The following is a 271,368-nucleotide window of genomic DNA, read 5'->3' as shown; positions in this document are numbered from 1 at the left end:
TTCTCTTCCTTCTTCCTTTTTTCTCTTGAATTTGACTATTCATGGCGGCGCTTTTTAGTCTTTTTCTTATGGTCGTATCGCTGTAGCTATTTTGTTGAAAGGTGGTCTTCAGATTTTCCGAAATACTTAATCCAAGGCTGGTTAAAAGGGGATTATTTTTGTAAATGAAGTGTCTCATATTGGGAAGATAAAGCTTGTCATATGAGATTCGCGTTAAAAATATTTGAACATCTGTGCCACTTTTACGTGGGAAAATGGAAGCAGGGATGAATTCAGGGGGTAGCCCGGGGGAATCTTCCCCCGAAGAAAATTCTTCCCCTCCCGGGGAAACATCCAGAATTTCAGTCACAAAATGTAGAAATTACTTCACCCAATTATTTGCTTTTCTTTCCGTTCACGTGCAGACGAAATCCGATCTCTCAATATACATATAATTGACACAGACCCAGTCTATATAAATATTAAACATGTAAAATGTAAGATAGAATACCAAATAGTCAATAAAACCTGTATTTCTTAACGCTATGACCGAGTTTGGCAGAACATAAAATTGTCAACTGTTTTAGAAAGATTTGCATTTTAGTAGGTACTATACTCTTGCCCTATATTATATATTAGTAGGTAGCACTAGCACAGATTGAGATAGGAAAGGAAAGATAAGGAAGATCGTTCGATCTTTCAATATGATCTCTGATGTCCGCAGACTTCAGTTCTTGAAAATGTACAGTTCTTGCATTATTTGAAATAGAGCACCTAAATCCCATTTCTCGCATCGAAAGTAACGGACATAAATGAGTTTTACGATTATTAAAGTAAATACACCTTTCTTTAGTTAAAGGGTGAGATTCAAAGGGGGACATTCAGAGGGATCATGGAGGAACAGTTATCCCTCCTGGGTCAGAGATTTATATAGAATTTATCAATATAATAGTAGTATGTAAGTGAAAGATTGCTATTGAAGGTGATGAAGATCCTGCTCAGTGCCCTGCCATGAAAGCGGGGCAAGCGGGGCGACGGCCCCGGGGGCCGAAGTAAGGGACGCGAAATTCGGGAAGGAAAAAGAAAAGAAAAGAAGTGAAGGAAAAAGAGAGGAATGAAACACATGTGCACATATATAAAATGAAAGGAAATAAGTAATAAAAAGTGCTGAAAATCAAGGAAAAGCAGGGTTTAGTTTTTAAAATTTTCTCACCTTTCGCAGGTGGTCTGTCGACCTCACTCATATGTACGGGGTTCCGTCGTATACGCTCGCTCCAAGCGCTGATTTTCCACGACACGGCACTAATCCTACTAAAGATTTCGTAAACTAAACTATTGATGTGTATGCAGTGAAGAAACCAAGGCTAATATGCTTGATTTAGAATCAGAAGTTTGAGAAAGAATTTTTTGATTTAGAATCAGAAGTTTTTAAAAAGATTTAAATTAACTCAAAAAATATTTGAGGTAATTTGAATCTTTTTAAAAACTTCTACATTAGTAACAAACAGTAACTACTGAATATATTTGGTCTAGGAATTAATTCGTGCAGTTGGTACGCACACATTGAAGCTGTAGTACAAACACAAAATACATAAATACCTTAAGAAAAATATTGTCCATCGCTAGCCACTACTTTCGCCCATCTGTCAGGCAATGTACGGATTCCGTGGCGAAAGAAGTCCTCATCCTTGGAAGCGATCCAGTCAGAGACCCATGTTTCGATATCTTCTGAAGAAGTAAACCGCTGTCCAATCAAATCGTTGTTCATGCAATCGAACAAGTAGTAGTCCGAAGGAGCAACGTCTGGTGAATACGGCGGGTGGGGTAAAACTTCCCATCCGACATTTTCTAAATAGGTTTTGACCGGTTTTGCGACATGTGGGCGAGCGTTATCATGTTGAACAATAAGTTTATCATGTCTGTTCTCCCATTCTGGTCGTGTTCTGGCCAGAGCTTGCTTCAAACGCATTAATTGTCGTCGATAACGTTCTCCATTCATAGTTTCACCCGGTTGCAGCAGCTCATAGTACACCACACCTTTCATATCCCACCATATGCACAGCATAACCTTTGCACAGTGAATATCTCGTTTTGGTTGTGATGGACCTGGTTCACCTGGTTTCACCCAGGCCTTTTTTCGTTTAGGGTTCTCGTAATGGATCCACTTCTCATCACCCGTAATAATTCGATGCAGAAACCCCTTTCTGCTCTGTCGTTGAAGCAGCAATTCGCAAATGGTTTTTCGTCTTTCAACGTCTCTGTCTTTCAATTCATGTGGAACCCAATGTGACATCTTTTGAATCATTCCCGTGGCTTTCAAGCGTTTGGAGACTGTTGTTTGATCAACGCCTAATGCTGCTGCAAGTTGTTCCTGCGTTTGACACGAATCCTGCTCGAGCAATGCTGTCAATTCTTCTTCTTGAAATTTTTTTGGCTGTCCAGCTCGCTCTTGGTCTGCCAAGCCGAAATCACCACTTCTAAACCGTGCAAACCACTTCTGACACGTTCGCTCAGCAAGAGCATGGTCACCATACACTGCCAGCAAAATACGATGACTTTCAGTCGCACTTTTCTGCATGTTAAAGTAATGCAGCAAGACACCCCGCAAAAACACTTTATCAGGCACAAATTGCGCCATGTTCACTTAACTACAAACTGGTGTTGTTGACGCTTTAATCCACTGCCCTATACTACGAACGATACGCGATGACAGGGGTTTGCAACATATGTGTGGATACACGGAACTGTGGGACGCTCCGTTCGTTGCGCCATCTCTTGTCCACCCGCACGAATTAATTCCTAGACCAAATAGAAAATAATAATAAAAATAGTTATTGTAAATAGCAGCTAAAGTTTAGTCTAAAATATTTTTGCCAGTCTTTGTTTAATGTTTTAGATAAAATTAAACGATTGATATTTTAAAAAAAAATATAATCTCACATTGAATATTTATTAGCAATTAGTCTCAATATTAGGTAAGACGTGCATGTGAATTGAATCGTTAAATATGCTGCTTTCCTGCAAAAATACAGAAAAACAACCCCCCTCCCCGAGGAGTTCACATTCCTCCCGCGGGTGAAAATGTCTGAATTCAACACTGAATGGAAGCAATTTCTATCTTAACAAATTTCGTCGCTTTATTGTAAAACTGCACAATGTGAGGATTCACTTACGTTAGAGTCGTAGAATTCAGTATTTAAACGATTAATTAATGTTTCGACAATTCCGCTTCTAATGAGGAAAGGAAACATTATAATGAGAAAAGGGGATTTCTATAATATTCATAATTTCGATTCTCTTTACAGACAACCTCAATGTGAATATTTATGTAAGTTGTAAGAAGAAGTCTGGTGCATAAACTCAGAATTGAAATTAATTGAAAATGTGTTTCAGCGTTTTTGAAAATTTCGGTTCCTCAAGCGAATTTCTAGTGTTAAAAGTTTCGATTTTTATTCAGAAAGGCTAAATGTGAGAATTCGCGTGAGTTTCAGGGGTAAAATTCGAAGCATGAACTTATAATAAAAATGTATAAACATATGTTACAGGGTTTTCAAAAATTCCACTTCATAAAAAGGAAGAGAGTCAATTGTTGCAATATTCAAATTTCCGGTTTAAATTATTTAATACCTCAATCTTTTTGTGTAAAGAATGGTCACTTTTATTTGCTGTATTATAAGTATTCGTCATTTGCTGTACTGGACATATTTAAACAAGCACAAATCATTCGAACTTCTTTTGGGAAGGAACAGGGAGTCTTTTGGGAAGGAACACCAGGATACCTCTTGGCTAACAAACGTGTATTTTCTTGCATACGTGTTTCAGGAATTTGAGAAACTGGCTACAAGGAAAACGTAGCTCTGTGAAATTTGCTGTTCCTAAGATTTGGCGCGAACAAATAGATGATGTAACATGTAACTGACTGTTACTTTTGCTTGACAGATGTGAATGGATTTTCCTCTAAATCAAAGTATCAGATTCCCTACCCTATTTTAAAGTCAGCTATTCAACTAGTTCCCCACAGTGAAGATCATCCAGTACCTAAAGCTTGTAACAAAATTAATTTTTGCGGGGGGTACACCCCAATCTTTTATTTTTACTTCCTCGTGAGGCCTCAAAGAGACTAGAGGAAATCCCAATAGGTTCAAAGCGGTTATTCAGCTGCAATACGTGTTGGATGTAGGTTAGATTAAGTTTCAATATCAAAAAGGACGTTTCTGCTATAACATTTATTTGGACAAAAACTATATATGAATTCAACAACAACAGAATTACTAAACGTAGATAACAGTAACCATGAAAAATTCTCGTAACGAATTCGTCGTCAGAAACGTTGATCTTTCGATGCAGAACTATCAATACATTTTAATGAACATCGGAGTTTGACAGTTATGTTTCAATTTTAACTTTATAAGAATTAAATGTCCAAAAGAAGTATTTAATATCACTTTCCCATTTTTACTTAATACGCAATACATTAGCCCATATTGCCATAAATAATAAGGCATCCCCAATCAAACCAAACAGTCAAGTAACTATGTGAAAAAGAATGAAAAAAAGAAAAAAATACAAGAAAATTAACACAAAAAGAATGATTAAAGATTACTCATTATCCTATGCTAATATGGACTATTACAATTATAACTTACGATACCACGAAACTCCTGTTCTGGAAATCCACATCGAAAGATATGTAATGGAACGATATTCAATCACATTTTTAAGTTCAATTCTACTGTTCCATTCACTCCGTCTTCCTGTCAGCAAATGTACCTGACACAAGGTTGAGTACTCTCACATCAGTTCAGCTAGTTCCAACTTTTGCCACTAGATGTCACTATATCTTAGATGAGCAAAGAAAGAGTCTATCACTGCCTACCTTTAGCGACTAAAGTGACAACTAGTTAATCCACTTTCTTACTTCAATCTAGATGCTCACAAACTTAAAGTCCCCTTTTTTTTCCAATTCCGTTACAAAATTCCCTCACATGGGTGTATAAATAATTTAACAGACAATAAGGTAGTTGAAAAAAAAAAGATCTGTCTCTGTTGAAATCAGGCATGCCAAAATCGGAAGGATCAACTCACCATGTCGACTCACTTTCCAAAACAAAGATCTTACTTGAATATGGGCCCACTTAATTCCGGAATATTCAGAGTTCCATGGAGTTCTAATCCTTTCCATAACAAGGATGAAAATGTGACAGCCATCTCGAGGATCCAGAGTATTTACCAAATGCAACTGATGACGAAGAAAAGAAAGTCTCTACCATTTCTGACGATGTATTCCCAGGGACATGAACAGGCATGGACAAGTCCACACATCCTGCAGGATTGAACAAACAAACACAGTATACAAACATAATAAAAATGTCTCTAACATTAAGCATGTCTATCTACATATTTACAATATTTAAGGTTATTACACGTGTTTCCGGCAAGCTTTACTTTCATGAATAAGATTCAATTACTTATGAATAGAAATTTTAAATGCAATTTTACAATTTACATTTAGATTCTTTCAATTTTACAGATTATGAAGCTCTAGGAGAATAGTACTTTTTTATATGCATTACATTCCTTTTTATAACAATGTCAGGATTCTCCATAGATTTTAACAAAACAGTGTTTTTGGTCGGATAGCAAAGTATCTGGAATGGGCCATCATAATTCTGACTTAGTTTCGGCATAATTTTCTGCTCGATCGAAGCTTTTAACATACGCTTCACTAAGACAGAATCACCCACAGCAAATGTCACCGGAATATGGCGTTTCTTATAAGCGGATTCTTTCCGACGCCAAGCCTTTTCAATATTTTTGAGCTATCCTCTGACTCATCTCTTCCTTATCTTGTGTATTATCCAATACACCAAGATCTATGATCCATTTAACGTCAAGAGGATTCCACATTATTCTCCCAAGATATAACTCACCAGGAGTTTTACGAGTTTCTGAATTCTCTGACGAGTTCAAAGTATATTGCACTTTGTAAATGTGATCAGCCCATTTAGTTTGGTTTTGATTTATGTACGCCTTCAATATCAACTTTATATTTTTATTTTGCCTTTCCGTAAAGTTACAGGAAGGCGAATAGGGAGCCGTACAAATGTCTTGTATACCCAAACTAAACAAATATTGACGGAACTGATCAGATCTAAAGTAACTCGCATTATCATGCAATAAACGAGCTGGATATCCGTACATATAAAATATCTTATCCAACTTGACACATATAATCTTAGAAGTTATCTTTCTAAGTGGTTCAATAATAACGAACCTTGAAAAGGCATCCGTGACAACTAGCAGATATTTATATCCATGACTAGGTAACCAAGGACCCATTACGTCAATATGCAAGCAAGCATTGGGTTTAGTTTCTTTTTTCGAAAAATACGTACCATAAAGAGGTATATTTCGATCTTTTATCCGCTGGCAAATATCACAGCGTTGAATAAATTGAGCAATATCTTGATATAAATTGTCCCAAGTAAAGCGGCTTGCAATTTTAGTGATGGTCTTGGCCCGACCACCATGACCACCCTCGACGATTTGTTCATGGAAGAATTTAATGATACTCTCTTTCATACTGTCAGGAATTACAGCCCGAAGTCCACCATATACCTTGCCATTCGTCCTTTTTAACAAAATATTATTTTGGATAAGATATGGTTCTACTGTATGTTTATTTTCTATAGATTGAATTATACCTTTCAGCTTTGGATCCATCCTTTGCAGTTCTCCTAAAGGTTTATTAAAAAGAGGCAATTTCCAAAAATTTATAAAAGATAAATGCACATTTTGATCGTTAACAGTATTAATCTCAACAATATCATCGCCCAGATGCTCGAAATCAGCAAAACTATACATACGACTGATATAATCAGCCAAAAAGTTCTTTTTACTCCTAAGATGTATTATATTGAAATTATATTTACTTATCTTTTCTATGATAGAGCCGTATTTTCTTTGTCTTTTATGATTTTTCAAAATCCATGTCAAGCTGGCATTATCACAAAATACTGTAAATTTATTATGATGCAGATACATATCAAACTTGTCTAAACAGTAAATTAAAGATTTCATCTGAAGTTCGAAGATATTCTTCGACCAATCAGTTGTTGGAATTAACTTACTAGCACACATCACCGGTCTTAATAACCCTTGATCATCATACTGACTAAGTACTCCACTATAACATCGACAAGATGAATCGACATGTACTACAAATGGACTTGAAAAATCCGGGAACTTCAAAATGACATGATTTATTATAGCTTCCTTGATCTGATCTAAAATTTCATCTTCCTCTTTACCCCACTTAAATGTATGTTTAGGACTCTTAAGTTCGTATAAAGGCCCTAACAATTCTCCATAATCTTTCAAGAATCTCAAATAATATGAAAGAAAACCCAACAGTTTCGCTAATGCTCTACGATTTTTAGGCCTGGGAAGTTGTTTAATAACCTTCACTCTTTCTTTGTCGATATACATATTTCCTTCAGAAAATTCATAACCAAGAAATTTTATTTTACGTTTACACAAACGAGTTTTATGAGGGGAAATGGTCACACCATTCTCTCGAAGTCTTTGCAAAACTTTTTCCAGAATCTCGTTATGTTTTTCAATACTATCAGCATGAACTATTATGTCATCGACAAATATGTCTAAATATTCGCCTTCCAGGTCCCTAAACATTCTATGCATTAAGCTAGACAATACAAAGCCTGAATTACTAATCCCATTGGTATCTTGCGAAACTGAAGTAATATGGTTGGGGTGGCAAAAGCTGTTATTGGTGGAGAGCTAGGATGAAGTTCTATTTGATAATAGCTAAATTTTACGTCAAAACAGCTAAAATAACGATGTCTCCCAATGTTAGCTATGATAGATTCTGTGTGGGGACTCGGAAATCCTGTCATTAACACACGCTTGTTGATTTCTGAGAAATTGACTACTAACCTCGGCGATTTATCTTTATTTGAAATCATGAAACAGGGTGAGATATAAGGTGAACTTTTAATCTCTTCAACAACCCCTTTTTCTATTAAAGAATCGATAAATTTATCCATATCTTTCAATTTATGTTTGGGAACAGGATAAGGCTGTGTAATACACGGTGTAGTATCAGTTAATATTATCCTATGTTGATAATCCTTTATCATACCTAAATCATCGGTTATGACATCTTTAAATTCATTAAACAATTTTTCAACATAAGGTATTAAATTTGGAGAAATGATATCAATAGAGAAATCAACATTACCTTTTCCATTTTCTTCCAACTCATTGGGAGAATTCTGGAATTCTGATCTGGTGGGATTGTCAACACTGACCCCAGCTGGAACTTCATCCACCAACTGGACCTCTCTGGAAAAATCTCCCGAATCCATCTGCCTAAATGAAGAACGCCGTGGTATATGAACGTTTGTCTCAACATTGGTTCGGCTGGAACTTCCCCTTCACACCTAGATCTGACACGCTGACGCTGACCGGAAACCATCTCTCTGCTCACACCCGATGTTGTTTGGCCTAGGGAAGATCGATTAGGACCACCACCATTGCTCTCCACACCTGAAGTTGAGCGATCTATCTGCAAAATTGACTGTGAATAGTTACTAGTTAATGGGGGTTTTAATGATTGATCAGGTAAATCAATGTCACTACGCATCACTGGAAATCGACGATCACTCATTGGAACTGATTCCTCAGGATGTTCTGACCTCAGTGTGATAAGCGACTGAGTATTAACACCACTACTGAACTCCGCCACTGCTGAATGATATCCATCATATAACGCTGATCGTTCATCCAATGCCGTAAATTGAAATCCGCTCCCATCAGATGTTGACAGTTGACACAACAAACCATGGTTCTGCTGGAACTTCCCCTTCTCCACCTAGATCTGACACGCTGACGCTGACCGGAAACCATCTCTCTGCTCACACCCGATGTTGTTTGGCCTAGGGAAGATCGATTAGGACCACCACCATTGCTCTCCACACCTGAAGTTGAGCGATCTATCTGCAAAATTGACTGTGAATAGTTACTAGTTAATGAGGGTTTTAATGATTGATCAGGTAAATCAATGTCACTACGCATCACTGGAAATCGACGATCACTCATTGGAACTGATTCCTCAGGATGTTCTGACCTCTGTGTGATAAGCGACTGAGTATTAACACCACTACTGAACTCCGCCACTGCTGAATGATATCCATCATATAACGCTGATCGTTCATCCAATGCCGTAAATTGAAATCCGCTCCCATCAGATGTTGACGATTGACACAACAAACCATGACTGCTCACCTCCACTGAAGACTCATGACCACTGCGTACCGCAGACGGACGCTGACCTCGACGAATAGTTGACTGTCGTCTAAAATTCCTAGATGGTACTACTTTTGCCTGGTGAGGGACATCTAGATTACGCTCCGCCTCTGAAACTCCAAGACCTCTTGACATCATGGATGGATGGCGACTACTCTGATGAACAGACGGGCTTCTATTTCCCACATCACACGATGTTGTTGATGGACGGGATGAATTGATAACAGAAGTTCCTTGACGAAAACGCCCCGCTGATTCACGACGATTACCAATATTTCCAGCTGACCTATGAAAACCTCTTCCTCTACACTCTGCCGCTGAGGAGCTACACTGCATAGATATAGAACGCGATCCAGGTCTAATACCATTACTCTCATTTCCACTAAACTCCAATCGTTGATCGTTTTCAACTTGACAACCTCGTCCAGTAGAAGATGAACAACCTACCTGGTCCGGGCATTGCATATCTGCACCAGGAAAGCAATGTATAGAGTTCTGAAGTGAAGCGGTCGTATTACATACTCTAGGACGACATCCGGTATTACTATTCTGTCTATTAACCCCACTATAAATTACACTAGAATGTTTTAATTTTGTAGGATAATCAACAAATATATCCGAATGATGAGAATCATGTTGATTAAATTCAGTCAATTTAACTTCTTTGTTGAGTTTCTCAAAAAATAAAGTTTTATTTCGAATGTCAATATGAGCATAATTTTCGTTTAAAAACGAAATTCCCAATAATAATTTCAAATTAGGGTGATCAATAATTCCAAACCAAGCACTAAAACAAGAATTGTTCACGAAAAATCTTAATTCAACCATTTCTACGATATTTACAGACTCATTGTCCAAAACAGTCACTGAATACTTTACAGGTTTAACTTAAGTCGACATTTCATACTTATTTCCTTAAAAACTGTTCGTTCACAGTTTTTAAGGAGTTGAGCCTGTATCAATAACAGCCGGATAAGGCGTTCGACAGATGGAAACCATCATTTGTAAAAGATGATATTGTTTCTCATTTTCATTGTTCAAATACATAGAGTCTCCCCGAATGTTACTACCTTTATACGGACATCGATTGCAAACATGATTACTACTACCACATACATTACAAACCAATCCTGCCCCAAAATTCCTAACACGATTTCGTTTCGTAAGGTTACGCACCACTGTATTTGAAATATATTGATTTTTTACTGTTTTCTGATAATCCAAGGCATATCGCCTATTCATCTCATAACTTTCCGCAAATTCTAAAAATTCATGAACAGTATTAGGCAAACCAGTTAACAATAATAAATCCAGAATCTCAGGTTTGATTAAGTTTGAGACCATATGACAGAATTCTACATCTGACATTTCCATATTCAAGAGTTGCAACACTGATATTTTTTCACGAAGAAAATTTTGAAGGGATTCATGCTCTTTCATAACTCTAAACATCTTACTATTGTAAAATTCCGTACGAACTAAAGGTGAGATAAATTTCCCAAAATACATTCAGAAATATACTTCCAATCAGTCGTTATATTAAGTAAACGCTGCATCTCTTCAAACATCTGGTTATTACATTTACTTAAACTAGCTACTAAAACTGCTTCGGAAGGTGCAACCTTCATTTCGATCATTTCGTTTACCTTCAACAAGAACTGACATAAAAGAATACCACTATTTTCATTCACAAGAGGTAGTTCGCTAATTTGCATCTCAATAGATTTATAAATGCTTTCTGAGAATATTTTTGTGAAATTACATGTGATAGATGGTTTATTTAACCCACGATAAGGACGAACTTGTGGCACCGCACAGCCAGCGAAGTCCAACAAAACAGAACCATCCCGATTCTGGGGGGCTCCCCTGGCTCCTGCGGTGGGCACATCGTCAATTTGCACCAGAGAACCAACGGGAACCTCGTTACCCCCTGGTGGATTACACACAGGAGACCAACCTGTGAACTCTCTTCCAAAACGAGCAGCAAAATTCATGATTCTGATTTTTTTTGAAAAATATAATTTCCAATTGATAGGCCGAAAATGGTCATAAGCTACCCCATACAACACACTAAATTTATTAATTCTATAACACAGTAGAACCATTTACATATACTACGTATATCGGAACGAATATTCCTTACAACAGATTTTCTCAAAGCCAAATATTTGTATTATTTCCCAACGCTAAAACGATTTTCTTTTTTTTTCTCAACAAGTAGGGGAATGAAACACACACGTACTCTTTACCTTCAACCGACCACATATAAATTTGTATAATGGGACATCGAACCAAGTACCACAAGTCAGGACTCGAACCGTAATGCACTAACCACTCCTACCTTCCGGGATCGAACCTGCGCTATCTTGATCCGAACTAATATTCAAATATTTGACTGGAACACAAACCAACACATGTAATAATACCGGGATACGATCCAACACAGCAATAACCGACATTTGCTGACAGGAAGCTTGTAACAAAATTAATTTTTGCGGGGGGTACACCCCAATCTTTTATTTTTACTTCCTCGTGAGGCCTCAAAGAGACTAGAGGAAATCCCAATACGTTCAAAGCGGTTATTCAGCTGCAATACGTGTTGGATGTAGGTTAGATTAAGTTTCAATATCAAAAAGGACGTTTCTGCTATAACATTTATTTGGACAAAAACTATATATGAATTCAACAACAACAGAATTACTAAACGTAGATAACAGTAACCATGAAAAATTCTCGTAACAAATTCGTCGTCAGAAACGTTGATCTTTCGATGCAGAACTATCAATACATTTTAATGAACATCGGAGTTTGACAGTTATGTTTCAATTTTAACTTTATAAGAATTAAATGTCCAAAAGAAGTATTTAATATCACTTTCCCATTTTTACTTAATACGCAATACATTAGCCCATATTGCCATAAATAATAAGGCATCCCCAATCAAACCAAACAGTCAAGTAACTATGTGAAAAAGAATGAAAAAAAGAAAGAAAAAAATTCCAGAAAATTAACACAAAAAGAATGATTAAAGATTACTCATTATCCTATGCTAATATGGACTATTACAATTATAACTTACGATACCACGAAACTCCTGTTCTGGAAATCCACATCGAAAGATATGTAATGGAACGATATTCAATCACATTTTTAAGTTCAATTCTACTGTTCCATTCACTCCGTCTTCCTGTCAGCAAATGTACCTGACACAAGGTTGAGTACTCTCACATCGGTTCAGCTAGTTCCAACTTTTGCCACTAGATGTCACTATATCTTAGATGCGCAAAGAAAGAGTCTATCACTGCCTACCTCTGGCGACTAAACTGACAACTACTTAATCCACTTTCTTACTTCAATCTAGATGCTCACAAACTTAAAGTCCCCTTTTTTTCCAATTCCGTTACAAGCTCCAGAACATTACACTATTGTTTCAGAAAGGTATACCTCAGATGTTCGAAGCAACAGAGAAGATGTAGATTTTCAATCATCTACACCCCAGTCAATGTCACCTCATTAGATCACACAAGAAGAGCTTAAGGATTTTCTGCGAGACTTAAATATTCCTTAAAGAAAAGCAGAATTCTTGGGCTGAGGCTTCAAGCTTGAAATCTCTTCGGTGAAGATGTTAAAATAAGTTTGTTTAGATTCATTTTGAGGACTATTTTGTTGAAAATAGAGGCATTGCTTATTGCAAAGATGTAGATGGCTTATTTCAGTCTTTGGGACATGAACATAATCCCACTGAGTGGCGCTTGTTATTCACAGCTCGAAACTAAATCTGAGGATAGAGGTTCTCTATATTGGAAGTGTTCACTCATCTGTTGCTGCAGCATATACGGCTCATACAAAAGAAACGTATGAAGTTATGAGTGCAATACTGAACTTCATTGAATATAAAAAGTTCAAGTGATATGTGTGGAGGGACTTGAAAGTTTTTGGTATTTTTAGAGAAGTGCAACAAGATACACCAAGTATTGTTTATTTTTATGAGTCTAATAGCCATGACAAAGGAACCACTACGTCCGTAAATACTGATCTCAAAGGCAAGATTTTATTTGTCGCCCCCAGGAACATACCTCGTAAACCAATTCTGAACCCTCAAGATGTACTTTTGCTAGCATTACACATCAAGCTTGGATGGATGAAAATTTTTGTTAAAGGACTAGATAGAGTAGGTATTGCTTTCGCGCACCTCAATCAGAAATTCACAAACATAAAGAGTATTTTTTCATCCACAGATTAAAACAGTTATGCGGGATGAAGACTTACAAACTAAACTCTCTGAAATTAAGAAATTAGCTTGATTGTAATTTAAATCGGTATGTTTAGGTTTTTTGGAAATGTAAAAGCTGAAAATTATAAAGATGTTGTTAGTGATATGGTGCGCAGTTTTCAACTCATAGGAAGCAACATGTCAATAAAATTACACTTTTTGCACTCATCTTGACATTTTCTCTCAAAATCTAGGCGCAGTATGTAATGAACATGGAGAATAGTTTCATCAGGATACTGTCACATTTAAAAAGCCTTATAGTGAAAACTGGACTGGAAGTATGCTTGCTGACTATTGCTGGTATACTATTTATTATACTGACTCTTGGAGCTATTTCGTACGGTTAACGTACACGCCTTTAGCGTGGGAGACACGGGTTGGGTTTCCGGCGGGAGCTCATATGGTTCTGATTCCGATTTAAACAGTAGGTCCCGTCTCATATAGCCTCGCTGCTGAAAGGGGCGTTAAACTCAAAATCAGTTCAACTCACAGAGACTCTAGATGATCCTATAAGTCTGAGCGACCAAAGAAAGTATTTTAAATGTTAACAAAATTTAATAATAGTATAATTTAATAGTGATATAAGACTTTGGTTTCCACTAAGGAATTCAGCACCTGTCATTTAGTTAAAATCATATAATTTCATTTGAAGGACGGAAAAAGTTTAAATTTGTGGCACAGTGATAATCTTAACATTTTATGACACACTATCACAGAACCATAACAAATTGTAGTTCATTACAACGAATTTCCAATGACATAAACATTTCGAATGTTTCGTATCCCGCACCAGTTACTACAATTGTGACCCATTATAACATTTTATTATCCAACTAATGAATTGAGAAAACATTAATATTAATAATATTTTCTGTTAAGCATAATCAATGCCTTATTATACTTGTAATTACAACACATACGGTATTGATTTGTACATTTGATTCCACAATAAGTGCAGCAGTAAGAGCAGTAAGTACAACTGCCTACATTTCAGTTTATCAGACTATTTGAAAATATAATTTACCATTATGCGAAAATATATTTAAAAAGAATATAGTAAGAACTCTTATATATGAATACGCAGCATATCTCGAGAGTTTTATTTGTTACACAGTCTCTGGTATTAAAGCATAATGAATTTAAATTATCTAAAGAAAACTAGATGGAACATCATAAATATTAAGAGACTAGTCACATAAGTAAATAAATTAATTCAATGAAATCAAATTGATGTTCAGGTTTGTACAAAAAATCTTGTCCACCAACTTGGCCTTAAAGGGTTATATTCTGATAACAATATATACTATAGCCCCCCAAAAAGCTCATAGCATTCTAAATGTTTAACAGTCTTACGCAAAGCTTGAAGCCAAGTCTGTAAGCTTGCAAAAGTTTGCATTTACAAGGCTACAGACCTAACGAAGCCTAAGCAAAACTTGCTAGTTCCTCGATTGCAAGCTTGTTTAAGATTTGACAATAATACATAATATAAGGCTAGTCTTACACAGTGTTGCCAATTTAGCGACTTTGTCGCTAGAACTAACGACTTTTGGGAGTGTCTAACGACAAAAATTTTTATTTAGCGCCTAGTGACAAATCTAGCGACACTTAGGAATTCAAATATTTTGTTGTATATTTATATTAAAGTTTCCAAATTTTGCAGTTTGTGATGCTAATAGTTGCTTTTACACACTCGGTTGCACTACTGCTATGAGCGACTTACTTCGTTGGATTCACCGCTGCTATGAGGATTATGCCCTTCTTCACTGCGGTTCGGAAATCCGGGAATTTCCCGTATCTAACTAGTTGCGTAATAGCTGGTAACCTCTTGCACTGCACAGTGCGTACAGTGACAGTGACCTTGGAGAACGCTGTGCTTTTCTGGTTAAGTTTAGTACGTGTGATTTATATATTAATTTAACTGCGGTTGTTCTTAATATAAATTATACAGAAATTTCGTGGGGTGAGTTCGGTGACCAATACGAAAACAACATGAATTTCCCAATCCCTCCAAAAAATATAATCGTACTCTATAAGAAGGAATGGGAAAAAGTGATCCAAAAGTTTAAGTATTTGCAAATTTTTAATACTTTATTTATTAATTTTGTATTCTTGAAAGCGGATAGTGCAGTGGTTTTGTCAAGATCGTCATTTTTTTTAAAAGTAAAAATACTCGAGTCTTCCATTGTACATGAAAAATATTTAAATTATTTTAATTCCTTTGTAAAATTATATAGCGACTTTTTTAGCGACTTGGCAGGAGGCGTTTAGCGACTTCTAGCGACTTTAGAGTACTAAACTAGCGACTTTTCACACTGGCGAGTTGGCAACAGTGGTCTTACAATTCCTTTTAATTGACACACCTGTCTAGTATGACTTAAAATTTACATTTGGCAAAGGCATACAGAAAGAGAACATCTAAGGCTAAGTCGATCATGCAAGCATTCTTGCACAGCTTTCAATCTTACATCTGGTCTAACATTAAGAGATTTACAGTCAAAGTTTTGTGGACATCAAGATTTGCTTAAAATTTACACTTGGCATAACCATACACAGAGAGGATTTTTAAAATTAAGTCTATCAAGGAAAATTAAGGTCAAACTTACACTTACCGTAAACATGCTTGCTTGGTGGGTAAATATTTCAGTTGGGGAAACAAAAACCAGATTGGTTTAATTTCAACTGTGGACTTTTCAAATAGAGTTGGGTGGCTAGGTTTCTCTGAGCAAGATTCTACATAGAATTCAGTGAAATGTGTAAAGAAGCTTCATGTTAAGCAAATACTTGAGGGTATCTCACCCAATATTAAAATCTTATTAACATTCTTTAGCAAAAATGAAAGAAACCAACGAGGATATAATACTTTACGGAAAGCAACTAAAACGATTAGATTCAAGTTAATATTATTGGAACATTTCGAACCAACAGATTAAAAATCGTTGTACAGTTAATTCGTTTAGTCTGACATACAACAGTCTGCAATGTCCGATGGTCTGATATAGATATGGTGGGGTTTTCTTCGTTTCTTAGATCTAATTTAATATAGACCTACTATAGTATAATAATTCTACAGCAGTATTTATTCCTTAAAATGTAAAATTGACATTAAAGTTTGGTTGTACTTGAGTTGAAATTTACATTAAATTTTGGTTTGGCATGCAAATTTTTATAGTCTTACTATAATTTGGTTGAAATTATAGTCTTACTGTTCTTCGTAAACGTTTGCTGCCAAACAACGCGTTATAGTTGTATTCAGTCTACGATGTAGCATTTAGTGATTACGAGAGGGATTTTCTGATATTCCGGTATTGATAAAGTTCTAAACATGCCGGATTATCATACTATATTATATTAAGTTTACTATATTTAATCGAAACTCGCAAACCATTCAAATAATCCGATTGTTGCGGCTTATACTTGATACACGGATGACTACAACATATATATGATAAACTAGAAAACAAAAACTTCATTTAACAATATACGAGAGACCTTAATTTCATAAATAAAAACTTGTTTCATTAGCAGATAACATAAAAAGAGTTTTATGCGAGTACTGTGTATTAGACGTGTCAAAATAGGATCATCATGAGTTTTATTAGTATCATGAAATATCACCTTACTGAAATTTTCAACTGTATATAACTGAACTCATCACGATTAATTGAATATTATGTATTTATTTACTGTGACCATGTTCATTTCACGAAGCGCCGTCGTAGTAATAATCAATTCATTCTATATTTTATGCATTTACCATGGAAGATGATTATAGACCAATAACTAACTACCTACACTGAGAAAAATCCATTATCCGGACAGCGGTATATTGTACAAATACAAGGATTCGTTATGTTTACTAAGGAAATCTGTACGGAGCGTACTTTATCCATATACTACACAGGTACTGCCTTTTACCCGCTTAGATATTACATCATTTCGCTGCAGGATGTCTGACATCTAACAATCTTCTGTATTTTACATACTTATACGTATGTTAAGTACTTCAGTTATACGTTATATACGTCCATCTGTACGTGAGATCCAGACCGCCTATAGACACTCTTTCTTTCGCCATGGCTGACGTCATTGAACTAGCGTCTTTTGCTTGCGAAACGAGGTTGTTACAATCGGAAAAGAAGAGAGGAAGGAAACAAAACCTGGGTAAGTGCACTAGTTAACTATTACTTTAGTTAAATATTCCATTAATTATATATTATTTTAGTGTAACTTGCTTTAGTATAGTACTAAGTAAGTAATATAGTTTATGACTACAACTCGTTAATGATTGAGGAGAATGGAATGGGTGAATCTGAATTTTGAGAAATCTTTGAATATTAATGTTTTGAAACATTTTACGTTACAAGGGAGCAAAATGAATGTTATGTGTTTATTCATTCCGTTTTATATGTGACGATTTATTACGTGGTGCAGAGTTACTACAGGACTGCTTAACATAATTGCTAAGAAACCGTTTTCAGCGCGAAAATTCCCTTGTGTAGTGAAGATTTAGGCTTTAGGTCTCTGGGCTTTCGGCATCAATGGCCTTGTTAGCCCGTCACATATGAGGGATGACGTCCCTCGATGAGCACACTATCCGGGTAAAGGAAGGGAAGAAAGGATTGGGGAAGGAAGAAAACGGCCTGGGACCTATATGTTAGGTACCACTCCGGCATTTTCCTGCTGTGAATGAGGAAAACCCAAGGAAATCTCATTCAGGATGGCTGGACTTAAAATCTTTTGATACTTTTTCGACTGAGGAAATCGATCCCCAACGGGATCGAACCCGGGACCGTTCGCACCGAAGGCGAGAGCGTTAGCAACTACGCTACGCGGGGCCACTTGTGTAGTCTAGAAAACTCATTTTTATTAGGATATTTGCATTTTTTTTTTTTACTTTTAGTTTAACGCCCCATGATTGTACATAAACGTAAGTGAGAAGGTGACGATGCGATACATGATAATGGTGGAATCAAGAAAATGTAAGGAAACTGGAAAGTCTTAAGAATAACCACACCTACAGTGTTCACCAAAAGGCTATTTGTCGGGAGCAGGAATCGAACCAGGGACCTAACAGGTCAGAGGTAAGCGCTCTACTACAGAGCTTTCTTTTGTTTAAAGAACTTGTTTACATTGAAATATATATATTTGACGAAGATATTGATATATTTTACAGCCTCACTGAAATTTTAAAAAAAAAGTAGTCAGGGAGAGATTACTTGTCAGGTTTTTATTTTTTAAATTTAATTTGATTTGATTTCTATTTATTTATTTTTGCTTGTTATGTTCCCTAGTTAATTAATGTTTGGGTTACTGAGAATTAAAACCTTTTTAGTATTATTGTTATGGCATCACTTTGAAACCAAAAAGTTTGAATTTTTTTTTTCTTGTGTTTTCATATAGGAAGTTGGTAAGTTTGTGCCTTAGCATTGGTTTGGTTTCTACTGTAGAACGTAATTGAAGGTCATGTTGAGTTGAGTCTTGGCGGGTTTGAGTTCGTGAAGTGTTAGGCACTGATTGTGCCCCTGTCTTCTGTCTGTGATGTTTCCTGGTTTTGGGCAGTGACGTATTTATGTTGAGGAGTACCAACGCAGGCCGCGTAACTACAACACAGCTTCAACAACTACGAGTGCCAGGCGTTTGAATTTCACCCTTCGTTCCGGCGTGACTAATGCAGTATAGTACTAGGTTCAAATTCTATGGCTGGTAAAAACGGTATGGTAAGAAACACAACGTAATAGTTATTAGTTTAATTAGTGTTTCTTCATAGTATTGTTTCACTATTTCTAGAAGGAATTAACTATTAACGAAGTAATGAATAAGCAAAAACACACTTTGATTGACGTTTACGATTTCTCATACTCCATTGAGGATGTTTTGATCCTCAGTTGCGCAAACATCCAGTGTGCGTTTTTTTTTTATTTTTTGTTGCTTACACTGCCTTACAGATGAGGGTTATAGTTAAGGAGCCGTACTTCCCATTTAGGGAAGGACGAGAAACGCCATACTTTCAGGAATTATTCATTGACTATCTAGGACAGCGTTTCCCAACCGGTGCGCCGCGGCACACTGGTGTGCCGTGAATGGGCCGCTAGTGTGCCGCGAGGAAGTCGAAGCAAATTATTAATTCTATAGCAATCAAATTGCAAGACGAAGGAAAAATGTATATTTTTATTTCACATTACTATGAACCTCTACTATGAATCTACAACTTTAAGTTTCATACCGTGTTACTTTTCTGTACATTTTTAATGTTGAAAATATATATTGGTTATCATTGTTGTGACTATTATTGCTTCTTTATTGTTGCAGACTATTTTGTAACTTGAAAATTTAAAATAACATTCAATCCTTTCGACAAATTAAATACATTTGTATTTTAAAAGTAAAAAAGATTTGTTTGTTCGTTCGTTATTTAGTGATCTTACTTCTTAGTGAAAGGTTGGATACAGTTTTCGAACAAGAAAGCTTAGTTTTAAAAACCTGAGTCCAATATTTCATTGCAATTGTTTTACATTTTTAAATTAGAATAAAAAATAAGCATAATAATTTACCACGGGGAAAAAACAGTGATTGAGCTTTCTTCTCTGTGAGAAGGAGATCAATAATCGCAGAAAAAATACTAGTTTTATATTTACAAATAATAATATCTATGAGTGCGCCGCGAGAATTCAAGTTACATCCGTAGTGTGCCGCAAGTTGAAAAAGGTTAGGAAACGCTGATCTAGGATGTTAAAAAGCAGGTAATAGACTGAGTTCTTGCCCTTGTACTTAGGGTGTTTAGGTAGTGCAACAATAAGATGTATCCTCGTGCACGGGAGATGAGAAGTAGCTGTTCTTAACTATTACCCAGATGGGTTCCCTCGTGGCTAAGTGGTTAGTGTACACGCCTTTGGCGTGGGACACCCGGGTTCGATTCCCGGCCGGAGCTTATGTGGTTCGGATTTCACGTTAATCTGTAAGTCCATGTCTCATACAGCCTTGCTGCTGAAAGGAACGTTAAAATGAACTCAGCACTGCTTTACAGATGCAATTGTTCGATTCCGAGTTCGAATGAAGCTTTTTACGGGCAGGGGGTGACTTTTATATATACAATCCAAGCATTTTAGTTATCAGTCAGTGATGTAATATATATATACAGTAATATATACTGTAATATATATATACAGTATATATATATATTACAAAATTGAAAGTGACTAAGTTTATGACTCTCAATCTCTTAGGGCCGCGGTGGCTCAATGGTAGAGCGTTCACCTCTGGTGCTTGGGGTCCCGGGTTCGATCCCAGCTCCCGCCAAATGAACTTTGTGGTGAACAAACACCGCGTGCGTGGGTTTCCTCGGGATTTTCCCGTTTCCTCCCACTTTCTTCATTCCACCATTTCATTCATTGCTCATCATCACCGTCTCCTTTAGCCTAACCGGCATAACCGTGAGACATAAAACTCAAAGATTTCATTTCATTTTCATTTCCATTGTAGCTCTCCCCGCAACCAGTGTTGCCAAAATGTTGACAATAAGTTTGCGAAACGAGAGGTGGCGACTCGAATTTTGGGTGAAAAGTCGCTATAAAAAATAATCGAGAAATTCATTGTCTATAAGCATTGTTTTAAAGTTGTAGATGTAAACTAAACAATATGTTCTACTCACTGCCGCAAATCCCGGGGGGGGGATGACGGATACATGTCCCCTCCAATCTTGGAACTGAGGGGGAGTTTTCCCCAATAATCCGATTTGAAATGTGTTTTTTGGGAGAAATTTGATGATTTTTGTCCAATTGCTACAAAGGAACGTGAGATAAAATAGACGTCTCCCAGAATAAGCCTCAAATCTGCAGCTTCCCAATTCTGAAGACAACTCTGATACTCCACAACATTGTTTTTCAACTTCATAACTATTTTGGACATCGCAAAATAAAAAGTATGGTAACGGTCTTACCCTTCCCCCCCAATGTTGAAGACAGATTTGCGCCGCTGGTTCTACTCACATCTTTGTAAACAGGGCGCAACCAATCCTTGAATTCAGGGATCATTTCAGATTGTTTCGGGTACTTTTGTTCATATTGTGGAGTCAAAATAGTTCCGAAATAATTAACACTACAGTACTTACGTTAAGCAATTTTTTGTAAAAGAAAAACTGCAGAATAATTAAAAGACCCCAAAGAACAAATATAACAAACATCCACATCGCCTTTATTCACGCATCTATAGCTAATCTTTTTGCTATCGGTAAAGATGTATTACGTGTGTCTCTCAACGGAAACTGCGAACTAAAGGACATCAAGTTTGTAGTTCTTCTTCGTTAGAGGACAAGGGCAACATAACAATGCAGGATTGTGGGCCAGTGGGTACGCTGTATTTCCAAACTCTTCATCACTTGCGCTGATTAAAACAAACAAACAGAAAAAAGAACAAACAGAAGCATTATTAGTTCAAAAACTGTTTTGAACTAATAATGCTTCTCTACAGATGAAAATTTTGTTTGCAGCAAAAAGTCGCTAAATGTATAAGTAGCTGAATCGTCATTTAAAAATCACCCATAAAAGTCTCCAATCGGAAAAATTATTCGTAGGGCGACCATACGTCCCGTTTTGACCGGGACAGTCCCGTTTTAGGGGCGTTTCCCGGCCTTCCCGTCAGTAGATGGAAAAAAGTAGTATTCGTCCCATTTTATGTAAATGAAAGAAGTAAATAACAAACCCAGTACCTTTACTCCTTTTAAAAGTATTAATAACAACAAAGAGGCAAAAATTGAACTGAAATTCCCTATATTAAACATACTCTATAGTTCGTAGTACTGCTCGAAAGACAGCAGAGATTTAGCAGTTGGTTGTGTGTTGAACAAACTTCAACGTGTCTTTCCTTTTTCATAAGTACCCGCTCAGTAACAAAGAGAGAGAGAGGGGGAACTCTGATATCAAGGCACTGATAAATGAAATGAAATGAATTTTTTGAGTTTTACGTCCCACGGTTATGCCGATTAGGCTAAAGGAGACGGTGATGATGAGAGATGAATGAAATGGTGGAATGAAGAAAGTGGGAGGAAACGGGAGAACCCCGAGAAAACCCACGTACACGGTGTTTGTACACCACAAAGTTCACTTGGCGGGAGCAGGGTTTGAACCCGGAACCCCAAGCACCAGAGGTGAACGCTCTACCACTGAGCCACCGCGGCCCCAAGGCACTGGTAAGAACAAAGGTAGATCTAAAAGCCAGAACCTATCCCGTTTTTAACTGAAAATTTTATGGTCACCCTACGCTATCGTTGAGGTCGAATTCCCCTGATTTAGTGACTTTTCCCAAAATTGGCAACATTGACCCCCACCGAACAACACCAAGTCATCTGTAGCCTAACAAGCATAATAGTGGGACGTAAAACTTTTATTTCATTTCGAACAACACCCCTAGAAACCTACTGTTATACCATTCCCAAAACACCCTTTTGTACAATTCTCCCTATTCGAAAAAAATTGTAAATAGCAGGGTTCATACATAAATATGGAACTCAATTTCCCTGAATTTTCCAGGTTTTCCAGGTATTAATTTTGCAGTTTCCAGGTCTAGTGGAAGAAACTAATAATACGAGAAGACATAAATTTTAAGAATACTATATTTATATATTTGAGAATGGCCACCCTTCTCCCCAATGAACGATTGCAATTAAATATTGAGTCACAAGAAAATAAATAATCAAAACAAATACAATTTAAGTTGAAAAATATTAAGTTGAGAAGCCTACTAAGGGAATTAATTAAACACTTTTGTTCCATACTTGAATACATTCAAAATATATAAAAATATTGGGTTGGGAAAGAAAAAAGGGCCCGCGAGATTTTAACAGATTCTTGTAGTACTCGACGACAGAAATCGATTACTGAAAGAATTTTCAAAATCGGCGCAGGCAAATATGGAGAAAATCATATTTTCATGTACCTGTTCAAAATGGGGAAGGAAAAAGGGCCCGCGAGATTTTAACTGATTCTTGTAGTACTCAACGAGAGAAATCGACTAGTGAGGGAATTTTCAAAATCGGCGCAGGCAAGCATGAAGAAAAACCCATTTTCATGTACCGGATCAAAATGGGGAAGAAAAAAGGGCCGCGAAATTTTAACTGATTCTTGTAGTACTCAACGAGAGAAATCGACTAGTGAAGAAATTTTCAAAATCGGCGCAGGCAAGCATGAAGAAAAACGCATTTTCATGTACCGGTTCAAAATGGGGAAGAAAAAAGGGCCCGTGCGATTTTAACTGATTCTTGTAGTACTCGTCGAGAGAAATCGATTAGTGAAGGAATTTTCAAAATCGGCGCAGGCAAACATAGAGAAAATGGCATTTTCATGTACCGGTTCAAAATGGGGAAGGAAAAAGGGCCCGCGAGTTTGAACCGTTACGATGTATGTTCACGAATGTGCTCGTCTTCTCATATTTAGTTAATTACTGTAGCACTGAAACATGTGACACAGAGTCACGTTGTGGATGACTCTGCAATCGGCAACCACTGCACATATACTCCTCCAGTCCCACAGTTTTATTATTTCGATCCATTCCTCACGTGCTAACGGCATGGTTTAACATCTGCAAGAAAAAGGTAAATGTAACGTTCAATTGGCAATAGCTTTTCACCAAATTAAGCTGCATGAAATCTGATTGCATTTTTGACATACTGAGAAAATTCTAGCCCGTGGCCATATGTATCACATATCCCACCAGTTCATAATAAAAATTTTGAACACAAAATTACGGTCGTCCGTGTGATGTACTCCCAAAAGGCCTAATGTGTATCACCCACCTCACATTCAATGAAACCACATCCGTGTAGAATTTAGAAAGGAACTTCTTATGATGTATACAGTATGTCTCAAAAGTTCCCTGACATAGGGTAACTCTGTTATTATCAGAGTTACAGCAAAATGTAAGAGGAAAAATCATATCGAAATATGACGTTTTCAATCTAAAGTGAACACTTTTTTTTAAAAAAAAAATCGGACGAGATATTTGTGCTGTATACTCTTTATGCACCCAAATTTAAATGAAAATGCAACGTTGTCATTTACCTGGACCCACAACATAAGTGAATGAAGTTCCTGTTTGAAACGGGGGCTGGCCATCGAAATGTTAGCGCAGAAGAAAGTAACTTCATTCACTTATGTTGTAGGTCCAGGTAAATGGCAACGTTGCATTTTCATTTCACATTAGGCGCATAAAGAGTGTACAGCGCAAACGAGTCATCCGATTTTAAAAATTCCTTCACTTTAGATTGAAAACATCATATTTGGAGATGCTTTCCTCTCCTACATTTTGTTGTAACTCTGATAATAACAGAGTTACCCTATGTCAGGGGACTTTTGAGACACCCTGTATACCTTATTTAATGTATGTTTTATGTCACTATAACTGTAGTATAATTTAGTTTGCTTAAATTTACAATTTAATATAAGTAGATTCGGATTTACATGCGTAGGATTTTGTATGCATCTAACTAATGAATTCTTTTATATTCATGCTTCACTTAGTGACTTGGCTTTGGACTGCAACTGATTATTGTAACCCATTATTGCTTGAGAAGAAACAAGATATCCGAATCTTCATTTGAAGAAATCAAAGGTCTATTGGAAAGCTGGGGATTACAATCATTAATTTCTACATTTCAAGGTGCGTAAATTATATATTCTGTGTTTCTTGTTAAATTACTATTACTATTATTGGGTTTAGAATCAATCAAGCACTTCATGATATTTTATGGGGATCAAGATGGGTGCCGGATAGATAAGTATTTAAGCGTCAGGTTCTTAATTCTTTTCAATTTAATATTTAATCAATGATTATTTTCTCCCTCGTTATTCGGCCAAATCGTATTCCAAGATCATCAATTTTCATTACTCAATTCTGACCGTCAACCTACATAGCATATTCGTAGGACGTAAAACAAAGATTTCCTGTTATTTTTTTTGTTTCTATCTCTTTCCTCCATAGCTGTGAAAAATAACGCCTTCAGCATCATAAATTTGTATGCTACTTGCGCCTTCAGTCGTCTACTCTTCGGTGGCTCAGTGGTAGAGCGTTCACCTCCGGTGCAGGGGGTTCCTGGTTCGATCCCAGCTGCGCCGTGTGGACTTTGTGGTGGACAAACACCGTGCTCGTGGGTTTTCTCGGGGTTCTCCCATTTCCTGCCACTTTCTTTATTCCACCATTTCAGTCATTTCTCATTATCACCGTCTCCTTTAGCCTAACCAGCATAACCGTGGGACGTTAAAGATTTCATTTTTTATTAATCTCAGTATTTTATAGTGTATTCTTAAGCTTAAGGTGATGTATAATTAAATTTTGAATTCAGTTAACTTATTTTATTTCTCAGATTGTTTTTAAAATGAATGTACAAACGTTTATTTTCATTCTTGAGTGTTTAAAGTGATGTATAGTTATTAAACATAGTATTTAATATTTTACTCTTAACGTGAAAGTGATATACAGTTAACTTTTGAATTCAGTTAACATTTTTCTTTCTGAAATTGCTTTAAAAAGTATGTAAAAACGTTTCTATTTTCTTTCTTGAGTGCTAAAAGTGATGCAAAGTTATTAAGCTTACTACTTTATATTGTATTCTTAACCCTAAACTGATACACAGAGCGTTTTTGAATAAATTATATCAAGTTATTTGAGTGACGAATACTGGTAGAAAATCCTGACTACTACTGGAACATTTTGATTTTAAGGTGACGACTACTGGTGCAAGGATTTTAAAATATTGTTTTTCCTTCAACGGCTACTCCTTTTTGAATTCTGACTATATGGTCATTATAGGAAGGATCAGTGAGTCCTTCCAACTATGGTACAGCTCCGACAGATTCACGATGCTCAGAGAAGAGACAAAATAGTATGTTTTCAACCTTAAAGTGAGAACCATTGGCGTTTTTACCCTGCTATGCAAAAGTAAGTGAGTACTCCAATGGGGTTCCAATGCGGTACCTAATTTCTGCATTTTAGATATTTGGAAATACATGTCTCTAAAATGTAAACAACTGATTTTTTTTTAAACTGAAAACTGCAACTCGGTAAGCCTTATGGATACCGAGATATGGGAAAATAAAGAGCGATACTATAGGTATGTGGGACTTGCATACTTGACGCTAGAATTCGGAAATTGAATTAAAATATGACTAACGGCTATCAAGATGTTGTCAAATAAAGGGAGGACCAACACAGTTAAGGGGTTTTAGTGTTAGATGCTAAAATTTCCGAAATCGATCATAGAAAGTTAATAAACACCAGTAGCAATTTCATCTTAAAGTAATTAGATATCTTCAGGGGGTGTTAGAACATCATGGAGTCTACCAAAATTAAATTTTAAAAGCTTTTGAAAATATAATCTGACATTTGTAAACAATATTTGAAATATGTGTTTACCCAAAACTTCCAGCTAGTACATCTAACATCTGGAGAAACACTGAAATAAAAGCGTATGAGATCTTGAAATTTCGGAAACAATTATTGGTCGCAACAAAATTAAATCAGATGGGTACTTCTATGGGTTAAATGAGTACCTTAGTACAATTTCGATCGAAAATTTAGTTCAGTCCTAGGTTTTCTTCAGGCAATTCCAAGGGTTCATCGAGCTGTGCAAAAGAATGAAAAGTCGCTGTCAATATCTAAGATAGTCGAGAAGATATAAGGAATTATATATTTTATGACGTAAAAATAGATCTTTATGGATTTGTACTTTTGGGTCTTTCCCATAAGAAAAAAATTCAGGAAACTACTGTATATACCTTAATAGACAATTCAATGGACGGGGATACAGTAGCTTAGTGGTAGGGTTTTTAACTAGTCTTCTTTTGCAGAAACTATTGGAGTTTTCACTTATCCCATAGAGATACGATCATACTTAACTCCCTATTTCATTTTAAAATTAAATAAAAGGAAATATTTCAGAGTAGCGACCCACGATTATGCATTTTAGTCTCAGGGAGATTACGATTAAAGCAAGTGAATGTTGTTGACAGAATTGATGGAATGCAAAGGTGGGAGGAGAGGTAGTACCCCTAGAAAACCCACGAATACGATGTCCACTACAAACTGACGGCCGCGGATCGAACCACGAACCCAATACACCAGAGGTAAGCACTCTACCACTAAGCCACCGTGCTCCCGCCCATTTAATTTTCTATTAAGGTATATACCGTTGTTTTCTGAAATTTCTTCTTACAGCAAAGACTCAAAAGTACAAATCCATGTGGGTCTCTATTTTTACGACGTCATAAAATAATTTCTTATATCTCGCTTGCTATATTAGATATTGACAAAAAATGTTCACTTATTTCAGAGCCCGATGAACGCTTGGAATTGTCCAAAGAAAATTTAGAGCTGAATTAATCTTTCGATCGAAATTGTACTGACAAGTCTGAGGTAGTCACTTAACCCATAGAAGTACCATCTTATTTAACGTTTGTTAGGATCAATAATTGTTTTCTGAAATTTCAAGATCTAATACGCTTTTATTGTATGGTGTCTCTCTAGCTGCTAGATGTACTAGCTGGAAATTTTAGGTAAATACATATTTCTAATACTCTTTACAAATGTCAAAATATATTTTCCAAAGCTTTTAAAATTTAACCTTGGTAGACCCCATGATGTTCTTAAACTCCATGGAAGTACCTAATTACTTTAAGATGAAATTGCTACTGATGCTTATTAACTTTCCATGACCGGTTTCGGAAACTTTACCACCTAACACGAAAATCCCATAACTGTATGGATCCTCCCTTTATTTGACAATATCTTGATAGTCATATTTTAATTAATTTTCTAAATTGTACTGTCTAATATGCAAGCTCCACGTACCTATGGTGTCGCTTTTTATTTCACCATATTTCGGTAACTGTTAGGCGTACCGACTTGCAGTTTCGGCAAACACACACCTCTAACGTTCTTTAAAACGTTATTAAGACATATTTTAGAATATTTAGAAATGAGAGTTCTGCGAATATCATGGTACCCGAAAAGCCCCATCAGGGCGTGTGTGTAGTGTATTTAATTGAAATTACTTTTGAGGTTGTTGTAAGCCCTCGTAATTACATTTCCGAAACTGCACCATCTAGTACTCAAACCCCACACTTCTATGGTGTCGCTCTTTATTTTCCCATATCTCAATATCCATAAGGCTTACCGAGTTGAGGTTTTCGGTAAACAGATGTCAGTTTCTTACATTTTAGAGACATACATTTCCATATATCTAAAAAAAATACAGACATTAGATACCCCATGGTACCCCGAACACCATTGGGGTACCCACTTACTTTTGAATAGTAATACATTTTGAGTTGTTATTCAGCATCAATAAACACTTCGTAATTTTTCTATGTACAACCTAAAAGTCCATACCTGACCGAACAGATTTTGTCCATTTAATCTCAAAAATGTTAAGATACTTTGTATTGTTAAGTACAACCAAGTTGAGCACACCGAATGTAACATTTTAAATGTTTTCTGATTTTTGTTTCAGGTATTTCGTGCATCAAACCAGGATTCTGCTTGAAAGACAGTGAAAAGAAGCAGTGTAGGTTGTGGCTAAAAGTACGTCCTTTCTGAAGACAGACCCAATTGTACTTACATTCTTTTGTACGAACATATAACCCTAATAAAGATACTGTACTACAAATTATTTCTTTCTTCCATAAATTAGAATAAAATATTGTCTCTGTTTAAAGAAAATGTTTGTTACTGTTAAGTCATTTCAACTCTTTTTCTCTGTAATAAGAACATTATCTTTCGCAATATTTTTTTATCTTCGTGCTATTACGTTTGAATGAAGTAAAATTCTATACGAAGCACTATTATTTCAGACATGCATTAATAACTAATTTATTGTTCTGTATGTAAGACAATGTGTATACTGAACATGTCTAGCAAAGGTGTTGTTTTAATACAGAATCTGTAACTCAGCTTTTCAGTAGTCAACTTTATTGGGAATCCGAAGAAAGAAGTAAAAAAAAAAAAAAAAAAAAAAAAAAACGACTTACCAACGTATATGTGTTCGAATTCTGGACTAATCCAAATTATCCAGAGAAATCATATATTTTTTGTTGCAATTTCAGATGTATCCTTTATCCAAGTCGTATGAAACGGAGACTTCATACATCGCTATACTTTGTATGAACTATGTTCCGTATTTACTTAATCACTTTGTAACTTTCTCTAGTGTTGACAAGGCCGCAGGTGTCAATCGAATAGTTTAGTGTTTCACTCATGTCACCTTGTGACTAAGGTACGTCCTGTCGGTATATATATATGGTACTGTGTTCAAGTAGCGATAAAATACATTTTTAGCATTAAACAAATGCAAAAGTCTACACGAAATGAGATACCATGATCTGTGACTTACGGATAACAACATGAACTAATGGTACTGAGTGTGATTGAGTTTACTGGTTACTATCTGGCTAAAATCAGTGTTCCTTTAGCTATAGTTCTTTTCGTGCTCTGAATTGCAAAGTTTGAAATAACAGTTTTAAATTATTGTATATATATATATAATATCTTCCGAGTAATTCTGAGAATCATTGCTCTTTCTTTAAGCAATGTATGAGACTGTTAATCCGCTCGTTGCTTAAAATGTTGCACTAAGAAGGATGCACCCACGAAAATCCAAATTTGCAGAATGTCTAGAGCAGGGAAGGATAAATATGTTTAGTCGATGGCTGCACAACGCCTCCGCTGTCACCACGTTGTCGCACAGCGAATACGGCGGACGTTTAAGAGTATTCTGCACTTACTATTAGGTATCGGCCTGGGAACTTTGGCGCAGCTACCCAGCCTCCTTCTTGGTGTTGCATTTTTATGGCGAGTACTGAGTAGAAATCATCTTGTGAGCGAACACGTTTTCAGCTGACACCATACTTTTAATTGTTGCGACATTAAAAAAAAAAAACATACCTGTTAATTAAAATGTACAGAGAAGTTGTTTGAGTTTGAATATAGGATTGTATATGGCTGTGCATTTTGCATTATTATTAAAGTGCTGGAACTAACTAACAACAAAGCATATGATAAATTCTTACAGTAATATATCACATATTGATTTACTCTGTATGAAAACGAAAATAGTTTAACATATGGTTAACCTCCTTTGTGCCCATAATTTTAAAATTAACGCTTGTGTCACTTTTCAACACTTGGCTTTGCAGTAGCTTCCCAACGAATTAGCAGGAAATCCAAACTTATAGGACACCCTGCAGGTAAATACATTTCTTTGGACACTTTCACTGCTCCAAACTAAGATTGTTAATTTTATTATTATTGGCACAAAGGAGATCAAACATATTTTAAGCTATTTAGTTTTCATACAGAGTAAAACAATATTTGACAACATTACAGTAAGAATGTATCATGCATTTTGCAGTATGTTGCAGCACTTTAATAATGGTGCACTATACGTACAATCTAGATCCTGCATATGTCCAATCCATATATTACAAGAAGGCAATACGTATGCGATACAGGTAAAATCCGTATATTTCATATGGACAACCTATTAGCTATATACATCCAATCCATACATTACATATGGCCAACCTGTACGCGACATACGTATAATCTATATGCTGCATGCATACAGTCTGTAAGCTACATATGTGCACTCTGTATGGTGCATGTGGATATTCTGTATGCTGTATCTGGACAAGCTGTGTGCGACATAAGGAAAATCTGTATAATACATACGTACAATACGTATACTGTATCTAGTCGTACGTACGGGGCACAAGTACAATATAGATGCTGTCTTGGGGTTGAACGAAAGAAACATACGTAAAGAACGTATATTGCATACTTCTTGAAATTATGCTCCGTCCTGATAGTCAGTGTGTGTCGTCATTATTAACCCACATGCTACATACGATCCTGACGTCACAAAGCTAGATATCACCTCCGTATATATTTGTTACTGCAGATGACGTCACACGAATGACGTCATTGCACTTATGCAGACAGTGCGTATAATACATACTTTTTCAGCTATACGTTTGCTGCAGGATGTTATATACGGTTGTACGTTAAGTCCAGAAACTACAGGAATTACGAATGTAACCTACGTTTTTAAGTATGCCACCTACATTTTTTTTCTCAGTGTAACTAACTCTATGGTCTATGGAACCCGGAGGTTCAGTGCAGCGTTCACAAAAGCTCTCCACTGACTTCTATCCTTAGCCGATTGGATCCAGTTTCTACTTTGTATTCCTATCTCTGCGAGATCCATCTTAAGACTGTCCTCCCATCTGCGCCTAGGTCTGAATATGGTCGTTTTCCGATTGGTCTTCCAGTCAAGACTTTGAAAGCGTTTCTACTTTCTCCCATTCTAGCTACATGACCTGCTCACCTAAGTCTCCTAGATTTGACAACCCTAACAATGTTGGGTAAACCGTATAAATTATGTAGTTCATCGTTATGAAATTTCCGCCATTCCCCATTCCCGTTCCTCTTGGATCCGAATATTCGTCTTAGGATCTGGTTCTCCAACACTTTCAGTCTATGTTTTCCCTCAGAGTAAGCGACCATATTTCACATCCATACAGAACAACAGGCATGATTATCGTTTTATATATATTAAGTTCAAATTCCTCGACAGAATTCGCGACTACAAGAGATTTTGAACCGAATAGAAACACGAATTCCCTGCTTTTAGTCGACATTTAATTCCTTCCTGAATATGACTTTCGTCTGTTAATATTGATCATAGATATTTGAAAGTATCCACTTTATCAAAAGTATTATGTAATATTTTAAGGCATCCATAATTTGCCGCATTACGGTCCCGATGCACTTCCATGTATTTAGTTTTGTCTGCATTTACTTTTAAACGCATGTCCCTGCAAGCGTTTAATAAGATCTCTGCATTTCTTTCTATTGTTATCCTATTATCCCCTATTAAATTTACATCATCAGCATATGCCACAACCTGGTGAACACCGTTCAATTCTAAGCCCTGGTTGCTATATTTGATTTTCCTTATAGCGTATTCCAGAACAAAGTTAAATAATAATGGCGACAACGCATGTCTTTGTATTAGGCCATTTTCGACGTGAAAGGTCGTGGACAAAAATTTTTCTATCCGGACTTTACTTTGGGATTTATTTAAACATACTTTTATTAATCTAATTAGCTTTCTCGATATTTCAAGTTCTGTAAGAACGTTGTATAATGTTTCTCTCCAAACCGAGTCGTACGCCTTTCTAAAATCAATAAATAATTGATGTACCGGGGTAATTGTATTCCCAGTTTTTTTTTCGAGTATTTGGCGGATGGTAAATATTTGGTCAATAGCTGATCGATTTTGTCTAAATCCGCACTGATAATCTCTAATAATTTCATCTGTGTATGGGATCAATCTTGGTAATAGCATATTTGAAAGGATTTTATAGGATGTTGATAAAGGAGAAATGCCTCGATAATTTTTACAGTTAGTTTTGTTGCCTTTCTTTTGAATTGGAACAATGATTGGTGGTTTCCACTCTTGTGGCAATTATTCCTTATTCCAGATAAGGAGAATGAGTTTGAGTATCTTGTTCCACAATACTTCACCTCCAGCTAAAATTAACGCAGCCGGAATTTCATGTACACCCTGAGATTTGGGTATCTTTAATTTCTTTATAGCGGTTTCTAGTTTTATTCGATTGGGTTCTGGAATATACGATTCTGCGATGTGTATCTCCTTTTCTCCACGCACATTAGTTTTTAGCTGCGTGTGCAGCCAATCGTCAAAAGAAATCTTTCCATCTATTTAAGGTGCTATCCGTATTAGTGAGAACTGCTCCGTCAGCTTTGTTTAATATATAAGCACGAGGTTGATAGCCTTTCTTAAATTCGTCAATCCCCTTATACATGTCCAAAATATTTTTATTTTTACTATTTTATAGACCAATTATAGACCAATATGTGTATTTATGTATTTGTAGACCTATATATTTATTGACCAATCTGTCTATTAAAACATTAATAATTCACTAGTGTAAACCGTAGTGGTGACATAGCAAACAAAAATGCATACCAGGCATAATAGAACGGAACAATTCAATATGAAATTGACCAATATTTGTTTAACCCTTTCATTTTAGAAGGCGACGGAAAAAAATTTCCCTAACCTGCGAATGTCGATTATAGTCGACGTGTTAAAATTTGTCTGTATCTTGGGTTTGTCGAGTGTAGTCGCCAAAGGTTTTCTGTGTGATTTCTATTGTTTATCGAAAACAATAGAACACAAACAAAAATGAACGGTACAATTTTGGCGACTACTGTCGACAAAGCCAAGATACGGACAAACAAATTTTAACACGGCGACTATAGTCGACATTCGGATGTTAAGGAAATTTGGTTATGTCGACAAAAGTCGACTTCCTCTGTGAAAGGGTTAACTCTTTATTTTTTGCCTTATTAGTATTTTTTTAACCAGCCTGATGTTGAGTTTCTCTGTTAAGATAGTATTCTAATGAAAGAGATTTGAGAAAGAAGCAGCCTAGTTCTTTGCATTAGTAATTTAGATATATTTCAAAACAGTTTATTCTCCAGATGAGAATAATTGAGTTATGCACATAAAACGCTGCTTATTTTCGGTTTTATTTAGTATTTTTCAGGGAAAAAGAGACCAGTATGGTTTGTGTTCTCTGGTATGGGGAGCCAGTGGCCTGGAATGGGAAGGGACCTTCTCAAAATAAAAGTGTTTGCTGATTCTATCGAGAAGTGTGACAAAATATTGAGACCTAAAGGTTTAGATATTTATCACATAATAACAACAGAAGATAAGAGCATATTCGACAATATCTTGAATTGTTTTGTTGGAATTGCTGCAATTCAGGTAAGGAAATTCGCAATAGAGAAATCCAGTAAGAACACAGTATCGAATAAATTTCCGGATTTAACAGGAACATGGTATACCTTTAGCTTTCTATGTAGTTTTATCTTCTCTTTTAAGGCACAACTTCAGTCTTGGTAGAGCAACCCAGAAACTGATGGAAACGTGATCTTGGATTCACTTCAGTCTTTAGTTAGGACGTATTGATAGCCTTCACGTCCTTTGTGGCCTTTGCGATAGGTTGGTTGATTTGAAATTTAGTATTGCGTTCAATCCGAGGACATATAAGATGTAGAGCGACAGCGTAATGTGAGATCCAAACCATACTACATCCTATTGGGAATCGGGCTCGGGTCTCCCGGGCACGAGGGAGTTCACTCTTGAGTTTGCTGAAATTTCAACTTTAGGAACAGGACGTAGATCATTGGAGATAAATTTGCAGAATACATAATACGAAATTAAATAAAAGTAATGTTATTTTTGACCCAAACGACTGACAATGTTACTGTTGTGTGATAGGACATTATCATGGAGAATACAACAGTTCTCGAACCTAATTTAATAGCTTATACGGTTCACTTGCTGCATGAATGACTTCTAGATAAAAAAGAACTATCATCATCACGACAGCAATTAACAAAGGTTTGACTCGTGAACTCAGCTTGCCAAGAGTGGTGATGTCGGTTGACAATAACGACCCTCAGTTTGTACTAGGCTCATAGATTAAACTCCATATTTCATGCAAAGCAACAATAGTTGTGAGGAAATATAGCGAGAAATTTGCTGTCATAACGAAGTTTTTACATTACACACTCTCTGTCTTTTCTGTTCTATACTCAGTGTATGTGACGCAGAGTAGGCGTAGAGTTTTCTTTCCCCGAATATTCAAGTATTATACGCCCTAACATCGTTCCCATTTATATTGAGAATACTGCTAATTTTCTATAGACTTAGGCTATTGTCATTAGCAATTAAATTCCTCACACAGTCCGCAGTTTTGTGATCTCTTCTTGACTAACTACGCTCTGTCCTCTCGTCATACTCCAAAATCTTCCTTCTCTCACGAAACTCTTAGAAATACTCACATGGGGCCGCGGTGGCTCAGTGGTAGAGCGTTCACCTCTGGTGTTAGGGGTCTCGGGTTCAAACCCTGCTCCCGCCAAGTGAACTTTGTGGTGGACAAACACCGTGTGCGTGGGTTTTCTCGGGGTTCTCCCGTTTCCTCCCACTTTCTTCATTCCACCATTTCATTCATTACTCATTATCACCGTCTCCTTTAGCCTAACCGGCATAACCGTTGGACGTAAAAATCAAAATTTCATTTCATTTTTTCAAATACTCACATATTCCTATTATAATTAACTCTTCTTGTCCTTTAGTATTCTATGGGAATTTATTGCTTTCCATGACTGTTTTTTTCAAGTACCAATTTTTTCATAAACCTTGATTGAAAACCTTACTCTATTGAAAACCTAGTTACTGTGAAGCGTGTAGCACTACCTTTCTACACTGTTGGTCTAAGCACACTGACGCTTCACTAAGTTCTAGGCAGATTTGAACGCTTGCGGAGCCGTTGTTTCCACGATGGATTGCTTTTCATGGTTGGAATTATTTCAGTCAGGAAACTCTTCTGCTGTGTACGGTATCTTTCGGATACACAATCGATGTTTACTTTTAATTTTTCTGTAGTTAATTGTTTTCTAGTGTGGATTATATGTTTGTGACTATAATCTGTGACAGAAACCTTCAGTTGACAAGAGATTTCTTCTCTATTTTGTAAGCTTATATGCAAAACTTATTGAGTTGGAAACCCCGACAATTATTTTACACTCTTGTGATGCTGCTAGAAATGACAGAAAAGAAATATTCACATGTTTTAATTTTGACAGTGATTTCGTTTGTGCAGAAGCTAATATTATAATGATATTTGGGAATCATAGTTTTCGTAATTGTGCATTCCTTTGTTGATACATACTTGAAATTGGATTACTCCAGAATATTTATTCATTAAACTTAACTCATAGAAGAAAGTATTCACGTTATCTACGGCAGCTGGAAGAGTATTGGATTTTAATATTTCCGAAAAGAAATCTCATAGCAGCAAAATCACAATTGATCCATTCCATTCCTTACGATATGATGGGTTATATGTTATGTTGCTGTTCTATATTTTCGTTTAATGTTAAAAATCAAAAGCTGAGATAAGGTTCTATATACAAGGGTCGTTCAAGGTTGACCGGGACTTTTATTTCTTCAAAGGAAACAGATAGTAAAAGAAGCACCAAACTATGTCAGCTTTTGAAAGTATTCTCCGTGTGTCGAGGCACCGTTGCCATCGTTGTGGCACCTCCCTGATTCCTTTGGCGTAGAAAGAACTTAGTTGTTGTCGTAGCCACTGGAAGACATCGTTCCGCAGGTCTTTAAGGAGTGCAAACAAATGATAATCACTGGGGGCTAAATCTGGTTTGTAGGGGAATGGAGCAGAACTACCCAGCGCACGTCGGCCAGAATTGTTGTTGGTATATTGGACATGTGGGCATTATCATGGAGAAGAATGACATTTCCAGACAACATCCCAGGTGTTTTCTTGCGAGTGGAATTTTGTACAGCACCACTCAACAATGTGGAGTAATACTGGGCATTAATTCTGCTCCCTTTGTCCAGAAAATAAACATGGATAACACTCTTCAGAAAACACTTGTCATGACCTTTCCAGTGGACAGCTGCGATTTGCTTTTCTTGGGTAGCGGGGAAGTCTTATGCCGCCACTCCATGCTGCTTCTTTTGGTCTCTGGAGTTGAATCGTTCAACCATGTTTCAACACACGTGATCACGGGTTGCAACAATTCATCACCTTCGGCTCGAAACTGTATCAGAAGCTGTTCAGAGACTGTCATGCGTGTTCACTTCTAATCAAATGTCAGCTGACGGGGAACCCACCTTGCACAGATTTTGCGGAAGCGTAAGTGGTCCTGAATGATTGTCTCAACACTCCTGACACTGATATTCACCTCGGCAGCAATACCCCGCATTGTTACTTGCTGGTTCTGAAGAATCATTTGCTCAACACGTGCGATATTCACTGGTGTGACTGCAGTCCGGCGAATGTGCCTATGAGCTTCATTTATCACCAGCTCCCGTCCTTCGCGAAACTGTTCACACTATTCGTACATTCTTGTCCATGACATCGTTTATTCACCACACTGTGCTTGCAATCTTCTGAAAATCTCAGCTCGTTTAATTTTCTCCGTCACAAGAAATTTGATCACACACTCCTGCTCCACAAACACACTGTTTGCTGCCATGTTCGCTGCAACTGCTGCGAATGCGCCAATACGTCATGCCGGGCGCTAGTTACTAAAGAAGCAGTACATTACGTCACCCGTAAGTTACGTCATGATTAGGCCCTTCATCGATTATTTATATACAAAAATCCCGCTCAAAGTTGAACGACCCGTGTATATGATTTTACTAAATATAGACACGCTTTTTAAAAACCCCCGCCATAGTAAAACAGCGGAATAACTACAAATTTGTTAATAATCAAAATTCTCTTTTCAGGTAGGATTGTTGGACACACTGACATATCTTGGGATTACAGCAGATGGCACAGTAGGACATTCAGTGGGTGAATTAGGGTGCGCCTATGCTGATGGTTGTTTCACAGCAGAAGAAATGCTATTAACTGCATACTACAGGGGGCGTGCATCATTGGAAGTAGACCTCAACAAAGGTTTAATGGCTGCTGTAGGTATGGACTTATATAAGTATGTATATTTTACCTATATTTCTTGTCTTCTGTGATAAGATATTGATGTCGGCATTTTACTATAAGAGTAGCTCCAACATTTAACTATACCAGCATCAGCATAAATGACCTTAAATAACAGAAAGAATAAAATAATATATTTAAGTCTTCAGCACTGAATCCCTCGAATCCCTTCGCATATATAACAGTTGGCTTAATAATTCAGTTCATGTTATAAAATAAATATCCAATTTTACGTATCGTGGCGGAGAGAAGTCTTTGACCAGGTAATGGCGACTGCTTTGAAACAAATGCAAAGCTTGAGAATTAAATCTGTCATATCTCTAGTGGAGAAGAAACCAATTTGTGAACCAAGGATTTAATAACAATTCAAGTTATTAATATAAAATATGCTAAAGATCATTGACTTATATCATGGTAAAAATACGAAAGAAGTTTTGAAACGAAGAAAAATAACGTAGAACTTCGTAAGCTGAGGTAAGAAAACCTAACGTAAACACAATAAGACGAATCGTTTAATGCGTACTGATCGCAATTCAGTGGTAAAGGCGGTCGGCCAGTAATTTAGAGGTTCTCGCATCGAATGCACAGCGGACATGTTTCTGTTTACTTTATGATTTCTGGTGGTGGTTGATGGGCGATGACACGTGTTTTATTGTCTTGAGATATTTGATTAGTCGTATATTTCAATAATTGAACTGTCGAATCATCAGAAATAATTATAGCAATAAAATAATGATAATAATAATAATTATTATTATTATCTCGTAGAAGATTAAAAGTTAGAGGCTTATTATCGCTCAGATCATACATTACAATCAGAAAGTGATATTTGGCAAGAATATTTCGGTTTTGTTTAATGTTGATGATGAGAAGAAGGATTTCTCATCTCGATTCTATAACAAAACAAACAATAATCGGGACATTTTACATTCGAGACGTGGCAAGGCTAACTCAAATTATCGTTTCGCTTTAGAAATGTTAAACGAGGCAAGTATCACAAACATCTCTTGCCTTATCTCGATTCTCGAAATAGTGTATGTCCATTCTTTAAGTAACAATTGCTCTGTAGACTGAGTCTTATACGCTATATTGTTCCTTTGTATTTCAGAACTCATTTAATTATGTTCTGTGTAGGTATTTATGTAGAAAATATTTTGTAATTACCTATGCATATTATAAAAGTTAGTTTATTATATGTGTTACTGTTCAGTGATATTCAGTTATTTTTATTACAGTTATTTTCTTTAAAACGTACAGTAGAAGATTGTCTACATGAAACTTTAGTTGAACGCTTTCGTTTAAAATTTGGGTAGTTGTAGAGGTGCCTTGGATGTACGAACTCCCCTCCACGAAATCCAAAGTTTTCTGGAAGTTCCGCCTAATTTTAGGGCAACTATAGAAATTTTAATAAAATTGTTATTATCATTATTGTTACTGAAATGTTGGGAATTTAATGGTTCCACGCAGCTCCCGCCCAATGGGTATTGTGCTGAAGAAATGTCGTGTGTGAGTAGGTTTTCTCAGGGTTCTGTTTCAACCCATTTTTATTCCACTATTTCTTTCATTCCTATCATCAACGTCTTCTTCAGCTTAGCCGGCATAACCATGGAAAGTAAAATTTAAAAACAATTTTTCTTACGGCTTTTTTGAGTTCAGTAACGCTACTTTCAATATAAATTTTTCTGGAAAGGTTTCCTTTAACATTTACCTTGTTATAGGGACGTACGCAGAGGGTATGTCCTAGTGGTCAGGTCACTTCCCCCAATCCCGTCTATTTTATAACTTTTGCTTAATGTTAGGAGCGATTTTACAGATTTGAATGCAGTCTGTGTTCGTACGAAATTTGTCTTCTGCATTATTATTATTATTATTATTATTAGCATTATTACGGATTTGAGATCTCAATATTACGTCTTATTCAAATGCAAATAAGAATACTGAAGTTTGATAGGAAAAATTAAAATAAATTAATTTGGACCCTGTCTAATTGTAAATTGCCTTAGTATCGGAGAGGAAAAGAGGGGGTAAAGAAGGTATCAGGTTTTGTACAATATGACGACAAAGGTTCGGATACCTTATCAGAAACTAAGTAGGATTTGTCTTCGTTACAATACACAGTAACCCCTTTTCTTTGGGTAAAAGACTGGATTATGTATGCGCTATATTGATATTTAACACAATACACATACAAAAATATAAAAAGAGCAGTTCTTTTTAAATTTTGGTTGAACGGATATATGAAATGTGTTGGAAATGGCGAATGAAAATATCTATATATTAAATGCGGGGTCTCTGAACAAAAAACTTCAGATCCAAATTGAAAGTGACTATGTTTGTGACTCTTAATCTCTTGAACCACCGAATGATCTCCATCATACTTTTGTCGTAGATTCAGTTTTTAGCCTGGGAGTGCTTTTAGCTATTCACTTGGACGGTAGAACTTGAGGAGGGGGAGTGTGGGAATTGTAAAAAAATAAATAAAACTTAATAACACTTGAACCAAAGGACCAATTTCGATACAATTTTCAACATAGATAATGTTCATGCCTGGGATGGATTTTACCATTTCACTTTGACAGAACAACGTAGCTGAAAGGGATGAGAGTTATATATAAAAATTAATGAATATAAAAGTAAAATTGATCATGTTCGTGAGTTAATAACTTTTGAACCACTCAATCGATCTCAATCAAATTTTCAACATAGATGAAGTTCGAACATGGGAGTTTTTAGTTATTTCACTTTGATGATAGATTTTATGGGAGAGGATAAATATATGAAAATGAATAAAACTTAATAACTCTTGACCAACCTGACTGATATCGATGAAGCTTTCCACATGGAAGAGGTTCGGACCTGGGATGCTTCCATAACTTTACTTTGATTGCACAATGTAGGGCGGGGAAGGGGGACACGTAAAAAATAAAAACAGAAGTGCCTATTTTTGTGACTTCATTACACTTAAAGCAACGAACCGATTGTAATCAAACTATCAACACAGATTAGGTTTAGACCTATTATGGTTTTTATCATATGCATTTGACGGTAGAACGTAGGGTAGGAGGAGGGGGAGAGATATATAAGAATACATAAAACGTAATAACTCTTGAACCACCTGACCGATCTTGATGGAAGTTTCAATATATCATGTATCAGAGCATTAGAAAATACATATGTTTTTCGGTTCGGATTGGTTTAGGTTAACTGCTTAAAAATGAAAAGAAATGAAATCTTTGCGTTTAATGTCCAATGGTTATGCCTGTTAGGTTGAGGAAGACAATGATCAAAGTAAGTGAGTTATGATGGACGAATTGGTGGAATGGAAAAAGTGGGAAAAACTGGAGTGTCCGGAGAAAACCAACGAGCACGATGTTTTCCATCCTAAGCTTACTTGGCTTGGGAACGAACCAGGTACCCCACCCATCATATAGTTCAATAATCGGAGACCAGCGTTCAGTTTCACGTGGAAGATACTTTGGAATTTTCACGTGTACGTGTCTCTGTTGTTCAAGGCTACTTGAAGTAACTGTAAGACGAATATAACCAAGAATAATAAAGAAAAGATATGGAGATACTTTCGGTGAATGAGAAAAAAAGTGGTCTGAGGCATCCTTTTCCAGTTAAGGGTTCGAAATCCTATTAAGTCCACTTCCTCCTTCATATCCTTCTGTGCTTTTGTCTTTTTTAAATTTAAATTTGAATTCTCTGTGCTATAAAATTTAACGTGATCAGTGTTTCATCGTTAATAAAATATTGTGATTATAAACGTGCACAATTTGCTAAATACACGACTTTTTTCGCTCTTACTTAACAGATCCGTTCTAGGTAAGCGGCTTGAGCTTTGGTTTCGTAATGTAAGGGTACTGGGTTCGATTCCCGCTGACGTATTTAAGAAAATTTTTATCACTTACAATGTTGATACTTCTGATATGTTATAACATGAAAACTACCCAATTTCGCTTGGTCTTACAAGTTAAAGTTTAACTCTTTTCTTCAAAGGGGAAATACTGACAACATGACGTCACATGTCTACAACTTTGAGACTCACACTCATACTGTCTGAGAAGGTAGCGTGTTTAGAAAACAATTCATGTATACATTAGGGTCATCCTTTGGGCCTAGTATTAGTCATGTATGTATATATATTTTGTTAAATTTATTTTTTGTATGTATATTTTGTTAAATTATCAATGTAACGCATACATAATTAAAAGACTTTTAGCCAAAGAAAGGGCATTACTATGTATCGTGATGAAGACAAATCGTACGTACTTTCTGTTATGGCATTCGAAGTTCCGATTCACATTGTCTAGGAGCTGATACTAATCTACCAAAGTATCTCTTATAAGGCATTTTATCCTTTGACAAGTTTCAGATCAACCTCTTGTCCTTTTTCCTGTAATATTCAGATCTCAAACCTTCAGTAATAATAATTATAATACGGCATTTCTCCAGCACAATACCCATTGGGCGAGAGCTGGGTGGAATCATTCAATTCACAACACTTCAGTAATAACATTGATAATAATAATGATATTATAATTTTTAAAGTTGCCCTAAAATTAGTCGGAACTTACAGAAAACTTTGGATGCACGGACTCCCCTTCCCGAAATCCCAAGACACATCTCTGCAACTACCAAAATTTTAAACGAAAGGGTTCCAGTAAAGTCTCATGTACACAGAATTTTACTGTACGTTTTAAGAAAATAACTGTCATAAAAATAACTGAATATACTGAAGAGTAAGGCATATGATAAACTAACATTTAGGATATGGAAGTAATTATAAAAGCTTTGCTACAAAAATACCCACACAGAATATAATTCAATAAGTTGTGAAATACAAATTAACAAAATAGCGTAAAAGACTCAGTCTACAGAGCAATTGTTACTTAAAGAATGGACATACATTATTTCGAGAACCGAGATAAGGCGAGAAATGTTTACGATACTTTTCGTCTCGCCTCAATTAACATTTCTAAAAGGAGACGACAATTTGAGTTAGCCTTGCCCCGTCTCGAATGTAAAATGTTAATTCTCGCTCCGATTTTGTTTGTTTTGTTTTAGAAACGAGAAGAGAAATTGCTGAGAGAATATTCTTGCCAAATGTTATGTTTCTGTTTGTAATGTATGACCTGTGCGATAATAAGCTCTTTTAATCTTTGCGGGATAATAATAATTATTATTATTATTGACTGATTGTTATGATTATAATTATTCCTGAAAATTTGGATAGTTCCATTATTGAAATATTCGAGTATTCAAATATCTGAAGATAATAAAACGTGTGTCATCGCCAATCAATCACCACTTCTATGGATTTGGTCCGAGGACCTCCTGATTACGGGTCGGGCACCTTGACCATGAACGACGATCAATATGTAGTAAATGATTCGTCTTTATTGTGTTTACATGCCTTTTTTGCCTCCGGTTACAAGGTTCTACATTATTTTTCTTCGTTTCAAAACTTCTTTTGTATTTCTAATATCATGATATGAGTCATTGATCTTTAGCATAGTTTATATTAATAAGTTGAGTTGTTCTTAAACTTTTGGTTTTCAATTTTGTTTCTTCTCCACACCAAACTAGAGATATGGCAAATTTAACTCTCAAGCTTAGCATTTGTTTCAAAGCGGTCGCATTACCTGGTGAAAGACTCGTCTCCGCCACAATACACATATAATTTTAAAATCCTTATTATTCGATGTATCAATAAATGCTTTTATTTGGTTAATTCGTAAACGAGTAACTACTTATTTTGATTAAAATGAATTAGTCCACTTACGTATAACTAGCAAGTTAATTTATAAACCTACTGATTGAACTTATAAATATAAATTCGAACTTAAATGTCCTGTGAAAATTGACAAATTGAGGACATCATGCTCTACAATTCAAAAAGTCATACTTGTTATGATATGCTACGTATTATGCAACTTAAAATACTACGTTTTCTTTAACCTTTGGTTTACGCACAACACACCACTAACTCCGGTAAAACAATAATTTTAAGGCATTATAAATAAACGCTTAAGTCATTTTAAGTTACACAGTCCATATAATATAGTGTTAGTTACAACAAATATCTTAAATATTTTATATTCAGGTAACATGCACTAACAAACAATTATTTTTCAGGTCTTCCTCACAAAGAATTAAAAGATATTTGTCCACGGGAAATTGATGTAGCTTGTCATAATGGACCTGACAGTTGTACAATTTCTGGTCCTGCTGAGGTAGTAAAAACCTTCGTAGCAAGCCTACAGGATAAGGGGGTCTTTACTAGAGAAGTTAATGTTGCTGGAATTGCGTTCGTTATATTGCAAGCGCAGGCAAGAAGTTAATGGGATATCTAAAAGAGGTAAAACGAAACTTTTTAGTTTACACTCATTGCAACTTTCTAGTTTACTGTATTGTTTAGAATTGAAATAGGTCAATATTAATGTGATGGTGAACTATTCTTTTTAAAATTCTTTTCACAATATTTTGTTAAAAAAATATTAAATCGTCTTGAATCATAGAGTAGGTGCGTGATTTTTTAAATATAAATTATTCTTTAATACTTGAAACTGATACTGAAATAACTTAGAAGCAACGTTAAAACCTTTTGTAAATATCTTTACACAGCAATATCTTTTGTAAATGTAATTACGGTGTTATCACAATGATGTGTTTAAATTTGAAGCATATACATTTTTTTCTATTGGCTGAATACAAAATTGTAACATCTAAGGTATTTAAATCTCCAAACTAAAATTTAATCTTTCGCTCAGCAATATTTACCATAAATTTCCAATAGTTACCCTTCCTTCGCTTTATAATGTTAGGCCTGTCAAAAAATATTCGACCTTCTTTATTTCTGGGAAAACTACATGATGTAGTTGGCCAAATTTTGCGTCATAAAAAAGGAGTCCGTGATGTCTTTACTCTGCAGATCGCGTTATTTTAATTTGTGTCTTCTGTTGTAGATAAGTGGTTATTTTGGGTGCTCTACTATGGTCTCGGCGCGGCTAAAATGGTACATACATGGATGTACGAATACGACGCGAAAACGAAGTCACAATCGACTCCATGAATATATTCGACCTCGCCAACGCCTAACAAAGATCGCGAAGACCCAGAGCAGATCGCCAGGTGTATAGCAAAATCAAACGAATGCTAATTTTGTTCTTCGACTGCAAAAGCAATGTGCATAAGTACGTACAGGTGAAAGGACTTATCTTCAGACGTTTCCTGTCGTCTATGTGATATTCCTTGCCCGAAATGAACAGATCTGCTGATTTCAAAACTCTGAAGGCTGCATTAGGATAACGACTGTGTACAAGCAGCTCACGTGGTTATTATTTTAACCACAATACAATATTTCAAGATTTCGTCAAGCTCCCTCTTCTTCGGGCATAGCCCCGTGAGACATTTGCTTCATCCCAAAAGTCAAAGAAACTTGCTTTCGCACCCGAGAGAAACTTGCTTTCGCAAAAATAGTCATTCAGTTAAAGAACGTATTTTGTCTACTTCTTGTTAGCAAGATCTTCAATTATAATATCCTAGTTTCCACCCGTTTTACGCTGTAGAAATGTCCATACCTTTCCAGTACCGTCAAATGGGGAGAAATCGGACGAATGCAAGATATGTTGATGTTTTTGTACTTTAATCTGCTGTTGTTAAACTTAGACAGTCTCGGTTTTGGGTGTTGGTCAAGTGATGGTGTCCCATGCATTATATGTAAGTTTCGGGATAATAATGTAATTTACCGCCCTTTTAAACATGAGTGGAAATGTCAGTGTGAGAAGAAAGGAATAAGGTACCGTGGGAAACATGATTGGAGACCAGAGTAATACAATACATGTAACCTATTTGCAAAGTTAAAAATTGCTAAGAATATACGTTGGTTATCCAAGCAATAACCTCTCATCTTGATACGTTGTGCATGTTTGGAATTGGAATGAAGTGATCTTGGGGATTAAGGACGGTACCATGTTATTATTTGGCGTGCAGTCAAAACGATATTACGACCCGGCGCGACTTGAAAGTGCTATTCGTGCCGTGGAGGAGGGAAGGCTGTTCTATCTAAAGCAGACATGTTTATCAGTTGCTGCGTTCGATAATAGAAAACAAACACACGCTATCTATGAGAAGCCAAACAGTTTTAAGTGAAGAAGAGGACAACATGTTAGTACATGGCATTCTTAGAGTTGTAAATTAGGGTTTCCATCTGAAAATATGGGGTATCTGAACAGAAATCTATCTGGATGATAGAGTTGTCAAAGAAGAGATTTTCCGTGGTTTAGGTAAAGGTGGTGAAGTAAAGGGTAAGATATATTGTACTTCCACAAAGGCATTTATTAATCTGAAGCACTAAAGGACAAACGGAACTTGATTGTATGTGCGATACTTGTTTCTTGTTCCTTGAGTCCTGTTGCTTCGAACCATTATGTTTGTCTCTTTTCAAAATTTACAACTATGTTAAATTTGGTTGTAAATGTGAAACTGAAACTAGGAAAGAATTTAAACAAATGTCCAACAACCTGCCTCTTTGCTGTCAAATATTGTTTACGGTCCAATTTTACACCACAGTAAAACACTTCGGACTATTATGCAGAAATGCTATCGTGTCTGAAATCGTCTCACCACACGGGGTGACATCAGACACATTTTAAAATGTTTCCTATCCATGCACATAGTTGGTCAAAAATTAATTTCATTCACCCACGATATAGCAATTTACACTAACAAAATAATGTGACGTAGTTCCAGCACAGTTGAAAAGGTCCCAGATCCATCCGTTTTCACACCATTTGATGTAACTTTAATTCTAGTCTTGAGCATAATTGCATAATTGTAATATTATTATCTTAATTTTGCAATATATGTATATATATTAGCATATAGGACACAAGTAAATGATAAAATATTGAATTCTATTATATTGTACGAGTTTTCAAAATTAACATGCTTTTACAGGTAATTAAGAACCCTCGTCCGAGATCTTCTCGATGGATTAGCTCTTCTGTTCCTGAAAGCCTTTGGGATACGCCACTAGCACAACTCTCATCTGCAGAGTACCATACCAACAACCTTCTGTCTCCAGTTCTGTTCCACGAAGCATCAACTCATATTCCAGATAATGCGATAACTATTGAAATAGCTCCTCATGGTTTTTACAAGCGATCCTTAAGAGATCTCTCTCCAAAGAGTGTAGAAATATCAGTCTCACAATGCGTCAGCATCCCAACAACGTTGAATATTTATTATCATCTATCGGAAAGTAAGTAATTACTATTTTCTTGATGTTATAATCCTATATTTTCAGATCTCGCTACCGTTAATATAGCTTCTGTAAATTTCAATTATAATTAAATTTAATACGAATAGCAAACTTTGCGTAATCAAGTATACGTTCCAGGTAGCTATTGTTAACATTTTAAGTTTTTCTTCAAACTTCTGTTTTCATCTAGTGTTACATAGGGATTACGTTATTTTGAAAGTAAATTGAATTTCACGACAATTCCACGGTATTTCCAATCTTCAATTGTCACTTGTCTGCCTGAAAATAAATTAACTACATGTTTCTTAATTTTTGTCCTAGCTTTCGTTCCGAACCAGGTATATAACAGATGAATCATATTTCCACTAGGAAGAATAAGATTTCGCTTTAATTTTCAGTGATAACGTCAATTGAAAATTCACTTTAAAGCTAAATGAATCTGCTGTATCCCCTGATCATGTTGAAGTTTGTGATGACACTTCTTGTCCTTCTCATATAAGCCATGTAATGAAAGAATTCGTATGTAAACCTTTGGTAGTACCTTAGCCATATGTCAATTTATGGATCATATCGAATAATATACACGTGATCTTGCTGCTTGAGCGGGCGATATTGTTCTTAAAAACGCGGAAAACACTAAGAAATTATTAATGGTATAAAGAGAAATTTATAATTTTGGAAATGAAATTTTGGTGTTACCGCAGACGCAAGGCAAATAATCCACAACGGACTACGATGAATTCTTCAGTGAACGGCAACAAATGTTTTCTTTAAAAATGGAGTTCAACGAGTATCATGGATTTATTGGTCTTTACATAATAAAAGAACGAAAAGTTATTTTGGGGTTTACAAAACAAAAATCCGTTAATTGAAGTTATTCTTTACTTTAACTAATGATGATAATTTTACTTCAGAACGTCAGAATAGTTACTGATATTTCTATCTATTGCCACTAATCTTAATACAGATATTGGTGGTGACATTTTCGGATTAATGTCTGATATATATAATTTTTCAATCTTTATCATTTGAAGTCTCACGGGTGTAGTTAGTTTTAGATTTTGTTCTCAAACCCAAGAAATGTACTGGCTCATATCCGTTCAGAAACCTTGCTCTGAAGAAATAGCCTTCTTTACTAATCTTTCTCGTATCTCGTCAGTTATATTCTTACCCGGTTATATTTGATTAGCTGATATCCCGAAATCTGATGCAACCTATTCTATTTTCCCTAAATTCCTTCAAAATATAGTTTGTATTTAAGTTTATCTCATATTATACATGTATTTTTCTTTCAATAACAATTTCTAAAGGATATACTAGTCTCACAAAAACTGCTTCACACAAAAACTGTTCCACTTTTCTAGGGAGAAGCCGATGCCATTGTTAATATTAAATTGAAGTTTTGAGAAATAAGTCCAATATTTGTGCTCCTAAGCTGAAGGATAAGACGATATCCGAATAATGAAATAAATGTTAATAATTCAGATGTCTAGAATTATTGACTTGAAGGAAACTCGAACTCTCGGCCGACAATTCATATTATCCCAAGGCTAGTGCTTTAGAGTATGCGAGAGAGCCAGTGTACTATGCCAGTGAGCAATCCAATCAGGAAAAATACTGATGCTACTTGAATTGATTTCGATAGAATTAACAATTGGCTTTCCACCAAATTTTGCTTATGGTAATCTTATTCTTACTGAATTCGTTGAAACGTCTTCTCAAGGACAGTTAATTCTCTAACGTAGGATTCAATCCTTTCAGAGGCTGTAATGACCCGTAACTGTAGTTACAGATTCCTTTATTTTGCTTTTTCCTTGCTACGCCCTTTTTTGCCCTATGCTATGCCTATGCCCTTATTTGTTTCTATTCTTTTGATTGGCGCCTGCATACTCTGTCTGTACCATAACCTATTTATTTATTGTGAGGTACCGTATTGCTATTTCTGTTTGTAGGTCGTTTGTTATTCATCTAATGAATTATAATATCGCCACTTTTCGTGTTTTATCAGTTGGCGCGATTCACGTAATCTTTCACATTTTTTGCTATTTCTTCCTATGATATATAATTTGAAATATTGCACCATTATGACAATTTAATTCGAAGGAGTTTTTGAAATAATATAGAAACATAATTATGAATCAATTTCGATTGAGCAATGACAATGGATTTAATATTTGCACTTACAATGGTAATGAAGAAATTTATAGAATACTAGAAGGCTTTCTCTAAGGTTTTCATCGATCTAGAAAAAGTGTATTATTGAGTGCCACGGGATTTTATTTGACGGGCACTAAAGAAGAAGTGTGTTCGTTCCGAACACATACATCTGTATATTTAAGATATATAACTTACTTATAAACAGTTATGCACCAGGAAATGATTAATCTGATGAGAATTCAAAAGACTAAAGAAATATGATTTTCGCGCAGATTTGGTATATGATTGTAGTTTTGTTTGTTTTCAGTAATTAGTAAATATTTAATGAAGTTCTATGTAATATTCTCATAAATTATATACAAATAGAGTTATTGAGCTTTCTGCCTAAAGATTTTTTAAGTGACCATTGAGAAATTACACACCATTCCTGATTTTAGAAAAACCTTTCAGGTGTACAACGATGATATGAATCACCCTATAGATAACCTATAAATGGTATTTGCACTCACTTAATACATCTTTACATATGTTCTTACCTTATTTACATTTTCTGTTTTTTTATTATGGGAAGATAAACACTTTTGTTAAAGTGACGAGGCGGTGGAAATACTGCACACAAATGGAGTTGAAAAATCTGAATCAACCTGAATATCAACTATAAATGGATTTTAACACTATAAAAGACATCTCTACTTGTCTCAAAATTTTGCTACCTTGTGTACGCACGGTTGTATCAAGTGACCGGAGATCTAGAAATGATCATGGCAGTGCAGAAGAGCTCAAGGGAGAAGTGAGAGAATTGTTCTTGAAATATTAAGGAAAAATCAGACTTTATCTCGGAAACAAAACTGACTGACCGACTGACATTTATTTTGCTGACGTGAGTGGAAATTCAGTGGTGCGATTCGGAGCATCAGCATTCGAATCAATGTGCACTTTCCTTCTAACTTACCTCGCTATACGGCTATTTTTGAAAGCAAACCTAACAATATTGGTATCATTGGAAAGATAGTTTATTGCTCTATAAATTTAATTAGGAATGTTCTTTCCATATCTCAACTCCTTGGGAAGATACAGAGCCAAAAAGAAAATATTAAGGACAAAATATGTCCGTTTTTAATGTTTATGTTAAGTTTTCCGAAATCCGTTGGGTCTACCCAAAGTGTGAATAGGCAAAATCGTAAAGCACACCTTAGAGATAAACCCGATAAAAGGAAGTCATTAATATCTTGATTAGTTTCGGAGATATGGTTTATTTGAAACACTCATTTTTGAGCTTCAGTAGAGGGGGGAGGGGGTGTACGGGGGATTCCGCTCACATCAAGCGATCGGCGAAATAGAAATGATCAGGATAGCGGACTTGATGATTTAGAACACCGGTTACTTTTACTCTCAAGGGTCGAACCAACTCCTTATTTTGAACACTTTTCCAGATTCTGCCTCTCGACTAATATATATATGATGGATGTAGGACAAATGAATAGCGAGTGTAAAACAACAAAAGAGTTCACAGTTAAAGTGGGATTTCATCAGGGATCCAGCCATAGCCCATATCATCTTGCAATTGTGGTATACGAGCTTACTAAAGATATCCAAGGATTAGCACTTCTTTTGCGGAAGACAGAGTGAGTGAGACAAAGGCAGCACTGCAAGAGACATTAGATACATAGAAAGGAACGTTGGAAAACAAATGGCTTAAAATCGATAAAATAAACAAAGAATGTTTTTTGTTGTCCTTTCAAGGAAAATGTAATCGATAATACAAAAATACTATTACACGAAGAAGAGATGGTAATGACGAGGAAATTGAAGTTCTTGGGATCGATTCTGTAGGAATGGAAGATGTAAACAGATGAATAAGCAGCGGTTGTGCAAAAAGTAGAGAAGTGTCAGGAGTATTATATTATCATAGGGTACCAATACGTCTTAAAGGAAAAGTTTATAGAACAGCAGTGAGATCTGTCACATTAAACGGAGAGGAATATCTAATGATGCAGAAGAAAGAGAAACAGAAGTTGCATGTTGCGGAGGTGAAGATGTTAGGTAGATGTGTCGATTGATACGAAAGGACAACACTAAGAACCAAGTCACCATGGAACAGCAAAGGTGGGACCAGTATAAGAGAAGCTGCAAGAAAGCAGACTAAAATGGTTTGGGTATGTATGAAGACCTTCGAAATACGTTGCTCACCGTGTGGATGCCAGAGAACTGCATAGGAAACCAGAACGACACCATCGAGAGAAGTGGGGAGATTGTGTGAAGAGTAAATGGTGAATGGGCGGTCACAGTTATTATGACACAAGATAGAAATACGTACATATTATAGTGTTAAGTAAATAAAGTGTTTATACAGGATTAATTATAAGCAAGCCCTTAAAGTGTTTATATTCAGATCAGTGGTCTCATATTTCATTTCGGTTAGTTATATTTTGTTTCTCTTGCGTTTTAGCTTACGCTGAACAGTAGAATTTGTCCCATCCAGGCTTCTAAACTATGGCGTAGTGTGTCAGTGAATATGCAACGCGTTATTTATATTTTGCTGATTTTATTCTTTTCGTTTATTTATTTACAGCAACTTACTTTTTGTTTCTCGCTATTTCATTATTTTATCATTTTGTTATTTTCGTTTTTACTTTCTGTTTTTTTACTCTACACCTTACACATTTTGATATTTACGTAACTTACGACTTTATCTGGCATACTTATAATCTTTGATTTTTATTATAAACAGCAATAATATTGTAGAATTTCATACATTTCAGGAATTATTAGCATGAGCTATCCATAACGGATTTTCTTCGTTTACAGTATTTTATTAGTAGATACTAGAAAAATGCCTATATACAGTATATTCTTTTTTGATAGATTGTATGCTGAAGGACTTGAACCTCAAACCTCTAAATTATATCATCATGTATCTTATCCTGTGAGTCGAGGAACTCCTATGGTTGGGCCAATCGTTGAATGGGATCATGGAAATAAGTATTACGTACCATCTCCTGAAGATAAGGTATATTTTTTGTAACACTTATTTTATGTAATATGTGAATTTATCATATTTCTTGTAAATTATAAATCTTTCTACAGAGAAGAAATGACTACATGGATATGTACATACACCTCGCTCCGATGCAACACGAACAAATAGACTTGTGAGTGCAATACAATTTATTCAAAAACTTTTTCACTGGGTTATACACAAAAAAATAGCTAACCTAGTTTACTGACTAACCTGTGCGCCTTTGATGCATTTCGATTCCCAGTGGAACAACGCAAATATTTAATTTCACAATTATCCACATTCATTTGCTCCTTAGCCTAAATGGTTTAACTACGGGAGGTTAAAAAAAATCATTTCATTTTATAGAAAGTATTTCAATTGCAGAGTTGCGTACATGTTCTCTTATGTGACAAATCTAAATGTGTATGGTCTCCACACCTCTATATGGCATTGCATCTAATTAAGCAATTTTTAAATGAATTTCTGGTGAATTATCTAAATGTTGTAGACTTTCTTTTGTAGTTGTTACATAACCTGTATTGTTGCTTTTATGTGTCATCAGCTCCCATACGTTGTAAAAAGTAGCAAAACGGTTACATAGTAACTCAGTGTTAATGTGCACCTTATGGCAACGGGTCCCATTTTAGATCTGCGACCAAGTGAATTTGTGATGAAGAACATTGTATCTATTTTTCATTTGTTTTTTTTAAGCGGATACTCTTATTTTCTCGCATATCTTCATTGGATGAATTATTTCAAAACTAATACGCAGTATTAATTTCTGTCTCCTTTAGCATACAGGTTATGATTTTGGATCATCAATCTGCAGATGTAATGATTTTATTTAATTTCCTTTTATCCACTGCATTCAGTCCTTACTATGGTTATGCAACCACATACAACACGCCAAAAATCTAATGCCATCTTGATTCTGTTCAAAATATCGATGGTCTGTCAATGACTTTTTGTTACTTGAAGGGATGTTGTTCCATCTGTCATGAATCAGACCCATCTGTTGTAACGAACTCGCTTGCGCCGCTACTGAACGATTCAGAATCATGCATTTTTGGATAGGGCAGATTTCAAGTCAAAAACATGCCGCCTCAGCTCAATAGCGAATAGTTTTTTGTTTGTCACAAACTCCAAATTACCAAGTGGAAATATGAAACAAAACCCGGTGATCCACAGAGCAAAATCCGTCCAGGACTGAGTCAACTTGATTTTGTTTACCTGTGCATACTGCGTTCGTTCTCGCCTTCTATAGTGAAGAAAGAGAACACGACATTTTAGTAAAATTCAAGAGAAAATTGAAAATGTGAATATCATGAGTACTAAAAGCTCTGTTTCCAGTTGAGAACCAGACGCTTCGGCATCCACTTGAAATGGCCAACACGAAGAACAAGAGGCATCTTTGTGCTCTGGTGAACATTCAATCCAAGGGATAAGAAACAACTCAAATTTGTGAGCTGAGTGATTTAGTCAGGAAAAAATTATACAAGAGCGTCCCAGCGAGGCGTTTTAACTCCCGCTCTATGGAAAGTTTTAATTCGGTTCCTTCTTAGTTACATTTTTGGCTGAGGTAACGCGAAAGCGAAAGGAAACAAGCAATAACACGAGGTCAAAGCCACTGTCTTCAATAAATACCATATTACACTTTTCGACATTTCCGATCTATCCTCCCTCGAAAGCAACTTTTGTAAATGTCTGAACCCACTTACCCCTCCGCCGCAATTCTTGGTAAAGTAATAAACACACAAACAAACATAGAGAATTATTCCTCTTGAGATAATAGATACAAAGAAGCTGCTTTCGTTATACGACGTTTACGTGAACACCTATCTTTCTTTTTCTCTTCCTGAACCGAAAACGATAAAAAAGTTATTTTTTTCTATTAATTCAAAGATTCATACTTTTGGTTGAAAATGAATAATGCCTTCCGCTTGCTGTCACTTTCTATAGCAATGTTTAGTATTCGTTTTCGGTTTTTGAAAGATTGTAACAGGTGGAATGCAAATTAGAGAAGTTGATACGGATTGTTTTTATCGTACTCTTTTCGAATTCGTAAATTATGTTCTCAAAGCACATAAATTGTTCAAATAATTTCATATCCAATTAAAGAAATCCAGAATTATTTTTAGTTTTTACGTCGAATGTAATGGTCATTTGCCCATTCTTTGAATGGATCACATAAAATAACTATGTAAACAAACGAAACAACGAAAGGGAAAAAATATCAGTTACTTTCTACTGCTTGTACATATCCCTGTAAACACACCCTGAGACCCCGTGGTTCGAATTAAAAAAAAAAAAAAACGCTTGTGGCCGCCAGCCGATGGTTGCTATATTTGGAAGTCAACGTCCGTGCGAATATCACCATTCATCTCAGCTACCGCGAAAATTATGGATTTGATACTAATATCGGTCATTTTGGATTATTTTTAGATGTGTCGGTTACCCTCTCTCTCGGTGACCTCCGGCCCGCAGCCTAATGGGGTGAATTTGGAAGTTAGTGGAAATGGAGTTTTACTATTAATCTCAGCTACCGAGAAAACTATGAATTTGACACTAATATCGATCATTTTCTACTACTTTTACATGTTCCGGTAAGCGCCCGTCTGAGACCCCCTGGTTCGCAATTAAAAAGAAAGGCTTTGTCTATGTCTGGGGCCTGGTCCAAGGTACCCGCGTCCGGTTCCCAGGCCGCACACAGACACACAAACAAACTATCCTATTTATATTAGAATATATATATATGGAAAAATATAAAAATGTAGGAATATGCTATTATCAGTATGTAGAATATCATCGTCTAAACCACATTTACAATTCAGCTGTTAATTTTAACATATAACATTCTTCTATGCATAATGACGTATTCCAATTATGGCCTTGCTCCATTTTGCTAACGATATCATAGCGTACATAATACACGAAACATAAGTTGTTTAGAGGAACAAACATACTTTTCCGGTCTCGGATATACATATTTTTAACACCAATGATTCTTAGAACAATAACACTTTATGCGAGTTCAACACTTTTACTTATGATGTCGTACATTTGGTTATAATAACAATGGAAACATCTATATACTGTAATATCTTATCTTTGTGGGTTAGTGCACTAATGTACACTGACACTGTTCTGTGTCATATCTTTATGTCGGATGATAATAAATAGTATTCGAGTCACTATAATACGTATTCGTTTGTGGTGTACGTCGGACAACTTTGGGATGTAAAATCGGTGGCCCTACAATTTTCAAAGTAGGAAGATTGTGAGTGCTCTGTTACTACCTGTTAGTAGCTAGAGTACCCTGGTGTCTTATATGTTAGGTTATTTGAGAGTAGCAGTGTCTGTAAACTGCAAGGTATACTCAAGTCCAAAATTATTGTCGCATGTGTATAAATATGCTGTTTCAGGAATATAATTTGATAACGAATTCGCCCGGTATTTCTTAATCAGCAAAGAAATGTAGGTGGCATATTTCATGTCAAAAGAGCAGTAAAGAAGAACAACAAAACGAAAATAAAATTTTCTGGTCTCTTTGTCAACATCTTGTTTTACTCAATGTAATTTTCGTATTTATAATTCTTTTGCTATGAAATTTACTACAAATATACATTTCCCGATTATACACTTAATATCAGTATTCTGCAAAATTATTATCAAATTATAATCTTACAAGAACGCAGTTATAGATATGCGACAATCATTTTGGACATGAGTGTACGTCTTGCGACCTTACTGAAATAAATTATAAATATTAATGATGAATTAAATATTACTCAATATAATATTTATGTTTAATTATAAGGCAGCTATACAGGCCTGGAGTATCTTTATCGATATTTATTTATTAGTGTATTGGTTTATAGTTATATTTTTTAGTTATAGTTTTTTGCTTTTTAGAGGTCTGTTTGAGAGGCTAGCCAGTAAATGCCATTATAATCTGCCTCCCTTGCTTTTACTTTTCCATTGGAGGTTTTGGTGCTAAATTTTTTCAATGGAATTGTTTGAGCTATTTTTTTTAGCAGGGGCAAATCATAAAAAGCCCGCTTGGTCTTTTGTTCGTTGCTGTGCGTTTTAAGTCCTTATGTTAAGGTCTGGCCAGCCAACCTCCGCACTGGAAGTGAATAGATCAGTGGGAGTATTCCCTTTTAGTTAGTTGCTTTATGTAACTGGATGAGCGGATCCGTTGCAATACAGATATCCGCTGAAGCAATTCTGCTTTGGCCTTCAGATAGATTTTTCCTGATAGGAACTTAGAATTGTTTTAGCATTTAATCCTACGCCTAAGCAGAGGCAAAGTGAATTATATTTGTTTGTTCAGAATGATAGCAGGGGGCCTATATCAAAGGCGAGTGACGTCGAATAGATTTAGGTATTGGTTCTGTCCTAGTGTTGGAGGAACTTGGCTTGAATCCAAATACACTTGGGTTCGATCTCTGTGTTTGTACTTCTTAGCACATTTACATGCTGTGAATGTTTAGAGCTTTTTCTTCTCACTGCAACTTTCATGTAGAAAAGTCTAAGAGTGAGTGTTTACCTGATTACTCATTCCTTGAATGGAAGGAAATTAGTCTGGGCCAGGAGTGAAGGCTGACAACCTAACTCAAAGGCCAACCTATCCTTAAATTAGTTAGTTTCCTTATGGTAAACTTATTTTGGAGTCTCATATTCAAAAGTAGGCTAGATTGTATCTTATGAATCAAGGACCAATCTTTAAAATATAAGGAAGAACGGGCCAGAGTTGAGTGTTTACTCTAACCCGTGATTCCACCGGTCCCCTTATGATTAGAAAAACTTTTGAATAAGTAATAGGCTAGACTGTGTCTTATGAGTCAAGGACCAATCTTTAAAATGTAAGAAAGAACGGGTCAGAGTTGAGTATTTACTGTAACCCGTAATTCCACCGGCCCCCTTATGATTAGAAAAACTTGAAAAAGTAATGAAAGTAGGATAAATAGAAGTTAGCTTGTTTCTTGCTTTTTCATTAGTTATTGTGGAAATGCAAGCAGGAAATTGAGTGCATATAGGGACGGAGTGGTGTCCTAAGATTCTAGCCATTCAATCACCTCCCTGATGAGAGTTTTAATTTAGAAATAATTATCTAATTCTCCAAATTTAATTCTTCTATATTTGAATTAATTTCTTTGATGCAAACCGTTTTCCTAAACACGTAGCGAGTTGTTTTGTTTTCGCACTTGTATATATATCGCAGAAGGTTTTGTGAATTGTGAATTAATATAATTATTTAATTTGATAAGAAGAAAAAAAGTATCGATATATCTTTGTGAAATTTATCTGATGAGATAATAGTAATTACAGCTTATGTTAAATTAGTATTGGTTTTCACTTCTCAAAATTTTTTGTTTTCTTTTTTCTTCCAAAAGATTACATATATTACCCCTTTCAAAACATGATAAAATAGAAGGTTATAGTGTAATGAGAAATATTGATGAAAGAAATAGCAAAACAATAAAGAAGATTGTAACAGACGACCGTAAAACTAATGCAAAATATAATAACATCTCACTTCCTTCCTCTGACAACCTACCGTGTTTCTGCGTTCTCAGTTTGATAAGTTCTCGATAATCTCATCATCTGCGTTCGGACTAACATTAGATGCAAATGTTCGTTGCTCCTAACTACGTAGCGTGGAAATCTTCAACCACCAATGGTTGAAGAAAGCAATACTGTCCGATGACACATAATTCTTTTTGTTTCAAACAACAAATTGTGTTTATACCTGATAAACTCCCAAACCGACCTAATCCCCAGAACGTCTGCTTTTTTCTGCTAAACGTAGCGCCCTCTTTTTACTTGCGTTGACCGAAATTGTATAGTGTAATGCTACTTTTACGAGAGGATGAAAATATGCTAGCAGTTATGTACAGAGTACAAGTAAAAATTTGAATCCTCTCAACATAATGTCTTTCCAAAATGGCAATGCGCCCATGCACAAAAATAATTCTGGTCGTAATAAACAACCCTATTTCACTAATTATAGTGCATTACGTAATTATGAATTTCTTCTCAGTTTCTTACTGTTTCCAGGAGCTTACGGAGAACATTAGACTATGATTAGCAAGAAGACAAAATTATTCAAGAGAAATTGCCTAGTGAGATAGAAAAGTATAGAGCAATAATGTTACACATTTACAATTTGACATAGTACTAGATTTATAAATTACGTTTCTAGTCTAATTGCACCAAATTAACGTTTAAATAAGCAGCGATAAAGGCACGAGTAGTTTTTTTGTTTCCAATAATATTAAATTACCAGTTAGTTCAACATTAATAGTTACTATAGTAGAACATTAGTAGTAAGTTTTGTCATTTAATTTGCAGCCTTCTTTATTGGAAAAACCCCTTCCTAGCGACATATTTCTTGCGATGATTCACAAAGTTTGAATACAATTTCCAAAAAGAAACTAGACTTGAGTTATAGCCGCTTTCCGGACCTGTCCCCTTTACTCTTCCACCAATGAGTATTTTCAGGAGACCTGAACTTACCTGATAAAGACACCAAGGGACATTTCCAAAAGGGGATTACAGAATTGTTCCCAAATCGCCCACCTGTCTAAATAATGAGATGAGCATTAGGCCCCTAGAGGTTAGGAGGTCTCGTCTCGAAATTCTCACGGACGATCAGATGGTCACTCAGAGCAGACCACAACGCACACAAAGATCAGTCATACATATAACAAAAACACATGGTATGAAATGACACTATGCTTTTTTAAATAAAATACTATTTAAAAATAATGTAGTAAATAAAGATTCAGAACACTCAGCACTATATATATATATAATTAATTTTATTTTCACTAATAAAATCGAATTTCGCTTTTTCACTACACTATAGCCCTTTTATCATTTGTATGCAGCTGTATGGAAGATTATGATTCGGGATATCAGTATAGATGCTTTTCTCACACCATTAATGCACATGGGGGATGAGCACTGTGGGAGTGACACCGGAGTAATCCCACGAAATAACTTGTAGTTGCTGAACAAATCCACAAAAATTGACGTTAGTCTCCTTCAAAATAACGTAGTCACCAAAATGGAATGAGAATGTGGAAGGTCGGATTTACAACTGATACGCATTAGGTATGTGAACCTGAGATTTCACTGATTGGGGCTACCCATAACTAGGTCCTTGACTGGCTAATAAAGTGTGACCCCTAACACAACATTACGCTCGGTGCCACTGCCGTGGTGATTACTCGCAGTAACGAAGTAAGACTCTCCGAGTTTAAACACTCAAGATCCGAGTTGCATTGACCTACTGGTCAATGTTGGCATTTCATACTCAAATACCATCGGGTTGTATCGCCTGTATGTACGTACAAATTCAATGCCAAAATAATGGACGTTAATTTTCAGTTCACTGCCCACGACGCACAAGACATTGCGATAACTTGGATGTGGGAACGTTCAGATAAGGAACTGGCAGAACAATATAGTTGTCGTCGCTCTGCCGCTCAGACACCTGGTGTGCAATATTTCCATAAATGATTGGAAGATACACTTAATTCAGTTCCAAATAACTATAGAATACAGGGTTTTCATAAAGTCTGGACGGATTTAATTTGCTTATAATTTTCATAAAAATGCTCATAATGAAATCAAATAAAGTGCAAACGGTAGCGGAAGGATTAAATTTTTAGTTGACAACACTGTTAGATAAGCGGCATTCTGAACACGTTGAGAGAGGGAGAGGGAGGGCAAGGGTCAGTTTCTTACCAAATTCCATCCATTATTGTTTTCATTGTGGTTTCAATGTTGACTGTTAAATGTAAGTTGTAAGCTGTATTGGTGTGTGTGTCTTTTAAAGAAATAAATAAATGAAAAACTCCTCTGAGAAGACTATTTTTTTTACCGTATCAAAGATGGCGTCGGTGAAAGAGAAAGCGCAAAGTGTTCTTTGGTACGCAGAGCTAAAATCACCAATTCTGGTGTGTCGAAAGTTCACCAAAGAGTTCAAAAAGCCGGCACCGACTGAGAGTGCAATCCGAAAGTGGCATGCTAAGTTCTTGGAGACAGGAAGCGTCCAGGACCGTCCTCGAAGTGGGAGTCCGCCAACATCGCCTGCAACAGTGAGCAGGGTAAGGGAAAGCATCATCAACAGACCACAGAAGTCGATTCCTAGACGGTCCAAATGGCGCCCAGTTGGAGGTGTGGCGGTGAATGAACTGAGCTGGTGCAGATTGCAGGTAAAAATTTAATCGTTTCGCTACCGTTTGCACTTTATTTGATTTCAATATGAGCATTTTTATGTAAATTATAAGCGAATTAAATCCGTCCATACTTTATGAAAACCCTATATAGTCTTTGCATATTAATAAGTCAGGGAGGGACACTGAGAACATTAGTCGCTCAGTAAAATCCTCTCACAGTGATAAAACGTTTCATATATATATATGTATGTGTGTGTGTGTGTGTGTGTGTGTGTGTGTGTGAACGATAAAAGATTTCTTTGTTCAATTGCGTGGGAAGGAAGAAATTCCCACCGAAGAAAGAAATTATTTGCGTCGCAGAATAAGGTATAAATCGAAATGATTACTGTCTTTAGAAAATATACAGAGCGTCCACAAAAATTACTTCTATATCCTGGTGACTGTTATAGAGACAAGCAATGACAGACAGAAAGGCATTTTTGAAATATTTGCTCTTGATCACTATTTGAATTACTTAGATGTACACATATAAGGAGTGCATCGAAAAGTAGTTAGCAATATTGCATATGTCAGGAAAGTCTGAAGAAAAGATAAAAAGTGAAGAAAACCCACATTTTTATTAATAGAGAACCTCTATGTATCTACATGACAAAGAAAATACAACTTACATGTCCTGTCGTACATATGAACGTAGTTTCTGTTTAATTCCAGCCATTAACCGTTGCACAGTCTCGACGGTGTATTTCCTCGATGCTGCAGCCCAGTTTCTCTTGAAGCCGGCCATGTTGCGCACTGGTTTATCATTCTTTCGGAAGTTGCGTTTGACAATTGCCCAATATCTTTCGATTGGACGGAGTTGTAGGCAGTTTGGTGAATTCATGTGTTTCCCTACAAACTCGATGTTCTGTTTATTGAGCCACCGTACTGTCGTCTTAGCATAGTGTACTGTTGCTAATTCGGGTCAAAACAAGGGGGGATTGCATGCCTTTTATACAATGGCAGCAGTCTGTTTTGTAGACATTCCTTTCGGTACACTTCTGCGTTTATGGTGGATTCTGCATAAAAAATACCGGAGCGCAAACCACAGGAACAGATTGTCTGCCATACCAGTACTTTTTTCCCAAATTTTTCCACGTCAACGTACCTCTGTGCAGCACATACATCCCCAGCATTGCGTGCAGTATAATGTTGGGGTCCCGGAAGTGTTTTTGAGTCCTCTTTTACGTACGTTTCATCGTCTATCAACACACATCGCTCTGGTGACTTTACGATGTTGTCATACAGCTTGCGGGCTCTTGTTTATGCCGTTTGTCTCTGCTTTGGTGTTTGTTTCGCACGTTTTTGCTTCTTATAGGTCTTCAAATTATTTCTGGCCTTGATACGCTGAATCATTCCTACGGACGTTCTCGCTTTGGTAGCCAAATCCCGCACAGACATTGATGGATTTTGGTGTATCAACCGCACAACTTCACGGTCGAATCCAGGGTTTCTGGGACACTTTTTTCGCCCGGATCTCGGCATATCTTCAAAGCTGTAATGTTCACCGAATTTCTCAATGACCGATTTCACAGTTGTATGATGAACCCCACACTTTTTTCCTATCTGATTGTATGTTATGCCTTTGACAGTGCACCAATTGTGCAGGATTTTCCACTTCACTTCCCGTTTCACACGCGACATTTCCCATTCAACTCGGAATACAGGAACAAGCACGTAGCTATCCGTTTACAAGACTTCAACTGGCCAGGTGCTTCCAGGTTTTGCCGTCTATGTAGCCTCGCAAGTGCACACCGACACCCCCAATGTTGCTAACTACTTTTCGATACACTCCTTATGTTAGTAAATTGATGGCCAATCAGGGGAATAACAAAATATTGCAGTATTTGCTACTGTACAGTAGGTAACTTAGATTATTTTTGCAAGAATTGTTTATCATTCTCTTGCAAGAAGAGATAAACGTTTCTATTGTCGAAAAACGGGTACATTTTACCCAACTGTTGATGGCTTTGGCCAGTTTATTCACCATGTGACAGCAATGATCAACGCACAAGGACAGAAGACTTTCTAAGTCATGAAATCTAATACTACACACCTACTTCTCTAACAATGAACCTTGTATTGACGGGTGCATATTGTATGTAATACTCATACATTTGTTGCGAAATATAAATTAAACCTTTATTTTTTATTTAATATAGATTAAAGTGTTTTAATTAACTTTTGGACAACTTCTAGGAAGAAGCACATTGATTTGTCTTCATATATGCATTTAAAGAGTCGTTATATAACGATGACGTACATACTTTCCTCATTTTGTAAACACTGCTTTCCGATACAACACTTTTATCTCATTATATAAATTTCTGCCGCATTATGTTCCAGTTAGAATTATTGTAACAAATTAAGATAAAAGATTTCTTCTAACTTGTGTGAAGGGAAGGAGCTTAAGATACTAATCGCATTGCCTCTTTGTATTGCTAGACTAATGCGTTGTACTAAAAATTGTTGGCTTCTGGCGTCGCCTGATTTAGTAATCAAATTGGAACCCAGTTCTTTCAAAAAATTGTGAGCTTTGCTGAAAACCCCCATAGTTTCAGTTGCAAAATCAACGAAAAGATGCTCTTCTTTCAGTGTAGAATATTTGGAGTGTTTTCTCTTGCAGGCCACTTCAGCTGCACTACCTGCTTCGTTTTGTGTTGATGGCAAATAAGATGGTGCAAAGGTATCCACGCATGTGACATCCCATATCAACCGTTGACCCATTTTCCATGGAGTTAGGGTAATTTCATCTGGCCGCTTTCCATCTTCTCGAAACATTCCTGGTGGTTCCAAAATGCTTGGAAAGTCAATGCTCGTCAGAGTTCGTTTTATTATGTTGTTCAATTCACCATGGCGTACTCATCTTCCTCCACTTTTAGTACAACTTAGTGCGTGTAACCCTTTTTCATCCATTCTGCTTTGGCATGTACAAGTAAATGTATGGCAGATATTTACCCCCAGACGCAAAGCTACACATATTTAAAAAACTTTGTTATCTAAAAAGGTTCCAATTGTTTTAGATGACGTGGCTTGCAACCAAGCACCGGTCTCTTTTTTCTGTAAAGCTTTCATACGCACAGTGTCAATTATACTTTCAGGAATTGCTTCATTATCTATTACTTCATGTAATAATATTACATCCGAACTTTTTTGTAATTCTTTTGTCTCAGGAATTTTACTGTTGTAGATCCCCTTCCAAATTTCCAAAGCCTCATCCATGTGATGTATATCCACGTTGTCAACTGAACTATTTAAAATATTGGAGACAAGTGGACGTACCCCATGGCAAGAGGAAAGGAAGGCTAGTAGGCTCAAGTCCGATGCTTTCCGTATGTTTAGACCTCCTAGGCGGACTCGAAGGCTTGCTTGTGTCCATTGGGTTTCGTTTAGGGTATTCGTTTAGGTATTGTAACAAAATTCGGTATAAATTACTCTGGTCCAACAGTTATATATATCACTGTAAGTTGTTTAAAATACATATTCAACTAATCCTTTTTAACTTGGATCTTTAATTTGTATTACTTTTCCATCTTCCCATTGCTCTAGAACGTTTGAGGACAGTAAGGCTAACTGCTTATAATACCACATATTTATGCTCATCCTCTTATTTGACGCTGTGAAAACTAATTTTAATTTACTGTTAACTTTGAAATAACTCATTACTTAAAAGAATTTACTATTTATATTATAATTCTATTTCATTTTAGAGAGAAAATGTTGTTTGGGACTTTATTATTAACCTGAAACAAAAAGAATTTAAATTCTACGAAGGCCATAAAATTAATGGGAGGATTTTGTTTCCTGCAACAGGTTATTTGGTGAGTACAGAACATTTGAAAAACTTCCTAAAATAGGTTATTCAATCTGAAAATGGTCTTAAACGTAACTCCACCTATCTCCACTCTGGAATTATCTGACCAGAGTACGTACGTCTTTATTAAATTAAAATAAGTCGTAACTGTTTGAAAACTTACTGTTATCTTCTCACACCTTAATTGGGATATATATGTTCATATTAATATGAACATATATATACCAATTAACGTCTGGGAAGATAACAGTAAGTTTTGAAACAGTTACGACTTATTTTAATTTAATAAAGAAGTACAAAATGACTCATAAAGATTGACCGCACACTTTATTGCAGTGTAGAGGCAAACATTTTCTAAGTTCAATTTCGGGTATCTTCGGAGAAAAAGTAAACCAGGTTCGAATTTTCAAGCCAACCTTTCCAATCGGGAAAAAATTTGCAGATTTGCTTTTCTCCTTTTAAATATAATAAGACATGTTACCAAGTGTAGGAGAAAAGCAACATTGATTGAAACACTTAATGATACAATATTTCGAAACCTTGTGTTAATGTCAGCTCATGCTTGTTTATAATTTAGCTATCCATACGCAAAAAAGAACATTTAGATACGTACAGAAATCTTTCCGTATATAAAAGAATGCTCAAAGTTAAGACATAGAACATAATTCTCGCCTAAGTATTAAAATAAAAGTCAAAGTAGAACAAAAACAGCGTTTGCATTGAATGTGAATGTCATTGTCTTGAGAGCCCGTTATACATGGCTAGAAGCATGTTACGAAGTATACTTGTGATCTCAGTGGTAAGCCTTTGTGTTTGAAATCATAAGGTTGTGAGTTCGATTGCAATCTGGTCAATGCTTTCGTTATGAAATTTTATGTTCCACACATAAAAAATTATAGAACATAATTACATTAAAATACCTCAGTTGTATATATATGACATAATTATTGCAGAACATAGTATTTATTGTGTTTAAAAAGTGTCATCGAAGTTAAGCGTTTACAGTACGTTGTATCTATATGTTAAATACAAATTAAGAAAATAATATAGCGTATGTATTTGGAGCTATTTACCATATGCAAGTTACTTCTTAACATTTTCATTACAGCATGTCATTTACGTTCTTGAAATATTATCCGATGCATCCAAAGTCGGACCGTGGTTCCAGATAAAAAAAAAGAGCACGAACATTTGCCGAACACCAAAGATCACGTGATGAGGCTGAAGTTATTCTTAGAATGGAAAGCCTTCACGTAGGGTGACAGTTTAATACTGTGATATGCGTTTGTAACATGGATTTCACATATTTTTAACATGGCGATGCCTTTGTCGCTCTCTTTCTCGCTATCTTATATATATATCTCCACGGCCGGATCCAGGATTTCTTGAAGTAGGTGCACCAATAACTACCACTACATTTGATTTAAATTTTTAAGTTTTTAAATGCATTTAGGCATCTGTGGTGTGAATGAGGAATGTTACTTTGTTCAGTGAATATTTTTCCTTCAAACTTCAGAAAATCAACTTAAACTATTGCTTTCAACAAACTAAGCTTTTTTAAAGTCTGAAACGGACACATGGCTTTAGAAATTTTCAAAAAATGTTTCACTCCTAGGTTCTCATTTTAGGCAGTGTATAGCAAAAGTAAAGGAGTTCATGTGCTCCGGTGCATCCCTAAATCCGGCCCTGTATATATATCTGATATAAATAAACTAAGTTTGTTTAGGTGTGTATGTGGGTGTGTATGTGTGTATGTTTGTGTCTGTCTGCTTGTGTGTGGCCTGAAAACCAGACGAGTAGACCGAGAGTAACCAAATTTGGGTCACGGGTACCTTGATCCAGGCCCAATACCAAATGGACGCGTTTTTTGTTTAAATTTTAAACCAGGGGTTCTCAGGGGGCGTTTACCATATAAAAGTAGTAGAAAATGACTGATATTAGTGTCAAATTCATAGTTGTTCCTGTCGCTGAGATCAATGGTGGAACTCCGATCGTATTAACTTCCAAATTCACCCCTTCGATTGAGGGCCGTGGATCACCGGGGGTAGGTGATACCGAGACACGTAAAAATAATCGAAAATGATCGATATTAGTGCCAAATCCATATTTTTTGCATTCGCTGGGATCAATGGTGCGAATACCATGACTTTCCATGACTGTCAAATTCAGCCACCATTGTTACTGCGGCGGGGTACCGAGGCAGTTAAAAATAATTGAAAATGACAGATATTTGTGTGAAATCCATAGTTTTGTAAAATTTATGTTGTTTTTTTCTCTTTAGTAATATATGGTTTTATTGTCGTTAGAAACAAGTTAGTTGATTGTTATTATTAAGCATAAACCATGTTTACGAATAAAGTCATCCCAATGGAGACACATCTAGGTTGTCGTATATGCATTCACACAAAATAGATTTTTTTTTAAAGAAATGTTTAATAGTTCTTTCATTGTTCAGTTTGTTCACGTAGATATTTTATCTGACCTGTGGGAAAAACTGGCATAACAGCTACTATGTAACAAAGTGCATGTATGTTCCAACATAATTCTGATATGTCTAGAGCAAAACGATCGATAGTATCGGATACGTAGTTTCGCTGTCGCTTAGGTAAATAGTGTCATTTTCAATTAAACTCCCATTAGCACCCAGGGTGGAAACGCAGGGACGTAAAGAAATAGGAATCGACCGATATTAGTGTTGAATCGTAAGATTTCAGCTTCGCGAAATTAATTACTAGGAGTTGTAATATCATTTAAGATCAAATTTACCTCCGGGGGTCGTAATACCCACTTAGCCATCCTGGGAGAAATGGGAGAGATTGACATCAAAATGATAAAAGAAGATCGATATTACTGTCAATTCCATAATTATGGGAGTCACTTAGATAAAGAAAGGCACTCCGTATGCCATGTAAGTTAAACCCCCATTAGTACGATGAAAGAATTTGTCAAATTGTGGCATGTTAAAGTAATTGAAAATGACCAATGTTAGTGTCGAATCCGTAGTTTTCGAGTTCCCAAGTTCATTGGAAGTAGTTCTAATGACTTTTACGTTTAAGTTCAACTTCCACTAGGGGTAAGATCCCCTAGCACATTTACTAGGGAGAGTCCAAGGGACTAATATATACAATGATTCAAAACTACTGATATTAGTGTAAGCCCATAGTTTCGGGATCACCGAGAGAAATAGGAACACTTCTGGTGCCATTTAGCCATGTCAGCTTGATTTTGAATTAACTGGGGCAGCATCGAAGGCGTTCTCCCATAGCTCTAAATATTTTAATGTATATGTTGAAATGTATATTCCAGCGTAAGTCCGGAATATGTGGAGCAACTTTTACCAAACGTGGTAGATATATTACTTTCAATTTTGAAAAAAATATTGTGGTAGTAAGATACCCCAAGGGATGGAAGTTACGAGGAGTGACATGTAAAAATATTGTAAAACGACTGATCGTAGTGTGTTATCCATAGTTTTCTGGAACCTTTTGATGTATAATGATGTATCAATTAATATTTACGTCCAATTTTATCCCCATCTTCAGAGGATGAAAAGCTGGGAGATCTGAAAACTAAAATGTCAAAAATTATTTAATATTTGTCGAAATTATAGTTTTCGGGATCGGGAAAGCGTTTCTAATAACTTTGGAAGGTAGTTTGTATCCACTCCAAGATGGGTTTTTTTTAATCATATCAATTTCCCACCGTGAAAAGAAATGACCATCTCAACTAGTATATGTATCAAGGCAATCTTCGCAATCGAAAAAAGAATTGTGTAGATGGGTTTCGTCTTTTAAATGAAATAAGACATGTTAAAATCAGAGACGGAGTGTATCGATAGGTCATATGGATCAAGATTTGTAAGCGGGTCAGTTGATCGTGGGTTAATGAGACGTCACTCACTCATAAGCATAACTTACCGATTTTCACACTCACCTACCGACCCATTACGACCTACCGACCCATTCTGCACAGTGCATTGCAGACAGCATCTTCTGAACACTGGTGAGTTTTTCTACGTTTTACTTTTAAGACCTTTATTTTTCTTCTTCTTTCATATGTATCTAATGAAAAATGAAGTTCAGGAACTTTTGGAGTTTGATAGTTACAATTGTAATAATAGCAATAGGAGTTACTACTTTCTTTTCAGATGCTGCCTGAGAGTTTTAGAGGAGCTAACTACTGGAAAAAATGTTTTATTACAAGTATAACCATTTTAGTCAGTGAAGAGGATGGTGTGGATCATGGGTCAGAGTTGATGACGATGTGTTTTAGTAGGTCGGAGTTGGTCACAATGGTTCAGAGTGGTTTATAGTGGGTCAGTGGGTCACGGTGGGTCAATGGATCACGTTGGGTGGTGGATCATCGTGGGTCCCGGTTTGCTCGTGAGTCAGTGTGTCATGGATAACGATGATTGGTGTTCAGTGTGTTGTGGATTAAGTTTCCATTACCCACACCATCTCTGCTTAACATTATACTAAAGAGGAGAGGTTCCGGTGCTACGTGTCGGCGATTTTGCTAAAATTTTGCACATAGATTGTACCCCACCAGAAAGTAATAAATCTGATACGGTGCATAGTATCATTACATAGAGCTCGAGATAGAGGGATTTGTCTGATTGGCTAAATGAAGTCCTCAATATTTTATAATTCTACAACGGATGTTTTCTTCATCGTTTCCGTGGCGAAGTCGGAAGAGTACGCGGTTAGTAAAAAATAGATCGAAGGTTCGCGCCTACCTGAGGGTACTCTCTCTTTCCTTTTTAGTGTTTTGTACATTCACCTGAACATAAAGAAATCATGCATATAGGAAATTTAACATATTTTGGGGAAGTAATTTTTTGGTTGGCGTTTCATCGCGTCTCTGCCGCTGGTAGTAAAATTTTCAAAACTGAATTGGGGCCACTGCGGATCGTCGCTGCGAGGCCACCAATTTTTAGCGAGACGTCGATAGTTGACCATCTGTTGTCCACCGATGCTTACAGCATGGGGTAGTGAAATATATCCTTGCCTTCTATACTTCATGACTACAGACGTCAGCAGTCAACTAGCTTTTAGTATTCCGACACAAACCGTCTATCGTTCATATTTATACACAGAGAATTTGGCTTGTTTTGATTCGATTAGACAGGAAACTCAACAGTAATCCGAGTAGAGTTGGAGGAAATGTTTCTTGCCGAGTTCTAGAGTAGACTTCAAAGATGTATGTTTCGAGTCAAGTTTGAAAGAAAATTCGCCCGTGGTCATCCCTACGAACGGGAGCTTAATCGGAGTTCAGCGAAGTCAGAAGTCACACTATTTACCTAAGCAACCCCGAAAACTACGAAATCGACAATAATATCGATTTTTAACATATTTATTTCTATAACAGTAGAATCCATTTCTGGTTTATAGTAAACAGTGCTGTGCCATGGAAAATCAGCACCCGGGGCAAGAGTATACGACGATGTCCGCTTACATATGAGCGAGATCGACAGACTAGCTGCAAAGCGCAATAAAATTTTCAAAAGTAAATACTGTTTTTCCTTGATTTTGAGCATTTTTTTATTACGTTTGTCCTTCTATTTTATGCATATGCACATGCATTTTCCTAACATGAGCAACACACTTCTTCCGAATTTTTCGGCCCCTTTCTTCGGCGCCCGGCGCTCTGTTCCCACGGCACAATACTGATAGTGGATATAGTAATAGTAATATATTCCCTACGATGAAGGTGCTGGTTCAAGATGAATGTTAAACGATTTCATTGAAGAGGCCATTAAATTAGCTGATCTAAGCCCATAACTTCTTGACCAATTAACAGAATTATCATGCAATACATCCTTGCGACTGGTTTTATGAAACCAAGACTTGGAGAAGTTTTGGCTGATGAGGAGACAAGAATATCCTGGTCTGGTATCTGCTGCTTTAAAAGTAATAATTCCATTTGCTATATCGTACCTGTGCGTGTTTTTCTTCTATGGTAAGTATTCAAACGAAGACAAGAAATCACTTATCAGTTGGAAATGGCTTGATAATTTGCATAACGAAGATTGAACAGGGCATTGCTGCACTAGTGAAATTACACCATGCTTAGATATCTCATTACTTTTCAATTGTAATTATATTTCAATATGCAGGTTTTGCTGCATTGTATTTTTCTGGTATTTCAATATACAGTTCTCACTAGTTTCATTTCACACTTCTTTCATTTAAATTCATTTTTAAACAAATCTGCACCGTTTGAAAATGTTTACTAGATTTATTTTTTGTTCTGTACAGTATGTATAAAAAATAAAAGTATACCTCTCAGAAGACAATTCAAAATAACATTTAGAAATAATTTCCGGTATTAGATTCTAACTATATTTATCTATTCCGCTTATCTTCGCTACCCCCATTAATCCTTCTCGCGATCCCCAGGTTGAGAAACCCTGCTTTAGGCATACATAAGTTATGTTGGAACAAACATACATACACTTTTATATGTATAAATACAGATAAGAGAGAGTTGAGAGAGAGCGATTAAAGCATTACCATTTTCAATCTCTTCACGTGACCTTTGCGATCCGTGATTTTCTTACTTGATAGTTTGGGGCTAGCTAGTTTTTTGTCTTGAACTACGATCCGATTTTGGATATGCCCTACGGAAATCACATGCTGTAATGCGAATATTGAGAAGTTACCTGCGTATGAAAATAGTTGCAAATAAATACACTACATAACTTATTTCTTGCTATTACACGAGTTTCTTAATTTGTGTTTAATATTCACATATAACACACCGACGTTCTGTCAATAAATCAGATACAGCTAGTCTATTTTAATGTAATTATTTTACATAATTTTCATGCATCGAGGAACATAGAATGTCTTAAAAAAAGTTGTCATCTGAACGAATATCAAACTCACAAAGGCATGATTTGAACGCTCGGGGGTGTACCACTGAGCTAACATGACCGCTCTTATGAAGCTGCTTCGAATGAAATATAACTGTGCTCATACGTAATTTTTTTCTTGCGTATGGAAATCACAATGACGAAGCGAGAATGTGAATACATAGTTTCGAAATATTGTATCATTAAGTATTTCAATCCATGGTACTTTTTTCTACACTTAATACCATTTCAACAGGTCTTATTATATTTACCAGAAGACAAAACCTATCTGTAGAAGTTTTCCCGATTGCTAAGGTTAAGTTGGATGTTCTAACCATCAACTTTAGTTTAGTGTTTTCCGAAGATACCCGAAGTTGGACTTCGAAAGTGTATGTCTCAAGACAGCTATCATCATATTGTTGAATGTGTATGGAATATAGTATAAGATTTTATATGTGTATAACACCAGACCAGTATAACAATTCATTCTTTAAACACTTTTTCGTATGAATTAATATTCATCTATGAAAACTGTTTTTAATATTATTATTATATTTCTCGTAATCATTGTAAGATTTCTTTCGCGAGTCGTTGACCAAGTCGTTCCCCACAATAAGCATGTCGTGCAAGTAACCATTCACATGTCAGGTACTAGGTTTTACTTGTTGCTTCCTGCTCACATCTCAGAGCATTAGTAACTACGGATAGACATACAGCAGTACTTACTTTATGATAGTTGGAAGGCTATTATACAACTGCAGCTAGCAGGCGATTGGGTATCCCGATCACTACAGGAAGAGATGGCTTCGTCAATATGGCGCTACATGTCAGACTGGTAATCGTAGTGGCCATGTATCTATTTCATGTTGGGGTAGGATTGCCAATCGCGGTGCAGGACAGCTTCACACAAGTGAAGGATATCTGGACGCTGTTCAGTACTTAGGCAATATGAGTAACATCATCTTGCCATCCGTACGAGTACTTCAGCCTGATGGTGTAATTCAGTTCCAGCAAGACCAGTCGCCAATATATACTTCTCGTGTGGTTCAGGAATGGATTGCAGGACAACCTTAGCTTGATTCATCCTTGTGGAGTAGACCTCAATCCCATGGAAAATATGTGGGTAGAGGTGAAGCCTACTCTAAAGGAGAGTTGGCCTGAGTCAGATCCACTAAGAACTCGAAATGACCTGTGCCATCTGGTTTCCGAGACATAGCTGGAGGTAGGGAAAGGAGATAGATTTGTTACCCATTTAATAGATTCCACGCACAGAAAAATGGAGCGTGTAATAAATTTAGAAGGGTTTTGGACACAATATTAACTCTTTCCCCTCGAATGCGGCGAGAGCCCCGACATACGAACGGAAAGGAAAATCTCGCACTAAATGTTGACGCTTTAATCACTCGCATGTCGACAGAGCCCCGTTTGTATGATTTAGTCGACAACTTCTGCCATCTTTTGGCCGTCTATTCAACTCCTTACTCGGCTGTTCCTGCCAGTTTTCAACAAATGAAAAGCGATATACAAATGTAAACAAAGACCAAAAATGGCTGGGTTTGTGAGAGACGAAGATATACAAGGTGTTTTCGTAGCTTCAGATACCGATTTCAGTGAAAGTGGTAGCGAATATTTAGATAATGATAGTTTGAGTGAAGAAAGTAGTGGTAATAAATCTTCCGATTCCAATGAAAATGGTGACCAAGTGACAGGTGATATGTTGACAAGGGACAATTGGACTCCCTATGGTAATAATGATGCAGATTTTCCAAAAATACACTTCACAGCAAATTCCGGGTATAGACTACCTGTTGTTGGAAGGCCAACTACAGAAATTGAATTTTTTCAATTATTTTTTAGTGACACTTTGCTTGAGGAAATTATAAATGAAACAAACAGGCTTGGCAGTGGCGTAACTAAAGGTTTGGGGGCCTCCCCGCAGACAGCGTGGAGTGGGCTCCTTTTCTACATCCCGCTTAACGATTTGGGGCCCTCTGATGGCTTGAAGCCCTCCGCAATGCGGGGTCTGTGGGACACTTATTTACGCCCCTGAGGTATGCTAAGTCTAAGATACAAATGCCACTACAAAAAGGTCCATTTGTTCCACTTGGCATGACATGACAGTTCCTGAACTGAAGGCATTTTTGGGTGTAATACTAAATATGGCACTAAATCCTAAACCAAACATGCAAGATTACTTTTCATCTTGAACATCTTGATAACAAGTTTAGTGGATTTTTTTTGCCAGGACAAAATGTAAGCATTGATGAAAGCATAGTGGTGTTCAAAGGGAGAATAGTATTTAAGTACTACAATCCACAGAAGCCAACCAAATGGGGTCTACGAGTATTTGTATTGGCCGACTCAAGTACTGGGTGTATCTCAAAATAAATCCGAGCTGTACAGCTTGCTGTGTCAAATCAAATTCGAGGGGAAAGGGTAATGTCCCCATCTTAACTCCTAAAACTAGCCCTTTTGAGGGCTACCTAAACATTTCTGAAAATATTTCTAGGAGTAAACCAAACCTTGTATCAGATTTGTGTACAATTCTACTAACAAAAAATTTGCTGCAGGCTTTGATCTCAAGACCTGATCATTGGTAAGCCCGTACTCTACCAGTGAGCTAACATGAACACGCTAACCTAATGTGAAGAAACACGACTTTCAATTTCCGGTGTTCGACGACAATGATACCCATATATGTTGCAAATGTTGTATTAAGCTTGGGATATTTCGCAACACACACACACACACACACACACACAAAATCCACAAAGCAAGAGATAGAAAGAGAAAGAAAGAGAGAGAGAGAGATAAATATACAAACGCATATCAGCGTATTGAAATGAAACTCTACGTAATGACTTTCCGTTCTAAAGGCAATTACTCTCTCTTCTTGTGACGTTAAGGGGATCAGGAAAAGTGATCTGTATTTAAAGAATGCAAATGACATGCTGTAATGAGAATGTTAAGTAAATTCTATATGACAAGTAGCAGCAAAAAATACACTACATAATTTATTTATTGGTTTAAACGATTTTCTCAATTTGTATTTAACATTCTCATATATAATACCAACGTATTGTGAACACGTATCTCAGTTGTTATATTTTAAACATAATAACTACTTATGTTCTGCATTGATTATATATATATACTACTGATGTATTTTAATGTAATTATTTTATATAATTTTTCAAGCATTACGGAAAATAGAATTTTATAAAAAAACATTGCCCCAGATGGCAATCGAACTCACAACCTTACGAACTGAAATCCATAGATTTACCACTGGCCAAACACAAATACTCTTCATTACATGCTTCTAGCGATGTATAACGGCCCCCAAGACAATGACATTCATGTGCACTGCAAACTGTTTTTGTTCCACTTTGACTTTTATTTTACTATTCAGGTGAGATTTATGTTCTATGTCTTAACTTTCAGCATTCTTTTAAATATGAAACTATTTCTTTACGTGTAGGGAAGAAATGTTTTTTGCGTATGGATTACTAAATTACAAACAAGCATGTGCTGACACTAATACAAATTTTCGAAATATTGTATCATTAAGAATTTCAATCAATGTTGCTTTTTTCTACACTTGGTACCAATTTTTATTATATTTTAAAAAAGAAAAGTACATCTGCAACTTTTTTTCCGATTGCAAAGATTGGCTTGGAGGTTTGAATTCGGCTTACTTTCTTCCGAAGATACCCGAATTTGGACTCGGAAAATTTTTACCTCAAAATAGCAATAAAGAGTGGGTAGGGTGTACAAATTCTGGTGAGAAGAATATCAATTATTTATGGTGTTAAAGATTTATTTTTCTAATTATAACTTGCAAATTTATTAAAATTATCATTAATGATAATTTCTTTTAAGGTATAAATTTATTAAATCATTATAAGAGAACTGTGTCTCCGATCCAATGCTTAGTTCAAGTCATTCTTGTTTGTTCTAGTTGCGATTTCTGAAGTCAGTAATAACTCTCGAAAAATAATCGTCAGGAATCTAGCTTGACAAAGAAAAAACAAGAGCATTTGAATTTATTTTATCAATAATGACTATTGAAAGTCTTACTAAATACATATCTAGCAATAGCTTTCATTGTTAAGGAAGTGAAGATTTGAAGTCACATATTGTCATTTAAAAGAAACAAAGAAAAACTAAAAGGTTAAAAAAGCATCTTTGTTAGAGAATGGAACTTGTAAAGTATATTTTCAAAATATTTAAATAAAAAATCAAAAGTTATGTTGCATAATGCTACAGCCTAAAGAAAAGCAACTCAATCATTAAAAAATGAGAATAAAAATAAAATTCTTGACAAAAAGTCTAGCATTCTGCCACGCATTTCGTAACAGAAAATCTATTCTTGACATTTTGCTCTTCTAATTATGTGTCATGAATACAAAATATTAGATTTGAAAGGTAATTTATTTGTATTTTTTTGAAATATTATTAAAGGTAATATTTTTATTTCTATTCGCATTTCATTTGCAAATGGCTTCCTTGTACGATTTAAGATTAGGTTAGTAGTAAGGATTATCAACTATTCAGGCTTTGACGCTATCTTCCAAGATTTTTCCAATGAGATTCTGAAGAGCTGATTCACACTACTATGAATTGGTACGTGTGTAAGAAAAGGTGGAAATTAAGTTTGTATGTAAGTTAGTGAAATTAAACGCGGAGACTTAGGAGGCAATCATAAATGTTTATCGTCGGAATGCTTATCTCTTGGTCTTGTATTTGAATGATATGCTCGATTTCATGATGAATAGCAATACATTTATTTTGACTTCAGAAGTTGACGTTCGTCAACTAGTAGTTCAGAGGATACTGGGGAGTGTGCTCCTGACCTCCCACAGTTAGACTGTCGCATGGCAATTCGCATTATGGAGGACGTCAACAGCGAAATTTAGCAAATACTGAAAAAAGATGAGAGAAATTAAGGTTTGTTTCTCATTTTTGAAATGAAGAACAAGAAAATTAAGTGTTTATTAAATCCGTGGTGTCATGATTTCGGATCACATTGTCATGCGCGACGAAACCTGGCGTTACCAATATAAAACTCCCTAACAATGAGAATCAGACTCTCTTGGATGGCCGATGTTTACAATGACACATATGATACATGTACCAAATCTTCACATATGGAAAATATTATTATAGCAGTAATCTCACATGGCCAACTGTTTTCTGTCACAATACGTACAAATATTAGTCTCGAACCTTTATTGTCAAACCTTATAGATATCTAACACTGACATTTTGTACAATGTAAATATCAACAGGGTAAATCGTTTGATATACCCAAGAATTCTGCCTAAATTGTATTTAAAATAATTCTAGACCAGATGATTGAGTTTTTAAATCTATATGTTGAATGAACAATTACTTCAATACATTTATTTGTTGTTGTTGCAAAGAAAAAACGTTACAATATAACATTCAAAGTTTGGAGCAGTAATAATGCAAATAAAACGAAAGAGGGAATCCACATCCGATGTAAGTACCTCAAACTGAAATCTTATAATAATAATATGACAAATAAAAAGGAACAAAGTTACTAGGGACTGAAAATTTTACTGTTTTGGAAAGACTATTTTAAAATAGACTTCTTGAATAAGCTTCGTTTACGATAATTTGGTATTTCAAACAGTTGTTAAGATGTGAATAACATAAGAAAACATTGCTATACAGCTTAAGGAACGTATTTCTGTAAATTGTAAAAATATTGTTGGTATACTTTACTTCAGTAACACTACAGCAATAGCTTTATCCCAGTTGTAACTACAAGCTCTCCAAATTAAATAATTGTAAGCGGTGTTACAAAATTTACCTATAATCTATCACATCTCCAATCTATCACATCTCAATCTATCAGCGTTTTTTACCTACTAGTTTAGAAGTTACAAAAGCGTTTTGTGGTGAATGATCCATCCTAGAATGGATGTTTCAAAACAACACCAACATCGTTTGGGAGGTGATTTCTGACACCAAGATAAGACAAAAAGTATAGACCAACCTGGATGTACAAATGCTTCCTTTCGAAGTTACAGGATGCCGAAAGCATGAAAAGTTTAACTTTAAAGGTCCATAGCTTTAAAAGTATGGGACCGACCGTAGTTGAGCCAAGACTTCACTGAGAAACTAATATATACCCTATCCTAAAATCCATGTTTCAAAATCCTAAGGTACTCATGCAACAAGTTTTATAGAGAGAGTTTGTCTACGGGCATATAATTCGAAATACTCACCAACTACCTCTATGAAAAACGTCGCGGAAGTTTCACTGAATTCTGAAACATAGATATTTGGATATGACACATATTATTTCCTAAGTGAAGTCTTTATTCGACTACGGTAGCTCCCATAGTTTTGGAGCTATGGACCCTTAAAGTTCATTTTTTCATGTTTTCGGCAGCCTAGAACTCCGAAAGGAAGCATTTGTGCACCCACATTGGTCTATACCTTTTGTCTTATTTTGGTGTCAGGAATCACCTCCCAAACGTTATCGGTGTTGGTTCGAAGCAGCCTGTATATTCTATGTACTACAAGTAACTTCCACGTTACCTTCTCTTTGCAGAAGCTAGCTTGGGATGCTCTCAAAGGATTAACTGAAAGTATCGTTAGTGATGCGCCAGTAATATTTGAGAATGTTCGATTCTTACGTGCAACTTTTGTTCCTACGAAGGGTAAGTTTTCTATTTATGAGAACAACTTCAGTTTAGGCCTGGGATTTTTTAAAACTTTTCTTGATTAAAGAAAATGCACATTTGACTATTGAATAACTATACGTAAAACTAAAAAATGTACATTTTTTATGTTGTAAATTATTAGAAGTGTGAATATATTTCAATTTAAAACAACATTCTATTGGTGCATAATTCATGAAATTTGTTATACAGTGGTGAGGTTAATTCAGAATGACCCGCAACTTACAATGTAAAACCAAATTTGTATGTGTTTGTTGTAATACAGTACATCAGTCTTTCATACGAGTGTGAGTTTTGGGGTATGTTCATTAGGGTGCATCGAATTTCCACTTTTTTTGAAATCAGCTTACCCTTAGTGATATTTTTTTGCGAAATGGCCTCCATATAACGTGTAAAAAATTGCAAGTCGATTGGTCAATATCTTTAGGTGCCACCAACGGCCAAAAGTTTTAAAATTTTGTTAAAAATTAAATGTTATTTTAAAAAATGTAAAATATCTAGTTTTATGAAATATGGTTATCCTATGTGGTTTTGTTTCTGTAAAAGGTCAATATTTTACGTGAAAAAAATTTCAGCGTGATGAGTCAAGTCATTCAGGTGGCACCTTTGGCTTAAAATATGGACAAATGTGTCCCTACTTTTTCATTTTTTTAAAATTAAGTTGCATTGGTTGTGATTCATCTGGATCGTTAATTAGATAAGAAAGATTTTGTTTTACATCCGCAGCTATTTGCTTATTTCCAAACGTTAATGATGGAAATAACCCAGAACTCACCATGAGGAGGTGGCTGTAGTTCGAGTTCCGCCCACCCGTATATACTAATGTTGCATATAGTAGTGCAAGTCATATTGTTACTCTTTTACCTCAAACTGTTTTTCTTTTCTTTTTTGTATTACATTCTGGTATGTTTTTCTTGATTGTAGTGTTGATAGGACAAATCTATGTCGTGCTTCTTGCCCACATACCGTTGATGCCGCTTCTGTTCCCAACATCACCATTCTTTCTACCGCGCGAGTGTGACTGGGTAAGGATGTAATGTATTCATTAGCCATTGGAGCCGTCTTTACATTTTCTCTTAGCTTCTGCACGCTCAAGTGTTTTGTCAGTGGTGGCTCCGTCAGCGTCATGTTGACCAATTAATCATATCACCAATTAATCATCATACACACGAATGAGCTCCCATTTCGACATTTGATTGAATTTATAGACGGCAAGTCTACTGGACCAAATACAGTTAAAGGACCAATAGGATCAGCACTTCCAATCTGCGAAGAGTTGTCACTCCAGATTTTCCAGCCCGTTCCAGTAGACTGGGATCTCAACTTCACTGAGGATTCATTAAACACGGATCAAAAATATGTGCTGAATATCTGCCAAGCGGTTTCTTCAGGAGAATGACCCATTGAGTTAGCTCACATGAAGCCTGGTAAAATTCATCAAGCCAGATAGGTAATTACAACAAATAATCTTACGTTTGTGCGTAGGAACAAAAGAACCCACGAATGAACTTAAAACCATCGTCCAGTACATCATGATGGTCTACGCGCCACTCTGGTTTGCTGAGATCTGTAATACATCGTGTGCAGAAGAAGCTCGTCATTTGTGGCAACTCATCACGACTTCTCGCCACATGGAAGCAAAATACAGGAAAATAATTGATCCAGTGTCCGTAGAAATGCGTGGTACGGTCATCTTGAGAACCTACTTCTATCAATGTTGACTGACCAAGATGCTAACGTACGAGAGCTCGGCTGGAGGCGAGTCCTAAAAGCAAGACAAACGACCCAATCTGGTGTTCGCGTACCGGTACGAGAATTCGTCATCCCTGAAATCAACTTAGAAGCGACAAACTATGTTGATATGATTAATTGGTCAACATGACGCTGACGGAGCCACCACTGACAAAACACTTGAGCGTGCAGAAGCTAAGAGAAAATGTAAAGACGGCTCCAATGGCTAATGAATATATTACATCCTTACCCTGTCACACTCGCGCGGTAGAAAGAATGGTGAAGTTGGGAACAGAAGCGGCATTAACGGTATGTGGGCAAGAAGCACGACATAGATTTGTCCTATCAACACTACAATCAAGAAAAAACATACCAGAATGTAATACAAAACAGAAAAGAAAAACAGTTTGAGGTAAAAGAGTAACAATATGACTTGCACTACCATATGCAACATTAGTATATACGGGTGGGCGGAACTCGAACTACAGCCACTTCCTCATGGTGAGTTCTGGGTTATTTCCATCATTAAAGTTTGGAAATAAGCAAATAGCTGCAAATGTAAAATAAAATCTTTCTTATCTAATTAACGATCCAGATGAATCACAAACAATGCAACTTAATTTAAAAAAATGAAAAAGTAGGGACACATTTGTCCATATTTTAAGCCAAAGGTGCCACCTGAATGACTTGACTCATCACGCTGAAATTTTTTTCACGTAAAATATTGACCTTTTACAGAAACAAAACCACATAGGATAACCATATTTCATAAAACTAGATATTTTACATTTTTTAAAATAACATTTATTTTTTAACAAAATTTTAAAACATTTGGCCGTTGGTGGCACCTAAAGATATTGACCAATCGACTTGCAATTTTTTACACGTTATATGGAGGTCATTTCGCAAAAAAATATCACTAAGGGTAAGCTGATTTCAAAAAAAGTGGAAATTCGATGCACCCTAATGTTCATGGATTTCGTGTCATAGTGGGTGCTCAAAGTGAATACGTTACTGGTTTTCCAAGCCTATAACTATATTATAATTAGTTAAATTAAGTGTTGTCTCGTTGACAACATAGACTCGTTGACAGAATAGGTTCAAGTGTTAAAAAAATATCAAATTGAAATCCGATAATGTAATCAGGCCTAAGAGTTTGTAAAATAGATGTATACAGCAAATAATTTGAAGAAAGGGCTATAGCTTTATCCCTAGAAGGCTCACTTTACAAGAACTATATTACGTCTATATGATGAAGATTAAGCATATTAGTTTGACTGGTATAACGACTGAATATAGTTGTTTAACACCATGTGGAATGACGAAGATACTTTTTATCTTGGGAATTTATGAACTTCCACAATAAGCATATGGTTTTCTTATAAAATCACCTTTCAACAAATTCACGGATTAGTTCTTATTAGTGGTATAATGAATTAAATATTCTTCCATCATGTTCCAAGAAGACGCTTGGCCTATTGTGTTTACATTAGAGTAAGTTGAGAGCCTGATATGAATTATAATAATAGACCTCGTTAGTATGGAGTAAATGTGTTGGACTAGTTAAACAAATTTTCCCACTTAAATATGGTTTCTTGTAGCTCATATAAGCCAGCAACTAACTATAACGTTATATAATGTGATTTCCTCTTTCGAATCGGGTAAGGAAGCAGGTAAAATGACTCAAAAATGGATGAACTAGGGATATTGTATTTGTAATTTTAAACCAATGTATCACAACAATTTCATCAGAATAATCACTGTTGTTTCCATACTATTTTAAGAACTGGTTTGTTGGTTAAATTAGATATTACTGTCCCGTTTAGCACAGAGACTATGAGACGTAAACCTATACCTAAATGTCAGATACCAACTACATGAGCTCCAATCGGTAAATAAACAAGGGTCCCCTATTCCAAAGTAGTAAATCATCGTTAGTGTAAACTTATGTGAAATTCTGGTGCTACTTAATATTTTTAACGGTCCATATAATAGCCTATATAATTTCTGTAATCTAATTCTCCACCAGAACTCACTAAAATAGGAAAGTAATGTGCTAAGTATATTCCTATTGACTTTCAGTAAGAAGTCATTTCTCTACCACCATACGTGCAAGGAATTAACGTAAATTAAAACAATATTTTTGTGTTTACAAGGTGTAAGTAGCAGAACGGTTTAACAGACAAGTTCTGGCTACAAGTCAGTGTAGTTATATCGTATGTCATAGGATGGTTGGAGAAATGTGGTCAACCTCATTAAAATGCCCTGTACATTAGTACGATTTTAGAAAGAGAGACATTCGTGCACAAGAAAGTACCTATGCTTGAATAAGTTAGTAACTGCATTTTTATACTAATTTGAGGATGCTGTATACAATAAAACTATTTTCAGACATACCAATCCATGGAGGTCATCAGAAGTATCTCTAAATTACTCTCTTTCAGGTATCCCTTTTACTAATATTAAAGTTCCCACGCTTCTATACTTTTAATCCTAATTTAAAATTCGAATCCTATTGAAATATTTTTAAACTTATTTATCCATTTCATCATCATTATAGGTATTCTGCCATTATTGGCAGGTTACTTGCCGCGCTGAGAAGCTTCCATACTCCACGGTCCTCCGCTAACCTCTTCGTCTTCACGTATGATCTTTCTGTTTTTATATCAACCATAAAATTATTCTCCTTCGTGCCCTCACTCTCATTCCCGCCACCATATCCTCTAAATTGTCCCTCATGATACAATTTCTTCTTAGGTAATGTCGCAACCAGTTTCACTTCCTCTTCTTAATATCTTTTCTCCCTCATCATTTCTAACACCCTCTCATTCGTTTTCCGCTCGACCCAACTAATTCTTTCCATTCTTCTCCACACCCAGATTTCGAAGGCTTCCAGTCGATTTTCATCACTTTTAAGTAATGTCCACCCCATGCAGTACAACACTCCACACGAAGCATTTTATGAGTCTTTTTCTCTCCCTTTATTCAAGGTTCCACAAAGCAGACTTTTCTTCCTCCTAAAGGCTTCTTTCGCCATTCCTATCCTTGTTTTTTTTTTCACGTTCGCACTTCACTTCATTACTAAGAATACTACACAGTCTTCGAAAACTATTCACTTGTTCTATTTTCTCCCCTCCTACTTTTAAATTTGACACAGACACGGTCACTAGAAAATTGACCTAAAGTTGAGGTCTATAAAGCACCATTTATGCCAATGGTTAAAGTACTCTCATTTAGATACGCTTTAGATTATTCTCTTTTATACTAATATATAGACACTGAATTCATTGGAAGTACTTTTCAACGTATCCGCCTATGGAATCACGAAATTTGGTCTTAAAGTTGGAATCTTAATATTTATTTACATCCGAAATTTGACAAATTTTCTTGTGGCTCCATGAATGGACATGTTTAGAAATGATTTCACTTGATTCACCATGATCAAAATTGGTATAAAAAGTGCAATTAGGAAAGCATCGAATAGTGACCAAGTTTACTATTAGCAGAAGCGGTTCTTCAAATATCCCAACTTTGAGGTCATTTTTTCTCGTGATCCCGTGGACGGGTATGCGTGATTATAGTTTCATTGGATTCAACATCCTAGAAATAATATAAAGTGTGCAATTAGAAATTTATCCAAGCCTGGTGACTTTTGTGAGTGTAATTTCTTTACAAAAATGAAGTCCTTCTACATGTATAGGCGTAATATTTCCAGATCCCGCTCGTTTCTGTCGCCTTATGCCACTTCGTCACCAGTACTGATAGTATTTAAAGAGGTATTTCAAAATGGTAGAAAGATCCCACTATAAATATCAGAACACAAATAGACTACATTATTCATACTTTCTGCACTACAGCAAACGATATTGTACATGTTAAATTGTAGCTTAGCAGGCCAATGGGAGCCTGAGTATTATACAAAAAACAAACAAAAAAAATCTCCCACAGATAATGGAGGTGGTGACATAATTAGAAGACCATGTAAAATTATTTTTTTTTCGGTTAAACAGACCGTACAGGATTAGCGACTAAATTGCACTAAGCTAGTTCAAAACAGGAAAAGCTTTTAAATGACAAAGTATAACTTGTAACACTGGAAAAATGATAGCTGAATCTCCAAAAGTCATAAACAAATACTGAACCAGGTTTAGCAGGTATTCATCAAGATATATTGAATTGATAAAATGGAAGAGAAAGATAGTGAAGTTGAATAACAAGCAGATATTATCCCACTGCTATACAGGATGTTTTATGGAAAATATAAACATCAGTGATTTCAAGTGCAGACTCCCCATTATTACACAGGTGCCTAAAATATATATCTGTACAATTGGAAACATGTTCTCTCACCCGACCTTATAATATATTTACAGAGGTACTGGAGCCCCATTAGAATAACATACTCACTTCGTTTAGCCACGAGTAATATAACAACATGTCAGATTGAAGTACTGGAAAAACAGAAAAGTGAAAAACACACGAACTAATATTGGTTCTCTGCGTTAATTGAACATGAAAGAACATTTCAATTCCTAAAGATCTCGGGTTCAGTTAAATAAAGTGTGAAAGAACGTTGCATGAAAGTTATATATTACATCTATAAACAAACTAGTACAAGTATGCGAATGTTTCGTTATACAAAGCTAAATGTGATGGGTATTGGAAATGGTGATGCACTTCCCTCTACGCTTATTGAACACGTATTTCAATTTGTATTTCGAGCTTGGCACTACAAAAGCAAAGAGATAAATAAAGTTGATGACATCTCACCCATCTTTGGTTTGCTGATGATATCGTTCCGATGGTGATACCACAGAACTCTACTCTTAAAATATTCACAAATCATAACGAATATGGTCTTGAATATAAAGACAATCAAGTATCAGTGTGCTAGACATGCTGCAGGAAGAAATGATGATCTGCAGGCAAAAGCAATCCCTGACGGCGTATCTAAAAGAATACAAGTACTACCAATGAAAAGTCCTTATACCAAGAATTGTGAAAGAATCAATAAATTATTTTAATATTGAAATGTCTTGTCTAGAATGGGTTATTGTAGAGAAAAGTTGGGACAACCTTCATCTATCCGATGATTGTCAATGTTCGTTTTTACCTTCTGTAAGACATTTTTAGACTGACTATAAAATCCGTGCTAATTGCCAAAAAGGAAAAGTTCGGTTTAATGACAAGGTGTGTCCTATGTGACTAACACTGCTCAGTTAAAATCAGACTAGCTAGTATTCACTGTGAAAGTAGTTCAGATAATCTCCAGATAAATGCGCATGGGCCTGCCTGCCACCAGTTCGAAAGTATAATCTGAAATTTTTCTCAAAATTTTCGTTTTGGCACTTACCACAGAGTTTGTAATCAGTCTACATTTAATCTTCAAGTTCCGTCTTAAATCGTTATATGCTATTAGTAAAAGAGAAAACGTGTATAGAATAAAGTGTTTTAACAAAGTGTATGCAAATAATGAATTACTTAAATTTTGTGGAGAATTCAGTTTAGGATTCTATGTCATCTATCAAAATGATATTTCTGGAGAGCAAACAGAAAACTAATCCCAAATTGATTCTCATTTGCAGCATTCCTAAAAAAAAAATGGGTAATCAAGTTGAAATACTCATATGCTTTCATATTAATTTATGGATATTAAAATTTTTTGTCACTTACTGTACTACACTATAATTGTATGCGGTACTAGTAACCAATATCACAAGTTCATTCTTATAATTGATGATGACTCATAAATATTGTTCATATCGCTAAACATGAACGAGAACGTTAGTGGTCATTTATCTTTTTCTTATATTTTAACATTTATATCCAGGTGCTGTGAAGTTCACTGTCATGTTGTCGACATCATCTGGATACTTTGAAATCTGTGAAAACGGTTCAACAGTAATGACAGGAAATATATTCATTCCAACTAATGTTGAGAAGGAAATGACAGATTTGACACCTCACCCAAAGGCGGAAGAAAATGGAGTCTCAACAATGAAGACAAATGACATTTACAAGGAGTTTAGTATTCGAGGTTATAATTACAGTGGACTTTTCAAAGGCATTATGGAAGCTGACTTATCAGGTAAGTAAATTTCACGTAATGGAAGTTGACATTCTAGGTAAGTACATTTGCTTCCTTGCTTCTTTCAACATTGTTGGACACACATTGTCAAAATTTCCTTCATCATCGCTGGTCACGCAGTGCTGCATTGAATTTCAAATTATCCATTATTTCCCTAGAAGTAATTGACGAATTTTATGACTCAATTCTGCTGTCGAATAGAAGGTGTGTTAGTTGCCAAAGTGGTCGAGCACTATATTAATCAATGTAAATTGTATACCACTAAGATGCTTTCGTTAATTTGATAACACTTAGTGTGTAGGTGATTTACGTGTTTTAAGAGTGAATTTATATAAACGTGTGTAAAAGGATTAACATCTATATATTTACAGGTCAGTCTGGAATGCTAAAATGGGACTCCAACTGGGTTTCATTCTTAGACACAATGCTTCAACTGGGTATACTACAAGACCAATCTCGAGGTCTACTAGTGCCGATATCTTTCGGGCGGGTCATCATTAACACAAAACATCATTTGGATATTGCTAACAACTTAAAAGAAAATGAAGGTATGATATTGTTACAAGTTTCACTGATCATTAGGTACGTAATTTTAATTATTATTATTCCTTGCTTGTCGTATATAATTTAATTACTCAACTTTTCTACTAATGTAGGTATTCCAATATACGTGCACAGTGATATAAATGTAATTAAGTGCGGAGGCGTCGAAATGAGAGAACTGAATGTCAAATTCATTACAAGAAGAAATGTACAAACCAATCCTGTTTTGGAGAAGTTCCAATTCCTTCCTTATATCAACCCTTTTCCAGAAAATCAGACCAAACTTGAAGAGGTTATTCGAGTTTGTGTTCATGTGGTTTTGGAAAACGTTGGTTCAATCAACTTGAAAGTGGCTGAGATTCCAGACAGCAATAAAAAACCTTTATTTCCTACGATTGTTGATGTTGTGGATAGCCTGCCTTTAGTTAAGGTAAATATATTGAGTGAATTAAAATATACTAATCATTTATATCGTAGAAGAAAGAATCAAACTTACAAAGTTTCAAACAATGTATCCAATGTGATCAGAAAAATCATTAGTGTGTTCGCCTTTTGTAGGGTAATGCTCCAGTACACAGCATTACAATATTAATATTAATGTGTTCAATATCTAATGTAAATAACCCAGCTATTCTATTGTCGATTGTATGTATAAAGAAACATATTAATCATAGATGGTATTGTTGCAATAAAAAGAAATTTATTTGTTTTTTTTTAGACTGATGAAGTATAGCACTTTATAGTTGTTGTATTTATGTTAGTTTGATACCGCGGTCAAGATAACTAGTACATTCTACCGCTATATACGTAAGATTCTCAGAGAACAAATTCTGAACGCTATCATTTATCACTGATGCTTCCAGTGAGACAATGTATGCGTAGCATGAACCTACTACCTGATTTGTTTCCTCTCACAAACAAGTTGATTGTGGTAACTCCGAAAATGGGTTATAAAAAGGGTTCTTTAACGAGGAAAGCTTATGGTTGCTCGTCACAGGAAAACGTCGTATTATTCCGATAGCTATGACACATTTTGTGTATTTTGATTGTCAAAACCACCAAGTTGGTTTTAAAAACCTATCACTAATGTAAAGAAAATATGTCATAGTAGGTATTAGAGGTAGGAGTGCGAAATGTGATGTCATCAAAATGGCAGCCTTACTAGTTATTCGTTTAGGCATCTGGTCGCATATAGTTTCTAGTTGGATAGTTCTACAGAGTTAATTCTGTTTTCAAAATGTAAATAATTAAATGATAAAATAGTTTATGTTAATATTTTCTGTAAGATGTAAAATTTCGTTGCTATTTTGTGTTGGACAATGAAACTGGCATTTTTATAGTTCTGTTGCATATTTATTTGTATATTAACTTACGTCAAATTATTTATGTTAAAGGAAGTCATGAGTAAAAATGTAATAAACTATCAATGAAAGGATGGAATACTATTCACACATGTGAAGGTAATGGTGAAGTCACAAAGTGCAAGGATTATACATGGAGAAAGGTAAAAGAGGTTGCTGCTACTAGACTTGTTAAATGAAAGAAATCACATACAGTAATATATGTTGAAAACTTCCATACTATTTTGATGATAATCGACATGGATATGATGTGAAATGCTATAGAAAGTTCATTGCTATCCACGAAGTTTAAGGAAATGAAATTCCTCAAGACAAGCCGATTCTGCTTAAATGAATAACTTGTAATTAACACCTGGCACATGGAATGATAAAAGCAGTTCTGTGTAACCAGATGCAATGCAGTTACGTGACAAACACAAAGTTTTCACTACCAAAATAAGAGAAGGCGCACATGGCGAAACTGCACATTGTTTGGAAGTATGGTGATTTTCTGCAAATTTACAGACTTTTCTGTGAACACACATGACATGTAATAGAAATATATATCATAAACTATATACAAAATGTGTCCTGCTTTCCGTGCATTCAAGAAGCTCAATTATTCTCAGTGGATGATGATATTCCAAATAAAGCATCATAACATCTAACAGATATACCTGGAACAAAAGAAAACATATTCAAAGGTGCCTGTCCATTAAACTGTCTAGTAACTTCTTTTCTCGTGATCCTGTTGATATGGTAATACAGAAAGCTATGAACAAGTATGCTGTTTCAAGGTTTGATAGTATCACAGCATTTTCTAATTCCGATTCTGCCAAAAGAAGAGGATGAAACCAAGGTCTATCTGGAACCAAGTTGTGCCTCATTTATTAGGTTTAAGTGGAGCTGACAATATAGAACAAGCTGATTTTAAGACTTTTAAAATTATGCACACTAATGATCCGCGAAGTGACTAAAATTCTATAACAACAAACACTGTAAAACACTGGTCAAGTGTATTTTCCCAAATATCAACTGCCTTTCAAAGAAGTTAGAAGCTACGACGTGGACGCGGGATCTCCTTGGAAGCCGCTTTATCTTGCAGGCATAAAGAAATTATACATTGAAGAAGGATAGAATAGTCCCTTACATCAGTATTATTAGTTTTGTGTCAATTTGGAGATTATATAAATGAATTGGGCAAAAGCAACTTTCTACATAAATTGGAAGAATATCAACTATGAAGTAAGGAAAGGCCGCAGCAAGATTATGTAGCCATATATATCATTGTTTTTAAAACATAGATCGAAGTTCCCTGCAACTTATGGAGACTTCACATACAAACTACTAAAACAATACATTCGTGTACATCCGCAAACAAGCTCCACCTAATCTATATTTGTACAAGACTACCAGCACAAAAAATTGAACATAAAAGCCGATATGGAACATCATTCTTGGGAAACATAAAATATCACGGACAAGAGCATAATACTTCAAACAACCGTCAGGAGTTCTTGAAGAAGAGTTCATGTAAGTTCTCAGTGGTTAATTTGATTTGTAATGAATGAAAAATGCTAAATTCTTTTGGGTAGAAACATGCTATATGTTGGTACTGAATATACATTTTATCAATATACCAATCCCAATGATGTCACAGAATGCATGCAAACATCTGAGCTGATGTGCAATTATCAAGAAGCATATATTTGCATAATTTCACATATTCAGTACATAGCACAATATTATTCGCAAAGAAACATTATTGTTTAAGCCAATAACGCAGACGTGTTTTGTTTTGCTGGTGTATTATCACAGGCACTTTAAGAATTGCAACGTGTGATTATATGTTGGGTTGTTTCTAACTATACTGCACTATTAATAGACGTCACTAATATTTCTAAAGATAGCGGATGTATTAGTTGGTACACTATCTGGGTTCCATGCATTTACTGGCTCGGCCTTCATCGCAGCTTAATCCATATAAGGAAATGTTAAAACATGCACCACATAAGAAGTTTTTTTCGAAGTTTAAAAAAGGTATCAATTTCCAAAATCTCTTGTTTACTAGCAATATATATTTTCACTCAAGAAAGTTTGTTCAGAATAAAATACGCTCCAGGAGGGGAATGACAACTTTAAAAAAATGAAGTATTGGTTATACACTTCTTCCGTCTAGAGCTGCTCTTAAAGAAAAGTAAGCATCCTTCATGAAAGAAATCTCTTGCAATACTAAACACTAATATACTAAATACTATTAAAAACACTACTCTTGCAATACTAAATACTATTAAAAACTAATATACTGAACCTACCATACGAATTTGAAAGTAAAACATAGATGGTGTTTATGTAATGAAAATTACAGGATTCTGTGGTTTAATGGGACTATGTGCCCAGAGAAATTTGAAATGAAGAACGCGGAAGAGATAGAGAATGGTGATGATGGTGCTGGTTAAAAAAATAAGAATAAGATGATGATTATGCATATTATTATGCTAACCAATGAATGAGATTAAGAAAAGGCCACAAATGTATCAAATTAAAAAAGTTTTAAAAATGCCATTTAATAAATCCTAATTAGTATTAAAACCATTTACTAGGTAAATAAATCCATTATAGCCTAAACATTGCTTTAAAATACTAATATTATGATTACGTAATAGTGTTTTGGTAAGTTTCCAATAAATATAAATTCATTTCATTTTGTTGTGTGTTCATTTCAATTATCAAATGAGAAGAACGGCAAAAATAAGTTTCTGAAATTCAACATAAATTAGCGACCAAATTTACATATTACGTGGAAGATTCTCATAAACTATTTTCATAATTTAATTATCTAAATCACAAATAAAGAATTAACTCCTAACGTTATCTAAGGAGAAGGACTAAAGTTATTTGGTGGCCATTTTGGTGACATCATATTTCAGACGCTCATCACGTACATTTATTAAGACTGTAGTATTTTGATTATGTAGTTGATAAGCTTTCAATCATTTACCATAGGGCTTTTGGCACTTCAACAGTAAATAAATCTCTTCCAGCTCTTGGTCTATTCAGCGTTACGTAAGTCGACATTCTATCTGCGGACACGGAATGTGAAACAAGGCAATATTAATGAAAACTCACGCCAAATGCAGCACTAAAACTCACTGATGCTAACAAAACTCTACGCCAAAAATCGCACGACACCCTTCCTTTCAATGCACGCATTGTACGAGAACAACAACAATATATTATTTTAAAACTTTGTGGTTATGTTTTATAATTCTACCATTCAACACTCAAATATTTGCATATATGCCTTTAAATTTTACTTAGGTACAACTCCAACTATTGAATCCGTTTAATGAGTTGTTGTAATTCAGTAAGTCTTAGACTTCCCAAAATTTATACATTTTAAAAATTGGTTTAATCGTTTCATTTGATTGATTGCACTTGTAAAAGTTTGAAAATTGGAACTCACGTTTCAAATGCTTGATCTCTGTGTGTTTGATACACTCTCATTTAATTAATTGATTACACTATTGTTTTAAAAATTTTGCCATCTTTAATCAAGGCTGCATGGTGATACGCTAGTTGTTTCCAACGGAAACCATGAATACACACAAGAGTCTTTAGTGGTAATTGGGGTCTTGCATTGTCATCCAGAAAAATCACACCACGGCGGAGTTGACCAGGATGTTTTCGTCTAATATCATCTTGCAACTTCAGAGGTGTCCTGTAGTACTCACGGTCTCCCCCTGTTCTAAATAATGAAACAGCAGAACAACTAATACGTCACAATTCTTTCCTGGACGAATCAACTACTTTGAAATTCTTTTCCTGTGAAGAAAATGAATCCTTCAGTTACTACTTTACTTTTCTACACACACTATTGAACTTCGTTTTGCAGGAAGTCTGTATTGTGCGAGCTCCAATCATCCGAAGTTGGTCCGATTTACAGTAGCTCGGATTTTTGCGGCTCCACTGCAGTTCCTCATTCAAAATCACCCGGACACATATAGCTTTTTCTAACTTATAACCCGAGGAAGTCTTACTGTCAAACTTAGGAGGTGTTGCCTAAAGTTTGACAGACTAATATTTGGGCAGCTAAAGCAATTACGTAATTAAAAACGGTAGTTCTTTTTAATCTGCATATATGTTTTGGAGAGTTATAACTCTTTTTGTACTTTAAAGTTGTGTAAATCACTTTTCGATCCGTTAAGTAGTTCATACAGTGACTCCTAACACTTGAACATATATACAAAATACATACATATAAATTCAATATTGCAACTCGCTTTCATTCCATGATTGGTGCGCGTAGTCCTTAGTTGGATTCCAGCAGGACCCACGTTAAAATGTAGGTGTAATCCTTATGTAGCATCTATGCTGGAAAAGAACATGAACACACAAAAAATACAATTATACTAAATTTTGGAGCCATTGATTTGAAATGTTCTTTAAGTTGCACATTAAAATATACTAAACATTACTGTATTGTGATAATACAAACTTAACTTAAAACGTCACAATTCTAGTGTGAGAAACAATAACATACCTAATCTTACTTTAGCGAAAATATTAATACGTTTGGAATCGCCTATCGTGTACCGCAAAAATTATAAAGTGTAAAAGCTTTTCATACGGATTCGAACTGCTGTTCTTTGCGTTGGGAGTCAGCTACTTCAACCATTTCACATACCACTTAGCCCTGATTGAGTTGTCATTGATGTCTTTACGACACTTGAATTCTGAGTCATCAATTCTCATATTCTACGCTGAATTTCTTAGTTTTATAGGGGGCACGGTAGCTCAGTGTTAAAAAGTTTATCTTTGGTTCGCTCCTCGGCCAAATAAGTTTGTGGTGGACAACATTGTGTTCGTGTGTTTTCTCTTGGTATTCCCATTTCTTTCCACATTCTCATTTCATCGATTCTTCCATTATCATTCACTTGCCTTGATCATCCGCATCTCCCTTAGCCTAAAGGGCATAATCGTCGGACGTTGAACTGAAAGCTTCCATTTCAACTATGAATAATTTGTATTTACAACTTCTGTCTCTGTAAAAGTGTGTGGTTCAGACTTTCGTTGCCTCTCCTCAGAAAACTACAGATTTAATTGATTTAATGTTTATATTCTCTATACCCATTAATGCAGGATTACTAGCTTTACAAAGTGATATACACATTTATTTTCATGTCAGACAGTACCTAGACACATATCCCAAGATAAAACGTTCATAAAGTTTTTCACTCCTTACTGGACGATTAAAACTTTCTCATAGAAAAGATGATGGGTAATACTTTGGGTTCCGTAGACAACCGTTCCAAATATCAGAAACGAAATACGTACGTCTCCAAAATATAGTTGCGAGCGTGAATTTTTAAATAACATATAGGACGTCAAACTGAAAGATTCCGAAATTCGATTTATGAAAGAAAATATATTTCAAAAGTACGTTCCTAGGTACATATTCCTCTATCTTTAGATTTAGTGAACTTTATATATTTGTGTCATTTGTTTATATAATAGCCACATTATTCGCCTTTTGTTTGCACCATTTTGTTTGTCTTCTGTTCATCAAAAATTTGTTTGGATAGGATCACAGCATGTTAGTCAAAGATAACGTATTTAACTTAAATGTTCATATGCGTTTAAATTGCATATTTTCATAAAATATCAACATAAAAACATATTATTTTATTCAATAGTTTTGATTTTGTTTTTGAAATGTTTATGATTTTGACATGTGACTCAATGATTTTTTATTTATCTACCAGAGAATGTGAGAGTTCTAATAACACTATTGTGTTGTCATTACTACGAGTAAGTGAACCCAATAAAAGATTGGTAATTCATTAAATTTTCCTAAAAGTTTTAACATTTATAAATTTATACATGATTAACAGTTCTATTTGTGTGTCAATTTTCTGTGTGCGAATTGAACAGAGAAAGTTATTATCTACCTTAGAGGATTTAGTCAGAAGTTACAAAAGTAAAAGCGTTCCTTGGTCACAAATATAAGATCTCATTTCATTAACATTTTATTTCCGGACGATGCAAGAAGTCTGGCTTCAACGTAGAGTTTAATTGGTAACTTGATATCGAGAAACAACTTCGGAACTTTAATTCGAGAATTTACTTTTTTTGTTTAGACTTGAACATAAAACCATCTTCGAATCTATGCTTTTCTTCAGAACTTCAATTAATAGTTTGAAGGTGTTAAGTTTGAAAAGGCTTTGATTTAATAATTTTGTTTACCGATTCTTTAATTTTGAAATGTAATTTAGATTGAGTTTTAAATCTGACTTTGTCGAAATTGAAGTTTGTAATTTTCTCAATAATTTACTAACAAAATTCAGTTCGTTTTCTGCAGTCGACTTTAAAATTGTTACTCGTAGCATTTTGTTAATTTAAGGGAAAAATGAATGATAAAAATCTAATTTCCATTTTCTTTCTTATTTATTAGAATAAAATTAAGTAAGGAATACATTTTCCCAATTATTTCTTTATCTTCAAGATGCTTATTTCAAAAGATTCCATTTGTACGCTCTGTATTTCGTTAAGAAATTTCTTTTATTTTGTATAACACAATCAAAACACTCTGGATTTGAAAAGTATGTTTTCCATAATTAAAGTTTATCCGGTCAGAAAATATAGAAGTTTGAAAAGGTTTTTGATTGTTTCTCATTAGAGTATGATACTTTCAAAGTTACAACGTCGAAATATATCGAGACTTGAATCTTAATAAGATTTTAACTTCTTTGTTTCATTCAGAACTTGTCCATTTTTCTAGAGTATTACAAACTTCATTTCTCATTATCCGGTTGACTAAACGTTTCAAGACGATTCTAATTAAAGCAGAATATGGGGATTTCCATATATTATTTATATACAGACCTTTATGTTGTAAAATCTATTGTCAGAGATTTTTCTTATGGAAATTTAGAATTGAAATCTATGGTTAATACTTCCCATTTTCTGCATTATTCGATTCAACTATCGAATAACGCATTCGTTCATTTCCCGTCATCTTTATCCATTAATTCCTAACAAAATACGAGCTAAAGTTAGTTATGTCTCTTCAAATGAAGTCAATATTCAAAACGAGTTGACAGTGAAGTCCTGGCGTCTCAATATTAAGAATGGGACTTAAAAATACTGTCATATATATTTGCATACTTAAAAATACTATCAGTAAATATGTAAATGTCGACTGGAGCTGATAATTGAAAAATGTAAAGAAAATTGTTTATGTTGACATGAAACATATACTGTGAGCTACGAGATGAAAGTTAAAATTTTTTCTACTTAAAAGACATCTACTTTAATATATTGCGAGAGAGAAATGAAGGAGAAATAAAGTTACGGTGAATTATAATTTTGGCTACAAGCATCATAAAACTTAAAATTTACTTAAAGAAGTTAAAGGGGAATAGTGGGTTTTATCATATAATTTCGAGTGGGAACGTATACAAAATAGATTTTCATATTTTAGATAACATCTCGAACTTTAGGCTATAAAATTACCTAACAATTGCGATGCACTAAAAGAAATAGTCAAATATTAATTCAAATATCTAGTAAACCTGATAAAATTTAAATAATAACAGAAGTAAATATACCTTTTGAGGAAAATTAAAATGGTGAATATCTGAACAGGAGAATGTTGCTCTGAGGGGATCAGTCGGAAAATAAGTGCCTATAGATTTAAAAGACATCTCTACCAAACATGATAAAAGTTTAAAGACATTTTCCAAAAAGATAAGTAATTCTTGACCTCCATACATTTAACTTTGTGCTAGAAATGACAAAATACTCAAAACTAGATTTGTTTTGCCTTCATGGCTTGTGGCAAATGGCTTTCACAAATAGACCTCTACATTTCTCGAAGTTGCCCCGTGTCAGTTTTCAAAGTCCATAATTTAGCATGTATTTTAAAAGTTACGCAATATCCAAACCATTGTATAAATATATATAGAAAAGGCAGATGATTTGTATTACCTGAAAGATACCCCATTTTAGGTTAGACCACATCTAATCCCAAAAAAATCACTATAATATATCCGCTTACAATTATAATATCTGAACTGTATAAAATCTCCCGAAATTTGAAAGGATGATAACTAAGTCATGATAAATTAAAAAAGAATATATGCTCAAATACAGTGGGGTCCGAAAATTTATATACTCTTGCTTTAAATATGTTTTTATAGACTTGAGCTAACATACAATTATTATTTTTAGTTTAGCGTCCCACAATTATTGCCTTTAAGTAAAAGAGACAAATGAATACTGAAGGGGAATGATTCTAAAATTAATTCTTTGTGCTGTCCCACCAGGAATAAACCCGGAACACTTTGTGCACCAAAGTCTTACGTGTTAGCCAGGGTGATCTAAACTAACATACATTTTGGGATAGGAGTTTTCATTGTCAAAATTATCAAAATTGAATTAATTATCAAAATTGAATCAAAATTGAACTTAATTTTCAGAGAGTGTATGAATCTTCTGAGTTTATCAAACCGCAAACGAAATAAAAGATGGATGAGTTCCCTAATTTAGGGGAGTGTAAATGTTAGGACGGTATGAATGTAAAGGAAGGCTAATTGTCCATTCATCCCTTGGAAAACACTACTGAAGTGCAGGAATGAAAGAGAGGATTCTATAGAAGAATGTAATGAAAATGAAGGGAAAGTAGCAGTTTTTGTCAGAAATGTAAATTTTAGTAACAGCTCGCTGTAGTACTGACATTACTACGTGTTCCATTGAGTTAGTCAATTTGCAAACTCCGTTTGTAACCATAAAGACTTCTAAATGAATTGTACATCAGTTTCCGAAACGATCTTGCTCGAGCGTTAGACGATACTTATTTTGCCTTATGCGCATTTAAATAATATATACCCTTATATGTAATGTAAAATTATAAAATATGGATATTTTATTCTAAAATTATGACTTTCCTTAAGAATAAACGTAATCAGTAATGACTACAGAAAAGCTTTATATGAACAAGTGTAGCTCACAATTAGTAACTGTAGTAAAGACGATACTTTAGATCCTGAAATCTTATTGATATTAATTTTAAAAATTGCAGTCATCTACGAAAGTATTTAAAAATAGTTTTTGTAGCCATAATTGGCCAATGATTGTGTCACATTTTGGCACCTTTCTTTTCTTTTATGTTGACAATATTGGTTGGGAAGAGTGAACGAGATATACAAACTCTAAAGTAAAATACAAATTGTAAAAATTGTGGCTTTCTTTACAACTGTTTAGCGAGAACCATCCAACCATCCAACAACATTACGAAGAAACTCTTGCTACAAGATTTGATAGAACTAAACCTATTAGTGATTTGCCTTGATAAAAAATGAAATGTCAAAAGCATGAAGGGTTTGAGGGTGCTATTTCCTAACAGTACTGTAAGCCCCAATCCCTCATTCATTCATCATCTACATTGAGCACATACTACTGAAGGAGAGTAGAATCATGTTTCTAAATTCATTGATTCTACTCCGTAAACCTAACACCAAATGTATTCGTTGTTATCGCCTTTTGGTAATTAAATTGAAGATTTGCCATTAATTATTTTCTACCAATTTAACTTCCAAATAACTGAAAGAGAAGATGACGCTTTATCGTAGACAAAATTGTAGACTTACCATATTTACGTGGTAGAATGACCACCTTTCATCGCTGTTCTGATTTCTAACGAAAATTATAACTGGAACACCTCTCAACCACAGGAAATTGAATTTAAAAGAAATTGTATTTACTATGTAAGCGTTTCTATCTCCAATACAACAGTAAATTCATATACATGAACGTAAAATTAAGCGCAATTACATTAGTCATAAGTGTGTTGCTAATCTTGGTCAAAATCATGGAATGTTAAACTAAAAATGCTTTATGTAATATATAGTCTGCTATTACTACGTATATGTATTTTAAATATAAAACTTTTAATTTCCTTACAAACAGACACAGATAACAATTTATACAGATTCAGAAGAAAATAATCTGGTGAAAGAATCCGAGTACGATTCTATCAAAATCGAAGATAAAATACCAGGAAGCACATTGGATGTTGATATGTTGATCTTCCCAGAGCTGTCACATAATATTGAATTCATCGCAAAACTTGTGAAGGAAGGAGGTTTTCTTCTTGTTCCAGAAAGCAAAGCAAACAATGAGGACATAGATATCGGTAGTTTCCAGTTGGAAAGTATCGTTCAACAGAATATGGAAAATGGAACTCTTCACTTACTCAGGAAAGTAAGTAGATCATAGTTTCTAAAAGATTAAAGAAGTTAAAAAAAAAACAGAATAGAACTATTTTAAGATGTGTCTCCATTTCGGTTCTTCTGTGTAAACGACGCAAGATCTACATTGAAAGAAATCAGAGTAGTAGAATTCATGTACTCAAAATACGGATAAATGTTAAGAAAATAATGATGTAAGGACCAACTGAATTTCATGTGATACATTGATTATATCTTTATGTATCTATCAATATATATATATATATATATATATATATATATATATATATATATATATATATATACTTATACGAGCGCTCCTGCGAACAAAATTGTAAGCTCCGTATAAATAAAAACTAACAACGTTTGAACCACCCAATTAATCTCGATCAAATTTTCATCATATATGACGGTCGGGCATTGGGTGATTTTTGCCGTTTCTCTTTGACGAGTCAACCTAGGGGAGGGTGAAGGGGAGATATATATATATGTAAAAAAATTAAAAAATAAAAATGACTGCCTTTGTGACTTCATCACTCTTGACCCACCAGACCGACCTCGATCAAATTTTGAACATACGTAAATTCAGGGGCTGGGTAACTTTAGGCTATTCACTTTGACGATGCAACGTAGGGGAGGGAGAGGGGAAAAGAAATTTAAAAATGATCAATATAAGTATTGAATCCATAGTTTTCGGGGTCGATGAGAGAAACGGCTACCTTCTCATGCTGTTTCAATCCAAGTCCAGCCCTGATAGTTCGGAAGGGGGAGGGTAGAACATAGGGAAGGGGGATAAACATTTAAAATGATCTAAAATGACTAATATTAATGTTGAATCCATAGTTTTAGGAGTAGCTGAGATTAACAGTGACAATTCCGATGCTGTGTGCCGCAGCACGGAGGAGGGGGAGCTATAAATAATAATGATCGAAAATGACCAATATTAGTGTCTAATCCATAATTTTCGGGATCATTCAGGTGAACAGTGACATTTCCGATCCGGTTTAAATCAAAAGTGAGTCCCGCCACTTGTGGGAGGCGGAGAACGATATATATATATATATATATATATATATATATATATATATATATGGTCAAAAGTGACCACTATTAGTTTCCAATTGATAGTTTTCTGAGTCGCTAGATGAACTGTGATACTTTCGATCCCGTTTAGATTCAAATTCAACCCTGCAACTTGGGGGAGGATATATATATATATAAATGGTCGAAAATGACCGATATTAGTGTTGAATCTATAGTTCTTGGGGTCGCCGAGACGAACAGTGACACTTCTGATGCTGTTTAAATCCAAATTCAAACCCGTATCCTTGGGGAGGGGGGAAAGGGAAATACATACAACCGTTCAAAAATAACTCATATTAGTGTCGAATCCATAGTTTCCGGGATCGCTAAGATGATCGCTGACACTTCCGATCCCGTTTAAAACCAAATTCATCCCCTCAATTTGAGAGACAGGAGATAATAAAATGATCGAAAATCACCAATATTAGTGACGAACCCATGGTTTTCGGAGTCACCGAGATGATCAATAATCTTTCCGATACCGTTTAAATCGATTATATTAAAAACGAAAGCAGCATATTTCACGGGTACTAAACACATGAGATACGGAATTGTGCATTTAAATTTTCATTTGAACCTATCGCAGCGGGTAATATATGCTAGTTAGTTGTTAAAATTGTTGCTTAAATAGATACCAAAAACAAAGAACAAGAAATGAAAGATATAAAGTCGTAACTGAAATCATATATCTGATTAAATTCAGTTTGTAAAGAAGTCTCTTGCCATAGACCAACTTTATTATGATTGCTGATACAAAAAATGTAGGGAGAAAAGTTCTGGAAATGACAGATTTTCAGTCAAAAGTGTTTTTTAAATTGGACCAGCAATTTTGGCTCTACCCTAGTAGTTTTCCCAATTGTAACAGAAAAACAACGATGCCAGTCATAGTGTTACAATAAAAGCATTAGTTCACGCAATAATTGAATGGAGAGCATTCAACATTTACACCATAGGAAAGAAAGAGTTGTTTCTTTCTTTCAGTTTGACATCTATTTACTGTTTACTTCAAAATTAAATAAGCCGATAAAAGATGTTTCAGGAAGCTGAAACATATGTTATTGAATTTCAAACAAATATCCAAGAAACTACAATAAGCAAATATCTGTTATGTAAAGAAGAGTCGTAGTAGAATGTATTTTAGTATCATCTTAATATTAGGTTGGTAATCACGATTAGAATCATTAACATTTGTAACCTCTTTAAATCTACGCAACAGGATAACGAGTTTAAATATACATATATGTTTATAATTAATTGCTAGTGTTTTGAATTTGAAGACAGTTTTCCTGCTTACTAAACATAATATATATTTCGATAATAATTACTTTCCGTTAATTATTAACCTTTTATTGTAATAACATCTTTTACCCTTTCCATTTTTGTCTTATTACAAATTGTTATTACATCTTTCGTCTCATTTTCTTTTTGACTATTTAACTGATATTTCTGTTTATCCCAAAGTTATAAATAATTCTTTGAACTCTTTTATGTCTTATTGCTTTATTTTTGCCTTTTAATTAATCCTAGTCTTTATTCATCATATAGGAATCTGTTCTTATAACGAAAACGGTTTTGGTGAGGCGTGACTTGTAACGTGCTTTGGTTAGTTTTGTCATGGCAGCTAATCGTATGGATCAGGACAAGAGTTCATAGTGTGAGACTAGACATTTATCGATTCTTTTTAGAAAAATTATGAAAAATAGTAAACTGTAAAAAAATATTAAAAATGAGAAAAGTAATTTAAATTACCTAAACTCAAATATAGTGGATCATGATCCTGAAAGAATGAAAGATAAATACCTTAACGTTTATAATCAAATAGGTATTCCAGGACTTTGAAAAGAAAGCTGGTATATATATATGAAAGTTTTGATAACAGTAAATATTTAAATAACGACAAATTTTAACCTATCTCGAGCAAAACTAACAATTATTGTCTTTTAGTTTCATATTATTCTTGATTAATATTATGTTGAAAGCGAATTCTTATTATCCTTGAAATTAACATTTCAGATAATACTTTTCAGTAGACAAGGTAGCAAAAATATAATACAAAATTTCACAACTCACCTAGAATATTTCGGGTAAAGCATCTCATTTACCTCTATTTCTTTTCGAAATTTTATAAGCATCAAAACGCAATATATAATTTTACATAACATTGTTATACCATTTTTCAATAATTACAAAACTTCATAAATGCAGAAATGAAAATCTACCCATCACTATCGAATTCGCAAATTAATATTTGACTATACGTACTTTATACAAGGAGAGGAATTCGTTCTTCCCATTTTCAGAATTATCTTTGAATGTGTTCTTGAGACGAGCTTTTGAAGGCAAGAGATTCCAAAATATCCACATGTTGTACTGAAGGTACATTCAGATCGTCCGGATTGCATACTACCCACAATTTCTTTTTTTATTATTAAAGTATGGAAAAATTTTCCACACGTAACAGAGTGGCATGGGCGTTTTGTAGCATTCATTAAAGTACTTACTCAGAACAACTTCTGAAATGAACAGGCAATAAAAGATGATTATTTTTCTACCACATTCAGACAGAAACACCCATACTTCACCAAAAGTTACTATCAATTCCCATCTGTCCCCTGCAAGATGATGCTTATACAACATTAGGCTGTTCGTCTTCGTTTCCATGATATATGAGGTGCAGAGAATAAGAACTTGATAATTATTTTACTTAGTCCCGACGGTACGTTACACTACCCTTTCTATTGTTCATCGTGACTCTGGTTCTCACTTACATCAAGAAACATACTTTTAGCATCATATCGGTGGTGTTCCAGTTGGTCCTGCATCAACGATTCCCAATATTCTATGCAACATCAGCAGCAAAGTTTTTGGTTTCGTGGTTCAACATAACGTTGTACTTCTTTTACACACACGAGGATTTATTCTCACGTTTGCGTATTTGAGTATGATTATAATCAATATCAGAAAGGGCAAAAAACGTAGTTCTCCAAAATACCCACAATATTTGGAGCCATATGAACACTCAAACACACAGTAGCTATTTCCCTGCAATTCAGCATGTATCATTTTCGAACTATGCGCAATATTTTTCTAATTTGTTCGCAGCGACTGTTTCCCGGCGATCGAATTTGTTATCGTACAACCGAAATGATTCCCTGTACAAGGGCCATTTCGTGTATTTTTTCACACAAGTAGCTTTTCATAAAATGTTTTAGTGATTATTAGTAATTCTAGTGAAGTAGTAATTATTTCCCAGTTTTTTCACAACAGAAATTTTAGATCAGTTTTCCCAAAAGGGATAATTTTGCAATAGCTTCTCTCCGCAAGCTGTTTTTTTAGATACGTTTTTGTCATAAGATATGATTTTGGCTGTTTTGTGTATGTTGAAATATATAGTAGGGAATAAAGCAAGGGCAAGAAACAATAGTAACAAATTTTTAATATAGTTTTCACCTAGTGATTTTCACTCAAAGTTTCGTGGTCCATATCTAGAATTTTTACTGCAAATTACTAGGTGCTATGAAATTACTGCAAATGTTTTGGACGTCAATTCAATTACCATTTTTGTGACTTTGACCATTATAGCAAATAGAGATCTTGTCGAGGAAGAGTAGGGAGTACTATTAAAGCATTGAACAGTGAAGACCAAATTTATGAAAGATCATGCAGGTCTTGATAACATTGCTTGTGATTGAAAACCGGACGATAATTAGGGAAATGAAATTTAATAGAGTGGAATCAACGAAAGAATCATTTGCAAATATGAATTCTTTTCTTAAAACTGAAGAATACTTATTTTGAACACCTATACATTTAACAATAGTCCAATTAATTAAACTGGCTTAAAGTCCAATTATAGGGATCATATTTTCAAAATGTTAAAAACATTATACTTCAGAATACTGTGTTAAAAATGACGAACTTGCAAGATCTTAGAGACTACGATGCCTAATAGGAAGAGTTAAACGAAATTACGCTCGAAAGATATATTGGTATCTGATTACTTTTTGATGTTTTAAATTTGATGGTAAAGCAATTGTTTTCTCTGTAATTTTACTCCAGCATTCAATTGTATCAATGGTGTATTATGTTTTGATGACATATCTGATTGGCGTATGAAGAAAACAAATGATTAATTACCAAGAAATATATCGTATATGTATTGCCAGTGTTAGTGTCTCTTATTCCTACCAGCCAATGGGCTTCAGAATGCGTTCTTTATTAGAAGAGTGCGTGTGCAGCAAAACTGTCAAATATTTCGTAAAATATTTTTTTCAGAGCGACAATGTCAGTTCTTAAATCTAATCACGTAAGCTACCAAGTGAAGCAAGGTAGATAAGGTATTCGCGTTTTCATGGGCTCGATGTATGAGATACATGATTGGAAACGTTCTATGTGGGACGTTTTTATGTCACTGTTATGTTTTCTGTCGCAAATTGGGAAAATGTTGCGAGAAATTAGGGAAAACAAAATCTCTAAACTAAATTTCTTAAAGTGAATAATTTGACAAATGACACAACAGTAGTTTTCATATTAGAACAAAAAGCAAAAATGTTCTAATAAGCATAATGCATATAAGCAGCAGAAGTAGCAACTGCGTTGCTTTATAAGCTAATTGAGAGTGTCAACGCAAAAGAAAACCAACAAACTCTAACGGTTGCAATAAACGTTGGAAGCAGAAGAGATGTAAAATTTCTCTTTAAGTTGCGGATTGAAACTCAGCGATATGTTCAAAATGTAAAACTTTGTCTGCAAAGCTGATAAGAGATATTGTTGATTAAGCCGCAGAAAACAGTCGCTTGTGAATATTTTACATTCGTAATCATTATTAGCATTATTATTTGCTTGATATTTTAATAAATGCAGGTGTTAGAAAACTATTTAACAAATCACATAAATTTATTCATGAATAACCTTTCATATGATGCAAACAAATACGAGATTATTAATTGTAATAAAATATCAAGTAAATGTTTTACTTACACAACTTTTAACTTCTAGTACCCTAAAGAAATAAATCTTGCAATACGTTTGAAGACAATGGAAGATTCAGTATTGGTTTAAATGCTAATTTTCATATTAATCTTGTTTGTGTTTCTTAGAACTATAATTGTTTTCAAAGCAGGGGAAAATGTTAGGAACATGTGTTATAATCACCCTTTATATAAAAATAAACCATTTGTAATATTGAAGTAAAATGTACCTAACATTTCATATTTATAGGATTTATTTTTTTTATAACTTTCTTCAGGTCACACCAATATCATCAAGAAAAGTTGTACACATTTCGGATAAGACTTTTGACTGGTTGGAAGATCTAAAAGTTGCTGTGAGGGAAAGTGAAAAAGATAATAGCAAGGTTCTTCTAGTAGCGGAACAAGAACCTGTAAATGGTATACTGGGACTCGTCAACTGCATCAAATATGAGCCTAATGGGAAGAATGTAAGGCAAGTAATTTGCTATTTTTAGACGTTTCAAAGAAGTTTTAAGGAAGCAAGGTATTTCCAAATTAAGTTGGTAGTTCACTTACAAATGATAGATGAAATGACAGACAAATGAATTTCCAATATTGTGTACTTATATCCCAAAGTGTGGCTTGTAAGCCAAGGCTTCAGCATATATTGAAATTTTGAAAAATAGTAAAGAAATATCGATACAACCGTTGTATGAAATAAATAATAATCTGAGAATGAATATGGTTATATCGAAATTTTCCCATTTCATATTTCTCCTTTCAATTTTCTTATCTCGAATCATCTTCCTTCCTTCATAGAATAGCGTGTTTATACCGAATTCATAGATGAATTTTCCTCGCTCAGAGCCAAATCAAGGTTAACACCAAAATCGAAGTATTAAAACATTAAGACACAAATAATAATGAAAGACAAACTGCTTTCAAAATAAAATCTTAACGGCTTAGCATACACCCCAGAAAAATATTAAACACCACTATCATTACGAACTGAGAGTTTCAGATCCCTTGTGTGTCTGCTTCCTTGTAATATCTTTGCGTGCAGATTGTGAATATATTAGAAACAAGTTTTCTTGCTTTTGGTTGGATTAATAAAGTAGGGTGTTAGGTTATTAAGGTACGTATGTTTAGGGTAACAGAGTAGGTTATGTTATATTTGTAAGGTAGGTAGGTTAGGTTAGTGGAATAGATAAATTTATGTTAGTAGAGTAAGTTAGGTTAATAGAGGTTGGGTTGTTAGAATGGGTTAGGTAAGTAGGATAGGTATATTAGTATAGGTACAGTACGTTAGGTTAGGTTAGCAGAGTTGATCTTTGTATTGGGTAGGATATGTTAATAAAGTAGGGTAGGGTAAGTTAGTAGGATAATGGGGGTTAAATTGGGCTAGTAAAGAACCTTACTATAGGTTAGGTTAGGTTAGTAGAGAAGATTTTGCAGTACTGTTTAAGAACAAATCGTCATAAAATGGTAATCTTACTGTTAAAATGAGTTAGTGCATATGAAAGTAGATTGTTTGGGATATTAAATTCCATTGTTGGTAGAATTTTTCACAAAGTAGGAAAACAGTATTCATGTTTACAAGTGAAATATTACAAGTATTAATCTATTACAACGCCTATACTACGGTTAAAATGAGTTTATATCAAAGACGACTGTGTAACATAGTAATCTTCAACGACAGAGTATTTGTCAACGGAGTAGAAAAAACATATTGTATGTCTACAAGTATAGAGTTACAATTGTGAATCTCTTACAAGGGTTATAGTAGGTTGTAAAAAGTCAGTGCATATCAAAGACAACTCTGTAACTTATTAATTTCCACGGAGGGAGTATTTCTGCTCAATGTAGGAAATTTATATTTTGTATTTCCAAGTATAGAGTTACAAGTGTGAATCTCTGTTAGATACATTCGCTTTTAGTTGCCCTCTACTAGAAGGAGAATTGGGTTTTTTACTCAGTCGTTTCACGGCATATGTCCGAATGCGTATTTATATTCGTAAGCAAAAATATTAGTAAAGTGAACTTGCACCCATCCAAGCAACTCCTACCCTATGATATATCTTCTACACACTGTAAGTAAATTTTCTGATGAAAGTATTGCATATAATAGGGTAGGAGGTATTAGGATAGCTTGTAGTCATTTCCAGAGCAAGTTTACACGTATATTATCAATCTGTTTGCGATTATTTGGTCATGTGTCAGGAAAAGGACAATCTAAAACGTCTTAAGGAATCATTTAAAGGAAGAAAATTGAAAGAACGTGTTTACTTTGACGAACTATTCGTAATCTGCACCGATAATGTTAGGTTAACAGGGCTCACTAGGTTACATTTGTATGTTAGGTTATGTTATTGTAGGTTAGGTTAGTATAGAATGTTAGGTTAAGTTATGTATGTTCTATTTACTTCATATGGTTTTAGTAATGATACTAGGTCTTATTTCATTGGTAATGGTTTGATACTAGCAACGCTAATTTGTAAGCAAAATACGACTCGCTTACACTGTGCAGAAACAACTCACCAGCGGAAAGTAGTAAGTAATAGAATCCTCTTTCATATATACTTACTCACTTTAAACGTGCTATGACAACTATCATAGTTTGAGAAGAGTAACCCTTTACTTGTAAATATAAAATACAGCTTTGCTAGATTGTTCAGAAATACACCACCGTGGAAATTAATATCTAATAAAGTCCCCCTTAGTATGAAATTATTCATTTTAAACGTAGCTTTACCATTTGCATGACGATGTATTCTCAATCTGAACATATCTTTATTCTCAATCTGAGCATATCTTTATTTTCAATATAGATACGCATATTTCCACTTGTTCACTATCTATTTTCTTCCTTACGATCCTTAGCATCACCCTATTGTGTTGATGTTTATGCTGCTTATTCTATATTATCGGATAATTATGAAACTATCTTGCACCATGTTTTCTTAAACGTCATTGCTCATGCATAATTAGTGTGTGTGTGTGTGTGTGTGTGTGTGTGTGTGTGAATAGTCAACTAACTCACTGTCTATATATCGTCGACTAGAAAGAACAAACACGAATGCTTCTTGAAAAATAAAGGAAATATGAAGCTTGATTTATCAACAAGTATAACCAGGTTCCATTTAAAATATAATGTTTGTTTTACTTTTTTCGCCTCATTGAAGCAGGAAAAGGGAAGGATGGAAAATGAAAATTACGCCATAACCGTGCCTTTAGGAGCTTTTCTATATTGTAATGTCTATTTAGTAGTTACAATAATAGTCCAAGATTTTAATCCTTTACCGATTTTATTTATAAAATATTACAAATTTCTTTGAATGTACATAGATAATATATCTGGTCTTTCCTTATTAAAGTACAGGTGGAGGAAAGGAATACTTTTTGACGGGAACCCTTTAGCTCATGTCAGTCCTCAGACGTATGTAACGATTTCAGGCTTCGGTATTTTGATAACCTCGTTAGCTCATGGCAGCCTCCAGAGTTTCAGGTTGTAATTAATAATCCCCTTAGCTTCCAGGAATTTTCGGCAAGTTAGTACTCCTTCGTCGAGGGCTACCTCATATCAGGTGTAAGTTATGTGATTAGTGGTCAACTGACGCTTCGGACCTTTTCAGGTCCATTTTTTAGGCGATTTCAGGGTGGCTCGTTTCTCCTCGTGTTCCGTCGTGCTGACTTAAATGTATTCCTGTTTATTTCATGTGCATCATTTGCTTGTAGTGATAATTGTAAAGAATAGCACGTGTTTTATCGATAAGATATGCTCAAACTGAAAGGTGGTGTTCCTTACAATATTGAAAGTTTCAGTTACTGTTAAAATCTTTATGCGTAAGTAATGTTTCGATTGGCTCTATGTAGCTTCTATCTTCAGGCTGAGTTTTCATTACCTCGTATGTTTCATCTTAATATCTTGAAATATTGGATATTTTTCAGGATATTTTTCTTTGTGCCTTGTTACAATATATGTTCTAGTTTCTTTGAATGAATCATGACGGCACTTTAGCCATGCAATAATGCCAATAAGGTGCTCTACACAGGGGTGGACTGATCCATTCTGCTATACTGCAATTGCAGGGTAGCCTCACTCCCACTTTAGGTAGAGATAAAGTCCATTTAGCTTAAGAGAGCAGATCAGTATATTATTTCTCTTCAACTCTCATATCTTCAGTTTCTAACATTTTCATCTTCGCGTTTATTGACACGAAAATGTTTAACAGGTGATTGACCTCTCAAAGATTGCTAGATTTTGCCCCACAGTAGCTGTAGAGAAAGAACCAAACATTTCTTGATAGAAATACTAGTATACATCTTATTTAATTTTTAAATTTCCGTCCACAATTGCTCTATTCAGACGCCAGCAATGTTAGAATGAACATTTCTTCTAGTTATTGTTGTTGTGGAAAGGCTAAGCACCTTAGAGCTCCACTGTCTTCAAACAAAGGCTTAGAAGTAATTCACTTAGAATTAAATATTAATTTATTAGAAATAAGTTCTGATTTATGAGGAAATAAACATAAACTATTACTCAAAGGGGTTTTATTATTTATTCTTGTTCCTAAATTGAATTGATATTAGATTTAACTTAGTGAAAAATGTACTAATGAGACAGGCTATTGATTTTTTTTTAAAAGCTGAGTTTTGTGTTTTCAACTTTTAAAAAAAATCTCATATTCAATCTTTTGCCTTTATATTAGGTGTCTCAAGGTAGAGACCTGCACGTGCCGAAATTTTCGGCCCGAGCCCAATCCAGCCCGTGCCCGAAAAGTTTTGCACATTTTCGGCTCTAGCCCGGCCCGGCCCGGCCCGATAATTTTTTTATAAAATTAGCTCGAGCCCCAATCTTTCTCAAAATTCAGTACTAAATTTGACCTAACCCTCAGAAACATTTTCTAAACTCTGGTTCGCAACCTGACGCTTGCCTCCCGAATGGTACCATTGCCTCCTAGAACTTTGCCTGTCATCGAGAGAACATAAACTCCATTCCCTGTAACAAAAATCTAACTTAATTGATTTTTAGTATAAAGTGAAGATGGCAATATTGTTTAGCGACAGGCAAAACATTCCCACCCCTTCTTGTTATATTTTGAGTTCAGTGAAGGTCAAGGTCAGAGCTCAATTTACCGCATAATACCTGCAATCCTCTATAGTGAAAGTGGAGCCGCTAAGTAACACAAACTGTAAATAGGTATTGCATTCTTTGTAACATTTTTCACGGACACTTCTTCAACGTTTGGCTTTATTCGAATTATCGTTTAACGAAAGTCAATAATTATTAAAGAATTGCAATTGATCGGCCCCAACCCGGCCCGACCTGAAGAGAAATCAGTGTCGGCCAGCCCAAGCCCGGCCCGACCCAAAGAAATAACAGTGTCGGCCCGCCCCAAAGAAATAACAGAGTCGGCCCATGCAGGTCTCTATCTCAAGGACAATGATGAGTTACATTATTAAGAGATATTAAAGAACATCAAATTTTAAATATTCATCTTAAGATATGGCAATACTCCAATTTTATCATACAAACGCCATATTATTCAATTTCCATAGTGTTTTTCTTTCTAACAATACTAACTGAATATTATTTCTACACTGGACAAAGCAGGTATAAACGACAAAGCATTTTCCTTTACTAGGAAAGCTTGCTCGTATGTGATATGTTATATGCAAAAAATAAACTGGTATTTGAGAAAGCACTGGTTCCTAATCTTGTTTACCTAGCTACTTCCTTCGTAGACTCTCCATACATCACACATTCCTTGTTCCTTCTAGTTTGTCACACTGTGACAAAACATATCAGCCATATCAAATATTTTTTTAACATTAATACACTGGGCTCCCTTTTGGTCTATCAAATTGAGCCCTGTAGTTGCCAGCCGGTCACTGGCTTTAATTTATTAGAATAAAATAAAATAATATATAACCTATCTCAACGAATTACCGTAACTTCTCTATAGCGAAAAATTCACTGATTAATTAAGTAAGCTCTATCTCTTTAAACTACATTGAAGATTGATTAAGTAGCATTTTTATAAATACTTACTATTATATAATGGGTGCTGAGTTTATAAAGATAAAGGAGATCATGTAGGAAATTATGAAAGAAGCAAAACACGTCTAGTAAATATAGAACGGAAAATGCATCCCTCCAAAGTTATAAGATGGTAAAAACGACCTAATACAAATTTCAAAGCTTTATTGCTCGCGAACCATGGGATCATATTAATTGAGCCAAGAAATTATATGGAAACTAGTATGCGCTCTACATATATATCCATGTTTTAAAATCCTACTGTAAAGGCTTAATTAAGTATTAACATAATATTCGTAACTATTCTATCAGGCCTTGTTTCCATTTTGTACTAATACACAATAACACACTGAGCAAGGCTATGTGATAATATGTAAAAAAAACAGTATCACGTAACAGTTTCAATACAATAACTGTGTCTTCATCAGACGTCCACTCCTTCTGGCTGCTTGGGAGTTGGTCATAACTTATATACTCTCCGGAGATCAATTTTAATATAAAGGAAGGACTTAATATAGGATCTTGTTTGAGTCCAGTACTATCAGATATAATAATGAATCGATGGGAGAAGGAGACGATAGAAAGAGGAGGGGAAAGACTGCTTCCTTTTTGCCGTTATGTGAACGACTGTTTAGGAATATGGAAGGGAACGAAAAGGCAGCTGGAGAAATTCACAAGGGACGTGGAAGATGAAAAGAAAGGGATTAGACTAGAAAATGAAATATAGGTAGACAAGGAGATAAACTATTTAGATATGAAAATAAAGAAGTAGGAAGGAGGACACTTTATTTACATCCTGGTTCCAAAAAATAGTGTACAGAGGGAGTGTACTGCCACAAACGAAGTGATGTTGAGGTACAAAGAAGAATTTCATAAAAATCATGGAAGAAAGAATAGGAGACCTAAACAAAAATGAAGAACAGAGGAAAACAAATTTAAAGAAATTCTGGACACAACTAAGGAGAAATATATATAACGAAGAGAATAAGGTCACAAGAGACATAGCAAGAGAAGGAAAGAAAGAGGAAGAAGGCAAGAACAAAAATGGTTCGAAATAGAAAGCCTAGGCAAAGAAACAGAAGATAAAGAGAATGCTTCGGAAAGCAGGAATAAGGACGTACAAGAAGGAGGAAGCAGAATAATTTAATAAGTCAGAAGAATCAAGAGAAAAGCAATAGCGGACAAAGATCAAAGGGTTGTAATATATAGAGTAGGATGCGCGGAGTGTAACAAAACTTACATAGGAGAAACAAAAAAGAAATTGCAAGATAGGATTAAACAGTACCAGGATGACGTAAGTTTGAAAAGGGACAACAATGAGATATACAAGGATCAGAAAGAGACAAACCACAGTATAGGATGGGAAGGAGCAGAGGTCATAGAAGTAGAGAACAGAACATTGGTGAGAAAATGTAAGGAAGCCAGGAAGATTATGAAGGCAGGAGACAAGGTGATGAATTGAAATGCAGGATTCTCGACAAAGAGTGGGAGAAGATTCTGCTTAAAGAAGAAGAAATGAAAAAGAAGAAGAAAGAAAGAGAAAAAATTAATAAGGAAAATAAGGATAATTAGAGGACAGGATGTATTCAGTGAGGAAGTAAACTTTTAATTGGAAACGTGCAGCTAAAAAGAAAAGTGAAAGTCACAGAAATGTTACTTTTTAATGAAGGGGCGGAGCCTAATTAAAAGTTGATCTCCGGAGAGTATATAAGTAATGACAACTCCCAAACAGCCAGAAGGAGTGGAAGTCTGATGAAGACACAGTTATTGTGTTGAAACTGTTACGTGATACTGTTTTTTACATATTATTACATAGCCTTGCTCAGTGTGTTATTGTGTAATAATATTTATGTGCATACCATTTGTAAATATTTTTTATTTCTCCGTTAGTAATCGAAAATTACTAATACCACTTTTTCTTTCCATGTAACGACCAGTATTTGTTTCAAGAGCTATGAAAACACACATAACATAGTTTAACTTCAAAGAAAAAAGTTACTTTAAAACGTTCGAAGTTTTCATATTTAAATGGAATCAAATTTCGATATTCAAATATAATTTAGTAATATATGAAGAATATATTTACTAACATGGTCATGCTTAAGAATGAAAATTATCAAAATACTTCTTAAGTCAGAGTTGGATAATCACTTCTATCTGGAAATTCGTAGTTGTTTAATGATAGTTAACGATTGTAATCTGGTTGAACATTAAAGGTATAATTGTTTCAGAAAACCAAGCTCTTATCAATCAATCGGTTAAAAATTGAAGCCCTGTCTCTGATTTACCGACTTTTGCATGAATGAATTGCCAGAAAAATAACTCTTTCGAACAGCGTTTCTGTAAATGATTTATTTTATTTTATTTTTTGCAGATTTGCACAAAAAACTGTTCAGAAAATATCTCCAGTAGTTTATGGTGTCTGCAAATTAATCCCTTGAGTTGTTAGGATAACGAAAATTTAAGGAGTAGGAAGAGGGGTATGGTCACGGGCGAAAACGGGAGGGCAGATAGGATTTAGGTTCTATAAGCGATTTCCTGCTCTTGTAAGTTCTGTGGATTTATTAAATGTGATGTGAAGAAATCTTGAACCACCTGCTACATCGAGTAATACCCGGGGAAGGTCTTCCCTCCAAGACACTGAAGGAGTGGTAGTCAGTTATAGATATATCAGGGTTGAGGAAGGGTTTCATACTGTAAATCAGGAATGCAAATAAACAACAAAATGTTACTCGTAAAAGAAAAAAGCTACTAACCCGCATCTCACAATAGAAATCATTTACTTACCTTCGGTATGATATGAAATATCATCCGCATCGATGAACCACTCGCCCCGGGCTAGAGGGCGAGTCGTTATTTGCAACCCTGCTGTAAATTAAGGAGAATCTGCACCGTCCTTTATGGTGTATCGTGTCTGTTGACCATTGCTATGTGATAGCGGACACGTTTGCAGTACATTTACATGCAATTCAGCACTTAACGATATGCATAGATGGTTTCTCCTCACCTGAGAAGAACATGAAGGATCACTCCCACCATAGATCAACATGCCAGCAACAACACATTCTGTACACGTAGGAGTGATTTAAGAAACTTCCTTGATATTGATTACAATCCATTCATTATCCTGACCATTTACGATTGCTGAATGAGCCCATTTTACACCTCAGATGACATTCCAATGCAAACAAAAGCATTCTCACTTATTCCTTAGCAACTATACAAATATACCAACTATACCAACTATACTTACCAATTGCACACCTCCAGACAGCAATACTTGTTGGCCGCTGTTAATTAATGTGAGAACAGTGAGTCCAACTTTTTCACCTTACTGTTTGCAAGGAACTGCCGAACAACAATGGTATAGTCTACATCTAACTTGTCTGCAGTGGCACGGGCTTTTCAGAAAGTATGCTTGCATAGTGTTCCTGAGGAGCTCAACCGAATATGATGTTAGTTGGTTCCTACTGGATCATTGTGCAATGGTATGGCCCGGAACGAAATTTGAGAAACCAACAGGAAATTCATTACTCCTGGACCAAATCCACCGTTAACGATTTTTGCAGCTTGTGGTATAGAATGTACTAAATTTCATTCATTCGCGATTGTGTGCTCTTCATTGTGCACTTTTATATGACACTGTAACAACGCACTATCTCCAAACTGGTATCCTAACCTGTTTACCGAGCTGTACTGTTTGTGGTGTTAGGCATATGACCTTAGTTCATCCATGTTGCGTTCCTGAGGTGAGTTTATACTTCATTAGTAACTAAAAGTGTCTGCTCATACCCGAACTTCATCTATTCATTTCTTTGGGCTTTAACTACATGGCTCTAAAACTTGGATATTTAGTTAGGGCTTATACTAGTTCCTATATAATTTCCTGACCCGATTACGATAGATCTCATTGTTATCAGACCATGAAGTTGTAAAGTTTATTTTTCGTCCTTTTTATCATCTTATAAATATGGAAGACATATTTTCCGCGCTAAGGTTACTAGTTTTCTTTTTCTTTTTTGATTGCTTCAACAAGATGGCTCTCTCCGTTATCGCTATTAATTTAGAACCTGGTATATATATACTAGTGTTACATTAGAACATTATTATGTAGACTCTAATCGCTTTGACATAAATTAAAAAACAATTCGAAATCAATTTGTAATAATTATCATAAATGCAAATAAATTTAAAGAAGTATTGGATAGAAGACTTTTTTCTTATTTTATGACAATGTTAAAACTGATTTTAATTGACATAGAAGAACGAAAGATAAAAGAAAATGCAGATTAATTGATATATATATATATATATATATATATATATATATATATATATATATATATATATATATAGATAGATAGATAGATAGATAAATAGATATAAGTGCCCAAGTGCTCACATAAATTGAGTTATATGAGTTTTTTTCTTTTTGCAACTGGGACTAGTTGGAAAGTTAAATATATCGTGTTTTAAAGATGATCTCTTTACAGAGATTCATTGTAATAACGAGAAAAGGTTTGATGAATCAAAATTTACTATATAATTATTCCCCTATTAAAGCAATAATTAAGCACAATTGAGAAACTTCCAAGGAGTTTTTAAAATATCTATTGGTATTTCTAGGTGTGTGTTTATTCGCGATCTTCAAGCACCTAAATTTTCACCTTCAGAACCTATATATGCCGAGCAATTGCGCAAAGATCTCGTAATGAACGTTTACGAGAGCAGAGAATGGGGTAGTTTCCGCCATTTACCACTGGGTGATATACCAACTATACAGACATCTCATGCTTACCTTAACACCTTAAAGCAAGGCGATCTCTCAAGTCTTCGATGGATTGAATCTCCTACAAGGTAAAATATAGAAGTTATGTATTTCCTTAATGTGTATCTTGGTAGCATATCCAACAATGTTAATTAATATTATTAAGTAGTAACATTTCAATTACTGTAACGCTATGAATATTGTACTTTATAGTGCTAAAATGGATCTTTATGATATTTTTCATAGTAATAATATATGGCTGAATGGAACGGTACAAATACAGAATGATTTAATTTATATTCAGTTCAAATGCAGAAAGTGGATCGCACAAAAATAAATTGAAGGAAATGTTTCAGTTTCCATTGTTATTTATTATTATTTCCATTATCATTATTACAACCGAATGTTTTTGATTCCAATAAAATATATTTGCTAATATGGACTAAACAAAAAATATTTTAAGAAAGAGTAGGTATGTGTGAATGTAAATAATATGAGGTGTGTTTTAACAAGATTTAAAATATTAAACATTAAAAAATAACAAATAGAAAATAAGTTAGTAGAGCTGCACATTTAAATTCAAAAATTATTAGAAGATATTGCAGAAGCGAAAGACATTGAAAATTTCATGTCACCTGTGAATAAAAGCAAGAAGCTTCCAAAATTAAGATGGTGTTCAAGTCTTCATTAGCATACCTCACATATGTATGTAAATTTATAATAATTAAATATACTAATAAAATTAATATACATGTACACTTATGAATTTATTAAAATTTAAAAATTCATTAGCGAAAGACAAAATTGTAAAGTTTTGTTTAACTTTGCAAATTTTCAATCAAATATTTAGTAGTGAACAAATAAACAATACGAAGAGATGTCAAAACATACCTTTGTTATTGTGTAATGGAATGCAGATTTGGAACAGGGCATTAGCAGTAGTGCGTGTTTTGGAATTTCTGTTCTAAATTAAAAGTAATTTTATGTTCTATTAACACCATAATCGCATTATGCAAAAATATCGTATTAAACACATCATTTGATGTGTATATAAAACATACTATTTTGATAGGAAATACATCTTCTAAGGGAACAAATAATTATTTAAGTAATTATTTGCTCCTAGAGAACATAGTAAGTCAATACTAGTAAGAGTTTGGTATACTCACTTAAATAAAGGTTGCTGATGTCACATACATATCTTCCTTTTATTGTTACATGACTATGCAATTTATTTGATTTATACTTCTTGATTTCGATTTTGGGGGCGAGGTGGCTCAGTGGTAGAGCGTTCACTTCCGGAGCTTGGGGTCCATGGTTCGATCCCAACTCGCGCCGTGTGGACTTTGTGGTGGACAAACACCATACTCATGAGTTTTCTCGGAGTTCTCCCGTTTCATCCCACACTATTTATTCCACAACTTCATTCATTGTTCATCATCACCGTCTCTTTTAGCGCAGCCAGCATAAGTGTGGGACGTAAAACTGAAAGATTTAATTGAATTTAATTGATTTTTTCATTTCGATTTTAGGTGCAAAAGAGTTATTAATCAATTTCTAACCAATAAATACTACAAATGAAAAGTTTATTTTTTTAAAATCACTAATTAAAAAACATATAGTACAAATCTTTATTAATGGTAGAGTTCATATGTCTTTTTTCTGTTATTGGTTATGCTTTTCATTATTGGTTCATATCTACAAGTTTATATTTAAATGTCAAACTATAAAGTTTTCTACAATCTATTTATTTTACAGTTTTTCAAGTGGTTCGAGCATAGAAACTTGTGATGTATATTTCTCAGCTCTCAACTTCAGAGATATAGTGTTAGCTACAGGAAGGTTGACAAAAGAAGATGTAGTAAGACATCGTTTGGAACAGGTAGATCAATAGAATTAAAATTGTTAAGTATGCATTAGAAAAGATTGTTGGATGTTACTTTATATTTAATAGTCATGTCGCAGTAATTTGAGGTATTTTAACAAAATTCCACTTGAATTCAAAGCCTCTCTTATTGTTTTCATAAAAGAAACTCAATTTCTTCATTGTCTGTAATTGAAAATGGAAAATCTTCAGAGTGAAACTAACAACCCCTGACATAAACTGTCCTTAGTAGAAATACATATAGCAAGTACAATGACTCAAGCAGTGTTCCATACTATAAGAATAGTTATTTTGAAATTAAAGTGAGCTACGAAAAAAGAATAACATAGAGGAGACATTCCATAGCAGCCCTTGTAAAATTCTGCGTACAGCAACTCAACGCAAAAAGTGCAAAAATATATATATTGCTCGTAACGTTTGTCTGTTTGCGTAAGGTTCTTATGAAGAAAATTAATATTGCAATGTATGTACTCAAAATTGAATGTTCGGTCATTAACAATTAAGTACGATCTGCTTAACGACAAAAATATTTTAGCTAATTTACCCTGTTTAAAATCTGACGTATCTCTTTGTTATGTAGTGCTTTTTGCAGTTTCTTCAAATTTAGTGTTTTGAAGACAAGAGGAGTTAAATACAAAACTCCCGAACAGAAGGAGCGAACTAAAAAAAGTAGCGCTCCCAGTAGTAATTACTGTTTCTCAGTAGATGTATTTAACAGCTAGATACTTTTCAATTTGTCCCGTCACATAATCTTTATTGCATTTAGAGTATTCCTGTATTTATTTACCGCATTAGCTTTAGAAAAGGAAACTAAATATAACCTCGCGTGACTCAATCACAATAAATCGTAAGAAATCCAGAAATAAAAGAATTAAAGCAAATATTGATTTGCACTCAGTACCATTAATACTTGCACACAGTCTTTAAACTGAAAGTCAATGCAAGGATGTAGTATGGTTTTATTTATTTTACCGAAAAGAAAATCCCAATATGTTTAATTTAAAATGTTAGATGCTATTCAAAATTACTTCTGAGCAGTTCAAACAGAAATAACTATAAATTAAAATTGAAATACAACAATATTGACTAACTTAATTGTAACTAAATTCGAAAGAGGGGTTCTTAGTTTCAATGGAAAAGTCAACTTTCACTCAAATTATATCAGTTACCTTTGCAGAGTAGAGTGAACTGACAACAAAATTCATTTTACCAAATATTAAACTCAAAAGACAAAAATGTTTAAGCTAGAAAACTCTCACACTAATCTCATTTTTAAATTAAAATTAAAAAAATCATTAAATAAAAAAACGAAGCAACAACAATTATTTTTGCTATAAACGCAAACTCAAAGTTATCGCGACTTTGAACAGCCTAATATAACAATTTAATTTCCTGAAAGGTCCGAGTTTAGCATGTTATGTTCTAATTACATTTGTCATTCCGGTCTGATAGTGAATTCCCAAATCAATGTGACTCTACGAAATCACACCGAGAGAACAAGTCATACATTTTGTCACAATTTATGTTTGAAGATAACCTTTAAATTTCACAAGCATAGAATGTCTAGAAGAGCTATCAACTGCTATATAAGATAAGTGTAAGTACGAGATGAAGTAAACGCCGTACGATATTAATAATCCAGTTTGAATTGATCCAGTCATTCACATAAGAGACTAGTCTACCATATTTTCTAGTATTTAAAGGCTAAGCCTTGGACAAGAACTAACAAAATCTTTTACATACTCTATTACACCTTCCTATGTAAATTACTTTTTGATTATATATGGTTTTGAAATTACCCGCTTGACCCCAGTAAAGTACTCTAAATGATCATATTTGTCCAGACTTCTACGATTTTTGGAACAACTATTTTCTACCCATGCTTCGCCCTTGTCTTTTTAAACAAAAACGCGATTGATCCGATACTCATTAATATTCTCTCCAGCTTCTAATTTAACCATTAACTAGTTCAATTCAGGACCCTTATGTTGTAATTCAATCAGGGGTTAACTTACGAAAGGTAATTTCCTAAGATTTGAAATAACTAAATGTATTTTGTTCGGATATACCTAGGCTTTGAAACTATGGTCCAAATTAAACACTTCGTACTGCTAAAACAGGAAATCTGGTGCCTTATTCTCTTTGACTTTCAGATGATGAGCCTTAAGTAAAAACTAGAAAAGATGTTCTAGAAGTGAACCGAACATTAATAATCTTTTAGAATTATTAATTACCTAGCTTAGAGCCTTGTTATCGCTGTACAAGTTTGATTTTTTTAAGGTCTTAACCAAAGTTAGGAATTCAATCTGGTAAATTGATTCATGCCGGTCTACCTCACTTTGTTTTTTCGAAAAAAACACTATAGGGATTAATTCTGCACTACCGTTTCTCCGTGGTATCGCCCCTTGTAGCCCTTAAGAGGATGGACTAACGTGTGCCACGAAGCATTTAAAAGGTCAGATGTTTTTTTCAGAAAGTTCTTCTGAGAATATTCTTTTTATTTCTGAGAAGGAGTGGTTTTGAGCTTACCCCAGTCGAACTTCATCTTAATAGAGATTAATTCGCATATGGGGCCAATAATTTCTTGGAAACCTCGAGTAAAAATTACAAATACGCTGAACGTGCTTCGTTGTATTTGGTGGCGGGAAATTAAGAATTACCTATTTGGGATCCAAAGAGAGTAATTTCCCCATCAAGTATAAAACTCAAGTATATAATCCACTCTTTAGAGAAAACTCTTCTCTGGATATATGGCAGACCGTATTTTTAAACGTACTTAACACCACCGTAGTGGTTTGTGTGTATGATTCCTTATGCTCATTTGCGATTAAAATATCACCAAAGTATACTTGGACTTCATATGGTTCAAGTTCACCTAAAACATTTCTCATACATTTAGATAAAATACTACTTTCAAACTTAATTTCAGCTTGGAACTTCTTACATAAGAATGTGCTATGGGCGTGACTATGATAGTTAAGTCTCTGCTTCGTCATCAACACCGAGTTGAAAATAAGGTTTCTTTAAATCACACAACGATATATAAGGTGCATCCCGATAAGTTGCTTAAACACTCTATGTGTGGTGCCGGAGAAACATAACCTTACAACACCTACTTTTGGGACACCCTATTTAATTTAACAAAATTACCAACTAGTCTGTATGAACCATCTCAGTTCGCAATGAAATATGTGCTGCTAAAGTTAGAATTATCAGTTTCAACTAACACATCTGGTTAATTAATTCCTTTATCACACTGTGAAAATCGCTTTTCCCGTGATAGTTGAAAAAAATTTTCTCGAAAGTATAATTTACACTTAAGCCTTTCAGGTAGTTCACCACCTCACTCACAACATTACGATAATCCTGTATTAGAGATCTCACAAATGACTCTTCGTCTGGTTCAATTTAGTAGTCTTTATCTTCTTCCGACGGAATACCAATAGGAGACTTATTCTTAGGATCATGAAATTCCTCTGTATCCAAGTCCATTTCGGTTTCTTCGAGGTTTTTCTCACAAACTATTATGTCACTTGAAATTTCCTGGCCAAATTGTTCTTTTAATTTCTGAAATCTTGCACTAAATCTTCTTCGAAGCACTCGGTCTACTCATTTTCAGTATTTTTATTTCTACCAGAATCTGCCAAATCAAACTCTCCATCTTTATCGACGTATACCTCACCAGTTGCTAGCACAATCTTAGATATCTAATTATTTCTAATAGGATCAATAAGTCCATTGGAACGTCCAATTTAATTAACAAGAGAAAAAACTATCTTGGAATAGTGTTATCTGACGTATCTTTCAATTATGAGTAATTCAAGCTAGGATCTAGTTCACACTGAACTCCAATTTTCCTAGAATCAGTCACCATAAATGTATTGAAGTCGAAGTTTTTTCGACGACAGAAACCATTTATCTACATGATAAATACAAACAGACTTCAGGCCTTCACCCTTCAAACAGTTTGAGTATGAGTACTATGCTCTTCAAAGAATTTTCAAAAGTCTGTATTGATCTAAGAGGAACGTGTCTTATTAGGTTTCGGAAATAAAGTTTAAGCGTAGCAAGATATAGCACCAGCTGACCGCAAAAACTGAGTATCCAATATAACATCACAGGATAATGAAGATATCACCACGAAGTCAACTTCAAATCTAAGTCCACCCAGGTTCGAGTTTATGGTGACCTTTCTGGGTTTTGTCACACTAGAACACACCATAAAATTTATTTTCATCAATGAAATCGATCGTTGTCTCTTGTTTAAATGGCTAATTTGAGTAATTAGAGTCGATGAATGCCAAATTTAGAACTTCTCTCTTAAGTCTTTTATCTCTAACGGCCGCAATCACGAAAGTTGCTGAACAATTATCTCCACTAGGGGGTACCCTGTATGTAGAAGCATTTTCAATCTTCCTGTCATTTATGGATTTTTCAGGACTTTCTGTGTTGATATTGAGTCGAGTAGATTTACCTGAGTTCAACCCCATATTATTACGAGGTACAACGAGCTACCCTATTCAGAAGCTAAGTTTTTCTTAAATATGTAATTTTTTGATAAAAATATTTGAGAAAATTTTCTAAAATTATTAGATCTAAAATTACTGGCATGTTTTAACCTATTCCCTTCATTAGGATTATTAAGCTTAATTCTATGGTCCTTATAAGCATTTATTGCTAATGGAACAATACTGAACACTCTTACCTCCTGATCCACATTTGTAAGAAAACAAGTTTTTTTTTTAAATTTTTGTTCTTACAGGCATTAATTTCTAAATATTCCCTTTTTGATCTTTTGCACAAATCGAATTGTTGAATAGGACTTCATTTTGGTGAGAGCTCGTGGAATCCTGTCTGAAAAACATTTGTATATGTGCACGGGATTCAAACCTTGAATGATAATTTCTAGAATTTGAAACTCGCGTGACAATACATCTAAAACCTTGGCTGAATTTTACATGTTATCTATAACTTGCATTACATGTTCGTTAGGTTTCATGGGCGTATAAACTTTAGTTCCTAATGAGTACCCTCTAACGTTCATAGAAATGCATTTATTTAACAAAGTTATCTTTAAGTCAGACCAAATTTTACCATTTATTATTTCTGTGTACAATGACCCTGAAGTTTTGACAGAAATAGCATACAAAATCATTCTTAAAGAGAATTCATAATTTATAACAAGATCGTTTAACATAAGCATAAGTTCAAATACTTAGGAACTGACATTAGCATCAATCTCGTTCAACATACCAAGTTTACTATCAATAAGAACACCAGTAACAGCCGGATTCTGCAACCTCAGATTCTGTAACAGCCAGAAGTCTGTCAGGAATACCATAGTGTTTAAAGGGATAAATACCTTAGGCAATATACACTGCTGAGATCTGAATAAATTTCCACTAGCTCAAAATAACATTAGAAAGAGATTCACCCCATTGAGCTCAAGCTTATTTTCATACGGAGGCGCTGGCTGAAAATTATCGAAGTTTTGTTCTTCAACCAACTTTGATTTGTGTTCTTGTATCAGAATCGTTTTTATAAATCTTTTGACCGCTATATTTGATTTGAAGCATAACGTCTCTTACCTTAAGGAAAGCACCCTTATAATACAAAGGAGGAGGCTGAACTGAAAATTTCTATTTCTTCCCTGACATTACTTTCTTATATTTTGAAAATTTCTTTCTTTCTTTTTTTATTTAAATTCTGAGTCTGATCTGGTATACGACTGTGACCGTTTTCTGCAAGACGACTAGACCCATCTGGTATACCAGAGATACTTAAATTATAACCAACAGCTTGTGACTCTTGATGACTAACTTTGTACGACCTAACAGTATTTAATCTTAGCGACTATTCGCTTCTATGACTAAGATATTTATCAGTAAAGTTAGGTTTTACTGAAATATTTCTATTAGCATAGCGATGACAACCAATAACCGGACTAAATAGTTCAGAATTTTGTAGCAATATACTGGAAACATCTAACAATGCAAAACATATCTTACTTGAAATTTTTCTATTACTCTAATTTTCTTTCCTACGTTTATTCAATTCATTACTCAACTGATAAACTACATCCCTATCAGACGTAGTTGACTCTACAATATTCTCCTGAACAAGCCGAATCAACAAGTTAGACACTTTAACTACCTCTATCATAGGATAGTCAATGATAATGGAATCGTATTTAAAATATCAGACCTATTTTCGAAACCTATTTTTCTGACACAATGTAAATTCAGCAATATTAAAAGCACAAATTATATTAGGAAGAGGAAACACATAAATAAATTCAGATATCTGAATATATAAATGTACCAATTTTGCCACACTACAAGTCTTCTACAATCAATACCATTCATACAATCTCTTGCACGCAAGCCAATAGAAGTAAAAGATTGACAAAAGTTTTATTAAATTCCACTTTATTTAACAATCAAAACATATTATAATACTAATGCAAATCATCAACTGAGCCGACGTTTTAAAGAAAATCTTCAAGGCAGTCAAATGCAAAGATTGACAATATTTCGGACCTAAAAATGCTAGCCTCCAAATCAAAATTCCGGAAATTACTCCGCAAAAAATATCATACAACCCGTAACAAAATTGTAATCAACTCTCGTACTACATAATTTCACTAGGCTAATAAAATATCTAATTTATCTAATTATCTAATGTAATCACAAGTGTTGTATTTCTATTTTCCATATTTAGTCTGCATAATTTGGACCTAATCTATAGCCTAATTTATGAATTACATGTAATGTTTTCTGTTTTCTTGTCACATAACCTTTATCGCGGTTAGAATGTTTTCTGTATCTATTGACCACAATAGCTTTCAAAAAGGAAACTAAATGTGACCCCGAGTAACTAAACACAACAGATCGTAAGAAATCCTGAAATAAAAAAATAGTAAAACAAAAAGAAATAATTTGCACTCAGTATCATTAACACCAGTACATGTTCTTTAAACTGAAAGTGAATCCAAGGAGATAATATGGTTTTATGTATTTTACCGAAAAGAGTTCCAGATACGTTAAATTTAAAATGTTTAATGCTATTCAAAATTACTTCTCAACAGTTGAAACAGGAATGAACTTTAAATTCAAATTGGCTTTGAACAACTTTAACTAACTTAATCTAATTAAATTGGAAGGAATTGTTCTTACTTTCAATGAAAAACTCAACCTTTATTCAAATGTTAGTCACCTTTACAGAGCAGAGCGAATTTACAATAAAATTCCATTAGCGAAATATTAAATTCAAAATACAAATTAAGTTATGGTATTCTGATAATAATCTAATATTTAAATTAAATTCAGAAATCAGTAAATAACGAAGCAACCACCACAATGTGTTTTGCTCTAAACGCAATCTGAAGAATATTGTGACCTTTTGAAGAGTCTCGTATATTTTATAACAATTTAATTCCTGAAAGGTTTATGTTAAACAAGTTATTTTCTTAACTAAATTTATAAATGCTGTGATAGTGCAATTAAAACAACAAAAAGCACTATTACCAAATCAATCAGTATCATAATACCTTATACTTACCGTAACTCAGTAGTATTGGATAGGTAGCCCTTACAGGATAGTAGTAGAAGGTACCAAACTCAATATCCGGATCCTCCAGAATGGTATACGTGAATTTTAAGCTACTATTCAGAAAATTCAAAGAAATGAAAATTGAAAGGATTTTTATTTCGGACGTACTATATATTATATTTTTAATCTTAAATATTTAATTTTCCTATTTTATTTCAAAACTTGATTCTAAATCTGACTTAGATATTAGATATTCAAAAAAACTAAATCCATTAATTAGTTTCTTATTATACAGCACTTAATTAATTAATTAGCGATTAAAACGTTTATCTTAATTGACAGCAAGATGACCTTACTAAACGATTGATATTGCACAAAATTTTCCACTGATAAATTACTTTCGAACTTTACAGAAGGCCAACTCTAAGAAAAGAATCCCAGGTTAATTAAACATGATTTTGATTAAGATACGAAGTAATTAATTAATAATTATTTTATCACTTCTTCTTATCGTCCTTTAACGCTTGCTTTAGTTTTAGTTCTGGATTTACTTTACTGAATTCACCACGGTGAACAAACAAAGTGAACTAGTTACTTAATTTAAATTACTATTAATAAGCGTTAATAGTTGATTAGGAAGAGGTGGAAGTTAAGGTCCTTCAATAGGCACTCACGCATCTGGAGAATTTTGTTGATGGACGAATGCGCCACGTAGTGGCACTTCGTGTAACCCACACAAATACAGCAAACACAGCAAGGGTGCAGGTCAAAACTCATCCGGCCTTACCCCCTGGAGTCACAGATCTTGTCCCTGTGCAGAGAATGGTGGTAAAACAAAAATTCTTGTCCATTATAAACCCTCTGTTCGATGTGTAGCCTCTCTGTCTGTAAACATCGTTCTCTTGCGATGATTTACACTACAAATCAGATGTTATTGGCTCTATATGTAACACGGGTCATAGGAAAATTTTCAATGCATATAGACCTATTCAATATAAAAACTAATAGCAAAACGCTCATCTTTCAACGTAAATCACATTACACAGAGTTAAACCTACGTATATGTGCAATTCTTATGTAAAAATGACTAGAGTAGCAAAGGACCGAAGCACATGAAAGGCTCCAGCCAGTGGCGTAGCCAGAAAACTCGTCAAGGGGAGATTCAGAAAGCATTGCTGGAACGCAATTCTTGTATTCATATGAAATAATCAATAGTTTTTACTTTTACTACAGATAAGCTTTCCATTTTATTCTCGTATGAGTCTCCTTCTTCCCACCTATGTTAACTACATAAAATACATTACCCAAAGTTTGTATTATTATTATTATTATTATTATTCAAGAAAGCGTTGTATGTAATGTCAACCTCCAAATTATCCTTACATACCTTATTCAAAATAGTAGTATCAACTACCAACTCGTAAACTTACCACTGGCGTATTTAGGGGGCTATCGGGCTCCAGTCCCCTCCCCAGCCCGAAAATCGTTAAAATTTGCTGGCACCCATAAGGAAAAATTAAAGTGCTTATTGACATATTGTGCATAGCCCTACGTCTCCCAAACAAAATCCTAAATATGCCACTGAAACTTACTCAATATTTCTGATAAAATATCCTATATCCTATTGTATAAAGTATACTCTTTTACTTTATGAGTTTAATATTTCGACTTTTTTCGTTGCGTCCCTCTTCTAAAATTCACAACGACGCAATTTGAGTCATAATTGCAACCTGTATGTACAAAATTTAACAAAAGTAATAAATAAACTTATCCGTAATGAAAATAAATTAAAATACAATAAAACTCTGTTTATTTGGCTATATAAACTCTTCTATGTGATGGGAAAATCGTTAGTAAAATTACTGTGGCAATAACAATTTCGTACTTTCAGTGTTCTAGAACTAAGCAGATCATAGTGTCTTATCGATACCAAGAAAATTAATGTGAGATCCAAGTATACCTAAAGTTGTTTTTTTCTCCAAGATCATGAACCTTAGATTACCCTTTTTCTTTCTTTCCTTTTGTTTTCAAAACGTGACATTTCTAGTAACCAGAAGGAAAAGTACATCCCAACGTTAGATTTTGTTGTACAAAAATCTTTGGAATAGATCGATTAATTCAAATGCTAGTTCCATCTCGATTCCTCTAAGCGAGGAAAATTACCCAAATTGGTCTAGAATAAAATCTTGCGGTGGCGATGAAGTTCTACTTCTTGTCGTGCCGTGGAGAATTAGCACCCGGAACGAGAGTATACGACGGCGCCCTCCGTACATATGAGTGAGGTCGACAGACCAGCCGTGAAACGCCATGTTTGGCGGGAAGCGTAAGAAAATTTTCAAAAATAAACCCTGATTTTCATTGGTTTTGAGCACTTTTTATTATTTTTTTCTTCCATTTTATATATGTGCACGCGATGCGGACTGGTAGTTCACAGTCTCTGTCCTTGGTTAGCTGCCAGTCCTGATGGGCTTATCAACGACGATGGATTGTTGGAAGTGAAGTGTCCAAGTTCAGCTCGTGATTATACCCCAACAGAAGCGGCTACAAAATTGAAGTTTTACTTACACATAGACTCTCTCACAAAGGAGCTGAAACTGGAAAGTAACCATAACTATTACTATCAAATTCAGGGACAGTTACGAGTGACAGGTAGACAGTGGCAAGGGTGCCGGTTTCTCTGTAAATTTGGGGGGGGGGGTATTCAGATGCAGAAGGTATATTTTTTTCTATATATGAAGATTTTAATACAAACTGCACTCAAAAATTATGCCAAATATTGTATATTTTACAAATATAATAGGGGACCCACTGAGCTTTGGGGGGCCCGGGCCCCCAGGATCGGCGCCTTTGGACAGTGTTTGGACACCAAAGGGACTATCCATTGAACGTATCCGAAGAGATTATCATTTTTTGAATAAAGTGTTTCCAAAATTACAAACATTTTATATATGTTATATTTTACCAGAGTTGCTGGATCCTCGAGTAAGATGAAGTCAGAAGATACAATTTCGTGATAGGAGGGATAATCTCAAATCGTAGAAGGAAACGTTGTAGGAGTACCAAATACACCCATGTAACTATGGGAAACTCATGCATTCTGCTGTGCATTTCTTCATATTTCTTTTTTTACAAATTATAGTATACCCGTCTGCCTCAAATAAGATTTTAAAAGGTGAAAAATAAACAACATAAAACTTTACAATTCTTAAAAAGTTATATCTAAATTTTCCACCACGAAACAGTTTACATTTTTCAAAAAAAAAAAAAAAAAAGTTGGTAGGCATATTTAATGTAATATTATTTGTAATATCACATGTAGAAACGTTTGAACAATATTTTCATTTGAGAAACAAGTGAGTTTCCTTTCAAAGTGAAAAACTACAATAAGTAGCTTCCGAATTATGGGAATTCAATAATAAAACCGGAAGTAGTACATCTATAACTTTTGTTTTCAATAGAATGATCCTCGTGTTCTCGTTTGGCAGAATCCTGTTTCGCAGATAGGGATTCCAACTGGTTTTCAACGTTCAGTGTTGCCATGTTTCGAAGAACAGAAAATACGCAACGAGTGTACATTCCCGTTTTGCAGAATGAGAGATGTAGGTTTTTGGAAAATCTGTACTGCACCTGAAGCACTCCGATATCTTTATTATACGCTGAGAAACGCCGATACTTGTAATACATGTTGAGAAATTGATCCTTCGTTTGGAAATTGATTCCATGGAAGCAAACGTCACGAGTGAAAGATATTTGCTCATTGATGACAGACAAAGGCAAACTCTATTCCGAGTCGCACCTCTTTCTTAGATTTGTTTTCCTTTCACGCGAAAGAGGAGGAAATTGAGGTGAATTACTCGTTGACATTTAGCTGCTAAGACACTTTTCAGAACGGGAATGAGTAAACTTGGCAACGCTGTACACTGATTCTGCAAAAACACCGAGTAACCAGAGTGATAAGATAAAAGATAGAACCTGTTCCTCCGACTCTGTATCCAAATCAAATCGCAATTACTTACCCGCTATCTTGCACTTCCGGTTTGAGTAAAAGAATATGCGTGAAAGTCGAATAAACTATTGGGACATGGAATCGGTTCCCAAACAATGCTTTTAGCTATTTTACCGTTTCTGTTCTATAGCGATGAAATGGGGGACCGTAAATGACAATTTCTAAAACTACTTGTTGAATAGAGTTTACCTTAGGAGAACCTATTCTTGCGACAATGAGTACATTCCAAAAAAAAAAAAAAAAAAAACTTCTTTCTTTCCGTTTTTGCACTATGACGACCAATATTGAAGCCGGAAAAGGTTATTATTTATTTATTTATTTATTACCATTTACAATTTGAGCAGAGGGTTAATGGAGAAGTTGACACCTACTGCTGGGATACTGAATCAAAGGCAAAAATAAACTGCTTGCCGTTGTCTCGTAACAAGTTTTGCTCTTTAGCCAATAGAAAACGGAAGAAATTGGTAATATATTACTATTTACGGTGTTCGTAGGGAGCAGTCGTTCTTTCAGAAAAAATGTTCCGGGGGGCACTTCTGGTACTATTTTATTTATTATTATATTATAGACGTATTATTTTGGTTTCGTCCGGGGGGCACTCTCAGAGTTCCGGGAGGGGCAGTGTTCCCCATAAAACATGTCTGGAAGAAACCCTGGTAGGGAGATGCGAGTGAAATTTTATCTTTTCTTGAGACGAAGAATCAATTCTACAAAACCGCTTCTTGCTATGTTACTATTTCTGTTCTATGGCGATCAAATTTCAAATCGGAAATTGTTAATTTCTACCACTTCCGGTTTGAATAGAGAATGAACAAAGAAGTTGAAACCTATTGCTGAGACACTGACTCAATTCCAAGAAACCGCTTATCGATATTTCTTACGGTTCTTGCTCTGATACCTGTTGACAGGTGGACGGATAGTCATTCTATAATACCCATGCTTACGCATAGCATAATTCGGAAGTCTAAACCGTATTTTCGGTTGGGAGGTGGGTGTGGCTTCGAAGACATTTGAGCGAGGGGACATGAATAATTCAAACAAAGCCTCCGTAACGCTATTATTTCAAAGGTGAGCAGATTTTTAAAATAATAATAACTCACTTCTGTATGTTCTCTACTCTTCACTATTTACTTGTCGAATGAAGAAATGATAAAAGAAAAAAGGATTTTCAGATTGCCGTAGACGTGAAAAATGAGTAAATGTACTAAACTTCCTCGGAACAAACACATGGCAGACAGTGTCTTGACCTGTTTCTCCTAAAAACAGCCCACCAGCTGTGACATCCCTTGACAAAGAAGGAAGTTTCATTCCCAGACAGGCCCATGCGACTTCTGTGAACTCCCACTGTTTGCAAGCTATGAACAGAACATCTCGATAACAGTAAAAGACAATTTGTTGAAAACATGTCAAACAACTGTTTGCAGACACTAGCGTCATATAATATTTTACTTGATGATAAGTGCGAGGAATGACTCCTATACAACTTGTGTAGATTTTTATACTGTTTTTATATTATTGCATGTGTCCATGTCCCACAATGAGGTAATCGAAATTCCATGTGGATCATGCACTCAGCAGCGTATCTAGGATGTTTTTGTGTGTCTGCGTGGGTTCTTAGTACCGGATATACACAAAAATAACCAACATAAAAAATATAAACAATTACAAGCATCAGAGTACATAATCGGAAATTTTTGAGGAGGCGGCGCCGCTGAGCCCCCTTTCCCTACGCCACTGCATGCACCAGATAGTGTAGTAAACGAGCATGGTTTTCGCTTTCAATATGAAGTGTATACAAAAATGAACTTCACAATCCCGTATCAATAATGCAATAGATATTCTAGTAGGATAAGCGCGTAAGTACGGTAACTTTCGACAAATTGCCAACAAAAATAATATAGTTCATTTTTCAACTATAGAAGCTTCTAAAAATGGTAATAATGAAGTAATCGCAATTTCGTATGAACCATGCACTAGATGTTATAGCAGTCAATGGACGTGTGTAGTGTGCCAACATTTTATATCGTAGCCTCCTTTTCACTAATAGAATCCTCACAACAATGGAAAAAAATACGAAATGGCAATTTTCTCGTACATCATGCAATAAATATTGCACTAGTGTGCATGACTTAACACTAATTGAAAAATTTACAACGGAGATATCCTGCATCATATTGTAAACAATGAAATGAAAACAGCAATGGAAATAATGCGGAAATCAAAATTTCATATGGAACTAGTACATACGTCTACGTGATTTGACATCCATTGGTGAATTACTGACTGAGATACAGCGTCCAGCGTTTACAACATTGGAGTGCTCACAACAATGGAAATAATTAGGAAATCAAAATTCTCCACAGAAAATAGACTAAATGTTGTACTAGTAGATATGTCTGCGTGATTTCAGATCTGTTGATGAATTACTGACCGAGATATCGCGTCCAGCGTTTTTAACAATGATTTCTCACAACAATGGAAATAATAAGGAAATCAAAATTTTCAACGGATAATGCACTAGATGATGTATTAGTACATACGTCTGCGTGATTTGAGATCCATTGGTGAATTACTGACCGAGATATCGTGTCCAGCACTTTCAACAATGGAGTGCTCACAACACTGGAAATAATAAGGAAATCAAAATTTTGCGCGGATAATGCACTAGAAGTTGTATTAGTACATATGTCTGCGTGATTTGAGATCCATTGATGAATTACTGACTGAGATCTAGTGTCCAGCGTTTTCAACAATGGAGTGCTCACAACAATGGAAGTAATTAGGAAATCAAAATTTTGCACGGATAATGCACTAGATGATGTATTAGTATATACGTCTCCGTGATTTGAGATCCATAGGTGAATTACCGACGGAGATATCGTGTCCAACGTTTTCAACACTAGGGTGCTCACAACAATATAAATAATAACGAAATCAAATTTTTGCACGGATAATGCACTAGACGTTGCATTAGTACATATGTCTGCTTGATTTCACATCCATTGGTGAATTACTGACTGAGATATCGTGTCCAGTGTTTTCAACAATGGAGTGCTTACAACACTGGAAATAATAAGGAAATCAAAATTTTGCGAGGATAATGCACTAGAAGTTGTATTAGTACATATGTCTGCGTGATTTCATATCCACTGGTGAATTACTGACTGAGATATAGTGTCCAGCATTTTCAACAATGGAGTGCTCACAACAATGGAAATAATTAGGAAATCAAAATTTTGCTCGGATAATGCACTAGATGTTGTACTAGTACATACGTCTGCGTGATTTGACATCCATTGGTGGATTATTGACTGAGATATCGTGTCCAGCGTTTTCAACAATGGAGTGCTCACAACAATGGAAATAATTAGGAAATCAAAATTCTCCACAGAAAATAGACTAAATGTTGTACTAGTAGATATGTCTGCGTGATTTCAGATCTGTTGATGAATTACTGACCGAGATATCGCGTCCAGCGTTTTTAACAATGGATTTCTCACAACAATGGAAATAATAAGGAAATCAAAATTTTCAACGGATAATGCACTAGATGATGTATTAGTACATACGTCTGCGTGATTTGAGATCCATTGGTGAATTACTGACCGAGATATCGTGTCCAGCACTTTCAACAATGGAGTGCTCACAACATTGGAAATAATTAGGAAATCAAAATTCTGCACGAATAATGCACTAAATGTTGTACTAGTAGATTTTCACGCTATACATTATTCGTGTACCTGTTCGCGGCGCCAAGCTTTACCGGGGTTTGAGTCCGACTGGAGTCGAACCTCGGTTCAGCTGAAAACGCTACAGATGCGAGGATTCGTCCACTGGGCCGCCTGAATATTACTCCCCCTCCTACTTAACTCCTAGACCAACCCCTCAGTATCTGTGAATGCTACGTAGCTTGGTGTAGTCCTGTTTCCTTGGTCATTTGCAATAAGTTTTACCTTCCCATTCTGGAAGACTCCAACACAGGAATATGTGGTCCCAAGATCGATGCCTACAGCTGGTGCTTTTGCCATGTTTATTCTCTTTGGTATGTATTACAGACAAAACTCGATGATAGTTTTCTCACGTTGCACACACTATAACATCTTGTGACTGAATATTCCTGTGTTGGAATCTTCCAGCATGGGAAGGTAGAAATTATTGCAAATGACCAAGGAAACAGGACTACACCAAGCTACGTAGCATTCACAGATACTGAGGGGTTGGTCTAGGAGTGAAGTAGGAGGGGGAGTAATATTGAGGTGGCCCAGCGGACGAATCCTCGCATCTGTAACGTTTTCAGCTGAACCGAGGTTCGACTCCAGTCGGACTCAAACCATGGTAAAGCTAACCGTGAAAAATGGCGCCGCGAACAGGCACACGAATAATGTATAGCGTGAAAAATAGCGCATCGAACAGGGACTCGAATAATGTTTACTGCAACAAAATGTCGCATCGAAATTGGGATTCGTGTTTTGGAGACAAAAGTGACGTTGCAATCATTGACCCGGTTCACTTACATTAGATTATTTCACTTCAAATTAAATATTTTTCCTTCCTAATTACGAAATTATGGAGTGTGGCAACACTCATGACATTGAATTTCCATTTCCGATAGTTTGAAATTTTCCTATTTATAGCGGACACAACAGTTTCAGCGAAACAACCCAGAACAACTTTTCAAAAAAAAAAAAAAAAAAAAACTGTCTGCTGCCTAATTTTTGCTTCACGTCCTGTGGGTATTTGAAGCACAGAAGGGAGGAAAACACAGGTCAGAAAAGAAGAAGAAGAAGAAGACTTTACAAATGATGGTTTACACACTAGCCTTTCTAAAAACGACAGGGGGTGAACCCTCTGAACGTCGTAAAAAAAAAAAGTAAAATGAAAAGTATTGACTACAGCTTAGAAATGGTTTTGTTTTCTTTCTGTCCTTTGCCTGGACTTGACTAAGAAAAAAAAAGAAAGAAAATTAGAAGACAAAAATGAACGGGACACCGAGAAAGCAGGTAAAAATAAAAAGTAAATAACGATACCTAGTAGCCTTTGCACTCAGCGAACTTGGTTCTGAAGTACCTCCAACGCTAGGTATTGTCAGTTATTGATATGTCTCCGTGATTTGAGATTTCTTGATGAATTACTGACCGAGATATCGTGTCCAGCCTTTTCAAAAATGGAGTGTTCACAACAATGGAAATAATAAGGTAATCAAAATTATGCACGGATAATGCACTAGACGATATATTAGTAAATATGTCTGCGTGATTTGAGATCCATTGGTGAATTACTGACCGAGATATCGTGTCCAGCACTTTCAACAATGGAGTGCTCACAACAATGGAAATAATTAGGAAATCAAAATTTTGCACCAATAGTGCACTAGATGATGTATTAGTACATACGTCTGTGTGATTTGAGATCCATTTGTCAATTAGTGACCGAGATATCGTGAGTAGCGTTTTCAACAATGGAGTGCTCATAACAATTGAAATAATTAGGAAATCAAAATATTGCACGGATAATGCACTAGATGTTGTACTAGTACATACGTCTGCGTGATTTGACATGCATTGTTGAATTACTGACTGAGATATTGTGGCCAGCGTTTTCAACAATGGAGTGCTCACAACAATTGAAATAATTAGGAAATCAAAATATTGCACGGATAATGCACTAGATGATACATTAGTACATATGCCTGCGTGATTTGATATCCATTGTTGAATTACTGACTGAGATATCGTGACCAGCGTTTTCAACAATGGAGTGCTCACAACAATGGTAATAAACAGGAAATCAAATTTTTGCACGCATAATGCACTACATATTGTACTAGTACATACGTCTGCGTGATTTGAGATCTTTTTGTGAGTTACTGACTGAGATGTCGTGTTCCGCGTTTTGAACAATGGAGTGCTCACAACAATGGAAATAATTACGAAATCAAAATTTTACTCGGATAATGCACTAGATGTTGTACTAGTACATACGTCTGCGTGATTTGACATGCATTGGTGGATTATTGACTGAGATATCGTGTCCATCGTTTTCAACAATGGAGTGCTCACAACAATGGAAATAATTAGGAAATCAAAATTTTGCTCGGATAATGCACTAGATGTTGTATTAGTACATACGTCTCCGTGATTTGACATCCATTGGTGGATTATTGACTCAGATATCGTGTCCAGCGTTTTCAACAATTGAGTGTTCACAACAATGGAAATAATTAGGAAATCAAAATTTTGCACCTATAATGCTCTAAATATTGTACTAGTACATACGTCTGCGGGATTTGAGATCCATTGGTGAATTACTGACTGAGATGTCGTGTTCCGCGTTTTCAACAATGGAGTGCTCACAACAATGGAAATAAGTAGGAAATCAAAATTTTGCTCGGATAATGCACTAGATGTTGTACTAGTACATACGTCTGCGTGATTTGACATCCATTGGTGGATTATTGACTGAGATATCGTGTCCAGCGTTTTCAACAATGGAGTGCTCACAACAATGGAAATAATTAGGAAATCAGGATTTTGCTCGGATAATGCACTTCATGTTGTACTAGTACATACGTCTGCGTGATTTGAGATCTTTTTGTGAGTTACTGACTGAGATGTCGTGTTCCGCGTTTTCAACAATGGAGTGCTCACAACAATGGAAATAATTAGGAAATCAAAATTTTGCTCCGATAATGCACTAGATGTTGTACTAGTACATACGTCTGCTTGATTTGAGATCTTTTTGTGAGTTACTGACTGAGATGTCGTGTTCCGCGTTTTCAACAATGGAGTGCTCACAACAATGGAAATAATTACGAAATCAAAATTTTACTCGGATAATGCACTAGATGTTGTACTAGTACATACGTCTGCGTGATTTGACATGCAATGGTGGATTATTGACTGAGATATCGTGTCCATCGTTTTCAACAATGGAGTGCTCACAACAATGGAAATAATTAGGAAATCAAAATTTTGCTCGGATAATGCACTAGATGTTGTATTAGTACATACGTCTCCGTGATTTGACATCCATTGGTGGATTATTGACTCAGATATCGTGTCCAGCGTTTTCAACAATTGAGTGTTCACAATAATGGAAATAATTAGGAAATCAAAATTATGCACGGATAATGCACTAGATGTTGCACTAGTACATACGTCTGCGTGATTTGAGATCCACTGTTGAATTACTGACTGAGATGTCGTGTTTCGCGTTTTCAACAATTGAGTGCTCACAACAATGGAAATAATTAGGAAATCAAAATTTTGCACCTATAATGCTCTAAATATTGTACTAGTACATACGTCTGCGGAATTTGAGATACATTGGTGAATTACTGACTGAGATGTCGTGTTCCGCGTTTTCAACAATGGAGTGCTCACAACAATGGAAATAATTAGGAAATCAAAATTTTGCTCGGATAATGCACTAGATGTTGTACTAGTACATACGTCTGCGTGATTTGACATCCATTGGTGGATTATTGACTGAGATATCGTGTCCAGTGTTTTCAACAATGGAGTGCTCACAACAATGGAAATAATTAGGAAATCAGGATTTTGCTCGGATAATTCACTTCATGTTGTACTAGTACATACGTCTGCGTGATTTGAGATCTTTTTGTGAGTTACTGACTGAGATGTCGTGTTCCGCGTTTTCAACAATGGAGTGCTCACAACAATGGAAATAATTAGGAAATCAGGATTTTGCTCGGATAATGCACTTCATGTTGTACTAGTACATACGTCTGCGGGATTTGAGATCCATTGGTGAATTACTGACTGAGATGTCGTGTTCCGCGTTTTCAACAATGGAGTGCTCACAACAATGGAAATAATTAGGAAATCAAAATTTTGCTCCGATAATGCACTAGATGTTGTACTAGTATATACGTCTGCTTGATTTGAGATCTTTTTGTGAGTTACTGACTGAGATGTCGTGTTCCGCGTTTTGAACAATGGAGTGCTCACAACAATGGAAATAATTACGAAATCAAAATTTTACTCGGATAATGCACTAGATGTTGTACTAGTACATACGTCTGCGTGATTTGACATGCATTGGTGGATTATTGACTGAGATATCGTGTCCATCGTTTTCAACAATGGAGTGCTCACAACAATGGAAATAATTAGGAAATCAGGATTTTGCTCGGATAATGCACTTCATGTTGTACTAGTACATACGTCTGCGGGATTTGAGATCCATTGGTGAATTACTGACTGAGATGTCGTGTTCCGCGTTTTCAACAATGGAGTGCTCACAACAATGGAAATAATTAGGAAATCAAAATTTTGCTCCGATAATGCACTAGATGTTGTACTAGTATATACGTCTGCTTGATTTGAGATCTTTTTGTGAGTTACTGACTGAGATGTCGTGTTCCGCGTTTTGAACAATGGAGTGCTCACAACAATGGAAATAATTACGAAATCAAAATTTTACTCGGATAATGCACTAGATGTTGTACTAGTACATACGTCTGCGTGATTTGACATGCATTGGTGGATTATTGACTGAGATATCGTGTCCATCGTTTTCAACAATGGAGTGCTCACAACAATGGAAATAATTAGGAAATCAAAATTTTGCTCGGATAATGCACTAGATGTTGTATTAGTACATACGTCTCCGTGATTTGACATCCATTGGTGGATTATTGACTCAGATATCGTGTCCAGCGTTTTCAACAATTGAGTGTTCACAACAATGGAAATAATTAGGAAATCAAAATTATGCACGGATAATGCACTAGATGTTGCACTAGTACATACGTCTGCGCGATTTGAGATCCACTGTTGAATTACTGACTGAGATGTCGTGTTTCGCGTTTTCAACAATTGAGTGCTCACAACAATGGAAATAATTAGGAAATCAAAATTTTGCACCTATAATGCTCTAAATATTGTACTAGTACATACGTCTGCGGGATTTGAGATCCATTGGTGAATTACTGACTGAGATGTCGTGTTCCGCGTTTTCAACAATGGAGTGCTCACAACAATGGAAATAATTAGGAAATCAAAATTTTGCACCTATAATGCTCTAAATATTGTACTAGTACATACGTCTGCGGGATTTGAGATCCATTGGTGAATTACTGACTGAGATGTCGTGTTCCGCGTTTTCAACAATGGAGTGCTCACAACAATGGAAATAAGTAGGAAATCAAAATATTGCACGGATAATGCACTAGATGTTGTACTAGTACATACGTCTGCGTGATTTGACATGCATTGTTGAATTACTGACTGAGATATTGTGGCCAGCGTTTTCAACAATGGAGTGCTCACAACAATTGAAATAATTAGGAAATCAAAATTTTGCTCCGATAATGCACTAGATGTTGTACTAGTATATACGTCTGCTTGATTTGAGATCTTTTTGTGAGTTACTGACTGAGATGTCGTGTTCCGCGTTTTGAACAATGGAGTGCTCACAACAATGGAAATAATTACGAAATCAAAATTTTACTCGGATAATGCACTAGATGTTGTACTAGTACATACGTCTGCGTGATTTGACATGCATTGGTGGATTATTGACTGAGATATCGTGTCCATCGTTTTCAACAATGGAGTGCTCACAACAATGGAAATAATTAGGAAATCAAAATTTTGCTCGGATAATGCACTAGATGTTGTATTAGTACATACGTCTCCGTGATTTGACATCCATTGGTGGATTATTGACTCAGATATCGTGTCCAGCGTTTTCAACAATTGAGTGTTCACAACAATGGAAATAATTAGGAAATCAAAATTATGCACGGATAATGCACTAGATGTTGCACTAGTACATACGTCTGCGCGATTTGAGATCCACTGTTGAATTACTGACTGAGATGTCGTGTTTCGCGTTTTCAACAATTGAGTGCTCACAACAATGGAAATAATTAGGAAATCAAAATTTTGCACCTATAATGCTCTAAATATTGTACTAGTACATACGTCTGCGGGATTTGAGATCCATTGGTGAATTACTGACTGAGATGTCGTGTTCCGCGTTTTCAACAATGGAGTGCTCACAACAATGGAAATAAGTAGGAAATCAAAATTTTGCACCAATAGTGCACTAGATGATGTATTAGTACATACGTCTGTGTGATTTGAGATCCATTTGTCAATTAGTGACCGAGATATCGTGAGTAGCGTTTTCAACAATGGAGTGCTCATAACAATTGAAATAATTAGGAAATCAAAATATTGCACGGATAATGCACTAGATGTTGTACTAGTACATACGTCTGCGTGATTTGACATGCATTGTTGAATTACTGACTGAGATATTGTGGCCAGCGTTTTCAACAATGGAGTGCTCACAACAATTGAAATAATTAGGAAATCAAAATATTGCACGGATAATGCACTAGATGATACATTAGTACATATGCCTGCGTGATTTGATATCCATTGTTGAATTACTGACTGAGATATCGTGACCAGCGTTTTCAACAATGGAGTGCTCACAACAATGGTAATAAACAGGAAGTCAAATTTTTGCACGCATAATGCACTACATATTGTACTAGTACATACGTCTGCGTGATTTGAGATCTTTTTGTGAGTTACTGACTGAGATGTCGTGTTCCGCGTTTTGAACAATGGAGTGCTCACAACAATGGAAATAATTACGAAATCAAAATTTTACTCGGATAATGCACTAGATGTTGTACTAGTACATACGTCTGCGTGATTTGACATGCATTGGTGGATTATTGACTGAGATATCGTGTCCATCGTTTTCAACAATGGAGTGCTCACAACAATGGAAATAATTAGGAAATCAAAATTTTGCTCGGATAATGCACTAGATGTTGTATTAGTACATACGTCTCCGTGATTTGACATCCATTGGTGGATTATTGACTCAGATATCGTGTCCAGCGTTTTCAACAATTGAGTGTTCACAACAATGGAAATAATTAGGAAATCAAAATTTTGCACCTATAATGCTCTAAATATTGTACTAGTACATACGTCTGCGGGATTTGAGATCCATTGGTGAATTACTGACTGAGATGTCGTGTTCCGCGTTTTCAACAATGGAGTGCTCACAACAATGGAAATAAGTAGGAAATCAAAATTTTGCTCGGATAATGCACTAGATGTTGTACTAGTACATACGTCTGCGTGATTTGACATCCATTGGTGGATTATTGACTGAGATATCGTGTCCAGCGTTTTCAACAATGGAGTGCTCACAACAATGGAAATAATTAGGAAATCAGGATTTTGCTCGGATAATGCACTTCATGTTGTACTAGTACATACGTCTGCGTGATTTGAGATCTTTTTGTGAGTTACTGACTGAGATGTCGTGTTCCGCGTTTTCAACAATGGAGTGCTCACAACAATGGAAATAATTAGGAAATCAAAATTTTGCTCCGATAATGCACTAGATGTTGTACTAGTACATACGTCTGCTTGATTTGAGATCTTTTTGTGAGTTACTGACTGAGATGTCGTGTTCCGCGTTTTCAACAATGGAGTGCTCACAACAATGGAAATAATTACGAAATCAAAATTTTACTCGGATAATGCACTAGATGTTGTACTAGTACATACGTCTGCGTGATTTGACATGCAATGGTGGATTATTGACTGAGATATCGTGTCCATCGTTTTCAACAATGGAGTGCTCACAACAATGGAAATAATTAGGAAATCAAAATTTTGCTCGGATAATGCACTAGATGTTGTATTAGTACATACGTCTCCGTGATTTGACATCCATTGGTGGATTATTGACTCAGATATCGTGTCCAGCGTTTTCAACAATTGAGTGTTCACAACAATGGAAATAATTAGGAAATCAAAATTATGCACGGATAATGCACTAGATGTTGCACTAGTACATACGTCTGCGTGATTTGAGATCCACTGTTGAATTACTGACTGAGATGTCGTGTTTCGCGTTTTCAACAATTGAGTGCTCACAACAATGGAAATAATTAGGAAATCAAAATTTTGCACCTATAATGCTCCAAATATTGTACTAGTACATACGTCTGCGGAATTTGAGATACATTGGTGAATTACTGACTGAGATGTCGTGTTCCGCGTTTTCAACAATGGAGTGCTCACAACAATGGAAATAATTAGGAAATCAAAATTTTGCTCGGATAATGCACTAGATGTTGTACTAGTACATACGTCTGCGTGATTTGACATCCATTGGTGGATTATTGACTGAGATATCGTGTCCAGTGTTTTCAACAATGGAGTGCTCACAACAATGGAAATAATTAGGAAATCAGGATTTTGCTCGGATAATTCACTTCATGTTGTACTAGTACATACGTCTGCGTGATTTGAGATCTTTTTGTGAGTTACTGACTGAGATGTCGTGTTCCGCGTTTTCAACAATGGAGTGCTCACAACAATGGAAATAATTAGGAAATCAGGATTTTGCTCGGATAATGCACTTCATGTTGTACTAGTACATACGTCTGCGGGATTTGAGATCCATTGGTGAATTACTGACTGAGATGTCGTGTTCCGCGTTTTCAACAATGGAGTGCTCACAACAATGGAAATAATTAGGAAATCAAAATTTTGCTCCGATAATGCACTAGATGTTGTACTAGTATATACGTCTGCTTGATTTGAGATCTTTTTGTGAGTTACTGACTGAGATGTCGTGTTCCGCGTTTTGAACAATGGAGTGCTCACAACAATGGAAATAATTACGAAATCAAAATTTTACTCGGATAATGCACTAGATGTTGTACTAGTACATACGTCTGCGTGATTTGACATGCATTGGTGGATTATTGACTGAGATATCGTGTCCATCGTTTTCAACAATGGAGTGCTCACAACAATGGAAATAATTAGGAAATCAGGATTTTGCTCGGATAATGCACTTCATGTTGTACTAGTACATACGTCTGCGGGATTTGAGATCCATTGGTGAATTACTGACTGAGATGTCGTGTTCCGCGTTTTCAACAATGGAGTGCTCACAACAATGGAAATAATTAGGAAATCAAAATTTTGCTCCGATAATGCACTAGATGTTGTACTAGTATATACGTCTGCTTGATTTGAGATCTTTTTGTGAGTTACTGACTGAGATGTCGTGTTCCGCGTTTTGAACAATGGAGTGCTCACAACAATGGAAATAATTACGAAATCAAAATTTTACTCGGATAATGCACTAGACGTTGTACTAGTACATACGTCTGCGTGATTTGACATGCATTGGTGGATTATTGACTGAGATATCGTGTCCATCGTTTTCAACAATGGAGTGCTCACAACAATGGAAATAATTAGGAAATCAAAATTTTGCTCGGATAATGCACTAGATGTTGTATTAGTACATACGTCTCCGTGATTTGACATCCATTGGTGGATTATTGACTCAGATATCGTGTCCAGCGTTTTCAACAATTGAGTGTTCACAACAATGGAAATAATTAGGAAATCAAAATTATGCACGGATAATGCACTAGATGTTGCACTAGTACATACGTCTGCGCGATTTGAGATCCACTGTTGAATTACTGACTGAGATGTCGTGTTTCGCGTTTTCAACAATTGAGTGCTCACAACAATGGAAATAATTAGGAAATCAAAATTTTGCACCTATAATGCTCTAAATATTGTACTAGTACATACGTCTGCGGGATTTGAGATCCATTGGTGAATTACTGACTGAGATGTCGTGTTCCGCGTTTTCAACAATGGAGTGCTCACAACAATGGAAATAATTAGGAAATCAAAATTTTGCTCGGATAATGCACTAGATGTTGTACTAGTACATACGTCTGCGTGATTTGACATCCATTGGTGGATTATTGACTGAGATATCGTGTCCAGCGTTTTCAACAATGGAGTGCTCACAACAATGGAAATAATTAGGAAATCAGGATTTTGCTCGGATAATGCACTTCATGTTGTACTAGTACATACGTCTGCGTGATTTGAGATCTTTTTGTGAGTTACTGACTGAGATGTTGTGTTCCGCGTTTTCAACAATGGAGTGCTCACAACAATGGAAATAATTAGGAAATCAAAATTTTGCTCCGATAATGCACTAGATGTTGTACTAGTACATACGTCTGCTTGATTTGAGATCTTTTTGTGAGTTACTGACTGAGATGTCGTGTTCCGCGTTTTCAACAATGGAGTGCTCACAACAATGGAAATAATTACGAAATCAAAATTTTACTCGGATAATGCACTAGATGTTGTACTAGTACATACGTCTGCGTGATTTGACATGCAATGGTGGATTATTGACTGAGATATCGTGTCCATCGTTTTCAACAATGGAGTGCTCACAACAATGGAAATAATTAGGAAATCAAAATTTTGCTCGGATAATGCACTAGATGTTGTATTAGTACATACGTCTCCGTGATTTGACATCCATTGGTGGATTATTGACTCAGATATCGTGTCCAGCGTTTTCATCAATTGAGTGTTCACAACAATGGAAATAAATAGGAAATCAAAATTATGCACGGATAATGCACTAGATGTTGCACTAGTACATACGTCTGCGTGATTTGAGATCCACTGTTGAATTACTGACTGAGATGTCGTGTTTCGCGTTTTCAACAATTGAGTGCTCACAACAATGGAAATAATTAGGAAATCAAAATTTTGCACCTATAACGCTCTAAATATTGTACTAGTACATACGTCTGCGGGATTTGAGATCCATTGGTGAATTACTGACTGAGATGTCGTGTTCCGCGTTTTCAACAATGGAGTGCTCACAACAATGGAAATAATTAGGAAATCAAAATTTTGCTCGGATAATGCACTAGATGTTGTACTAGTACATACGTCTGCGTGATTTGACATCCATTGGTGGATTATTGACTGAGATATCGTGTCCAGCGTTTTCAACAATGGAGTGCTCACAACAATGGAAATAATTAGGAAATCAGGATTTTGCTCGGATAATGCACTTCATGTTGTACTAGTACATACGTCTGCGTGATTTGAGATCTTTTTGTGAGTTACTGACTGAGATGTCGTGTTCCGCGTTTTCAACAATGGAGTGCTCACAACAATGGAAATAATTAGGAAATCAGGATTTTGCTCGGATAATGCACTTCATGTTGTACTAGTACATACGTCTGCGTGATTTGAGATCCATTGGTGAATTACTGACTGAGATGTCGTGTTCCGCGTTTTCAACAATGGAGTGCTCACAACAATGGAAATAATTAGGAAATCAAAATTTTGCTCGGATAATGCACTAGATGTTGTACTAGTACATACGTCTGCGTGATTTGACATCCATTGGTGGATTATTGACTGAGATATCGTGTCCAGCGTTTTCAACAATGGAGTGCTCACAACAATGGAAATAATTAGGAAATCAAAATTTTGCTCGGATAATGCACTTCATGTTGTACTAGTACATACGTCTGCGTGATTTGAGATCTTTTTGTGAGTTACTGACTGAGATGTCGTGTTCCGCGTTTTCAACAATGGAGTGCTCACAACAATGGAAATAATTAGGAAATCAAAATTTTGCTCCGATAATGCACTAGATGTTGTACTAGTACATACGTCTGCTTGATTTGAGATCTTTTTGTGAGTTACTGACTGAGATGTCGTGTTCCGCGTTTTCAACAATGGAGTGCTCACAACAATGGAAATAATTAGGAAATCAAAATTTTGCTCCGATAATGCACTAGATGTTGTACTAGTACATACGTCTGCGTGATTTGACATCCATTGGTGGATTATTGACTGAGATATCGTGTCCAGCGTTTTCAACAATGGAGTGCTCACAACAATGGAAATAATTAGGAAATCAGGATTTTGCTCGGATAATGCACTTCATGTTGTACTAGTACATACGTCTGCGTGATTTGAGATCTTTTTGTGAGTTACTGACTGAGATGTCGTGTTCCGCGTTTTCAACAATGGAGTGCTCACAACAATGGGAATAATTAGGAAATCAAAATTTTGCTCGGATAATGCACTAGATGTTGTATTAGTACATACGTCTGCGGGATTTGACATCCATTGGTGGATTATTGACTCAGATATCGTGTCCAGCGTTTTCAACAATTGAGTGTTCACAACAATGGAAATAATTAGGAAATCAAAATTATGAACGGATAATGCACTAGATGTTGCACTAGTACATACGTCTGCGTGATTTGAGATCCACTGTTGAATTACTGACTGAGATGTCGTGTTTCGCGTTTTCAACAATTGAGTGCTCACAACAATGGAAATAATTAGGAAATCAAAATTTTACTCGGATAATGCACTAGATGTTGTACTAGTACATACGTCTGCGTGATTTGACATGCAATGGTGGATTATTGACTGAGATATCGTGTCCATCGTTTTCAACAATGGAGTGCTCACAACAATGGAAATAATTAGGAAATCAAAATTTTGCTCGGATAATGCACTAGATGTTGTATTAGTACATACGTCTGCGTGATTTGACATCCATTGGTGGATTATTGACTGAGATATCGTGTCCAGCGTTTTCAACAATGGAGTGCTCACAACAATGGAAATAATTAGGAAATCAGGATTTTGCTCGGATAATGCACTTCATGTTGTACTAGTACATACGTCTGCGTGATTTGAGATCTTTTTGTGAGTTACTGACTGAGATGTCGTGTTCCGCGTTTTCAACAATGGAGTGCTCACAACAATGGAAATAATTAGGAAATCAAAATTATGCACGGATAATGCACTAGATGTTGCACTAGTACATACGTCTGCGTGATTTGAGATCCACTGTTGAATTACTGACTGAGATGTCGTGTTTCGCGTTTTCAACAATTGAGTGCTCACAACAATGGAAATAATTAGGAAATCAAAATTTTGCACCTATAATGCTCTAAATATTGTACTAGTACATACGTCTGCGGGATTTGAGATCCATTGGTGAATTACTGACTGAGATGTCGTGTTCCGCGTTTTCAACAATGGAGTGCTCACAACAATGGAAATAATTAGGAAATCAAAATTTTGCTCGGATAATGCACTAGATGTTGTACTAGTACATACGTCTGCGTGATTTGACATCCATTGGTGGATTATTGACTGAGATATCGTGTCCAGCGTTTTCAACAATGGAGTGCTCACAACAATGGAAATAATTAGGAAATCAGGATTTTGATCGGATAATGCACTTCATGTTGTACTAGTACATACGTCTGCGTGATTTGAGATCTTTTTGTGAGTTACTGACTGAGATGTCGTGTTCCGCGTTTTCAACAATGGAGTGCTCACAACAATGGAAATAATTAGGAAATCAGGATTTTGCTCGGATAATGCACTTCATGTTGTACTAGTACATACGTCTGCGGGATTTGAGATCCATTGGTGAATTACTGACTGAGATGTCGTGTTCCGCGTTTTCAACAATGGAGTGCTCACAACAATGGAAATAATTAGGAAATCAAAATTTTGCTCGGATAATGCACTAGATGTTGTACTAGTACATACGTCTGCGTGATTTGACATCCATTGGTGGATTATTGACTGAGATATCGTGTCCAGCGTTTTCAACAATGGAGTGCTCACAACAATGGAAATAATTAGGAAATCAAAATTTTGCTCGGATAATGCACTTCATGTTGTACTAGTACATACGTCTGCGTGATTTGAGATCTTTTTGTGAGTTACTGACTGAGATGTCGTGTTCCGCGTTTTCAACAATGGAGTGCTCACAACAATGGAAATAATTAGGAAATCAAAATTTTGCTCCGATAATGCACTAGATGTTGTACTAGTACATACGTCTGCTTGATTTGAGATCTTTTTGTGAGTTACTGACTGAGATGTCGTGTTCCGCGTTTTCAACAATGGAGTGCTCACAACAATGGAAATAATTAGGAAATCAAAATTTTGCTCGGATAATGCACTAGATGTTGTACTAGTACATACGTCTGCGTGATTTGACATGCATTGGTGGATTATTGACTGAGATATCGTGTCCATCGTTTTCAACAATGGAGTGCTCACAACAATGGAAATAATTAGGAAATCAAAATTTTGCTCGGATAATGCACTAGATGTTGTATTAGTACATACGTCTCCGTGATTTTACATCCATTGGTGGATTATTGACTGAGATATCGTGTCCAGCGTTTTCAACAATGGAGTGCTCACAACAATGGAAATAATTAGGAAATCAAAATTTTGCACGGATAATGCACTAGATATTGTACTAGTACATACGTCTGCGTGATTGGAGATCAATTGGTGAAATACTGACTGAGATATCGTGTTCCGCGTTTTCAACAATGAATGGTTGTAACAATGGATATAATGACTTAAACAAAATTTTGCAAGGATAATGCACTAGATAATGTTGATCTACGATAATGTTCTAAGTTTGGTTTTATTATTGCTTTAAATAATGTAGTTGTTGTGTTTCAATCTTTTTTTATTTTCTAATATACTTCTATTGGCCGAAGGTTGCGCCATCTAATGGCTCAGCTTCAAACTACTTAGAAGTATTGAAGAACCTTAAAGCAATCCTTCTCTTATTCTTTAGAACGGGACTAAACAGTTTTAAAACTGGATTTAACACTATATTTAACTTATTTGTCCCTTTTTATAATCACCCAGTTAAATTTCTCACTCGATCTACTATGATTAGAAAGGCAAGCGAAGCCCAAGAAGCACTGAAAATATTCACGCAGTCCTTATCCAACACAACTACATAGAGTAATTCTTACTCTAATTAACTCTTTAAGGCTATAGCACAGAAAGAATATTACGAGCAATAGGCAATAGGCAAAAAGAAGAGAACGCATATTTCATCAAAACGATATTAGCCATAGAAAATTGCTACTTATAACTTTTTTTCAATCGTTACAATCCCATGTAACAATCCCATGTATTGTTCAGATCGTTCATACCTCAGTTCACTTACGTTTACCTCCAGGAAAAATCTTACATCTAATTACTATTATTGTATTTACCTCATACATAATAATTTCCCAAACTTACAAGATTTATGCTAATTAATTTTTTTCGTAAGCGAAGATCTCCTTTCATCTTCATGTCTGCATGACATTGGTCTTTCTGCAATCACTATTCTTAAATTGAAGCTAAATGAAAATTATGATAAAAGAAAATACCTCGAGTTTTTCTTTGTTTATTTTAGAAATTTAAGGATAATGGTCATGTTCGTTTCTATTAATTTATTTTAATCTCATATCAACTATAACAGGAATGTGTACTAGGCCTTGAGTTCTCAGGACGAAACGCAAGAGGTGAGCGAGTAATGGGAATGGTACGTTCACATGGCCTTGCAACTAAGATAAATGTAGATAGTGCATTTCTTTGGGAAATTCCTGCGATATGGACAATGGAAGATGCTGCTACAGTACCTTGCGTGTATGCTACGGTAAGTATTTTTGTTCAGCTTTAAATTGGTTTGTTCTATTAACTTCTAACTGTAACTTGGAAAGCCAAACTTAATGCTGGATGGTGATCTCTGGATTTACACTTGAGTGCGTCCATTATGAGCAACAACACGGATCATTAGTACATAAAACTGACGTTTACTTCACAAAATTAAATTGCTAATTAAAACAAACAAATCTAACTTCATAGTCATATATTCAATACTATCATATATGATGTATGACACTACCGATCAAAATTACGTATAAATTATCAATTTGCAATTTAAGAGAAAAACTCTTAGAATTGGATTGTTATATGTAAACTGAATTTACTATAAACTTTAAAGCTGATTATTTATTAACTTATGGGTATCGTGTAGATATATTCACAAAAATATATTGTTGAAAGTATAGGAATGGAAATCGAAATACTTAAAGCGTTTATTGTAACAAATAAGAAAACCATTCCGTGTAACGTGGGTTCCTGTCACCACGGCATGGCGCGTCCTCAGGTTGCGGATCGAGGACAAGGCCTCTAGATATAGAGGTTAGCTGCGAATATACTGAATAAGCAGTCGCGGACAGACGACTAGGAGTGGTCCTCCAGCTTGGGGGTTTGGGTAAGGCTAACACCCTCATCCTGTAAAAAAAGGTACTTGTTCAGAAACATTCACAAAAGCCTCGGACAAGGACTGATAACTTGGCACGACATCAGCAAAAGAAAATGGACATGAGATTTGGAACATGGAATATTAGAAGTCTTTATAGGGCAGGCGCGTTAAAATCTGTAACGAATGAGTTAGAGAAATACAGGATGGACTTAGTAGGAGTTCAGGAAGTTATAGCACGGCCAACAAGAGATGGTCTCTGACGTTTCTTACCACATGCGGTGGGACATTACAGCCCCTACTTTGATACCAGTGTTACCAACCACGATCACGTTGTCTTAGATCATTAATTAAATTGCCATTAAAGTTGCACCGAAAAGAACCTTGACACGCGAGTAGTGGCAATGTCACTGCGAGCTGTCAGAGACGTTCTCTTACTGGACGCACTATAGGTGGGAAGGAAATGGATCTGAGAATTCCGGAAATTTTACGTTCTTTTACGGGGAAGGAAATAAAAATCACCAGTTAGGAACAGGGTTTTTCGTTCACAAACGAATATTACCAGCAATTAAACGGGTTGAATTTGTTACTGACAGACTTTCTTTTATTACTCTTAAGGGACGGTGGTGTGATATTATTGTTTTAAATGTACATGCTCCAACTGAAGATAAGGGTGACGATATAAAAGATAGTTTTTACGAAGAAGTGGAACGGATATTTGACCAACTCCCGCGATGCCATATGAAGATTCTATTAGGGGATTTCAATGCGAAGGTAGGACGAGAGGATATTTTCAAACCGATTATAGGGAACGAAAGTTTGCATAAGGAAAGTAATGACAACGGTGTTAGACTCGTGAACTTTGCAACATCCAAAAACCTAATCGTGAAGAGTACAAAATTCCCACATCGCGACGTTCATAAATACACTTGGACATCACCAGACGGGAAAACACATAATCAAATTGATCACGTTTTAGTAGATAGAAGAAGACAATCTAGCATAATTGACGTCCGGTCGTTTAGAGGGGCTGATTGTGACACTGATCACTACCTGGTAGTAGCGATAATACGGGAGAGATTATCGTTGAATAAAGGTAATATTCAATGTCCGAAAACGGAGAGATTTAATTTAAAGAAATTAGAAGAGAGCCAGGTAAGAGAGGAATACCAGATTGAAGTTTCGAATAGATTCTCGGTCTTAGAAGACTCGGAGTGCACTAGTGTTGAGGATACTTGGATTGAAATTAGAGATAGCATTAAAAGTTTAGCAATAGAAATATTGGGACACGCGAAAATACATAGGAACAAACCATGGTTCGACCAAGAATGCATTAAACTAGCAGAGAAGAGAAAACAGGCAAAATTACGGTGGCTACAAAATCCGAATGAAGCAACTACACAAAATTTCGCAGATATCAGGCGGGAAACTTCCAAAACTTTTAGAACAAAGAAACGGGATTTTTTGAAAGCTAAAATTAAGGAACTTGAAGATAATAGTAAAAATAAAAATATTCGGGACTTGTATAAGGGGATCAGCGAATTTAAGAAAGGCTATCAACCTCGTGCTTATATATTAAAGAAATCTGACGGAACAGTTCTCACCGATACGGATAGCCTCTTAAATAGATGGAAAGATTTCTTTGACGATTTGCTGAACACGCAGCCAAAAACTAATGTGCGTGGAGAAAAGGAGATACACACCGCAGAACCGTATATTCCAGAACCCAATCGAATAGAAGTGGAAGCCGCTATAAAGAAATTGAAGAAACACAAATCTCCGGGTGTAGATGAAATTCCGGCTGAGTTAATTTTAGCTGGAGGCGAAAAATTGTGGAACAAGATACACAAACTCATTCTCCTTATCTGGAACAAGGAAGAATTGCCACAAGAGTGGAAAGAATCAATCATTGTTCCAATTCACAAGAAAGGCGACAAAACTGACTGTAATAATTATCGAGGCATTTCTCTTCTGTCAACATCCTATAAAATCCTTTCAAATATTCTGTTAGCAAGATTGACCCCATACGCAGATGAAATTATTGGAGATTATCAGTGCGGATTTAGACGAAATCGATCAACTATCGACCAAATATTTACCATTCGCCAGATACTCGAAAGAAAGTGGGAATACAATACCCCGGTACATCAACTATTTATTGATTTTAGAAAGGCTTACGACTCGGTTAGGAGAGAAACATTATACAACGTTCTTACAGAACTTGGAATACCGAGAAAGCTAATTAGATTAATTAAGATATGTTTAAGTGAATCCCAAAGTAAAGTCCGGGTAGGAAAATTTTTGTCCACGAGCTTCCACGTCGAAAATGGCCTGAAACAAGGAGATGCGTTGTCGCCATTATTATTTAACTTTGTGCTGGAATACGCCATAAGGAAAATCAAAGATAGCAACCAGGGCCTAGAGTTGAACGGCATTCACCAGGTTATGGCATATGCTGTTGATGTAAATTTAATAGGGGATGATAGGAGAACAATAGAAATAAATGCAGAGATCTTATTAAACGCTTGCAGGGACATGGGTTTAGAAGTAAATGCAGAGAAAACTAAATACATGGAAGTGCGTCGGGACCGTAATACGGCAAATTGTGGATGCGTTAAAATATTAAATAATGCTTTTGATAAAGTGGATACTTTCAAATATTTAGGATCAATATTAACAGACGAAAATCATATTCACGAAGAAATTAAACGTCGACTAAAAGCAGGGAATTCGTGTTACTATTCGGTTCAAAATCTCTTGTCGTCGCGAATCCTGTCGAGGAATTTGAAGCTTAAAATATATAAAACGATAATCATGCCTGTTGTTCTGTATGGTTGTGAAACATGGTCGCTTACTCTGAGGGAAGAACATAGTCTGAAAGTATTTGAGAACAGGATCCTGAGAAGAATATTCGGACCCAAGAGGAACGAGAATGGGGAATGGCGGAAGCTTCATAACGAGGAACTACATAGTTTATGCGGTTTACCCAACATTGTTAGGGTCGTCAATTCTAGGAGGCTTAGGTGGGCAGGTCATGTAGCTAGAATGGAAGAAAGTAGAAACGCTTTCAAAGTCTTGACTGGTAGACCCATAGGGAAATGACCATGGATCTCGCAGAGATAGGAATACAAAGTAGAAACTGGATGCAATTAGCTAAGGATAGAAGTCAGTGGAGAGCTTTTGTGAACGCGGCACTGAACCTCCGGGTTCCATAGGCCATAGAGTTAGTTAGTTAGTTAGTTAGTTTAATAAGGAAACCATTATCGAATTAATTTTGGGAGGAGTGATGTATATGATTGAACATTTATTTAATCTTTCTGTAACTTTTTAATTAGTTGATAGGAAACACTGAAATTATGCAAGATTCAAAAATCGACAGGACGACATTGTCTGGCACACTGTATACCAAGAAATTAACTGTTTTGCCAATCAAACATAACATAACATTTTTCCATGCTATTCGTTCGATTGACCGTGTAACGTGGGTTCCTGTCACCACGGCATGGCGCGTCCTCAGGTTGCGGATCGAGGACAAGGCCTCTAGATATAGAGGTTAGCTGCGAATATACTGAATAAGCAGTCGCGGACAGACGACTAGGAGTGGTCCTCCAGCTTGGGGGTTTGGGTAAGGCTAACACCCTCATCCTGTAAAAAAAGGTACTTGTTCAGAAACATTCACAAAAGCCTCGGACAAGGACTGATAACTTGGCACGACATCAGCAAAAGAAAATGGACATGAGATTTGGAACATGGAATATTAGAAGTCTTTATAGGGCAGGCGCGTTAAAATCTGTAACGAGTGAGTTAGAGAAATACAGGATGGACTTAGTAGGAGTTCAGGAAGTTAGGTGGGAAGGAAATGGATCTGAGAATTCCGGAAATTTTACGTTCTTTTACGGGGAAGGAAATAAAAATCACCAGTTAGGAACAGGGTTTTTCGTTCACAAACGAATACTACCAGCAATTAAACGGGTTGAATTTGTTACTGACAGACTTTCTTATATTACTCTTAAGGGAAGGTGGTGTGATATTATTGTTTTAAATGTACATGCTCCAACTGAAGATAAGGGTGACGATATAAAAGATAGTTTTTACGAAGAAGTGGAACGGATATTTGATCAACTCCCGCGATACCATATGAAGATTCTATTAGGGGATTTCAATGCAAAGGTAGGACGAGAGGATATTTTCAAACCGATTATAGGGAACGAAAGTTTTCATAAGGAAAGTAATGACAATGGTGTTAGACTCGTGAACTTTGCAACATCCAAAAACCTAATCGTGAAGAGTACAAAATTCCCACATCGCGACGTTCATACATACACTTGGACATCACCAGACGGAAAAACACACAATCAAATTGATCACGTTTTAGTAGATAGAAGAAGACAATCTAGCATAATTGACGTCCGGTCGCTTAGAGGGGCTGATTGTGACACTGATCACTACCTGGTAGTAGCGATAATACGGGAGAGATTATCGTTGAATAAAGGTAATATTCAATGTCCGAAAACGGAGAGATTTAATTTAAAGAAATTAGAAGAGAGCCAGGTAAGAGAGGAATACCAGATTGAAGTTTCGAATAGATTCTCGGTCTTAGAAGACTCGGAGTGCACTAGTGTTGAGGATACTTGGATTGAAATTAGAGATAGCATTAAAAGTTTAGCAATAGAAATATTGGGACACGCGAAAATACATAGGAACAAACCATGGTTCGACCAAGAATGCATTAAACTAGCAGAGAAGAGAAAACAGGCAAAATTACGGTGGCTACAAAATCCGAATGAAGCAACTACACAAAATTTCGCAGATATCAGGCGGGAAACTTCCAAAACTTTTAGAACAAAGAAACGGGATTTTTTGAAAGCTAAAATTAAGGAACTTGAAGATAATAGTAAAAATAAAAATATTCGGGACTTGTATAAGGGGATCAGCGAATTTAAGAAAGGCTATCAACCTCGTGCTTATATATTAAAGAAATCTGACGGAACAGTTCTCACCGATACGGATAGCCTCTTAAATAGATGGAAAGATTTCTTTGACGATTTGCTGAACACGCAGCCAAAAACTAATGTGCGTGGAGAAAAGGAGATACACACCGCAGAACCGTATATTCCAGAACCCAATCGAATAGAAGTGGAAGCCGCTATAAAAAAATTGAAGAAACAGAAATCTCCGGGTGTAGATGAAATTCCGGCTGAGTTAATTTTAGCTGGAGGCGAAAAATTGTGGAACAAGATACACAAACTCATTCTCCTTAGCTGGAACAAGGAAGAATTGCCACAAGAGTGGAAAGAATCAATCATTGTTCCAATTCACAAGAAAGGCGACAAAACTGACTGTAATAATTATCGAGGCATTTCTCTTCTGTCAACATCCTATAAAATCCTTTCAAATATTCTGTTAGCAAGATTGACCCCATACGCAGATGAAATTATTGGAGATTATCAGTGCGGATTTAGACGAAATCGATCAACAATCGACCAAATATTTACCATTCGCCAAATACTCGATAAGAAGTGGGAATACAATACCCCGGTACATCAACTATTTATTGATTTTAGAAAGGCTTACGACTCGGTTAGGAGAGAAACATTATACAACGTTCTTACAGAACTTGGAATACCGAGAAAGCTAATTAGATTAATTAAGATATGTTTAAGTGAATCCCAAAGTAAAGTCCGGGTAGGAAAATTTTTGTCCACGAGCTTCCACGTCGAAAATGGCCTGAAACAAGGAGATGCGTTGTCGCCATTATTATTTAACTTTGTGCTGGAATACGCCATAAGGAAAATCAAAGATAGCAACCAGGGCCTAGAGTTGAACGGCATTCACCAGGTTATGGCATATGCTGATGATGTAAATTTAGTAGGGGATGATAGGAGAACAGTAGAAATAAATGCAGAGATCTTATTAAACGCTTGCAGAGACATGGGTTTAGAAGTAAATGCAGAGAAAACTAAATACATGGAAGTGCGTCGGGACCGTAATACGGCAAATTGTGGATGCGTTAAAATATTAAATAATGCTTTTGATAAAGCGGATACTTTCAAATATTTAGGATCAATATTAACAGACGAAAATCATATTAACGAAGAAATTAAATGTCGACTAAAAGCAGGGAATTCGTGTTACTATTCGGTTCAAAATCTCTTGTCGTCGCGAATCCTGTCGAGGAATTTGAAGCTTAAAATATATAAAACGATAATCATGCCTGTTGTTCTGTATGGTTGTGAAACATGGTCGCTTATTCTGAGGGAAGAACATAGACTGAAAGTATTTGAGAACAGGATCCTGAGAAGAATATACGGACCCAAGAGGAACGAGAATGGGGAATGGCGGAAGCTTCATAACGAGGAACTACATAGATTATACGGTTTACCCAACATTGTTAGGGTCGTCAAGTCTAGGAGGCTTAGGTGGGCAGGTCATGTAGCTAGAATGGAAGAAGGTAGAAACGCTTTCAAAGTCTTAACTGGTAGACCCATAGGGAAACGACCATTAGGAAGACCTAGGCGCAGATGGGAGGACAATATTAAGATGGATCTCGCAGAGATAGGAATACAAAGTAGAAACTGGATGCAATTAGCTAAGGATAGAAATCAGTGGAGAGTTTTTGTGAACGCGGCACTGAACCTCCGGGTTCCATAGGCCATAGAGTTAGTTAGTTAGTTAGTTATTCGTTCGATTGATTCATATTGCAAATTTACACGAAAAGAAAAACTTACAATAACACAGTTATTATTCAGTGTTAGAAAGTACAAAACAGTACAGTATCACAAACGTCCAAATTGTGGAGATTCTAGGACAGTAATACAGCGCATGTAAAATCCACGTAGTACCACATGGAAAGTTTTTTATCGTTGAATACTTTGGCCATTATATTACGAATTTCTAATAAACAAACATTTTTTTGCTATTAAAAACACTCTGCGTGATTGGATGCAACAATTAAGTAAGCATGTAATCGAAATAATATCCTTTGATAAAATCTAATGTTTCTCCTTTTTAATCAGTATACATCATATCATGGTCATAGTGTTCGACACTAAAATACTTCGCATGTGAGCGTCCTATCCATCTCACTTGCTACTGTTCCATTACTCTACAAAATTTGGATATTTGAGTTATGATATCAGTCGTAGCTTGTTACACTGAATAATTAGTGTGGTATTGTAAGTGTTCGCTTTACGAGTAATTTTGAAATTTATAATAATCTACGTACACTATTTGAAAACACACTACTTTAGGTTAGGTTGGCAACACTGTTAATATCATAGTGTTGTATATTATGTCAAAAATGTCTACCTGGCGACATTTGTGTCAAGCTAAAGTTTAGTGTTTCTTATTGTCTATCCAAAAGATGCAAAAGAATTTTAAAAATGATCCATCATGTGTGTACATAATTTTTCTAAAAAACACCAACAAAATTTTGGAGAATTCTTCTGACACCAGTAAGACAAAATATAGACAAGCCAGGGTATAAAAATGCTTCGTTCGGCGCAATAACCAGTCGAGGATTTTTCGGAAATTGCAAACGTTATAACAACTTGAGAACAAATGTTGGATGGAAATCACTTAAAAGGAAGTACAGGAGCTGGTTGATTCATATTGAACCAAAATCAATGTAGAATATACCGGGAATGTGCAACGCATGGTCCTCAGAATGATACGTGGGAAGCAACAGTATCTCTTAGTCAAACATTACAGAAAATTTGTCGAGCGTAGTCTGATGCCATCAAAACTGAACAGATTCTGAATGGGTTCATTCTGACCTATTCCGACGTTACGTTCACGGCATTGTGCATCGTACAAACGTGTCAAGTGCTTAATTTTCGCGTAGGTTGTACCACCGTGAATCTTATTATATGGAAATATGTAGCACAGAGTCCTTGGCCAAGAACACCAACGTGTGCAGCTAGAAACTGAACTCTCGTGAGAGTAGCTCGTCTCTATTGTCTTCTGTGATTCCTGGTATGTCAACATTCGAAAATCCACACATACACAACATGTGATGGTCAACAAATATTGCACATCGAAGGTGATAATCAATCGCATCATTCGTAGGGATTTACGACTTACGGTCGTTCGCGAAAGCAGTATCGTGTGGCTGAGCAAACATGGAACTCCAAAAGGTCGTATGAACGTTATCTGATCAGTGGAAGTTTGTTGTTACCTTTGATGAGGCGAGGATTTACCTCACACAACGTAGTAAAGTTCGTGCCATTATATAGTTGACGCCAAGGACGAAGCACGTTCTTCCGCCAGTGTTCAGTTTCCCAAGAGGGTTCATGATTGTGGCTGGTTTCTTGTAAAGGAAAAACTGAGTCTGCGATAGGTGGAACCAAACGTCAAAATTAATGTTGCATACTACTAGACACAGTCTTGAATGAAATGTACCAGCATGAATTCTCAGCACTTTACGGAGAACATATGATTGAACAGCACCAAGACAAAGCATCCAGCCACAAGGCGAAAACATTGCTGCAATTATATCGCCGTATGGAACAAGAAACTGAAGTTACGGCAATTCCCTTCTGTGACATCCCTGCCAGCCCAATTGTGTTTTGGACTTCTCATGCTGTGCCTGTTCCATAATCAAGTCGGCATAGTCTCCGGCCGGAAAATTGCTAGACGGAGTGGGATTCACTACCTATGGTCCAGCTCCAACGGAGTCTCCTGTAATGGATACTCCAATGCTAGGCAATAGTCAGTGAGGTGGTTTGGAGATCGAGTACAACCGACAGTAGAAACATGGCATTTCATAGGTAAGCTACACACTCAAATTAAGCTCAATATATTTGAATCAACGGCTGAATTCATTACTTTGCTCATAAATTCCATTAATTCTAAATTAGATGTGCTTCAGAGCTGCGGGAGGAATGAACGAAGGAACTGGAGAATTCCTTTGAGATTTTATCGAAAGTTGAATAAGGAACAAAAACTAAGCTAACAAGGAACATCATCTTAGTGATCTAAACCGATCTTGATGAAATTTGGCAGGGAGATACTACACAGGAAATAAACGAATACGTGTTTTTTATTTTCTGCGGAAAAACGGTTTGAGGGGGCAAAAGCCCCCACCCAAAATTTTGAAAGTGCGCCCCCGAAGGGCAAGAACAAGTGGACTGAAGCAAATGAAATTGTACACACATTCACTAAACATAAAATAAGGGAATACGTGTTTCGTGTTTTCCGGAAAAAATCAGTTGGGTGGGGCACAGACCCCTCCAAACGTATAAACACAAAATCTAAAAAGGGATAATAAGTGTTATGCAAAAGTACCTCAAGCACATGCAGAATTGTAACCAAACTCCGTGTAGGAACAATACACAAAAACTAAGCGAATACGAGTGGTTATTTTGTACAGAAAAAATGTTTGGTAGCCGAAACGGACCACGAAATAATTTGGCAGTCAGCATCAGAAACGAGATGATTGGAGAAAGTAAGCGAATGAAGTACATATAGACATTTGAGCTGCAAAAGGACAAAGAATGCAGGATACACACGTATGCCCAGCATGTTGTATTTATTGAACTCTATGAGAAATGTAATGGCCGTAATATTTTGGTATTCGTGAACCTACGTTAACTGCAGCTGTTGTATGGACCACAATGACAGCGAGTTCAACTTCTAGCGATTAGTAAGACGACTTGTTTCCCCAGTTTCCCTATATCCATACATATAATATGTATGTTTTGTGAACATATCTACCGAGATACCATACTCTTTCAAGGCAGGTATTTTCTGTCACACGTAAAGTATGGATTCTGGCATGTAATCTACTAGTCAGGAGTAGTTGCCATGAGGTGGGCTTAGACGTTGAGAGAAGGTGGATATGTTGAAGGTAAACAAATTATGAATCATGAAGTGTAGGTCCTAATTTATTTCTGTGTGGACCACACAATCTTTCCCCACAGTCTGTGCATTTGGTATGTCTAGTAACGCGTGTTGCAAACACCTTGCATGTTGTCCATACATAGAAGTGTACGTCTAGAAGTACTGACAGGTAGTGTTTTCACTCAATAAAAGTTTCACAGTAATGATAGTCCACAAAAAATGGTGCAAACACAGTGATCGCTTACACCACCCACAACGAATCACAGCAACTTGTCCACAAATATCACACGTGGGTATGCTATTCATGTCGAAAGGGTACTCTGCAGGTGTCTGAAACTTTGCTGGTCGTTCTGTTGTGTAACCGATCACATGCGAAGAGTATTTAAGCACATCTCGATATCGTGGCGAGGAGAATTGATTATGTGTCAATGATGGCAATTTTACTATATTGTCCCTTATATGCATGTTTATGTCGGTCCGTTGCAAGATCATTGCGTCAGAAAAGCGTCGCACAAAGTTCTTCCACATGAGCCGAAAAGAATATACATCCAGTGGTTGTAGTTTCCAGGTTAGGCCCTGTGGAATTATGCGCAACGTTGTATGCTTTTCACTCTGTTCTATTTCGCGTAATGTGTTTTCACAATGGCCACGCCATGCATCTAATAGGAGAACATTATTTGGTTGCGTTGTTGGAAAATACACTTCAGTGAACCATGTTTGAACATGCTCTTTTGTTAGTTTACCGGAATTCGAGGCAGCTAGGTAAATGTTAGGTGGGCGAAACATAGTGTCCTGCACCCTTGGACCGAACTCACCTTTTGGCCCCTTCAACACAACAAATAATGATGATAGCAAGATCCCATCCGCAGATATTATTGGCTGGATTGTATAGCTATGTGTTGTCGCACTCACAGCTTGAACAAGTCTTTCAACTTTTTTTCATGCCCTGCCGTGCCAAGGTACGACCGGCATGTATTTCTAGTCGGAATCCGCTTTGGGCCGAATTATAAACGTTATTTGGGCCGTATTCAATAATTACTTGTTTCACATTGTTCACAAAGTCACTTACAATACTCGCGTAATCCTCGTCGTCTACTGCATGTGCAGTAGATATAAATTTTGTCACTTTACGCGACGCAATTCTGTGTCTTTTTTTAAACTGCCACAGCCAGGTATGCGATGCTGAAAATGAAGGTAGACCTAATCTGTTACTAGCCTGCAACACCCACCTCCGGAGGCCCACATCGTGTATTGGAAAATGAGCATTTAGAGCATCTTTAAACGTACGTAGAACGAACTGTGACACTTCAGCTAAATTGTCCTTCCGTGTCCCTCCAGCAGCAACATGTTTTTCTCATCGCACGAGCCGTTCCCTAGAGGTAACCTTTCTGTATTTTGATCGGACAGATCCCACGGAAAGAGGCCTCTTCTTACCACTTTTCCAGTACGTGACGGCATTCCGTTTATACTCAAGGGCGACATCACCAATAGGTGCGGTGTCGGGTACAGCACATTCTTCCGCGTCATCCTCCGGTGCTTAATCTACGTCGTCCAGTTCTCTTCCTTTATCAGCATTTGCAAGAGATAATGTCGTAACTATTTTCATCTGCAACGTAGTTCCCGCTTCCATCCAGTCCTCCAACAAATTCTGTAGTACATTTGCTACATGCCTTTCCTCCGCTGTTATTGGTGTCTCCGGTAGATGTATTACATCGAAAGCAAGATGCAACCATACTGTCGTGTTGGTAGGCTCCTTCTTCTCTCTTTCTTTCTCTGTATGCGTGTGTATGTGCGTGTGGTCTCCGTGCCATATATATCATCAGGCGTCGATTATGAGTTCTATGCAATCAGTATACTTAATGACCCTTTTCCCGTACATGTTTGTACTATTGAGCGAGTAAATACCCCTTTGTGTACTTATCATGTTCCATATCGCATCAGGTGCCACTCACGAGTGGAAGTGTAAGCAAGATAACATCGTAAGATCACCAACAGTCCATACAAAGTTGAGTATGTTTGCACAACTTCTTGACTATTCTTTGTCGTATGCTGTTTCAATATACTGATTCTCCGTATTGAATTAGCGTTCGTTGCACTTAACACATAGCAACTGCACACGTAACACATCCATTGTAAATAACCCAAGTAGGTATAGTACATACAATTACATAATAGTTTTATTTACAGAATATTACATAAAAGTACTCAAGATAATGGGAAGGAGGGCTGAAAAACTTTAGGAGCTACCTGTCCTCAATTCACGTTCCAAGAAGCTTCACCATACTTCATATTAAACATCACAATTAATTTACTACTGCCACCACCACCATTAATAATAATAATAATAATAATAATAATAATAATAATAATAATAATAATAATAATAATAATAATAATAATAATAATAATAATAATAATGATAATGATAATGATAATGATAATAATAATAATCATAATAATCGCTAGGCTTCCCTGAGGTCGCTATTCTTCGGTTCCCTTGTGCTATCATTTTACGACTACAATATCTGTACACAATTAAATTTGCTTCGGTCCACTTGTTCTTGGACTCCGGGGGCCCACTTTCACAATTTTGGGTGGGGGCTTTTGCCTCCTCAAACCATTTTTCCGCAGAAAATAAAAAACACGTATTCGTTTATTTCCCGTTTAGTATCTCCCTGCCAAATTTCATCAAAATCGGCTTGGATCACTAAGATGATATTCTTTGTAAGTTCAATATTTCAACAAATAAAAACCATAGTATATCGTTCAATTTAGAAAATCAGAATTATAATTCGATAGTAGAGATATGTATTAACTGATATTTAAAAAATATCGATATAAAAAAGGCCGATATCTAAAAAAATGTTAGGAGAAGTGTATTATAATTGATATGTATGTACACTCATGTCCAAAATGATTGTCCATGTCTATAAGTGTATTCTTGTAAGAATATTATTTGATAATGATTTTGCAGGGTACTTTTAATACTAATACTATGTGTATAATCGGGAAATGAATATTTGTAGTAAATTGCATAAGAAAAGAATTATAAATATGAAAATTAGGATGAGTAAATCAAAATGTTGGTAAATGGACAAAAAAGTTTTATTTTCGTGTTATTGTTCTTATTTACTACTATTTTGGCATGAAATTTGCCACATACATATCTTTGCCGATTATACACATACTAACATTATAAGAAATAACGGCCGAATTTGTTATCAACATGTTTATAGACATATTTATAGACATGCGACAATAAGTTTGGACATGAGTGTACATAATTTTGCTATTTCTCGACGTAGTCACCATGAACCTTTAGGCATTTCTGGTAGCTTGGGATAACTTTCTGTATACCCTCTGTATAAATACCTGTCCCCTAAAAGTGCAGCCAATCCAGAACTGATGTCTTTAGCACTTCACTGTCGTTGAAACGCTTTGATGCAAACCATATTTTCAGGTGAAGGAAAATAAGTAAATTCCTGAGGGGAAGTTGGGGCTGTAAGGGAGATATTTGAATAGTTTCCATCTAACTCTGAATTGCCTCTGAAACAATACGAAGAGCTGTGTATGGACAGTAGTTTCATGGATCAGATGAATTCCAGAGAGTAACATTCATCTCAGCCAATTTTGGATGGTACCTCGCACATTATTCATTATTAGAGAGTACCCATCTATTATATTTGTTCGTTTTGGTTACAAGAAGTTCAGAAGAATCACTCCCTTTTGGTCCCGAAATATAGGTGGCCATCATTTTGTGGATTTTGTGGTGTTTTAATTTATTCGCTTTAAGGGCACAAGAGACATGTCATTTCATTGGCTGCTGCTTCCACTCCTTAGTGACGTATGTTATCCGGGTTTCTTCCCCCGTGACATAAAATGTTATCCCCATCCTCCCGTCAGCGGGCAAATAAATCATATTGAGCTGCCATTCTTTGCTCTTTATTGGTGTCTGTCTGAATTTTTAGCACAACCTCGGACACAGTTCGCGATAACCCAGCTGTCACTCACAATTCCAAGTCGTGTTTGCTTGTAACTCTTCGACGAGTTCAGTTATTGTGAACCGACGATAGAATCGCCATTTTTCGTTAACATGTTCTACCGGATCGTTGCTCTGAACTCTAGGTCTTATGCTATGCTCATTATCATGAACATTTGAAAACCCTTCTCTAAAGTGGGGCCACGGTGGCTCAGTGGTAGAGCGTTCACCTCTGGTGCTTGAGGTCCCGGGTTCGATCCCAGCTCCCACCAAGTGAACTTTGTGGTGGACAAACACCGTGTGCATGGGTTTCCTTGGGGTTCTCCCGTTTCCTCCCAGTTTCTTCATTCCACCATTTCATTCATTACTCATCATCACTGTCTCCTTTAGCCTAACAGGGGGACGTAAAACTCAAAGATTTCATTTTCATTTCACCCTTCTCTAAAGACAATTCAGGAACGATGAAATATTTTTAATCTTTGCATAACAGATTATAAATAGAAGCAGTAGAGTAGAGAAAAGGAAACACAGCAATGGCATTTAAGTTAAAATTTCAAGGATAAGAAGAAGGAAAATAAGCCAGGAAACAAATGAAGAGAGAAGGGAAAATATCACATAATGGAAAGTTCAATGCTGTGTTAGTTCAGAAATTTAAATGCACTAAGGAAAATATGAGAAGAGAGCAGAGAAATTAGGAAAAATGATGGATTATTCGTAAACTACCGTATAACAATCTTAATAATTATACATGTAAAAGCTACGGAATCCTATGTAACGTATATGTGTGAATATTTTACTAAATGATAAGTTATACGTTCAAAGAGATAAACACACAGGAATGGTACTTCCTCTGACAGGTTATTCTATAGTGAGGTTGGTCCTTGATTGGTTTTTGTTGAAATATTGTACTTTCTTGTTGTTTATGTTGGTCACTCAACTTTTGATAACATGCCCCATGGATTCTCTATATGCATTACTGAAATCCATTACTAAGGTAATGAATATTCCCTTTCACCTGTCTTTGATCCAAAATTTGTTTTCAAGTTATGGTAGTGTGCCATTTTCCGACAAACTTACGGCAGCTCATAAGTTATCGCTTAAAGAAAGCTTTGAAAAACCAGGTTAGTCTACACCTCTCGTCTAATCTTGTTACCTGCTTTTAATCCCAAACGTTGTCGGTGTTGTTTAGAAACATTCTAATATTGAAGAATATTGCACTACCTGATTAATGCTGCGTGAGACTACTGTTATCCTGCATAACAGTTTTGATTCGTCGCGAAATAGAGAGCATAAATAATGAGTGATTTTTCATAGAGTATTGCAACATTTCTCACGCAATGCAACACTGACGATGAAGGAGGACGTTACTGTTAAGGTCAAAGTGTTAATTAAAGTTTGAAGGTCTGTGTAAGTTATTGTTAACGTTTCACCGGATCTTTTTTGTAGATGATTCATTTCAGTTACTCAGGTAACCCAAATTACTCTGTTTTGGATTCTCTTCAGTTGCAGAAAAGTTCAAAACGATGTATTTGTTAAATAAAGTTGTATGACAGGTAGAAGTTTTCTTTTAGCTGCATGCTGTTTGCGTTATTGTAACTCTATAAAACAAAAACTACACAGAAAGTAAATAACTTTTTCAGTTGCTAAGAATTTCCGGATTCTAAACACCATATCTCACCAACAGGTGTGCAATAGTGTTCAACTCTGTAAATCGGGCTTTGCAGGAAGGAGTCGTAGTTCATTCTGACGTTTGTGAAACCTCGTCTGGCCAACTCAACTGTGTAAATTATTTCGTTGTCATTTATTTTTAAATGCACCCTTTACCGGAAACAACACTTGTCCACTTCGTTGATTTTGCCAAATTTATTTTCTACAGTTGCTAATAGACAGTAAATAATTGTTTTGACTATAGTGAAAATGAGGCAGAAGTGAATGAGAGTCCATTTTACAATTCATATTCTCGGCCATCGGGGAGGCAATTTCACTAATAGAATGAGTGATAAGTGATGTACGACCTAGCACTAAATATACGGTACATTATAGATAGTATTCCATCTGAGTACATTTCTAGAAAACTTCAAGGATGAATATAAACTCATAGCGTAAGTAAGAATACATATTTCTATTCATTCACTCGTAAGTTATTTCACTCGTTTCTAAACTACCTTGTTCGCTTTGGTTTAGAATAAAATTATAAAGATCTTTAATTTGTTTGAAAAAATAAAGATGAGCAAAGAATGAATTTAAATATGATTTTAAACTGAAAACCATTACATGCAGTATACGTTCTAATTATACAAGTGTATCAATCAGGTGTTACTTATTTCAAAGAGATTTCTGGCAAGGGACAATCACAAATTTGAACAGGAAAAAGCGGATGGCATATTCTACTGTAACTAATTTCAGGCCGCTTAATCCAGTGGTGATAGTCGTCTCCATGGAAAATCAAGCAGTCAAGCAGAAACGACACCAGCTCATGGAGTGTACTTTAATTTTCTGAAAAAGGTATGAGAAGAAACGGGAAAATTCAAATGCTTCATATAGTAAATGTGATTAATGATTGAGTCTATACTGTGCAGAAACTCATGTGAATGTCTTACTTTAATCACAGTTTTGCCAAGTCATTGAAAATCTTGTGTGAAAATGGTAACACTGGAAAGTGTCAACATAATGCGATGTATTGTAATACATAAAGAACCATAGATTTTATTCGGGAATTAGGCCTTGTCATGTTAAAAAATAATGCTAATTTCATTTAGTATAAAAGATGTAATAAACGCAAGATATAAGGAAAAAGAAAAAAACTTTCAATCATACAAAATAAGCGGGAGAGAATTAGTAATTACAGGAAGAGTGGTGTCCCTGATGTCTATGTAATACGCTGCATCTGATGACAGGTGCCATCTTTGTGTATGGATATTATGAGTAATAGAGAAGTAACGCAACAAGAACTCCATTGTTCTAAATGCCAAAGTAAAAGCGGAACGGTCGAGACGACAGTAATACCAGTAAAATGATACAATAGGGAATATCTTACAAATACTTGATGCGTCTACATTGACCCGCAAGTGTGCAAGAACCAGTTAATTCTCAAAATGCAGATGTGAGTTGTCAAGGAAGTGGTCAAAGCACAGAAACAGGATGTACAGTATGCATATTTGAGCATCACTACGAACTTATAGCTATCCTCACCTCTGCATGGCAATAATCCTATGTCGAATGATACACTAATGACTTTATCAAATGACAATGTTACTGACCCAATGTCGTACCCTGCCCTTTGCTACGCAAACTGCAACAAAGGCTTGTAGATCGGTATTGAAAGTTGTTGCTTGTAAATACAGAGTGCAGCTTGATAGTGAAACAACTATATTGTAAATTCATCTGAGGATTGTTACATTGGAGCCGTACGAAATCAACGATCCTCCGGGCTTAGAGCTTGCATTGCCGAAAGAACCAGGAATCAAGGGTTTGACAATATTTCGTTGCCTTTGGTGGTATTATCTTCAACGTAACATCCTTATTTGGGAAATGCTTTTAACAGTGAACAATCTTTGTGTTCGAACCAAGAATCACAGAACAACAAATTCTTCTCACCGCCGATATAGTTATCACCAAGAACAGCTATTAGAAACTTTTCATAAGTACTTTCAACATTTTGTCACTTTTACTTGCCTCCACTTAAATGTTACGACGTCATGTTTGTTAAATTTTCTTGGCAATATGTGGGCCAAACCTACCTTGTGGTTTCTGAAACCATATGTAGAGCTTCTGCGTTAATGTGACACCCACTGAGATAGCGACACCAATTGTATAACTGTGGGAAGAGCTATGAAAAGAGTGAGGCATGCAACGTGTGTTTTTTTCCTCTTCTGTGAGCTAGTGTAGACGATGAAGAAACCTAATAAAAACTGGCTTCGATCACTGTTCCACATATTGTCTTGTACCAAAGTTTTTGGTGCAATATATTTATTTACGTGTTCAACAAACTCACGCACATTCTGACGAATACTCTGGTCATCAGTTATATCATTATGTGTGACGAACATCAATCCCTTATTCAGCCTTAAGTTTGTTGATGAATGTAATACACACTTTAAAATAGTCAAGCTCGACAAGTCTCACGGCTTCCTGGGAACACATTTGTATGTGCCAGTAGTGGAAAGATGAATCATATTTCCTTGCCCTATTGAACTGCGTTATTACGTACTGTTTTATACTTTTTAATTTTAACTCTCTGTTGCCCTGGAAGAACGCACTTTGTCATTTGTTACTGACGTAATCCAAACTTTATTTGTAACTGGCTTCAGTTTTAATGCACTTACATCGTCTTTGAAGTTTAACGAACAAGTTGTAGCCATGGTAATAGAAATTGCCGTAAATCTTCTCCAGTATGGTGTCAGGTATACATTCAATAACTCTGGACCTACGCTTTGTCGGTGGTGATTCTTCATACTCACTTTCCGTAGCGTTGTCCTGTTCCAATTCTTTTGGGGGTGCATGTCTTGTGCTTGTCAAATGGCCAATGTTGAACTGCTCCTGCTCTTCATAATCTCCTCATTTCTCCAACGTCTCTTCCCGAATTTCTGTGTCCTGACCATTGTATTTCTGCATTATTATTTCACACAACACAATCGTGAACTGCGTATCTTTCACTCCGGGGCAATTTCCACACTTGACACGTCGTAACTTTGATTCTAGTGTTTCTGCGACGTTCATTGGATTAATGCATCCCATTGTGCCACTCTGTACTTTTATCACTATTGCACAAAACCATATTCTACACGGAACTAGACCCATCTGTTAGTACACCACGCACGCATCTATAGTATTTTATGCTGGAGTTAACAAATACCATGTCAGGTGGCGCCTGTTAGTAGTTGCAGCGTATTACATGGATATGAGTAAAACAACTCTTTTTCCTGTGCCAGCTCATTCACTCCCATATTTCTTTTCTGATTGAAAGATTTTTTTTATTTTTGTTTGCTTTTCACTTAAATGTATTTCTTCTTTCACACTTTGAATGTCTCCGGTGGATGAGTGGTTATACTAGTCGCCTGGTAATCAAGGAGTTAAAAGTTCGATTCCCAGTGGGGGCACAAATCATTCGAATACCACTTTAAACTGTAGGATGCGTCCTGGAACGTCATCATCATCATTTGGCAGGCAATGGCCAATTCTCCGTGTCCAGGGACCTTCGGGTCAGAGACCTGCCTTCAACAGAACACTACATAATTATCATTATGCTTTATGAAGTTAGCAACACTGTGTTATAACATGATAAGGCTAAATTCCTTAATAATGTGTCGGGTTCTTTATGTATTACAATACATCACATTATTTTCACATTTTCTTCAATTACCATTTTCAAACAAGATTTTCTATGAGTTGGCAAAACTGTGATTAATATAAGACATCCATATGTTTTTCTACTTATTGTAGACTCAATCATCATTAATAATATTTACTACATTGAGAATTTTAATTTTCCCCTTTCTTCTCATACCTTCTTTAGAAAATTGACCTATACTCCATGGTCTGGCGTCCTTACTGCTTGACTGCAGGATTTTGCAGGCAAACGACTATCGCCAGTGGATTGACCGACCTGAAATTATTTAATGTAGAACATTTCACCTGGTTTCTCCTGTTCAAGTTTGCGGGTGTCCGTTGTGAGTAACAGTACCTTCTGATGATGCATGATGTCTCGTGAGTATGTGGTAAGTAACATTTTGTCCTTGGATTTTCTCGCAGTTCTCCAGTTTCCTTCCATATTATCATTCTATCAATTCTATTGTATTATTTCTTTTTCATTAATCATGCGTCCCTTGTGCTCTTCAACCCTTTTCTTTTAGCAGGCTAATGCCATATTCCATAAGGGACTGGAGAACTGATGTTTTCGACCACCTCCATAGAGGCAGTTGCAGTCTAACGGTTAATTACAATATGATTCAAAATACATACCCTTACCGATAATTTTTTACATTAACCGTAAATAAAAATTAATAAAATGCAAGTTATAAATCTATGCAGAATATTGGATACGTTGGCAATCACAATGTTATTCATTAGGTGCAAATACATATTGAAATTGTGTTCCTAACCGCTGTAAAGAACATCGAATTCTGAATTAAGGTTTATTCATTTCAGCTTAAAAAGTAAGCATAATAAAACTTCCTCATGTTACCATTCTGTTAAAATCAATCATGATTCCACACACAGAAAGCAATGTTATTTTCACTTTCACTGTGAATACTATGACTGTATTTTCTTCCCTATATATCAATATCCCCCTATATAGCTTTGAAATTCGATGATGTTGTTCCTGCAGAAAATTTTAAGATGCATCAGTTAGTCAATCCCTTAACTTTGATTTCATTTTTTTATTGTGGACAAAAAATGATCATATACATAAGCAATACCAAATAGTGAGACAAGAAAAATGACATGATTTTATAGATCAGGGAACTCAACTAGCAAGGAAATCTATGCCTTTTCACTATGTAAAGACAGTTTCTATCTAGTTAACTCTGCTAGTTTCGTTTGAGTTCAGATTTACACTATAATTTAATAAGTTCCATCTGCTTTTTTTGTCTGGGGCAACTTTCAAAGGATTGGATAATATTTGAAGCATGTTGCATAAGGAACGTACGCATCAATTTACTTCGAGAGAGTCCAAAGGTTTTCGAGAACTCCAAATTTATATGAAGATAAATTATATTAAAATTTGTAATATCACCCCTAAATTAGACTACATCGGCAGGAAAGTCGTGATTTAGGGGAATCCGGACCGCAAGGACCCACCCCCTGCATAAGCACCCTGTTGGTATGATCCCGAAGATTAAAAATTCTTTGGCGAATTCAGACCTGAAGGTTGAGCCAGTTGCAGCATCCATCTCTTTATCTTGAATGGTCTGTGAGAGTTTTGGAAAGTGTGTGAGATCACCATTTCTAATTTTATTCTTGTATAAGCATAGTTTGAACTTAAAAGCTTTCATATCATCATAGAAATGGGTTACCAAATTATTCTTACCTTGAAATTTGATGGTCAAATCGTTAAGGTGCATTGTATTGTCCGTGAGATAAGTAAACTTTGCACTGGACCATTGTCCTGGTTATTCATTCAACTTTACTAGCTATAGGCACTTTACCTGTACTAATTCTACAAATTTCTGTGAAGTAAAGCACATCACTATATTCTGCCTACACTCGCTAAGAGAAATTTGGAACTATCTATGGTTCACTCTTAGGAATCTTACGAATTTCACAATTTTAACAACGTCTGTCATAATAATTTCGAAACTCAAACCTTGGGCTCACAATTTTTCCTTGTGAAAAATGTAGTGATACGAATTCAGATACCATATTTTTGTATCCCTTATACCCCTTACAAAGATAATTGCACTGTATCTCATTCATCATAACTTTAATCGAGAGCAAGTAATAAACATGACTGAGAACCATGTCATTCCAATGTATTTTCTATATCCCGTGTCAGGGTTTCCATTTTTCTTGCAACAGTAACTGGATAAACTTAGTTTCGAAAATATTTTACTTTTGTTCAGGATAGAGAAATTTAACTCCTGATACCAGGGTCTGTTTGATAAGTTCCCCGTTAGCAAATGGCTTTCATCGTGTAGCAATTCATTTTGTCTTCGATATAACTATTTTTTGCAATGGAGTCACATTTGGAATTATCCTTTGTAATTGTATGCTGGTAGCCTTCTAGTTTCTTCGTTAAATGCACTATTTTGCCCATGCAAAATTGTCCTTCGATTCTGTGCATTTCCTTTCGTAATGATTCTTCAGATGGAATTCCTTCATAGAACAACACTTCATTACAAACCTTTATATTTTTCGCGTTTACGAAAAATGAACAATTTTTTTTGAAACACTACACTCGTCAGCTATTATACACTTTTCGCCACAGCGTCATTGTTTTACAAGAGGCTCTGCATACACACCAACAAAATTGTCAATCATAAATTGTCATATCACAAAACTTCATGCAATCTAACGAGATTGCTTCAGAGTTTCAAGGCAATCTTTTGTTAAATTGTCGCAAGTCTAATGTTTTCTCTCTTGTGAGCTAGCGGCTACCGTAAATCACTTGAACACCATTTTAAGAAGAGTGTCACTTGGGATGGGGAGAGGAGGAATTGCCTATCTGAGTTTGAGAAACGCATGCTTTTTTTTAAAAAAAAATGTATATTAATATGGTAATAAAAGTAGCTATGTAACTCATTGTCGTAGACTCATTTTACCCCTGGCAAAATCTGAAATGACGCTAGTAATCAGGAATAAGAATATACCCTGTACAAGGTGGTATACTATCGGTCGAATACAATCTATTAAGTAGCAATTAGAATTTTCAGATATTAAAATATTCATTTCATAACCATAGAGAAGCTATGTTGTGGGTAGACAACAATTTTAGAATGGTAGGTAGTTAGCTGGTATATTATTATCAATATTAAGCATCTCACAATTGTAGTTCGAAGTAGAAAAACCGTAATTTTATCACTATCACAAGCTTGAAACGCTTGATATAAAAGGACAAAATGTGAATCTATTTAGTAGTACCCATAGTGTTGATTATGTTATTGATTCGTACGAATTTAATATGGATGACACAGATTGAGGGAGAGGGACCTTGAAATGTTGGCATAGATTAAGGAACTACGTGACCGTAAAGACGCATTAGTGAAATAGCAGCTTCCTACGAGAACGTTAACCCGTGCAGACTTGACGATAGTCATGAAATCCAACCGTGATAACAGAGAAACGAAACTGCACGAAGCATGTAGAGAAAGGAGGACATCTACCCGTGTATTGACAAACATCACGGGATAAACAGTGTTGCCAACCCAAGAGAAAGTTGTGATATTGTAAATCGAATGACCTAAATTGGATATCATCGTAAGCAACAATGAAAATAAAGACAAAAGAGATGTTAAACATAGATCAGTTTTATAAACTTTACGAGAAATAACGTAAAACATGTGTTAAATGCTGACGCCGTGGCGCACACAGGGAATGAGTGAATAATGTTTTGTGCAAAAGAGATTGCTCTAGCGTCCCCTGACGATAAATAAATGCGGTGTCCGACTTCTTTTATAAAGTTAAGACCTTCGGGACCCCAGGAACCAACTGATTCGATAGCTATAGTGTGAAAATGATATTTGTCAAGTAAATTCCTGCACTTCTTTCGTTTTTTGTTTCAGGGCGAGCAGCCACATTGCCAGCTTGTGCTGAAGAAGAATGTAGATTTGATGGGGCGAAGGTATCGGAACAAGTAAAATCCCATAGAAGTGCTTTTCTTTTCTTCCACGGTATTAGGGTCATACCATCTGGCATTTTACCGTCTGTACGACTGCATCCCAACGGTTCGGGTATAGAAACAACGCCTGCTAAAATTAGTGCCCTCATGATAATGTCGTTGACGCTGGAGTAGCGTGAATGTCTGCCCGCACTATTGGCACACGAGAGTCCGTGAAGGCCCTTCTTGTTTACGACAATTCTACAGCAGGACATCTGTGTTGCTCGCAAACATCTGGCCCCAAACGCAGTGCACTGGCAATTCGAAAACTATCATTGGGAAGATGCAATCCTAAAGAAAGTGATGGGATAGCATGGAGCTAAGCGCTGCTTCAAGAGATGATGTAGCTAGGAGTCTGGTCTTGTATTCTGGGTTATCGGATGACTGAAGTAGAGAAGGGAACTGATTATTCATAAGGGGATCGTTCCAAGAGGATTGTAATGTTCTCTTATCAAGATCAGGGGATCTGATCACACGATAAATGACCACTTAGAAAAGCTGTCGTTGACATCCGAATCCGTTACAAGGCTAAGATCTTGTTGGAGATTGGTCTCGATCAATGGCTTAGCGCCATACAATGAAGACAGAAAGGATGAAATAGCAAGGTCCATGGCGCGGTAAATGCCGAGACCTCCGTGGTTAACAGGAAGAGACGCTTGCAACCAAGAGTTATTGTTGAGTGAGCAATTCAGGATAGATTCTAGACAGGTTTTTAAGGTGTTGTCATAGCATTCCAGAAGATCAGCATCCTGCCAAGATGGAGCACAGCCGAAGAAAGTATAGCAGCCTTGGTATGGACAATGAGGCGCGTAGTAGGTAAAAGGCAGAATGTGATGAAATCAAGGAAAGACGTGTAAAGAAGAATTCTAATTTAGAAATTTTGTCTTTTAATATTGTTCGTCTTGCCTCATTAGATAAAGCTGCTCGTAGTAAGCTGGCGTTATCTGTCGAAATTCTTTGAAAGCTGGAGCAGCTTCGTCAAACAGCTTGAAGAGGTTATTAGCCTGATCATTGCAGACTCCGAGAAAGCTGACCTCACCTTTGGAGAAATTCATTTGCAATCCGATCTCCTTAGCCTGTCTACGGATCATTTCTAATGTCTCTAGTACTGTACACTTGTCTCCAGCTACAGTCCCGTCATCCAAATACCACATGTTCAGTTCGTATTGATATTGTTAACGATGGATTGTAAAGTTGGTTCGAACAAACCAGGGCCAAGAGGGTCGCCTTATTGTACGCTACGCTGAGAGAGGATTATTTCGTCTGCTAAGTATAAGTTGCTCGGTTGCGAGTAACACTGATGGACGTAACGATAAATTGACGAAAACTGTTGTTTTTTACTTGTATCAGCATAGAATCACGATTCAACTCGTTAAATGCGTTTCTAAAGTCAGAAACACTTTCTCTAGTGTGGAAAAGATTAGTACATACGAGCAGCACGGATTGCTGCTTCTGCTCCATATGGGACGCAAACTCCCAGTTGGTGTGGGGATAAAAAATGTCTTAGAGGTTGTCTAATTCTATGGCAAATGGTTTTGGCTGGCAATCTCCTCTACACATTGCCTACTGCGATGGGACTAATGCCACCATTTTTCTTTTTCAAAGCTATTAGTGATGTTCCAAAGAAAATAGGTCTAATTTCCGTGGGCACATCACCCGAAATAATCAGATAGAGAAAATCACAGATGACGTTAGTCAGGTGGCCTGTAGCTTTGCAGTCTTGAGATAGTAGGAGGTCCTTTAATACTGAAGGATATAGACTGTCCATTCCTCATGATGACCCGGATGGAGAGGATTTAAGTGCCTTCGTAAACTCGTCAGCTGATACTCTAGGCGCTACAATATTGGGCTCAATGAGATCGGGAGTTTCAAAAGGGTGGTTGTAAGCCGGATGATTCCCATTTAATGTCATAGCATGTGGTGATGTGTAAATTATATTATAATGTGGAAACGTTATTTCATAACTTTGTCGTCAAGTCGGCACGGAAATAGCAGTTCTCGTAGGGAGCTGCTATTTTGCTAATGCGTGTTTACGGTCACATAGTATCGCAACACGTAATTACCCTAAATAAGGGACACCCTAATATATATATATATTTGGTGCGGACTATTACAGATATGAAACCGCTTTCGAATTACACCTGTTGATCGTTTACAGTCAGAAGTTTAATCAGGAAAAGAGTGAAAGTTGACATCTTTGACAGTGAGAAAGAGGATGGGAAGAAGAAGAAAAACAGTAGTAGCAGTGATTACTAATGAATGGGTAGAGGTATGATGGGAATTAATAAGATAATCAATTTTCTTGAAAACTCTATTGTAAAACATTACTTATTCACTGACCAAAAATTATGTGGTTTCTATTGTATTATATTGAAGTTTAACTTTCCTTTCAGCATCGAATCAATTTGAAACGTGGATTTACAGCTTATCATGAGATTCGAATCACATGAGCTCCCTCAGGAAATTGCACCCGACTCTCAGGCGTGAAAGATGCGTAAGCTAACCATACACATGAAGGAGCTTGTGTAATTTTTAATTTCGAATGAAATATGAGTGGCTTCAATGGAATTAAATAATATCATTCAAGTCACTTTAATAAAACAGCTAGGAAATTGCATTAATATGCCTATTGATTAGTTGTTCGATGATTTATTTATTTTAAGGATAGCTACTGAAATGTTCGAGCACTCGCTACTGATTTTATGGATCTCTGGGTTGGCAACGTTGACGCCACGTCATTACATACCGTAACAAGGCACATAAGTATATTTCTTCTTTTGTTCCGCGAGTATCAAACTAGCAGGACAAAAGTATTATTAACATCTGATGTTAACAATCATAATGTATTGTAATTACAGTAGAGTATGTCTCGTAATTGAGCAAGCAGAAAGGTGTAATCTGAGTTCCTTGAGGAATAATAGCTTTTGAAGAGAAATGGACTTAAATTTTGAGAAATTATAATTTTGATAATCAGCGGTTAATCAAGGCCAAGTACGGAATGTATCAACAAACAGGAGAGTTTTGGTCACAAAACAATGCCTTCTGGCGGAGTTATGAGTTATAGTTCATTACGAGTTCTTTCCAAACTGTCAAACTTTCAATGCCAATCGTATTCCCTACAAGTTGGAGTTGATGTGTATTTTCTGTGCATTGGTTAAAACAAAGAGGACACTCCAGCAATAACACGATGTGAAACCTCATATCTCTCGAACAACACCGAGTAAAGTGCAGAAAATTCAATGAACTAACATAAAATTTCCATCTCGTGCCGTCGGATAAGTTATTTGTAGCAAACCATTGCTCACATCCTGTGCTCCGCCTGGAACCAACTGAAGATGGAAGCTAAATGTAAGATTTCATCGTCTTGAGGCACAAGAAGATGAATCTATGAAGGGTGGAATGACTGGCTAAAACTTGGTTGGAGCCGAAGCAATAAAATGGCCTCTAGTTTTAGTGTTAGGCCGGCTTCGTTTAAATTTGACCATGATCTAAGTGGATAGTCGAAATATTATATAAATGAAATGTCTCTAACATGAAGTTAATATCTGAATGTGAATTTTCGAACTTGTTATTACTAAGTGGTTAAGAAACTTAATTTTTCGTTAGATGATTTATGTATTTTTATAACCTGAATTAGTACCGAGGCTAATTTTTTGTTTAATATATATAGGCTATTACTTTTATCATCTATTAATTTTAGAAACAAAATTCAAATTTCTATTAACATATCTCTTATAAGTGGAATAGATAGAATTAAAAGTTTCGAAAAGTATGATACATCATTAGATTTCTCAATATTTCCTCATAGATGACACTTATTTGACTAATTACGCACAATTTTGAAAGAAAAATGAAATACAAGAAAAGTGGGTATAACTAGGAAATAAAAATGTGAAAATAGGGAAGGATGATAGACTGTTGGGTAAAAATAAACCGCCAAACCTTTCTTGTAAATAACTAAACGTTAGGTTGATACTAAGATTGAATTTCTGTTATAATTAATATAAGTCTCTTTTCCTAGGTCTACTACGCGCTTATTATTCGAGGACAAATGCAACCCGGAGAGTCAATTCTTATTCACTGTGGAAGTGGAGGTGTTGGACAGGCAGCCATATCTGTAGCTTTACACATGGGTTGCACAGTTTTCACTACAGTGGGAAACCTAGAAAAGCGAGAATTCCTTAAAAAGAAGTTCCCAGAGGTAAAAGTTCCACACATAATTCAAATATATTTCATGATAATGAATATCTCAATGGGTCTCGTTCATCTATGTTACTTCAGTGTTCATCTATGTTATTCACAAATGTTCTTTGTTTGTATTTGTTACTAGAAAGTAGTCAACTTTCCGATGTTAGAAATACAAGTCTTTATATACGATGATAATGAACACATTATTTCATCACATGTTACGTTACATATTATTGACATACACATTAAATCCTTCTAGTTGCTAGAGCGTGTTTCTTTGGTACACGTGATCCCGGAGTCAATTCTCGGTGGGGAATATAAAAATCTAATTTCACATTCTTCATTCTGATTCACTAATCATCCGTCTCTTTCAACTTAAATGGCGTTAAAATAACAATATTTTTTTTACGTTTTAACAATTTCCTTGATATCCATTTTTACAAGTGAATGAAGTATACAGTTGTAATACTGAATGAAAATGAAATGCTAATTATCCTTTGTACTCTTTTAATCGCGAAATAAATATTATTAATTTAATGCACTATTATGATTAATTACACATTTATATATATCACTTTCGGATAAACAGATTAAACATTTTGGATGGATTGTGATACATGAGCACTGGTAAGAGAAGTCTATGTAGTATTTTATTCTTCGAAACTGTAAATAAATGTTCAACAATGTTTAAATAGTGGGATTGAGTAGTCCACATGAAGTAATCAAGTTCATGTTGATGTTCCTCTAATAATACTTGAAGATGGGTAACTGTTTTTGCCCATACTATTCTAATGAACGAGAAGTAAGCACATTTAATGTTTTCCAAAATCTAATATGAAATAGGAGACATCTCATGATGGATTTACAGTTAAGCTAATAAAATTAACAGGGTAGAGCATAGAATGTTTCAACTTCAGTCAATCTTATTCACACTGTGGTTAAATATTTTTGTGCAGTTCCTCATATGACAGTTTGCTTCGGCAAAATGAAGATATTGTCAGTTTTGCATTCTGTGTTTCATTTTTCACACCCATTTTACTCACGATATTGTTGCAAGTAAATTTTGACATACATACGTTAACATAATTTCTTAAACACTTTACAACTTAAGGTGGTAAAATTCCTGAGTATATCATTGAACAACACAAGAACTATCTGGATGTCACATTCAAATGCCCAGTATCTGTGAGGCACAGTTCCCCAGTCGACTTCTTCAATTTTTTATGTGAGCATTTCAATATGAGTTATATTTCCTTTTGAATGTATGGTAGCAGGAAGGACACTGCCATTTAGTACTGTTCAACTTATAACAAGGATTAGTATCGTGTAAAGCCAGAGTGAACCAACTCAACCTTCTGCCGATTTGCGCATTTAGTATTGTTTGGGTAGTGGAGGTAAGGTTCAATTTTGTATAGGCAGAGAGAACCACCGGAAGAGCGTGTAAGATAGCGACGTCAGGTAACGAAAATATCACCGTTCGAAAACAACCTGTGTTTGTTTGTGCCACATTTAACCAAGAGACGTGGAACATGGCTGCCAGCAGAAGCGATCGTGAACTAAGGGTCACAAAACCTAGCTGTAATAACACAGAATTTCAAGAAGACAGGAGTAATATTAGTGTTAGTGGATAGGAATATGCTTCTAGCAATGAAGGTAGGAAAAACTGTGACTTACTACTTTCTTAAAAGTAATATGTAATATCATTCCATTGTTACCTACCAGAGACTATATGTGAAGAACAGAATTGTCCTATAGTGAACAAAAGGAAAATTGTCCCAATAATCTATAAATGAAGAATTTGTCGCGTAAAAATTCGCCTAATGCTAGAGATGAAGGGTAACTTCATGACAGTGAAAGTACTTCTGGTGAACACATGCACATTATGGCTGCATGCGTTAATTTTAGAGATCATCTATGGCATGGTAATGTTCCCTATATTCGTTTGGAGATAATTCAGTATGAAACGATAATGTATCTATCAAGCCGCTCTGTTTCCGTTTCTGACATTTCGATGGGCAATGATTCCAGCATTGCCAACTTGCCAAGACTGCCGAGTGCTTTGCAAAATGCTTGTTCTTACCACGGAACAAAAGGAGCCAGTATTTTCTTATTATTTTTATAGAAGCGAATAAATTAAACTTTTGTAATGAATCAGATATGCGGTTCTCACTGGTCTCCCTGGTCTGAACCTCTGGTGTTTTTAATTAGAAGTGCGGTTATCAAGCAGACATTTGTGTCGTTCATATTATAAACAATTTGTTTTCAATAGTTTACTTCATTCTTGTTTTATTGGCAAAAGAGGAATTCATTGTATTTTGATTTGAATTATTATTTATGGCCAGTATTCAACTAACGCTAAGGTCGAGAGAGGGGAGGAACAAGGTTGTGAAAGGCAGCATTTCTGATCTTACAGAAGGTACCATTCTAACATTCGCCTGGTAGGACTAAAGAAACTCAGGAGGAAACACTTCGGTCAGTATGGCTGGTCGTAGACGGATTCGTTGCCACTCATGGCATACCTAGTGCTGCTTGGCAGGCTGACACGCTACTCCTAGACCGCTAGGTGAATTCACGGCATTGTTTTATTCTTTGATAAAATCCAAACAATATGGTTTGTACAACAACTTGTATTTCACTCTTGCATGTTGCAGCAGCAACACAGATTACAACTTACAATCCCTGTCCACAATGCAAACAAACCAAAGAAAAAGGAAATACAGATTTGGCAGAAATTCTGCAGCTTGGAAGAAGAATGTGAGGAAAAGTAAACGTAATGTCGGTCCTCCATATACTAATGTCTAAGGCACGAATGTTCCTGGAAAGCTGTTTCGGCCAGCACATTGCTCATGTTCTTTACAGTGTTTGTCTAAACTGAGCATCAGTGATACGAAACACAATTTTGAAATATATTAACCAACAGAAATTTGGGAAACTCAAATATCCATCATATGCTCATCGGTGCACAGTATCACTGTGAAGCGACGACGCAGAAGTGATTCGCATCGACGTACTCAATCTCGCAAATATTTCCTGAAGGATGCTAGTGGTGAATGTGTTCGAGTGTGTAAGAAAGTGTTTCTAGAAACACTACAGGTAGATAGTGCGCGAATACAACGTGCTTTAAAAAGCTGTCGCAAGGAGAGTTGTGTGATAAGAGAGGTCGCCATGTCCCAAGCAATAAAACTTCCGAGGACGAGGCTTACACAATAAAGCACATTAAGTCATTCCCCACTTATATCAGCCATTAATGTAGGCAAAGAAATGATCCTCTGGTTTCTATCTCCCGGTTTAAATTTTACCAAGATGTACAACCTCTATAAAGTAAAATGTAAATTGGATTATGTTTCGTATGTAAGCAGAGCGGTATATGGCAGTATATTCCAAACAAACTTTTATCTGAAATTTAAGCTGTCACAAGTAGATACATGCAATATATGTGACGCACTAAAAGTTCAAATCTCAGCTGAGGAGCAGAAAGGAACTAACGCAAATGCAGAATTGTTGAAGAAGTTGAAACATGATCAACATTTACACTACCGATGTGTGGTAGTTGCGAATTCATTGATGTAATGACTTTAAGGCAGCTGCAAAATTACATGCATAACATTTGACCTTCAAAACACATTGCCAGTACCACGTCTGTCTACTAATGTAGCCTATTATAAACGTCAGTTATGAGTGTATAACTTTGGTATTCGCAACATGGCAAAGAATAAAGCCCACAATACATGTTTTGCATGAATGCATAGCATCAAGGGGATCACAAGAAGTTTCATCTTGTATTCTGAAGAATATTGACAACCACGAATTTGCAACAACACATCTAGTTGCATGGAGTGATGCGTGTGGTGGTCAAAATCAAAATTTCAAAATCGATGTGGATGTACATTGTACAGAGTGCCACGAACCCATTCGAAGTGATTCAACATAAATTCGTAGAAATTCGTAGACTCTGGGCATAGCTTTCTAAAACACGATCGTGATTTCTCAAACGTAGAAAAGCGTCTGAAAATTCAGACTTCCCTCTTTCATCCTAATGAATATTCAAAGGTTATCGGAGATTGTAGAAAAAGCATCAAATTTGAAATAGTTCAGATGACTAGTAAAAATATGCCATCCACCAAATTATTGGAATCTCATCTCGTAAACAGGGAAGTGAATTCAAAGAAGTGTAAAGTTCCATGATTGAAGATAAAGGAAATAAAAGTGGAAAAGTGTAATCCTGGAATAATGTATTACGAGACATCTTTCAATATATTATTCTGTCTACCTAACAAAGATGTGAAAGAACGACCGAAAGATTTGAGTTCAGTAAATTTATCCTCTTTGCATCCATCTGGACATTCCATAAGTGCAGCAAAGAAGGCAGATCTTTATCTCCTATAGTTTGTTCCACCAGTTCATCACCCATTTTACCAGAACCTGCAATCAGTAGAACATTGTCTTGCTGAAGCTCATGAACTTGAATATTATCATGATGATGGTTTCGACAATGATTATGAATTTGATGATATCGTATAAAGGGTTTCCATTGGTACATTGTTAAGGTTTGAAACATTTTCTAAAACTATTTTCCTATGTGGTATAATACGTATTTGAGTGCACTATGTGCAAAATCGTATGTAAGTATAATGCCAAACTGAACTAACTCCAAAGTACTGTTTTCCGATATATTTTACGTCTCAAAACTTCTTCTTTTTTTCATTGAAATACTTTATGCATGTTTGATACTTTTGTGAAGAGAGTTCAGAAAATAAACTAACAAAATCGATCTCCAGGATTTTTCAGTATAACGTCAACTTTAACCTTATTTTTCTCCATGATAAACACTCTGGTGTTCGGTTCACTCTGGTTTTACGCGGTACGTATATTGAAGGTCTTTCAAGTATCAGTTTTTGCTCAAGTAGTTCCTATAGTTTTATTTTATTTTGAAACGCATTCTACAATTGTTCAAATTGAATTAGTGTGTGAGTCTGAGATAGTAGAAAAATGAGATGAATAGATCCGGTAGTACATTTTCGACGTACTCTCTCACTTTATTTGCAGGAATTGTTACACAGTTGCCAAACATAAAATATATCACTTTGGTTAGGTACATTTTAGACACTCGTTGAATAACGGCAATTATTGCTTCTCTAAGTTTACTAAATGATAGTATTTTCGTTATTCTTACGTGCGTAATGAAAATGCATAACCTACTTCACAATTACTGCAGCTTGCTTGGAAATTCCGGATGAAATGAGTTTTTTTCTTCAAATGTAATACTAGCTGTTGTTTGTTTCGAAGGTGTGCCACCTTCAAACAAGTGACTTCAAGGTCATGAGAGAGTATTCCTTCTATTGTCAAGCCTCCTTCTCTTGGAATATAAATTTTCTTTTGAATCTGCGCCAGTTCTCTTCACTTAATGACGGCAGAGTCACCGTTGTGGATTTTGTAATAAAGATTCCGAAGGTTGGGACAGACTATTCTAAATCTGTTATTCAATTTCCTTTCATTAGTAATGAAGTGTTCTTTCCAATAATGTATTGTTTTGCTCAGCGAGTAGTTTAAATCGGATTTAAACAACGCAACAGCAAAACACCTTGTACCCACATTTCTTACGAGCATGTCCTATGGACTAATACGTCTGGTACGGTTGTTGCAATAATATTGCATATGCTTTGATTATTTAATTTGGTGGTGGTCCTGGCCAATTTATAAGCACCTTTTCAATCGTTTTAGCACTTTAAAAGACGGTGTAAGCCGTAGCTATGAAAGGAATGGCAATGCTATCATAATTAGCATTTTCCTGTATACTTACCGACTTAGGTTGTTTCTTAATGGTATTTAACTGGTTGAAAGATTGGAAATCACTTCGAAAGCAGCACATATCAAATTAGGTAATTAGACAAAGCACCAGGTAAAACTTATGGATAATATAATAATAATAATAATTGTAAGCTTTATATGAAATTAAAAGAAATTCTTGTTAAACTTTTCATTTGATTTCCAGTTAACAGACGGCAACATTTTCAATTCAAGAGATACTAAGTTCCAGTATCAAGTATTAGCAGCCACTAACTACAAAGGTGTCAATTTAGTTCTCAATTCCTTGGCTGAGGAAAAGCTTCATGCATCAGTGCGGTGTCTAGCGAAACATGGAAGATTTCTTGAAATTGGAAAGTTCGACATATTAAGTAATAATGCATTGAGTAAGTATGTGTATCGCCAGATGTTTGTATTTGATTACTCGTATTATCTTCGTATTTCTGTCCTTCATTTCATTTTTTCTCAAAAGCAATGTCAGTGATACTTGCGCTGAACTTTCCGATTTGGAGATACTTGTATGGTGTTTGGTTTCAAATGACTATGGTTTGGTTTTTAAGACTATGCTTACATTTCACTGTTTTTTTGTAGTACGTGTAAAGCGGCGATTAATATGTATTGAAAATAGAATTTTAAAGTAGTAAACCGATAATTCTAGAAACGTACGACACTTCCAGTGTGAACTACGAAAGTATTAGCAGTCACAACCAAGTAGTTTCGTATTTACTATTTTATTGCAAAATGGAAAACGCGGATAATATGAAAGATTAATGATAGACGTTCCTAGGCATCCAGGCTTAGTGTAGGGTTAAGGGGGAAAACATACAGATAAAAGAACTTAGTAGAAGCAAAAACAAAATAAGTTTTAGCATATGATCTAGGGAAAGAAACAATATAATGAGATTGTAGAAAAGATGAAAACATTTGGGAGATTCTGTATAGTATCTAAGTTTGAAAATACTTTATTAGGAATGGGACAGGTTTATTTGAAAGTAAAATAGAAAGAACATCATAGTTGGTATATAGTATTAAAGAAATAATTTCTACATCAAAATGAAAAAATGGTTGGAACTATGATGTATTGTACCCTCTCGATTTGCAGAAAGCATCCATTACATTTATGTAAAAATAATGAAAAATCGTACTCATTGTTACTGAGTTGAGTTGATTTTCAGTTTAAAGCTCCTTTTCAGCAGCGAGGTTATATGAGATGTGGAACTATTGATTAAAGTGAAATCTGAACCACATGAGCTCCCGCAGGGAATCGAACCCGGGTCTCGCGCGCCAAAGGCGAGTACGCTAACCGGTTAGCCACGGAGGAGCTCGTACTAACTATTGTGATGTGTTTCCCAGTATAAAAGTTTTCTTTACAAATTTAGAACTTATTGCCAATCACAAAAATATAGATTTTTTTTTACATAATTTAATATAAAAATGTTATGACATAACTAATTTAAGATTAATCCACTGCAGCTTGTAGAAAATATGTTTGTCTGTACTTGTAGCAAATCTTAAAACTAAAATCAAAAGCGAGTTCTTATTAATGAGACAATTTTCTAATTGAAGCACATTTTAAAGGTTAAGATCCTATATATCCGACTAATGTGGGGTTCTGTCACCGCAGAATGGCGCGTCCTCAGGTTGCGAATCGAGGAGAACGCCTTTAGATATAGAGGTTAGCTGAGAATATAGCGAATAAGCTGTTGCTGACAGACGACAAGGAGTGGTCCTCCAGTTTGAGGGTTTGGCGTGAGGCTGAAAACCTCATTTCTGTAAAACAAATACAAATCACTTGTTGAGAAACATTCACAGAACCCTGGGACCAGGACAGATAACTTGGCACGACATCAACAAAAGAAAACGGACATGAAATTTGGAACATGGAATATTAGACGTTTTTATTGGACAGGCGCGTTAAAATGAGTAGTGAATGAGTTAGAGAAACGCAGTATCGACCTTGTAGGAGTTCAGGAAGTTAGGTGGGAAAGAAATGGAACTGTGACGTACGGAAATTTTATGTTCTTTTATGTGGAAGGAAATAAAAAATCTCCAATTAGGATCAGGGGTTTTCGTTCACCGAATATAAGGATAATGATATAAAAGAAGATGTTTACTAAGAAATGGAATGGATATTTTACCAACTCTCGCGATACCACATAAAATTCTATTAGGGGATTTCAATGCCAATATAGTACGCAAGGATATTTTCAAGTCGGTTATAGGGAACAAAAGTCTGCATAAGGAAAGTAATGACAATGGTGTTAGACTCGTTAACTTTGCAACATCCAAAAATCTTAACGTGAAATGTACAAAATTCCCACATCGCGACGTTCATAAATAGACTTGGACCTCCCCAGACGAAGAAACACATAATCAAATTGATCATGTTTTAGTAGATACAGACAGTCTAGCATAATTGATGTTCTGCCGTTTAGAGAAACTGATTGTGCCACTGATAACTACCTGGTAAAAACGATAATAAGAGAGGGATTATCGTTGAATAAATGAAATATTCAATGTCTAAAAACAGAGATTTAATTACAAGAAATTAGAAGAGAGCCAAGTAAGAGAGGAATATCAGATTGAAGTTTCGAAAAGATTCTTTCTTTTAGAAGATTCGGAGTGCACTAGTGTTGAGGATACTTGGATTGAAATCAAAAATAGCAATAACATTTCAGCACAAGAAAAGTTGTGACACGCGGAAATATGTAGGAACAAACTATGGTTCGATCAGGAACGCATTAAACTAGTAGAGAAGAGAAAACAGGGCAAAGTTACGTTGGCTACAAATCCGAATGAAAGAATTACACAAAATTTCCTAGACATCAGGCGAGAAAAAAGCTAAAATAGTAAACATAAAAACATTTGAGACATATATAAGGGAACCAACGAATTTAAAAGGCTATCAAGCTTAAGCTTATATATTAAAGAACACTGACAGAACATTTCTCACTGATACATATAGCATCTTAAATAGATGAAAAGATTTTTTTGATAATTTGCTTAACATGCAGCGAAAAACTAATGTGCGTGGAGAAAGGGAAATATACAACGCAGAACCGTATATTCCAGAACCTAACCGAATAGAAGTAGAAATCCTATAGAGAAATTAAAGAAACAGAAATCTCCGGCTGAATTAATTTTAGCCGGAGGCAAAACAAATTGTGAAACAAGATAAACAAACTCATTCTCCTTATCTGGAGCAAGGAGGGATTGCCACAAGTGTGGAAAGACCCAACATCGTATAAAATCGTTTTAAACATTGTATTAGCAAGATTTATCCTATACGTAGATAAAATTATTGGAGATTGTCAGTGCGGATTTAGACGAAATCAATTAACTATCGGCCAGATATTTAACATTCAACAAATACTCGAAGAGAAGTGGGAATACAATAGCCCGGTACATCAACTATTTATTGATTTTTACATCGGCTTACGACTCGGTTAAAGAGAGAAACATTCCACAACATTCTTACAGATTTTGGAATACCCATAAAGCTGATTAGATTAATTAAAATATATTTAAATGAATCCGAAAATAAAGTCCGGATAGGAAAAGTTTTGTCCACAATCTTTCACATCGAGAATGGCGTGAAACAAGGAGATACGTTGTCGCTTTCATTATTCAATTTTGTCCTGAGATATGCTATAAGGAAACTCTAAGATAGCAACGGGCCTAGAGTTGAATAGAATTCACCTGGTGATGCCGTATGCGGATGATGTAAATTTAACAGAGAATGATAGGAGAACAATAGAAGAAAATGACGAGCTGTTAGTAAACGCTCGCAGGAACGGGAATTTAGAAGTAATTGCCGAAAAAACTAAATACATGGAAGTTCCTCGTGATCGTAATAAGGCAAATGATGGATGTGTTAAAATGTCAAATACTACTTTTGATAAAGTGGACACTTTCAAATATCTAGGATCAATAGTAACAAACGAAAACAATATTCACGAAGACATTAAATGTCGACTAAAAGCAGGAAATTCGTGTTATTATTCAGTTCAAAATCTCTTGTCGTCGCGAATTCTGTCGACGAATCTGAAGCTTAAAATATATAAAACGATAATCATGCCTGTTGTTCTGTATGGTTGCGAAACATGGTCGCTTACTCCGAGGAAAGAACATATACTCAAAGTGTTTGAGAACAAGATCCTGAGACGAATATTCGGACTCAAGAGGAACGGGAATGGGGAATGGCAGAAACTTCATAACAAGAAACTACGTAACTTATACGGTTAACCAAACATTGTTAAGGTAACTAAATCTAGGAGACTTAAATAGGCAGTTCATGTAATACGTATGGAAGAAAAGAGGAACGCTTTGAAAGTCTCAACTGGAACATCAATCGGAAAACGACCATTGGGAAGATCTAGGCGCAGATGGGAAGACAATATTAAGATGAATCTCGCAGAAATCGGAACACAAAATAGAAACTGGATCCAATTGGTTAAGGATAGAAGTCAATGAAGAGCTTTCCTGCACGTGGCATTGAATCTCCGATATTTTTAAAAAGTTAGAAGTGGAATCGAAGCTTCCCCGGGTTTAGACACCTTTGATACATCTATGCTTGCGGAAGTGCAATCGAGAAGGGAATGATCTGACCATCTATTTGTTCCCTATGCTTCAGTGTTCTTGTATAATGACGTTATCTTTGTCTGGGATCAATCTTCAGCTCGTATCACACTCCAAACATAGTTCCGAGCATTGGCAGAACACTACTTTGATCATAATTTATTTTATACAGATGGTTGTATGCTTTCGTCACGGATAAAGACAGCTATGAATTTAGCCTCCATCGCCTGTATTTAGTGTTCACTGCTAAACTAACAGAGATAAGGCTTGTCTTCGACTATGCGTCCCAGCTTTCAATACTTCGTGTACTTATGTGCAATGGTCAGAGCGTTCTAGAAAGCAGGAATAATTACTTTAGAAAATACGAGCTTGTACAAAAGATAGTCTTGTACGATGCCACCAGTTCCATTGCATAATAGAAGTGTTGTCATTATTGTATGTTGGGCCTAAGGACATATTGGCATTCAGGAAAAGAGCATGAGGCGCAGCAGCCACAAATACTGCGTTGATATGAAATGGACTGGAATACTTTATTCTAACCGCTGAACTGTTAGCTATTTTGATGAGCAAATGCATTTTCACTGCTACACAGAATAGAATCAATCCAAGTCATCTTGCCCGTTGTCACGTCTTCCAGCTTCGTGGCCCGTTTTCGTATCCGAAGCTCTCATTTCACAGATTCTCATCTTAGTGTCCGGCGTCAATCGTCTGTATTGTGCAGTCTGCTTTATTCCACTGCATATTGATGATGCCTAATATAAAATGCACTCAGTTTCTCGTAGATATCGAGCTCTTTATATATCGTCTTTATGTTTCTGTACTTATGATTGAAATAGTTGTCTAATACTTCTTTTCCCTTTAGTTGTTACATATGGTAGTATATTGTTGTTTCTAATTTTTCAATTACACAGCCTTCTGTTTATTTTTCATTTAGTTTGTTCACGACAACAGTTTTAATTTTTATGTTCCATTTATTTTATTATATTATTTAAACGAGCTTATATGTCTTTCACTCGTTTTCAATAGGATTATTTTTTCTTTTATTATTTTTTCTAAAACCATTATTTCTTATTCTCTTGTTTTCTGGATCCTTCTTTGAACCTGATGTGTCTTCGTTTAGCCATTTCTTGACGGAGCCAAAAATTTTCTGTGTTGACCTTTCCATTAAGCACCATCATTAATCAGTCAAATGCATGTTTTTGCTATAAAAAGTTTAGTGATTTATTTCTTTAGGCTTGTATTAAATGTCCTAGTGAACAGCTTTCATTAGATTTGTTGAATAGATTATGCTGTTTCTAATATGTACGTAAGTTTGAACTACACTTAGTGCAATGTTTTTTTCCTTAGGCATGAACTTCTTTGCAAAGGACTGTTCTTTCCATGGCGTCATGTTGGATGTACTTATGAACGAATCAACGCCAGTTCAAAGTAAGATATTTAGGTTGGTTGCAGAGGGAATAAAATCGGGTGCAGTACAACCTTTGAATACTAATGTGTTCCCCGCAGAACAAGCAGAAGAAGCCTTCAGGTAGGTAATATGGATAAGCTGGATAAACTGTACATAATACCATTCGAAATTGGAAATTCCTGCTTGTAATATCAGAAAACATTATGTTTCTCAGGTAATTACTTCAGTGTAATATATATTTTGTATACTGTAACCAATATCTACCCATTTAATCTGTGGTTCAGCAGAATGTGCTTTATATAACAGGCGTTTAAGTGCCGTTAACTTGATGAACATTCGTGTTGTATGTTCAACAATTGACAGGTAAAGAGTTTTAGACATTTACTGATGATTGCTGGACCACATATGCTGATTAATTCAGGGTGCAAATAAAATAAAGAGTTAGTAAAGTGTTTGTTATCAGAAAGAGAAAGAAAAGAATGATGCTGAATATAATTTTTCTTTTCGTAACCCTCGGGCTTATCGCAATTACTAGAACTAGAAGAAAGCGAATTACCCCATTTGAGTAGACAAATGTATTTTAAGTAAGTGATGTCATATCTAAAGTTGAGGTAGAACTAAAAGACATACTGTAAGTCCGGAAATACAGTAATTGTTTGGGGAGATATTGGAAAGAATTTTATTTTTATGTATCTGACTATTTACTGCGTATTAAAGGAAGCATAATAAATTATGCCTCAATTTTCTGATGCTACAGCGCCAGACGATATAATATTCTCTTCGTGGGTGTATATATATATATTTACTGGTGATGATAATATTTCTTATAGTGGCGGTCTATTATAGATACTGTTCATTTGCTGAATCATTGCAATTTTTTTAAAATAATAAATTTATTTCATTTATATTTCAGAATCCAGAACGTCAAGACAAGTTTTTCTTATCGACTTTTAGTCATTGTTTATGTCATACAATATAACCCTTTTCCATGTTAAAGCCACAAACAGTTTGCTTAACTTTTTCTTACACCTTGTGTTCTAAGTAATGACTTGACACTTCCTATCGTAGATAAACGAACCTTGCAGATATTACGTGTAGCTGGTAGGTAGATTTAGAGCATGTTATGGTAACGGATTTATGACTCATAACTTAATAAATTTTTCTTCAGCTTGGATATCACTACTAAGTCTACTGCATTTCAACTCAAAAATCAGTGTTGAGCTAATACTATATCAGTTAATTTGTAATTTGGGTCCGAATATTCGCCTCACGATTGTGTTCTCGTTACTATTAACAAATGTATTTATATATTTTTTCATAGTCTGTCTATCAACCAACATGCGATTTCATAAATCTTAATATTCACAATTAAATATGGTTACAGCTGAGTCATAATAGTAAACAGCAAACAATGAAATAGTTTATGTTCAATATCATCACTGTATACTTTGAAATATTAATAATTAAGTTGAAAAATAGTTTAAGTTAGTCATAATTTTAAGTGTTACACAGAACGAACATTTTCTTCAGGGAAATTTGCCCGATTCTCATCGACTTCGGAATCCGGTATTTTCGCAGAACTACTTTCACTCCCCTCGTCGTTTATTCAAATCCCTATTCCCGAGGAAAATTTGAAATCATCACTGCTTTAAGTTGCAATTAAATCATCGTTCTATATTACTGTAGCAACATATATATAAATGCTGTAATAGAAACATGATTAGGACTCTTATCCTATTTTTAAATAATTAAATTGTGGGCCCGTGTAGCGTAGTCGTTAACATCTTCCCTTTCGGCCGGTCCCGGGTTCGATTTCCGATAGGGACAATTGATCGATAAGGTAGCAGCTACTCCATGCCGTAAGCGTGGGTGGACAACCAATAGGCGACTAGCGACATCTCGCCAATAAAATATGCTGCCCGCAGTGAAGATCCGCGGTGGTCCCACTTCCGTTTTGAAAATTATACCACCAGCGGCAGAGACGTGACGAAACAAAGTTACTCCGCCAAAATATGTTATGTCGCCTATATATGTGATTTGTTTACATAACGCTGAGTCTAAAAAACTAAAAAAAAAGTACCTCGGAGTTGGCGCGAACCACCAACCTTATGATTATTAGGCGCGTGTTCTTCCGACTTCGCCATGGAGTGAACGAAGAAAACTTCGCTTCTAGAGGGATAAATCGTTGAGGTCTTTTTAATTTGATCAATCAGTGCTCCTTTAACCGTGTATATTTGACGATAACTGTTTGGGATCAGATAAAATACGTTCGCCACGTAATGTTAACAAATATGACACGCATTTATTTACTTTATTTTATAGTTTTGCCATATTCACTTTCTAATGATCGGCGACAGTTGCTATCTAAATCCATGCAGTTATACGAACTCATCTCAAGATTTTTCACTTCGTGGTGTAGAGGCAGAGTATACTCTTGACCTACGAAGCTCACTTTAAGAAGAATTCGTCAGGAAAAAATAATATATAATAGACTTCAACACCTTGACTTTAGATATATGTTTCGTCCCGACGAAACCTTGCCGACAGTGACACACTAGCGGCAATCTTTCGATGCGTCGCCAGATCGACTATCTACATTTACCGGCAAGTGGGTCACTAGGTGGCGACGTTTACGGTATGGGGTATTTTAAGGCAAGTTTTCCTTAGTAAGACCTTCCTAAATTGCCCTCATTCACACTACGTAAATGGTGGGATGATACGTAACATACAGGTTCAAGGCTGCTTCCTTCCTTTCTACTTTCACACCCAGAAATATGGGTATATAGTACATGAATAAGTAAAGAAATAAACAAGTTCTAACACTACAGCTGTTAAATTGTCAATATAGTTTTAGATTGACAGATTCGCTTCACGTTAGGGACATTTATTAGCTTTAGGTGGATGATAACGTAGGTTGCGACATATATTGCTGTTCATCATTAAGAATTAGCGTGACGCACTGAGATGTTCTCCAGTTATAAATTTAATTACTATATGTATTTCGTTACACAATTATTAGTTATTGTTGCTCTGTCTTTTGAAGATTTATGGCATCAGGAAAGCATATTGGTAAAGTAATACTGAAGATACGAGACGAGGAATTTGTTAAAGTTTGCTCACCAGTTTCTAGAACTATTGAAGCTGTACCACGATTCTACTGTGATCCAAACCAGTCACATATAATTATAGGTAAGTATTTAATTATTCCGTTGAATTGTTTCGTTATGTTGTAACAATATTATAAATAATAATAATAATAGTAATAATAACTTTATTTTCAGTGCTGTGAACAGTTCATTGGAAAAAATACAGTACAATGTTAAAGTCATAACACAATTATTTCAAACAGACCAGAGAATTTGTAGTATGGAGTAAATGTTTCACAGATTAAGACAGTTGTCAAAAGATTAATTTATTCAAATTACAAGATTCATGATGATTATAAACAAGATTAAAACAGACACAGTGAATAACATAAAATACTATTTACAGAACTATAGAAATTCAGGCTTCATTTAACTATCGTTTGAAGATTGGGTCAACTTTGCTTAAAATTACAATCCGGTATGCAAACCGGTCCTGGTTATTTATTGTCATATTTTCACATAAATTATTGGTTCTTTAAATAAAATATTAAAATCTAAAGATATTCGGAAGATATATAGTAACAATAAAATCAAGTCGTTTGTCATAAAGTAGTTTAATTTTGTAAAAATTGCTCTATAGTTTCTCCCAACATACGTTCGTTTTAAATTTTTATAAGACATTGCCACTTTTCTCAATATTTCTCGTTTTGAATTTAGTGCTACTAGTGTCGACTTACTTCTTACACTATAATTCGGCACTCTTTTTCCGATATTTTCCAAGCAGTAATCGCTAGTCAATTTGAGGCGCCTAATACCAAAAGCCGACAAATCCATTTTTGTTACCGAAATTGAGTTATTATCGCTTGTTATATCTTTGAATTAAAGGAATTCTATGGAAACAGAATTTTGTTTAAAAACTTAATATTTCAAATATGGAAATAGTTCAAATATGGAACCATGTACGCATGTATACCTACATGGAGCTTCACTGCACGTTCTGCGAGATTACTCGAAACTAAGCGAAATGAATGTGGCGGATTTTGATACTAGGCGCCTCATTTATTATCCAATACCATTTGTATAAAATATTGATCCATAAATTTCCGTCTTTTTGATAGAGATTGAAGTCCCCAAGAGGTAAACTAATATTCATGCTCGTGTGAATAGTAGTCCTTTTCCATTTTATAACATAGTAGTCGTATAAAGCATTTTTGTACTGCTTCAATTTTGTTAAAAGTATATTAGTCAAACTGTTCCAAACGACTGAACCAAATTCAAGTTTGGATCTAACAAGTATCTTATATGAATAAACATAAGATCAACCATTTAAAAAATCAGACCACTGATCAAAGATAAAACCTATAGATTTTCTCGTTGATTGTACTAAATCAGCTATATGACTAACAAATTTCAATTGTCTGTTATATATAATACCGACATTTTTTGTTCTATTTTGTTTATTCATATTTCATTATTTTTTGAGGGACGGGCAGGCACCGCCGGAGCTCTGAGAGTATATCTCGGAGTACATCAAAATAATACCTCTTATAATACAAAAATAAATAGAATATTATCAACAGTACCCCACTGGAATACCAAATGTGCCTTCGGAACATTGTTTCTGAAAGAAACACTGGGGATGTCCCATCTCCAAAGCTACATATGTTTGTATTTAAAGACTTCTGTGTCATCTCCAGGCTTCACACGAATATAGTACCTCCTCTCCAAACCATCTCAACAGTTGCCGAATAAATATATTCTTTCCCTCTACGTATGTAATAACGAAAATATTTTGTTCGTGCAATACAAACAGAAACTACTTTGCTAACACGAAGCAATGGTGATAAGAAAAATGACAAAACAAAACAAGATTTTGCTGGGAAACGAACCCCGACCTGCTAGTTAGAAAGCAGACGCGTTACCTAAAAGCCAAGATAATCCGTTGATTTATGTTTGTTCTATTACTCTTAACATAGCACATAACAAGGCATATCAAGCCAATTCAACAACATGGCAACTTTGGATTCAAGATGGCGACTTCTGCAATGATTGGTTTCTTCACTTAATCTAGACTTCATCCTTAATAATATAGAAAAACTTGAATTTCTTACCTGAGCAAAACCTACAATTTTCATGGTTATCAACTTGTGAACCGGCATATTGAATCGAAGATGATGACTTTTCCAACATGTCCGATTTTTCCCCTTACGCTGCAATCTACACATTTGAACGCAATTTCGTTTTTCCACCATATCTACAAGTTGTCTAGAATTAGACGCCCCCTTGAAACATTCCTAGCATTTTCTTACACCGAAGATGACTATTTTTTCAAGTTTAAGCATGGATTCGCAAACGACGCATCAGAATAAGCATCAGCTCGAAATTTCGACGTTCCAGCAACAGCCATTACAAATTTCACATTTTCTCGATTTGCCAAACGAAAACGAATGTTAATGCTCTTTTTTGTAAGAGACTCTACGATCCTATCTTCACTGCCTGACATAATATGACGTTTCTATCATGTGTGCAACTACTATCAAAACCAGTATTTCGAAACGACGAAAAATTTCTATACTTCATTTACATAGAAAATGTTACTTTTTTCTGGAAATCAGAATTTTCCCGTTACTCCCATCACATGATGAACATGTATGCGAAATTTAGTGTTTCTATGTTTTGTGGAAGTATGCAAACAATTAAGTGTGATTGCGACTTTAGAGGTATATAATTCCACATTATTCCAGTATTAAACTGTACATAAATTATTGCTGAGAATTCACTTTTGAAAAGTGAAAACTCTTATTGAGTTTATTTGCGCACTTAAAGGATATTGATTTTTCGTTACAATGGCACTATACATTCCCTATCACACTTTATATGAGATATCGGTATAGAATTTTCAAGTTCGACGGGATTTTGATGCCTTACTGACGCATGTTAAGCGATCCGTTGGCTGCTTCCCATTATCTGATGATGATTTATCATCTATTAAGGCGACAATTAGGACTTTCAGTCACGAACTTGTAGTGAATTGGAAGACAGCATGAGAACATCGCTATACTTTTTTTTGCAAAATAATTCACCTGGCTTGAAGAAAATCGTTAATTTTCTGACCTCATGATATCGCAGCCTAATACATCCCAAAGTCATGTTGGAAGACACACAAGTCCTTTGAGTGACTGCAGTCGAAAGTCAAAGAAACGTAAAGTGGAGAGTCTGATTGATGAAACAAACCATGAGGAACTGTCCTTGACCAAGGAAAGGGGGATTCTGTTCCATTGTTGGTGAACTGTATGTGAAATAATATTCTTGGTACCCAATGACTGTCAGTGTACATAAAGTATATTCCACGAAAAGATATCCTGTCTTCACGTATTCTCAATATTGGCCAGCTCTCGGAGGAAGCACAAGAGACCAGAAATAAGCACCACACGGAATTCTTTGCGAGGGAAACATTAAGAACTGATACAAATTATAATCTTCTCCACGGACTCCTCACTACCTCTGATCCAGTCATTGGAAATTGTTTCTTTTTTATTGTTAATTTTGCGAATCCACTTCATGACGAACTATGTTTTTTTCTTTTTTGTTTTGTAATATAATAATAAATAATAAATTAATAAAAAATAGAAAATAAATGGCATGGTTTAAGTAATAAGGTATTGTGCCAAAGTAACAGTCTCGCCTCATCCTGTTGAGGTTTCAAACAAGAAAAGAGGAGACAAAAAGGAAATAAAATGAAAAAGTAGCATAGAACAAATTGGCAATGGGCAGTTGCGTCTGCCATGAATAAGACAAAAGGACTTGGCCAAGATAGGACGAGTGGAGGCAAAAATAAAAAGAAGAAGAAGAATCCAAATTCATGTATTCAATAACTAATGGTCGTTACTGTTTTTTACAATCAACCTTTGTTGTTGTTTTTCTTTATGTGGACAATCTTTTTCCTTTTTTATTTAATATGAGTCTACGTAAGTTGTTTGATACCACTCCTCTCTTTTTAAATATAAGGTTCAATAGATTGGGTTCAGTCATTTTTACTACCATACCTCAGAAACGAACCTTACGTCACTTTAATGTGATAGATTCTTGATATCATAATTTTGTCCTCCTAGATTGCCAAAATATCACACTGTGCGGTGGCTCGTACCTTATATCTTTTATATAGGACAGTTAAATTAGCAACCACCTGGTTAAGTGGCTGGCCCCATGTTAAATAGTTTTACATATCGAACGCAACAACGAAGAATGTACATAATGCTACACACAAATTTAATTTAGGTTCAGCTAATCATTTTTGTTTCCTTCAAAATTTTAATGTACATGTAGGAAATTTCACTTAAATGCATCAACTATAACAACATTATCAGGCAGTTGTAAACTAAGTTACAATATTGTCGTCTGCATAAACATATCAGATGCGTCTTAATTTGTTTATGATAATCAGAAGATTTACCATTCATTATCTTAAAAAGTTACATTTCTTTTAAATATAATAACAAACAAAAACTACTTTATGTCTATAGGCGGTTTGGGAGGTTTTGGTTTGGAACTGGCTGATTGGTTGATGATAAGAGGTGCCAAGAAAATAGTACTGACCTCACGAACAGGTGTCAGAAACGGTTATCAAGCGATATGTTTGAAGAGGATGCAAGAAACTGGAGTCGATGTTAAAGTGTCTACATATGACGTTACAACAATGGAGGGTGCAACGAAATTAATAAACGAAAGTAATCAGCTTGGTCCTGTTGGATCGATATTCAACTTGGCTCTGGTAAGTACAGAAAAGAACTAATGTTTTTAAACAATGAAATTTTTAAGTTTACTATATTTTGATTTTTACATAATCTTGTTTTCAATTAAAGTGCGAGCTGAATTTAATTAGAGATAATTGTTCATTAGATTTAAAGAGTTTGATTTGTAAATAAATGGATTAAACAAAACAATACTGTAATGAAGTTCGGTAATGAATTTGTGATTGACATCTTTAATTATGTCTTCCTTAAGACCATTAGAAATGTGTTAAGATTCTGTGATGCTTCAGTGGTAGAGTACTCACCTTTTGTGCATGCAGTTTCTTATGGGATTCTGGTTTTCGCTAAGTGAACTTTTTGTGGACAAACACCGTGTATGAGGGTTTTCTCGGGGTTTTCTTATTGCTTCCTACGTTTTGATTCCACAGTTCATTATTATAATCATTGTCCTCTTACAATTGCGTGAAACTAGAAATTTCACTTCATTTCATGAGAATTGTAGTCTGCATACTAGTGTTTTAGTACTTAATGTTTTATAATCTATTTATCACGTTCTATTTTCATATATTACATTATTCATTGTAGGTTTTAAATGATTCCATATTAGAAAACCAATGTGAAGAAAAATTCAAAGGCACGTACCTTCCAAAGGCTTCCGCTACAAAATGCTTAGATATAATTTCAAGGAAACTATGTCCGCAGTTGCAAAACTTTGTAGTATTCTCGAGCATGAGTTGTGGCCGTGGAAACCCTGGACAGAGTAACTATGGACTGGCGAACTCTGTGATGGAGAGAATTTGTGAGCAGCGTCGACAGGAAGGACTCCCAGGTCTTGCTATTCAGTGGGGAGCTATAGGAGATGTGGGAGTTGTTGCTGAAATGCTGGGAGATAAAGAAGTTGCAATCGGAGGAACTTCACCTCAACGTATATCGTCATGTCTACAAGTTCTTGACACGTTCATGAAGCAACAGCACCCAGTTGTATCCAGTATGGTTGTTTGCAAGAAATCCGTATCAAGTAAAAGTGATGTGCATGATCCCATTCAAGCATTGGCAGATGTTTTGGGTAAGATTCTTTTCTAATGAGGATAGTGCTATAATAACAAACGTTTCGCTATATACTGTTTTCAAGCAGGTGTGTTTGGTCCAAAGTTTTACCCATATAAATTTAAGAAAAGGCCGCTATTGTTGTATATATTCTCTGCATATCGTATTTTTCATTGCAGAAGATTGCAGTGGAAACTCCGAGAGGGTATTTTCTTCCGCTTTTCTCTTTAACCTTTGCAGATACTGCAAAAATTAAAATGATTGGAGCAATGCTTTTTGAGCCTAAAGCCACAAAAGGTAACCAAACTGGTATCAAATTTCTTTTCCAGAATATTATTAAAAGCAATTCTGTATGTTAGTGGTTCTCAACCTAATTCTTATTGCGATCTACATTTTATTTACATCCTGTTACCAGAGACCCCCATATACTTTCTGGTTTGTAAGAAGCTTGTGTGGGTTTTTAGTATACCTCTTGTGGAGATCTCTCGATATCCATCTATTTTTATAATAATAGAATCCATTTCTTGTATATAATAGTAATTCCCTATATAATAAAGTATTACAGTAATTCCCTAAAACGAATGGATTAAAGCAAACTTTGGTCAGTTCATTCATATTACAAATATCGAATCCGATCCGTTATACTGTTTCAAAATGCAGGCTGCTTGACAATTTTGAAACAATAACTCTCACAATTTTGGGTCATATGATAAAACATATAAAAGTACTGCCTACGTATGGCTTCGAACTCCAATACTTCCACTTTCGTTTTTTAGTTTTTCCAGTTGTTTCGGAACGTTCAATTTTTGTTGTCAACTGTAAACGGAGTTTACATTTATAAGAGTAATTATAATGCTATTAACTTGGGTATATTTTTATAAGAAACAAAAGAATAAAAACAGTACGCAAAGTAAAAAGAAACTATAACTGGTACTAAACATTATTAATAATAATACTAAGAATGACTAAAACGAACAGCTGAGCTTTTAATGACAGGACTTACAATTTTAGCTAATGTACATTAAGAATTACTGCGTTCTATAGTCTCCGACGGACTTGACCCATGTCCACGCGCACGAAGACGTAACTAAATATTTTTAACCCTGCACACAAGCTTATTCCACAATAACATGTGTAATACTGCTTCCGACTTTTATGAATAAATAGATCGATCCCTTCTCATGCCGTATGAACTTTATAATAGATAAAATCCACGTGTGTGGCTTTTTTAGAAGAATAAATGGGACAACTGCTTAATCTTCAAACAATGTTCGCTAGATTGTCTCTGTGTAACGTATCTGTGCGGTGTCGCAAGTATAGTAGCATATTTATATTATTCGCTGAAATGACAACTATACAATGAAAACGAACATTTATTATTATTATTATTATTATTATTATTATTATTATTATTATTATTATTATTATTATTATTATTATTATTATAAGTGTAGTTTTGAACTTGCGTGGCGAAATTACTGCATAATATGATATTACTTCTGTAATATTTTCTGGATCGTATATTACTGGGCACTAATTTGTCTCCAGGTTGTCGAATAAATGAATTTTGGTATGCACTTTGGTGTAAACAACTTTACAGGAAGAAGCCGGTTTCTTCCAAAGATCAGAATTGAACCCAGTAAGATTTGGGTTATAGTTTTAGTTGACCGGATAGTGTAGGGGTAATGCACTCGAGTTACGAGCAATATAGCTTCAAAATGTAGGTTTAAATCCTGTTTAAGCGAATTGTTTTTTTTTTCACAAAGTTATCGTGAAGTATCGAATAGGGACTTCTCATGTTAAACGAGCAATCCGTAAGAATGTGGAAACAGCATTTCTATCATGATATAGACAATTTACAATTGTTGGTTGGGAAAGGGCAAATAATAACTATGGGGACTACTAGAACAATTCGAAACACTTAATTGATGTGTAGTATCCACTTTTCATGTTATTGTTCTTAGAAACACTATAGTATTCGTTAAACAAGTTTCGGGTAGAGTATTGGTATCATGCTAGAGTTCCAAGCGGTAAATCTCGGTTTGAATCCCGATCTGGTACTATATTTTTCCCATAAAATATTCGCTGCCAACAAATATTTATCTGCGGTTGGAGAAGTTACAAAGCATTACTGGCGAGAATCCGAGTAAATACAGTGTGTGTGTGTGTGTGCGCGCTTCATTATATAGTGTTATGATAAGTAGTTTTCATATTTACATTGATATATCTCTCTCTATCTATCTATCTTTCCATCTTGACGTTTCCTTATCACGTCTTTCCACTTTTTCTCCTTCTCTCTCTCTCTCTCGCACACACACACACAGACACACACATATATTTTATGTCAAGGAAATCAGTAAAATATCTTTTTTTTTTTGCTGCGGGTTATCGAGTCTCAATTCAATCACCGGGTCACTACGGATTCGAATGCTCGACCCAGTGGTGGTCCATAAGCTAACCCATATCACATCACTGACGCGATGACTCGTTTCAGCTCTGGCGTGTTTATTCTATCATTACGAGTTACAACGTTATATCCGCAATACGTGAAATTCAGAGTGGGTGTTCGGAACAGATAAAAGTTCAGAAATCGCCAGGAAATGGCTTCGTTTTTGTTTTATGAAGGGAAGATTTTATTTATATTAGTTTGTCGTTTCTAACTTATAATTCAATTTGCTGTATCCACGTATGAAATGCAAAATAGGTAAGATTTGTTACATATATAACACATTTTTCTTTTCAACATTTGTAACTTTTCAATAAGGTACAATTTGGACTATTAATATAGACTCTTTCTGATAGACATTTAGCAGTAAAATAGCATTTATTACTTTTTTGGTTTACATTAGTAGTTTGGAATGGAAAGTATGATCTACGCTACCTACTAGGTTTATTATAACGTATTTCGTATCAGTAGGTTTAATGAGCACTACCGAATTTGCAACCGAACCACGCGGAGAAGGAGCGTATGTGTTAAACTTTTGGTATGATACTAGATGTATCTCGGAATTCTACACCGATGGAAATTGAGTATTTAATTGGATCACTAAGTTTTTTTGTTCATTTTGAAAGTGACTTAATGAATTTTGCAAGCATCCTCTATATATTCGAATATTGCTGAAAAAATGTAAAATAACATACGTTACTTCTATATTACTGTTGGATTTCTGAAAAAAGAACTAGGGTGTTTTCTTACTATGTTTAAATTCAATTTTTTATCTGTGCTCCCTTTTCTTTTTCTTCTTCTCTCCTTTTTTCTCTTTATCTGTCTTCTTCTGTACCTCTGTCTAACAGATATCCATTTATTTCAATTTTTAATCGAGTGTGTGTTTAAGTTTCTCCCTACATAAACTTATGAATCTTGTTTCGTCTCATTTTTATTCTTTCAATTTATGGATACTAAGATATGTATATTTTGAAATTAGAATTGTGCTCATATTATTAGCTGATTTTAGTATCGAAGAGGGAAAGGAGGAGAGGGAGGGGTGTCTTTACCAGACATGATTATGGGATAAAAGGTGTATATTGTTTGGACCTACTGCACGGCACTAGCTGTCTCAATTTTTGATGCGGAGTGTACACTGAACTAATCCAAATGATTAAAACTAAACCCCAGATGCGATTATTCCTTTAAATACTTCTTGACTCCTTTTATTGTTGTGTTTTAATAAATTTCTTAGATTTTTAACTGTTTTTCATTCCTATCAGTAAGATGAGAGGGCCGTAGGTGACGCCTTTTCTTTTTTGGAAAGATTGTTATTTTGTATGTTGATGGTACAATGATAATATGTGCATGCTATTCCATAAAGAATGATCCACTCTTTATTGCTGATTTGAGGCAAAAAATTCCAAGTTCAACTTCGGGTATTTTTGGAAAAAAGTAAACCAGGTTCGAACTTCCAAGCCAACCTTTGCAATCGGAAAAAATGTGCAGATGTGTTTTTCTTCTTTTAAATATAATAAGATTCGTTACCGAGTGTAGAAAAAAAGCAACATTGATTGAAATACTTAATTATATAATATTTAAAAACCTTGTATTAATGTCAGCACATGCTTGTTTGTCATTTAACTTTCCTCACGTAAAAGAACACTTAGATATGTAAAAGAAACTTTCCATATGCAAAAGAGGAACGGAGGAAACAAATTCTAACATAACTATTGCCTGCGTTGTAAAATAAAGTACAAAGTAGAACAAAAACAGTGTTTGAAATGGATATAAATGTAATTGTCTTGAAATCGTGTTATATTTCGTTAGATGATAGCAGCAGTGCCTTCGTATTATTTCAGTGGTAAACCGTTAGATTTCAAATCATAAGGTCATGGGTTAGATTCCCATCTGGCTCAATTCTCCTTTTTCTCCTATGAAATTTTATTTTCTGCAATGCATAAAAATTGTATAGAATTAATTACATTAAAATACAACAGTTGTACATATATTCATGTAATCATTGCAGAACATAAGTAATTATTATGTTTTAAATATAACGTCTCAGATAGGTGTTCGCAGTACGTCGGTATTATATATGTGAATGTTAAATACAACTTAAAGAATTGTATAATAGTAATAAGTAATAATAGTAATAACAGTGTATTTATTTACTGTTATTTATCATATAGAGGTAATTTCTCATCACTCTTATTACAGCATGTCATTTATATTCTTGAAAAATTATACGTAGCATAAAGAGAAGGTATAAACAGAGTATCCAAAGTCTAAACGCTCGCAACAAATTCCTGAACCCAAAAGGTCACATGAGCAGAATGGAATTTTCCTTATGAAGCATGCCACAACGGAAAGTCTTTACATGGATGCTTTTGTGATATGGAAGTGCTGATGCCTTGGGTCGCTCTCTCTCTCTCTCCCTTTCGCTCGCTATCTTATCTGTATTTATAAATATATAAAAGTGGATGTAAGTGTGTGTTTCAACTTAATTCTGATATGTCTAGAGCAATTTTAATCATACTTTTTACTGTTTGGAGTTCTGTCAGGATACATATCAGAAATACTAGAAAGGATCGATATTAGTATCGAATCCATAGTTTCGTGGTTGCTTAGATAAATAGTTCTACTTTCAATTCTTCTTAAGTCCAATTAATCTCCCATTAGCACCCAGGGTGGTTACGTAGGAACGTAAAAATATCGAAATCAGCCTATATTAAAGTCGAATCGTAAGTTTTCAGCATCGCTAACAGTGTCGCATTTCCCATAAGTCTAACTAGGCCCGTGCCTAGAGAGCAACATGTTTGAAGAGCGCAAAGTTTAAAAATTAAATAAAACGGAAATAAATAAATTTCATACTTTTTCGTATGAAGAAGTAAAATAATCAATAACAAATACTCTGTTTCTTGAACAATCCTCTTTTACTATTCTAATATGTTTAATGATAGTGTAAGAAATCTAAAAATAATTCAGAACATATTCCCCATTTGTTATTTTTTGTTACGTAGTTTTAGTTGTAGCATCTAGTGAGTGGTATTTAAGTGTAATAAATTGTTAAATCACTAGTTAAGCATAATTGACTTAAGTTGTATTTTCACGTTAGGGATGAAGAGGAGGAGAAATATGTAATTATTGGGGGCGCTAAGAGCAAAAGTGCGTAGGGACACCGAGTTTCTAAATGCAGCACTGGTCCATAAATTAATTGGTAAAAGTTTTATTGTTATTTAAGACCAAATTCAGTCCTAGCGGTAGTAATATCCGTTTGCTCTCCTAGGAGGAATGAAAGGGGCTGACTTCAAAATGATAAAAAAAGACTGGCGTTACTGTCGAATCCATAATTTACGCTTAGATAAAGAGTGGCACTCAAGATGCCATGTAAGGTAAGCCCCCATTAGCACCCTGAAAGAATATGTGAAATTGTGACATGTAAAAGTAATTGAAAATAACCGACGTTAGTGTCAAATCCATAGCTTTCTGGGTCCCCAAGTTCATTGGGAGCAGTTCCGATGACCTTTAAGTTCAACTTCCAGTAGGGGTAAGATCCCCTAGCACATCTAATAAATATAGTCAAAGGGAGTAACATATATAATGATTCAAAACGTCTGATACTAGTGTAGAGTCCATAGTTTCGGCATCACCGATATAAATAGTAACACTTCTGAGCGAACATATGAGCTGGATTTTGAATTTACAGAGCGTTGCTCGTACAGCTCTGAATATTTTAATGTTTCTGTAGAAATGTATATTCCAATGTAACTCCGGAATGTCAGGAGCAACCTTTACCAAACGCTGGAGATATATTACTTTCAATCTAGGAAGAAAATATTGTGGTAGTATGATATCTCAAGTGATGGAATTTGTAAATATGGTATGGTAAAAATAATGTGAAACTACAAATCTTAGTGTGTTTTCCATAAGTTTCTCGGTCGTTGATTGAATAGCGATGCCCCAATGACGTTTACATCCAAATTCGTCCTGATCCTCACAGGATGAGTGGCTGGGGGATATGACAAATAAAATTAAAAAAAAACAAATATTTGTTGAATTCATAGTTTTCGGGGTCGAGAAAGCATTTCTAATAACTGTAGAATATATTTTGTATACACTTCAAGATGGGTTTTTTAATCATATCAATTTCTCATCGTGAGAAGAAATGACCAGCTCAACTAGTAGGCCTATATTATCAAGCCAACCTTCGCAATCGAAAAAAATGTGTGGATGTACGTTTCGTCTTTTAAATGAAATAAGACATGTTACAATCAGAGATGGAGTGGGTCATTCGGTCGGTTGGTCAATGAGTGAAATGGGCCAAGATTTTTGAGTGGGTTAGTGGATCGTGGGTCAAGATTTGTAAGAGGGTTAATGGAGTGTGGGTCAAAAGAACGTGACCTATTGCAAAACACCACTCACCGTGGCTTACACTGACCCACCGATCCATTCTGTTCAGTGCATTATGAACAGCATCTTGTGAACACTGATGAATGTATCTACGTTTTACTTTCAAGATCTTCATTTTTTTTCATTTGTTTCTAATGAAAAAAGTTCAGACACTTCTGGATTTTCAAATTGCAATTGTAATAGTAACAATAGCAATATGAGTTGAATTTGAGATGAAGCCTGTGAGCTTTTAGAGGAGCTAACTACTAGAAAAATTCAATCACCTTAATATAGAAATTATTATATAAAAAATTGAAAGTAACTGTGTCTGTGTGATCATCATGGTCAATCAGCAAAGTCAAATGAAATCACGTTTGGTATATAGTTAGGCCCCAATCCCAACTAGCAATTTGTCATACGCGTATCTCTTTTATTATGATACATACCCTTATGGAGAAGTGGGGGGTCCGAATTGTTTGCAAAAAACTGAATATCTCACAAGCCGTTCAACTTAGAGAACTAACTTTCAGTAAATAACTCTATTAAAAATAAGCAGAACATGTTCTGGTATTTTTTTAAAATTTTCTTTTATGATGGAGGGAAAGCATTTTCTAGATATTGGAAATAGGTAGTGGGTTGATTTGTGAAAATAATAGAAAACGATTGATATTAGATGAGAAACAAATTGAGAAACAAAACTACAGTTCTTCGCATTTTATACCCACTGCTTTCTATTATAATAATTGCTGAAGCTTGTGTTTAATATATGGAGCGTTCAGAACATTAGGCAATCAAGCCATAAAGTTGTGAGAAATATGGCCATAAAATTTGAACTGAATGCTCAGACCCTAATTACAGGGACATTTTAAATTAGTACGGGGACATTTTAAATTAGTGCTTAATTATATTGAAAACTAGTTTTTCTACGTTGCTCTACTTTAGCTTGATTTGAGACTTTAAAATTTCATCCTATTTTCTACTGAAATGTATCTGTAAGCCAGCAAAGAAATAATTACATATGATAAATTTAAACTCATCGTAATTAGGAAGATGACAAACATTTTACCATTGTATATCGTAAAGATCAGATCCACTGGTATTATAACAGAGCGGTGCTTGAGCGATTGATCGTAGAAATAGAAACCCCGATAGGTGTTAATTTCACAGTTTTGTTTTATTACAAGTGTAACATTTTTATTAAATGGATACGAGGACGTAGATCACGGGTCATAGTTAATGACGATGAATTTTGGTGGGCCGGAGTTGGTCATAATGTTTCAGAGTGGTTCATAGTACGTAGTGGGTCAGAGTGGGTCACGATGGGTGGCGTGTCATAGAGGGTCAATGGGTCATTTGGGTGGTGGATCATAGTGGGTCACGGTGGGTCGTGGATCAAGTTTTCATTGACCAGACCATCTCTGATTAATATTGTACTAAAGAGGATAGGCTCCCAATGTGCACGTCGGCGAGTATGCTTAAATTTTGCACATAGATAGTACCCAACCAGAAAGCAATAAATCTGAAACGGTTCACGATACCACCTCAGAACTCGGGATATAAGGTTTTGTCTGATTGGGTACCTAAATGATTTATCCTTCAACAAGTGGGCATTTTATCATCGTTTCCGTGGCAAAGTCAGAAGAACACGCACTTAGTAATCGTAACGTTGATGGTGGTAATCGTAACGGCCATCCCGGAGTATTTCTTGAGTGTTTTTTGACTCACGTAAATATAAACAAATCACGCATATAGGCGATTTAACGTATTTTGGGGAAGTAATTTTGTGGTCCGTTGGCGTTTCGTTGTGTCTCTGCCGCTGGTGTTATAATTTTCAAAACGAAAGTGGAGACATCGCAGATCGTTACTGCGGGCGGTCAATGTTTGGCGACAGGTCGTTCGTTGCACATCGATGGTCCATTGACGTTTACGGCATGGTATCCGTGCAGTCCGTTGGAAGCCCTAAAAGTCTGAAACGGTGGAACAGTTGTCGAAACCGGAAAAGACGTATTTAATCTTTTCAAAGTGCCCCGTGTCGAGGTAAAACATTTACACGAGGGCCGCCCGGACGGACCCAGAAGGGGTCCAACTCAAAATTTGAAAATAACAGGGGAATTAAGTAGTAACTCATTTAAAAGTATTTAAAAGAAATAATATTTTAAGAGTCTCAAGTCTGTGCTAAGCTTGAGCAAAATAGCGAGCGTTCAAGATGGTAATAAATTCTTCATTGAAAACTCCGTGGCCACCTCTCTCAATGTGAAACTGTAAATCCGAAATCAGAAGATGTAAATACTTTTCTTATCATTGCAAAGTATAATGCACCGAGATAGAATAAAAAATGCCCCCGTGTAGTTTTAATACATCACTAATGATAAATACTACGTTCCACGCTTGTGTCCTTTAGGCTAAGGGATAGGTGATTATAATTTATGAAATTAATTGTAGAATGTAGAAGTGGAAGGAATGTTGGGCAAGATGAGTTTTCTTTACCAGTAGAATTGACAGTTCGGCATAGATTTTGACAATATCCACAGTTTTTTTTTGTTTGTTTTGAATTTACCTTTTTCAAGCATTTGGCTACGTAAGGGTTAGCCCCAGCATGGTTGATGCCCCAGCATTCCTTCTATTTCAGTATTCTACCATTTCATAGTTTACAATCAGCCTTTCCTTTTGCCCAAAGGCACAAGCGTGGAACGTAGAATTTAATATTAGTGATGCAATAAACCTACAATGGAGCACTTTTTGTTTTACCTTCGTGTATTATACTTTTGCAATCGTAAGACAAGTGTTTACCTCTTCTGATATCGGTTTCACGATTTCACATTTCTAGAGGTGGCAATGTAATTTCCAATGAAGGATTTATTACCATCTTGAACGCTCGCTAATTTGCACAAGTTTAGCATAGAGACTCGAGACTTTTACTATCCTTTTCAAATTTTAGCAATACTTTTAAATGATATACTAATTGATTCCCTTTGCTATTTTCAAATTTTGAGTTGCACCCCTCCTGGACCCTTCGGAGGAAATTAAGGCAAATGTTTTTACGTCGATACGGGGTACCTTTGAAATAATAAAATACAAATACAGACGATGACATCTCACTATTCATCTCAACGGCCCAGAAAACAATGGATAATTCTCTAAGATCCTTTACATGGATCCTCTTTAGGTTTCTTTACATAATTAAATGTTTTTCTACGTATGGAAAGCTAAATGACAAAGAAGCATGAGTTGACAGTAATACATGGTTTCGAAATATTTTATAGTTCAGTATTGCAATCAATCTTACTTTCTTTCTACACTTAGTAATAAGTCTTATTATAATTAAAATAAGAAAAACTTATCTGCACAACTTTTTCCGATTGCAAAGATTGGCTTGGAGGATTCGGACCCGGTTTACATTTTTTCCGAAGATACCCGAAGTTGGACCTAGTAAATGTTTGCCTCAAAACAGCAATAAAGAGTGCGATCATTGTTTATGGAACAGCATCTACATGTTATTATAGACAGTGATCCGTAGTGCATGATATCACTTTCTTTTATGGGAAGATCTGCTTATTTATGTTATTTAATTTGAGGCAGGCATAAATATCTATGCTTTATACAGTTAGTTTAGAACATAAAGGATACGCTCTTGTCAATGTTATTCGTGTAAAAAGAAGACACTTTGTCAAAAATTACGAAGGTAAATGATGAAGTATTTAGGCAAAAGTACATAAATTCACATATATCGTATTGAGTTGTCATTTTGAACAGATAAGTATTGAATAACGCTAAAGTGATCATTTATTACATCAAAAACGAAGTTAGGATATATATATATATATATATATGTGTGTGTGTGTAATAGTCTTACGTTTGTTATTGCAAATACTGTATATGATATTTTGCGAAGCAAGGAGGTAAACTGATCTATTAAGGTGGATATGCGAAGTAATTGTGACAATGCTGGTAATCGCATTGAAGAAATTAATATTTCAGCAGAATCCATATCTATTTTGGGTGTTATTTTTTGGGAGCTAGGTCTAACGAGATCACAAACAACTCATAAAGTAACAGATCATGTGGATACTTGTAACGAACAAATAACTCAGCAAGTAACAAATTATGTGGATACTCGAATTGAGCAAGTAAATACCAGATTAGAAGGAACGGATTCCAAAATAGAGTTTATACTTCAAACTTTTGAGGCAATGCTAAGTGCAGTCAACATGGTAAAATTAATAATGATAATTCGATTTAAATTATGAAGCTGCAAGCGGAACTTCAAGTACAACTAACTTGAACTGAGAAAAAAACTTGAAACGCAGAATAGTAATCATTATACCAGATTTATTGTACCAGTGGTTATTGTACCAGATTTACCAGCTCAAACACCCGAAACTCAACAACGTGAAGATCGTCATTAGATAGTATAAGTACCTATCACTGAAGAATCAGTCTAATTCGGACATTGAAGGTGAAGGAAGAAGATTTGTAGCAAATGTAGCTCCTGCTTTTATGTGCAGAAGAATATCTCGACTCATGTTAGATACAATAAAGGAAGGTATTCTAGGTCTCATTTTAAATTTAGTGAGGTTGGGTCTATGACTAAGTTTGCGGTAGATCAGACGATATACCGGCAACTTTTTTGCTAGAAGTCACAATTTGTGAAAATGATGCCACATATTTTGGTACCACCCTGTTCAACTTGGTATGATGCTGTAAAGACTAAATTACGAGGGTATGCGGATTTCAAAATTGCTTTAGTATCTTTTTCTGAAAATGATTTTATGCTAGTTAACCAAGACGCTCAGATGAGAAATAAAGGTTTTGACCCTAAGATCGATAAAAGTGTGACTGGGTTCGTAATTTCTGCCTACAATGACAAAATTGCTGAATCCTTATCAGCAGGAATCACTTACAAATGCATCCATAAGGATATTGTTACCCTTTAGGTTGCAACAAATATTATTGTCATCTCAATGTGTTAATTTTAACTATTTGCTGGTAATTGTTCAAAATTACGATAATCAAATAATTATGCAGAATTATAACAACAAAACTAGACTTAACTCTGTTCCGATTCATAATGTTAGCATCAAGAGGGATAACGATCACAATACAAGAAGTAGTTTTAGATTTGTGCATAATGGCATTAGGGAAAATCATTCTACAAGTTGAAATAATACATACAGAAATATACGAGATAATGTGCATCAAAGTAATGAATGCCACGGTATGCAAAATTCTAGTAAAGAACGAGCCAGTAGTAATTTTAGAGTTGGTAGAAATATCTTTATGTCGGTAGAGTAATGATTTAAAGAGAAACCATGCATAGCGTAGTACACGAAATTTAAGGCAAGAATGCCCTGTGCAAAGTACCATAATCCCGCAACTTAGTAACAATATCTGATATTAGATATTGTTGCCGTGGAACGAATTAAATCCACGTCAATAACCTGTTTTCCGGATTACAAGAATAATTGTATATATTTTATAATAATACTTTAAATCCTTCAGTTAGTTTTACTGAAAATAAAACAATCTAAAATTTAAGATCATGCTGGCACATACTAGTTTAATTTAATTCGTAGTTATTATTGAATGTTACCTATATTTGATATGTTTTGTTATGTGATTATATATTACTGTCCGTCATAGGAAAGTATTTCTCGTTTACTTTATGTTAACTCTAATTTATATACGCAAATATTACTAATCTACTCAAAAATGTAAGAATAATTTGTTTATATGACAATAATTTCATTACTAAGCTATGTGCTTAATGCACATTCATTAATATAAATTCGCTACCACGTACAACTGTTACAGGTATATTGACCAGCAAAGGAAATATAAGAATGGAACAACTAATTACCAAATATAATGCTATTTCGTAATATGACTTCAAGTGCATGGATAATTATATGTATGAATGAATAATAATATAATGTAATGAATAAATAAGTAAAAGAGATAAATGAAAAATGAAATGTGAATATGAGCTAGGGTCCCTCGTTAATTCACACGAGGGCAATCCAATTAACAATTCCCTTTTATTCAGAGGCCATCAATTCAACGATAATATGTGTATGTTGCTATGCACAATGGTCCATAATGTATGATATCACTTTCTCTTATGACCAGATCTGCTTATTTATGTTACTTAGTTTGGGATAGAAATAAATATCTATGCTTTATACAGCCAGTATAGAACATAAAGGATAAGTCATTGTGAAGGAGTGTATATTCTTTTAAAAAGAAAATATCTTTTTTTAAAAAAAAAATAAGAAGGTAAATGCTAAAGTATTTACGCAAAAATACATTAATTCAAATATATCGTATTCTGTTATTTTGAACAGTTAAATAATTAATTACGTTAAAGTGGTTCTGTAGTACGTCAAAAACGAACTTAGGGCATATATATAAGGAAATGTGAATAGAACCGAACGTTATAACGGTAAAATGTTTCTATATATAGAGAACTAGAGATGAGAATGTCTATTGAGTAACATGGGTTATACATCAGTAGAATTTGTGGGCATCGCAATAAACTATGTTAATCTTGTGATTTTGGGGGCTTCAGGTGAGTTCAGTGATAATACGTACTCCTGTGAATGACAATGGAAAACGAGGCTAAAAACCAGGCTATGTCCAATATATACGGATAGCTATGATAGATTCTACGCTCGGGGCAGTCCTCTAAGCTGCTTTATCTTTCTTATATTCAAGGAGATGTACCAGAAGGTTATAGCCATAACGGTGGATAGCAGGAGTCTGATCTAAGACATCGATGATGATAGGATAAGATACAGCTATGTGATACGTAATGTAACGGGTTCGCAGGAGATACAAATCATCCAAGAGAGTAGCCATTGATGTATGATGATTCTAGACTTCCGCGTTTGCGGCTTGGTAAGGTAAGAAATAGGCAATGCATACCGCATTGCACTCTAGGATTTGGAGGCGACAATAAAACTTTGAATTTGCTAAAACGCAACGTAGATGGCTGTATGTCACAGCTGGATGGATAAAAACTATATAGGTGTACAATAACGGTTTAGAATTTAGCTCCAGTTTGTTACACAACAGATTTAAATGATAGCGGCGTATGTTTCTCTCTAGACCTTTCAAATGAATTTGTCATGAGAGTTATCTGTCAAAATAGAACCCAAGGTATTTAATTGTATTTTGTAGTGAGATCTCTGATCCAAGGACCATAATGCGAAGACGTTCAGAATTTGTAGTTTATGTTTTTTTACGACCAAAACTTGTCATCTGTCTTTTAGTTGGCTTGAGTTTGAGTTTCGATCGCAAGCACCAGAAGATTAATTTATCTACTGCTGATTGTAATTATTAATACGGTCAATAGAGGAGCAATGAGCGAGATAGGCTGTGTCGTCAGCGAACTGGAAAGCATGAATTGAAAGTAATGGAGAAACTATATCAGCGATGTATAAGAGGAGATAGAACGGATCATTCAGGTACTCCTGCTCGTAAGAGAAATTAGTTTGATTGTCCCTGGTTGATTTGGAATGCACGGTGTCGATAAAGAAAGTTTGCTATCAGTCAGACTTAATGAACTTGTAGTAGAAGTTTCAGCTTATATATTAATCCCTCGTGCCAGACGGTATCAAAGTCATACTCTTTGTCTAAAGAAATAAGCACAGATGAAAGATGGTTGTTATAATGATTCACTCTGATGGAAGAGAGTTTATGTAGCTGATTATTAGTAGCAAAGAATTGTCGAAATCCTGTTTGTAGGGAAGTATATTATATATTGTGTGAAAGAAGGATAGAGTCTTTTAACCAGAGTTCTTTGCAATGTTTTAGAATTTATTAGTTGCAATATTGGGTTATATCTCAAACTAGTTACTGGATTTACTATGAAATGCCATTTGTAAAATAATGTAAACATTTCGATTCACTAAGTATCAAATGCGGTCAAATGTTTTTGAATTTATTAAATTATTTTAATAGTGTTTAATTCTTATCCCAAGCTCTATCAAATAATTTGTTGTTAAACTTGATTTCCTACGTTTCTTATGATCTAGGAAATTGAAGTATATTATTCGCGATTTCTTGATTATATTAGACCTTTAATATAGATCCATATCAATTTGAAATATACTCTTCACTTAGTATTCGGTTCCATTTCAGCTCAGACATTATTTCCTAGACAAAAAAAAATCAATTTCCCTGGAATAGTAGGTTCATACCTTCATATTTTTTCTAGAAAAGTAAAAAAAGCTATAAGCAATACTCATGTATTTGTCAGTGACTATTTCTGCATATTCGTCTTAAGATTAAGATTTAAGTCTTCAGAACGTTGTTCTTTCATAATATTAATTGATTTGTTTATTAAAAATAATATGTTATTCTTGTCATTTACATCAGCCCACTCTTCAGTGTTTAAAATATATGTGTTATAATATTGTTTAAAGTACACCCATGTATGTATACATACATTACAGGAATACATGACATCAGCAAGGTGAGTCCTGAGGCCACACTACCAGAGTTAGGGATGGATTCTATCATTGGTGCTGAAGTCAAACAGACACTTGAAAGAGATTATCAAATTTTCTTAACCCCTGAAGCAATGAAGACTTTAACCATCTCTAAACTGCGAGAAATGATTAAGACTTCATCACGTTCAAATGACTTTCAAACTGAACAACTCTCAAAAGAAAATGTAACCAAAGCAAAGATGATTTTTGAAGAATTCACATTGAAAGAAACTGTTGTCCAAGTACCATCCAGTAATGTTATTCCAAATGGAAAGCTCGCTGTGTTCTGCCTTCCAGGTGTTGTTGGATACCCTTCTGTCTTTAACACAATGGCAAAATGTACAAAATATCCATTATATTGTTTACATGTCAATCCTGAAACTCCTGTTTCCTCAATAGAAGATACAGCAGCCTACTATATCACGGTAAGTAATATTATTGCAAGTTTAGCTGAACACTGAAAATTCAAATGTTGCCGCTTGTTAGTATAACGTTATGACACAATTTTCAGGAAAATGAAAGAGCAGATTTGATACAGAATTTGCGCTATTTACTTCTATCAAACGCTACAACCTGAGTGCATTAAATAGGAGGTCAATCTTGAAGAAATTATCTACTGTGTATACATAGAATCCAAGCTGAAAAATCATTGGAGCATCACGAAGCATTAAACGACCTAAATATCCATTGATGTGATAATAACATCGAATGCAACATGAATTCTCGTTTTTTACTCATTTAAATTTAAAAACTATAATACACTTAAGCATATAATATACAAACATACCAGACAAGGGAGGGGAAAAAGAGATAAGTTAAAAATAGTTAGAAATTTAATAAATTGAAAATAATAACTTTCGAAACAAAAAGAAAACTTATACTAATCACAATCAAACATAAATATTACATATATTAACAAACAAGCAAACGGTTAAACAACCAAAGAAAGAACTAAGAGAGAAACAAGGAGGAAAGAAAGACAGTGAGGGTATTATACAGAACGGACCCACATGTTTGTGATTTCTGATAATGTATCTCATATTGCTGAAACTGTAACACAGATTAACAACAATAAGGGGTTCCTTTTGTCACATTTTTATTTTCGTTTAATTTCTAATAAGCATACATGTTGTTAGAGATGAAACGAAGTATTATGACGTAAATACATAAGGAGAAATGAAGAAGTCAGAGAACATAAACTCAAATCGAGTACAAAATAAAGTGGTATAAAAACACATTTTATTGAAAATTTAGAAACTATTGTTTGGAAATATTTTACGAGCACTCTTACCTTTTAAAGAAAACTAATATAGTTGGACGTTATAGAAATATGAAACGATAAACGAAGTGGGTATCATTTAACATTACGTATGGTAAAATAGGCATTTTCTACACTTATACAGATGCCTTACTAGATCAATTAGAGAAAAAACAGTACAGAAATGCATATATTCTTCTGGAATTTGCTACTTTGAACTTTTGGTGTAAGGGTAATTGTGTTTTAATGATTGCCTTCAAGACTTAGAATTGGCATTATTGATGAAAATTGATGTTAAACTTATTTCGTATATTAAATATGTCATCTTGCTGCCTGTATGATAATGGTGATTTCCACTATTTTGTTTTCATTTTAATTTAAAAGAGCTGTATGTGGAATATGTATCTTATATATCCCAGTACGTAATATTAATTGATTAAATTAACATTGAAGAGCTCTTTAAGCTACGTCCACTGAAAAAGACCCCGTGCGATGTTGTGACATAAGTAGTGTCCAAAGCAGCATAATATTTTGCTTTATCATTCGTTCTAACACCCTTGGTTTTACATAAAATTTGCATAACATCAGAAGTACTATTATTATTTACACTATAATAAGGGACTCATACACTTTCGAAAATACTTGAAGGCTCACCCGCAAATAAGTAACGAAATTATTTCAAATAATTGCATAAATGCTAAAGCGAATAATATTATAAATAATATAGTGTTAGAGATGTTAAAAATACAGCTGATGTATTACACATTTTAGAAGGCAAGGAAAATAAATAAATAATACAAAATACAAGTATATTTTAGCGTATTTTTAGATTGTATTTTTAAATTTCACAGAGACGTTCTAACTCTTGTTAATTTATTTAAAGAAATGGTACAATAAGGATTCAGTGGAAAAATTATGGGTAAATGGGGAAATTACTCTTCTGAAAGGAAGAATAATATTTAAGTTACACGTATTTTCTAACAACCAAATATATATGACTAATAGAATTGAAGCTCTTTTCTGAATGCAAGTTACCGAATCAAATTCCTTACGAACGATTTGTTAACACACTGTATTTGCCTTGATTTACTTCATCTAATTTACATTGAGTACGGCTTTAAGATTTTGTTTCATGAAATATTGTTAGAATAATAACGGCCACAAAATACTATTAATACACTATGTAAAAATTAAAGCTTTTTAAATTTATATGATAAGTACATTCCTCTACTTACACATCACTTAAATCTTTCTAAAGTTTGAAATATACGACTTTTTTATATATTACATTCTCACAAATTGAGATTGTTATTGAGCGTGGCGCTTAACAGATCAGAAACTTGGACATTACGAAAAGCTCAAATTTCCAAGTCTGGAGCATTTGAAGAGTCGCGTGAAGTTGGCCCAACCACATCGTAGAAATAGAAAAAAAAATATGTCAAGATTTAGTGCTAATTAGTGCTCAAGACCGCAGAATTAGTGCTCAATTGGTTTTCGAGATATATTGATTATTAAGATGGTTGAGCCAACTTCACGCTTTCTAAAAGTTGTTTCAAAATTCAATTTAAACGGTATAGGTAATTAGTGCTTAATTAGTGCTCTACATCCCACATGGTCCCAGAATAAGTGCTCAATAAATAAGGATATACGGGGCATATGTATTTTTGGGGTAAATGTGAGTTGGCCCAACCACTTCGAAAGAAATCAAAAATTTTCATGTCACGAATTAGTGCTTGATTAGCGCTTTCAATCCCGCATGGTCCCAGAATTAGTGCTCAATTTATTCTCGAGATATATTGATTATTAAGATGGTTGGGCCAACTTCACGCTTTCTAAAAGTTGTTTCAAAATTCAATTTAAACGGTATAGGTAATTAGTGCTTAATTAGTGCTCTTCATCCCACATGGTCCCAGAATTAGTGCTCAATAAATAAGGGTATACGGGGCATATGTATTTTTGGGGTAAATGTGTGTTGGCCCAACCACTTCGAAAGAAATATAAAATTTTCATGTCACGAATTAGTGCTTAATTAGTGCTTTCAATCCCGCATGGTCCCAGAATTAGTGCTCAATTTATTCTCGAGATATATTGATTATTAAGATGGTTGGGCCAACTTCACGCTTTCTAAAAGTTGTTTCAAAATTCAATTTAAACGGTATAGGTAATTAGTGCTTAATTAGTGCTCTTCATCCCACATGGTCCCAGAATTAGTGCTCAATAAATAAGGGTATACGGGGCATATGTATTTTTGGGGTAAATGTGAGTTGGCCCAACCACTTCGAAAGAAATCAAAAATTTTCATGTCACGAATTAGTGCTTAATTAGTGCTTTCAATCCCGCATGGTCCCAGAATTAGTGCTCAATTTATTCTCGAGATATATTGATTATTAATATGGTTGGGCCAACTTCACGCTTTCTAAAAGTTGTTTCAAAATTCAATTTAAACGGTATGGGTAATTAGTGCTTAATTAGTGCTCTTCATCCCACATGGTCCCAGAATTAGTGCTCAATAAATAAGGGTATACGGGGCATATGTATTTTTGGGGTAAATGTGAGTTGGCCCAACCACTTCGAAAGAAATCAAAAATTTTCATGTCACGAATTAGTGCTTAATTAGTGCTTTCAATCCCGCATGGTCCCAGAATTAGTGCTCAATTTATTCTCGAGATATATTGATTATTAAGATGGTTTGGCCAACTTCACGCTTTCTAAAAGTTGTTTCAAAATTCAATTTAAACGGTACAGGTAATTAGTGCTTAATTAGTGCTCTTCATCCCACATGGTCCCAGAATTAGTGCTCAATAAATAAGGGTATACGGGGCATATGTATTTTTGGGGTAAATGTGAGTTGGCCCAACCACTTCGAAAGAAATCAAAAATTTTCATGTCACGAATTAGTGCTTAATTAGTGCTTTCAATCCCGCATGGTCCCAGAATTAGTGCTCAATTTATTATCGAGATATATTGATTATTAAGATGGTTGGGCCAACTTCACGCTTTCTAAAAGTTGTTTGAAAATTCAAATTAAACGGTATAGGTAATTAATGCTGAATTAGTGCTCTTCATCCCACATGGTCCCAGAATTAGTGCTCAATAAATAAGGGTATACGGGGCATATGTATTTTTGGGGTAAATGTGAGTTGGCCCAACCACTTCGAAAGAAATCAAAATTTTTCATGTCACGAATTAGTGCTTAATTAGTGCTTTCAATCCCGCATGGTCCCAGAATTAGTGCTCAATTTATTCTCGAGATATATTGATTATTAAGATGGTTGGGCCAACTTCACGCTTTCTAAAAGTTGTTCCAAAATTCAAATTAAACGGTATAGGTAATTAGTGCTTAATTAGTGCTCTTCATCCCACATGGTTCCAGAATTAGTGCTCAATAAGTAAGGGTATACGGGGCATATGTATTTTTGGGGTAAATGTGAGTTGGCCCAACCACTTCGAAAAGGATAAAAAACTTTCATGTCACGAATTAGTGCTTTCAATCCCGCATGGTCCCGGAATTAGTGCTCCATTTATTCTCGAGATATATTGATTATTAAGATGGTTGGGCCAACTTCACGCTTTCTAAAAGTTGTTTCAAAATTCAAATTAAACGGTATAGGTAATTAGTGTTTAATTAGTGCTCTTCATCCCACATTGTCCCAGAATTAGTGCTCTATATGAAAATTCATAGGGGACATATATAGGGGGGTCTATACGTTTGGAGTAAATGTGAACTTGGCACAATCACTTCAAACACAAAGTGAAAATTTACGTACGAGGTTGAGGTCCAATGCGTCCAACATGGCTCTGGAATTTGTTCTTAATAAATAAAGCAATATAGCGCATATTTATATTTGGGGTACTTTATAAGTTAATCCAACCACTTCGAAAAAATGACAAATTTTCATGTTTAAAGCTTTCGATCACACTTACGTCCAAAATTAATACTTAATATATATTGTGATGCGTGGCATAATTATGTTTGAGATATTTGTGATGTTGGCTCAAGTAGTTTTTTTTATAAAATGTAAATATTTTTCCGCAACCCCAAAATCCTGGGAGACTTATAAGAAGTGACTGAAAGAATGTGAAATACAGTGTTTGATTCATATTGTTATTCTAAGATTTTTTAAAACCGTGCTCCCCTTATGGGGATAATAAATGGATAGTATATTTGAATGGTCTGTCAGTAAGAATCATATGTATGTAATCTGAAATAACGACAGTATTGCTCCCTTTATTTTCAAAACTAGATGGTAATATAAAAGAGAAGTAGGCAGGAACGCACTCTCGTGTTGGGTTCAGCGACTATTGATCTCCAAATTTCATAACAAAAATTTGTGCCTAAAAGTTTGATCGTACACTTTTCTCGATTATCTCTTCTCTTATAAAAGCCATTAAGTTACATATTTTGTTCTGAGAATTTGGGTTCAGTACTTAAAAGGTACTTATTGTCTTTATGAGTATAGAATAATACCGGCTGAATGCTAAATAAATGCAGTGTCTCGTATTATTGGACCTCAAGATTCTCCCAACAAAAATTTGTGGGTACACGCCTGGACATAGGGTTATACATTTGGTGCCTTTTCGAAAACTTGTCACTAAAAAGTGCCTAAAAAGAAACAGAAATGACAATTCAGCTTGATACGTTAGCATGCCTCTCGTTAGCCTTTGTCGTGGGAAACTCGACTTCTATTTCCCGGGTTCGATTCCCGGTGGGGGCACTCGGTCGAAAAAGAGTAAAAACGTCTTTTCAGGCCAGCTACCCTGAATTGAGATTTCCCTGGGTTTTCCTCATTCACACCAGGCAAATGCCGGAGTGGTACCTAACTTATAGGTCCTAGACCGCTTTCTTCCTTCTACAATCCTTTCTTCCTTCCCTTTCCCCAGATTGTGTGCTCGCCAAGGAACGTCATCCCTCCAAACCTGAAGGGTTAAATAGCCTTAGATGCCGAAAGCCCAGAAATCTAAATCCTAAATCTTAAATCGACTTCTATTTCCAGCAGGAAATCATGTGTTTCAAATTCCACGTTAAGCTATAGACACACATCTCGTAAGCAGAGCCGTAGCTAAGGGGGGGCCAGCGGGGCGCCCGCCCCGGGCGCTGGTATCAAGGGGGCGCCGAACGAGCAAGGAGAAAGAAAAAGTGTTGTTGGGCATGAGTAAAAGACGAGTCGCCCCAGAAAGTATTGACGCCCTATTAGATTAATATTGCTGTCGGTTATCAATGAAATACGTAGATTTCTTAAAAATTTTCTTGCTCGCTTCGCTCGCAACCCAAGAGTTTAAATAAGTCACAACAAGTTTTTATTTATTACTTAAAGAGTTATTATAGATTATTTTTTAATGACATGTGGTATACAAGGTGCCGAGTAATGACTTATAGGGTCTAGTGTATGCAGGAGTATTTGCAAAATCCGAAATGAGCAAAGTCGTGTTCGGCGTTTTGACAGGGATGAGTTTGCCCAGTTCGAAACGTTTTTCTACCCAATCGGATTAATCACAAAGCACAGTGGGGCCAAAGCACTGAATTCTTGGCAAAAATAAGAATTCGCAATATGAAGCAGAAAATTGAAAAAAAACCAATTAGTTCGGTATGTGTAGTGGCCACAATAATGTTATTTCGACATTATTTCATCAAAAACTTAGAGTTTTACATCATAAAAGGAAATATTCTTTATATTCGCGCCTAAATTATATAACATATTATATGATTGGCATAAACAAACGCGTGTGCAATATGCTTTGATTTGTCAATTTACGATTGTCTTACATTCTTACGCATGAAAGAAAGAGTGTACTTATTCATTTTACAACTGATGAGTAATAAAAATTAAGAAAAGTTTTTGCTCCTCAAAATTATTTCAAAGTTGTGGAGGATTCGTTATGACAATGAAGATGCAAGGACGCTTCAATACATAAAAATTATCTCATTACAAGTTCTCGATATGAATATATTATCAGGTATATTAAACATAGTATGATTTACACGCATCGGTAACCTGTTCGGGTTGTTTCATATATTGCATCGTGCATTACGTGAACTCATTTCAGGGCTTGATTGGAACACTCTGAGCTGAAGTGAGCGGAGGTCATTACAGTTGATTCCAATGTCACTTCTGTGCACGCGTCACAAAAAATAAAACATAAAATAAAATAAAATGAAATAAAATAAAATAAAATAATTCTGTTTATGTGTATTACTATATAATTTCTTTGTAATTAATTTTAAATGAAAATTAAAAATACCAAATTTTATGTGTCTAACCAAGGAGTCCTATTATAATAATTATAATCCCCGCACCTTTTTCTTCCCACTGTCTTTCCTTGTTTTCTAAATCAAATATTAAAAAAAAAATTTTAAAAAAATAAAATATATAAATAAAATAAAAAAGTACTGATTTGATCAATACCATTTTAATATGGTTCTACCTTATGGTCCATAGATTGTTTAGCAAACATTGGCGTTTCAAAATGTCGCCACCATTAATCAAATATGTTTGACTAGAGTTTAGTTCTGTTGGTGAATGCCAGAGAAATATGACTAGATGTTGGAATCAAGATGGGTCCTGGGGACGAAGCCCCCAACGAGGCCTGGGGCAAAATTCCAGGAAACGACCTATATTCAACTTTGTCACTGCGTACATGGGGATCACAAGTCTAATAACCTAACACTTGTTAACACACTCATCCCAGCTCAATTCAAAAGCAGCATTGCATCCAGAATGCGGTTTTCCTCAAACATTTTCATGCGATATTTTTCCCAAAAGTGCAAATATGTGCAGGTTTTCTCTTTGCATACAGTAAGAACAATGTTTCCGCTACGACATATTAAAAAATCATAGACATATTATGCCATATTTTCTACTGAAATGACATTCTATCGTTTCTCCATAGTTTATGTGCTTTCAGTACCACAGCATTTTCCAAATATTTTATTAAGTAGGGGATTATCGTAGGGATGTGATAATGATATTAGCATCATTCCAAATATGATTATTCCGGCGGGAGCTCATGTGGTTCGGATTCCACGTTAATCAGTAGGTCCACGTCTCATATAGCCTCGCTGCTGAACGGGACGTTAAACTCAAAATCAACTCAACTCAACCAAATATGATTATTGACTACACATGATATCAACATTCTAAATATACAAAACGATACATACATGTCGGTCGTGTCACCATGTTTACCAGCCACTGAATATCTACACGCAATGTAGGAATAGTCACATTCCAAGTCAATTTCCTATCTTCTGTCACTAAGAAGCGCCTCTCTGACTTCGGTGGATAACCAAATTTACACGTCCCATGAGTTCATTGTAAGCTGCTATCACTTCTTTTCCTGCACACTATCTTATGTGTACACTATAAAGGTTTCATTAGAACAAATTAAATCGAGTCAATCTCTTACTTCATTTTTCGAGTTTTTGCTAAGAATTGCCTTGTTTGGTCCTATTGTACGACGGTGAAAATGAAGGTATGAAAGTGGGAAGAGTGAAGAGACACATTCAAATTGCTGTTTGCGCGGGAATATTAAAAATAAAGGTAAACGAGGGGAACAATAACATTTTCGAACTTCATGCAGTTGTAGAATAGGGGCTTATCCCAACAAGTTCGACTTTTTCAGACACTAATCACTTCCAATGATTTATTTTTAAATTCCATTGACATATCAAATGCTTCCAATTTGGAAGAATTTATTGGGGTCATTTTTCATCAACTTTTTGTATCGCCAGCATATTATTTTGTGCATACGTGTCTAGTTGTGTGATGTTTCTATCTATCTACATACATACAAAACATAAGTACACACACTATATATGTACATGTTAGTGTATTTTAATGTATTAATTAATAATAAGTACCTTAAATTCGTAACTTTGATTCATTAAGAAATTAAGTAATTACTATAATTTCAGACATATGTAGTAGCCAAATTATATTTTGAATTTTAAGTACAAACATTGAACATATTCTTCACCTCCATCGATCAATATTTAGAAATTCACAAAGAAGGCTCCTTCTGAATTTCCATTACATTTCACAAAATATTTCTTACCGTAAAAAGATCGAAATTAAAATGCTATTGATGTGGTCACATACAGAATAAAATTTAAAATTTTACAATTATTACTGGAAATTAATACTGTCGCCCATTTCGAACAATTTAAAAGCGCATAGTTTTTAACGTATTGATATTTCATTTCTTATCAACAGTATGGAACGTTGTAAATAACAGTAACTTTTCATAACAGTTCTCCTAGTGAATCTGTATACAACCAAAGGTAGTTCTGTCAAGTTTAAGAAAAAGTCCAAAATAAGACTTGAAAACAGCTCCTATTTGAAAAAGGATACATAATGATCGTTTTTGGTTGTTGCAATGGTCTTTCCAAGAAGATTAATAAAAATTCAGTATAGCATAACAACAAAAGCTGATTATATATATATATATATATATATATATATATATATATATATATATATATATATATATATATAATTATTGGTAAGGTGAGTGTAGGGGGCGCCGAAATCTCTAGCTACGGCTCTGCTCGTAAGCCTTACAGTTTAAAGCGACGCTAAACTCAAATCAAACGAAAAACAATTATTCATGTTTGCTATCTTAGGCGGTGTTTTTCCGCTCAAGAATGTACCTGTTGAATCAAAACGAGGTTTAACCACACCGAAATCTTCAGCTATTCTTTTTCTACCTCTTTCTCCGCAAAAACAATTTCGGCTGCTAACAATGCACTAACAATATTGAGTAGAAACCCTATCACAGGCGGATCCAGGACCAACTTCTTGGCTGGTGGGTTGTAATACTGCTACTTAGAGCTACTTTTAAGAGCTCCAAACTCTGGAATGGGTTTTATTTATATATAAAATAAGAAAGTTTCCTCTTCTGGGGGAGGGTTTTTTGCCCCGATCGTCCCTACCTGCATCCGCCCCTCAACCCTATTTTATTCTTATTCTAATAGTATTCCGTTGCATGAAAGACCATTTGAGACTGAAACCATGCAGTATAAGAGACTCAAATTATGTATCATTATTTGAGACATGGACACCAATTAGTTGTATGAAGTATTTGGAAAGTAAAAAGGCCTCCTTGTCTTGCACAAGTAAAACGATTTTCGTATTATGTGCCTTCTTTTCCTCAAACAATATCTTATAATATTGGATTTGGTTTTATTAAGAACGCTTGAAACACCAACAGTATTAAAAAAATTAATGGACCGAAATCAATACTATTTTAAATACAGGTATACTTTAATTTTAAGTTAAATAGTTATATACCGATAATTATCAAACGAACTAAATCATTGTCGAAATTCTGAGCTCTTAAAAACTAGATACCTGTGATCGTAGCAAATGTTGCTCAACAATAACGTACTATTAATAAATAATATATACCGGTATCTCATTGTTTGGAATTGAACAACGTCACCTGATACGAACTTTTTGTGTATTTGTGTGTGTGTGTACTGTCTGTATTCTAGATGTGAACAAAACAGTAGTAAGTATACCAGGATAGTGCTTTGACGTTATACAGTCCTGTGACTGAATTTTATCAATTCAAATTTTAAATATATTGCTTTGCTGAAAAAATATTGTCTGAACCATTTTCGTCGATATCAAAAGAAGCTGAAGTAGGCCTAGATTATCTGAATTCATTACAGAATGTGGAGGCCCTGGATAGAAGAGGACGATAAAAATGAGCAACAAACAATCAATAACACGGTAAGTTGTGTACTTTAATTCCTTATTGATTGATTTCACCCTTGAGTATTTTTCCATGAAGTGAATAATTATGAAATTAAATACGCCTTTGTAGTTAACTCTGCTCAACTTAATTTTTAAAGATTTAGATGTCAATCGTTTAATCATCAGTTGACCACTTTTGATCCGCCAATTCAAGGTGTGATTAACTTTAATAAAAGAAATAAAAGACATTGTCAGAAGTCATATCACAAGTCCTGAAACACGAAAGGTTGCTGTTGGGTTGTGAGTCCACATTGACCATAGATTATGTTTGGGGGTTTGGTCAAGCTCAAGAACATAAATTACTACATGCGACAGATGGTTATACAGGGTGTTTCAAAACAACACCGACAACGTTTGGGAGATGATTCATGACACCAAGATAAGAGGAAAAGTAGACCAACCTGGGTGCACAAATGCTTCCTTTCGGAGTGATAGGCTGCCGAAAACATGAAAAAAAATGAACTTTAAAGATCCATAGCTACAAAACTATGGGACCTACCGTAGCCGGGTCAAGACTTCACTTAGGAACTACTATGTACCCTATCCAAATACCCATGCTTCAGAATCCTGCGGTATTTCCACAACACTTACTATTGAGGTAGTTGGTGAGTACTTCAAATTATATGGTGTAGCCAAACTCCCTCTATAAAAATTGTTGCGTATCAGAGGATTCTGAAACATGTATTTTTGGATAGCGCACAGACTAGTTCCTAAGTGAAGTCTTGACCCGACCACGGTATTTCCCATAGTATTGGAGCTATAGACCTTTAAACTTCACTTTTTCGTGTTTTTGGCAGCCTATAACTCCGAAAGGAAGCATTTGTACACCAAGGCTGGTCTATACTTTTTGACTTATCTAGGTGTCAGGAATCACCTCTCAAACGTTGTCGGTGTTGTTTTGAAACACCATGTATACAGTTTCATAGACAATATTTTGAGCTAGTGGGCTGGGGTGTAATTAGCCTTTTTACGCTAGATTCGAAATTTTTCGATGCTGAATATTTCATAGACGTTTGCTCTAAGAAGATAATCAACCATTTGCAGTGTTTATCGGATTTATTAAACCGTTCGGACCCAGGTGACCAAAATGTCACACGTGGGGGTCTCAATTTTTAAACCCGCTCCTGTGTGGAAACTAAGATATCGGGATTATTTTTTTGTCTAAATATGGTTCGACCACAGTTTATCAAATTTGTTTCTTTTCTTCTGGATGTCGAATTTCCTTCTCAAATTTCAGCCCAAAGACAAAAATTCAAGAATTTTCAAATCTCAAATTTGCTTTTTTCCTTCTTCCCCTGTAGCTTCCTTCGTTGTAGAGAAATCTCCTTAAGACTTATCTGGTAGATACCTGGAATGAATACCTAATTGTTGATATCAATTGGACCAGCCCGCGCGTGGTGTTGCCAACTAGGGAAATTAAAATTTCTCTAAATTTAGGCAAAAATCGAAATTTTCGTTTATAAATCCGTACCTACACGTCCGAGCGCAAGTCAAATTACACCAGTCTAACATTGACCCTTACTGAAGCAGCTACAGATCATTACAATGGGCTAATTAGGGGGCGCAGGAAAAATTTGTTTTTAGGTTCTAAGGATTTTTCTAGTTTTCCCTGCTTTTCTGTTTACCGTAATGTATTTTTTGTAATTAGAAGCTTTGTTTCTTGATACTTGTAGGATACATTAGTGGTGTACCAATGTTTATATTAAGATAGTATACCTCTGTCTTGTAGCAGTGTTGCCAGCTACAGAAAATTTCCTATTTTAAGGTAAATTTTGGAAAAATCCCATTTTTGTCTCTAATATTATCCTCTTCTTGTCTACATTCGAACAAACGTACCATAGTGTGAAATCCTCGTTCATAGCCTACACAACGCATTATAGAAAGTTTCAGTGCGATAATTAGGGGAAGTAGAGTCGAGGTTAATAATAAACCATGTTCTGTAAATGGTAAGAAAATGGTGAATTTCTGAGGTAGAATGAGATATTTTTAATTTCATGCTTACTTTGTTAGATATCGCCATAATACTTGTAGGATATATTACTGGAGTAATAAGGTTTATTTTCAGATAGTTTGCGTCTGTCTGGTGGCAGTGTTTCCAGCCAAAAAAATGTTTCCCGATTTTAGATGAGAAATTCGGAAAATTCCGTTTTTCGCTCTCTTATTTCGCTCTTGCTAGCTACATTAAAGAACACGTACTGCTATCTAAAAGTATCCTCTTTGTACTACGGAAGAAACTATAAAAAGTTTTAATAGGATAATTAAGGAAGCTGCAGTTCCAGCATATCTGTTGATTTTTGCTTCTGAGGTGTAAAAACTGTCAAAATTTCATGCATATGATAGAGAATTTTTTCTTTCTCTTTTTTATGGCAACTAGTCACTTCAGGTTTTCATTGTACCTTGTCAACACACCAAAGAGTTGTTAGGTGACTTGAACACATGTGGCGACTTTGGTGCCAACTGAGAAAATCTTGAAATTTAGTAATGGAATTTTTTGTAAACTTTCACCTCTACATTTCCCTCAATAATTTTCCTCCTGTTAGCAACACTGCAATGTAACTTACACGAAATTAGCCACTTATAAAAACAAGGCCTTAGCAGTATCAATCGGGTAAATAATTTTTGAGCAATAAGTCACTGACTGAAACTGTAGGAAAACGCCAAAAATGACCTGGTTCCGAAAGGGTCAACAGAAATGCGTTAGCTCACCTTACGCTAGGTTGAAATTTCAACAATTGCCAACGTTTGATTGACTTTAGTTACAAAACTACAAACTATTTTGAATGTAACTTGTCTATACAAAATAAAATATGCAAAGTATTATTAAAATTTACATTGAATATAGAAAAATTCGTACGAGTGTTCACACCTGGAAATTTACCTAGTTTTGCGTCTCACGTGCTATTTGCATCTTATTCGTTTATTTCCACTGAGTGAGTGCCTCATTGATCAACGCACAGGCCAAACAAAAACTTCAACTTTTTTAAAAGTATATATATATATATTATGACCTTAATATTTAACCTAAAAGGGATAAAATGGAGTGGGCAGGAGAAAAGGGTGGGAATATTATAACAATATAGTTATCGCTCAAAATCAATTAAAGTTAGAGACATGAAAGATGTTTGGATCCTTTATTTAAAATAATTAAATACGTATTTAATTTTTTAAAAAATATATGCCCTAAAAAAAGGTGAGAATAAAAAAGCAAGTGTTGGAATTATTAGTGTATTTTAAAATGTCCATCGGTGTTCAGACTTTTAATCTGATACAATGGTGGGTATAAAAGCGGCCAGAGATTATTATTAGACTCCGCAGGTATATAAGATGTCAGAAGTATTGTCCGTCCGTCTGTCTGTTGGTCTTGTCCGTCCGTCCACATAGAGCATAAATCTTATATCAAGAGGTTTCTTTTTAGTCGATTCAGCGTCCCAAGAATATGTTCCATCTTCGTTCACTCTCTCTTCAAACCGAAAGTGGTTCAAGTTAATTATCCAGCTTGAACGTTTATCACCATAGAACGAAAACGATAACAGATAAAGGGAAGCAGTTTATTGAAAACGATTCGGAGCCAACGTACCATGACTATCCTGAACATTCTATCAAAACCAAAAGTGGTAAAAATTTAATATTACTTCCGGTTTCCTTGTCTTGGCTCCTTGTAAAGTACTGACTGAAACTGTAGAAAAACGCCAAAAATGACCTGGTTCCGAAAGGGTCAACAGAAATGCGTTAGCTCACCTTACGCTAGGTTGAAATTTCAACAATTGCCAACGTTTGATTGACTTTAGTTACAAAACTACAAACTATTTTGAATGTAACTTGTCTATACAAAATAAAATATGCAAAGTATTATTAAAATTTACATTGAATATAGAAAAATTCGTACGAGTGTTCACACCTGGAAATTTACCTAGTTTTGCGTCTCACGTGCTATTTGCATCTTATTCGTTTATTTCCACTGAGTGAGTGCCTCATTGATCAACGCACAGGCCAAACAAAAACTTCAACTTTTTTAAAAGTGTATATATATATATATATATATATATATATATATATATATATATATATATATATATATATATATTATGACCTTAATATTTAACCTAAAAAGGATAAAATGGAGTGGGCAGGAGAAAAGGGTGGGAATATTATAACAATATAGTTATAGCTCAAAATCAATTAAAGTTAGAGACATGAAAGATGTTTGGATCCTTTATTTAAAATAATTAAATACGTATTTAATTTTTTAAAAATATTTGCCCTAAAAAAAGGTGAGAATAAAAAAGCAAGTGTTGGAATTATTAGTGTATTTTAAAATGTCCATCGGTGTTCAGACTTTTAATCTGATACAATGGTGGGTATAAAAGCGGCCAGAGATTATTATTAGACTCCGCAGGTATATAAGATGTCAGAAGTATTGTCCGTCCGTCTGTCTGTTGGTCTTGTCCGTCCGTCCACATAGAGCATAAATCTTATATCAAGAGGTTTCTTTTTAGTCGATTCAGCGTCCCAAGAATATGTTCCATCTTCGTTCACTCTCTCTTCAAACCGAAAGTGGTTCAAGTTAATTATCCGGCTTGAACGTTTATCACCATAGAACGAAAACGATAACAGATAAAAGGAAGCAGTTTATTGAAAACGATTCGGAGCCAACGTACCATGACTATCCTGAACATTCTATCAAAACCAAAAGTGGCAAAAATTTAATATTACTTCCGGTTTCCTTGTCTTGGCTCCTTGTAAAGTATAATTTTAATAACTTTCTGTTTATTACAAAATAAATACAAATATTATTTAAAAAGTAGTTAACAAGGAGCCAAGACAACATGATAAGTCATAAATTACCGTTGAGTTCATTTTCCTAGTCGCTCCTTAACCTAGAATTTTGGGAAATTCATATTCTGGTCAACTATAATTTCAATGATAACACTGAAATTCCTTCTGATTCGTATGTTCAGGTGTAGAATAACATTATCTAGTATTGTGGTAAGTTACATTTCATTATCTCTTTCCACTTACGAAAAACGGGCAAAAGACAAATGATTAGCTTTTGAAACATTTCTTGTAGTCCCCCTTAACAGCATAACTCTATCGTCAACAAATTCGTCTTTCACTACCTTCTCTTTTAAGCGCTTACCAAGAATTATTCCTACGCCTTTATTAATGCCCTTTTCATTACCTCAATAAAACATTCTATATCCTTCGCTGTTCAATACCTCATTACCTTTCCATCAAACTTCACTCCTACCAGATGTAGATTATTTTGTTTCATTTCCTCTTTAAGATTTTCTAATTTTCCTCCTTGTAACATGGTACGTACGTTTCATGTTCCTATCGTAAACCTTTTGCGGGGGCACGGTGACTCAGTGGTAGAGCACTTACTTCTGGTGCGCTCCCTCTGTGGTGGAATCCCTCGTTCGATCCCTGGCCAAGTAAGTTTGTGGTAGGTAATATCGTATCCATGCGTTTTCTCACGGTATTCCCGTTTCCTGTCATTTTCCCATTCCACTAATTCTTCCATCACCATTCACTTGCTTTATCATCGCCGGTCGTTTACACTTCCTCAACATTTTGCTCTAGCATTTTTTTCTTTCCCTATTTGTTTTCCCCATGTTATTACTTTCTCGTCTAATAGTCCTTTCCAAGACATCCTTCTCATGGAAATCCGAATGAGGATATTTTACCTCCAAAACTATATTTTGTTCCTTGAAAGATCATTGTACATATGTTCTCTTTCTGCTGTCAGCAAACTAGGGGAAATAGAGTGGTGGTTTCTCATTGCCTTCCATCCCGCAGTATTCGAGCCGTTAAAATCACTCTGACCATGCCTGGAACTAATGTCCAAGTTGCCCGTACCAATTACTATAATCTTCGCTAACTTGGCTATTGAGAAACTGATGCATTCTCGGAGAACAATCTTCATCTGGCTACTCAATTTAGACCAATTCGGTAGGGGTGGCTCTTCTGGTACTGAACTACCATCTACATAGCTGTAAATTTCACTGTAGCACGCAATCCTTCCCACTCGACACATAAATGTCTTCGTAAAGATGGTGTTTATCAAGGAGGATGGCACATAATCTGTAAGCAAATACTATATGAGAAGTTGAATAACTCATGTAGCGCAAACTTTACCAACTTGATTATCATTTAAATAAATAAATTGCAATTTCAATTTAGTAGTGCAGGAAGAGAATAGAAAGAGTAGAATTTGGTCACGTTATCCGTATGCTATATAGGCACTGCCCTTAAATGTTATATCATGCCGATGCAGGATGTCTGACATCTAACAGTCTTCCTTATATTAAATACATACACTATATGATCAAAAGTATCCGGACACCTGGCTGAAAATGACTTACAAGTTCGTGGCGCCATCCATCGGTATTGCTGAAATTTAGTATGATGTTGGCCCACCCTTAGGCTTGATGACAGCTCCCACTCTCGCCGGCATACTTTCAATCAGGTGAAATCTTGGGGAATGGCAGCCCATTCTTAATGGAGTGCTGAACTGAAGAGAGGTATCGATGTAGGTCGGGAAGGCCTGGCACGAAGTCGGCGTTCCAAAACATCCCAAAGGTATTCTATAGGATTCAAGCCAAGACTCTGTGCAGGCCAGTCATATTACAGGGATGTTATGGTCGTGTAACCACTCCGCCACAGGCCGTGCAGTATGAACAGGTGCTCGATCGTGTTGAAAGATGCAATCTGCATCCCCGAATTGTTCCTCAACAGTGGAAAGCAAGAAGGTGCTTAAAACATCAATGTAGGCCTGCACTGTGAGAGTGCCACGCAAAACAACAAGGGGTGCAAGCCCCCTCCAAGAAAAACACGACCACACCATAACACCACCACCTCCGAATTTTACTGTTGGTACTATACACGCTGACAGATGACGTTCACCGAGCATTCGCCATACCCACACCCTGCCATCGGATCGCCACATTGTGTACCGTGATTCGTCATTCCTCACAACGTTTTTTCATTGTTCAATCGTCCAATGTTTACGCTCCTTGCACCAAGCCAGGCATCGTTTGACATTTACCTGCATAATGTGTGGCTTATGAGGAGCCGCTCGACCATGAAATCCAAGTTTCTCACCTAACGCCTAACTATCATAGTACTTGGAGTGGATCCTGATTCAGTTTGGAATTCCTGTGTGATGGTCTGGATAGATGTCTGCCTATTACACTTTACGAACCTCTTCAACTGTCGGCGGTCTCTGCCAGTCAACAGTTGAGGTCGGTCTATACGCTTTTGTGCTGTACGTGTCCTTTCACGCTTCCACTTCACTATCACATCAGACACAGTGGATCTAGGGGTGTTTAGGGGTGTGTAAATGTCGCGTACAGACTTCTGACGCAAGTGACACCCAATCACCTGATCACGTTCGAAGTTCGTGAGTTCCGCGGAGCGCCCCATTGTGCTTTCTCACGATATCTAATGACTACTGAGGTCGCTGATAATGAGTACCTGGCAGTAGGTGGCAGCACAATGCACCTAATATGAAAAACGTATGCTTTGGGGGTGTCCGGATACTTTTGATCACATAGTGTATATGTACGTTACCTTCGTCAGCTATATGTTATATTTGTCCATTTGTATGTGAGATCCTGACTGCCTATATTGTTTCATACGGAAAGTACGTACAGATGGAACATTTATACAGAAAATATTATAAAACATGCATTTTCAGTTGTACGTTTGCTGTACATTAAGTCCAAAAACTACAAGATTTAGAAATGTAACATACGATTTTACGTACGTTACAAAGATTTTTTTCTCAGTAAATAGTGACAACAATTTGTCAGACTATTTTATACTGTAAATACATTTACAGAGAAAAAGGAGAGAGAATGGCCAGTTACCACCATACCCATGTAGTGCTGAGGGTGATTGTACAGGATGCATCGAGAAAGTAATTTTCTCTTTTTCATTATTTTACCTGTTCTAATTTATTTATGTTATTTAATACTGTCACTATATACTATCTGATTTATTAATATTGCCAATATGTTCTAATATTTGTGTAGATTATATATGTGTTTATGGAAAAGACAGTTGATGCCTTTGGAGAACTCCGCCGTAATGTACCGCTAACGCCCCCTAAGACCTTAAATTGTCAGAAAAACTTGTTTAGTCGTTATAGCCAGTTCCGCAAACGTCTTGACAAGTAAATTTCCATAGAACAAGAACGGTAAGGGAGATCAAGAAATTGTTTATTGGTATAAAGTCAGTTCCAAGCGTACATTCCAATTCACATATCCGTCAATGGAAACCTGAACTGATGTTTGTAGTTTCACAATCTGAAAGGAATCTCATTTGTTTCCTAATAAACTATGCATAACTTTCCATCACCTCGGCCTTTTTTTTTCCTTTTTCTTAAATTTTACATTGCCCTTTCAAATGGATTTAATTATTATGAATACAGCGATTACTATTTTAGTTAGCATGGTTCTGCAACTGCCTACTTTCTTAAATAATAATAATAAAAAAACTTTTCACGTATTAAAATAATGATAGCATAAAACTTTGCTCCTCAGTTGAAGAATATTGTTGCATCTCTTAAAAATGGCCCATTTCCTCAGGGGGATAATTCCTTTTAGACTCACTTAGTTAGTGCTAGTTTTTATTCTTCATATATGTGCGTTTTATGTAATCGTGTCACATCGCAGTGAAAAATAGCATCTTAAAAACGGATACATCTATGTTTTTTTTTTTTTTTTTTTCGAAAATGAGTTATTTCTGCGGCAAATGAAGAAGAAAAAAGTATAGTATTTTCTTCATGGTTGAAAGGTTCTCATTCAATCTCACATATATTATAGTTATGTTAAATCTCCTCTGGGAAACCAGAAGATGTTTGCCTTTGGGTACGTCTGTAGTTCTCAATAACACATACTGTACCTATCCACTATGAACTACACACCATATAACTAGACCGGTTGTGACGAAAAATGCCCATGTTCACTTACAGCATATGAAAATAAAGCCCCTCAATGATGCAGGACTTCAGTTTAATTTTCACCATTTAGATAGCTAGTTAAACTACAAAATTCTAGCATAACTCCCTCTTCTGTCCTGGTGTTTCAAGCTCAGGTAAATAGTTCGTAAATGACACATTCACATAGTGATTTCATAGCGTTGACCGAAAATATTGTTTTGCTATGTTCGCTTCACAAAATTAAACAAATAAATGAACTGGATTAGGGCATATTTGGCTACACTATTAGATAGAAGATTGATATTAGAGTAAAATTAAATTATTCTGATTTTGTCGGAAAAATCAAGTTCACCTCGTGGACCGTACAATGTCAATCTCCCTCTCGTTTACGGCAGTACGAATTCTGCACATAATAAAAAGTTCCATATGGGCTCCTTCGAAACCAAATACCATCTTTAAAAATCTGTAGATGACAAGGTTAATGCTTACTTTAAAAAAAATGATTGCCATAATGTTTATTATTTTCTGTCCACCTAAAACAGAATTCAATCAATAATAATAATTTCCATTGTCATTGTTACCGTAAATGTTACACAAAAATCATAAGTTATGATGCAAATTTCTATTTGTTTCGCAAATTATCACGAAAAAATACAAAACCTAAAAAATACTGATATATATATATATATATATATATATATATATATATATATATATATATATATATATATATATATATATATATATATATATATATATAGCGTTTCGGACCTGAGTTGACCATGTGTGAGTTTATGCAGATATTTGAGGTCACTGATTTTATGACGAGTGTCAGGTAGTTGAATATTTAGTGTTTGTAACATTCATCTTTTGTCATCACACGTGTGCGAAGTACTCTAAGTCGTTCTATTGCAAGAAAGAAGTTTAGAACTGAGTTTAGCCGGGATAGGTTTGCAGGAGCTGTCATTGTCCAGATAGGTGAACAATATTCCAATTTGGGAGAAATTATTGTCTTGTAGAAAGTTGTGAAGGAAGAGATATTCCGTATTTATGTTAATCTGTACAGAAGTCCTAGAAGACGCATTGAGTACTTAGTGACAGTATTTAAGTATATGTTCTGTGAAAGCTAGTTTTGTGTCAAAAGTAACTCCGAGATCCTTATGACTATTTACTCTCGTAATGGGCAAACCATTTATGTTGTATGAAGTGTGTACAATATTTTTTCTTTAACGCAATTGTCATGAATTTACTCTTATCAGGATCTTTTAGGAGCCATATGTTACAACAAAAGGAAAAAGTATCTATGTCGTTTTGAAGTAGCTCAAAATCTTCTATACCGTTCACTTCTCTGCAGTATATATATACTAGCAAATGTCCCTCCCCCACGTCTTAATGTAGGCTATATTTAGCGGTCTTCTGCGTCTTTCATACTGAATTTGTTTGAAATGTCTCGCGAAGCTCCTTCCTGAATATATGGTTAGCGTAGGCGCCTTTGGTAGCCTTTGGTAGCGTAGGCGTAGACCCGTGTTAGATTTCCGGCGGAAACTCATTTGATTCAGATCCTACGTTAAGCTTCGAGTCTACGTCTCACATAGTTTTGCTGCTCAATGAAACGCAACACTCAAATCCAACTAACTATCCATCGAAGTCTAGCATAAAATTCGAACGGCTTGTATGGGCATCTTAGGGAAGTCCCCCATTCCTTCTTCTTCATATTAAATTCTTTTAAATGAAGGATCCAAACACCAAATGTCAAATCTCTAACCTTAAGATATTCCGTGATATAAACATCTTATAAGCCCACCTCCTTTCTCTTTTTTTCTGTTTCTTTTTTTAAGGTCAAATAGAAAACGTTGAAACATGTGTCTGATTATTTTAAATGATCTTATAATATTCCGAGATATGGACATTTAAATATAATGATGGTCACCTGCGTTTTCTCCCTTCCTTGTCTAAGCCTTTCGAGACAGGATCGGGAAAGTAACACACAGGGGTGTGCCACTTTCTTAATCCTCTGCTGTATGAACACTAGTTGAAATGACGGGATGACAATATATGGATGGACCATAGTTTATCCGGATGGTATCTTTTCCTGAGTGTCGAATTTCCCTCTCAACTTTGAGCCCAAAGTAAAAAATTCGAGAATTTTCGAATTTCGAATTTTCTTTTTAAGTTTTTTTCAGTGTAACTTCTTCGTTTTACAGAAATCCAGTTAGGATTTGTCAGGTATATACCTCGTAAGAATACCTAATTTTTCTGACCAATTTGAACAACTCACATCAGTGCTGCCAACTAGAGAAATTAAAACTTACCTATTTTTCGGTCAAAAAATCGAAATTTTCAAAATTTATGTTTATAAATCTGTACCATCTACGTACTAACTCAACGCCAGCCAATCACCAGTTCGTACTGAACAAAAGCAAGTAAAGATCGTTACAATTGGATAATTAGGGACGCACGAAAAATTCGAATTTAGGTTCTAAACCTTGATTTTGTTTTACTTTTCTGTTTGCCATAATCTTTTTTTTTTTTTAATATTAGCTTCGTTTCCTAGATATCGACATGATACTTATAGAATTTATTACTGTGTGCCAAAGTGTATTTTAAAATAGTTTGCGTCTGTCTGGCAGCAGTGTTTCCAGTTATAGCAAATTTTAATTTCCTATTTTAGGACAAAATTCAGAAAACATCCCATTTATGCCTCTATAAATTCCCTCTTATTGACTACATTCAAACAAATGTACCAGCAGCTGAAAGCCTCATATCTGGCCTTCACAACGCATCATAGAAAATTTCAATTGGATAACTTTGGGAGGTACAGTTGAGGTTTACAGTTGACCTTGTTCTCTAAGTAGATAGAAAATTGTAACTTTTTAGGCAGAATATTTTTTTAATTACGTGCTTAGTTTGTTAAATATCAACATGATACCTCTGGGGTATATTAATGGGTTACCAAAGTTTATTTTATGATGCATTTATCTAGTATCTATATATCCAGGTACAGAAAATTTTAATTCTTGATTTTAGGTGAAAAAATCTTAAAATACCCCACTTTTCCCTCTATAATTTCCATCTTGTGGGCTACATTGGAACAAATGCACCAGTATCTGAAAGCCTCATCTTTGGCCTACACAATGCACCAGTATCTGAAAGCCTCATCTTTGGCCTACACAATGCACCATAGAAAGTTTCAATAGAATAATTTGGGAAGCTGCAAACCTGTATAACTTAATTTTTGCTTCTGAGGCGGAAAAAGTGTCAAAATTCCGTGTGTACGTTGAGAGAGATTTTTTCTCTCTGTCATTGTATGGCAGTCAACGACTTCGCGTTTTCACTGTTCGTTGTCAACACACCAAATAAGTTTTTGAGGAAACTTGTATCCATGTGGCAACAGTGATGTCAGCTCCAAAAAATCTTAAAACTTGGTTAAGGATTTTTTTTTGTGAATTTTCACTTCTACATTTCCCTCTCGTTTTCAACACTGCAATCAACCTTCTTAACCATATCAATCGAGTAAATAGGCTTTCAGTTATAATTCATTAACTGAAAGTCTACGAAAAGGCCAAAAATAACCCTGTCTCGAAAGAGCTAATTTTCAAAATCCTTCCCCAGTAATACCTTAAGTCACAAATTCTATGTACAAATTTGAAGTTCCTGGCGTAAGTGGTTTCGTCAGTACGTTGTTCAGTCAGTCAGTAGCTCACTCATCCTGAACTTCTTTTGTATATAGAAATGGGAAAAAATGAAATGAAATCTTTGAGTTTTACGTCCCACGTTTTTGCCGGTTAGGGTAAAGGAGACGGTGATGATGAGTAATGAATGAAATGGTGGAATGAAGAAAGTGGGAGGAAATGGGAGAACCCCGAGAAAACCCACGCACACGGGGTTTGTCCACCACAAAGTTCACTTGGCGGGGGCTGGGATCTATATAGAAATGGATAAACTGAAATATTTTAGACTCACCAACCATGCAGTATTGTCTTGCTAGCTTGTTTAGTAGCTTATAGTATATTCAAAGTATCAAGAAAAGAATGCATTTATTTGAGCTTGATTTTCTTTCTTAACAGATATCAGTTGGACGGCCACGAAAATATTATTCAAAGGAAACTGTTCATGAAAAAGTTTTGTTATTTAAAGAGAAGCTTGTTCGGCAAAATAAGATTGTTGGACCAAGAGATAATGTTTGGACTGAAATTCAAACAAAGTTACCATCAATGACAACAAAAGCAATTTACACTTACGTGCTAAAGACAGCAAAGAAGGATGAGACATTTGGACAAGCCATTAATTTTAATAATTATGAACGTCAGACTATATGGAATGAAGAAATCAGGAACACAATTGAAGAAGATGTCTGTAATGACGGATCAGACGGCAGTGATCAAAGCAGCGATGAATCAGAAGCTAGTTTTGCTTTTGTTTTACAATCGACTAATGATGAGTGGTCAAAAATTAAACCAGAAGCAAAGTTGTATAGAAGAACTAATAAAGAACGAGAATCCATGGCTGTTAGGAAAAATCTTGTACTACCAGCAAATGCATGGACACATATAAGTAATCAGAAGGTATGGGAATCAACGAAGTGTCCTTGTTTATGGGTATTTAAACGTGCAACAGTTACTGAAAGTGGCAGTAAATATGTAACTATATATGCAAATTGCAAACAGTGTCAAGCCAAGCTACATCTTAAACTGGAAATAATCCCTCTCACTGGACCAGTACAATTCCTTGGAGAAATTCACAATTTTCACGAAAAGAAACATAGTCAGAGCCAAAAACGACACTTAAGGGGTGAGGAGAGGAGATTATTAGCTTCAGAATTAAGCAACCAAAATACACCTGCTAGTAAATGGCGATGCATGGCTGCTAACAATTTAATGGAATTTGGAGATAAGGAACCTGCTCAGTTGTACACTTTAGAACAGTTGCGGAAAGCAAAATCGGAACAAAGAGTAAAATCCAGATTACACAATGATGCTTTACAGGCTATAATAATCGCAAAACATAGTTCAGATTTATACTCTTGCATACACCAAATAGGTGCTGATCCTTTCTTTGTGCAATATTGGAGTGATGAGCAAATTCTTGTTTGGAACGAATATGCAAAATCCAAAGTTAGTGTTTTACATCTTGATGCTACTGGCTCCCTTGTCAAAAAATTAATGTATTCTAATGGAAGGAAATCCGGGCACATTTTTCTTTACCAAGGTGTAGCGAACAATAAAGGTGCACAATATCCTGTGTTTCAGATGCTGTCTGAAAGACATGATACAGTTTGTATTCAGTCATGCTTATATGATTGGATCCAGAGTGGTGCTTTGGTGCCTAAAGAAACTGTTTGTGACTTTTCATTAGCACTACTAGGAGCATGTGCACGAGTTTTCGCACGTTCCTCAAGTTTAGAACGGTACCTTGATGTGTGTGGACAGATAATTTTGGAAAACAGAGCAGACATAGAAAAACCAAGCTGTTTTATTCGGACAGATACTTGTCACCTAATGAACATGGTGTCAAAGTGGAAATGTTTGCAAGGAAAAGACAGAAAGCGAGCTCGTAAGTTTTATATGCACTGTATTGGACTAATGATTTTTTGCACAAATGTGGAACAGTTAAGAGCTATTTTACTGTCTACCTGCATTGTGGCTCTGAGTGAGACGAGAGGTTGTACTCAAACAGAAGCCGTGACAATTGGTGAAATTCATAGGAATTTCTTAAGAAACAAAATTGCAGAAGGAAAGTCTTCATTACAAGATATCGATGATATGAATGGACAAGAATGTGAAACCGAATGCAACCCAGCTGAAGTTCATGAAAGAGAGCAGTCTGTAATTCAATGTCATGCGTGGGAAGTTGGGGCCTCAAATATTGTTAAAGAAGCAGAGCGTACATTAAATGAAAATGATGAAGGTGAAGAAGATAATGGGTTGTATTTACCCCAATTTGTAGATAGTTTACAATCCCTATGTATGAAGATTCCACTGTGGACAGGTGTAATGATACCTATTTTTGGTTATGGTAAAAGTTATCAAACTAATGGACCTGTTGAAGGAAGTTTTAGTGATTTAAAACATCGCATTCTTCATAATGCCGACAGACATATGCGTGTTGATGAATTTTTAAATACTCATTTGAAGTCTCTATCGGGAATTTTGAAAATGGCTGCAGCAAAAGAGGGAGAAGAAAATGAAGAAGGAGAAGAAAATGAAGAAGAAGAAGAAAATGAAAGTGCTCAAAACATTACTCTTGTTTTAGATAATGATTATGACATAGGTTATGAAGGAAATGTTGAGGAACACAATAGCATGTTAGCAAACTTAGATTCAGAGCAGAATGAATGGAAGAAAAATAGTAAACTTGGTGCTAAATTTGATAATAAAAGAGTTGAATCTCCTTGCCCAATTTGTGAAGCTGGAAATTTCCCAACTGGTGGCCATACTTGTGTCATATGCAAAAAAGCAGTTCATGTTCTTGAACCATGTTCATATTCAATTTATTCAACTCAAGAAGAGGAAGAAGAAAACGAAGGCTACGGATCTAAACGATTTTGCCAAACATGTTTTCTTCAAAGAAAGGAAGAAGAGAGACAAAAAGAAGAGATCTCTGCTGTGGAAAACTGGAAAGGAAAAGCTAAAGGACACCCAAGGAAAAGATGGAAAAAATCATATTTAGAACCTTGTCCTGAAATGAAAACAATTGATTTAGATTGCAAATCTTTAGCTGTACCAATAGGAATTTTAAAAAATGGTAGTGGCTCAAAATTGAAACCAATAACCCTAGGCCATGAAAAGCTTATTTTCGCAAATACATGTGCGTTTGATGCACTAATACATAGTATTGCTGCAGCATACATAGACAGTTCGAATTACTGTAAATTTGTGAATGAATCAAAACAAAATTCTTACGTATTTACTATAGCCAGTCAGTTAGCAACCACAGGGCCGAACAAAAGCACCTACATATTAAGAGCAAAATGTCTGCGTCCAATTTTTGACACGGAAGACAGACCTAATGACTTAAAATTAGTAATGTGTGACACAACAATATCACATTTAGTTCGGAAATTGATGTCCCAGTTTCCTAGTTTAGTTGAGGTAAGTTCATGTTCGTCCTCATTTTGTGAAAAAGTAAAAGTGCAAAGAAATGTTGTGTTGGTGCCATTGGATCTACATTCTTTTAATCCCAGTAAAATGGAAACATTAGAGAACAGTATAAGTAGTGGCTTATTTAAAGAAGCAGTACAATGTCCTTACTCCACAGCGAACAGCAATGAACCACATGCTAATAATTTGTGCTTAGGAATAAGAACTCCAGCTGAAACTCAATTGAAAAGCCATTTATTTATTGAATATGGTGAAATGCTTGATTTTGGTGGCAGAAATAGTATTTCTCAAGTGTATGACAATTGTACTTACGAAAACCCAGGGAAAGTTACACTGAAAGATATTCCCGAAAAAATCACAATTCAAGGACGCATTTACTACAGAAGAAGTGTGATTGCTTTGAAACATTCAGGCAAATCAGATACCATAGGACATTATGTATCATATTGTTACCGAAGTGACAATTCTTGGCAATGCTATGATGATCTCTTAAGTGGTAACAAGATGAAGTCTGTTTTTGTAAAAAATACACTGTCTGTTGTGCCACATATGCTTTTTTATACATTGTAGTATGGTAGAAAAATGCGAATTATGTACTTTGCTATGAGAAACAGGAAATTACTTTCTAATGTTTTGATTAATGTATATTCAAATCTGTGAACAGCATTCCATTCTATCTTGTATATTCATGATTTCGTACATTTGCTTTAATAATTATTCTCACTGTGAGACTGATATTTGTGGTAGAAAAAGCGATACATCAAAATGAGGCAACGAATTACATGGCTAAGAATTATAATTATATATTCAACGTTATCATGTAGGTTAATCCCATGCTGAATCGAAGTCTAATTTATAATTTGTCTGAGAATGCAATGACTTTTGATACGTTAGTTCTGTCCATCAAGCAAACGTAGAATGCTCGTCTGGTTTTTTAGATCAGTACTGTTTTTTCATATAATTTATTGAAAATCACAAAAAAAAAATCCTTTTTTTTACGCTCAGTCAATTATACAAAAATCACTCTTAGAAAGATGATATAGGGCTCATTTTAAAGCTCTTACAAATTTATTTCATTTGATATGTAATATTATCATATATTTAGGGGAAACTTTTGATGTGTTTGTAAATGTAAACATGTTGAAAATCTATAAAGCACAATGTATTTCTTTTTATTTAAAAAAACTACATTGTATGTTAATTTTGAAGTAATGTGCCAGCAAAATTTCAAACTGGGATGGAAATGGAAACGTTTCTTTAAGTATTGAAATTAGTGTTGCAGCATAATTTGAGACTGTTTGTGGAACATAATTTATTGTAATAATTGTATAATTAATGGAAGCATAGAAAATTGTAAAAAATGTTCATTTGAAGTTACTACACAAACACTTAGAATCTATTTTTCACTTTATCATTAACTTGAACTGAATCAACAATGCTTTTTCTTAAAAGTACATAACCTTTCTAAAACAAGAGTACAACATAGTTTTCTTTAGATAGGAAATATAATTTTAACATTACTTGAACAAATTCTGCTCTTCACGAAAATTTGTATTGAATTTGATATACTTTAATCTTGTGAACTGTCAGTTCCATTTTCAAATAACCACTCATCAAGTAAGTTTGATTGTAATTTTATTTCATTCTCTTAGTGTTATGTTTTTCACTAATATGCTATCCAATGTTTTCGTCACGTGCTGGGGACTCACCAATAAATCACTAGGGTTTATTAATAAAATCGAGCACTATTAGTTCCAATGTGGTCATTACATGTATCTGTATAGGGATCTGCTATTTCACACTCCACTTAAATTGCTTGATGTCCTAGATTTTGACAAGCACACCCTCTTTCTCATTCTATCCTACCACGATTTTTAAATTAAATACGTTTTGAATGTTTACTCAGCAAAGGGACACTCTCTTCTTGATGCCGAGGTTAAACGTAATGGAGAAATAAATTTTCTTTCTTCATTAGTATGAAATTAACAAATAAATGAAACAGGTTTCTTTTTATCAATCAATCAAATTATGTAGATGAATTAATTTAAACACACTGTCTGAACATTTTCTATATTTCCCATTAATATTTAAGATTCAATTTAATTTTGCAAATATGTGTTTTAAGTGCAATTTATATTCTATTTTGGGCTTTATTATAAACGTTAAGTAATGCATTATCATATTCTAGGCGAATATATTAGTAGTATTAAATAGATTTTTTTTACCTAGTGCAGAACCCATCAAAAAAATTATATTTCCATAAGCCTAATATTTACTTTATATGACACTACGAGATAGTCAGTCAGTAACACTGAACAGTATCATTCATATCCTTTCTTCTTCTTCTTCTTCTTCTTTGATTTAAGTAATTGAATATTGTCATATTAAGTGTATCATTGCATATCCACGTTGGAATCTTCAAAATTATATCTGAGAATTATGTCTGTAATATATAAGCAACCAAGCAGAAAATTCACAAATAGAACAAAGCGTAGTTCAAAACTTATCATATAACATTAAGAGAAAGTACTTTTAAAGATGATGTTTTTAAAATACGATCTTTCAAAGAACAAATGTCATAGTATTAGAATAAAAGGGTAGACGTTTATTACGATTGTCCTGAATTATTACTTAACTTAAAAATGTAAAACAGAAAATATTTGATTTTTCATATGTTTTAGTAACTTTGTAGTAAAATGTAGATGCAGTGAATTTCAGAAAGGAATATCAATGACATTTTCGATGTGATACAGAATATATAATTTTATCGTGTTGAAATTCAATGCTATCCTATAAATTTTCTCAACACCTAAGAAACTGTAATAAATATTTGCTAAGACGAAAGTGGAATGTTTGAGAATAATATTCCAGTTTCCAGAATATTCCAAAACTTGTGAAAGCACTTTAGTTGATAGTCTTGAAAGGAAATAAATTTTCAACATAAATATATGCTCATAGGAATATATTCTGTTAGCATTGCCAAGTAATTACTAGTAAGACATATTAGTTATCTTAAATTTATAATGTATACAAAATAGTACTCAAAAATAATAATACAATACTTTAGTATGCACTAATGTAAGTATACAGAACTTGTTATTTTTCAAGTTAACTTGAAATTAAATATTTCAATGTACACTATGGAAAGTGATAAACATGTTTATACAAATAATAGTATTGTGTGTTGCAAAAAAAAAAAAAAAAAAAAACAGTTTAAAAAGTCTTCCAGGAAAAGATTAATAACAATCTATGCAATTTTTACAAAAAAAAACAAAAAAATGTTAATATCTAGATATTAGCAAGTTCAGAATTTGTTCAGTATATATATATGAGTTGAAATGTAAAACAAATAACTATAATTTCAGTTCAATTCTATCTGTAAATATAATATAATGTGATACCTGAAAGTAAAAAAAAAAAAACAATAAAAAGAAAAACCAGTTTCTACAGCATAGGAGAATATGTGAGCAGCTATGGCCCAGCACTATAAAAAATTTCCTAACATTGATTGTACTTGATATTACCTAATATACTCTAGAATAGTGGTTCTTAATCACTGCGTCAAGACACACAGCTATACGGTGAAATCCCATGGGGCATCATAAACATAAAAATTATGAAGCACTTACTAATTAATTAAGTTGATTGATTAGGATTGAATAAGTACTTATTAACAAATTATCTATAAAGGTTATTTTGGATTTTGAAACAACTTTTAGAAAGCGTAAAGTTTTCCTACCATCTTAATAATCAATATATCTCGAGAATAAATTGAGCACTAATTCTGGGACCATGCGGGATTGAAAGCACTAATTAAGCACTAATTCGTGACATGAGAATTTTATATTTCTTTCGAAGTGGTTGGGCCAACACACATTTACCCCAAAAATACATATGCCCCGTATACCCTTATTTATTGAGCACTAATTCTGGGACCATGTGGGATGAAGAGCACTAATTAAGCACTAATTACCTATACCGTTTAAATTGAATTTTGAAACAACTTTTAGAAAGCGTGAAGTTAGCCCAACCATCTTAATAATCAATATATCTCGAGAATAAATTGAGCACTAATTCTGGGACCATGCGGGATTGAAAGCACTAATTAAGCACTAATTCGTGACATGAAAATTTTTGATTTCTTTCGAAGTGGTTGGGCCAACTCACATTTACCCCAAAAATACATATGCCCTGTATACCCTTATTTATTGAGCACTAATTCTGGGACCATGTGGGATGAAGAGCACTAATTAAGAACTAATTACCTATACCGTTTAATTTGAATTTTGAAACAACTTTTAGAAAGCGTGAAGTTGGCCCAACCATCTTAATAACCAATATATCTCGAGAATAAATTGAGCACTAATTCTGGGACCATGCGGGATTGAAAGCACTAATTAAGCACTAATTTGTGACATGAAAATTTTATATTTCTTTCGAAGTGGTTGGGCCAACTCACATTTACCCCAAAAATACATATGTCCCGTATACCCTTATTTATTGAACACTAATTCTGGGACCATGTGGGATGAAGGGCACTAATTAAGCACTAATTATCTATACCGTTTAAATTGAATTTTGAAACAACTTTTAGAAAGCGTGAAGTTGGCCCAACCATCTTAATAATCAATATATCTCGAGAATAAATTGAGCACTAATTCTGGGACCATGCGGGATTGAAAGCACTAATTAAGCACTAATTCGTGACATGAAAATTTTATATTTCTTTCGAAGTGGTTGGGCCAACACACATTTACCCCAAAAATACATATGCCCCGTATACCCTTATTTATTGAGCACTAATTCTGGGACCATGTGGGATGAAGAGCACCAATTAAGCACTAATTACCTATACCGTTTAAATTGAATTTTGAAACAACTTTTAGAAAGCGTGAAGTTGGCCCAACCATCTTAATAATCAATATATCTCGAGAATAAATTGAGCACTAATTCTGGGACCATGTGGGATGAAGAGCACTAATTAAGCACTAATTACCTATACCGTTTAAATTGAATTTTGAAACAACTTTTAGAAAGCGTGAAGTTGGCCCAACCATCTTAATAATCAATATATTTCGAAAACCAATTGAGCACTAATTCTGCGGTCTTGAGCACTAATTAGCACTAATTAAGCACTAAATCTTGACATATTTTTTTTCTATTTCTACGATGTGGTTGGGCCAACTTCAGGCGACTCATTTGAAGCTGGATTCTTCATGCTTGAGTACAGGTTATGGAGGTATTTCATAGAGTTCAGCAGCTCCCTTCCGAAGACAGTTACGGTTTCACGGAGAAAAATCAGATTGGTCACCAACATCATAGAACGAGCATAATACGACCAACAAACCTGCGAGTTTCGGAAGGAAGTCTGGACGCTCATTATCCTGATCACTGACAGTTATAGTAGTATATCCGATTTTTATCAAGAGAGAAAAAACAATGCCAGAAGCCTTCCCTAGTATTCGGTACATTCAGAGAACTACACGCCTCCAGAAGGCATTCTTTCTTAATGAGTCCAATTTCACCTTACACATTACTCAGAGTAAGCAACCGACAATGCAGTGGTGCATGTCTATAATTGTATAAGCAATTACTCTCGTGGCTTTCGTGACTATTTAGAACATGTTGGCATGTGAAAAAGGAGATCAGTTTTGAATGTTGTGTCGCCGGCACGAAATTACAAAAAGCAACTTCAATAGTTTGTTCCTTTTCCATCTTTTACCCGCATGGTTTCATAATGTTTTTACTGCAATATTTGCAGAGAGTCTTATCTGAACTTGTGAACAAAATCACTTTCAGTTGGGTGTTTTCCATCTTGCATTTTTACACGGCCATATTGTACAATACACTAACTTTTACTGTGGATAATGGAGAATTGTCTGATAGTGAACATACACCGAGTTTATGAATACGGCGCATAACATAAATCAATCACTTTTTACATTACAGACGGTTATTTCCAACCAGAGACGACAGTTGACATTTCAATTGCACTTCGCTAATAGTATTTGCAGTTATCAGATCATAGTTATCTAAAGTTAACTTCATTAAAAATGAAATGTTCTTAATATAGATATTTATGCATCGCAATCACCTTGTTTGTAATATATTCTATCAGCAGTAGTCAAGTAAATAAGTTCCTTATTAAATGCGTCAATATAAATTAGCAAATTTTCTTTAAAGCTGTTTGAAAAAGTTTAATATTTCTCATACTATTACTCAATTTGAAGATAACTACGAACTCTTAGATTCAGACGGAATATCTACAGTTTCATTCCAAACACTTTGCAACTGATCTTGGTTAATCTTAAGAGTAAATATCTTGTAAGAACGTTTTTGTTCCAAAAACCTATTTGTACCTAAAACAAATAAGAAATAATGATCGATTCCGTTTCAAATTTGTTTCTAAGCTTTGTTATATACAGCATATATCCTCGTACTTTTGGATAGTACTTGCTCAAAATGTCTTCGTTCAGATTCGAATGATATTGGTTTCTGAACGAATTCGTTAAATAATACTGTATACTTTTAAACTAGTTATTTAAAAACGCTTTCTCATTCCTGTTGTCAATTTAATTACTAGTTTTAATATTTTCTCAATATCTAAGATGTCATGGTTATCCATTATAACCGACCTACCAATATACAATACATACAGATGATTTTCAAAATAATAGCAACATGTGGAGCTTTAATCACATAAGATACCTAATTTGACAACAATCAGGCGGCTGCTGCAGAGCCGGACTTTTGGTGGTGATGTGTTACGACGACCTACAAAATTAACGGCAAAAACACATCAACACAAAGGAACCGTAGTAGAAAAAAACTCTTAATAACAGATCCAGCGGTGCATTAAAGCGGATGATCACTTAGAACCGTGGAACAACTGCAGGCCAGACGGAGAGACTCAAAGAGCACTTTCCACAGTCTGTGTCAACAATCACAATCCACCGCGAGTTACATTCATGGACATATGGCGTAAAGATGTACGAGCAAAACATTATAATTTTTGAGTCATAATGAGCCTTAACGCCTTAGCACTACGCCAAAGAAGCCATGAACGTGTAACATGGACCACTGATGACAGAAAACGTGTGATTTAGTCGTAACAGTCACCGTATAGCTTATTTCAAAACCACAAGCACTGTTTATGCAAGGCGGACACCCAAGAAGCGTGTGATTCCCAGTGTCTCTGTCTACCCGTTAAACATGAGGACACCTTCATGATGTTGTGTGTTGCAAGATCTTCCTTATAAGTGGGTTGCGTCACTGCTATGCCCCAATTTACGGCGCGATTTGCATCCTATGGTAAAGGTGTTTCCAGGACATGACGTCATGTTCCAGTATAATATGCGCCTATAAACACAGCTGGAGCTGTTGCGGCGTGCATTGGGAAATATTGAAATATATTTAAACATCTTCCCCGGACCGCCTATTCTATGAACCTAAACATAGCTAAATATCTGTGCCCAGTTTAGAGACACGAGTTCGGCGCCTCTAACCTCTCTGATAGAATTGGGTGATGCATTGTGTGCTGGACAATGCGATATTAATTTGCTACAATTTATTGCCTTTAGGACTCAATTATATGTCTTATCAAAGCTGTTCTGAGATCGACAGGTGATTCAATGCCATATAAGCCTGGTAAGTTGAACTTCTCAGGTGTTTATTTTATTTTGATGATATCAGTGTATTACTAACTTCAATCATGTAAAATACTCATACCATTTACCGATCTCACGTCAATCAAACTTTCGAAGTCATTTTTCAGTCCGCTTACTATTACCATGTTCAATATAATTTTATCCCTTAAGATCTTCAATAGCTCAGAATTTTGCACTATCTGCAAAGTTTTCGTATAGGAAGGATGCATTACCTACTATTATAGGATTCCAGGTTCTATTATCCTTATGATGGTTTATTATTCATATGACAGTACGTTATGCTACATTTCACTATTATGTTTATGAAAATAATTCCATATTTTTTGTTTTAGCATGTTCAAACCATTCAGCAGAAAGGTCCATATAATTTGGTTGGATATTCTTTAGGAGGTGTTATTGCTTTGGAAATGGCGTTGCAATTACAGAAGACTGGACAAAGAGTGAACATATTTCTATTGGATTCATCAATTGATTACGTAAAAGCAGTTTTGGAGAAAGTGTATTTTCCGAATTCTGAAGCAGTAAATGAAAATTTCCTTGAAGCAATTGTGTTGACAGATATTTTGCTAGAAGTCAGCAAGAAGCACGAAAAGAACAAGGTATATATATATAGAAAGAGAGGGAGAGAGAGAGAAGTAGATATATACATGTTAGTTTTGTTCTAATTCTAGTTCTTGTACGTTGTCGGGCATAAGTGCTACACAAAAGGAAGAAAACAAGACAACTCTGTCGCTGTTATATTCTTAACGTACGCGCTTAGAGCATGGGCAACCCGGTTGATATTCTTCATGTGAATTGGATTGGATCCGACATTAAGGTTTAGGTTCACTTCTCATGTAGCCTTCGTTCCGAAGGATATGCTAAATTTTAAATCCAACTAACCAACAGAAAAAGCTATAGTTTCAAAAGTTTCAGCAGTATAGCTTGAGATCACCCTGTAAAATGATTAACCTTATCGCTCTCTGTAATATGTTGTAGCATTGTAATACCCTAGGATAATCTCCAAGACCTAGATGCTAGCCGAGAACTGCTGAGAAATAACTAGAAACATCTGAGAATATTGAGGAACAAGAGGTCAGGTTCATCTATCATTCACTTATGCTATAAAGCTCACAAACAAGTGATAAACGAATGATAGATGAGCCTGACCTCTCAACCCTCCCCCTTTCATTCCCATGAGAGTTCATTACATAAATAGGGAATAATGTTGATAAGTAACAAACTATTTTTTATGACAAGTGATTGCCTCAATAGGTACCGTCATGCAGATACAAAAGCTTCAATATTATTTTTAAAAACAAAGCATATAAGAAGAAAAGACATATTATTACAGCAGACTAAATATGAAGGGGAATGTAATTTAGGATTTTCCTAAAGGTAATATCTGTGAGGTAAAGGGTCTTCCATAGCTGTAGCAGAATCAGTAAATAGACATAAACACGTACTGTCTTTTTCTGAAGAAATTTCATTAAATTTCTGCATATATTACTTCAGAAATTGTCAGGTATGCAAAGTGTAATAAAATGTCAAACATACGAATTGTAATAACTTTTAAGACTAAATTGTAAAATTGTAAATTTAGTTTCAAAGTTACGCTCTCATTAGTTCAAATGTGAATGAATTTCAGATAAGTACTTATAATTTATATTTTTTTAGTTTTAACTAAGTAAGAAGTGCCATTATTAAGATGTATGTAATGCATATAATAACAATCATACTCCTATATGTGTATTAAGTCTTCTCATGCTATATGTCTCATGTGCAGGAGTGCGCCCATTACTTTGTTTTGTTGGAGTTAACTACTATCGTTACTTCTATATTACATAACTACTATCGTCGGGTCAGATTTAACCCCATTATTCATTTTGAAATTAAAATATGTCGGAATGCATTACCATTAGAAGTTCTTTGTAAACTGTTTGCTAAAACTATATTTTAATGAATTTAACTAGTTTTGAGGACAAAAATTATTTTCAATTTTTTGATTATTTGTCCAACGGTAATAGATTTTGCAAAGCGAAACAACATACTTAAATGAAATAAAGTTTTTGATTGTGAAATAACCACGTATGAAAATACACTTATTTTCATATGAGGAAAGCATTCAGTCATTAGTAGCTTAGAAAACAAATGTCGTGACCTGTCGTTCGAAACAAGAACTAACAATTGATGCTTTTGCGTTTGATCAGTTGCTTGGTTACCTATCAATACATACAATGTATATTCTTAAATGTGTCTTGATCACATATCCGTTAGACACAGAACAAATATAGACACCTTATTTGTTTTACTGACAGACAGTACGTACAGTGGTTTGTCTTGAATGACCCTTCCACACATTTCGGATGAGCAAGAACAAATCCAATGATGTTTTTGTCATCAATTGGAGGACAAACAGCACATCTCCTCCTTTTAGCTGGAGCATCTGTTTCTGGATGGTGTTCATTGAAGTTCACAGTAGTCGTAATAGTAACTGCCGAACGCTACGAGGAAGTGTTCTCCATTCGACTCTTACTTTTAGATGATCTTGAATGAGAGTCATCTCAATCAGAGGTAGATCTAGAAGGTAAAAGCTAGAGGGGGCAACCAGAACCCAGACTATGGAAGGTATATCATGAGTTTACTATGAACTTTGAAAAATATAGACAATACCATAAATTACATTCGTTACTCAAGAAACCTGGGGCTCATGCCCCCGACCCCGGGCTAGATCCGCCAATGATTCCAATACTCTTCATGAAGTCTCGTCTCTGAAGTCTTCTTAGCTCTTTGGAAAGATGGTAAAGAACATGGCTATTTACGCATGCATCATCCATTATTCTGTAGAAAATTGCAAGAAATCACTTTCTGCACCATCTGCCAGTTCGGAGTGCTGCACACATCTCTATAACACTGCCTAAGAAAACAACGGAAAATATAATGCGGAAAAAATACAACTCAAGTACTATCCTGGGGTCAATTTCGACCCCGGAAATCTGCCACCATCGAAACAACAAAGCGCATGGACTCCAACTCCCGCTAGTAACGAGCTCTTAAGGTCAACTAAGAATAGACGACTGTATGCCTCAGTGAAGCCAAATACATTTTGTCCACAGCTAGAAATGTGTTTGCTGCGGTCAAATTTGACCCCACGATAGTAGTTAAGAGTTAATCAGATGTATGTACTCCATAGAATTACAACCATACCCTTATGTATATTAAGTGTTCTCATGCTATATGTCTTATATGCAGGAGCGCGCCAATTATTATTATTATTTTTTTTTTTGTTGGAGGAGGTCGAATACTACGAGACATCACATCTATGTAATATTAAACTGGTGTTATTCTACACCCGGAAAAATCTTAAATATTTCCATCTTCGTACACAGGCAAAAATATAGAATTAAATTATATTTGAACTAATGAAATAGTTGAGTTATACTATAAGACGAAATCTTTATTCACAACAATCATCACTCTGCTAATAAAATATAAATGTCTGTTGTGTCAAGATTGGACGGGATCCTCACCGCGTTAACTGACCGTGAGTGCGTCCCTAGTTCAGCCTAAACATAAATACTAAAACTGTTACGACGCCTTTTGGAGGGGTCTGGACTTGGTGACCCCTTCCGGGGGTACGCACTTGCGTATGCGTAACTTCTTTCATGTAATAAGATAATTAATGAATATTTTTATATATTACATGCATTGTCAATTTTCATATCTATTATATTGCTGTTTCGTATACAAATACACATCAGAATAATTATATTGATAGTATTATCTTTCATAGTTATAACGGAATTTAATGATTAAGTACCACAATAATCATAATTGTGAATAATATCAATTCTACTTTTCTGTGTTAGGTCAAAACTCTAATATCATTTTCGGTTCAATCTGTTAGAAAATCAGAAGTACTGAGATTCTCGAGAGTTGAGCAAAGTAAGAGTACAACTTATAAGTGAATTTTGACAATAACATATAGAAATTGTTGATAAACTAATTAATAATTTTACTCGCAGGTTTTAGAAGAAGTTTTGTCCCTAAACAACATAGAAGAACGAGCTCAATGGTTTTCTGCTCAAGTCAGCGAATATATACCAGTTACTAAAGAAGCCATAATGCAAATAATGTACTCAATGATTGCTAGAATAAAGGCACTACGCAAATATAATTTAAAAACGAAGTTTGAGGGTGAGGTAGTAATGGTCAAACCTACTGAAGGTGCAGTAGAAATGAAGGAAGATGACTACGGGCTCAGTAAGGTAAATCAAAGCTTCCTTCTTATGTACGCATGAATTTTGAAAGCTCCGTTCATCAGAACGGTAGCCTGTAATGGTAATACTTTTATTACACTGTGACAAAGGCAGTACCAGAATTATTATAACAAATTCCGCTTTTAGAATACAAAATTATTCGTGTCTAAAAATATGTTATGAATTTGAATTGAAAGATAATGAATCGAAAGATGGTAAATTCGATAACGACAATATAGGTAATAAACACATGTCAATCTCTTTATCACACAAAAGAGTTTGTTCTTAAAACACACACAAAACAATTTTAAATTGAGTGGTAGAGACACTGAGTTGCACCAGCTAGATGACAAAAGTGACTATCTGCACGTGCATTGAAGAACATTGAAATCACGACAACTATTTGAGTATATATTATTTCTCTGGCTTAAAAATGGTGTTGGTTTCTCCACTTAAAACATCAAACTACTGTGTCCAATATTTGTCACAGAAAGTAAGCAGAGAAGAATGTATAAATGTGAAGTGATTAATCGGTTATATTTCGATTGTATTATTCCACTACTTTAAGGAAAGGCTTAATATTTGGCTCTCGTTTCAAAAAATCATTTAATAGGTAGCAATGCATTTTCAATTATATCCCACAAAAAAAATATTCAACTATTAAGTTATTTGAGAAAAGCATACAGTTATTTGCATTTGGAAGAAATCAGCATGTTGTCTGAGGCGTACATCACTTTCATAATGTGAAATTGGATGGGGAAAAACATTGCTGGTCCATTGTTTCTCAGAATATTGCAGGGCTTTTTTTCTGAATGAAACTCCTAACATTTTATTTAATCGCGAAAAATGATAAAATCTCTAAGGGCCCGAGCATACTTACATAAGAGTACTATGAAAAAAAACTTTTACTCAGAGCTTCTTTTTTTTAAGATTTTAAAATTAAATTTAACTCATTTTCATTATGTTTAGAACCTCAAGAGATTCTTCTGTAAACCGTGCAAATACAACTTTCGATTTCATTATCTTGTAGCCTAAATGCACACATAAAGAAAACTGTAATCTGGTTACTAATTTGCGGACCGAGCGGGCCACAGTAGAATCCAGTATATGGCGAATGTAGAGGGTTAGTTGGAGGACATGTACATAGGTAATGTAGGGAATTTATTTCCACCTGGAGAGTATACAACCTGTACGTGTAGCAAGACACAAGATATAAGAAATAGTGATGGGCCTGGAATCGAACCCTGGAAACGAATTGTGAGAGGTTCGCAATAATAGAATTAAAGAAGCTAATAGTTATAGACTATCATTTTATATGTTCAGAGATAGACTAAGAATCACAGTATATAGGGAAACGTAGTACTGGAAAGAGTATAATCTTCATCACAATATTGCGAGCGGTGATTGTATTCAATGAGAAAAAGCGGAAAGGTTATTACTCACCGCAAAAAATATGTAGCAGAATTTTCTTCTACATGCAACAGGTAGCGCTTTCGGAAGATTCTACTTCCTTCATCAGCCTGTTGTAGACTTCAAAAAAATAAATAAATAAATAAAATCATGAACAATGGTTAAAAATGGTTAAAAGGTTAGGATATGTAAACAACAAGTCTCACGGTAATAGAAACTCAATGACATTGTACACTGCTGGTCACTGTTTTCTGTTCTTGCTTTCTAAATGGTGAAAGTATGTAGTGAAAATATTACTCCAAATAATATTTATTTCTCCTCTATCCAGGTTAAGGGAGGGCCTTTCTTTGTGAATATAATATAATTCCTTAATTGTTTGTTCCGTTGCTGTTTTTGCTTTTTCAATTAAACATGATTCCATGATTTCATGGTTATAATCTCTAATATGTGTTGCTAGATCGGATAACTGTTGCCGATTCCGAGATTTCGAGGTACGAATGTGCTCAGTTATTCTAGTACAAATGTTCCTTTTTGTTTGACCTATATACACTTTATCACACTGACATTTCACCCGATAGACGCCACTGCTTTGTAAAGGGTAATAAAAGATGCTTTAAAGTTGGTTGTGTATTTATCTATGAATTTTGGAAGAGCTTCTGAAATTTTTATGCTGTGTTCTCCTTGATTTTTGCTGAAAAATGTTTAACCAAAGGGACACCAATCCATTTGTCTGCTACGGAATCTGTTGTTGCTTGATGGTGGGTGCCGACGATATTCTGTTGTTCCTGTTTGTACCATTTTAACAATAAAGATTTTTGGAAACCATTTTCCTGTCCAATTTGTAATAAATACTGTATTTCCTTGTTGAGATCCTCAGAGAGGTCTGAAAGTAAAAGAACTCTCTTTAAAAAGTTTTTTCCAAACATTTAATTTTTGAAGCCATGAATGTGATGATTTGAAGTTGATATATGTTGTACCAGGAGAAGGTTTGCGGTATATCGAAGGAACAAATTTATTGTTATGTCTTTTAATGGTAATGTCAAGAAAGTTAAGAGCACCATTTTCTTCAAGATCCTTTGTAAGTTTTATTCTAGGATGAATTTGATTAAAGTCATCGAACTGTTTATTTAATTCTTGTGGGTTCTTGTATAAAATCAAAGTATCATCAGCATATCAAAATATCTCATATGGTTCCACATTTTTCAGCAAAAATCAAGAAAATTCTGCAAAGACACAACATCAAAATTTCAGAAGTTCTTCCAAAATCTATAGATAAATCTATAACCAATTTTAAAGCATTTTTACTGACCCTTTGCAAAGCAGTGGTGTCTGTCAGGTGAAAAATCAGTGTGATAAAGTGGGTATAGGTCAAACAAAAAGGAACATTTGTACTAGAATAACTGAGCACCGTTCGTGCCTCGAAATCTCGGTATAGTTATCTGGTATAGCAACGCATCTTAGAGATTATAACCACCAAATTGTGGAATCATGTTTAATTGAAAAAGCAAAAACAGCAACAGAACGAAAAATTAAGGAATCATATTATATTCACAAAGAAAGGCCCTCACTTAACCTGGATAGAGGAGAAATAAATATTATTTGGAGTAATATTTTCACTACATATTTTCACCATTTTCAAAGCAAGAACAGAAAACAGTGAACAGCAGTGTAGAGTGTCAGTGAGGTTCTATTCCCGTGTGTTTCAATGTTTGACAGAAGATTTATTTATTTTTTTTTACATATACTAACCTTTTAACCATTTTTAACCATCCTTCATGTCTTTTATCCTTTTTGAAGTCTACCACAGGCTGATGAAGGAAGTAGAATCTTCCAAAAGCGCTACCTGTTGCATGTAGAAGAAAATTCTGCTACATATTTTTTTGCGGTGAGTAATAGCCTTTCCGCTTTTTCTCATATTATAACATATATTTATAGTTTTGGCCACAGAACAGTGTACGGGAAATATACACCTGAGAACAAGCAAACACCAAATGGTGACTTTCGTCAAGGAAACTCACAATCACAACTAAGAGACGGGTGTGTTCTGTGTTGATAACACCAGGGATGGGGCGGAGGAAACTTCCTATATACTAGTATAATCAAGGACATTGCACCTGGGGCTTGCTTAAAATACGAACGATACATATGTTTTAAATTAAGCACAATATTGCTTTTCGTATGCAATCACACATTCGCTTTTCTGTCAATCTGTCCAAATGTTCTACTCTGTCTATGCTACCGTGGTACTAATGAATTTCCTGTACAAACAGCACTCTGGAAGAAATCGTATATACTCATTTTCTGAAAAGGACCGTTTGTTCTAGTATTACTGCAACAAAACTTTGATGTTGAATACACATACACAGTGGTAAACATAGTCACTAGTATATTCCACACAGTTTAGAATTCATAAAATAGATTTTATTGAGAAGCAAACAAGAGCTGTTTTGTTTTCTTTACAAGGTAACATTTAGTTATTTATGTATTTATTACCTGTACTTCTGGTTAGTTACTTAAGTTAGTGCATAATTATATTTTGAAATGTTGCATAAAAGCAGAAATATTTAGATATAAGAAGAAAAGAAGTATTTATATTCATGATTTGAATAGATAATTACCACTGTTTAGACATATCGAGTCTCACTGTAATTTCTTGTTAATTTTAAATAAAAATTTGAAGGACAAAATTATTTCAGTTAAGGTTTCAATCATAATTAGTGCCTTCGTTTGGCAATGGTTGTGATTTAAAATTTCCCAAGGTAAAACGACAAATACACTAAATGCACATTTTAAATTTTCTTGCTGATTCAAAGTCGATATGATCAAGAAGTACACTGCTGTTATCGCAATTCCAACTCCAAGAAAGACATATCAGTGGAATGAAGTTTATAAGATTGATTTCTTAAATTATTATACCAAAACTGTTGTAATTTCAGAACTGTACAGCCTCTGACATTGATAAATTAGTATTGTGTAACGTCTGAACGTGCTGAAATCAGATTCTGTATGTCGCGGTATCGAATCAAACATTCATTGGATATGTTCCTAAAATATCTAGTAAAGTGATGTCCGTATACGAATCCACGAATGGTCGCTGCCAATCAAATACAGTCCCACCACATTTCACAAGATTCATTGGGAATATATCAGACAGCCTTCCAGGATAGGGTAGCAAGGAACTCGTGTTGCTGGAAGTAGACATATAACTGGGCATGGGACGCAGTTACTAGTCGTAAACTGAATTGATCCTTACATGATTTAGTCCTAAACAACGCCAGCTTTAGATGAGGAATATGCCCTAAAAGTATGTGTGTGGTGCTACCATTGCGTCATGCTAAGAATGCTATAAAAACAGTACGCATAGGTAGCGAATACCATCATGTGTTACCGAATATTTAAGTTTATATCTTCCTCAATATTTTCAACTTGCCGTGTTTGGGGTACTTGTGACTTGTATGCTCTAACGATCCCAGGAGCTCTATCGGAGATAGCTTCGCTATCAGAGAGCTTCCCATGCCGGACAGGTCTTTAGGGATAGTAGCCAGATGAAGAGAGACGTTATGGTAGTGTGCAGCAACTCTACCATTACCACATTGAGGCTTAAGATGATTGACATCGGCAAGGCTCAGTTGTCAACAAAAATATGCAGGAACAGGATGTCCTCTACGGCTGTTTCACTGCGAGGTGGAAGAGCTTGCAACACCACCACCTTTCTCAGTCTCTAGAAAACAACATGGAAAGAAAAATAAGAAAACGTTAAGGAATACATTACCGTTTCACAGAAGGTCGTCCTCGGCAGTGGAACGAAACAAAGCATGGTCTCCTCGCTCGTCATCAAACGAAACTCCTGCAGGATAGGAACCTGGAATGTGCGATCGTTGTTAAAGTATGGAAAACTGAAAAATGTGACGAAAGAAATGGAACGAATGGAGATAGATATCTTGGGAATCAGCGAAGTTAAGTGTTCTGATCGAGGATATATATGAAACGTGGACTTCAGAATGATTTATTCAGGAGCTATAAACAGTACAGCAGGAGTCGGTTTTGTCTTGAATAATAAGATAGGTCAGAAACTTATAGGCAGCTGGAAACAGTGCTGTAGTCCTAAATTTTTTAGTGGGTATATGCTGGTATGTGATTACTGTTTTATAGTCTCTAAAGATAACCAAGAAAGTTCTGTCCCTTTTCGCCCACCACCTTCGAACATCGATATGTCACGTACGACCTATCTCGAAGATCAAAAATAGTTCCCATCAGCATCGACGACCTTCTGCCAACGTTCTGGAAGGCCATGGATTCCATCGCGGTTGAATTTGATGGATCGTGAAGCGAAGAAGATATCAAGTGCATTTTGCACCTCTACTAGGGATATGAACTGACGTCCTTTAACGTGATTTTCTAAGGAATGGATCAAGTGATAATCGGACGGTACAATATCCAGGGAGTAGGGCGGATGCAATAGTGCAATCCAAGGCGAAGAATGATGTCTTGGGTCATTCTAGCCACGTGGGATCAGCGTTGTCCTGTAGTAGGAGGACCCCTTTGCAATTCAGAAGTGCTGGCTCCAGAGTTTCGAGTTTTCTTGAACATGGCTGCACTGCTGACAGTACACAGTTCCATTGATGCTCTGAAAAGCGGGTAGCCGTTCCCGAGGCGGGATGCCGCGAGCAGTCCACCAAACATACAGGAGGAATTCTGGTGCGATGCTGGTTTCGGCTGCTTTGGAAGCGGTACTTGGGATGCTAACCAATGATGACGGCGCCGTGAAGCTTCGTACAGGACCCCCTTCTCATCACATGTCAACAACCTGTAAAGAAATGGCTCCTCCCTCAGACGAGACAGCAAAAAATACTTGCGTTGCCTTCTGGCTGGATTAAATAATGTGGGACCTATCGACCCAACTTGTAGTCCTTCCCAAGTTGATGAAGGTGCTGCCGAATGCTTCCTTCAATCACACTGAATTCTAGTCGCAGTTTCTCACATGTTTGGCTACTGTTCGCTTCAAATGTTGCCTGAAGATCTTAATTTTGTATATGTGCTGGTTTTCCGGCGCGTAGTGCGTCTTCGAGTGTTCTGTCACCGTCCTTAAACTTGTTTAATCACTTTTGCACTGTCCGCGTAGTCACGACACCCTCACCAAAGGCCTGGCGTATCTTCCACAACGCTGCAGTGGTGCTAGTCCCCAGTTTGAACTCGTACAGCATACGCACTCTTACGGCGCCCTGTGTTGTCCCTCTGTCCTTACGCAAGTTCACGATATTATTGAACTACCACAATCAGGTACTGTGTTAAATATACCCACACTAACAATTGACCTTCGCCTTATCTTCATTCACATTCAACTCACGGTGTGAGGGCCAATTGAACACAGACCTCAACAAAAAGCGACAGAACTTTCTTGGTTACCTTTATACAAGCATTTCATGCCATTTTCTTGATGACATTCCTTACTTAAATCACGGTGTAAGTAAAACCAAGTCACTCCAAGAAGGAACAGAAAAAATGGCTCCCGATGTGGCGGAAATAAGAAAATTGTGCAAAATTTTACTCCATAAAATCATTAAGACATATTTTTTCCAATTAATACGTTCTGTAGTGATCAATGGTACGTATTACCATTGGCGTAATGTTGAAAATATTCGTAAGTTAGTTTAAAAATATCGAACAAGTTAGGTTCTCTTTAGCAGAGAACAAGGTTTTAAGCAATTAAAATATCGCAGCCATCGACCTTCGAAATGCTTCTATATCCTTAGCCATTTTGCGTCGATCTATCCAGTTGATCCTAAAACTAACAATTTTGTGTTTTACTTCCTTCCTGTATAATAACATCCAAATAATAGTAGCTAAAACAGTAACAATGAAAACGTTCGATAAAATATAAGACCTGACACTAACATTGATAAAGTCTTCTCCAGAAGCTACTTTCCAGTGGCCACCGGTTTCTATTTGGTACCAAAATGATCACCATCCTCTGAGGTAATAATCAACGTCAAAACTACCTCTGTATGACGTACGGTTCCCAAGACATTGCTCCTTAAATCTTCCGAAACCGGCACTTGTTTGGCCAACATCTCGTTGACGGCAAGAGTGACACGAAAAATTCCATCACCTTCTCAGATAGTTTTTGATGCTCTATCGAATGGATGCTTCAAAATTGAAACATTCGCAAATAACACACACAGACATAGAGAATTCAGTAATGAAATTTAGTTCGTTGAAAAGATGATACAATCAGTTTATCATTAGAGTCATGGCCCGATTAAATAAATATAAATGAAACGAAAGTAGAAAAACTATACGGTTTCAAGTGTAAGGTACACTCTAATAATAGGTTGGGGTCCTGGATTCGATCCCAGCCCCCGCCAAGTGGACTTTGTGGTGGACAAACACCGTGCGCGTGGGTTTTCTTGGAGTTTCCTCCCACTTTCTTCATTCCATCATTTCATTCTTCACTCATAAATCACCGTTTCCTTTCGCCTAACCGGCATAACCGTGGGACGTAATACTCAAAGATTTCATTTCATTTTCTAATAATTAGGGTTAAGCAGAGGGTATACGGCGTGTACCGCCGTGTACACTCGACTGCAGCCCTAGCTGGAGATGCAATGAAAGGATAAGAATGTTGAAGATAGGAATCGAAGCGAGGAATATGACAATCATCCAAGTATATATGCCTACATCAAGCTACATAAATGAAGTGGAAGAAACGTATGTGCAAATAGAAGAAGTATTGATGAATGTACAAGACCAGGACAACTTAATCGTCATGTTTGACTGGAACGCACTAGTCGGTGAAGGCAAAAAAGAGAATGTAACTGGAAATTTATGCGTTGGAGAGAGGAATGGAGGAGTGCACGATTAGTTGAGTTCTCCAAATGTCATAATCTAACTGTTACAAATACGCTCTTCAAACAACCACTAAGCAGAAGATACACATGGACAATACCAGTAGACAAAGAAAGACACCAAATAAACCATAATCTTTACCGACAAACATTTATAAATCAAATTAAAACAGTTAGAGTTAACCTGGTGCAGACGTTGACTCAAACCATTGATAAAGACCGACTTCGATTAAAGGAGAAAAGAGTGGCAGCACCAAACAAAAGATGGAACACAATCAAGCTAAGGGGAAATGTAAACACGAAAAGGGAGTTTGCAACTGCGACAAACAAAGAGACATCTACGGCAGCTTTAGCGAGCGATGACATCAACTCGAAATGAGAAGCCATGAAAATAGGAATTACAAAAAGCAGCCGACGAGCACAGAGGAAGGGAATCGAGAACCCCATATAAACCATGGATAACAGTAGAAATATTGGAAATGATTAAGGAAAGAAGACAGTTCAAGATGACAAACAAAGAAGAGGAATACAGAAGGTGTAGGAATCACATTAACAGAGAAGTAAAGAAGGCCAGAGAAAACTGGATAAAGAACTTCTGCAAGGAAATTCAGAAAAAATATAGTCGAAGGCAGTACAGAAACGGCATATAGAAAGGTCAGAAAACAGGTCAGTGAAAAAAGAAACGCACATACATTATCATAGACAAGGAAGGGACAATGCTAATACAAGAGGAGCAGATAACGAAAAGGAAGAACACGTAGATGAAAAAGAAATAGGACCATAAATTTTACAGTGCGAATTTGACAATGCTTTGGGGAAAATGCAGCATGATTAAGCCACAGGAATAGACCAAATGCCAAGGGAAGTGATTAATAATCTTGGAGTAGCAACAAAGATAAAACTATTTAATCTTATTAATGGAATCTACATCTCGGGGAAAATACCAATAGGATTTGAGAAAAGCATGTGTGTTCCTATCCCGGAAAGAAAAGGTGCACGGAAATGCGAAGAACACAGAAGGTTAAGTTTGGTTTCCCATGCGTCATAAATAGTATGCAGAGCACCTTCGTGGCTGGGCGGTTAGCGCAATCGCCTTTAGCGTGGGAAACCCGGATTCGATTCCCGGCAGTTTGGATTCCAGGCTAATCAGTAGGTTCCGTCTCATATAGCCTCTCTGCTGAAAGGGACGTTAAACTCAAAATCAACTCAACTCAAAAAATGCAAAATTATTGTACAACGAATGGAAGGGAAGATCGAAGAACGGCTACAAGGGGACCAATTTGGATCCAGGAGAAGAAAGGGAAGAAGGAAAGAAATACTAAGTCTACGGTTGATCATGGAATACCACATCCAAATCTACAAACCAATTGTAATAGCATTCGTAGATATAGAAAAAACTTTTAATACCGTAGATTGGAATAACATGCTCAGAGCACTGAAAAATTTGAAGGTGGATTACAGAGACAGATGAATAATATCGCAACTTCACAGGAACCAGACAGCTGTTATAGGAAGAGATCGGAAGGAAGCACGAATAAGTAAAGGAGTAAGGCAAAGATGTAGTATTTCACCTCGGTTGTTCAACGTCTATATAGAAGAGGTTATTATAGAATTCTTTGATAAAAACGAGAAAGGCATAAAAATTAATGGGCAAGTTTTCAGCACAATAAGTTTCGCTGATGACATGGTACTGATAGCGGAGAGCGAAAAGGATTTATAGCAAGCACTTTCAAACTTGAACTACCAACTGGAAGAAAAGATGCAAAATGAAGATGATTAAGAAGGAAACCAAAGTGATAATGTACACAAGAGCAGGACAGAAAGGGGCACAAGTATGGCTAGAGGGAGATCAAATCAAAGACGTTAAGACGTTCCTCTATTTGGGAAGTCTAATATCGTCGGACGGAAGAAGTGGAAAAGACATAAGTTACAGAATACGACAAGTTAAACAAGCATTCAGAAAAGAGGACTACTAACATCAAGAAGTGTGTCGCTGGGCGTTCAAAAAAGATTTATTAAGACACCGGTATGGAGCGTGGAGCTTTACGGATCAGAGACGTGGATATTGAAGAAAGTTGAAAAATTCAAACTGAAAGCATTTGAAATGTGGTATTGACCGAGAACGCTGCGCATATCATGGACCGAAAGAAAATGGAACGAAGACGTACTAAAGGAAGCTAATGAAGGACGACAGATCATGGAGACAGTAGGAAAAAGAAGAAATAGTATGCTTTGCCATTTATGCGTCACTCTGAATGGATCACCGTGCTGATAGTGGGAAAGACAGAAGGAAAACCGGGAAGTGGAAGGCCAAGGTTAGAACATCGTGGAGTTACGAAAAAGAGATCTTATCAAAGTATAAAACAGCTTTTCCCAGCAACAGAAAAGTTTCAAAATTTCCATGTTGCCCACCAACCTATGGTTGAGATGAACAAGACGTTCGTGAGGGGCAAATGGGTAATAGCTTACCATTAAAATTGTACGAGATCTATCAAGGTTACTTAATCGAAATTAATGAGACTTAAAATATATTTAAAACATGTATAATTAACACATTTTAATTAAGGATGTACAAGGATTTGGGGAGCAGGTATTGAGGTACGAGCCATTTAGTCCTATTAGAAGCATTGGCTTAGTTTGCGAGTTTTCTGTTTTGCGTCCTTATGCAACGTCGTGATAATGGATGAGTCTTATTATTAACGTGGGATCTGAATCACGACATGGGATTAAATCCGTGCAGCTGAGGGTATGTAGCCAATTTCCAAAATCGACCTTAACAATACAACCGTTCCTCACCATATTACCCCCCCCCCCCAGAAAGCCTGATTACAGGACCATGCCGATGGTACAAACAGCAATTGCTGGTATTTTAGGGGAACACGTGAGAAAAATTTGTGAGAATTGCGTCATATACCAAAGCAGATGCGTACCCCAGTTTTCTAATATTAAAAAGTGGAGCAGGATCTAATTGAAATTGAAAAGAAACATATTTCAATTTACGGAAGACGTTTCAACAGGAATAAGAGTTAAGCTTGGAGAAAGTTTCGCTTTAATAGTCACTTGCTGAGTTCAATGCACTCCACTGAATATACATCTTGCAATTGGCTGCTTTCAGAAAAGTTTCATAAAATATTATCTTCAAGCATTTATTTATTTCTTTAAATAAGATTTATAATTGAATTCTCGAATCATCATTTGAATAAAACGAATTTCATAATCCATTTATTAATCATTTTCGTAAAATTATTGAATACTCATGAAAGAGAACATACATACTCATAACCAGGGCCCGGATCTTGTTGACAAGTCAACTTTTTTCTATTACGCATAGGACAAGGCAACTTCAAATAAAAACGTTATCCTTTAACTCAAGGTTCTAAAAGTATATTGTTTTAGGGTCAACTTTTGGTCACTTTTTGCCGTTTTGAAGTTTCAGGTGATTTTTTAATATTTTAAGGTAACTTTCAGGTCACTTATAGTCATTTTAGTTTTTTTTTCCTTCCACATAAGGAAATCTTAAAATGAACACGGTTTACGGATTTGAAAAATACGAAGTTACCTCTTTTCCTGCTTCCTGACTATTGGAGTGGAAAAACAGCATTCCTAAAATTGATACTGAACATTAAGCTTTAGCTGGTTGACTAGGGGTAGGAGTTCGTAGGTGGCCAAACAGATGGTTTTGGATTAATGACCACAAAGAATGTGATCACGAGAGTAACTAAAAATGGATTAGAAAACGTACAAAAATTTTAAACGGGGTTTTTTATCTATTATTCTCATGTATACAGTCTACACTTGCGAACAGCTATTTTTTAAGTATGCTTCCTAGTTTCAACTCGGGAGTGAATTGGCGGTTTCAGTACGTAGAATGCCGTACAATGGACTGATCAATAGACTGCAACAAACTGAAACAAAGCTTTTGAGAATGAGAAATGGTAATTAAAATCTAATAGATATTCAAAAAATGACAATGTTTTTTTTTAACGAAATAAACGTTTTAAGAAACGCAAGTTTTAAGGTCAATTTTTGTGAATTTTAGGGTCATTTTTCAGGAATTTTAGTGTCATTTTATAGGTCGCTTTTTAGAAAATTTTAGGTCAACAAAATCCGAGCCCTGTTCATAACATTTGAACCTTGTTTAAATCTGACAAATAAATTCAACTTAAGAAATATATCCTCTCTCGCTGTAATTCTGAGTACCTCTTTATAAGTTAGAATTTACTAGTATATTAACAGAATTTATGTTTTAAAATAACCTGTATGTAAAAATGTTTTATTTCTTTCTTACAATTCAGTAAGTTATTTTATATAATTCATGTCCCATTGCAGAATAATAATAACTACAATACTATTTTAGTACGGTATTATTAATATTGTTGTTACTGTTGGAATTAGCTACATTCATAACAGCATTGTGGCAGTTACTCCAATATAAATTTCTGTGTACAGGGTTTGTCCGGGAAGTAATAGGACTGATTTTATTCCACCATGACTGTACTTCGGAGCGTGGCGCACCGACTGGATTCGGTAGAGGGCGTTCCTAGCTAACGAACGAGCGGCTGATCAGTTGTCTCCGAGCACACGGAGAGTCAGGACAGGCTTTTTCGCGCGACGTGTTTCTGTGAGTGGTGCAAGCCGAAAATGCAGCGTTCGTTAGAGCAGAGGTACGCGATTAAATTCTGTGTTAAACTTGGTAAATCTGTGACAGAGACGTTTGATATGATCAAGCAGGCTTACCCAGATGATGCTTTAGCAAGAAGTGGTGTGTTTCGGTGGTACAAGGCCTTTTCGGAGAGCCGGGAAGAGGTCGGCGATGAAGACCGTGATGGAAGACATTCGACTTTGACAAACACACTGTGACTCGTGTGCGCGAAGTTTTGAACTCAGACCGTCGACTAAGTATTCGTTTAATTGCCCAGATGTTAAATTTACCAAAAGCTGTGGTTCATGAAATTGTGACGGAGCATTTGAACATGCGCAAGGTGTGCGCGAAGATTGTCCCAAAAGTGCTCACTGACGACCAGAAATTGCGGTGAGTGGAATTGTGCCAAGAAAATTTGAACATGTGTGAAAGTGACCCCCAATTTTTGAATAACGTAATCACAGGTGACGAATCATGGATCTTTGAGTATGATCCCGAGACAAAGAGGCAATCTTCCGAGTGGCACACCCCGGCGTCTCCTCGCCCAAAAAAGGGAATAATGACCAAATCCAAAGTGAAAACGATGTTCATTGTCTTTTTTGACGTCAAAGGCATCGTCCACCATGAATTTGTTCCTCCTGGACAAACCGTCAACGCCAAGGTTTACGTGGAAGTGCTCAAGAGACTCAAACGAAGGGTCAATCGGGTCCGACCAGTCATCGGAGCCGACTGGAAGCTGCCCCACGACAAGGCCCCGGCTCACACCGCCTTTCTTGTGAATAGCTACCTGACCAAGGCCGGCATCCCAACGCTTCCGCAGCCACCCTACAGCCCAGATGTGGCCCCCTGACTTCTTATTGTTCCTCGCCTGAAACGCCCGATGAAAGGCAAGCATTTTGAGACGACAGAGGGGATCCAAGCAGCTTGCACCGCGGCTCTCAAGGCTATTCCGGAGAATGACTTCCGTGACGCCTTCAATGCTTGGAAACCGCGCTGGCAGCGCTGCATCGACGCAGAAGGAGCCTATTTTGAAAGTTTTTAAAGAATTGTAACGATTGGCTCAATAATTTTTTTTAATCGACTCAGTCCTATTACTTTCCGGACAAACCCTGTAGTGGCGACAAATTGCAGAACTACATTCAAGTGACTAGAACAGACACGAATCCTAAACAACATAAGTTCTGAACGGAAAAAGTGCTAAACAAGGAAAGTCTAAACGGTATAAGTCTTAAGCAGCAAAATTCAATAATCTGCAGGACTAAAAATTAGGACTTGTACCGATAATTTTAGGAGTTACGCCATTAAGGACTTATGTATGTTATCCCCGGGAATTCTCCAAGTGAAATATAATGCTCGAAATTGTCTGAAAGGAAAGAATTACATCTTAACTATATATAAAACTACATGAGCTGACATAAATTATTGAGCACTTCCTGTAGGACTACAATGATTAAATTTAGCATGATTATACCTTTCCGGAACTAACCCACAGGAAAATTCCCAAACGTGAATATTTTTAACTTCTAGGGAGTCAAAAAGGAGGATGAAGAATTTCCCCATGTTATTTAAAAGGCCTTTCTTGGACCTATAATCTCATGTTTTAGATACTTAGAATTGCAATAAAAACTTGAAATTCGGTATACTTGTACGTTTTCCTTAGAATTATCTAAGGGAATCATCAGAAATGAAAATTTCCAACCGTAGAGTGGTTTTATGGGGAACTGAAAAATCTTTCCCATGTTATTTATATGGGACGTCTTCTACACCCCAAAATGTTTAGGCACTTCCGGTAGGATTTGAACGATGAAATTTGGCATGATTATAGCCTTCCAGAACTAACCGACAGGAAAATTTTCAAAAGTGAATATTTTTAATTTTGGGGGTGTCTAAAGGGGGATGAAGAAATTTCCATGCTATTTAAATGGGCGTTTTCTTGGGATACATTTAGATAGTTGAAAAAGGAAAAAACGATAGAATTGTGGGTTGAAGGGGTGCGAGTCCGTAGGTGAGCAAAGACAGTGTGTGGGGGCGAAGCCCCCGGATGGACAGATTCAGGAAATATGAAGAGCAAGTTCACGAAATTCACTGTTGATGCAAAGGCCAATAGATAAGAAATGCGAGGCCGTAGCCCAAGTAGGCTCGGGAGTCTGAGGGCGGTGCCTCCAGGTAACCAAAGGCTAGTTGATTTCTAAAACTTCACTTATGTACAGGTCACTGGTAAAGTTGCCCTTATTGCAAGGAGCCGAGATTAAATGTTGTACTCGATGATGCTCTGTAGTTTAACAATGCATAATGCCATTTTGAGCTTATCACGGTAGCATCTAACGTGCATGCAGTCAAGGGTGGTAACAACAATCATGCACCAATTGTAGCCTAGGACGTTTGTGGTTAATGGTAAGTGGAAGTCGACTCAAAGACTGACTAGTTGCTAGTCATTTATTTAGAACTAATATTGCCTACGCGACTAGATTTTAGAATGTCTCGACTCGGAAAGCTGACGAGGAAGTGCTGTTTGGCCTTGGAAAGTATATCTTTTCAATTGGAAGAGTTCCATTTCGTCTCGGCCATCGTCACAAGAGATTCTGCTCGTCTCGTCTCATGAGCAACACTATTTAGTACGTGAAAGATGCACGTTCGTAATCATGTTATAGAGACAATTTAATGTTGTTGGAAACTGTGTACTATCAGACATAGTGTCTGTCATCCACAGTCTTGTCACATTGCGCGATAGGTCTCCTATTTCCAGTGCTTTTATACATATACTGTATCACTGTTATGATAGCATGCCTTATTTTGGGAAAGAATTTCAAGGTTCTAGAACTACCTTTCTTTAACCGATAATAGGATTCAATTTGAATGCAATAATCTCTCTTTATCGTGCCCTTTCGTCGTCGGTGAGCCATTGGGATTCTTTCAAGCATGTGTTCTATTCGCCCGTCAACTCTCCACTATCTTAGTGCTGCGTGATCCACATTCTCGCTATACTTGTCCAAACAAAGAACTGAGTCATTACTGGGCCCATGCGTTGATATCTGGTTGGAATTGTAATCGTTCGTACGTAGTATCGAACGGTACAAATGCCGTTTGTTTGAGTATATTTCATTCATCCCTTCTGAACGTTGTAATGCCCACATACAATTTTGGTTTATCGTAATACAATAAACAACATTGCCCGCTCTTTATTTCATAGCAGTTTGTGTAACCATATAACAAAGAAAATGTTTTTAAAGGCTCCAGTATTTCTCTCTTATACGCAATACTAAATGGTTATTACTCTTATTTACTTTCGTCGTAAATATTATGTCCTCGTTGGCAGATCGCTTATTTCAAATTTATAAACTTTCATCTATTGTGGATTTTTGAAAATTTCATATTAATTCTGGAAGTTAAAAATAAAGCACACTTTCGTGGTAGCTCTTTTGTTATTGTGCACACACCTTTCTGATCTTGTATATTATAAGATTATACTATTATTAAAGCAAAGACAGAAAAGTTTGATTTCAATCGATCCATTTTTCTTTCTTCTGTTGCACAAAGAAATATGGTCACTCCTATGGCAATATGCACCAAGGCAGAGTATAAGACATAGCGTGTATTAGTGTGTATTAGTGTATCAAAAGTGTTATAAATGGCTTTACAAGAGGAAACATTAGGAAGGAACAGGTCTGCCATAGACCTTCACCACTGACAAAAAATTCAGAATTTCGACACACAGTTCTAAGTGCGACTGTTCATCAACAATGTTACTTGTATTCTGCAAAACAGTTATGCCTTTGCATACGAAATCACTCATGCTTAGTTTTAATAAGGTCTGAGCCAGATCAGTGCCAAAATCGGATTACTGTTTTCTGTTCTTCCTTTGTACATACCGTGAGCGGAGTGAGCATCTTATCTATGCAACAGAAGAGAGAAAAATGCAGCAATTAACATCAAACTGTTCCAACGGTATTATAATACCATACGCTTATAGCATATAAGAGCAGAATGTAGTCTGCACTTTAGAGAAGTATTGCAGAAGTTCGAACTTTCTTTCATATATTAATATTATCATAATTATTGCAATTTTCATTGTCACAACTAGACAAATTCTCAATGATTGTCCTCAAGGGAATACTTTAACAAAAGTAATAAGTTTAGCATTTCATTGAATACTTTTCCATTTCCAATTTTCATTAACACAAATGAAGAATGCACTCCATCCATTTTGAGTTGTGATTCTAAATGTTTATTCTCGTGTTTGTAGGTTTGTGAACGGAAGCCTGTACTTCATACTGTCGAGGGTAATCACAAGACATTTCTGGAAAATGCTAAAATAATTGACATATTTTCTACACAACTCCAATGCTGGTGTAACGAAGTGGCTGAAGAGGAGGAGTGAATGATGCAATACTACTGTATTAAACATTGAAGAAATATTTGTCAAGCATTTTATCTAACGATTGTAATCTTAAAAAAATGAAATATTATGTTATGAGAACATACTAAATTTACGAACCTTACTGTTTTCATTTTTAAAGTTAAGACTACTGTTTTCATTCTTACAGATATTAAGTTCTTTGTTTAGACATAAAGTCAGCCCATTTATCTTCATATATATCTAACTGAAATTAAGATGTACAATGACTTGATCATAAAGTTTTTTAACAGTTAATGTATTTCCTGGTACCTTGATACATAAACAAAATTTTGTTACAATTGAATCAATTCATCTTTCACACTGTACCACACTTATTTTGCTCCATATTTGATTTCAAAGTTAATTTCTACTTTATATGTAGGCATAGCTTTGATTGTAACACGAATTATATTGCATTCATTTTCATTCGGGCTTAGCTATGAACTGAAACTGTTTTCTGGCAGCATAATATCCCTTTGCATTACAACTCAATAACGTTAAAGCTTTGGCATGATTTATAGCAAGTAACATTGTCTTATTTAAACATAAAATAGTCTTTTACTTGCATTAGTTATAAAATAGCCATTTTGAAGTTCAACATCTGATGCACTTTGCGATATTCACATATGATTCCAAAATTCGAGTTGCTCGTATTTCCGTAACTGAAAACATCCCCTTTTTGTGTTTGTTTATCCTAATAATTGCCACCATAATATTTATAACATAAAGATATTTCTTCAAGATTCAAATTTCATCGTAATTTTTAATTGCACTTGATTGCAATTCATTGCACATATTCTACACTTTTTGTTTGCAACCAGCATTTATTTTCATAAATACCTACTTTTAAAATTGTCTAATATCGGTTTCACGTTATTTTCAATTTCTATATGATGCGTCTCACCAACGCCACACAAGTATTCAAGAAACATTTGGATAGCTATTGATTCCCCAATTTATCTTAAATATAGTAAAATTGAGCAGAGAACTAAGCTTATAGATTAATATTGTCTTAACTTTGTGAAAGTACTGAAATGGAAGTGCACCAATAGTTGATACTTAAGTTAATATTTCTTTAGATTTCCTCCAGGTACGCACATAAAATTATTTTAGGATTTCAATTCTTTAAATAAAAAAGGTCTATCGTTACAAAATGTTTTCAATTATTGCTTGTATTCCATGTAGATATTAAATATATATTGCCTTGCATATAAACATTTATCACATTCATACCCGAAGAATTTCTTTATGTCCACTTATAGAGTGTGTTTTCCTCAAGGCTTTCCAATCGGACCACTTGCTCGGGATTAAAATTTGTCAAAAATGCAATAAAAAGGGATATATTATTCCTCAACATATCAGTTTCTTTAAATAAAGCAGTAATTATTCATGATAATTATCGTTAAAATTTTTTGATCGTCATTTAGATCTGATATACGTTCTCACTTGAAGTTCCAGACCATCTTAGTTGTTTGGGATTTAAAGTCATCAAGAATAATGAAGTAAATGTGACGAATATTAAAAATATGTTCCATAATTAAATAATCTTCTTACCAAATACAGCATGTGTGTTACGCTTAATTGAGAAATGTATGTAGCGTGTGAAGTTAGAAAAGGGATGAATATATATAATCTTTTTACTGTTAATTATAAATAATATAACCTCCTAACTACGTCTCCTAACTAACCAGAATGCTTGTCTTCTAGGCGCCGCTCTCACAAAGGAAGCTTTTACCAATTCCTGTTAAGCAAAATATCGAAATTAGAGTATTTTTTGTCTCGACTCGCCTCGATTTCTGTCCATGCAGCTTTCTTTCTATTACGTGCCTCTTTGTCGATCCCTCGTTTAAACTACTTCTTACGATGCTTTCCATCTTGGAATGAGACTCCACTACTGGAGAAATATGATCATATCCTTAAAATAGGTCTAGAGTCAATTTTAAACTGCTCCTTAAGCGACGAATCTTGGATTCGAGCATCCTTACCTGTGAGATTAGGGGGTCTTGTATTCGGCGATCCGTGGATATGGCGATTCCTTCCTTTTTAGCGTCCTACCACGGATCTCTTCGTTTAGTCGAGGCTCTTCTTGCGCAAGGTTACCACCTAGACCCAGATGGCACAGTTCAAGAAGCCTCTACGAAATGGAAAAAAATTTAACAGATACAGATCTCCCAGAAATTAACAAAATAGGTTCTCAGGCATCTTGGTACACACAAATTGCAGCGAATTTTCATGAACTTCTCTTACAGTCAGTTATTGCTCCAGAGGATAAAGCCAGGATTCGTGCTGCCTCATCCCTACATGCTGGGGCATGGTTGAATGCAATACCCTCCCCACCATTAGGTCTTCATATGAATAATAAGGAATTTCGAATCTCTGTCGCCTTAAGATTAGGTGCAGATATTTGTGAGCCACATCGCTGTCGAGCTTGCGGGGATCAAGTTAACCAAAGTGGCCTGCATGGCCTTTCATGCATGAAGAGCATGGGTAGACACTCCTCTGTGAATGATATCAATTTATAATGAAATTTGAATCTTGAAGAAAATATTTTATTTATTATTAATGTGGCAATTGACATACAATAATAATCCTTTTGGATACTAGAGGAAAAGTATTTTAGTAGCATTAAAACTTTCCGAAGGATTGTCTAAAATACCACTTACTAGACTTATCCAAATATTATATTTAAGAGACAATCAGGATCTTTACTGGCTGAAACATAGTTTCTCAGCTTCTACGATTTTTTAAATTCTTCTTTAGTGTCAAGAAAATGCTCTTTTACTAAGAGAAAAAGCAGTTTTTGTAGCTTATTCTCACATCTTCGGAACCCAACATAGTTGTTTAACCCTCTATTCTGATCTTTATTATATTTTCTTCTAATTGTGTATAGCCATTGAAAAAAACACTGCCTTTTCTCACATACAAATATTGTAAGTTATTTCATATATCGTTCTGGAGTAGAAAAATTTGAACATGACTGCAACAGATAACGTCTCGAAGTCAACTTCTGAAACAATGTTCAAATACAATCTAATTGGAATAAAGAAGGAAGAAAGGATATTTTACCATCAACAAATGTAAAACCGGTAAATCAACATTATTGGAGATTATTCACACCATTCACAAGCGAAGGATAATATTCACAGTATTCACTCATGTACCTTTAACACAGTATGCCTCGCATATACAATGGAAATGTCAGTTGCAGAAAATGTAACAACATAATCTAAAGATGCCCATTGACAGAAACGCTTCGATTAATATGCATCTACATCGTGTACTTACGAGTCAAAAATTATCAGACTTTCATTTAAAAGAAATGTATATTCAGATACCAAAACAATATATTAATCTTCTTCAAAATAGTATCCTCGGGCTGTCACAAACAT

The 271,368-nt window shown here is 35.5% G+C and overlaps 1 protein-coding gene across 1 annotated transcript; it reads left to right on the top strand.

The window, feature by feature from the left end:
* Positions 1-34,208: 34,208 nt before the first annotated feature.
* On the top strand, positions 34,209-268,085 carry LOC145679020 (fatty acid synthase-like). The gene is given in 30 exon segments (XM_081749621.1): positions 34,209-34,418; positions 37,977-38,166; positions 44,326-44,496; positions 44,499-44,548; positions 47,149-47,341; positions 47,344-47,452; positions 52,475-52,619; positions 64,546-64,656; positions 78,089-78,197; positions 85,780-86,037; positions 86,409-86,585; positions 86,694-87,010; positions 97,890-98,183; positions 104,502-104,698; positions 114,872-115,102; positions 115,477-115,491; positions 116,781-116,895; positions 147,638-147,814; positions 175,580-175,759; positions 181,739-181,937; positions 187,477-187,657; positions 190,581-190,726; positions 195,147-195,394; positions 195,960-196,440; positions 211,692-212,152; positions 235,749-237,696; positions 237,934-239,300; positions 246,781-247,047; positions 250,453-250,695; positions 267,827-268,085. Coding segments are annotated over 30 exon segments (8,901 nt in total). The 5' UTR covers positions 34,209-34,232; the 3' UTR covers positions 267,962-268,085.
* The last annotated feature ends 3,283 nt before the right edge of the window (positions 268,086-271,368 follow it).

The sequence above is a fragment of the Thermobia domestica genome, chromosome 2 (assembly GCF_964235325.1).
Source record: "Thermobia domestica chromosome 2, izTheDome1.hap1.1, whole genome shotgun sequence".
Classification (NCBI taxonomy): domain Eukaryota; kingdom Metazoa; phylum Arthropoda; class Insecta; order Zygentoma; family Lepismatidae; genus Thermobia; species Thermobia domestica.
The sequence above is the reverse complement of the archived record's forward strand: the minus strand, read 5'-3'. Positions and strand labels throughout refer to the sequence as shown.